We start from the raw sequence: 288358 nt of genomic DNA on the forward strand, positions 1-288358 counted from the left end.
GCAAGTTCTGTTCTCCCTCAGACATAGCCCCTGATTTTTCGGGATCAATGTTTCTTATTTATTTGTCTTTTGTTCATTGATTGCCCTTCTGTATTCTGTTAGTGTTGCATTCATTTTGTAATTTAGTAATTTTATTATTAACTTGATCATGAGATTAAAACAAGAGTGCACACGCTGAAATGTCTCGCCTTCTTTACTAATCATTGATATTATGTTGATAGTCCTAAATATAAAGCTTTATTACAACTGTCACATAAACTTAACATTAACCAAGTAAACTAAACATTGACCAATGAACCATGAAAATGAGGTCAAGGTCAGATGAACCATGCTAGGCAGGCATGTACAGCTAACAATTCTTCCATACAACAAATATAGTTGACCTATTGCTTATAGTTTAAGAAAAACAGACGAAAACACAAAAACTTAACACTGAGCAATGAACCTTGAAAATGAGGTCAAGGTCAAATAAAACCTGCGTGACTGACATATAGATCATAAAATATTTCCATACACCAAATATAGTTGAACTATTGCATATAGTATTAGAAAAAAAGACCAAAACTCAAAAACTTAACTTTGACCACTGAACCATGAAAATGAGGTCAAGGTAAGATGACACCTGCCAGCTAGACATGTACACCTTACAATCATTCCATACACCAAATATAGCTGACCTATTGCATGCAGTATTAGAAAAAAAGACCAAAACTCAAAAACTTAACTTTGACCACTGAACCATGAAAATGAGGTCAAGGTCAGATGACACCTGCCAGCTAGACATGTACACCTTACAATCATTCCATACACCAAATATAGTAGACCTATTGCATACAGTATAAGAAAAACAGACCAAAACACAAAAACTTAACTATAACCACTGAACCATGAAAATGAGGTCAAGGTCAGATGACACCTGCCAGTTGGACATGTACACCTTACAGTCCTTCCATACACCGAATATACTAGACCTATTGCTTATAGTATCTGAGATATGGACTTGACCACGAAAACTTAACCTTGTTCACTGATCCATGAAATGAGGTCGAGGTCAAGTGAAAACTGTCTGACGGGCATGAGGACCTTGCAAGGTACGCACATACCAAATATAGTTATCCTATTACTTATAATAAGAGAGAATTTAACATTACAAAAAATCTGAACTTTTTTTTTCAAGTAGTCACTGAACCATGAAAATGAGGTCAAGGACATTGGACATGTGACTGACGGAAACTTCGTAACATGAGGCATCCATATACAAAGTATGAAGCATCCAGGTCTTCCATCTTCTAAAATATAAAGCTTTTAAGAAGTTAGCTAACGCCGCCGCCGCCGCCGTCGCCGCCGGATCGCTATCCCTATGTCGAGCTTTCTGCGACAAAAGTCGCAGGCTCAACAAAAACACAGCAGCCACAGACTTTACTATGTGAATAACATTTTTGCTTTATCATGCATATTCGTCTTTTGATGTTGTTCCTAGAAACTTAAGTCTTACACTGAATCTATAACGTGATTTTGCTTTGAGACCAACATATTGTCATAAGATTATTAAAACAGAACTTGCATTTTCAGTTTAAGAAAGGGTCTGGGGAACACCCAGAAGGCATGATTTTGCATCATTTGTTCTATAGCTTCTTGGGCCTTCAGCGGTTCGAAAACCCTTCAAAAAAATTTGAACCAGTTGATTTTCAGCACACTTGGCTATGACATGTGAATGAACCAGTTGACTTTCAGCACACTTGGCTATGACATGTGAACCAGTTGACTTTCAGCACACTTGGCTATGACATGTGAACCAGTTGACTTTCAGCACACTTGGCTATGACATGTGAACCAGTTGACTTTCAGCACACTTGGCTATGACATGTGAATGAACCAGTTGACTTTCAGCACACTTGGCTATGACATGTGAACCAGTTGACTTTCAGCACACTTGGCTATGACATATGAACCAGTTTTTATTGGTGGAGGAAACAGGAGTGCCTGGAGAGATCCCTGACCTTCGGCCGGAAAACTGGAACTCCTTGTCAAATAAGATTGTAGACGAACGTACTGTTCCATGAGCCAGGTTGTAACTCACAATTTAACTGTTGACAGGCTAGTGATTACTGTAGATGAACTTCCTAGACCACTATGCCACCAAGGTCCTGAATCATCTATTAATTCTGTTGGCCCTTTCAAGGTAAAGTTTAACTTTAACAAATTTTTTGTAAAGGCTATCACTATTTGGAATCATCAATTTGATCATCTCCCTCTTTTTGTCTTCTCAGATATTAGAATACCAGGATCATCTAACTTCTATGTATGTGCAAATAATATGTTGGTCACCAACTTTTAAAATGTTACCAATACTGTTCAAATTCAGCCCCTCAAAACCTAATTTGGCATATATATATGAAACAGTCCACTCCATAATAAACATGTGTTCTAAGTTTCATGTTGATGTAACCATAAACTACCTTAAACCAAAATTTTAACCTGATACAGTCATGAGGATGTTTAACCTGATACAGCCTGGAGGATGTTTAACCTGATACAGCCTGGAGGATGTTTAACCTGATACAGCCTGGAGGATGTTTAACCTGATACAGCCTGGAGGATGGACAGATGCACAAACTTGGAAAACATGATACCCCTCTACAAGGCTTTGCCTTTCAGTCACAGAATTGCTTTCGCCAAATATAGATGTAGTGTAGCCCCACTGAGGATTGTAACGGGGGATATGAAAATACATGTATAGTTTGAGAAAATTAGAGTTTTATTAGGGGACAACCATTTGATATTCTGGGGGGGGGGGGGGGGGGGCCAGGAGGATTTTGAAAATAAATAACTCAGCCTTGATAATCACAAAAATAAATGGTTTGTTCTGTGGTAGTTTGAAAATAAATTACCTGACTTGCAATGTATTGAAAATAAATAACTCAGCAGGTCTAATCGAAAGTATGAGATGGCACCAGATTCTTCATAAATTCATCTTTTTTCCAAAAAAAAAAACTGGAAACACTTCCCATATCTTTTAATAATAAAAGTATAAATATTATTTAGATATACTTGAAATGTCAGAAAATTGGTTTCATTTAACTTGAGGTTAATTGTCTCAGGAACACTTACCTCACTTTTATTAAATCAAGGCCGTAACTACATTGAGACAAATGCCTCATGTAGGAAATTTCAAAACCAAACGCTTGTCTCCATATCAAATTGTGTTCACTGTGAGTGCCTTGCAAGAAGCAAGTTCTGTTCTCCCTCAGACATAGCCCCTGATTTTTCGGGATCAATGTTTCTTATTTATTTGTCTTTTGTTCATTGATTGCCCTTCTGTATTCTGTTAGTGTTGCATTCATTTTGTAATTTAGTAATTTTATTATTAACTTGATCATGAGATTAAAACAAGAGTGCACACGCTGAAATGTCTCGCCTTCTTTACTAATCATTGATATTATGTTGATAGTCCTAAATATAAAGCTTTATTACAACTGTCACATAAACTTAACATTAACCAAGTAAACTAAACATTGACCAATGAACCATGAAAATGAGGTCAAGGTCAGATGAACCATGCTAGGCAGGCATGTACAGCTAACAATTCTTCCATACAACAAATATAGTTGACCTATTGCTTATAGTTTAAGAAAAACAGACGAAAACACAAAAACTTAACACTGAGCAATGAACCTTGAAAATGAGGTCAAGGTCAAATAAAACCTGCGTGACTGACATATAGATCATAAAATATTTCCATACACCAAATATAGTTGAACTATTGCATATAGTATTAGAAAAAAAGACCAAAACTCAAAAACTTAACTTTGACCACTGAACCATGAAAATGAGGTCAAGGTAAGATGACACCTGCCAGCTAGACATGTACACCTTACAATCATTCCATACACCAAATATAGCTGACCTATTGCATGCAGTATTAGAAAAAAAGACCAAAACTCAAAAACTTAACTTTGACCACTGAACCATGAAAATGAGGTCAAGGTCAGATGACACCTGCCAGCTAGACATGTACACCTTACAATCATTCCATACACCAAATATAGTAGACCTATTGCATACAGTATAAGAAAAACAGACCAAAACACAAAAACTTAACTATAACCACTGAACCATGAAAATGAGGTCAAGGTCAGATGACACCTGCCAGTTGGACATGTACACCTTACAGTCCTTCCATACACCGAATATACTAGACCTATTGCTTATAGTATCTGAGATATGGACTTGACCACGAAAACTTAACCTTGTTCACTGATCCATGAAATGAGGTCGAGGTCAAGTGAAAACTGTCTGACGGGCATGAGGACCTTGCAAGGTACGCACATACCAAATATAGTTATCCTATTACTTATAATAAGAGAGAATTTAACATTACAAAAAATCTGAACTTTTTTTTCAAGTAGTCACTGAACCATGAAAATGAGGTCAAGGACATTGGACATGTGACTGACGGAAACTTCGTAACATGAGGCATCCATATACAAAGTATGAAGCATCCAGGTCTTCCATCTTCTAAAATATAAAGCTTTTAAGAAGTTAGCTAACGCCGCCGCCGCCGCCGTCGCCGCCGGATCGCTATCCCTATGTCGAGCTTTCTGCGACAAAAGTCGCAGGCTCAACAAAAACACAGCAGCCACAGACTTTACTATGTGAATAACATTTTTGCTTTATCATGCATATTCGTCTTTTGATGTTGTTCCTAGAAACTTAAGTCTTACACTGAATCTATAACGTGATTTTGCTTTGAGACCAACATATTGTCATAAGATTATTAAAACAGAACTTGCATTTTCAGTTTAAGAAAGGGTCTGGGGAACACCCAGAAGGCATGATTTTGCATCATTTGTTCTATAGCTTCTTGGGCCTTCAGCGGTTCGAAAACCCTTCAAAAAAATTTGAACCAGTTGATTTTCAGCACACTTGGCTATGACATGTGAATGAACCAGTTGACTTTCAGCACACTTGGCTATGACATGTGAACCAGTTGACTTTCAGCACACTTGGCTATGACATGTGAACCAGTTGACTTTCAGCACACTTGGCTATGACATGTGAACCAGTTGACTTTCAGCACACTTGGCTATGACATGTGAATGAACCAGTTGACTTTCAGCACACTTGGCTATGACATGTGAACCAGTTGACTTTCAGCACACTTGGCTATGACATATGAACCAGTTTTTATTGGTGGAGGAAACAGGAGTGCCTGGAGAGATCCCCTGACCTTCGGCCGGAAAACTGGAACTCCTTGTCAAATAAGATTGTAGACGAACGTACTGTTCCATGAGCCAGGTTGTAACTCACAATTTAACTGTTGACAGGCTAGTGATTACTGTAGATGAACTTCCTAGACCACTATGCCACCAAGGTCCTGAATCATCTATTAATTCTGTTGGCCCTTTCAAGGTAAAGTTTAACTTTAACAAATTTTTTGTAAAGGCTATCACTATTTGGAATCATCAATTTGATCATCTCCCTCTTTTTGTCTTCTCAGATATTAGAATACCAGGATCATCTAACTTCTATGTATGTGCAAATAATATGTTGGTCACCAACTTTTAAAATGTTACCAATACTGTTCAAATTCAGCCCCTCAAAACCTAATTTGGCATATATATATGAAACAGTCCACTCCATAATAAACATGTGTTCTAAGTTTCATGTTGATGTAACCATAAACTACCTTAAACCAAAATTTTAACCTGATACAGTCATGAGGATGTTTAACCTGATACAGCCTGGAGGATGTTTAACCTGATACAGCCTGGAGGATGTTTAACCTGATACAGCCTGGAGGATGTTTAACCTGATACAGCCTGGAGGATGGACAGATGCACAAACTTGGAAAACATGATACCCCTCTACAAGGCTTTGCCTTTCAGTCACAGAATTGCTTTCGCCAAATATAGATGTAGTGTAGCCCCACTGAGGATTGTAACTGGGGGATATGAAAATACATGTATAGTTTGAGAAAATTAGAGTTTTATTAGGGGACAACCATTTGATATTCTGGGGGGGGGGGGGGGGGGGGCCAGGAGGATTTTGAAAATAAATAACTCAGCCTTGATAATCACAAAAATAAATGGTTTGTTCTGTGGTAGTTTGAAAATAAATTACCTGACTTGCAATGTATTGAAAATAAATAACTCAGCAGGTCTAATCGAAAGTATGAGATGGCACCAGATTCTTCATAAATTCATCTTTTTTCCAAAAAAAAAAACGGGAAACACTTCCCATATCTTTTAATAATAAAAGTATAAATATTATTTAGATATACTTGAAATGTCAGAAAATTGGTTTCATTTAACTTGAGGTTAATTGTCTCAGGAACACTTACCTCACTTTTATTAAATCAAGGCCGTAACTACATTGAGACAAATGCCTCATGTAGGAAATTTCAAAACCAAACGCTTGTCTCCATATCAAATTGTGTTCACTGTGAGTGCCTTGCAAGAAGCAAGTTCTGTTCTCCCTCAGACATAGCCCCTGATTTTTCGGGATCAATGTTTCTTATTTATTTGTCTTTTGTTCATTGATTGCCCTTCTGTATTCTGTTAGTGTTGCATTCATTTTGTAATTTAGTAATTTTATTATTAACTTGATCATGAGATTAAAACAAGAGTGCACACGCTGAAATGTCTCGCCTTCTTTACTAATCATTGATATTATGTTGATAGTCCTAAATATAAAGCTTTATTACAACTGTCACATAAACTTAACATTAACCAAGTAAACTAAACATTGACCAATGAACCATGAAAATGAGGTCAAGGTCAGATGAACCATGCTAGGCAGGCATGTACAGCTAACAATTCTTCCATACAACAAATATAGTTGACCTATTGCTTATAGTTTAAGAAAAACAGACGAAAACACAAAAACTTAACACTGAGCAATGAACCTTGAAAATGAGGTCAAGGTCAAATAAAACCTGCGTGACTGACATATAGATCATAAAATATTTCCATACACCAAATATAGTTGAACTATTGCATATAGTATTAGAAAAAAAGACCAAAACTCAAAAACTTAACTTTGACCACTGAACCATGAAAATGAGGTCAAGGTAAGATGACACCTGCCAGCTAGACATGTACACCTTACAATCATTCCATACACCAAATATAGCTGACCTATTGCATGCAGTATTAGAAAAAAAGACCAAAACTCAAAAACTTAACTTTGACCACTGAACCATGAAAATGAGGTCAAGGTCAGATGACACCTGCCAGCTAGACATGTACACCTTACAATCATTCCATACACCAAATATAGTAGACCTATTGCATACAGTATAAGAAAAACAGACCAAAACACAAAAACTTAACTATAACCACTGAACCATGAAAATGAGGTCAAGGTCAGATGACACCTGCCAGTTGGACATGTACACCTTACAGTCCTTCCATACACCGAATATACTAGACCTATTGCTTATAGTATCTGAGATATGGACTTGACCACGAAAACTTAACCTTGTTCACTGATCCATGAAATGAGGTCGAGGTCAAGTGAAAACTGTCTGACGGGCATGAGGACCTTGCAAGGTACGCACATACCAAATATAGTTATCCTATTACTTATAATAAGAGAGAATTTAACATTACAAAAAATCTGAACTTTTTTTTCAAGTAGTCACTGAACCATGAAAATGAGGTCAAGGACATTGGACATGTGACTGACGGAAACTTCGTAACATGAGGCATCCATATACAAAGTATGAAGCATCCAGGTCTTCCATCTTCTAAAATATAAAGCTTTTAAGAAGTTAGCTAACGCCGCCGCCGCCGCCGTCGCCGCCGGATCGCTATCCCTATGTCGAGCTTTCTGCGACAAAAGTCGCAGGCTCAACAAAAACACAGCAGCCACAGACTTTACTATGTGAATAACATTTTTGCTTTATCATGCATATTCGTCTTTTGATGTTGTTCCTAGAAACTTAAGTCTTACACTGAATCTATAACGTGATTTTGCTTTGAGACCAACATATTGTCATAAGATTATTAAAACAGAACTTGCATTTTCAGTTTAAGAAAGGGTCTGGGGAACACCCAGAAGGCATGATTTTGCATCATTTGTTCTATAGCTTCTTGGGCCTTCAGCGGTTCGAAAACCCTTCAAAAAAATTTGAACCAGTTGATTTTCAGCACACTTGGCTATGACATGTGAATGAACCAGTTGACTTTCAGCACACTTGGCTATGACATGTGAACCAGTTGACTTTCAGCACACTTGGCTATGACATGTGAACCAGTTGACTTTCAGCACACTTGGCTATGACATGTGAACCAGTTGACTTTCAGCACACTTGGCTATGACATGTGAATGAACCAGTTGACTTTCAGCACACTTGGCTATGACATGTGAACCAGTTGACTTTCAGCACACTTGGCTATGACATGTGAACCAGTTTTTATTGGTGGAGGAAACAGGAGTGCCTGGAGAGATCCCCTGACCTTCGGCCGGAAAACTGGAACTCCTTGTCAAATAAGATTGTAGACGAACGTACTGTTCCATGAGCCAGGTTGTAACTCACAATTTAACTGTTGACAGGCTAGTGATTACTGTAGATGAACTTCCTAGACCACTATGCCACCAAGGTCCTGAATCATCTATTAATTCTGTTGGCCCTTTCAAGGTAAAGTTTAACTTTAACAAATTTTTTGTAAAGGCTATCACTATTTGGAATCATCAATTTGATCATCTCCCTCTTTTTGTCTTCTCAGATATTAGAATACCAGGATCATCTAACTTCTATGTATGTGCAAATAATATGTTGGTCACCAACTTTTAAAATGTTACCAATACTGTTCAAATTCAGCCCCTCAAAACCTAATTTGGCATATATATATGAAACAGTCCACTCCATAATAAACATGTGTTCTAAGTTTCATGTTGATGTAACCATAAACTACCTTAAACCAAAATTTTAACCTGATACAGTCATGAGGATGTTTAACCTGATACAGCCTGGAGGATGTTTAACCTGATACAGCCTGGAGGATGTTTAACCTGATACAGCCTGGAGGATGTTTAACCTGATACAGCCTGGAGGATGGACAGATGCACAAACTTGGAAAACATGATACCCCTCTACAAGGCTTTGCCTTTCAGTCACAGAATTGCTTTCGCCAAATATAGATGTAGTGTAGCCCCACTGAGGATTGTAACTGGGGGATATGAAAATACATGTATAGTTTGAGAAAATTAGAGTTTTATTAGGGGACAACCATTTGATATTCTGGGGGGGGGGGGGGGGGGGCCAGGAGGATTTTGAAAATAAATAACTCAGCCTTGATAATCACAAAAATAAATGGTTTGTTCTGTGGTAGTTTGAAAATAAATTACCTGACTTGCAATGTATTGAAAATAAATAACTCAGCAGGTCTAATCGAAAGTATGAGATGGCACCAGATTCTTCATAAATTCATCTTTTTTCCAAAAAAAAAAACGGGAAACACTTCCCATATCTTTTAATAATAAAAGTATAAATATTATTTAGATATACTTGAAATGTCAGAAAATTGGTTTCATTTAACTTGAGGTTAATTGTCTCAGGAACACTTACCTCACTTTTATTAAATCAAGGCCGTAACTACATTGAGACAAATGCCTCATGTAGGAAATTTCAAAACCAAACGCTTGTCTCCATATCAAATTGTGTTCACTGTGAGTGCCTTGCAAGAAGCAAGTTCTGTTCTCCCTCAGACATAGCCCCTGATTTTTCGGGATCAATGTTTCTTATTTATTTGTCTTTTGTTCATTGATTGCCCTTCTGTATTCTGTTAGTGTTGCATTCATTTTGTAATTTAGTAATTTTATTATTAACTTGATCATGAGATTAAAACAAGAGTGCACACGCTGAAATGTCTCGCCTTCTTTACTAATCATTGATATTATGTTGATAGTCCTAAATATAAAGCTTTATTACAACTGTCACATAAACTTAACATTAACCAAGTAAACTAAACATTGACCAATGAACCATGAAAATGAGGTCAAGGTCAGATGAACCATGCTAGGCAGGCATGTACAGCTAACAATTCTTCCATACAACAAATATAGTTGACCTATTGCTTATAGTTTAAGAAAAACAGACGAAAACACAAAAACTTAACACTGAGCAATGAACCTTGAAAATGAGGTCAAGGTCAAATAAAACCTGCGTGACTGACATATAGATCATAAAATATTTCCATACACCAAATATAGTTGAACTATTGCATATAGTATTAGAAAAAAAGACCAAAACTCAAAAACTTAACTTTGACCACTGAACCATGAAAATGAGGTCAAGGTAAGATGACACCTGCCAGCTAGACATGTACACCTTACAATCATTCCATACACCAAATATAGCTGACCTATTGCATGCAGTATTAGAAAAAAAGACCAAAACTCAAAAACTTAACTTTGACCACTGAACCATGAAAATGAGGTCAAGGTCAGATGACACCTGCCAGCTAGACATGTACACCTTACAATCATTCCATACACCAAATATAGTAGACCTATTGCATACAGTATAAGAAAAACAGACCAAAACACAAAAACTTAACTATAACCACTGAACCATGAAAATGAGGTCAAGGTCAGATGACACCTGCCAGTTGGACATGTACACCTTACAGTCCTTCCATACACCGAATATACTAGACCTATTGCTTATAGTATCTGAGATATGGACTTGACCACGAAAACTTAACCTTGTTCACTGATCCATGAAATGAGGTCGAGGTCAAGTGAAAACTGTCTGACGGGCATGAGGACCTTGCAAGGTACGCACATACCAAATATAGTTATCCTATTACTTATAATAAGAGAGAATTTAACATTACAAAAAATCTGAACTTTTTTTTCAAGTAGTCACTGAACCATGAAAATGAGGTCAAGGACATTGGACATGTGACTGACGGAAACTTCGTAACATGAGGCATCCATATACAAAGTATGAAGCATCCAGGTCTTCCATCTTCTAAAATATAAAGCTTTTAAGAAGTTAGCTAACGCCGCCGCCGCCGCCGTCGCCGCCGGATCGCTATCCCTATGTCGAGCTTTCTGCGACAAAAGTCGCAGGCTCAACAAAAACACAGCAGCCACAGACTTTACTATGTGAATAACATTTTTGCTTTATCATGCATATTCGTCTTTTGATGTTGTTCCTAGAAACTTAAGTCTTACACTGAATCTATAACGTGATTTTGCTTTGAGACCAACATATTGTCATAAGATTATTAAAACAGAACTTGCATTTTCAGTTTAAGAAAGGGTCTGGGGAACACCCAGAAGGCATGATTTTGCATCATTTGTTCTATAGCTTCTTGGGCCTTCAGCGGTTCGAAAACCCTTCAAAAAAATTTGAACCAGTTGATTTTCAGCACACTTGGCTATGACATGTGAATGAACCAGTTGACTTTCAGCACACTTGGCTATGACATGTGAACCAGTTGACTTTCAGCACACTTGGCTATGACATGTGAACCAGTTGACTTTCAGCACACTTGGCTATGACATGTGAACCAGTTGACTTTCAGCACACTTGGCTATGACATGTGAATGAACCAGTTGACTTTCAGCACACTTGGCTATGACATGTGAACCAGTTGACTTTCAGCACACTTGGCTATGACATGTGAACCAGTTTTTATTGGTGGAGGAAACAGGAGTGCCTGGAGAGATCCCCTGACCTTCGGCCGGAAAACTGGAACTCCTTGTCAAATAAGATTGTAGACGAACGTACTGTTCCATGAGCCAGGTTGTAACTCACAATTTAACTGTTGACAGGCTAGTGATTACTGTAGATGAACTTCCTAGACCACTATGCCACCAAGGTCCTGAATCATCTATTAATTCTGTTGGCCCTTTCAAGGTAAAGTTTAACTTTAACAAATTTTTTGTAAAGGCTATCACTATTTGGAATCATCAATTTGATCATCTCCCTCTTTTTGTCTTCTCAGATATTAGAATACCAGGATCATCTAACTTCTATGTATGTGCAAATAATATGTTGGTCACCAACTTTTAAAATGTTACCAATACTGTTCAAATTCAGCCCCTCAAAACCTAATTTGGCATATATATATGAAACAGTCCACTCCATAATAAACATGTGTTCTAAGTTTCATGTTGATGTAACCATAAACTACCTTAAACCAAAATTTTAACCTGATACAGTCATGAGGATGTTTAACCTGATACAGCCTGGAGGATGTTTAACCTGATACAGCCTGGAGGATGTTTAACCTGATACAGCCTGGAGGATGTTTAACCTGATACAGCCTGGAGGATGGACAGATGCACAAACTTGGAAAACATGATACCCCTCTACAAGGCTTTGCCTTTCAGTCACAGAATTGCTTTCGCCAAATATAGATGTAGTGTAGCCCCACTGAGGATTGTAACTGGGGGATATGAAAATACATGTATAGTTTGAGAAAATTAGAGTTTTATTAGGGGACAACCATTTGATATTCTGGGGGGGGGGGGCCAGGAGGATTTTGAAAATAAATAACTCAGCCTTGATAATCACAAAAATAAATGGTTTGTTCTGTGGTAGTTTGAAAATAAATTACCTGACTTGCAATGTATTGAAAATAAATAACTCAGCAGGTCTAATCGAAAGTATGAGATGGCACCAGATTCTTCATAAATTCATCTTTTTTCCAAAAAAAAAAACGGGAAACACTTCCCATATCTTTTAATAATAAAAGTATAAATATTATTTAGATATACTTGAAATGTCAGAAAATTGGTTTCATTTAACTTGAGGTTAATTGTCTCAGGAACACTTACCTCACTTTTATTAAATCAAGGCCGTAACTACATTGAGACAAATGCCTCATGTAGGAAATTTCAAAACCAAACGCTTGTCTCCATATCAAATTGTGTTCACTGTGAGTGCCTTGCAAGAAGCAAGTTCTGTTCTCCCTCAGACATAGCCCCTGATTTTTCGGGATCAATGTTTCTTATTTATTTGTCTTTTGTTCATTGATTGCCCTTCTGTATTCTGTTAGTGTTGCATTCATTTTGTAATTTAGTAATTTTATTATTAACTTGATCATGAGATTAAAACAAGAGTGCACACGCTGAAATGTCTCGCCTTCTTTACTAATCATTGATATTATGTTGATAGTCCTAAATATAAAGCTTTATTACAACTGTCACATAAACTTAACATTAACCAAGTAAACTAAACATTGACCAATGAACCATGAAAATGAGGTCAAGGTCAGATGAACCATGCTAGGCAGGCATGTACAGCTAACAATTCTTCCATACAACAAATATAGTTGACCTATTGCTTATAGTTTAAGAAAAACAGACGAAAACACAAAAACTTAACACTGAGCAATGAACCTTGAAAATGAGGTCAAGGTCAAATAAAACCTGCGTGACTGACATATAGATCATAAAATATTTCCATACACCAAATATAGTTGAACTATTGCATATAGTATTAGAAAAAAAGACCAAAACTCAAAAACTTAACTTTGACCACTGAACCATGAAAATGAGGTCAAGGTAAGATGACACCTGCCAGCTAGACATGTACACCTTACAATCATTCCATACACCAAATATAGCTGACCTATTGCATGCAGTATTAGAAAAAAAGACCAAAACTCAAAAACTTAACTTTGACCACTGAACCATGAAAATGAGGTCAAGGTCAGATGACACCTGCCAGCTAGACATGTACACCTTACAATCATTCCATACACCAAATATAGTAGACCTATTGCATACAGTATAAGAAAAACAGACCAAAACACAAAAACTTAACTATAACCACTGAACCATGAAAATGAGGTCAAGGTCAGATGACACCTGCCAGTTGGACATGTACACCTTACAGTCCTTCCATACACCGAATATACTAGACCTATTGCTTATAGTATCTGAGATATGGACTTGACCACGAAAACTTAACCTTGTTCACTGATCCATGAAATGAGGTCGAGGTCAAGTGAAAACTGTCTGACGGGCATGAGGACCTTGCAAGGTACGCACATACCAAATATAGTTATCCTATTACTTATAATAAGAGAGAATTTAACATTACAAAAAATCTGAACTTTTTTTTCAAGTAGTCACTGAACCATGAAAATGAGGTCAAGGACATTGGACATGTGACTGACGGAAACTTCGTAACATGAGGCATCCATATACAAAGTATGAAGCATCCAGGTCTTCCATCTTCTAAAATATAAAGCTTTTAAGAAGTTAGCTAACGCCGCCGCCGCCGCCGTCGCCGCCGGATCGCTATCCCTATGTCGAGCTTTCTGCGACAAAAGTCGCAGGCTCAACAAAAACACAGCAGCCACAGACTTTACTATGTGAATAACATTTTTGCTTTATCATGCATATTCGTCTTTTGATGTTGTTCCTAGAAACTTAAGTCTTACACTGAATCTATAACGTGATTTTGCTTTGAGACCAACATATTGTCATAAGATTATTAAAACAGAACTTGCATTTTCAGTTTAAGAAAGGGTCTGGGGAACACCCAGAAGGCATGATTTTGCATCATTTGTTCTATAGCTTCTTGGGCCTTCAGCGGTTCGAAAACCCTTCAAAAAAATTTGAACCAGTTGATTTTCAGCACACTTGGCTATGACATGTGAATGAACCAGTTGACTTTCAGCACACTTGGCTATGACATGTGAACCAGTTGACTTTCAGCACACTTGGCTATGACATGTGAACCAGTTGACTTTCAGCACACTTGGCTATGACATGTGAACCAGTTGACTTTCAGCACACTTGGCTATGACATGTGAATGAACCAGTTGACTTTCAGCACACTTGGCTATGACATGTGAACCAGTTGACTTTCAGCACACTTGGCTATGACATATGAACCAGTTTTTATTGGTGGAGGAAACAGGAGTGCCTGGAGAGATCCCCTGACCTTCGGCCGGAAAACTGGAACTCCTTGTCAAATAAGATTGTAGACGAACGTACTGTTCCATGAGCCAGGTTGTAACTCACAATTTAACTGTTGACAGGCTAGTGATTACTGTAGATGAACTTCCTAGACCACTATGCCACCAAGGTCCTGAATCATCTATTAATTCTGTTGGCCCTTTCAAGGTAAAGTTTAACTTTAACAAATTTTTTGTAAAGGCTATCACTATTTGGAATCATCAATTTGATCATCTCCCTCTTTTTGTCTTCTCAGATATTAGAATACCAGGATCATCTAACTTCTATGTATGTGCAAATAATATGTTGGTCACCAACTTTTAAAATGTTACCAATACTGTTCAAATTCAGCCCCTCAAAACCTAATTTGGCATATATATATGAAACAGTCCACTCCATAATAAACATGTGTTCTAAGTTTCATGTTGATGTAACCATAAACTACCTTAAACCAAAATTTTAACCTGATACAGTCATGAGGATGTTTAACCTGATACAGCCTGGAGGATGTTTAACCTGATACAGCCTGGAGGATGTTTAACCTGATACAGCCTGGAGGATGTTTAACCTGATACAGCCTGGAGGATGGACAGATGCACAAACTTGGAAAACATGATACCCCTCTACAAGGCTTTGCCTTTCAGTCACAGAATTGCTTTCGCCAAATATAGATGTAGTGTAGCCCCACTGAGGATTGTAACTGGGGGATATGAAAATACATGTATAGTTTGAGAAAATTAGAGTTTTATTAGGGGACAACCATTTGATATTCTGGGGGGGGGGGCCAGGAGGATTTTGAAAATAAATAACTCAGCCTTGATAATCACAAAAATAAATGGTTTGTTCTGTGGTAGTTTGAAAATAAATTACCTGACTTGCAATGTATTGAAAATAAATAACTCAGCAGGTCTAATCGAAAGTATGAGATGGCACCAGATTCTTCATAAATTCATCTTTTTTCCAAAAAAAAAAAACGGGAAACACTTCCCATATCTTTTAATAATAAAAGTATAAATATTATTTAGATATACTTGAAATGTCAGAAAATTGGTTTCATTTAACTTGAGGTTAATTGTCTCAGGAACACTTACCTCACTTTTATTAAATCAAGGCCGTAACTACATTGAGACAAATGCCTCATGTAGGAAATTTCAAAACCAAACGCTTGTCTCCATATCAAATTGTGTTCACTGTGAGTGCCTTGCAAGAAGCAAGTTCTGTTCTCCCTCAGACATAGCCCCTGATTTTTCGGGATCAATGTTTCTTATTTATTTGTCTTTTGTTCATTGATTGCCCTTCTGTATTCTGTTAGTGTTGCATTCATTTTGTAATTTAGTAATTTTATTATTAACTTGATCATGAGATTAAAACAAGAGTGCACACGCTGAAATGTCTCGCCTTCTTTACTAATCATTGATATTATGTTGATAGTCCTAAATATAAAGCTTTATTACAACTGTCACATAAACTTAACATTAACCAAGTAAACTAAACATTGACCAATGAACCATGAAAATGAGGTCAAGGTCAGATGAACCATGCTAGGCAGGCATGTACAGCTAACAATTCTTCCATACAACAAATATAGTTGACCTATTGCTTATAGTTTAAGAAAAACAGACGAAAACACAAAAACTTAACACTGAGCAATGAACCTTGAAAATGAGGTCAAGGTCAAATAAAACCTGCGTGACTGACATATAGATCATAAAATATTTCCATACACCAAATATAGTTGAACTATTGCATATAGTATTAGAAAAAAAGACCAAAACTCAAAAACTTAACTTTGACCACTGAACCATGAAAATGAGGTCAAGGTAAGATGACACCTGCCAGCTAGACATGTACACCTTACAATCATTCCATACACCAAATATAGCTGACCTATTGCATGCAGTATTAGAAAAAAAGACCAAAACTCAAAAACTTAACTTTGACCACTGAACCATGAAAATGAGGTCAAGGTCAGATGACACCTGCCAGCTAGACATGTACACCTTACAATCATTCCATACACCAAATATAGTAGACCTATTGCATACAGTATAAGAAAAACAGACCAAAACACAAAAACTTAACTATAACCACTGAACCATGAAAATGAGGTCAAGGTCAGATGACACCTGCCAGTTGGACATGTACACCTTACAGTCCTTCCATACACCGAATATACTAGACCTATTGCTTATAGTATCTGAGATATGGACTTGACCACGAAAACTTAACCTTGTTCACTGATCCATGAAATGAGGTCGAGGTCAAGTGAAAACTGTCTGACGGGCATGAGGACCTTGCAAGGTACGCACATACCAAATATAGTTATCCTATTACTTATAATAAGAGAGAATTTAACATTACAAAAAATCTGAACTTTTTTTTCAAGTAGTCACTGAACCATGAAAATGAGGTCAAGGACATTGGACATGTGACTGACGGAAACTTCGTAACATGAGGCATCCATATACAAAGTATGAAGCATCCAGGTCTTCCATCTTCTAAAATATAAAGCTTTTAAGAAGTTAGCTAACGCCGCCGCCGCCGCCGTCGCCGCCGGATCGCTATCCCTATGTCGAGCTTTCTGCGACAAAAGTCGCAGGCTCAACAAAAACACAGCAGCCACAGACTTTACTATGTGAATAACATTTTTGCTTTATCATGCATATTCGTCTTTTGATGTTGTTCCTAGAAACTTAAGTCTTACACTGAATCTATAACGTGATTTTGCTTTGAGACCAACATATTGTCATAAGATTATTAAAACAGAACTTGCATTTTCAGTTTAAGAAAGGGTCTGGGGAACACCCAGAAGGCATGATTTTGCATCATTTGTTCTATAGCTTCTTGGGCCTTCAGCGGTTCGAAAACCCTTCAAAAAAATTTTGCCTCGCTCCGCTCGGCAAAACATTTTGCCAATACTTTTAAAAGAGCCTTAGTTACAACCAAACTTTAATACTGTGTATGTATGCAATACATGTATATGCATTGGGGGATATAGAAAATTCATTTCTGCAGAGGATAATAATTAATTCTGATTAAAGGGTACATAATGACTTGACTATACATGAATTATTTATAATAAACAATTTAAAAATTGTATGTTTTCGAATATTATAAATATAGTTGTGAAAATAAATAATCAGTCCCTTGCTTTAATGAAAATGAAAAATCTTGCTTCAATAGTGCAGAAAATAGATAATCTGTCCTCTTAGTTTACAAAAATAAATGACCGATCCAAAACAAATCCTCCTGGCCCCCCCTAGAATATCAAATGGTCGTCCCCTTATGATGTCCTCTTTTAATATGACGATTTTAGAAACAATTTATATTATGTTGCTGAAACTTTTAATGAAATTTTAATAATTAAGATGAAAACCAAAATAAGTGTTTGTATTCTCAGACCTAAATATGATACATGTGTGTGCCAAAACCTGTTATTTAATTTTAAGAAGACATAGAAATTTTATTTATTGTAAATAGTCCTTAAATACATATTGTTTAATGTAGTATATCTATGCAAAAAGCGAGACAGGTATGCAGTTTTCAGCGTCGGCAGCGGCATCAACAATATATTAGTTTGCGATTAGGTCAGTTTCTGGGGAACCACTAATGGAAGGTCAATGATATTTGGTATGCAGCTGTATTAGCATTGGCACATCTCATTTCCATGGAGATTATTTAGCCCTGCCCTCTCCATCATGGTCTATTGGCTTCAAAACTTTTGTTTAGTTTACATGTATTAGTTTGTGATTAGGTCAATGATATTTGGTATGCAGCTGTATTATCATTGGCACATCTCATTTCCATGAAGATTATTTGGTCCCGCCCCCTCAGTAATGGTCTATTGACTTTGAAACTTTTGTTTAGTTTACATGTATTAGTTTGTGATTAGGTAAGTTTATGGGGAACCTATAGTGGTAGGTCAATGATATATTGTATGCAGTTGTATTAGCATTGGCACATCTCATTTTCATGAGATTGTTTGGCCATGTACCTTCAGTCATGGTTCATTGACTTTGAATATTTTGCATAACTTGCATGTTAAGTATTGCTTTTTTAATTTCAACATTTGCATTTTACTATCAAAACAAGCATTTTGAGAGTATTGCATGGCAATACATAGTCCCCTACGTGTTAAAAATTCATTGTACTGGAACAAAATGCTAACTTGATCTATAACTTGTCATGGTGTAAACAATATAACAAATATCAAGTCAATATCTTCAAGCGTGATGAAAAAAGTGTGGAAAACTGATTTTTAGAGTGAATTTCCTAAGTCCAAGGACCATTTCTCTGCACAAAATCATCAGACCGGAACAAAATTTTAATTTGATCTGTAACTTGTCGTGATAAAACTATACAACAATTATCAAATCAATATCTTCAAGCATGACGAAAATAAATTGCTTCGCCGTGTGCAGCTGGATACGACCGCAGAGGCCCACCCTGAACAGTTGGGGCAAAAATGAACACAATATTCGTGCTTGATACAGGTCTGAATTTGGATTGTAATTAAATATTTGACACATAATAGGTTTCTGACACAGAATAACTGTAGTCAAAGAACTTAGAATTGGTTATATGATTTGAATTTATATTCAATTTTTTTGCTTTTGTGTAATACACTATGCTGTTGCAAATTGACCCCCCGCCCATTTTGCAACCATAATTACCCATTTAAATACATCATAAAAGTCTTAAAATAGAAAATGACATACATAATCATGGCTAAAATTAAATATTCCTTAATCAGCATTTTTAATACATGTAGTAACTTCTAATAAATTGACAGCTAATCACCTCAAGACAATACAACATTTCTTTATACATAATTTAAAAGCAGTGTAAGGGAGGTAATCCAAACATAACTTTGTACTTTTAAGTAATTGTCCATTAACCAGGAAACCCTTGTTTTCCAAAGCCAATCCTTACCATCCCTTTGTGGTATGGAAACTTGTGGTCTAATTTCAGAGAGATCCATACACCTTTCCACAAGTTATTGTCTGGAAACTAGAAAAATGCTTATTTGGGCCCCATTTGGCCCCTAATTCCTAAACTGTTAGGACCATAACCCCCAAAATCAATCCCAACCTTCCTTTTGTGGTTATAAACCTTGTGTTTAAATTTCATAGACTTCTATTTACACATACTAAAGTTATTGTCCGGAAACCAAATGTCTTCGGACGACGCAGACAATGACGTAATACCATTATCGACCGCAAAGTTTGTTGCAGTCATATAAAAAGTGAGGAAAACTGATTGAGTGAATTTTCTAAGTCAAAAGACCATAACTGCACAAAATAATCAGACCGGAACAAAATTCAAACTTGATCTGAAACTTGTCATGATAAAACTACATACAAAAATATACCAATTATCAAATCAATATCTTCAAGCATGACGAAAAAAAGTGCGGAAAACTGATTATTTGAGTGAATTTTCTAAGTCCAAGGACCATCACTCTGCACAAAATCATCAGACTGGAACAAAATTGAACTTGATCTGTAACTTGTCATGATAAAACAATACACCAAATATTAAATCAATTTCTTCAAGCACAAAGAAAAAAATTGTGGAAAACTGATTTGCCAGACTGATGGCATCTTCGCTAGCCATGGGTAACGATCCACTTCCCTACTCTCCACCCTTGGCTGATTGAGATAGAATTTCTGAGACACAAGGTAATGATTTTCATTGGTTGCAGTCGAAACTCACTGCATCCAATCAAAAAGCACCTATAACATGATCACATGTAAATGTAGAAGTGTATGTAAACAATTGCCACGTGCTTATTGTGCAACAAGTCTTTAGGGGACGACCATTTGATATTCTGGGGGGGGCCAGGAGGATTTGTTTTGGATCGGTCATTTATTTTTGTAAACTAAGAGGACAGATTATCTATTTTCTGCACTATTGAAGCAAGATTTTTCATTTTCATTAAAGCAAGGGACTGATTATTTATTTTCACAACTATATTTATAATATTCGAAAACATACAATTTTTAAATTGTTTATTATAAATAATTCATGTATAGTCAAGTCATTATGTACCCTTTAATCAGAATTAATTATTATCCTCTGCAGAAATGAATTTTCTATATCCCCCAATGCATATACATGTATTGCATACATACACAGTATTAAAGTTTGGTTGTAACTAAGGCTCTTTTAAAAGTATTGGCAAAATGTTTTGCCGAGCGGAGCGAGGCAAAATTTTTTTGAAGGGTTTTCGAACCGCTGAAGGCCCAAGAAGCTATAGAACAAATGATGCAAAATCATGCCTTCTGGGTGTTCCCCAGACCCTTTCTTAAACTGAAAATGCAAGTTCTGTTTTAATAATCTTATGACAATATGTTGGTCTCAAAGCAAAATCACGTTATAGATTCAGTGTAAGACTTAAGTTTCTAGGAACAACATCAAAAGACGAATATGCATGATAAAGCAAAAATGTTATTCACATAGTAAAGTCTGTGGCTGCTGTGTTTTTTTAATCTCATGATCAAGTTAATAATAAAATTACTAAATTACAAAATGAATGCAACACTAACAGAATACAGAAGGGCAATCAATGAACAAAAGACAAATAAATAAGAAACATTGATCCCAAAAAATCAGGGGCTATGTCTGAGGGAGAACAGAACTTGCTTCTTGCAAGGCACTCACAGTGAACACAATTTGATATGGAGACAAGCGTTTGGTTTTGAAATTTCCTACATGAGGCATTTGTCTCAATGTAGTTACGGCCTTGATTTAATAAAAGTGAGGTAAGTGTTCCTGAGACAATTAACCTCAAGTTAAATGAAACCAATTTTCTGACATTTCAAGTATATCTAAATAATATTTATACTTTTATTATTAAAAGATATGGGAAGTGTTTCCCGTTTTTTTTTTTGGAAAAAAGATGAATTTATGAAGAATCTGGTGCCATCTCATACTTTCGATTAGACCTGCTGAGTTATTTATTTTCAATACATTGCAAGTCAGGTAATTTATTTTCAAACTACCACAGAACAAACCATTTATTTTTGTGATTATCAAGGCTGAGTTATTTATTTTCAAAATCCTCCTGCCCCCCCCCCCCCCCCCCCCCCCCAGAATATCAAATGGTCGTCCCCTTACATCCCTAAACATACGACTATATTTAGTGACAATTTGAATGTTTTTAATCAACTAATAGAAGTTCCTGTGTATGTTTCTTGCACAAATGCATTAATGTCAACGTATATTTTTGTTTCCTGCTTTACCAAGTGTGTAGAATCTAGACGCTACCATGTTTTTACCTCCAAATTGAAGAGTTCAAGTGCTACCATTGGTCAAGAATAATGAATTAAGAGTAGGCATGACTTTAATCTTCCGATAGATGGCGCAACATTGTTATCACAAATGTTGGCTTAATCTGCCAAGGGTGGAGAGGAGGGAAGTGGATCGTAACCCTTGGCTAGCGAAGATGGACTGATGGATGGACAGACAGATGGACGGAGTGCAAACCTTAAGTCCCCTTCGACTTCGTCGGTATTGTTTGACAATTTATAAATATTGATTGTACTTGTTGGGAGATGATATTTTAATAAAACATTAAATTGAATTGAACAATTGTAGACAGGCCATAAAAATACCAAGTGATGGCAATAGGCCTAGGTCATAAAGCCCATAAAGAATCAGTCAAGATAACTCTGGTAGTGGTGGGTAACTTTTGTCCAAAAATAAATTACCAGATTTTTTATATACGCTGTATATTGTGCAGTGTATCTTTGTAAAATTTAGTAAAAAGTTACATGATGATGATGATGATGAATTGTTGTTTAATGTGGTGAAAATGTGCTAGTTCCCAAGTCTGAAGGATCACGTCAACCTACCTGGGAACATTATTCTGACTCTTAGTCTACCAGTCTTTCATCTTACTACAGAACAAACAAAAATTATTAAGTCTTTGATTTGACCCGGCTGGTTGATCTTTTGACTATTTACAGTAAATTCTGTGAAAAAAAGAGTTCATAAAGCAATAAAGGAAATGATTAGATACAATTTTTTTTTTATATAATTGGACTAGAGCTTGTTATGCAGTAAAGTCTTGCTTATTGTTGAAGGCCCTTAGGTGACCTATAGTTTTTTACATCCTTGTCCTTTGGTCTTTGGTGCATAGATTTTTTTAATGGACGATCATACTATGTCTCCTTACTTTTTTAATCTACTGTAAAATTACCATTGGTACTAAGCAAAGGACTCCACAACCCTAAAATTCAGTGCAGGTTAGGCAACAAATCAATATATCATGTAGATAAATGGCAATAAAGTCTTAAGAATAGATTTGTTTAATTTAACATATTCTCATTCATTTCAGATCTTAAAAAATAAATACTTTACAGATAGAAAATCACAGATGTACTGATAACAAATACTTCATACTACTCTTAAAAACTACATGAACAATTTTTTCTTATTTTATACAATTTTGTCAAGTACAACATATAACAGTAATAGAAAGTCTTTTCCAAAACGTTATTCAATGTTTTACGTAATAATATTTCATGTTCTCTGTAGTATAAACATTGATGTCAATGAGATAAACTTATTTTGTAACAATCATAAACCTTAGAAAAAAACAAAGCATGGTTTAGAATGGCAGTCATACAACAAATAAAAACTAATATAAAATGGACGGAATAAAGAGTACACCAATACTTTCATGATCATTAAGTTGTTCAGCAATGATTGGTTTGCATGCTTTCTATATTGACAATCAAGATAAGGTAACAGTAATATTGTGCATGTTAAAACATGAATATCAAGCCTCTCATATCAAATCTGTTTAGAAAACTGCTACCTAGTTATGAGTCATTCTTTCATTTATTTCACTTTTTTGCAAGAATGTGAAAACAATCAAACATACATTAGCAGATGTTTATAACATTAAATTAAAACAACATAATTCATAATCTTAGGTTAATCCTCCTGCGAATTTCTGCAGAATGGACAATGGCCTTTCTGTAAATACTGTAGTTCAAAATCATCTGTGTGGAACAACTGAAACAAAATAACAAAATATTTTTTATTCATTCAAAAAGAATTTATTTATTAATTTACATATTCTTTTACTAGTTTGCGTACAGTTTTCTTTTATAACGGCTGTTCAATAAAAACATATATGGGACCCAGGGAAGGCACTTTAAAATCTCAACTATGGGTGGGTGTTAAAGTTATTTTGAACATGTAATGTAAAGAGAAATTCTAAATTGCCTCTCTAGTTGGTTACCCTATGTTTAAAGTGCCTTCCCTGGGTACCATGTATGTTTTAATGGAACAGCCCTAACTACACCTTTCACCGTCACATTTAAATATTTTTAGTTCTGTTGAATTTGACAAGGATATAAGTAAATGAATATGAAGTGTTTATCTTTTAATCGGTTTCTTTTCAAAACATGATTACTCGGTGATGAGTTTTATATTGCACTTTATTTTGTAACCAAAAAGTTAAATCTATTCAAATTAGTTCTCTTTGGATCCATGGTTTTATGTGATTGCTTCAGGATTTTAAGATTTGAATCGTTTAAATAAGTTTCTATAAATCTTAGCGGATTTATACTGTTCCTGACCTGTTGATTATTTTTATTTAATCAATGTGTGGTTCTTTGATCTAAGTTCTTAATTGGTTAAATTCAATTATGACGTCAAATGTTCTTGCTTTCCTCTGAATGCCTATTGTGACATCAAGAAACTAGAGGCTCTCAAGAGCCTGTGTCGCTCACCTGTATTTACTGATGCTTTGGAAATCATGTAAAATAAGGTTAAAATCATAATTAATAGTATTAGATATTAGATATTATAATGATATCTAAGATAATAACAAAAAACTGCAAAATTTTTGTAAAATTACTAACTCAGGGGCAGCAATCCAACAACGGGTTGTCGGATTCGTCTGAAAATTTCAGGGCAGATAAATCTAAATCTGATGAACATTTTTGCCACCTGTCAGATTTGCTCTAAATGCTTTAGTTACAGAGATATAAACCAATAAAATGCTTCGCTGGGGCGCAGCTTGATACGACCGCAGAGGTCGAACCCTGAACAGTTGGGGCAAGTATGGACACAACATTCAAGCTTGATACAGCTCTGAATTTGGATTGTTATTAAATATTTGACACAGCATAGGTTTCTGACACAGAAAGAATGTGGTCTAAGAACTTGAATTTTTTTAATTTACCTATTATGGTCCAATGTCCAAAATCAAAATACATGGTTAGATTCAGCATATTAAAGAACCCCATATATTCAATTTTTGTTAAAATCAAACAAAGTTTAATTTTGGACCCCAACTTGGACAAACTTGAAAACTGGGCCCATAATCAAAAATCTAAACACATGTTTAGATTCAGCATATCAAAGAACCCCAAGAATTCAATTTTTGCTAAAATCAAACTAAGTTTAATTTTGGACCCTTTGGACCTTAATGTAGACCAATTTAAAAAACGGGACTTAAAATTAAAAATTTAAATACACGGTTAGATTTGGAATATCAAAAAAAACCAATAATTCAATTTTTGATGAAATCAAACAAAGTTTAATTTTGGACCCTTTTGACCTCAATATGAACCAATTTGATAGCGGGGCCCACAAATAAAAAATCTAAGTTCATGGTTAGATTCAGCATATCAAAGAACCCCATATATTCAATTTTTGTTGAAATAAAAAAAAATATAATTTTGGACCCCAACTTGGACCAACTTGAAAACTGGGCCCATAATCAAAAATCTAAACACATGTTTAGATTCAGCATATCAAAGAACCCCAAGAATTCAATTTTTGTTAAAATCAAACTAAGTTTAATTTTGGACCCTTTGGACCTCAATGAAGACCAATTTAAAAAACAGGACCCAAATTAAAAATCTAAAAACAAGGTTAGATTTGGCATATCAAAGAACCCAAATAATTCAATTTTCGATGAAATCAAACAAAGTTTAATTTTGGACCCTTTTGACCTCAATATGAACCAATTTGATAGCAGGGCCTACAAATAAAAAATCTAAATACATGGTTAGATTCAGCATATCAAAGAACCTCATATATTCAATTTTTGTTGAAATCAAACAAAGTTTAATTTTGGACCCCAATTTGGACCAACTTGAAAACTGGGCCCATAATCAAAAATCTAAATACATGTTTAGATTCAGCATATCAAAGAACCCCATATATTCAATTTTTGTTGAAATCAAACAAAGTTTAAATACTGGAACCTATCTTGGACCAACTTGAAAACTGGGCCCATTATCAAAAATCTAAACACATGTTTAGATTCAGCAAATCAAAGAACCCCAAGAATTCAATTTTTGTTAAAATCAAACTAAGACTAATTTGGACCCTTTGGACCTCAATGTAGACCAATTTAAAAAACAGGACCCAAAATTAAAAACCTAAATACACGGTTAGATTTGGAATATCAAAGAACCCCAATAATTCAATTTTAGATGAAATCAAACAAAGTTTAATTTTGGACCCTTTTGACCTCAATATGAACCAATTAGATAACAGGGTCCACAAATAAAAAATCTAAATACATGGTTAGATTCAGCATATCAAAGAACCCCATATATTCAATTTTTGTTGAAATCAAACAAAGTTTAATTTTGGACCCCAATTTGGACCAACTTGAAAACTGGGCCAAAAATCAAAAATCTAAATACATGTTTAGATTCAGCATATCAAAGAACCTCATATATTCAATTTTTGCTAAAATCAAACAAAGTTTAATTTTGGACCCTTTGGACATTAATGTAGACCAATTTGAAAACTGGACCCAAAATTAAAAATCTAAATACACTGTTAGATTCGGCATAACAAATAAATAAATGTGATCAAAGATTTTACAAATCTAATGCGCCATACTGTGCAATTAAAGATTACTTCTTGAAATTTTTCAATATTTGAAATTTGAAAAAAAAATAATATTTGAAGAATAATTCTTTTTAATTTCTGAAATCTGAAATGAGAAAAAATTGGCCCCCCACAATTTCTTTTTATCCCCCCCCCCCCCCCTTTTTCCCCCAAAAAAATTCTTTCCCTCAAGATATGGTCATAATCTCAATTCAAATTTCCAATGGAGTTGGCAACCATAATTACCCATTTAAATTTACCATAGTGCTAACTTAATCTATTTTATAATAGAATTAATAAAAATATAGTGTCAAATCTTTCATATGGATTTTTTTGTAAAAAAAAAAGATGAAAACATTTGCAGATATTTTTACTGGTCTTCCTTTATAAATATGCATTTCTTTAAACATAATTTAAAAGCAGTGTAAGGGAAGTAACCAAAACGTTGTATTTGGATTACCTCCCTTACACTGTTTTAGATTATCTTTATTGTTCATTAACCATTACTTTATACATAATTTAAAAGCAGTGTAAGGGAGATAATTTCAATGATGTATTTGATTTATCTCCCTTACACTGCTTTAAATTATGTTTTGTACTAAAGTATTTGTCCATTAACCAGGACAACCTTGTTTTTCCCCCCTTTTTTGCCCCTAATTCCTAAACGGTTTGAGCCATAACCCCCCAAAGCAAATCCTAACCATCCCTTTGTGGTATGGAAACTTGTAGTATAATTTCAGAGAGATCCATACACCGTTCCACAGTTATTGTCTGGAAACTAGAAAATGCTCATTTTTGGCCCCTTTTTGGCCCCTAATTCCTTAACTGTTGATACCATAACCCCCAAAATCAATCCCAACCTTCCTTTTGTGGTATTTAACCTTATGGTCAAATTTCAAAAAGATCCATTCACTTAAACTAAAGTTAGAGTGCGAAAACCAATATGTATTCGGACGACGACGACGACGCCGGACGACGACTACGACGACGCCAACGTCATACCAATATACGACCACAAAATTTTTTTGCGGTCGTATAAAAACTGCATTTTATCCCTATGTTCTATTTTTAACCAAGTCGGCCATGATGGTTGGAAGGCGGGGTCATCGGACAAGTTTTTTAAACTAGATACCCTAATAATGATTATGGCCAAGTATGGTTAAATTCGTCTCAGTAGTTTCAGAGAAGAAGATTTTTGTAAAAGATTACAAAAATTTACGAAAAATTGTTAAAAATTGACTATTAAGGGCAATAACTCCTAAAGGGGTCGACTGACAATTTTGGTCATGACAACTTATTTGTAGATCTTACTTTGCTGAACATTATTGCTGTTTACAGTTTATCTCTATCTATAATAATATTGAAGATAATAACCAAAAACTGCAAAATTTCCTTAAAATTACCAATTCAGGGGCAGCAACCCAACAACAGGTTGTCAGATTTGTCTGAAAATTTCAGGGCAGATAGATCCTGACCTGATAATCAGTTTTACTCGTCTCAGATTTACTCTAAATGCTTTGGTTTCAGAGATATAAGCCAGAATCTACATTTTACCCCATATGTTCTATTTTTAGCTATGGCGGCCATCTTGGTTGGTTGGCGGGGTCATCGGACACATTTTTAAAACTAGATACCCTAATGATGATTGTGGCCAAGTTTGGTTAAATTTGGCCCAGTGGTTTCAGAGGAGAAGATTTTTGTAAAAAGCTAACGACGACGACGGACGACGGAGCCAAGTGATGAGAAAAGCTCACTTGGCCCTTCGGGCCAGGTGAGCTAAAAAGGTGACCATGATTGATGACATTACATAGAAAGAACATATCTTTTTGCAGATCATTGGAAAAGAAGGATTAAGTTTGTCTGCAAATTGTCTAAAAATCATTAGAGAAACAAATTCTTCCACCAAATCTCGTGCAAGAAGACATTTCTCCACTCTCAGAAGTTCAATTTTAAGTATTTAAATGCTTGGCAAGCCTCAGATTTTAAATTTGAAAATTTAACTGTCTTGAGTGGGAAAATATTGCATCACACTCAATCTAGTGGTAGAATCTATATGTAATTGATATTGTAAACTATACACTCATCTTTGGTTAAATATTTACCCGACTGAATTACTTTCAGCTGTTCCATAAAGAACTGGTTGTGGTAGATGAGTATTAAAACCTGTATTACACATTGAGTATGTTTTTCATTTCCTATTTTAGCATTTAAGACTACCTGCCTATTTTGTTGTAGATACATTAATATTTACCTTATGACAGAATGGACACTGTGTTATTGTAACATCAGGTAGTAAAGACTTGAAGAATTGGTATCTTAAAGGTTTGGGCCATTTTGTTGTAGATATATTGATATTTACCTTATGACAGAATGGACACTGTGTTATTGTAACATCAGGTAGTAAAGACTTGAAGAATTGGTATCTTAAAGGTTTGGGCCATTTTAGAACGTAAACTTCAGATCTTGATAATGACTGGAGTACAGATCGTGTAACTCTAACAGGCTTAAATTCTGTTCCTCCTTGCTGAAAAACAATAAAATCATTTTATTATACAAACATCACTTAACAGTCTTAATAAAAAGAACTATTTTTTTCTGATTTTATTCAGAGATTAATTTACTCAAACCATACATGATATGTAAACAAGTTGATAGAAATTAATTAAGCATAAATGAGTATACAATCAAATTTGTAGTTATGACTAATTTGATATTAATTTCTTTTTACTATCAATTAATTTTGTCAAGGGTAAATGAAAAGTTTGTTTCAACTTAATTTTTACAGAAAGTGTATGAAACTTCATGTAGTATAAAATATAAATGGATTGTTTCGCTGTTGGATGGTGGACTAATTTCTCAGAGTTAACCCTTTTTTTCTGACTTATTGAAGTGGAGTAAGTAAAGTGTTTTTTGTCTGTTTATCTGTTCCTATTCTTCCCTCTTAATTTTGTAACATCATTTTCTCCCTAAGCTATTATTCATATTTAATTGACTCTACTATAAATATTCTGTACCTTATGGTATTGTGTTTACTACAACTACTTCTTTTTTTTCTCTGAAATAATTTTCATGTTCTCTTACAGAAAAGTGCTTTGCCCACTTTATACAAATAGATAGATTTCGATATGATGTAATTTGAGTGAGTAATATCCCTTGGCCTCGATTCTGGAGGAATAAATGGTTTATTTTATTATTTTACCAACTAGATTGAAACATGCTATACACACAAGTCTGATAAGAGATCCTTACTAGATTGTAGTGATGAATTAAGCAATGCCAAAAGTGTATAAATTGTTCAGAAAACAACTTTTTCTTAAGTCTGGTGGTCACTATAACAATGAATTTGGCTGATTTATGAAGGAATTTGTGCACTTAAGCCTCCAATATGGCAATTTAGAATTACATCACATTAAAGTATATGTACTTACTTCAAAAGAATGTAGTTTAGCTGTGAATGGATCATCCTCCTCTGGTTCATCTGCTTCATCACCAAGTCGCAATGTTTGAGCCTCTATATCATGTTAAGGAAAAATAAGTTGCTTCTATTTATTAAATACAAATCATTAAAGTGAAAAAGACCACTCCCTATAGCTTGATATGAAATGAAATTTTCATAAATTATTAATTGTGTGATGAGTTCTTTCTACCAAAGAATAATGAATGGAATAATTGAACAAAATATTAAATGAGTGTCGCAAAATTTATGGATTGAAACAATGTTTCAAGATATTTAAATTTTTATTAATCAATAATTTAATTTTGGATTCAACAGGTCTTCTGATTGGCTGAAAGTTTTTGGTCTATCAGCTCATAGACATAATTTTGTCATGTGACCGTGACGTCATCAATGTTTTTTTCATGATTTACTCCTTAAAAATGGAATTTAGAATTAAATAATAAGGAATAACTGTAATATTTTTTTTTGTCTATTCGAAATAACTTAAAAAATGTGGTGCACACTTTTAAATAACATGCTACATGGGTTATTCAGTGTGCATCACATTTTTGATGTTATTTCTTCATAGACAAAAATATATTACAGTCATTCCTGAAAAAAATTCAAGAATCGTTTTTTATTGAACATTTTATAGTAATAGAACATTTCAGAACTGTGAAACATTTATTAAAACTATTATAAAGGATACGCCCCATACGACTTTCATGCCATTTCTTCTCTTCTTTCTTCTCTTTAGGTATAGATAAATCTAAAATTTGCACAGCTTCTTCATCCGTGATTCCTTCTTCTATCACAAACTCAACCAATGGTAAGACCTCTGTTGTATGAAATAATTACAAGGTCAAAATTATTGGAATAACATAAACGGTTGAGGTGATACAACCCATTTTTGGACACAAAATTTGAACAATTCGATCAGTAACTGAGTAAAATATATATGCCTGAAGAAAAGAAATCATAAAAGCAATTTCTGGTGTGATGATGTCATTATTATCCAAGATATTAATAGTTAAAAGTATAAAATATCTTCCAATTTGTGCTGTATTTTTTCATGAAATTTGAACTCATGAAAACAGATATTTAATTCTTGGATTGATATAGTCAGTTCTCGAAACTCATCTCCGAAATCATGAATTTTACTCTAAAATTATAATTTGAAGTAGGCTATTACCCTTGTTTGGAAGTAGAAATGCTTCACTGCAACAAAGTGGTTTTTAATCCCTGTTGCTTTATTATTATTATTAAAGATAATATTTGGTGTATATAAATACAGAAATTTTCTTTTGCTTTCCAATTTACATGTAAGCAAATACTGAAAATGTCTCACACATTTTTTAAACTAGCTCAACTCAAAATTACCAAATGAAACAAAGGAATGAACAAAAGGCTGTCTACAGTTGATACAGAAATTTCCTCCATTGTTCAGCAAAGGATTGGTAGTAGAACATCTATAGCACATCGGTAATAGTTCCTGCAAAAATCAAAATTATTGGAATGAATATTATCTGTGATGGTATGATGCAATGATATTGTTTATACCCTTCTAGTTGCCAAAGTTATGAGTGTTGACTATGTTATTGTGAATAATTCAGTGTTCTAAATCAAAAATCAAATATAATGCAGCTAACATTAGTTTATGTACAATAACTTATCACAAGAAAAAAATGGAAAATCTTAATGTTATGAAAATAAAATGCTTCGCTGGGGCGCAGCTTGATACGACCGCAGAGGTCGAACCCTGAACAGTTGGGGCAAGTATGGACACAACATTCAAGCTTGATACAGCTCTGAATTTGGATTGTTATTAAATATTTGACACAGCATAGGTTTCTGACACAGAAAGAATGTGGTCTAAGAACTTGAATTTTTTTAATTTACCTATTATGGTCCAATGTCCAAAATCAAAATACATGGTTAGATTCAGCATATCAAAGAACCCCATATATTCAATTTTTGTTGAAATAAAAAAAAATATAATTTTGGACCCCAACTTGGACCAACTTGAAAACTGGGCCCATAATCAAAAATCTAAACACATGTTTAGATTCAGCATATCAAAGAACCCCAAGAATTCAATTTTTGTTAAAATCAAACTAAGTTTAATTTTGGACCCTTTGGACCTCAATGAAGACCAATTTAAAAAACAGGACCCAAATTAAAAATCTAAAAACAAGGTTAGATTTGGCATATCAAAGAACCCAAATAATTCAATTTTCGATGAAATCAAACAAAGTTTAATTTTGGACCCTTTTGACCTCAATATGAACCAATTTGATAGCAGGGCCTACAAATAAAAAATCTAAATACATGGTTAGATTCAGCATATCAAAGAACCTCATATATTCAATTTTTGTTGAAATCAAACAAAGTTTAATTTTGGACCCCAATTTGGACCAACTTGAAAACTGGGCCCATAATCAAAAATCTAAATACATGTTAAGATTCAGCATATCAAAGAACCCCATATATTCAATTTTTGTTGAAATCAAACAAAGTTTAAATACTGGAACCTATCTTGGACCAACTTGAAAACTGGGCCCATTATCAAAAATCTAAACACATGTTTAGATTCAGCAAATCAAAGAACCCCAAGAATTCAATTTTTGTTAAAATCAAACTAAGACTAATTTGGACCCTTTGGACCTCAATGTAGACCAATTTAAAAAACAGGACCCAAAATTAAAAACCTAAATACACGGTTAGATTTGGAATATCAAAGAACCCCAATAATTCAATTTTAGATGAAATCAAACAAAGTTTAATTTTGGACCCTTTTGACCTCAATATGAACCAATTAGATAACAGGGTCCACAAATAAAAAATCTAAATACATGGTTAGATTCAGCATATCAAAGAACCCCATATATTCAATTTTTGTTGAAATCAAACAAAGTTTAATTTTGGACCTCAATTTGGACCAACTTGAAAACTGGGCCAAAAATCAAAAATCTAAATACATGTTTAGATTCAGCATATCAAAGAACCCCATATATTCAATTTTTGTTGAAATCAAACAAAGTTTAAATACTGGACCCTATCTTGGACCAACTTGAAAACTGGGCCCATAATCAAAAATCTAAACACATGTTTAGATTCAGCATATCAAAGAACCCCAAGAATTCAATTTTTGTTAAAATCAAACTAAGTTTAATTTTGGACCCTTTGGACCTTAATGTAGACCAATTTAAAAAACAGGACCCAAAATTAAAAATCTAAATACAAGGTTAGATTTTGAATATCAAAGAACCCTAATAATTCAATTTTAGATGAAATCAAACAAAGTTTAATTTTGGACCCTTTTGACCTCAATATGAACCAATTTGATAACGGGGTCCACAAATAAAAAATCTAAATACATGGTTAGATTCAGCATATCAAAGAACCCCATATATTCAATTTTTGTTGAAATCAAACAAAGTTTAATTTTGGACCCCAATTTGGACCAACTTGAAAACTGGGCCAAAAATCAAAAATCTAAATACATGTTTAGATTCAGCATATCAAAGAACCTCATATATTCAATTTTTGCTAAAATCAAACAAAGTTTAATTTTGGACCCTTTGGACCTTAATGTAGACCAATTTGAAAACTGGACCCAAAAATTAATAAAATGCTTCGCTGGGGCGCAGCTTGATACGACCGCAGAGGTCGAACCCTGAACAGTTGGGGCAAGTATGGACACAACATTCAAGCTTGATACAGCTCTGAATTTGGATTGTTATTAAATATTTGACACTGCATAGGTTTCTGACACAGAAAGAATGTGGTCTAAGAACTTGAATTTTTTTAATTTACCTATTATGGTCCAATGTCCAAAATCAAAATACATGGTTAGATTCAGCATATCAAAGAACACCATATATTCAATTTTTGTTAAAATCAAACAAAGTTTAATTTTGGACCCCAACTTGGACAAACTTGAAAACTGGGCCCATAATCAAAAATCTAAACACATGTTTAGATTCAGCATATCAAAGAACCCCAAGAATTCAATTTTTGCTAAAATCAAACTAAGTTTAATTTTGGACCCTTTGGACCTTAATGTAGACCAATTTAAAAAACGGGACTTAAAATTAAAAATCTAAATACACGGTTAGATTTGGAATATCAAAGAACCCCAATAATTCAATTTTTGATGAAATCAAACAAAGTTTAATTTTGGACCCTTTTGACCTCAATATGAACCAATTTGATAGCGGGGCCCACAAATAAAATTCTAAATTCATGGTTAGATTCAGCATATCAAAGAACCCCATATATTCAATTTTTGTTGAAATAAAAAAAAGTTTAATTTTGGACCCCAACTTGGACCAACTTGAAAACTGGGCCCATAATCAAAAATCTAAATACATGTTTAGATTCAGCATATCAAAGAACCCCAAGAATTCAATTTTTGTTAAAATCAAACTAAGTTTAATTTTGGACCCTTTGGACCTCAATGAAGACCAATTTAAAAAACGGGACCCAAATTAAAAATCTAAAAACACGGTTAGATTTGGCATATCAAAGAACCCCAATAATTCAATTTTCGATGAAATCAAACAAAGTTTAATTTTGGACCCTTTTGACCTCAATATGAACCAATTTGATAGTGGGGCCTACAAATAAAAAATCTAAATACATGGTTAGATTCAGCATATCAAAGAACATCATATATTCAATTTTTGTTGAAATCATACAAAGTTTAATTTTGGACCCCAATTTGGACCAACTTGAAAACTGGGCCCATAATCAAAAATCTAAATACATGTTTAGATTCAGCATATCAAAGAACCCCATATATTCAATTTTTGTTGAAATCAAACAAAGTTTAAATACTGGACCCTATCTTGGACCAACTTGAAAACTGGGCCCATAATCAAAAATCTAAACACATGTTTAGATTCAGCAAATCAAAGAACCCCAAGAATTCAATTTTTGTTAAAATCAAACTAAGTTTAATTTTGGACCCTTTGGACCTCAATGTAGACCAATTTAAAAAACAGGACCCAAAATTAAGAACCTAAATACACGGTTAGATTTGGAATATCAAAGAACCCCAATATTTCAATTTTAGCTGAAATCAAACAAAGTTTAATTTTGGACCCTTTTGACCTCAATATGAACCAATTAGATAACGGGGTCCACAAATAAAAAATCTAAATACATGGTTAGATTCAGCATATCAAAGAACCCCATATATTCAATTTTTGTTGAAATCAAACAAAGTTTAATTTTGGACCCCAATTTGGACCAACTTGAAAACTGGGCCAAAAATCAAAAATCTAAATACATGTTTAGATTCAGCATATCAAAGAACCTCATATATTCAATTTTTGCTAAAATCAAACAAAGTTTAATTTTGGACCCTTTGGACATTAATGTAGACCAATTTGAAAACTGGACCCAAAATTAAAAATCTAAATACACTGTTAGATTCGGCATAACAAATAAATAAATGTGATCAAAGATTTTACAAATCTAATGCGCCATACTGTGCAATTAAAGATTACTTCTTGAAATTTTTCAATATTTGAAATTTGAAAAAAAAATAATATTTGAAGAATAATTCTTTTTAATTTCTGAAATCTGAAATGAGAAAAAATTGGCCCCCCACAATTTCTTTTTATCCCCCCCCCCTTTTTCCCCCAAAAAAATTCTTTCCCTCAAGATATGGTCATAATCTCAATTCAAATTTCCAATGGAGTTGGCAACCATAATTACCCATTTAAATTTACCATAGTGCTAACTTAATCTATTTTATAATAGAATTAATAAAAATATAGTGTCAAATCTTTCATATGGATTTTTTTGTAAAAAAAAAAGATGAAAACATTTGCAGATATTTTTACTGGTCTTCCTTTATAAATATGCATTTCTTTAAACATAATTTAAAAGCAGAGTAAGGGAAGTAACCAAAACGTTGTATTTGGATTACCTCCCTTACACTGTTTTAGATTATCTTTATTGTTCATTAACCATTACTTTATACATAATTTAAAAGCAGTGTAAGGGAGATAATTTCAATGATGTATTTGATTTATCTCCCTTACACTGCTTCAAATTATGTTTTGTACTAAAGTATTTGTCCATTAACCAGGACAACCTTGTTTTTCCCCCTTTTTTGCCCCTAATTCCTAAACGGTTTGAGCCATAACCCCCCAAAGCAAATCCTAACCATCCCTTTGTGGTATGGAAACTTGTAGTATAATTTCAGAGAGATCCATACACCGTTCCACAGTTATTGTCTGGAAACTAGAAAATGCTCATTTTTGGCCCCTTTTTGGCCCCTAATTCCTTAACTGTTGGTACCATAACCCCCAAAATCAATCCCAACCTTCCTTTTGTGGTATTTAACCTTATGGTCAAATTTCAAAAAGATCCATTCACTTAAACTAAAGTTAGAGTGCGAAAACCAATATGTATTCGGACGACGACGCCAACGTCATACCAATATACGACCATAAAATTTTTTTGCGGTCGTATAAAAATCTAAATACACTGTTAGATTCGGCATAACAAATAAATAAATGTGATCAAAGATTTTACAAATCTAATGCGCCATACTGTGCAATTAAAGATTACTTCTTGAAATTTTTCAATATTTGAAATTTGAAAAAAAAATAATATTTGAAGAATAATTCTTTCTAATTTCTGAAATCTGAAATGAGAAAAAATTGACCCCCTACAATTTCTTTTTATCCCCCCCCCCCCCTTTTTTCCCCCAAAAAATTCTTTCCCTCAAGATATGGTCAAAATCTCAATTCAAATTTCCAATGGAGTTGGCAACCATAATTACCCATTTAAATTTACCATAGTGCTAACTTAATCTATTTTATAATAGAATTAAAAATATAGTGTCAAATCTTTCATATGGATTTTTTTGTAAAAAAAAAGATGCAACATTTGCAGATATTTTTACTGGTCTTCCTTTATAAATATGCATTTCTTTAAACATAATTTAAAAGCAGTGTAAGGGAAGTAACCAAAACGTTGTATTTGGATTACCTCCCTTACACTGTTTTAAATTATCTTTATTGTTCATTAACCATTACTTTATACATAATTTAAAAGCAGTGTAAGGGAGATAATTTCAATGATGTATTTGATTTATCTCCCTTACACTGCTTTAAATTATGTTTTGTACTAAAGTATTTGTCCATTAACCAGGACAACCTTGTTTTTCCCCCTTTTTAGCCCCTAATTCCTAAACGGTTTGAGCCATAACCCCCCAAAGCAAATCCTAACCATCCCTTTGTGGTATGGAAACTTGTAGTATAATTTCAGAGAGATCCATACACCGTTCCACAGTTATTGTCTGGAAACTAGAAAATGCTTATTTTTGGCCCCTTTTTGGCCCCTAATTCCTTAACTGTTGGTACCATAACCCCCAAAATCAATCCCAACCTTCCTTTTGTGGTATTTAACTTTATGGTCAAATTTCAAAAAGATCCATTCACTTAAACTAAAGTTAGAGTGCGAAAACCAATGTGTTTTCTGACGACGACGACGCCGGACGACAACGACGACGACGCCAACGTCATACCAATATACGACCACAAAATTTTTTTGCGGTCGTATAATAAAATAGTGTGTATTCATAGTTTTATTCTTGGAATACCAATTTTTGTGGATTTTGTGGGTAAAGGTAAACCAGGAAGTTAAATGTTCAACAAGGTACACATTTTCTATAGGTTTGTATACAGACTTTGGGAAACCACAAAATCAAATATCTACTATTTTCCACAAAAATCAGTGATTCCACAGTTAATAAATATGAACCATATAAAATGAACTCATCAATAATTAATCTGCCTCCTTTTTCATATGTTTTGACTGATGTTTCTTCTTTTATTAGTGTAATCAATATTCTGAGCAAAATATATTAATTTATTTGAATCAACAATTTGCAATCATTATAATTTTATGCAAACAATTACCTTAAGCCATCATGTCACCAGATAGACTTACCTAGAATGGTTTGATTTATGATACTGTATCACATACCTCAGCATCCTGGAATGGTTTTAACATAGATTTATGTTACTGTATCACATACCTCAGCATCCTGGAATGGTTTTAACATAGATTTATGATACTGTATCACACACCTCAGCATCCTGGAATGGTTTTAACATAGATTTATGATACTGTATCAATTACCTCAGCATCCTGGAATGGTTTTAACATAGATTTATGATACTGTATCACACACCTCAGCATCCTGGAATGGTTTTAACATAGATTTATGATACTGTATCACATACCTCAGCACCCTGGAATGGTTTTAACATAGATTTATGATACTGTATCACATACCTCAGCATCCTGGAATGGTTTAGATCTTATAATAACACTGCCTAGATCCACTGCCTCCTGAAATCTGCTAGGAATCCTCAGTGTATGTAATTTCTCATAAGCATATCTTGCCAGTTTAAATCCATTTAAGTTTTTACTCTGTTTGGCTAGAGCATATAATGTGCCACTGATTCAATGTTAAGGCTCAAATGTAATTTAAAATTGTTCCTTCTCACCATAAACTTCATATTCCATCCACATAATTGTGATTTAACACTTTGTCTTGAAAAATTTAATGTATATAGTATTTATAGATAAATAAAGTATTTATGTGAATATGGTCAGAAAATAAGAAAAATTACAATTATCCCGTATCCAAAAGCAATGTGAGCTGAAATGTCTTGCCTGCTTTACTAAACATGATTAAATTTGATGTTGAAAGGCTTAAAGATGAAGGTTTTTACTACAGGTCTCAAATAAACTTAATATTATCAATCATTCTTTATACTAATTACAATTGACCTATTGTTTAACTTATCGTCTGGCAAAGGTCAAAATAAATCTATTAAAGTTTGTGGAGCAGGCAAATTAATGTTTGGTTGAGTAAACACTGACAAGGTGGAGCAGGCAAATTAATGTTTGGTTGAGTAAACACTGACAAGGTGGAGCAGGCAAATTAATGTTTGGTTGAGTAAACACTGACAAGGTGGAGCAGGCAAATTAATGTTTGATTGAGTAAACACTGACAAGGTGGAGCAGGCACATTAATGTTTGGTTGAGTAAACACTGACAACGGGAGCAGGCACATTAATGTTTGGTTGAGTTAACACTGACAAGGTGGAGCAGGCAAATTAATGTTTGGTTGAGTAAACACTGACAAGGTGGAGCAGGCAAATTAATGTTTGGTTGAGTAAACACTGACAAGGTGGAGCAGGCAAATTAATGTTTGGTTGAGTAAACACTGACAAGGTGGAGCAGGCAAATTAATGTTTGATTGAGTAAACACTGACAAGGTGGAGCAGGCAAATTAATGTTTGGTTGAGTAAACACTGACAAGGTGGAGCAGGCAAATTAATGTTTGATTGAGTAAACACTGACAAGGTGGAGCAGGCACATTAATGTTTGGTTGAGTAAACACTGACAACAGGAGCAGGCACATTAATGTTTGGTTGAGTTAACACTGACAAGGTGGAGCAGGCAAATTAATGTTTGGTTGAGTAAACACTGACAAGGTGGAGCAGGCAAATTAATGTTTGATTGAGTAAACACTGACAAGGTGGAGCAGGCACATTAATGTTTGGTTGAGTAAACACTGACAACGGGAGCAGGCACATTAATGTTTGGTTGAGTTAACACTGACAAGGTGGAGCAGGCAAATTAATGTTTGGTTGAGTAAACACTGACAAGGTGGAGCAGGCACATTAATGTTTGGTTGAGTAAACACTGACAAGGTGGAGCAGGCAAATTAATGTTTGGTTGAGTAAACACTGACAAGGTGGAGCAGGCACATTAATGTTTGGTTGAGTAAACACTGACAACGGGAGCAGGCACATTAATGTTTGGTTGAGTAAACACTGACAACGGGAGCAGGCAAATTAATGTTTGGTCGAGTAAACACTGACAAGGTGGAGCAGGCACATTAATGTTTGATTGAGTAAACACTGACAAGGTGGAGCAGGCACATTAATGTTTGATTGAGTAAACACTGACAAGGTGGAGCAGGCACATTAATGTTTGATTGAGTAAACACTGACAAGGTGGAGCAGGCACATTAACTTGCAGTTGAGTTTAAACAGACACTCTTAATTACTTAGATATCAAAGGATACACTTTGGATATACCATAAGGAATTCCTCCCTGCATCATATGTAAAAGGTATCTGGATATATTAAATAAGGCTTCAGGTAAATGTGATGTGAAAGGCTCATCCTGAAATATACAACAAACATACAGCATAAACAAGTGAATCTGTGAGCTACTGCTCACTAATGATACCCCCGCCCTGCTAAAAGTATAAGGTAAACAGGAAGTTGTTGAGTGATGATTCTGAAAACGCATCACACAGTAAAGGTGACTCATATAAACCCTTAAACCAAATTTCAGAAATCCTTGTTATGTAGTTCCTGAGAAAGATGTGACGAAACATATTCATGGGATGGACGAACGGACGGACGGACTGACGGATAGATAGATGGATGGATGGACGGACAGACAGTGGTAAAACAGTATACCCCCACTTTTTTAAAGCCGGGGTATAAATATTACTGTCAATAGATAAGTAAACAAGCTACACAAATAACAATCAAGTAAGAAAGGTACAGTCAAACCTGTACATACAAGGAAAAACAAACTACACAAATAACAATCAAGTAAGGTACAGTCAAACCTGTACATACAAGGAAAAACAAGCTACACAAATAACAATCAAGTAAGAAAAGGTACAGTCAAATCTGTACATACAAGGAAAAACAAGCTACACAAATAACAATCAAGTAAGAAAAGGTACAGTCAAACCTGTACATACAAGTAAAAACAAGCTACACAAATAACAATCAAGTAAGAAAAGGTACAGTCAAACCTGTACATACAAGTAAAAACAAGCTACACAAATAACAATCAAGTAAGAAAAGGTACAGTCAAATCTGTACATACAAGGAAAAACAAGCTACACAAATAACAATCAAGTAAGAAAAGGTACAGTCAAACCTGTACATACAAGGAAAAACAAGCTACACAAATAACAATCAAGTAAGAAAAGGTACAGTCAAATCTGTACATACAAGGAAAAACAAGCTACACAAATAAAAATCAAGTAAGAAAAGGTACAGTCAAACCTGTACATACAAGTAAAAACAAGCTACACAAATAACAATCAAGTAAGAAAAGGTACAGTCAAATCTGTACATACAAGGAAAAACAAGCTACACAAATAAAAATCAAGTAAGAAAAGGTACAGTCAAACCTGTACATACAAGGAAAAACAAGCTACACAAATAACAATCAAGTAAGAAAAGGTACAGTCAAACCTGTACATACAAGGAAAAACAAGCTACACAAATAACAATCAAGTAAGAAAAGGTACAGTCAAATCTGTACATACAAGGAAAAACAAGCTACACAAATAAAAATCAAGTAAGAAAAGGTACAGTCAAATCTGTACATACAAGTAAAAACAAGCTACACAAATAACAATCAAGTAAGAAAAGGTACAGTCAAACCTGTACATACAAGGAAAAACAAGCTTCACAAATAACAATCAAGTAAGAAAAGGTACAGTCAAACCTGTACCTACAAGGAAAAACAAGTTACACAAATAACAATCAAGTAAGAAAAGGTACAGTCAAACCTGTACCTACAAGAAATAAAATGCTCCGCTGGGCGCAGCTTGATACGACTGCAGAGGTCGAACCCTGAACAGTTGGGGCAAGTATGGACACAACATTCAAGCTTGATACAGCTCTGAATTTGGATTGTGATTAAATATTTGACACAGCATAGGTTTCTGACACAGAATGAATGTGGTCTAAGAACTTAAAAATTTTAATTTATCTATTATGGTCCAATATCCAAAATCTAAATACATGGTTAGATTCAGCATATCAAAGAATCCAAGGAATTCAATTTTTGATGAAATCAAACAAAGTTTAATTTTGGACCCTTTTGACCTCAATGTGGACCAATTTGATAACGGGGCCCAAAAATCAAAATACATGGTTAGATTCAGCATATCAAAGAACCCATATATTCAATTTTTGTTGAAATCAAACAAAGTTTAATTTTGGACCCCAACTTGGACCAACTTGAAAACTGGGCCCATAATCAAAAATCTAAACACATGTTTAGATTCAGCATATCAAAGAACCCCAAGAATTCAATTTTTGTTAAAATCAAACTAAGTTTAATTTTGGACCCTTTGGACCTTAATGTAGACCAATTTAAAAAACAGGACCCAAAATTAAAAATCTAAATACACGGTTAGATTTGGCATATCAAAGAACCCCAATAATTCAATTTTTGATGAAATCAAACAAAGTTTAATTTTGGACCCTTTTGACCTCAATATGAACCAATTTGATAGCAGGGCCCACAAATAAAAAATCTAAATACATGGTTAGATTCAGCATATCAAAGAACCCCATATATTCAATTTTTGTTCAAATCAAACGCCTCCAGGTGCGGGAGTTTCTTGCTGCATTGAAGACCCATTGGTGGCCTTCGGCTGTTGTCTGCTCTATGGTCGAGTTGTTGTCTCTTTGACACATTCCCCATTTCCATTCTCAAGTTTAAAGTTTAATTTTGGACCCCAAATTGGACCAACTTGAAAACTGGGTCCAAAATCAAAAATCTAAATACATATTTAGATTCAGCATATCAAAGAACCCCATATATTCAATTTTTGTTAAAATCAAACCAAGTTTAATTTTGGACCCTTTGGACCTTAATGTAGACCAATTTGAAAACTGGACCCAAATTTAAAAATCTAAATACACGGTCAGATTCGGCATAACAAAAAAATAAATGTGGTCAAAGATTTTACAAATCTAATGTGCCATACTGTGCAATTAAAGATTACTTCTTGAAATTTTTCAATATTTGAAATTTGAAAAAAAAAAAATATTTGAAGAATAATTCTTTTTAATTTCTGAAATCTGAAATGAGAAAAAATTGACCCCAAACATTTTTCTTTTTACCCCCCCCCCCCCCCCTTTCCCCCCAAAAAAATCTTTCCCTCAATATATGGTCATAATCTCAATTCAAATTTCCAATGGAGTTTGCAACCATAATTACCCATTTAAATTACCATATTGCTAACTTAATCTATTCTATAATAGAATTTAAAATATGGTGTCAAATCTTTCATATTGATTTTTTTGTAAAAAAAAAAAAGATGCAACATTTGCAGATATTTTTACTGGTCTTCCTTTATAAATATGCATTTCTTTAAACATAATTTCAAAGCAGTGTAAGGGAAGTAATCAAAATGTTGTATTTGGATTACCTCCCTTACACTGTTTTAAATTGTGTTTTGTACTAAAGTATTTGTCCATTTACCAGGACAACCTTGTTTTTCCCCCCTTTTTTGCCCCTAACTCCTAAACGGTTTGAGCCATGACCCCCCAAAGCAAATCCTTACCATCCCTTTGTGGTATGGAAACTTGTGGTTTAATTTCAGAGAGATCCATACACCGTTCCACAAGTTATTGTCTTGAAACTAGAAAATGCTTATTTTTGGCCCCTTTTTGGCCCCTAATTCCTTAACTGTTGGTACCATAACCTCCAAAATCAATCCCAACCTTCCTTTTGTGGTATTTAATGTTATGGTAAAATTTTATAGAGATCCATTCACTTGAACTAAAGTTATAGTGCGAAAACCAATGTGTCTTCGGACATCGACGCCAACGTCATACCAATATACGACCGTGGTCGTATAAAAACAAGCTACACAAATAACAATCAAGTAAGAAAAGGTACAGTCAAACCTGTACATACAACTTATCAGAAGATACCTAACACAGACAGTGTTATACTATTACACCATGTATTATCATAAGTAATTTATTTATTCTCTGATATCAATATACGCTAGCATTCACAGAAAATAGACTTACAGTATACCGCTGTATAGAATGGTAAGCAAAATACATGTCTGCTCTTCTCTGATAGTCATGGAATTTCTCTAACATCTCTTCTCTTTTATCTGATTCCTCTGTAAAATATGAAAATAGACTTAGTGATCAAGGTGATGCATTCTAAGTCCTCCTCATTCTTAGGGGAATAGTGAAGCATTTTCAAACAGATTATTGTTTAAAACATACAGTAAATCTGGGTAACTTACGACAAGCTAATAACGGGAGACCTTCCTGTTAATGTTCTTAAAACTGATGAAATTTCTTAGAATAACAAAATGTAAATGACATTTGAACTTCACCTATTAAATAATGTTTTATCTTTTCTTAATTTCAATAATAAAGATAAATTAACATATGATATTTCTTACCTCGAGCAATATCTATGCACTGTATGGAAAGTTTCCAAAAGTAATATCCAGCATCATTGAATCGACTCTCTAGCACTGCATTGTGGGTAAGCTGTTCTAACACCTTCACAGCCTCTGTCTGAAGTCCAGCTTTGTGGAAGGCTGAAACATACAGAAATAAATCAGTACATGCAATCATTTTCTATTTGTATACCAATAACTCTGATGTATGTAACCAGTTCATGAATGAACAAAATGAGCTAAAAATATCAAAATGAAGTACTTTTAACACTTGCTTGAAAAAAATTCGTAAGGGTTCCGCGGAACCCAGTGTCTCGCCTACTTTTGCTCTTAATCGCAGGCTCAACAAAAATGAGGAAAAAAATCAATAAAAATATTCCTTTAGATACTATCTTTTGATTGTAAGAAGCTTCTGTCAAAGTTTGGTATAAATCCAGGATAGTTTATGAATCTAATAAATGTTTTAAAAACTTTAACTGCAGACTGTATTTAATGTTAACTGGAAGAAAAACTATGTCCATTTATAAGTAAAATACGGATAAACAGGTACAAAATTTTAACAAAATTTTAACAAAATTTCCTTCTAGATACTAGCTTTTGATCATAAACAAGCTTCAATCTAAGTTTGGTACAAATCCAGGACAGTTTAAGAAAGTTATTAAAATTTTAAGTCCATTTATAAGTAAAATACGGAAAAAATGAAATATTTTTTTAACAAATTTACTTCTGGATACTATCTTATGATCTTCTGTCAAGCTTCTGTCCAAGTTTGGTACAAATCCAGGATAGTTTAAGAAAGTTATTAAAATTTTAAAAACTTAACCACAGAGTGAATGTTATGTTTCCCAGCAGAAAAACTAAGTCCATTTACAAGTAAAATACGGAAAAACAGGAATTTTATTTTTACAAAATTTACTTCTGAATACTATCTTATGATCATAAACAAGCTTCTGTCCAAGTTTGGTAGAAATCCAGGATAGTTTAAGAAAGTTATTTAAATTTCCAAAACTTTAACCACAGAGTGAATATTTGTGGCCGCCGCCGCCAACGCCGATGGAATGTAGGATCGCTATGTCTCGCTTTTTCGACTAAAGTCGAAGGCTCGACAAAAATGTACAACTTGGACGGTTTTCACTCTGTTTCTAGTGATGTTAATATTTATTAGACTTGTCAAAGATTCACCAGATTCTGTCATCAAGTTTTCAAAAATATATTCCAAAAACAATCAAACCTACATATAAAGGTCACCCTCGGGACAAGAGAAAACTGACTTTATAAGAGAGGCAACCTTTGATTTGAAAAGATTTGACTACAGCTGGATAGGAAGAGGGTGACCTGCCAAGACAGGTTTTCACTTATACGAGGTGACCTTTATAGCAGATTTGACTGTACTATAAAAGGGACCATGGTGGAACAGATTACGCTGAATTAAAAGCAATAGGTATGGGAAGATGTTTTCTATCTTCAAAAAATGTCAGTTAATGCCTACTAATTAAATTCAATTAAAGAATAAATAAGAGTAAAAAACCTTGCTGGGCCTCTTCAAATTTGTCATTTTCTGCTAACCATTGTGCATACGGAACATAAACTTCCTCCTTATACTCTGGATGTTTCTCTACCAATGTGAATGCCTGAAATTCAACAATACAAAACATTATTACTGATCTCTCAAGTACTATCTTTCAAGGGCAATAACTCCTATAAGGGGTCAATTTACAATTTCCTAGATAATTTTGTAGATCCTATTTTGCTGAACATTTTTGCTGATTACAGTTTCTATCATTTAATTATAGTATCTGCAAAAAATAGGTAAAAATTGTCTTTCAAAGCAATAACTCCTATAAGGGGTCAATTGATGATTTCTTCTATGCTGACTTACTTGTAGATCTTATTGTTCTGGTCATTTTTACTGTTAAAAATGCTCTCTATCTTTTTTAATTTTCAAGATAAAAACCAAAAACTTCGAAATGTGCAAAAAATTTTCATTTCAGGGTTAATAACTTTAAAATGCCTTGTCTGACTATTCTTAAAATTCAAATGGAGATAGAATCAAAAGTATCTGAAACTAATCAGATTATCTATTTATTCACTGTAGTAAATGCATCAGATATTTGTCAAATTTATTAACCTCTCCATGAAATAGTGTAATAATGATTGCTACAGCTTCTCACCCCATCATAAGTTCAGTTGTACCTGAGAAAAGTGTGATGAAAATATTCAATTGACAAACCAACAGAAGGATGGATAGACAAGATGAATGCAATATAGCCCCGCTCCTAGTGTGGGGATATAATAGGGCTAATATTGTTCAGCTTTGTGGACTTACATCTTCCCAATGTTTAGCCTCTACATGGAGTGATATGAGAGATTTAATGATACACTTACATCTTCCCAATGTTTAGCCTCTACATGGAGTGATATGAGAGATTTAATGATACACTTACATCTTCCCAATGTTTAGCCTCTACATGGAGTGATATGAGAGATTTAATGATACACTTACATCTTCCCAGTGTTTAGCCTCTACATGGAGTGATATGAGAGATTTAATGATACACTTACATCTTCCCAATGTTTAGCCTCTACATGGAGTGATATGAGAGATTTAATGATACACTTACATCTTCCCAGTGTTAAGCCTCTACATGGAGTGATATGAGAGATTTGATGATACACTTACATCTTCCCAGTGTTAAGCCTCTACATGGAGTGATATGAAAGATTTAATGATGCACTTACATCTTCCCAATGTTTAGCCTCTACATGGAGTGATATGAGAGATTTAATGATACACTTACATCTTCCCAGTGTTTAGCCTCTACATGGAGTGATATGAAAGATTTAATGATACACTTACATCTTCCCAGTGTTTAGCCTCTACATGGAGTGATATGAAAGATTTAATGATACACTTACATCTTCCCAGTGTTTAGCCTCTACATGGAGTGATATGAAAGATTTTCATGATACACTTACATCTTCCCAATGTTTAGCCTCTACATGGAGTGATATGAGAGATTTGATGATACACTTACATCTTCCCAGTGTTTAGCCTCTACATGGAGTGATATGAAAGATTTAATGATACACTTACATCTTCCCAGTGTTTAGCCTCTACATGGAGTGATATGAAAGATTTAATGATACACTTACATCTTCCCAGTGTTTAGCCTCTACATGGAGTGATATGAAAGATTTTCATGATACACTTACATCTTCCCAATGTTTAGCCTCTACATGGAGTGATATGAGAGATTTGATGATACACTTACATCTTCCCAGTGTTTAGCCTCTACATGGAGTGATATGAAAGATTTAATGATACACTTACATCTTCCCAGTGTTTAGCCTCTACATGGAGTGGTATGAGAGATTTAATGATACACTTACATCTTCCCAGTGTTTAGCCTCTACATGGAGTGCTATGAGAGATTTAATGATACACTCACATCTTCCCAGTGTTTAGCCTCTACATGGAGTGATATGAGAGATTTAATGATACACTTACATCTTCCCAATGTTTAGCCTCTACATGGAGTGATATGAGAGATTAAATGATACACTTACATCTTCCCAGTGTTTAGCCTCTACATGGAGTGATATGAGAGATTTAATGATGCACTTACATCTTCCCAGTGTTTAGCTTCTACATGGAGTGATATGAGAGATTTAATGTCTCCCATCTTACTATAGACTTCAGCAGCGTATGGATATTGCTCTAACTTAGCTAGGTACATGGCTGCTCTAGATAATGCCTCTCTGTCTGCCTTGTCTAACTTCCTGGCTAAGTCTATCAACCTATAATCATAATACAATAATTATATATATAATAATGTACGGCATGGTAAGTAATATTAAAGTCCTTTGCAACAGAACAAAAACAATTCATGTCTCAATCTGCTATCAAAATGAGCAGATTTTTTTTCTTTTAAAGAAAATGGACTCTTATAATCTAATTGATAATTAAGTAGAAGTGACTCACTGATTATATTTTCTTAAATGGAACCTTAAAAACATAAAACCCAAAACATACATATGTACCACATTGAATAATATGTTTGGCCATTTTATTAATTATTACACTTACATGTCACCCCAGCCATGGTCCCCTATAATATCAATAGCTTTACAGAATTCTCCAGCTGAGATGTACATTTCCGCGGCTGCTTTAGGTTCATTGCTACTCTTGGCCCAGTCTGCCTGTTTAGTAATCAACATCTTCTTATCCAATGGATCTCCAGAACCAATGTATTCCTAAAATAAACATGTCTAACTTACTTAGGGTAGAAGTTTACCTGTTTTATATTTTTATACACACAATCAGTTTTACCATCGCAAAGAAATACTTTCTAGATAAATCATAGAACATTTGACTATTTACTCAAACTTGTTGATAAAAGAGTATCAAATGAGGAAAACATTCAGTAACATTTACACAGTTAGATACACATAATTGTATACCTTTTAGTTACTAGATAAAATGACTATGCACTAACATATCATTGGAAGGAGAAAGATACTCTCTCTTATTTACAAAAATCACTTCCATTATCATTAAAATTGAATTGCCAGTTTTTACTGGTTTACCAGTTATACAGATATTTTTCTGGACAGACACTGTAGACATGCAAAATAACTGAACAAAACAAGAAAAAATAAAAAGCTCCAAACTTGACATATTGGATACCTTAGCAAAATCAAACATTCTGAGATCTGTATACATATTCATAGCTCTTTGTTCCTGTCCAGCTTTTTTGTATAGCTTGGCTCCTTCATGGAACTTAGTCTGGTAACTGTAAACATCAGCAAGGAATATCATGTTGTCATTCTCTCCTCTCTTCTTCCTTTCCTACAAACAAAGAAAAATAAATCTTTTAATGAACTGTAAAAATGCTTACAAATTCTTCAATGAGAACTGTAAATTCTTCAATGAGAACTGTAAATTCTTCAATGAGATGAGAACTGTAAATTCTTCAATGAGAACTGTAAATTCTACAATGAGAACTGAAAATTCTTCAATGAGAACTGTAAATTCTTCAATAAGAACTGTAAATTCTTCCATGAGAACTGTAAATTCTTCCATGAAAACTGTAAATTCTACAATGAGAACTGTAAATTCTTCAATGAGAACTGTAAATTCTTCAATGAGAACTGTAAATTCTACAATGAGAACTGTAAATTCTTCAATGAGAACTGTAAATTCAGTGATATTGTTTGCCTCAAATTACAGCCGAAATTCGGCTTTTTCCCCTAGAGAAAATTCCCAATTACTAAAAAAAATGGCTTAAAATTCCTCCCATAAAGTTTTTCATTTTCCCCAAAAAGTGATGGCATTGGTAGAAATGTTTGTAAATATCGTATTCATGTTATTATTTTGATATTAGAAAGCACTTTTGAGATCCGGTTTTCTGATCAGAATCATCATGGTGTTTGTAACACATGTGGTTTTCAATGCATTAAGTACCATCATTGCTTCTGTTTCTTTCCCCTCTCCGAAAAGTACCTTTCAGGTTGAAAATGTCTGACAACCAAAATATACATGAAAACAACAGTGCAAAAAAGACAGCAAAGGTCAGCAAAAAATCGGAGATGTGTTTAGAATAAAATATACAAATTTCCCAATTTCAATAAAAAATATGCATTTTTCCCAATAAAAAACGGTAGAGGTAGTTTTGAAAAAAGACAACAATATCACTGAAATTCTTCAATGAGAACTGTAAATTCTTCCATGAGAACTGTAAATTCTTCAAGGAGAACTGTAAATTCTACAATGAGAACTGTAAATTCTTCAATGAGAACTGTAAATTCTTCAATGAGAACAGTAAATCTTCAATGAGAACTGTAAATTCTTCCATGAGAACTGTAAATTCTTCAATGAGAACTGTAAATTCTACAATGAAAACTGTAAATTCTTCAATGAGAACTGTAAATTCTACAATGAAAACTGTAAATTCTTCAATGAGAACTGTAATTTCTTCAATGAGAACTGTAAATTCAGAAATTTTAGTGCTCATTTATTATATTGACTGTTGAACAATGGACAAAATGTGAAATCAATTATAACATTACAGAAAATGTTGTATACAAATATTTGCTATCAAAACTTTATACAGTTTTTATTTTTTGCACAACCTATCCTGTTGCAATTTTCACAATAATAAAACCAATCGCAGCAATTTCTGAATTTCCAGTTTTTGTAGCATATATATCCATAAAGTTTATTTTACACCTGTTCTTTCCTGATCTTACTTCAAAGTTTATTTTCTGTGTGAATAACAATTTGTGTCTTATAATCTACAGATGTTTTATAATTCGCAGCAATAAGATGCATGATATTCTGATAAAGTAAAACCTGAATTTTCATTACCTCTATACTGTGTATAAGTTCTAAATATCTCAAGTCTCTAATCCTAATGAACGCTTTCTTTGCAGTATCAAAATCTAATCCTTCAAGGGCCTCGTGAGCTAATGCTTCCCAATCTCCTTCTGTTACCCCTAAACAAGCAACTTTATATGCATCCCTGTAAAGTTAACAAAAAAGAAATAAGCCAAGAACAAAACTATTTATAAACTTATCTACAGATCTAGTGGGCAATCCACAGCCCAAGTCAAGTCAATTCTTGATCTTATTTTGTGAAAATAAGGAAAACAAATACAAAACAAGTGTTTGACTATATATTTATTGTACATAAAAGTTTCATAATTAGTAAAAAGAAACAGCATGTCAATCCCTATGAAGGGGGGAAATAAACAAGCTAGAAGTTTTGTCCATTCTGTCCTCAATACCAATGTGGACAGGTGGAAAAAGGCTAATGTACCTGTAGTGTATTAGGTAAAATATCATAAATCCATAGAGTTTGTTTTATCTAATTGTTTTATTTCAATACTCTTTTATGATTCGTTTAAAAGATTACACATATTGCATTCAGTTTAACAGTTAAGGAAATAGGTTCTGAATAAAACCATTGAACATTTGACATTATGATGTCGACAAATTATAACCTTTAATATTAAAATCAAAATAAACGAAAAAATGTAGTTACTGTATAAAATAACTGTCCAGTTGAATATGTCATGTGCTCCATCATAAAATTATGATTTTCAAACAGCATAAAAAACCATTACATTATCAACAACAGCTGTGGTAAAGATACCTTTAATGAGATGTGAACGAGGTTTAAAAGTCTTACTTGAAATGTTTCTTTTCAAGGTACTGATACATAGGTGCTGACTGAGGGACATCTACAGATGACATGGAATACACGTGGAGACAGAAAATCTTAGATCCACTAAACCCAACAACAAAACCCTGAAATAGGAAAATAGTTAAAGCCATGACACATCTGTGTTAAAAACTTTAATTTCCACTATTGTGTAAGTACATATCAGTCATTTTTCATTTTTACTGAAGGAAAACATCATGAAAAAGATAACAGTAAATTATTTTAAAGTTTAAGTCTTTTGATACCATTCTGAAGGACTACTGTCTATAAGGGAACTTCTAAGAAAACTGTAAATTCATGCATGACATCATTTGATTTTGAAAAAAAAGTTTCCCTAAAGTATTTCAACCAATTTTACTACTGTAAAATAATGTCATACAGACATGTTTAGATATTCTTTATAGTGCATTATTTTTATGGTGAAACCCGTTTACCTTACACGGAATCAGAGAAACAAAAACTTTAAAAGGGTAATCCACACAGAGGAAATTTATAATTTTCAGTAACTTCCATTGGTACATCACAATTTCTACACTGATTTCTTACCTGTATTTTCTGTAGGTGTACAGGAAAGTTACTAGCTTTGATGTTATATATCAACTGATTTCTTACCTGTAATTTCTGTAGGTGTACAGGAAAGTTACTAGCTTTGATGTTATATATCAACTGATTTCTTACCTGTAATTTCTGTAGGTGTACAGGAAAGTTACTAGCTTTGATGTTATATATCAACTGATTTCTTACCTGTAATTTCTGTTGGTGTACAGGAAAGTTACTAGCTTTAATGTTCTATATCAACTGATTTCTTACCTGTAATTTCTGTTGGTGTACAGGAAAGTTACTAGCTTTGATGTTATATATCAACTGATTTCTTACCTGTAATTTCTGTTGGTGTACAGGAAAGTTACTAGCTTTGATGTTATATATCAACTGATTTCTTACCTGTAATTTCTGTTGGTGTACAGGAAAGTTACTAGCTTTGATTATATATATCAACTGATTTCTTACCTGTAATTTCTGTAGGTGTACAGGAAAGTTACTAGCTTTGATGTTATATATCAACTGATTTCTTACCTGTAATTTCTGTAGGTGTACAGGAAAGTTACTAGCTTTGGTGTTATATATCAACTGATTTCTTACCTGTAATTTCTGTAGGTGTACAGGAAAGTTACTAGCTTTGATGTTATATATCAACTGATTTCTTACCTGTAATTTCTGTTGGTGTACAGGAAAGTTACTAGCTTTGATGTTATATATCAACTGATTTCTTACCTGTAATTTCTGTTGGTGTACAGGAAAGTTACTAGCTTTGATGTAATATATCAACTGATTTCTTACCTGTAATTTCTGTTGGTGTACAGGAAAGTTACTAGCTTTGATGTTATATATCAACTGATTTCTTACCTGTAATTTCTGTTGGTGTACAGGAAAGTTACTAGCTTTGATGTTAAGTAAACCATTCCCAGAGAAACATAACATGTCTTCATAGTGAGTATTCCAGGCAACACTGTTAGCATTGGGCTCCTGTCAATATATGATGAAAAGTTTTGGTGTCAACATAAAAATAATTACATAGCATTGAATAACAGCCAACTGTAATAGATTCATATGTTTGACTGGGGAAAAAAATCAACATTCTGTATACATAATTCATCTAAATAACAGCCCAACAATGTTAGATCTGCAAATTTTTTGTTCTCCCATGGCCGGGATTCGAACTCATGCTACTGAGATATTGTGGCACCAAATCGCCTTGCACTAAGGTCGACTCGCTAGACCACTCGACCACCTAGGCTCGACTAAAATCAAGCTTTCGGTGGCCGGGTGTTACCTTTCCTTGTCAGTTTTTATCTAGCGTTGTAACACAGTACATGATATATAAGGCATGAAGATGGAATATATATATATAGACACTTATAAATAGATGAAACTGTACTTTGATCTCAATGTTGTTTGATTTTTTGTTTTACAGCAGATGCCTTTTTAAATGATATTGTTTTTAGGTTCAATATCACATAGACACAGTCAAACATCCATGGCTCAAAATTCTCAAAGAAACAAAAACTGTTTGAGTCATCAGTAGTTCAGTCATATTTTTAAAATTTTCACAATCTTAAATGTTTTTACTCGAACATAATTTTCCATTGCAAATTCTTAACTTCCTTTTAGTCAACAAATTTGAGAGGAAGTTTGTTTTGGAATACATTTCTTAAGTTTAACGTGGGTACAATATGTTATAATGTACGTTTTTGTTAAAATAAACATAATTTGTTTTATTTGTCTTAATATGAATATTCCTTCATATACCCTTGTTGAATCCAATAGGTGTTATGACCTAGATATTAACCTTAAACCATCTCATGAAAAATTTCTCCTTGAGCAACAGACAATTACCTCAAATCAATAGTAATTCAAAATTATCAATTGAGAAAAATCTAATAAAACAACTATACATTTCATTACAATTTACAATGACCTTTATATGAACAAACATGAAATAATGACTTAAACACTACAACTATGCTTATGAGCAAGAATGTTCCAAAAGTAATATTTAAAACACAATTTAAATACATATTGCCAGTAAATTTTGTCATATTTAAACGAAAGTTTACCTGGAAGAGTAAATCTTTAGTGTTGAGATCATACACAAGACATGTATTGTGTTCATCAACGACAGCTAACTTGGTTCTGGTAGCACTCATATCCAAACATCTGACAGATGTACTCTGCTTAAGTAACATGATCGGGAATGCATTGTCAACAAATATCTTCATTATCTGGAAATATATATATCAGTTTAGTTTTGTGTGGAAACAGCTGATGATGCAATCCAGACCTGAAAACTTTCCTGGTTTATAGGGGAATCCCACATAAGTGCTGACTTAACAACAAAATACCTTAAAACAGGCATCCAAATGAGTTAAAATACATTTCAGTATATAAATAATAGTTCAAAACCGTATGAGCCACTCCATGCTAAAAGGTACAAAAAGTGTTTTTGATAAACTTTACAGGACAAATTGTTAAACTTCATTAAAACATTTTTTAAAAACAATTTATCTGTAAAAAATGGTATTAATGTCAATATTCATAAAATGGTCAATTCTGTCCCCAAAGGAGAAGGGGCTCTAAGGGGCAAAATTGGCCCCACTTCCAAATCTATTGATATTTCTTTCAATTGATATCTATGATATGGAGCTTATAAAACACCAAGGATTTAATAGTTATCTTTTGCCGTTTTCTTGTTATGACGTCATAAAAATGGTATGCCGACTAAGCTAAAATATCAGGTTTTTGCATATTTTATCCTTTTTTTATGAATTGTGTACTTTTTACAATAGATTAAACCTTAAATAATCAACGTGAATACATTATTACTAGTGTAACATTGCATTAATACAATGAAGAACAAAGTTGATATAAAGTTTAACTATTTAATATCAGTAATATAGTTGCTATGGTAACAACAAAGTTAACATTTTGTTCTATGCATGGCTAAATTACAGAATTTTTTTCACAAGAGAGAATCAGCAAGTATTGTTTGTGTATTCTTTTACCTTGAATTACCAAAATGAGTATTGTGTGTACTTTTATGTAGTCTGTTGATAAAAACACAAAGAAGGTATAACATTTAAATCGTACAGTACTAGTATAGAGATAATATATGAATAAAGTTCGCAATTTCATAAACTATACATTTCAACAACTTCTCAACCTTCTTAAAAACTGAAATATTCTTAGCACGTTTATCTTTATAAACATTTCACATGTTCTTCATATCAAATTAAAAAATATAATGTGCATCCCCCTACCCCACCCCCACCCCATTTTTTTATTACCTCAACCTTCCTTTTTTAAATGTTGCCAAGGTTACAAGTGCTACATCAGGAGATAGTATATCAGATCAACAAAACTGTTGATTTAAGAAACTCGTCTTACTAGACAATGATTATGATTTTTTTTTAAGCAACAGTTATCACAAATTCAGGTATTATGCTATCAATAATAATTATGCCAGTTTGGTGTAACAATTCAGTGTTCGAATTTACCAATTTAACTATTGCAATAAATGTCTTCCCTTCTATATTCGACATCTGCAAATACACATGAAACTTGAATTAAAATCATTTCAATTGTTGTTTAAGATTTTCCGTACTGAAATTAAGCATGATTGAATATTAAATATAATGGAAAAACTTCTTAAGTATCACCATTAAAAAATTTAGAAAAAATCTCAGTCAAGCCATCATATTTGACATTTGTTTTTTGCTTTAGAAATGTTAAAGGAAGTACATGTATATATCAGGCAAAAACACTTTAACTGCTGTTTTTTTATATAAAATTGACAGTTGTTGCTAATATTCCACATAGTGGTACCCTGATACCGACGTACGTTAGTTTCATTTCCAACAATGACATACAAAACAAAATTGACATTATACGATATGCCCTATATGGCCAAGTAATTGTTCAGTATAGAATACAAATGTTTAATGTTTACTCCTCGGGTTCACTGTCACTATCATCAATGACTTCCGGCTGATTAGCATCATGGACATAGTCCCTCCATTGCTTTGCTTGATTTCCTTTGCAACTTTGATGCCGGTAAAAACTGAGAAACCATATCACTGAGGAAATATGACTACAAGTGCCAACAATTCGAGCTCCGGCCTTGCAAGTACAGTACCAAGCCTTTATGCAGCAGTCATCGTATGTAATCCATAGATTATGCGATTTGCTGCTTGTATGCCTACTTGCCATTCTAACCCTAATGAGTTGATGTCCCTGTTGCATGACTTCATAGTATTCGTCATTTTCTAAATGTTCCTCAGTATAACTCTTAGCTAGTTTAAGCTGGTATACACCGAGCGTTATGTCCCTGATGTCATCCTCCGATAGCTTCGGAAAATCTTCAACTGAATCGTTGCCGTCTATTTTTTGCCACCTACCACTTCTGGAATGCAAGTTTTCATTTGATACTCGTTCCATGAGCTCATTTTTCTTCTTTGACATGTGAAGCATTTTTGTACCTAAGAGAAGGTCTTCAGTTTCATTACCAGAATTAAGTGGTGGTCTATACTTATTACATATGGCACTGACAAAACGTGTATATTCACCAGCATACGGTATAAGGGAATTGGGTAATACTTTGTCAAGCAATCGCCACTGCTTGATTCTACCATTAACGGACTCAACAACCCAGCGGATCTTTGTTACTAGACGTGTTGTGTTACCATCTTCAACCGAAAGTTGCTTCTCGTTACGTTTGAGAAAGCTTGGCATTTTAATTTGAATACCAAATTCTTCTAAGAGGTCAATACTGTCCCGAAATCCCCGATCAACCACAACAACATCATTTGTTTCAAACCATTCCTTAATTTTCTCCAAGTTATTTTTAAAAATTGAGTTCAAAATTTTGGCATCATTGTTTTTGCTGTTACAAAGGTAGGGTCCAATCACACTTACAATGTATCCAGTAGTAGTTACAAACATCATTGGCTTAATCAGGTTGCGGTATTTGTGCATGCTATATGTACTACGTTGAAATTTAAATTGTCCACTCTTTTGTATGTAAATATAAGTACCATCAATTACGAGTATAGCAGTTGTGTTTGTGATATCACCAAATAGTGTTTGTGCCAGTGGACGAGTGTGGTTTTGTATAACACTTTCTCTGGATACATGATCAAAACCTAAATATTTTGGTGCAAAGTGCTGTTTAACTGCATCTCTTGCGGATGATATAGCTTTCCTGATAGAATCTTTGCTTATATTAAACAAAGTTGCTAATATCTTATTAGACATCCCCGAACGAAGTTTGGTCAAAAATATACCAATGCATGTTCTCATGCTTCGTACTCGAGTATCTCTTATAGCTGAGTTTGGAATGTGAGAACATAAGTCTTCAAAATCAGTTATTGTTAAGCCAGTCAAATTTCGAAAATCTGTGTCATTTAAAGAAGAAGATTTATCAAAGTCAATTCTAGCGTTTTTATTTTTTAAAGCATGTTCTCTAATTGTATCGATCAATTCAAGTAGTCCGCTGCGATTGAAGTCAGAAACAGTATACACACTTGTTATGTCTTCGTTAGCTTCTTTTGTAAAACCTTCAGTACATAAATGACGAGGACAGCAACGTGATCCGGCAGGAATAATTATATTCTTTTCCAAAAATGTGTTAAATCGTGCTTCTTGGGGAACAACCATAAGTTTTGGACCACGCTTTTTGCAAAGACAACATTGTGCATGACCTTTAATTGTTGAAGAAATAGGAAGCGATATTGATAAAGGAGAACTTAATTTTGCTCTTTTAGGTGCGGATGGTGGCATAAAATCAGGATCATTTGTATTTGTATCAGTTGTAAGAACAGTTGGTGTATTTACTTGTGCTTGCTCTTCTCTGTAGTATTTCCGTCGACAAGTATCACATATAACGTCATCATCATTAGGTAAAACAAGGAAACTCTTACTAAGAAAATTGCGCAGATTTTTATTTGCTTCTCCACACAAAGGTCTTCTTTTTCCAGGTTTTGTTCTTTTTTCACACAATATGCATTTAAAATCTTTTCGTCCCTTTCTTATGATGTCCATTCTGAAAAAAAAAACAACATAAGAGGATACAATTAATATTTGGTACATTCAATTGCAAAATCTATTCAACTCCTAAACAATTTCATTGCAATCTGTTTTTGTTAAATATATATGAGTTAACTGTTTTGCAAAATCTAACATTAGCCTGTGCTAAAAGAATATTGGTGAAATAACATGATTAAATTTAATAATTATTATTGTAAAGAAAAGAAAAGAAATAACCGTTTATGAATATAGGCGGAATACATTTTACAATGTGTTGTGCAGAATAGCCATATTAAATGGGGAGGCGAATAAATAAGACAGCAAACCAACTACAGAAAAAACCAGAACATTTTCGACATAAGACAAGCCCGGTACTGTAATGACTGTTCAGCATAAATTGCTTTTTTAAGTAACAGTCATGTTGAGGTTTTATGTTTGATGTTTGTTATTCACATAACACAAAATTTAGATCAAATATAATAAACTCCTTTGAAGATGAAACTCTGTCTTCCACTCTTCTTAATAGCGTAGATTATGCAAGCCAGTGCATCACATGAAATTTTCATAAGATTTTCCATAGTAGAAATAACATTCTAAGTTGTCAAATTCATTGATGTATTTGGTTATATGAATATTAAATGAATGTATTGACATCCAGTGGCAAATATTTCATACATTTTCAGACTATAACATAATGTAATCCATATTTTATACTTTTACTTCTGGATGCTGCGCATAAATATCTAATTTTAAATCTGGTTTCGCAATGCTTGTAATTGAACTATTAATCTTCTGCACTCAGTATCAAATAATCGATTGCATAAAACTATATAGATACTTACTCATTTTTAATTCTACAAGGAAATTATCATGTAATAATTTAGGTCCACTGTCTGCAGAATCCATTTATGTCTAAAAATAAAAAAAAAAATCACGTCTTTATATATATATTGGTGCATGTTGATTTTGTTTCTTTTTTCATATCTATCATGAAAGTCAACAGAAGGAACTTTCCTCTTTAGCACATATACCATTTCTTCATGGGTAAAACACGTGCAAATCTGTCGATAATGATACTATAGTACATGTAGCTTGAGAATTAACAATTAACAAAGTTCGGGTATATACTTTTATTTATCTTTTTTTTTTAATTTTTTGTTGTTTAAGGTGTCTTTACAAAATTATTGATAAATGATAATATGATTTAAAACGACAAATGTAAAAAATTACGAAACGATGAAAAAAAAATTTGGTCAAGATGAGACTCGAACGTAAATCCTTATCTTTCTAACGTAGCGTGTAGGCGATATGAACCACACTGCCACATTAACTACATAACGTTAATAACTCTTATTTATCATTTTGATTCATAAACGGACGGAACAATATTATTTCGTTTTCATTTCTTTACTACTTATTTACGATTCAACTTAATTGTTTATATCATTGATATGGCCATTTCATAATTGTTGATTATGTCATGGTCTGAATTATTTTTGTTTTACCAAACAGACGTGCAAAATGAAAATGAAGTTTTCGTCTGCTGTGCCGTGGAATTTTATACGTGCTTAGTAATCTGTGTTCCGTTTTAAATACTTAATTTTGAATAACTTTGAAGCAATTAATAGAAAATAAATCATATAATTAAAATTTTGTTTTTATTTCGATTTTTCTTAGAGATAATTATATGAAAAGATGGAAGAATTTACGTGACATGTTCATGGTGTAGTTTATGCATAACTTACCTTTCACGGAGTACGAATTCCACCATTTTCAAAAATATGATCACATCTTTTAAATTATATTAAGTTCTTTCAATTCTGTCTGGTAATATCAAGTATTTAACGAATGATACGCTGATTTCTATTCCGCTATAAAAAGCTTCTTAACAACAGCTCTAGTAAAATTCCGTGCGTCAGTTCCGTAATCGTTTACAAAAAATATACGCAAGGGCTAGGCTATGCTTGAGAGGCTATGTTATATATATATATATACCAAAAAAAAATGAAGACAAACACTTTGTTATTTACTATCTATAGCCAAACTTTATTGTTATCAACCATTGACAAAAAATTCTGTTAAAAAAATACATCTGTTCCTGGTCAACTCTTAGTCTGACAAAATTTGCGTACCGGTATATATGAAAAACGGACGATAATTTTAGATTTTTGATGCCGGTTTGAGCAAGTTTTTAATTGAAATTCAGTATGAGCGCAGCTTTGCCCCATGAAAATATTTCAACATAAGATGCTTTTTGTTGATATTATGGCTCTGACAAAATATTTTGTTGGGGCAAGAATGCGCTGGTACTTTTTTCGTAAAAAAACTTAGTGAAAATGACAAAAAAATTGCGAAAAGCCAGCAAATATGCACGTGAAGTGATGTCAAAACACAGCATTGTGACGTCATAACTACAAAAAAACATTTTTTTCATAAAATGAATATGTCCAACGCAAAAAGAAAGCCATACACATACGAATAAGTAGAATTTGAAAAATTCTCGAAATTGAGGCCAATATTGGCCATTATAGCCCCTTCTCCTTTGTCAGTTAAAATGGAAAAAAACGTAGAGATATCTGAATTTTTGTACTTAGACAGGGTGGGGGAGAGAGGGTTATAAGCACTGAAAGGTGTGTATAGCTTGCAGCTTAATTGTATGAGGAAAAGTAACAGTGTTTTATAGATCACAAGTGTGCTAGCAATAATTATGCACAATTTTTAGAATTTTGTTTTTATACCTTTTTGCATGGGCTGGCTCATATAATGTTAGATTGAACTGCTGATGGAGAGTTTGAAAAAATTGGCAGGTATGTGATCAATTCTTTGAAATTTGTCTTTTCATGCATCATGAAGGGCAAACTTCTCTTTTCCGGTTACACAAGTCAAGACAAGAGTATTGATTCATTTAGATACCTTGATACAGAGGTTAATGTAAATAGCATAATATAGAAAACATGCCAATTGTATTTTGTATCTTTTTATACTTTCAAATGTTTTTATACATGTAACAAAATTGTAGTATACAAAATAAACGCCCCTTTTATACAATGAAATTCAAATTTCTAAGGATCAGGATTGCAACCATAAGAGGAGTTAAATACACAATTAGTTCCCCAACTTTCCACCACCTGTCACACAAATAAGAACTCTCCTTCATTCATTGTGCAAACACATTCCAAAATAGGTAAAATGAGGCGTAAAATTTAGACAAGGGGGATAACCGAATCACAAAGTTCTTGGTTTGATTTATTGAGCATTATTCAAAACCTACAATGCACAGGTTAACTTAATTTTGATAATAAATAGATCAGAGTTGACTAAATACTGCAAAAGTTTTACAAAAAAGAAATAAAATATAAAGAAATCACAGCAAACAATATGTTTTAATACAGGATAAAGGCTAAAGTTGAGATGATGTCTTGAAGATATATCTACTAAGATAGTGACATGAGGGTTTTGATCCCATTGCTCGCAATCTTTATGCCAATAACTGGTTATTGGTATTGCCATTTTTGTATTGATAAATTGTACAAAATGTATTTTCTTTTGATCGTTAAAATTATAAGAAGAATACCCCTGTTTTTAAATATGCAAGAGTCAATGTTCTAATTCAAGCCTCTTGACATTTTCTTTTCTTTGAAACTTAATGACATTTGTTTCTGTATGATGAGTACGCAAAACAGCATATTCGTCAATTTTTCATTTATAAAGGGGCATAACACAAGAACAGTGAAAGTGAAACCACCCAAATTCAAATTTGATCTGTGTTAATGTGGCCTTCATCCATGACGGGGCATAAAAAATATTTTAAGCTGGGAAGAATGTTATTAAATGATTTCTGATTGTAAAAGGTGATAAAAACATTAGGAAGTGTTCTGTTTTGTTTTATATATTTATCTTTGCAATCTAAAATAAAGAGCTGCGCCATGAGCATATGATACGCACGTTGCTTTTTCAAAGAATAAAGTTCCATAACTCCTCAATGTCATATCAGAAATTCATAAAAAACTAAAGGGAGGTTATTTTATTAGATATAAACCAGACACCAAAGTTTCATGAAAACTGCTCAAAGCACTTTTGAGTTATTGTCCGAAAACTGGAAAATCCCCCCTTTTTTATGAATAAAATACCATAATTCGGAAACATAAAATCTAAAATTTATAAAAATCGAAAGGGAGCTTACGTCAATAGATAAAAACAATTCACCAAAGTTTCACGAAAACTGCTCAAAGAATTTTTGAGGATTTTGTCCGAAAACTGGAAAATCCTAAAATTTATAAAAATCGAAAGGGAGCTCACGTCAATAGATATTAACAATTCACTAAAGTTTCATGCAAATTGGTTAAAGAGTTTTTGAGTTATTGTCGGACATGTTGTTGACGGACGGATGGACAACAGTATACCATAATACGTCCCGTAAAAGGGCATATAAAAATTACTTTAATAGATCAAACAAAGCTGCTTTATATAAGACTGAAATAGTGGTTGCTTTGTGTATATTTATTAAATATGCCATTTAATTATGTACTATACTGAAGATACATAATATACTTGATATCTAAGAACTACTGTTAACTAGACTTATAGTCTATACATAGCCTTAGCACATTGTACAATGAAAACTGGGAACCTACTTCTTTCAATTTTCAGGCTTTTCACATATAGGATTTCCAATTTATAAAATGTGGAATTGAATTTATTTTTTGTAGAAAGAGATATTGTGCATACTAATTGCAAACTGTTGTGTTTGATTTTTTTCACTCTACTAATAAGTAATAAAAACAACTGGTCCCATTTTTCACCAAATACTGACCACCATTAAATCTTTTTCTGTTATAGTTATGAGTTCCATTTTTTAATGTAAAAAAAACCAATTTCAATTTAATGAGACATCTATTGAAGAAATACACGAGTTGAAAATAAAATTTGATATAAATATTTCAGTTTCTTGAAATTAAAAGATCAAAGACACAAGAAATGAGGTTAGATTTAAAGTTAATGATGAATTTGATGATGAAATGTCTACATAGGTTACTATGGATACAGAACTATAACAGATATTCTGAATCACTCCCAACACATTAACCAAACAGATATACCTCGCTACCGCCATCCTATAATAAACATTACATTGTCTTTAGACAACAGGTAGACTCGTCCTTAGACAACAGGTAGACATTTCAATAGAGTTTATATAACACATGAGTATTGATGATTTAACATGTTAGTTGTGTATGTATATATTGATAACATATTATGTAGGTATATCTGTTTAAATATCAAGACTGACAGTTATAAAACTGAAAAGAGAAAGCTTTATAATAAGAAAATAACTTACTTCATAATAAATGTTTTAAATGTTTGTGTCCACAAAAGCAACAATCATTGCAAGAGACCATCAAAGTTTTTTGTTGTTTTATTTATTACAAAATGTCTTGTTCATTGCTCACTTTGATTTTTTACATTTTTTTTTTAGATTTATTTTTCTTATCTTTTTTGATAAAACATGAACATGAAAATGAAATACATGAGGTATGACTAAGCTGTTACATGCAAAGTGTACTGACACAAGTCTTAATGTGATATAGTTAATAATAATTTGTCCACTTTCACAATACATTTTTAGTTCCTCATCATGACCAAGCTGGAAATATAAGCAGCACTAAATGCAAACTAAAATATAATAGGAATCATAAGTTATTCATTTAATTTCATTATGGTTTTTCACCAAAGAAAATTTTGAAACTTTTGCAAAGTTTCAAAGTCTATGGACAATGACTGAGGGTGTGAGGACCAAACAGTAATGTACCAATAGTAATAAAACTGCCCGTTATATATCATTTACTTACCATTAGAAGTTCCCCCTTAACAGACCTAAACCAAACTTTAACAATCCTAGATGCAGTGGACATCAATGCCAATGCTGACACAATACACCTGAGACTTGCCTTCATGACTTTGTTGAGGCAAGACAATAAGCATAGAACCCCTTGTGAATTTGCATTTTTTTTTTGGTTTCTTTTCTTTTATAAATTTTACAAACTTGAACCATAATTATTATTAACAGAACAGCAATATCTATATCTAATATTTTCCACTTAATTAAAAGAAGAATGAATTTAAAATCCCTGTTAACTCCTGTCAAACTTATTCTGATCTCTGTTTTCATGTCCATATACTTACTGTTATTTTCTTATTACAAAGACCACACAGGTTGGTGCCACATCTAAACATATAGAAAGACCACCCTACCTGTCCATCCTTCAGGCCCACAATTAGCCCCTCTCTGCCATGTGGACCTACAGTACAATTTACCTGTCCATTTTTCAGCCCGACCAGAAGGCCTTCACGACCAGATGGACCACCAATGACCTTGATATATCGTATCAAGGACTCCATCATCCATTCACGTTCCTTTACACCTTGGAATGAGTAACACTGTAATCTCTTGTCCTGAAAGACATAAAACATAGCAATACTAAGTCCCCATCAGGTCAAATGCAAAATTTTCCTTGATATTACAGTTGTCTGAAATATTTTTATAATCTAGGAACAATTTTCTTTATGCAATGAACAAAGTTAAAACTCCTTTAATACTTTCATCAAGAACTGTACCAAGTACTCTTACCCATGAAAAGTAATTATCAGATTGGTCTGAATTATATGATATTCATGGTGTTGGTGGGTGGCTGTCTCACTGACTTTTACTTCATATGCTCTTTTGGTTTATATATAAAAAATAGGTTTGGCCTGGTCAAGTTTAAACTTTTAAAAAAATAATTTTGCCCTGAGGTCAAATATCAGCTCATACACCAGGCATGCTGGTAATTAAAGCACAGCCTTAGGTAATACATCGTTATGCTTAATAACAAAATTCTATGTCACTAGACACAAATTTCAGATCCAAACATGCATACTTGAGGACAAACATTAAATCTATATGTTGGTAGTACTTGAAATATTATCTTTTTAAAATAGGCAAAATATGGCAGTTCTGGAAATTCTGGCAGGTAAATATTGAAGTAAATTGACTTAATATCTTACACAGCTATAATTAGAAGTAAAAAAATCTCTGTGCAAAGATATTGGACATGGTGCTATTTTTAAAAATTGACTAAGCTTATCCATTTGTCCTTTTTTGAAGAGCAGAAGACAATATAATACAGATGTAAAAACTATGGACGTATCAAAGGTTTGTAAAGAACTGAATTTCCAGAGATTTTTTTAAATTGTTTGAAAATAGGATTTTTTTATTTGTTGAAGCCGCACCATATAAGCTTTCTCATGGAATTAAAAATTACAGAGAATCAATTTATACTTCGTACATAAAAAATTTAACCCCACAAATGTAAATGTCTACACTTCAAAACGAGCAATCATGCATATTCAAATTCTTGATATGGACAGAGGAATTGAAGAAAATGAAACTATTTCGGCCAACCTGAAATTAATTGCACAAACTGACCCAATCATTATTTTTTTTTTATAAACCTTCCAAATTAAGGTCCACAATAGGAGAACAATAACATTAGAAACAGAATTGAAATAAAACAATGTATCACACTTCTTTGGTCTAAAGATATAATTGACCAGATACATAAAAATTAGTTTACAGTATGATGAGTTCTGGGTGTACAGAAACCAAAAGCAAAATTGATTTACTCTGAAGGTGTAATACCACCATTGTTTTTCCCCTAGGCCAAAATAAATTAATAGTGTGTTTCCTATTTCACCTCCAAAAAAAATAGGTAGGGTAGGTAGGTAAAACATTTTATTTTATGAAAACATTTTATTTTTTTTTTCTATTGAAGGGTCGACAGCAGAAAAAAGTTCCAAATCAAATAGTTTGATGTGCGGGCTTCTTTGATATTTAGAATAGTAATTATATCTACAGCTTTTTTAATTTTCTGTTTTTGTTCTGCTTCAGAAATATGAAAATAAACTTTAATGAAAATTTTATGCATTTCATTGGTCGTAAAAGGAAAAGTGTATGTTCTTCCCAATTAATTATCTTAAATAAAAAATGGCAGTGAAAAATCTGGCATGGTATGTTATTATGTTGGGCCTCGTTGAACCTAAAAATGTAAATGTCACACAGGGTTTACATGTGGAAGCAGATAAGTACCCCTTGAAAACACTGTGAACCGATGCTAAGCAGCAGTTAATTATGATTTTTTGAGGGTTAATACTCTGCCCTTGCACCCTCTTTATTTGATATACAGATGTGGTTGATGTTTGACAGAATGTGATGTTGATTGAAGATTGGGTGGTTCTGACAATATTAAAATTCCAGGTTTTGAGAATAGTGAGAATGTGAAATCTTTGTCTTATTAATGAGGGTAGTAATGCCCTTTACCGTCAGGCGTCAAACAGTCATTTTCGGCTACCGTTAGCGTCAAATTGGTTAAAATTTTACCTTAATTCGTCAAAATATCCTTATCGTGATTCGTCAGAGCAATGATTTGTATACTATACAAATCCTTGGTCAGAGGTCTCAAATAATTATCGTTACTGTTATTTTTGGAAAAAAATTTACGTGATTCCTCAAAATCAGTCGATTTTTTTACCGTCTAAAAGAAAGTGTACATTTTATCTATTTTTTATCGTTATTCTGTTTACGTATATTTGTTCTGCCTAACAGAAGTTCCACTGAAAACCGAAGTTTGTTATAAACAATGTCATAATATCTGTTCCTGTTGGAACAAATATTCTATACCATTCATTCCGTTAGGAACATATATACTGTACTATTTATTCCAGAACACTTTTTCCATTTGGAACTTCTATTATGAAGGAACTTCTATTTCGTGGCAATTCGTCATGAAGGTACCCCAATTACGACCCTCATTAATCTACTGGTCAAATAAATTGCAGATGTAATTATGACATGATTTTTTTCCCTTTTCTTGTATAAATTGTTATGGGACCAGCCAGAGAAATAAAAAAGAATAAAAGTAGACATGGTGCTGGGGCAGATTTATTTATAAATGAATATGAATCATACACCATGTCTGCCTACTGGGGAAAGCTTCTCAAGTTTCATCTTTCTTGTTCCACATTGTCTGTCCCCTGGCCATCATAAACTAAAAAGCATTGTCTGTCCCCTGGCCATCATAAACTAAAAAGCATTAACAGCCGTTTATGTTGCGTCCTGAGCACAATTCTGTACAACATTCGTAAGAGCATGCTTTACAACAAAATCTGGATTGATTTTAGCAGTAAATTTGAACTCATTTTACTGTCCAAACTGAAACGATTCTGACTTTTGGTCCAAAGAAGTACAGGTACAAGACGAGATTTTGTTAATATATGTATATATACTGAATACTCTATTCGTTATATATACAAATATTTAAAAAATCTCGCTTGTACCTGTTCAAAGAAGTTGACTGTTGAGCAAAGTGCGTCAACTTCGTATTTTTTTCGTCTATAGGTCCATCATGATGTTCTTCAAAAAGATTTATCATATCGTTATTATCCGGAATCGATGTCATTATATTTTGCGTCAATGTGAACACATTTCGCATATTTGACAGCTAATACGCTACACGTTTTCCAAAAAGCCATGCTTGTTTATTTAAAATCTTGGTCCTTGAAACGCTTTACTTATCCATATTGGTCGTTATTATCAAACGCTTTGAAGATCAATAGTATTCTAAACAAATAATCGGATCCGGACAGATTGAAAAATCCGGATTTTGAATTTTTATTTTTATTTTTGTCAATAAAATGTTTAGGGTCGGCGTCGGAAACGGAGGTAGGGTCGGGAAACCGGAAACACACCATTTATTTATTTTGGCCCTATTAGTCTTTGTTAAATTGGCAATTTTCAAAAAATTGTGCAGAATTTATCTTTGTTTCAAATTAAGAAACACTTGGCATGAGTAAAGTTTTATCCTGTCCAGTACTAGTGAAAATTTCACATAACATTTCATTGCATATAAGATAATAACCATCACTGGAAGTAAACCAATCAAATTTTCACCCCTTTTTTTCCTGTTAACAAGCTTTAGCAACCATGTCATCTCAAGTTTCCAAAATATTTTATAGAAACACCAAATAAAAAAAGAATTGTGCTTTGCAATATCCAAGATATATGTTTATGACTCAGAAATTTTTTCTGCCATGAAATGCACGGTTAATTTCCTACAACTGTCAAATTCAAGGCAATGTTTTTTTTTACCCCTTTTTTGTATGAAACTGGATGTGATGTACTATGATTTGGTGGTATAACACCTGAACAGACAAGTACCAGTTTACTCAGTTGTCCATAATTATTTCTCATGTTATTTTACCTGACATAATATGATATTTTGTGAACACACAACCAGCAGGTTACATTCAAACTTCCTGTTTATTTTCTCTTTCACTTTGTAATGCATGTCTGCTGAGTCATCAGAATAGAGTTCATATATAACTATCTTGTCTGGTAACTGAACCTAAAACATTCAAATTAAATAAAATCTATCATTATGATTAAGTACCAAAACATTTTCTTTCTCAGCTTTACATTTAATTTTTTTAATTATCTTTATCTTAAATTCATAGGTGTAGTTTACAATAACATTTAACTTCATATGTGTAATTAACAATAACATTTAACTGCAAATGTGTAATTAACAATAACATTTAACTTCATATGTGTAATTTACAATTACATTTAAATTTATGTGTAATTCACAATGACATTTAACTTCATCATCTTTATATGTGTAATTTACAATGACATTTAACCTCATTTGTGTAACTTACAATGACATTTAACTTCATATGTGTAATTAACAATGACATTTAACTTCATTATCTTTATATGTGTGATTTACAATGACATTTAACTTTATATGTGTAATTTACAAGACATTTAACTTCATTTACTTTATATGTGTGATTTACAATGACATTTAACTTTATATGTGTGATTTACAATGACATTTAACTTTATATGTGTGATTTACAATGACATTTAACTTCATATATTTAATTCAAAATAACAGATTTACAATGGTAAAACAGTGACATGCCTAAACTGATACTTACTGCTAGTCTGTGTCTGTATATAGCTATTTTCTTCACTAGATCACGACATTTAATTCTTACTGTGAGAAAAAAAAAGAAAAAAAGGATTAAACAAGATTGATAAAATACCTTAAATATTAATATGAGAGAACAAAAGTTAAATAATCTTTTGAATACAATTATATCTGATATACACTTTCACACTTATTCTGAATTGCTATATTAAATCAAATATAGTGACAATCTTTTATTTGAATAAAATTCAAATTGACAAAATTGTGCAATAAAATAATCAAAAACATTTCTTTAGTAAAATTAGTTTTTATTAATTCTCCAATAATCGTTTTCCTCTGTGTGTGGTATCACATGACAAGAAAGTTTCTCTAACAGTATAAGTCATATATAATTACAAAGTACATCATACTAACTTCCTGATTAAATAAAACAAGAGTGCACACGCTGAAATGTCTCTCCTGCTTTACTGACCATTGATTTTATGTTGATAGTCCTAAATATAAAGCTTTACTACAAGTATCACATAAACTTAACATGGTCCAAGAAAATGAGGTCGAGGTCAGATAAACCAAACTGGAAATACATGTACACCTTACAATCATTCCATACACCAAATATAGTTGAGCTATTGCTTATAGTTTCTTAGAAACGAACTTAACCAGGAAACTTAACATTGACCAATGAACCATGAAAATGAGGTCAAGGTCAGATGAACCATGCCAGACAGACCTATACACCTTACAATCATTCCATACACCAAATACAGTTGACCTATTGCTTATAGTTTAAGAAAAACAGACCAAAACACACAAACGTAACATTGACCAATTAACCATAAAAATGAGGTCAAGGTCAGATGATACCTGCCAGACAGACATATACATCTAACAATCATTCCATACGCCAAATACAGTTGACCTATTGCTTATAGTATCTGAGATATGGACTTGACCTCGAAAACGTAACCGTGTTCACTGATCCATGGAATGAGGTAGAGGTCAGATGAAAACTGTCCGACAGGCATGAGGACCTTGCAAGGTACTCACATACTAAATATAGTTATCCTATTACTCATAATTAAAGAGAAATTAACATTACAAAAAATCTGAACTTTTTTTTCAAGTAGTCACTGAACCATAAAAATGAGGTCAAGGACAGTGGACTGAAATGTCATAATATAAGGCATCTATATACAAAGTATGAAGCATCCAGGTCTTCCACCTTCTAAAATATAAAGCATTAGTGTAGTTAGTGAACGCCGCTGCTGGATCACTATCCCTATGTCGAGCTTTCTGTGACAGAAGTCACAGACTCGACAAAAATTGTCTTATGCAGTTAGTGCAGCTCAAAATATGGTTTATTGATCCTATATCTTTCAGTTCTAATGTGTAAAATTAAAATTAATAACCTGTTGACACAGAGATATGTTTCATATGAGTACTCTCTAATAGTAAAATACAAATGTTGAATATCAAATGGCATAACCTAAACTTGTAAACTATCAACTATGCCAATGATTAAAACCTTTCACCAGTAGAAAATCACTGTGAACACAACAAACTTTGATCTTATCTAATAGGAAACAGGTAAATAGTCATGAAAATAAATTATCAAATAATTTTCTAAAAAGGGCTTAGCAAGAAAAACGTATCTGCTAAAATAATATGGTTTTTAGTATCTCATAGTTTCTAATATATATACCGTAGAAAGGCTTGTATAGTTCGCAGTGGTACATAGTCCGCACCCCCTTCTCCCCACGAAATTTTAGGTAAAAAAACTTTTTGTAACTGTTAGAAAAGGTCTAATGAAACTCCGGTAATTTCAAATCCTGTGCGGTCGTTTGCGGTATTTTCTTGGAAAAACCTGTTTTCCATCATCAAACAGAAGCTGAAACTGCTTGTTAATGATTCTAGAACGCTTCATGATTGTTAAAATAAGTTTAATTCACTTAAAAAACAATTCAGAAACTTGTGTATGTTTAAACAGGAAGTTTAAAAAGCACGTGTAAAAGAAGAAATTAACCAGTGAGAGTCCAATCCGTACATAACAGATATCACTATAATACGACTTTGAAAGTAAAACAGTTCCATCCTTTTGTAAAGGTATAGAACCACTAATTCAGGCCCGGTCGGAAAGAACATACAAGAAAGTAGTACATATTTTAAACAAAATAGTTCCTACGCATAGCTGTATCTTTGTCAATAGTGGGAATATTTGGGTAGTTTTAGTATCAAATGAAAGCTTGGGGACTTGGGATCACTGTAGAACCCTTGTTGAAAGTTTTATTTGAATAATAAAGAAGTATATGCAATTTTAATAGGAGGGCTCATTTGGCCTGTTGTTCAGATCAGAAGTTCCTGTTTTTGTACTATCAAACTTCCGGGAACCAGTACGCTCTAATATGCAATTAAAGGTATGTTGATTTTTTCAGCACAAGTCAGCATAAAGTACAGCTTTGACATGAAATGACTGCCACTTTATTTGAACTTCAGACAAAGTAGCCATTTATGCTTGAAATTGCAGAATTTAACATAGAAAGCAATGGGGCTGTGAATTAGTGGTTTTATACCTATTACTGACAGGCATGTGAAATTCTATTTTTAGAAATCATACCCTTTACAGTGAAAACTGGTCACATTTGTTGTCAGAAATCATGTTACATTATTTTTTTTATGTAACAATTATGTTAGTGTCAAATTACAGCCCTCAAATTGCTACAATAAGGTAGTTTAGCCTTTTTTGGTCATTTAGCATGCACACAGTTAAGATTTTACCTGAAATTTAAATTTTTGGATTATCTAACACTGAAACCAATGAAACTTGTATATTATGACTAGTTTATAGTATAAATATTGTTTTTGGTCAAATTATCTAGTGAGTGTTCAAGTTTTATTGTGTTTCTTGGTGAATTATTTATTTCAAGGAAAATTGGTGTATACTTATATGGGAATTCCAAAATCTCTCTTGAAATGCATTTAATAACCATTTTAGCAAGTTGTCTAGCTTGGAGATACATAAATTGCTCTTGTTGATCCATGTTTATACATAAAAGTATGATTTTTTTTACCAAATCACTCTCCTTTTCCAACATGTAGAAAAAAGGGGGGACAAAATTATCAATTATATTTCATGTTTGGACCACTGTATTTATATTCAAGGAAGAATTTCTGATAAAAATAAGACATATAGGTAAGAACACTGTTATTTGAGTAGATATTAACAAATCAGAACTGGTAAAAATTGAAAAAGTGTCATATCTGTCACTATTGGTATCCATATGTAGTTTTCTTTATTTAACGCATATGTTACTACCAGTCCAATTTGAGCTTGAATTCAGTGATATAGTGTTTTGACAAAAGCTTTATGTGTTTTTCTATGCTAGAAATAGATCATAGAAGGAAATTAAGTCAAGCAGAAGTCAATATAACAAGTTTGGTGCTGTTATAGGTATAGAACCACTAATTCAGGCCCGGTCGGAAAGAACATACAAGAAAGTAGTACATATTTTAAACAAAATAGTTCCTACGCATAGCTGTATCTTTGTCAATAGTGGGAATATTTGGGTAGTTTTAGTATCAAATGAAAGCTTGGGGACTTGGGATCACTGTAGAACCCTTGTTGAAAGTTTTATTTGAATAATAAAGAAGTATATGCAATTTTAATAGGAGGGCTCATTTGGCCTGTTGTTCAGATCAGAAGTTCCTGTTTTTGTACTATCAAACTTCCGGGAACCAGTACGCTCTAATATGCAATTAAAGGTATGTTGATTTTTTCAGCACAAGTCAGCATAAAGTACAGCTTTGACATGAAATGACTGCCACTTTATTTGAACTTCAGACAAAGTAGCCATTTATGCTTGAAATTGCAGAATTTAACATAGAAAGCAATGGGGCTGTGAATTAGTGGTTTTATACCTAAAACAGTCTTTAATATATCTATCACATTAATGTTTGAAGGGTCTTAAGCTAATACAAACAATATTAGTCAGTATGAAACACCTAAACGGAACGAACAATAACCGATTTCGTTTTGTAGTTTACAAATTCTAAGCTGGTTTACGGTTGTCTTTTTCACTATGTTTGTATCGTTTCAATCGAGCAGATACCAGTTTATTTCAACCAATGCATTGAAAAGAAACGAGAAATTTGTAATGAAAGGTTTAGTTTTTATATTTATCAGTATTAATTGGATATTGAATAGAAATAACTTATTAATATGGATGAGTTAAAATTATTAGTTTGAAAAATGATAAGAGCGCCCTCTACAATAGAAATAACAAAGATGGCGGAACGTAAACAAACCACCTCGACCGCGAATTGAAATTTTTCTCTTATTTCTTGCTTATTGTACTCTATAGTCCGCACCCCGTCTTGAAGGTCCAATTTTGGAGAATAAAACCGCGGACTATACAAGCCTTTCTACGGTATGGTTTTAGAAACAAACAAAAAAATGAACACCAAGGGTATCCAAACAGTCTATCTGAATTTAAGTGAGGCAACCCATGACAAGTTGAAATGTGAGCTATTGCTCACTAATGATACTCTCGCAATCAGTTTGTGATTAACAAGAAGTTAATGAGCAATGGATGTAGAAACACCTCACACATAATGGCATGCTCATGAAACTTGAATACACATTTCAGAAAGTCTTGATTAGTAGTTCATGAGTGACAAAATGTCATGGGAAAGACACATGGATGGAAAGAGTGATGGAAACACAAATGGATGGAATAACTAAGACATTAACCACTATAGTAAGCATTTTCTATGACAATATAACAACTGTGTTTATCAACAATAATAAATGAATAATGCTTCATCAAAGAAAAATATAAAATAACACGAAAAAGCCTTGTTTAACAAAAATATTAACACAAATCATAAAAATATAACATAAACTGTTAACACAGAGATATGTCTCACCTTTTTTTGTAATTTTGATAATGCAAATGTTGAAATTAAAATAGCAATACTTTAGCAAGTAAGTTATGCAAATATCCAAAGTCAATGAACCATGACTGAAGGTACCTGGCTAAACAATCTCCATTGAAATGAAATGTGCCAATGCTATACAACTGCATACCAAATACCATTGACGTATCATAAGTTGTTCCCTTTAAACAAACCTAAACACAAACATTAACTTGTAAACTATGTAAAAGTTTCAGCCAATGAACCATGATGAGTGGGTGGGGCTATATAATATCCATAGAAGTGAGAATTGCAAATGCCAATACATTTGCATACCAAATATCATTGCCTTAACATTAGCAGTTCATCTTAAACTGATCTAATCACAAACTAATACATGTCAACTAAGCAAAAGTTTCAAAGTTAATAGACCATGACTGAGGGGGCAGGGCCAAATATTCTCCATGGAAATGAGATGTGCTAATGCTTATAAAACTTCATACCAATTAACATTGGCTTATCACTAATGGTTCCCCATAAACTGACCAAATCACAAACTAATATATGTCAACTAAGCAAAAGTTTCAAAGTCAATAGACCATGACTGAGGGGGCAAGGCCAAATAATCTCCATGGAAATGAGATGTGCCAATGCTAATACAACTGCATACCAAATATCATTGACCTACCACTAGTGGTTCACCATAAACTAGACCTAATCACAAACTAATACATTGTTGACGCAGCCGCCGCCGGAAACAGCATACCTATGTCTCACCTTTTTGACTCTGTCAAGGCCAGGCGAGACAAAAAACAATGGAAAGTAGTAAATATTGAACAATTGGATGAACAATAAACCTCTAGCAGTTTTGAAAACAGGACTTAATGTCCCTAGAGCGCGTTTGATCTCTTTGGCTGCCCTGTCTTCATCTTCTTCAACATCAGAATCGTCAAAATAAATACTGTCCAAAATCTGGGTCATTGATCTCATCAAGTTTATCTGAGTAACTCCTTTCACTGGTGAAATATTATAAACCGGTGTGACAATTTAATTTTAACATTTTGAGTTATTAACTTTCTTGTGGCTATTCTTTTTCAATATTGGAGGGACAGAAGATTATATACAGCAGAACTTTACATATTTTTTCTTAGATGGATAAAAGGGGATGGAAACCATAGAATTTATCTCCTCTCCAGATAAATATAATTCAACAACCCTTACTTTAATTTCAACTGCATACAATTTGTGATATTTAGCAGCATGTTATAGATAGGAAGTCATGATAAGGATAAAAAGGCAATCTTATTTAATCCAAATCAAAGTGCACATCAGGTTTTTGTTTGGATTTTAAAAGGAACAATTAAATCTTCATCCTGTTTACTTTTCTTGTTTTACAGCCTTTTACATGGCAATTAAATGGACAGTGAAGATTTTGTTCAATTAAATTTTTGCAGTAAAATGCATAGCAAAAATTTAGACAAACATGAAATTTCCTGATATAGGGTTCTCGATCTTGTTATAACTGAAACTTGCAATAATTCTTAAACAACTTCCATAAAAAAAAAGTTGGATCAGGATATTTTTTACTACAATATCAATGTGAATTATATCACAAGACTGGAGAAACACATTATTATGGTGGAAAGAAGGTTCTACAATGTACTGTCTAATTTGATGATATTATGTCTAACCTTTCTGTTCTGTGATTAGATGTTGTATGATCACATCAGTCATATTATCTCTGTAAGCATATCTGTCTTTGTATAAACCATGTACTGTACTGAATATTAACTGGTAGTATGCTATAGTACCGTCCTGACAACCCACCGCCTACAACAAAACAGAGGGTACATATATTATCACTTATATAAACCATGTACTGTACTGAATATTAACTGGTAGTATGCTATAGTACTGTCCTGACAACCCACAGCCTACAACTAAACTGGGGGTACAAATATTATCACTTATATAAACCATGTACTGTACTGAATATTAACTGGTAGTATGCTATAGTACCGTCCTGACAACCCACAGCCTACAACTAAACTGGGGGTACAAATATTATCACTTATATAAACCATGTACTGTACTGAATATTAATTGGTAGTATGCTATAGTACCGTCCTGACAACCCACCGCCTACATATAAACTAGGGGTACAAATATTAACACCTGTATAGTATAACATATTTTAAGATTTAAAAAAAAAAATGTGTTTGGGCGCATTGTTTAAGAAAAATTTCCATGGTATTACACGTTATTCAATCTGCAATAAACAAAACAACATCTAATTTTGTCATTTGAAAAATTGCATTATGGGTGATAATAATTACCACATAATTGGAATCGGGTTTTACTGCTGCACACCACACCCATGATTCCTGCTCTCCAATAACACCCAGCTTAACTCCCTCTCTGGTATGAAGACAGCACTGCTTGTTGGAACCTCCAACTACTACATATTCTCCTTTAGAAAACCAACCTAGTGTACACGGGTCATAACCAAGTGATCTATCTTTTCCTATCTGAAACACAAAAACAGTAATATGAGTAAAAGCTTTAACAAATTAGACATATTGGTACAAGATGTCTTCAATGATGATTTTAATGTAATTGCTCAGTAAAACTTTGCATAAATCTTGCTTTTTTCTGTCAAGAACATTTTTAAATGTTAAAATATAGACTGAAAAAGCCATATAACTCATTTGAAAATAAAATTATCAAATTCCTAAAGCGAAGAATTGAAAAATACATGGGTAAATAATTGCTTGACCATCTCCTCCTTTGTAATCTAAATGGTACAAAGGTGGCTTATTTAGTTAATGAGTTTGATTCAATACAGGAAAAGCAGATTTTATAGAAAATCCATACATTTATTTTATAATACAACATATTATTGTCACAAACATAGAAAGATCTTACCTGTTTACCAGAGAGTTGATAGAAGGATCTTACCTGTTTACCAGAGAGTTGATAGAAAGATCTTACCTGTTTACCAGAGAGTTGATAGAAAGATCTTACCTGTTTACCAGACAGTTGATAGAAGGATCTTACCTGTTTACCAGAGAGTTGATAGAAAGACAATCTTTGTCCCCAGTCAGCAACAGACAATATATCATATGGTTCATCCCTAAAAAATCAATCTGTACTGTCAAAATCTAAATATATCTCAAACTTCAATTAAAAAATCATCAAATCTGTATGAAATATTAGAACAAAGCAGGTACACTGTGACGTAAGATGTAACAGTTTTATTTCTATTGTGTCAATTCACCAAAATAAAACTGTCATCACTTATTGCTTTATATACCAAAAACTTCAATTCGGCAAAAATAAAAACTGAATGAAAAATTGGGCATATCCAGTGGTCATAAATCAATTCTTTCACCAGTAAATTAGGTTTTACATACTTTACCACTGAGTAATATAAATCTCAATCATTTTATAAGATTGAAACTTTTCATAATGTTTTTCCTTTCGGTAAACAGAATATGTATATCTATTCCATCTATAGATAATCTTGTTTTCTGCATATCTGTGTGTCACAATATGAAGCTTTTTGTTGAGTGAGAGCAGTAGTTGAAAAAGGATTTATATTGGGTAGAGCAGCTGATATTTTAAAATATATGAAAACAAGAATGTGTCCATAGTACACGGATGCCTCACTCGCACTATCATTTTCTATGTTCAGTGGACTGTGAAATTGGGGTCAAAACTCTAATTTGGCATTAAAATTAGAAAGATCATATCATAGGGAACATGTGCACTAAGTTTCAAGTTGATTGGACTTCAACTTCATCAAAAACTACCTTGACCAAAAACTTTAACCTGAAGCGGGACAGACGGACGGACGGACAGATGAACTAACGGACGCACAGACCAGAAAACATAATGCCCCTACTACTATCATATGTGGGACATAAAAATCTGATAATCAGTTTACAGGATTGTGTGTGTTTTTCATGATATAAACAATAGTTCTTCTATTGTTAAACCAGCAAACTGTAAGAGAACCTAATAAGTTTTGGTCAAACTTATCAACGTCAGGTCAAACATTACAAGGTTGGTGATAAGCAAGGATCAAAGTTATTAAGGCTAGGTCAAGCATATTTGATGTCACAAAGCTGTGATAAGCAATTTTATGAAGAGATGTCAAAGAAGAGGGATACAGACACAAGGAAGGCTGATAAATAAAAAAATCAGTTCAATTCAGACAATGTAAAATAGTTCAAAACCAGGATAGAAACATAACATTGAGTGGATAAAACAAGTAAAGCAGCATATGATAGTAGGGGAAATATTTTTTCTCACTTTATACTACCTGGAACATCAAATTAACTTACACCACTTTTAGTGCTGAAAACTGACCATACCTACTTTATTTTCTGCTCTGGACATTAACTTGACAAAGTGGAATTGGAAAATAAATTGACACTTTTACTAAATGCAAGCCTGTTTAGATTAAGGGTTTCTCAAAATTTACATTCCTTTAACAGCTGTACATATTATGCATAGGTTCCAAAACAAAACAGAAAATACAATGTGAAATCTAATAATTCAAAAGTTTCGATAATCAGTTATTTCCATGTGCAAATTGAAAAATACTTAATTCATGTTTCATGTCATTCTTTCAACTGAAAAGGAATCAGATTGCTTGGCTTCTCCAAGACAAAACTAAGAGCAAACAGATAAACTTATTAATTACTGATCACGAATCAATCATATACTGATTCACATTTGGTATAAGGACTGATAATATAATAGTAATTAAGAGTACTGTCATCCATGGTGCATCAAAGTTTCATGGTTTCTGTGGTAAGAAAATCTTGATCCACTGAAATACAATTCTGCCATTTATTTATATCTAATTTGTACCCATTATCCATTGAAGTTTTTACAATGCATAAAATTGTGTGCTCATAAAAAAGTTCATTTATAGTATGTAATGATCTGTAATAATGTATGTTTTTTAAATTTAGCCTTTCAAAAGATACAAAATGGCAGTTTATTTAAGGACAAATTACAACACTTTTATTCAGTTTTAAGAAAATAAAAGTATAACAGGTAAACTGCCAGAATGAAAGCCTTCTCTGCATAGTGAAACAATTATTGTGTGTGTGACACATCTAGCAAAACACATATGTATATCTAGCTTATAATCCTGTCCCATTCAAACCACTTACTTTGAGAAATGTGAGTGGGGAGTAACAGCACCTTTTCTGTAATATAAGTCTAATTACAATACCACTGGTAATCATATGAAATCTTCAATCATAATATTTTCTTTAAATTTTTCTTTATTGGGTTTGAAGAACTTATCCTATGCACCAAATTTGGCAAAGAAATATTAGTCTGAAAATTGACAAGCCCTTTGAAGGGCTTGTTACTCTGTTTAAGGTCCCTTTTTGCTACCGCAGTTTTTTTCAGTTTGAGGTCCGTTTTTGCTAGTTTTTTATACTAGAGCATAATATTGTTGTTATATTAATCTACTATTATCATGTATATATTAAGTAGTCATTACAAGTTACTGTTGAGTACAGTAAATCCAACCCTTCATTAAATAAAAAAAATATATTAATCATTAAAAAATATTAAAAATTAGCTCCAAAGAAGCTATAAAATTATCACAAACATTACTCAAATTTTATTTCAGGACCATTTTTAGTAATTTTTTCAAATGGAAGATTTCCTGTAAAAATATCCAAAGAAGCTGTTTTATAAATGCAATATCAATGCAAATTTACCATGCAGATTCAAAATTTTATTTTCATTTCCAATAAAAGCATGGTTATCCCACTTGTTTTGTGCAATTTTGGATTGTTCTTCAATTAAAATATTATGATTTTAATTGAATAGAGCCATCATTGAAGCACACGGTATAATTATTTTTTTTTAAACTTTTTGACAACAGCACTCTGAATTGTAAATCAAAAGTTAAAGACATGTGATTCATCAACAATTTTGTATGACAGCATGATAATGGATAAAGTTTAAAATAAACTTGAATCTGTATGTTTTTGAAGTAATTTTTATATTTGTCACCTGCTAGGATTCCATTCCAAAGACCATACAGGGCTTCCTGCTGCATATGGCCTTTCAATCTTCACCTTTTCTTCACCACCCTACACAATATAATATTATCAACATGAGAAAAGACAATAAATGTTGGGCTTAATAGTTCAATTTGTAATATTTTATAAATTATGTGTACAATATAAGTATACACATATATTAGGACAAAATGTATTAAATTTCAGATAGTTATAGAAGTGATCCCAGTAACTTCAACAGTCTTCTTAAAAAAAGATATATCATACTACAGGAAATTCTTCAGAAATTAAATATTTTGTGATTTTTTTCTAAAAAAAAACATTTATCTTGATAATTTTTCTGCACATTTCAACTTTAACAAACTTATTGAAAAATAAGTTTTTCTTTAAAAAAAAAACATTAAGCACAATTGAATATTTGATTAAGTGCAATAAATATTTAATAAGTATAGCAATATACAATACCTTATTTCTTATACTAATCAGACCATTGTACAACCCAAGTGCTAGGTACTGTCCATCATTAGTCCAGCTAGAGCAAGTTATACGACTGTTTACTTTGTGTTTGGACACATTCTTTTGTTCAGGGGACCACAAACCTGCAATACAATGCTTGTATATACATCTTCATATTATTTTTTTCCAGTATCTTCCTGTTATTTGTTTTAGAAAGGAAGATTCTAAAACTCCATATTAAATTCAGAATTTGTCTTTTTAAATGTCATGTTTTGTGAAAATTTGATAGCACCGTTTGATTTCTAATATGGTAAGTAAAAACAGACAGCAATTCTTTTGAGACTAGTTGCTGTATATTCTGACAGGTGGATGTTTAATCTCAAGCTGGTAACCTTTTAACCCTATGCAGGGCATGAATATGTTGGTGTAATATGAAAACAAACGTTACTTTGTACTAGAATAACACTGTGAGTTGTATTCTGATCATGGTAGCTAACTTTGTGCTAGGTACAAGGTAAAAGCCTGCCGGAAGACATGTCTGATCACCCAAAGATAATATTCTTACTCAAAGCTAATCAGTCTTTGATCTTATTCCTAAATGCCATGTGTTTAGTGTAGATGTAACAAAAACTAATTTAAAATTGCTGGTTTGACCCTGTTTGGGATTGAACCCATGATATGCCACACTCAAGGTGAGAACAACAAGCACTAGATGATCAACAAATTTTTGACGGATTAATCCAATGGTTTTGCTTGTTATATCTATTACTCAATAACATACATTAAGTTCAAGATTCAATTTGGCCATTTTTCCATGAAATTAGTTTCCATGAATGCTTTCAAAATTCCATTTTGTCAAAAATTATTACATATGTCATAACATTTAAAATTTTATGCTTGTTTTATTAAATACTGTATAACAACTAATTTCTGCAAGCAATTTAATTTCTAGAATTTCGTGAGTAGAAAAAATAATGCAAATATAAATCGCCGCAAATATATAAAATTTGTATCTTCCCTTACTTAAATACATCAGGTTAATTTGAAAAATCACGAAAATTAAATCACCAGGAAGTGGGATATAAAGGGCTTAACGAGAAATAAAAGTATCCGCGAAAATAAGTTGGTTTACTGTATATATATACAATATCATTGTAATAACCAAGTTATTTAAAAAACCCTGATTTTGGCAATTAAATATCTTAATCTTCTTCTAGTATGTACTAACTTACCAAAGTCACTAACAGCACAACTAGCTAACTGATGTGTTACAGGATTGTATGCTAAACACTGTATAGCATCATTATGACTGAAAATAAATCAATTTAAAGGTTATATTTTCTTTTTACATTAAATATTCTAGTAAACCAATTTAATTTTGACAAATACTTAAATGATACCAAGTATAAAACAATTACTGTATTCATTGCTATTCGTTGGGTTCTTAACATTCATGGATTTTCTTGATATGGTTGAACAACAAATTTAAGGATTCAATATTGTACAAATTTCCTATAGGCTTGTATACAGAATCAAATATCCTCAAACATTCAATTTTCCTCAAACAACAAAAAAATATCAATACATAACTTTACTATTGTAATTAGTTGAAGCCAGTGTTCTCCCCAGAAATTTTGGATAGCATCACATTTGGCGTAAAAAAATAAACTATTTTTTTCAATGTCATTTGACGTGTGGCGGCGATGCTCTATTTCCTTTACGTTATATATGTTTATATTGTTCAATTCATAGCTGGGAATACAATTATACTTTAACCATGATAACAGTTGTTTCAGTTTATGTTTTCTATATTCATTTATAGTTACAGAATTATTTTTTCCTCTTGGGCCAAATAAAAATATATGTGTGGTTCCAGTTACCCTACCTACTTAACTAAATGAATGAATGGTTTATTATAGTACAACCTGTATATATACAATACTAAATATCTAGCAAAAAATAAAGAACTGGTTTTTATATAAAAAGTGAAGAGAAAGTATCATGTAGCAATAACATTTCAATTAAAAAACTTTTTTCTTTATCATGTCTATGAAATTCATTGTTTCATGGTACTCAATGAATTAGTCCCAGTTGTTTCTTTATATCAAAATGATATATATTTTTAACAAAGTTAAGCTACTTTAGTCAGTATATTAAAACAATGTATTTTCAAAAAGAATACATTTAGCAAAGATATCTAGTAAATAGTCTGTTAATGCGTGTGGAATGCGTAGTTTTCTCTTTTGTGATAATTTTTCGTCTACTGTGCTATTTGTGCATCTGTAGTTATTATCGTAAAAATGCGGAATTTGTCATATTTACGAAAATAAACAATGTTTGACAAGAGATTAAGAATGAGTATGCCGCTTTTAATGCAATAAATGGACGAAACATTAACTAAAGCCAATTATGATCTCTTTCTAAAGAAGTATCAAACTTATTTAACTCAAAATCAAAATGTTTAATATACGCTCTCAATAAACTAGTAGTACCGGAAATGAAAGAAAGTAATTTTTTAAAAGTTGTAAAAAATACGACCTAACCTCTTTTCTAAATAGAGAAATCGTTTGTATCTTTGAATTTGGATTATGCAAACGTAGATTTTGAATTGTTTTTCGATTTTCTGATTACATTTTTTCCATGTCGAAATTTGCGATTGGTCCACGTGGTATTAGTCATGTCACAAGTGTCAGCTTGGGGTATTCGTATCCATTCAGTTATCACCCAAAGGAAAATTAACACCTATTTAATCACTCTAAATTGCCTCTATTGTCCGACTTGGAGGGATTACAATTAAAGGTGATATAATTTTGATGATCACAAGCGGTAATTAGATGAAAGTTCAAAATTTAGGACATGATTTTGCGATATAGAGACAAGAAAAATAGCATCCTCAAAATAATTATAGCTAAAACGGCCTGGGGAGAACACTGGAAGCATCTTATAAAAGGGTAAATAAAAGTATAAACCCAAGCCTTTAAAAAAGAAATGGTCTTTCACAAAAGGGGGTCATTTATTGGCAGTCCATCTTTTTTTTAAATATTTTAAAGATGGCAAAGGTTAGTTTGTCAAAACAATTATGGCTGAAAACTTTTGTGGAAAGAACTGTTTATTATATAAAGAGATAATGGTATAACATATTAAAATTTAAATTGAAGAGATAATTCATTATATTTCAATGCATTCTTAAATGTCTTAACGTGTAAAAAGTGTAAAAATGTCATAAGATGTTTACATAGGTTGAAATTAATTTCAATCAGATATTTTGAGATTGTTTTTTTTTTTCATTTTACCAATGTATTTTATATAGTTTCATCATATGTTTTCGTTATAAATTGTCAACTTTTGAAGTGAATCTGCTTGAAATGTAATTGTGTATAATTTGTGTTTCAGTTTTTGATACCATTATTTAAAAAAAATTATACTCATCAAAGCATTAATCTGCTAAACTTTAGAAAATTGTTCTATTTGCCGAGATGACCTTGACATCTATTGTAAATGCTGACATTTTACTCAGCTAGGATAACTTACGTGTACTTTAAAATTCCTTCTAATTTACTGGTCCATATAATGACACTTTTGTCTGCGGATCCTGATGCAAATCTCTTCCCATCTCTGGCATAAGCTACACAATACACAGTGTCCTTGTGACCCTTTAGAGGCTGTATCAGGGTACCATCACTGGTGTCATAAACTAGGACACGGTTCCCAGCAGCAACAATTAACTGACTTCCATCTGGTCTAAAACATAAATCCCAGATGCTGAAAAATATTGAAAGTGTATAATTAATGATAACAATAAGGTTTCTATTACGGTAAGTAACAAACTAATTTAGTTGCCTATATATTTGTAGTTAATACTTGAATTTTAAGAAATGTTGTATATTTCAAAAAGAAAATTGGTTGCTGAGTAAAAGGTTGGCATCAGTTGATATGAAATTTAACCACTTAACAAAGATTTCCAAAATAAATGGGTAAGATAATGGAACATGATATACATGATAAAAGAAAGGAAACAAATTTTTCAAAACTAAAATAAGGGGATAAATGTCACAGATACTAGATCATGGATACACCTGCTTGCAAAAAAAATCTTTAATAAAAAGTAAATGCCAAAAACCTAATTCAAATTGAAGGTGACCTGTTAATGTATTTTATTTTTCATAACATTCATGACATATAAAAAGATTTTGTCAAACCGTACTTTTATTATCACCTGGAAACATCTAAATTTTAATGTAACTCAGAGGAATACCAGTAATTATCAACATCATCAAAATCAATCTTGACCTGTATTTTATGATCCATGACATTGTGCTCAAATTTTTAAAGATTAGGTCAGGTGGTACAAAAAAATGTAATGATAATCATCAGGAAACCAAAGAAATACCAATAAATAAGGTAATAAAGGGACATAACTCTTGAACAGTAAAAGATAAGTGGTATCATTTTTATCCTCTATAACCCAAACTAGTGATGGACTCACTGATGGACCAAAATCTCAAGGCAGGAGTTAACCACACAAACTGGATGTGTTGTTACATGTGAGATGCATTCCCTTCTATTGTAAATACTTAATTTGTATAAATTTCAAGACCAAATAATTTTTTAAGAAACTTGTAATGATGTTCTGGTTGTAATTTGTATAACATTCAAGATTTCTAAAGATAAAAAAAAAAAAAACAGAATAGAATAGAACAGAATTAAACACCAAATAATTTTTTAAGAAACTTGTAATGATGTTCTGGTTGTAATTTGTATAACATTCAAGATTTCTAAAGATAAAAAAAAAACAGAATAGAACAGAATAAGACACCATTTTAAACCAGGCTTCTCTAATTTTTCATGATATTTTCACATTTTTCGATCGGTGTGAGAAAAATAGTTCTCATCTCTAAGAGAAAACTTTGTTCTCAGCAAATGATTGGTTGAAATTTAATTATGACGTCAAATTTTCTTGATTTCTTCTGAAGTTCCTATTGTGACGTCATGATAAAGGCGACCATGCCTGATGCCGTTACATAATATTATAAAGAACACAACTTTCTGCAAATCTTCGAAAAGGAAGAATAAACTTTGTTTAGATATCATCTAAAAATCATTAGAGAAAGAGATTCCACCACTATATCTCATGTCTTACGATATTTCTCCACTCTCAACAGTTAAATTTTAAAAATGTAAAAAGCTCTGCAAGCCTCGCGTTTTAAACTTTAAAACTATATGTCTTGAGTGGAAAAATATCGTAACAAACTTGATGTAGTGGTGGAATCTATATTTCTCATACTCATGAAAGATATTTGTTTTCTAAAATATTTATTGATTTTTGTATTTATTACTTTAAATTCTTTTTCAAAAATTTTGGAGGTGATGTACACTCTTTAGAAGTTTATTAATATAAAATAAGGAGATTTGGTATGATGCCAATAAGACAACTATCCACCAGAGACCAAATGATGTAGATGTTAGCAAATATAAGTCACCATATGGCCTTTAACAATGAAAAAACCCAACGGCCTGATTTTTGTACAAAACAACATACGACAAACAAATATGATATGCAGCAACAAAAGACAACCACTGAATTACAGACTCCTGAATTGGGACTCGCACATACAGAATGTAGCAGGGTAAAACATGTTTTCAGGGGTCCAACCCTCCACTGACATGGGACAGGGGTGTAACAGTCCAACATTAGAACAAACTGTAACAAGAGGCTGTCAGAGTGACAGCAAACCGGATTTCCTGCAGAGGTCGAACCCTTAACAGTTGAGCAAGTATGGACACTACATTTAAGCTTAAAACAGCTCTGAATTTGGATTGTGATTGAATATTTGACACAGCATAGGTTTGTGACACAAAATGAATGTAGTCAAAGAACAGAAAAATTTGAAATTGGACATTTACCTATTATGGTCAAATATCCAAAATCTAAGTATATTGTTAGAATCAGCATATCAAAGAACCCCAAGAATTCAATTTTTGATGAAATCAATTTAGGACCCTTTGGACCTCAATGTGCATCAATTTGATAAAGGAGCCCAACATCCAAAATCTCTAAATACATGGTTAGATTCAGCATTTCAAAAAAACCCATAAATTCAATTTTTGTTGAAATCAAACAAAGTTTAATTTTGGACCCTGATTTGGACCAACTTAAAAACTGGGCCCAAAAATCCAATATTAAAATACAGGTTAAGATTCATTATTTGAAAGAACCCTCTTTATTTAATTTATTTTGAAATGAAACACAGTTTAATGTTATCCATATACTTATTAATTTTCTGTTCAAAGGGAAATAACTCAAACTGAATAAATGATAAACAAATAGTTCTCTAAAATTAGATATGATGTTATATATTTTCAAATTATAATCAATAAAATTAGATATGATTTAACCACTAAAACATTGTTAGAATCAGCATATCAAAGAACCCCAAGAATTCAATTTTTGATGAAATTAAACCAAAATCAGAAATCTAAATATATGTTTATTAATAGACAATATAAGCTTAGTTTTTAAATGAGTTCACTTCATCAAAAAAAAAATATATATAGCATTCAGAAAATTAGTTTATACAGAATAACAAACAAACCTACCACAAAATTCTTCAAACAATTTACCAAAGAAAATTAAAAAAAATCCAAAATGTTATTTATCCATTAATACAATGTCTTTAAAAAATCTATAAAACTTATCTGAATGAAATATAAACGAGGAATTATTTGAATTTTGGAATAATTTTGAATTCTGGAAAATCTATAAGGAACAGTATGAGGTAAGAAACTATCAAAATTGTGTAGAATTAAATAAATTGAAATTTTTTTAAATATTGTCTTAAGCCATATGCATGGGTTGTCAAAGTTACATTCAAGTTCCTGAATGCAAATAAATGAGCGTTGATAGAAAAACAAAAATTCTTCAATATGTACAAGAGAATAATAGTAATAATAATAATATTATTATTATTATTCAATATTATTATGATTATTATTATTCAACAAATAGCGTTTAAATAGTTTTAAATAATAATTGTTTTGATGTTCTTCAAGATACTTCAATGACATTATTTTATAAGACAACATGAAACAACCTCACGTGTTTCCAACAAAAATATTGTACGAAAATACAAACATCGCAAGAGTAAAAAAAATATTTTTCACCTGAAGCATGGCAGACATTGAAAGTTTCTTTAACTTCACAAAGGTATAGTGCAGAATGGAATTGTACAGTATGCAATACAGACATGCACATTGCTGCATAACTTATTCGGGATGGCTGCTTTGACATGTTAGAGTGGTTTTACTAAAAATGAGTCATACTGAAACATGCTCCCAAAACAACATACTGAATTAGTACACACTGCCATTGTAAATAAACATTTAAAAAATTGTAAAATTCAAATAAAAGCTTTCAAGTTTTATTTTAATACATATTACTAATCCCAGTGTACATTGAAGTGCATTAATGTAACAATAACGCAATGTAACCGTAGACACAAATATTATTGTTACATTCGTAATTAATTGGCTCCTTACCCAACCCTGCATTCCGGCAATTAGTCTCCAATGTAACAATAATTTTTTTATTATTGTTACATTTCAATGTAACCGTAGCCAGTGCCAATCAGAAAATCACTCCAGACACTGAATCCAAAAGGGATAACACCCCAAAAAGTTTAAAACATTTGAAATGCTGCACATACTTCTAACTCAATCTAATTTAAGGTTCATCATAACAAATGGACAAATATGGCCGTATTTTCACATCAAAAACTACTCTGTGTACAGACTTACCTGTGCAGTTTGGAAAGTTTTAAGGTCTGGCATCCACTAGATATATAAAAGTTAAATGCATTTTGTGTTTCAGAAAGATAAAATCGTTTTTGGATTTTGATGGGCATTTTTTTTCCTTCCTGCAGAAGGTGTAAAAATAAACATACACCTGAATTGCATTTGATACTGTCCACTCAGTTACTACCTTTAACTCACCTATAGATGTGTAGATATCTATTGCCCATGCCAATCAAGTACAATCAATACACTACAAACCAGTTGTTACCTGAGAGGGAGCATCTCAAAGTTGTATCCCAACTTAGTTTATTTTTACACCTTCTGCAGGAATGAAAAAAAATGCCCATTAAAATCCAAAAAAGATTTTACCTTTCTGATATACAAAATACATTTAACTTTTATATATCTAGTGGATGCCAGGCCTTAAAACTTTCCAAACTGCTCAGGTAAGTCTGTACACAGAGTAGTTTTTGAGGTGAAAATACGGCCATATTTGTCCATTTGTTATGATGAACCTTAAAGATAATTTATTGCACACAAAAAATAAACAACTTCATCCAACTACCTCAACTGTTATTTACTACAGTACTGTCTCAACTGAATGGGATCTTTTTTTTATACCCATGACTATCAGTGAAAGTAGATTTACTGAAGTAGCACTGTCACTGTGGGAAACTGAGTTTTTCCTCAAAAAATGCATTTAAAAATTGTTAGGGTTATACATGTTATATATACTAGAGTTAGATAAGTGTAGGAATTCACCATTGTTCTACTTTATCCCTGTCGTGTACTTTATCTACCCATGTTGGAATTGCTCTCATCTTTCTTTAAAGTGCAAAATCTATGATTTCTTATTGTGTGGAATCGCTCATGTTTTGGAATTTGTCGGTGGGCAATGAAGCGGTGCATGCGTACAAACACTTCCGATTATATCGTATTTTCGTAGATTAAAAAAAATATAATAATTGAAATTATCCAATCTTAAAACACCAAAATTGATTACCAATTTTTCTTATTGATTTAAAACTCTATTTGTCCAAAAAATAAAAAAATAAACTGTTGTTTTCGTACAATTTGTAAAGGGCACTTGCAGGAAATTTCAATTTTAAAATTTAAAGGAGATTATTTCTTTTTGAAAATTATCACTTTCGATAAAATAAAACACAATATTTAAATTTGATAGGGTATTTCATTATATTATAAAGTCTTCTATGATTATTGATTTTCCTGTTTTATTGTTTAGACACAATGACCGGAAATGACCCCAAATAAGGCCTACAACAAGGGGAATCCCATACCCCGAAAAGCACAAATTGCATCCAGACAATTTTAAGAATTGAATCATGTAAAAACAATCTTTAACTTTGTAAATAATGGATCCGTCATAATTTCTTTACGTCATGGTAAGTAGAGTTCCCATCTTTCCATTCATGGGTCATAAATTATGATGAATTTTGTGACATTATTTTACTCGGACAGTCTGAAAATGAATAATTTATCAGTTTATATAATGATGCATTGTTATAGTAAAACTATTTATAACAACATACTTTAACAATAGGATTTACCAATACTGGAAATGTATTGATGAATGAAGGTAAATATCAATAATCTTAATAGAAATGTATTTCATAGTTTATAGTTTTGTTCTGCAATGATTTGTTCCCTAAAATATCTGTATGAGTAGGTTGTTGGTACAATGTACCAATATTGGCTTTATAACAACGCTGGAGAGAGCTCTTTAGATTTATTGACCTTGTGTGAGAGCAGTGTTAAAGCTCTCATCGCTTAGTGCATGTACTACAATGTTTTCTAGATTGTTCCAATTGATCACTGCTTTTACACTGAATAAATTTGATAATTGAGGTGGTTTGCTAGTTAGAATGTCAAAACACTTTGTATTATGCTTCAGGAGATTGGGAAATTTTGGTCAGGAGTTTAGACCTCAGATCAGGAGGTTTTTTATCGATATAAATTTTGTCGTAAATGTAACGGTCTGATGTAAAAATCGTCTTTTAAAGTGCTTTTTCTTCAATCTTCCATCTGAATGTAATGTGTTTACAGTACCCTTGTAGCCTTTCTGTTTGAATGATATCACTTGAAAGAAATATTGAGAAGATTCTGTTCCTTGCTCTTTTTCTTTTATGTTAATTGTTGACTGTTCGTAAATAAAGTACTATGATTACCCAGTGTTCTCCCCAGGCCCTTAAAGGACCACAGGATCCGCGGTGGTACAATTTATGAGCGTGGTTCTATCAGTTTTAGCGAGGTGGTATATTTTTGGTCCGCGGTGCTAAAATTTTCTATTTTGCTAGCCATAAAACCAGGTTCAACCCACCATTTGTTCTTAAAATGTCCTGTACCAAGACAGGAATATGGCAGTGCCAGTTGTTATCAAATAGTCCGTTTCTATGTATGTTGGCGTTTGTTTTTGTAGCAGTTCAGTGTTTATGTTGTTCTTTTGTTTTCCTCTTATAGTTGATGTGTTTCCCTCGGTTTTGGTTTGTGACCCGGATTTGTTTCAGTTAAATCGATTTATGACTATTGAACAGCTGTATACTACTGTTGCCTTTATTTACATATCTGCCAAAATTTATTTGGACCCTAAATTGACTACTATTGACAGTCACAGCCTGGGTACCTTTGTAAAGGTTCTGTAAAGTGGTATAATGAGTATTTTTTAAACAGCAAAATATGTTTTCATAATAAATTCATAAAGAGTTACTCCCCCTATATTTGGCTAATTGTGAAATTCTCATGCTAAAAATATGTTAACTCAAAAGAAAATTAATAAATTATAAATCATTTACTAACTATTGAAGTGAATGTAACCAATTATAGGCAACGTTCAACCTTCAACAATGAGAAAAACCCATGCCGCATAGTTGGCTATAGAAGGCTCCAACATGAAAACATGAAGCAATTTAATTGAGAAAAGTAACAACTTGATTTACGACTACATTTGTAAGTTGACTTTTACATAGTGCCACTACACAGTCAAAAAGAAAGATTGGACCAGTCACCAAATCAGTTTGGGAAATAATGTTTCTAATAGAAAATAAAATTTATTGGTTAATTCCAAATGCTTACATATAAACTCAACTTTCAGTCTATGAAATAATTAGCTAGTGGTCCCATGTCTGAGGCAAGTAAAATTTTTAGCTTAAAATAATTTCGAAACAGGAGTCTGACTGGCTAATATATAATTTGGCCAAAACAACTGATTGTTAATGGTTTCCTGACAGACCTTTTTAGCAATATTTATTTTAAAGGTTTTGCTGTACTTCTCTTTACATGGTGTAGTTTTGTGTTTCTGTTAGTGTTAAATGTATAAATTCTTATACTTTTCAAATGTTAACATGTTTGTTTATATTTAATTTCAACTGAAAGTTTTCTTTCTGTCATTTTCAGGGCTGAAACCAGGAAAATTAACCGTTTTCTAAGCATTGAAAATGTCTCTAGAAGCATATTTATCAGGGAGTATATCAAGTGATGTACAGAATGGTCAAAATATGGAGTCTTTTCAACCAAATCCTATTTATCAGGACAATAGTATAAGTCATTTTCTAGAAGAAGATTCAAACAATTTTGTAAATCAAATAAACAATAGTCAATTTACCGGAAATAATTCTTTGAATTTCACTGGAAGTAGTTTTCAAAACATTCAAAACAATGCAGACATTAATATGGTCTTGGATGGAGAAAATGATCATGATCTAGACTTTGATGATGATGATGAAGATGGCAATGAAGAAGTTGATTCGAATGATGACAATGAAGCAATAGATGATGAGGATGAAGATGAAATAGATGATGACAATGAAGAGGAAGGAAGTGAAGATGAAGAAGAATCAGATGAGAAGAGTGATGAAATTGTAATGGAGAATGTCATTGAAAAAGTTTTTGAACCTGAAAAAACAGAAAAAGAAAAAATTATGGACAATGTTAACCGTGTTATAGATGAGGTAGCAAAAAATGTAACAGGCAGTGTTGACTTTGGAGGTGCTCCTCTACAACAGGAAGGTGAAGTAGAAACAAAACCAAAGAAGACTCGAAAAAGGAAAAAGAATGCTGATGATAAGAAAAAAGAAAAGAAAAAGAGAAAAGTTAAAACAACTAATATGAGAAAAAATATCAGGTATTTAATTATTTGCAGGATGTCAGCATAAATTCTTTAACAGTTTTAATATCAGATGGTTTATTTTCTTTCATATTCCTTATTTCTATGTCCTTATATATATTCTATTATTAATTACACAGTCATGATCAGTAGTGATATATACAGAATTCAAAATATGAAAATAAAGATATGTGGTATGATCGCCAATGAGACAACTATCTACTAGAGACTAAAGGAAGAGGATGTAAAAACCATTAATACCACAACAATGCTTCATTTATACAAAGCATTACATCAATATTTAAAATGTTTGTTAAATTAAGCCATAAATGATATATTCATGATATTTAGTAAATTATACTGAGAGTAATAAAAAGAAGGTAATACCAAAAACACATAATTAACAACACCTGGTGATGATTAATTCTTAGTCTGACCGCTTTTGGTCCTTCATTCTACTGGTAGTAATATTTTAAGTGAAACTGAAAAAAGATGAAAACAGTATACATGGTACATTGTACATCGAAAGACAAATAACAGAAAGTGTAACATGTACACTAGCAACAACTTATAGAATTAATATGTTATACTGGTATAGTTCAGCAACACCATAAGCCCATGATTCTACTTTCTATAATTTTAGAGAATTAATTGATAACACAGCTCTTGAGTCAACTACCATTGAAGCACAGACTGAAGAATTAGAAAGAAAGAAAAGACTTCAGGAGCTGAAGAAACAACTTATGGAAAAAGAAAAGGAAAAGGATTCCCAACTAAAATCACTTTTAGAAGGTTGGCTTTTGCAATTTAGATCATTTAAAAAAAATTATCTGTTGAACTGAGAAAACTTTGAATCACACTGATAAATAAAAAAATATATAAATGGTGATTCTTTCATGTCTTTAGAGTTGATACCTCAAAAAAAAAACTGTCCAAATATTTTCATAGTAACCAAGTACTATTTTTAGCTTTGAAACAGTCCAGCAAATGCAGATTCATATTTTTATAAAGTCAGAATTATTAATTGCTCCTCTGGTCACTGTAAATAGACATCTAGACCAAAACTAAATTTTTGGTACATTTTGTACATGAAATAGATAACGTTTATTACATTCCTATTGTCAACTTTGTATTAAGAAGTACAACAGGGGTTTTAACTTATTTTCTAATGTGACAGATTCTAGAAATGCTAGATGAACAAATTTAAGGTCGACATTGTTAGTGAAAGATTCTAGACATGATAGATGAACAAATTTAAGGTTGACATTGTTAGTGAAAGATCAGATGTTACACATTATATTCAGAGTATGAAAGTTTTTGACATTTAAATTTTAAAAACGAAATTTTCACCATTTATGAATTAAAGGTCAAAAACTGAACACCTGTCTTGCTTTAAACCCTTGTGCTAGTAAGTGTTGCATTATTTGATTGACACCTTTATTCCTATAAAACCTGTATGTGTTGTTCACTTTATTTATGATATATTTATGTAAGTTTTGAATAAATGTTAAAGTGTTATAACATAACAGAGACAGCAATGGTGCATCGGTGGCCTAGTTGTCTAGGTAGATTATTTACTGTATTACTAGCCTGTCAACACTCAGGTTGTGAGTTCTAACCCAACGCATGGCAGGTTAGTTTCCTTCCAATTGACTAGGATTGTCAGTTTTCCTGCCGAAGTTCAGTGGTTCTTTCCAGAAACTCTGGCTTCTACCACCACTGGTCGCCACAATAAAGCCTATAGTGCTGAAAGTGGTGCTAAACACCATCAATCAATCATCAATCTGTTTTCTTAGTATTTTGAAAAAAATTAAATTTGAATTAAAATTGAGAATGGAAATGGGGAATGTGTCAAAGAGACAATAACCTGACCATAGAGCAGACAACATATTATAAACCAGCAAAAAAGGCAGCTGACTTTCTTTTAACCATTAGGCAACTTAAACAGCAGAAATAAATTTCATTTTAAGCAACAGGCAACTTCTAACTGCTGATATAAATTTCATTTTAACTAAACCACTTTAAATCACTCATGTGGGATATAGATCAATTAAAAAAAATAAAATGTTTTTTCTTCTGACATACATTTGTAGGGGTTTCTTTTAAACAGAGACATTCAGTTGCAGGGCTTTTTTGCAGAGTTCAGTCGCCTAATGCAATACCAATAAAAAGTTAGTAAAACATTTAGTTTTTGGCATCAGAGCTGTTTTTTGGGGGTTTTCTGTAGCAAAAATGTGAAATTAAATTTATACTAACAGAGAAATGTTTTTGATAAAAAAAACCACCTCATTTTGAAATTATCTAATTGTGTTTAAGTGTTTAAACCAAAAGATTGTTTATGGGGTTGGGGATGGTCATATTGCAGAAGTAAGAACATGGATTAAATCTTTTCTACAAATGTATCTGAAACAACCTCTACACAATAATTCTAATATTTAACCAAACATTTTGTCACTTGGTTGGTCACTACCCCAAAACTTCAGGGAATCCTTTATATAATCTTTATAACTTAATTACATTTATTTCAATTTACCATACTTATGTGTTTTGTATATAAATTTAGAGGACTTGTCTTCATCCCATTTGGTATTCACATTTGATACAATTAACATGATTAAATAATCTTTCCATTAGCGCTATCAGGCACTTTGATTCTTTCTCTTTTGATAAATAGTATTACAACTTTTAACAACTGCAATAGAAAAGTTTAATTTGTTTACTTCAGAAAACTGAAATACTTATATATAAGAGTTGTAATTTCAGATGATGAAGAAGAAAAGAGTAATGATGTGATACTCCTAGACAGTAGTGATGAAGGAAAAAATAAGAAAAAAGATGGTAAGAATACCGATTTATATTTCCTTGCCCCTTCCCTCTATCCTCAAAAATCATAAAAATAAGGAGACATGGTATGACTGCCAAAATAGACAACTGTCCACTAAAGACCAAAGAACAAGTATGTGAACAGGTCGCTGAAAGTTTATGTGATATGATAGTTATGATTTATGTTAAGGGGATGTGATAGTTTGTGTGAGGCCAGGGAAAAATGATTGTTGGTTTCCCTTAACATTGGAAACTTTTCAAGGCCCGGACGGCAGGAGTTTTTTTTTGTTTTTTGTATCAAATAGTGTTGCTATAGACTGCGTTTAAAACAAAATATTTATTTACTTGACAACTGGTATTAAACTTAGGTTTTAACATGTTTAACCCTGCCGCATTTTTGCGCCTGTCCCAAGTCAGGAGCCTCTGGCCTTTGTTAGTCTTGTATTTTTTTTATACGACCGCAAAAATTAAAAATTTTTTGGTCGTATATTGGTATGACGTTGGTGTCGTCGTCATCGTCGTCCGGCATCGTCGTCGTCGTCGTCCGGCGTCGTCCGAAGACACATTGGTTTTCGCACTCTAACTTTAGTTTAAGTGAATGGATCTCCATGAAATTTTACCATAAGGTTCAATACCACGAACGAAAGGTTGGGATTGATTTTGGGGGTTATGGTACCAACAGTTAAGGAATTAGGGGCCAAAAAGGGGCCAAAAATAAGCATTTTTGTAACTTCCAGACAATAACTTGTGTATAAGTGTATGGATCTCTCTGACATTGTACCACAAGGTTCCATATCACAAAGGAAAGGCTGTAATTGATTTTGGGGGTAATTGCCTCAAAATTTTAGGAATTAGGGGCCAAAAAAGGGGCAAAAAACAAGCATTTTTCTAGTTTCATGACAATAACTTGTGTGTAAGTGTTTGGATATTTCTGAAATTGTACTACAAGGTTCCATATCACAAAGGGAAAGCTGGAATTGAGTTTGGGGGTAATTGCCCGAAACGTTTAGGAATTGGGGGCCAAAAATAAGCATTTTTCTAGTTTCCAGACAATAACTTGTGTTCAAGTGTATGGATCTCTCTGAAATTGTACTGCAAGGTACCATACCACAAAGGGAAGGCTGGGATTGAGTTTGGGGGTGATGAATCATAAGGGGGTTCAAAAAATTTGGGGGGGATTTTTTTTTTTTCTTTTTTTTTCTTTTTTTCCTTTTTTTTTTCTTTTAAAATTTTCCATTTTAAGTTGGTTATTTCTGATTAATATTTAAAAGCAAATAATAATGATATGGTAGGAGATACACACCAAACAGGATGTGTAAATTATTATCTAATAAGTATTGTGCAATAGCAAGAAATTTTCAATTGCACAGTATTGCACAATAGCAAGAAATCTTCAATTGCACAGTATTGCGCAATAGCAAGAAATCTTCAATTGCTCAGTATTGCGCAATAGCAAGAAATATCCAATAGCACAATATTGCGCAATAGCAAGAAATTGTCAATTGTACAGTATTGCGCAATAGCAAGAAATATTCAATTGCACAGTATTGTGCAAAAGAAGATACTTCGTATAAATTGCTTATTTCTTGATCAATTTCAATGGGGTTTTATTCTTGAATTCTTGGGGTTCTTTAATATGCTGAATCTAACCGTGTATTAAGTTTTTGGATTTTGGGCCCCGTTTTTAAATTGGTCCACATTGAGGTCCAAAGGGTCCAAAATTTAACTTTGTTTGATTTCATCAAAAATTGAATTATTGGGGTTCTTTGATATGCTGAATCTAACCGTGTATTTAGATTCTTAATTTTTGTTTCCGTTTTCAAATTGGTCTACATTAAGGTCCAAAGGGTCCAAAATTAAACTTAGTTTGATTTTAACAAAAATTGAATTTTTAGGGTTCTTTGATATGCTGAATCTAAACATGTATTTAGATTTTTGATTATGGGCCCAGTTTTCAAGTTGGTCCAAATCGGGGTCCAAAATTAAACTTTGTTTGATTTCAACAAAAACTGAATATATGGGGTTCTTTGATATGCTGAATCTAACCATGTATTTAGATTTTGGATATTGGACCATAATAGGTGAATGTCCAATTTAAAATTTTTAAGTTCTTAGACCACATTCATTCTGTGTCAGAAACCTATGCTGTGTCAAATATTTAATCACAATCCAAATTCAGAGCTGTATCAAGCTTGAATGTTGTGTCCATACTTGCCCCAACTGTTCAGGGTTCGACCTCTGCGGTCGTATCAAGCTGCGCCCTGCGGAGCATTTTATTTTAATTTTAGTTCATTTATATGTTTTGGAGTTTAGTGTGACGTCAATTTTCCCTGAACTAGTACACAATTTTATTTAAGGGCCAGCTGAGGACCACCTCCGGGTGCGGGATTTTCTCGCTGCGTTGAAGACCCATTGGTGGCCTTCCGCTGTTGTCTGCTCTTTGGTCGGGTTGTTGCCTCTTTGACATATTCCCCATTTCCATTCTCAATTTTATTAGGTGACTTTAATGACATAAAGAACTGGTGTCCACGCAATCAATCTTGATAGAATACTGGAGCTTGGTGCCAAGTTGGCCATTTTGGACAACAGGCATGACAGGGGAGCGAAATGCTTTAAATCATTGTTATCTTTCCGATAAGTTAAGCGCTTCTGTGATCTTGTAATCAAGGCGGCAAAAAATTACCTTGACATTGTTATGCTTCTAAACAAAAAACTGAAACGTATATGAAAAAGTATTTGTCAACAATGCGGGATCGAAACTAGACATGGCTGTTTTCTTTTTTGTTCAGTCGAAAAGAAAAAAAAAACAACCCGGCAGTTTAAAGTAGACCCGGTCAGGTTAGGGGAAACGAACAATCATTTTTCCCTAGTCTGATGTGATAGTTTATGATTTATAATTAGGGGATGAGATAGTTTATGTGATGTGATAGTTTATGTTTTATGAATAGGTGATGTGATAGTTTATGTTTTATGAATAGGTGATGTGATAGTTTATGTTTTATGAATAGGTGATGTGATAGTTTATGTTTTATGAATAGGTGATGTGATAGTTTATGTTTTATGTTTAGGTGATGTGATTGTTTATGTTTTATGTTAAGGTGATGTGATTGTTTATGTTTTATGTTTAGGTGATGTGATTGTTTATGTTTTATGTTTAGGTGATGTGATAGACATAAGTAGTGATGAAGATGATATAATGATTACCAATGACATGGAAGACAACTCTGTCGAGTCAGAAGACCCGAACAATAGCGGTAGTCATATTGACGATTCATTGAACCATCCAGATGAACAAGGCAGAGTATTGGTCAATATTGGTCACCCACCAGATGAACAAGATATTTTTCTTGTTCCACAAATTGCAAAATACATTAAAAGGCATCAGGTAATAGAAATGTTGAATTGTTCCCATATTAAATGAGAAGGAAATCAATTTATGATATATACAAAAAAAATTTCAGAATCATCTTTCCTTGTTTAAACAATGTCAGAAAGCAATTTGGTGTACTATACTAAATTCTTTTGCATTTCCAACTGTCAAGGCAGCTGCAATATTTCTCATAATTTCCCTCACTTTTAACTAGATTTCATGGGAAATTTGTATTTCAATATATGCATAAAGATAAGTTATATATTTTTTGTTCACACATAGCTTTCTTTTTTCTTTCAATGTTTCAAAAGTGAGACTAAGCTGTGCTGTTTCTGGCATATGCAGTTTAAACAATTGTTAAAGTTTGTGATAAGTTTATACAGGCAACACATACATGTCATATATCTGTGTTAACCATTTTGTTTTCTTATTTTATTTTTTTATAATCCTGAGTCCTTTATTTCAGATTGGTGGTGTTAGATTTCTGTATGACAATCTGATTGAATCTCTGTCCAGATTTAAAAGTAGTCCCGGTTTTGGTTGTATCCTGGCACACAGTATGGGTCTTGGTAAAACCATTCAGATGATAGCTCTCATTGATGTTTTACTGCGACATACAGCAGCCAAATCTGTATTACTTATTGTACCAATAAACACTTTACAAAATTGGATGGCTGAAATCAACATGTGGTGTCCGGAATCTGTACCAGAGGGATATCCAGATGTGCAGTTAAGAAACTTCAAAGTTTATATTCTCAATGATAACTACAAGACACCATATTCCAGGGCTAAGGTCATAGGTAATTATAAATTTCCTAATTTCACCAAGTTTTATTATGTGTCTTTAATTCCTCAGATTTTTGTGCATTCATCACAATCCTCATGAAAAAAATATGTATATTATTGAAAAGCCTTAGTGATAAAAGACAAGACTTAATAAAGATTTTTTCTTTACAAGTGATGGGCAAATATTGTGAACTTCATGATTTTAAACACTGGATAGCTATCAAAGTTTAAAAGATAAAAAACAAATAAACACATAGATATGAAAATTCATTCAGTTAGACCTTGTGAGAGTTCTAAAATAGAGCTGATGTAATGAAAGTACATGTAAAAGAGAAGCTTGAGAGTAATTGAAATACATCAGTTTGGTCATGTTATAGTTGATCAATATAGCTAATGTCATGAAAGTATTGAGAGTAATTGAAATACAATTTTGTCACTAAAGGGAGATGCTGTACTTGATAGATATTCAGTAAAATAGATAAGAACATTGGTGTATGGTAAAATCTGTATTTTAGTGTAATTTCTAAAGTTTTATTTTTCTAGTTGAATGGCACAAAACAGGAGGAGTGTTGTTGATGGGTTATGAGATGTATCGACTGATGACAAGTCGTAAAGGTCATATAGCACAGCCAAAGAAACCAGGAAGGAAGGCAGCCGGAAGGGAGACAATTATTGATGTTGATGAAGAAGATAAAACTAAAGATTTGTTTGTTGGTAAGCCCCGTTATTATATTTCTAAGTATGACAGAATTTACAAAAGATCATGTGTTACAAAACAGACATTGATTAAAAAAAAAATTGGTGACAATGAAATTTTTATGAATAATTTTGCAAAATCCATCATAATGACATTTTTCGTTGCATGTTTAATTAGCTCACCTGGCCCAAAGGGGCAAGTGAGCTTTTCTCATCACTTGGCGTTTGTCGTCCGTCGCCGTCGTCCGTCGTCGTTAACTTTTACAAAAATCTTCTCTGAAACTACATGGCCAAATTAAACCAAACTTGGCCACAATCATCATTGGGGTATCTAGTTTGAAAAATGTGTCCGGTGACCTGGCCAACCAACCAAGATGGCCGCTATGGCTAAAAATAGAACATAGGGGTAAAATGTAGATTTTGGCTTATATCTCTGAAACCAAAGCATTTAGAGCAAATCTGACATGGGGTATAATTGTTTATCAGGTCAAGATCTATCTGCCCTGAATTTTTCAGATGAATCTGACAACCCGTTGTTGGGTTGCTGCCCCTGAATTGGTAATTTTAAGGGAATTTTGCGTTTTTGGTTATTATCTTGAATATTATTATAGATAGAGGTAAACTGTAAACAGCAATAATGTTCAGCAAAGTAAGATCTACAAATAAGTCAACATGACCAAAATGGTCAGTTGACCCTTTAAGGAGTTATTGCCCTTTATAGTCAATTTTTAACCATTTTTCGTAAATTTTTGTAATCTTTTACAAAAATCTTCTCCTCTGAAACTACTAAGACAAATTTAACCAAACTTGTCCACAATCATCATTAGGGTATCTAGTTTAAAAAATGTGTCCGATGATCCCGCCCACGAAACAAGATGGCCGACATGGCTAAAAAATAGTACATAGGGAAAAAGGCAGTTTTTGGCTCATATCTCTGAAACCAAAGACTTTAGAGCAAATCTGACGGGATAAAATTGTTCATTAGGTCAAGATCTATCTGCCCTGAAATTTTCAGACCAATCAGGCAACACGTTGTTGGGTTGCTGCCCCTGAATTGGTAATTTTAAGAAAATTTTGCAGCTTTTGGTTATTATCTTGAATATTATTATAGATAGAGATAAACTGTAAACAGCAATAATGTACAGCAAAGTAAGATCTACAAATAAGTCAACATGACCAAAATTATCAATTGACCCCTTAAGGAGTTATTGCCCTTTATAGTCAATTTTTTACAATTTTCATAAATTTTGTAAATTTTTGTAAATTTTTACAAAATATTTTCCACTGTAACTACTGGGCCAAGTTCATTATAGATAGAGATAATTGTAAGCAGCAAAAATGTTCAGTAAAGTAAGATCTACAAACACATCACCATCACCAAAACACAATTTTGTCATGAATCCATCTGTGTCCTTTGTTTAATATGCACATAGACCAAGGTGAGCGACACAGGCTCTTTTGAGCCTCTAGTTTTTTATCTAAAACGTTTTGGGGCTTTCCCCCGCAGCACAAAATCTGCAAAAGGGGTTGGCATTTTTGTTTCTGTAATTCTTCTGAAACCAGTGTTCTAGCCAGGATTTGAAAAAGGCAGGGTGCTAGTAAGAAAAAGGGCAATTTTACGCGTAAATGTCATTGAAAAAAGGGCAATTATTTAAGCCTCATAATTTATTAGCATATATCATAAAATACATATGTACATAACATTACAAACAAAATACTCTATATAACTCAGGCACTATGGTAAAATCAAGTTTCAGTTAAAATGGAGTAATAAAATTCAATACTTTTGGCACAGTCTTCTCTGTTTGACTTTAAAAAACTTTGTTACAACATTGTCTAAAATTGAACAGAACATGTCATTATGACAGTTAATTTTGATATGTAGCAAGTTCTCAAGTGTTGATTGCTTCATTTCTATGATCACATATGATCAGCTTTACTTGAGAAAACACTCTCTCAACCTCAGCTGTGCTCAGTGGCAAAACTGCTGCCACACTCATAAGTTTCAAAATTTTTGGATAGAGCTCAGTCAATCTTAGCGTCTATCTCGAGTCGGCATTGTGAAAATAATGATTTAAAATTTATTTGTACTTAATTAAGTTCTCAGTTTAATTCTAATCACGAAACGGATTGATAGTCAAGGTAAAAACACTTTTTATGCTAATAATTTATAGGTGGCGCGTTATGCATTGTCAACAAGGAAGAAAAATGGCAGCGAACATTTTGACAAAACTCATCCGAGAAAAAGCAAATTTCGCGATAAAAAAACGGCAGGGCACCCGAGAAACGGCAGAAAAAAGACACAGGCATCAATAAAAAAGGGCAGGCACTGCACCCTGTTCAAACTTTGTAGCTAGAACACTGGAAACTTCTGTCAGACTGCATCTCAGTGGAACAGTAATTTTTTTCCAAAAAAATATTAAGTGAGCAGGAAATTTTAATTTGTCCCCTTTTTAATCTCTTATTGATTAAAGGCATTAAAGGGTGTGCAGTTGTGAGCTCTGCTCTATTTATTTTTGTTGCAAAATTAAGTCTGTTTTATTAATATTGTTTTTGTTGCTCAGTACTTGTTAACTGAATTGTATTTCTGTTCATAGATGTTCATGAAGCTTTACAGAATCCAGGACCTGACATGGTTGTATGTGACGAAGGACATAGGATCAAAAACAGTCATGCTGGAATATCTCAGTCTCTTAAAACAATTAGAACAAGGTAAAAAGAAAAAAAATCCTGCTTTAAAATATCACCGTATATACAAAGATCATGCTTGAATATCACAGTTTCTTAAAACAAATAAAACAAGGTAAACTAAAAAAAGTTATGTTGAAAATATCACCATATACAAAAATCAGGCTGGAATATCTTAGTCGCTTTCAACAATTAGAACATGGTTTAAAAAAAATGATGCTTTTAAAATATCACCATGTGCAAAAATCAGGCTGGAATATCTCATTTGCTTTCAACCATTTGAACACGGTAAACTAAAAAAATCATGCCATTAAAATATCACCATATGCAAAGATTATTATTCTTTATCAATATAATGTGAATTAATGAAACAGTAAAAAATAGAAGAAAAGATACCAAGGGCCAATTGAAACCAAAAGTCAAAGAATGACCAGAACTCAAAGTTTCTTAAGAAAGAGAAACAGTTCATAAAAGAGTTCTCAGAAAACTAAACATTTAGCAACAGGAACCAACTGATAATTTAAAGTGGCTTTATAAACTCTGGAAGGAAAAACAATTCCTGCTTCACGAGTGGCACCCATCATATTTCATCAGTTTTACATGAAATATTATATTGTGAAGAAATGATAACAACAAAATGAACATAATTGAATATTATATTTTATCAGGCACACTTATGTTAATCAAAACTTAAATGCCTTGATCAAATAAACCAAGATGAAAACTATTGATTAATTTAATGAATGATTGTTTCTATTGATTGATTGTTGGTTTTTTATGCCCCAGCATAAAAAAAAACTCTAATTGAGGTGATATTAATTTCCATAAAGTGTTCCAATATTTTCATTAGTCCTTTCAAGAGAAATAAGAAGTTGTGGTATGAGGTGCCAATGAGACAACTCTCCATCCAAGTCACAATGTGTATAAAGTAAACAATTATAGGTCAAAGTACGGTCTTCAACACGGAGCCTTGGCTCACACCTAACAGCAAGCTATAAAGGGCCCAAAAATGACAAGTGTAAAACAATTAGACTACTGATTTGGTAAAGCAATTAGACTACTTAGTTGTTAAAGCCATTTCAACATACATTGTATCTATAACATGTATTTGACCTCAGTCGTATGAATACTGACCTCAGTTATATGAATACTATTACAGGAGAAGAGTTGTACTAACAGGCTATCCATTACAAAACAATCTGATAGAATACTGGTGTATGGTGGACTTTGTACGACCTAATTACCTCGGCAACAAAACAGAATTCTGTAATATGTTTGAAAGACCTATTATGAATGGACAGTGTGCTGATAGTACTGAAGCAGACACCAAGCTGATGAGATACAGGGCCCATGTGTTACATAGTCTGTTAGAGGGTTTTGTACAAAGGTGAGAAATTGCCTTCTTTATAATGTTTGAGAAGAAAATAGAACAATGTGAACATAAGGATGGTGAGCAAGACAGTCATCCTTTAATGATTTGCATTAGAATTACAAAATAAATTTACCACGTTTCCTTTTCAAGACCTTTTCTAATGGTAGACCCTAAAGGATTTTCAGGAGAGAACTGTTTAGAAAGGGGTTATCAATTCTAAAATAAAATATCTTGTGTTTAATTACAGGAGAGGACATACAGTTTTACAAGCAGCTCTACCTCCAAAACAAGAATTCATCATCTTGATAACTATGTCTCAAATACAAAAGATGCTTTACAAAGAATTCATGGACAACTTAGCAGAGACAAGTCTTAATACTTGGGCAACAACCAATCCTATCAAAGCTTTCTCTGTCTGTTGTAAGGTAAGGAAAAAGGGGAGTATAAAATATAAGGGTACATAACTTGTGTAATCAACTCCTACAGTTTTGTACCAGATCCCTGGAACTTCACAGGAAGATTGTACAAATGTTCACGTGCACCTGCTATTATGGAATTGTTTGAGAAATTTTTACTTATTTTTTTAGATTTGGAAACTTATTAATTTTTTAAATATTTAGATGTGCTGTATAGAGCATTCTCTGTCGTTTCAGTAACATTATGTTCAACCCTGCCATTTGAGTCTTTGATAAATATTTTTATTGATTGATTGATGTTTGCTTTACACAGCTTTAACAAAAAGGCTATATTGGGGCTAAATTATTTTGTGTAATCAATGACGTTATAAAAACAATAGATGTCTGATACAGAATTAAACTTGTTCACAAAATATTGGGGGAAAACTAATGAAAAGAATTCTTAAATTCAATGGAATGTTTGTGCTGATACATTTTTATGTAATATCATTACCCTAAGATACTTTTGTATGAGATATTATTACCCAAGATTAATGTCAAACTTTATGTTTAATGTTTATATACTAGATTTGGAACCATCCAGATATCTTGTACAAAATAGTAAGACAGAAAAAGATTGATTTAGAGGATAATGACCTTGACATTGAAACTGATTCATCTGGTGTCAAGAAAAAGAAGAAACAAGGTGCAACAGGTAGTCCAGCTGGTATCTCACCGTTCATGGACAAGAAAAGTGACCAAGCTATTACTTATGAATGGGTACATACTTTTTTATTTAAAAAACTAAGTGATTTTAGAGAAAAAAATGTTGATGGTAATGTAAATTTTTGGATTTGTCATTTCTATGATTTACATATTGTTATGCAATCTACCAAAATTTGTATACAAAGTAAACATTGTACATTTCTTAAAGTTTTTTATCTTGTTTAATTGAAAGAATACATGCTAAATATTTTCTGTTTTGGATTTTGCGCTATGAAAGATAACTTCCCAGCTTGCTCTGAATATTCATTTGGTTGCTGTTTCAATGAAGTATACCCCAAATTTCTTTTTATGCCCCACCTACGATAGTAGTAGGGGCATTATGTTATGGTCTGTGTGTCCGTTCGTCCGTCCGTCTGTCCCACTTCAGGTTAAAGTTTTTGATCAAGGTAGTTTATGATGAAGTTGAAGTCCAATCAACTTGAAACTTAGTACACATGTTCCCTATGATATGATCTTTCTAATTGTAATGCCAAATTAGAGTTTTGACCCCAATTTCACGGTCCACTGAACATAGAAAATGATAGTGCAAGTGGGGCATCAATGTACTATGGACACATTCTTTTTTTTTATTCTGACATATATATACCGGGGTATATATTACAGTTAAGACAAACAAGGATTGCTGTACAATGGTAAAACTGAATGATCATATCTTTTTTATACGACCGCAAAAAAAATTTTGTGGTCGTTTATTGGTATGACGTTGGCGTTGTCGTCGTCGTCCGAAGACACATTGGTTTTCGCACTCTAACTTTAGTTTAAGTGAATGGATCTCTATGAAATTTTACCACAAGGTTCAATACCACAAAAGGAAGGTTGGGATTGATTTTGGGGGTTATGGTACCAACATTAAAGGAAAAAGGGGCCAAAAATAAGCATTTTTGTAACTTCCAGACATAACTTGTGTGTAAGTGTATGGATCTCTCTGACATTGTACCACAAGGTTCCATATCACAAAAGGAATGCTGGTATTGATTTTGGGGGTAGTTGCCTCAAAATTTTAGGAATTAGGGGCCAAAAAAGGGGCAAAAAACAAGCATTTTTCTAGTTTCATGACAATAACTTGTGTGTAAGTGTATGGATCTTTCTGAAATTGTACTACAAGGTTCCATATCACAAAGGGAAAGCTGGAATTGAGTTTGGGGGTAATTGCCGAAACGTTTAGGAATTGGCCAAAAAGGGGCCAAAAAAACACATTTTTCTAGTTTCCAGACAATAACTTGTGTTCAAGTGTATGGATCTCTCTGAAATTGTACTGCAAGGTACCATACCACAAAGGGAAGGCTGGGATTGATGATGGGGGTAATTGCCTTTATATTTTAGGAATTAGGGGCCAAAAAGGGGCAAAAAACAAGCATTTTTCTTGTTTCAGGACAATAACTTGTGTGTAAGTGTATGGATCTTTCTGAAATTGTACTACAAGGTTCCATATCACAAAGGGAAAGCTGGGTTTGAGTTTGGGGGTAATTGCCCTAAACGTTTAGGAATTGGGGGCCAAAAAGGGGCCAAAAAACACATTTTTCTAGTTTCCAGACAATAACTTGTGTTCAAGTGTATGGATCTCTCTGAAATTGTACTGCAAGGTACCATACCACAAAGGGAAGGCTGGGATTGAGTTTGGGGGTGATGAATCATAAGGGGGTTCAAAAAATTTGGGGGGGGGGGATTTTTTTTTTTTTCCTTTTTTTTTTCTTTTAAAATTTTCCATTTTAAGTTGGTTATTTCTGATTTATATTTAAAAGCAAATAATAATGATATGATAGGAGATACACACCAAACAGGATGTGTAAATTATTATATAATAAGTATTGTGCAATAGCAAGAAATTTTCAATTGCACAGTATTGCACAATAGCAAGAAATCTTCAATTGCACAGTATTGCGCAATAGCAAGAAATCTTCAATTGCACAGTATTGCACAATAGCAAGAAATATCCAATAGCACAATATTGCGCAATAGCAAGAAATTGTCAATTGTACAGTATTGCGCAATAGCAAGAAATATTTAATTGCACAGTATTGTGCAAAAGAAGATACTTCGTATAAATTGCTTATTTCTTGACCAATTTCAATGGGGTTTTATTCTTGAATTCTTGGGGTTCTTTAATATGCTGAATCTAACCGTGTATTTAGTTTTTGTATTTTGGGCCCCGTTTTAAAATTGGTCCACATTGAGGTCCAAAGGGTCCAAAATTAAACTTTGTTTGATTTCATCAAAAATTGAATTATTGGGGTTCTTTGATATGCCAATCTAACCGTGTATTTAGATTCTTAATTTTTGGTTCTGTTTTCAAATTGGTCTACATTAAGGTCCAAAGGGTCCAAAATTAAACTTAGTTTGATTTTAACAAAAATTGAATTCTTAGGGTTCTTTGATATGCTGAATCTAAACATGTATTTAGATTTTTGATTATGGGCCCAGTTTTCAAGTTGGTCCAAATCGGGGTCCAAAATTAAACTTTGTTTGATTTCAACAAAAATTGAACATACGGGGTTCTTTGATATGCTGAATCTAACCATGTATTTAGATTTTTATACGACCGCAAAAAAATTTTTGTGGTCGTATATTGGTATGACGTTGGTGTCGTCGTCGTCGTCCGGCGTCGTCGTCCGAATACACATTAGTTTTCGCACTCTAACTTTAGTTTAAGTGAATGGATCTCTATGAAATTTCACCATAAGGTTCAATACAACAAAAGGAAGGTGGGGATTGATTTTGGGGGTTATGGTACCAACAGTTAAGGAATTAGGGGCCAAAAAGGGGCCAAAAATAAGCTTTTCTAGTTTCCAGACAATAACTGTGGAACGGTGTATGGATCTCTCTGAAATTATACTACAAGTTTCCATACCACAAAGGGATGGTTAGGATTTGCTTTGGGGGGTTATGGCTCAAACCGTTTAAGAATTAGGGGCAAAAAAGGGGGAAAAACAAGGTTGTCCTGGTTAATGGACAAATACTTTAGTACAAAACATAATTTAAAGCAGTGTAAGGGAGATAAATCAAATACATCATTGAAATTATCTCCCTTACACTGCTTTTAAATTATGTATAAAGTAATGGTTAATGAACAATTAAGATAATTTAAAACAGTGTAAGAAAGGTAATCCAAATACAATGTTTTGGTTACTTCCCTTACACTGCTTTTAAATTATGTTTAAAGAAATGCATATTTATAAAGGAAGACCAGTAAAAATATCTGCAAATGTTGCATCTTTTTTTTTTACAAAAAAATCCATATGAAAGATTTGACACTATATTTTAAATTCTATTATAAAATAGATTAAGTTAGCATTATGGTAAATTTAAATGGGTAATTATGGTTTGGGGAAAAAAAGGGGGGGGGGGGGGTAAAAAGAAATTGTGGGGGGTCAATTTTTTCTCATTTCAGATTTCAGAAATTAAAAAGAATTATCCTTCAAATATTATTTTTTTTTCAAATTTCAAATATTGAAAAATTTCAAGAAGTAATCTTTAATTGAACAGTATGGCGCATTAGATTTGTAAAATCTTTGACCACATTTATTTATTTGTTATGCCGAATCTAACCGTGTATTTAGATTTTTAATTTTGGATCCAGTTTTCAAATTGGTCTACATTAAGGTCCAAAGGGTCCAAAATTAAACTTTGTTTGATTTTAACAAAAATTGAATTCTTGGGGTTCTTTGATATGCTGAATCTAAACATGTGTTTAGATTTTTGATTATGGGCCCGGTTTTCAAGTTGGTCCAAGTTGGGTCCAAAATAAAACTTTGTTTGATTTTAACAAAAATTGAATTCTTGGGGTTCTTTGATATGCTGAATCTAAACATGTGTTTAGATTTTTGATTATGGGCCCAGTTTTCAAGTTGGTCCAAGTTGGGGTCCAAAATAAAACTTTGTTTGATTTCAACAAAAATTGAATATATGGGGTTCTTTGATATGCTGAATCTAAACATGTATTTAGATTTTTGGCCCAGTTTTCAAGTTGGTCCAAACTGGGGTCCAAAATTAAACTTTGTTTGATTTCAGCAAAAATTGAATATATGGGGTTCTTTGATATGCTGAATCTTACCATGTATTTAGATTTTTTATTTGTGGCCCAGTTTTCAAGTTGGTCCAAAATTAAACTTTGTTTGATTTCAACAAAAATTGAATATATGGGGTTCTTTGATATGCTGAATCTTACCATGTATATAGATTTTTTATTTGTGGGCCCGCTATCAAATTGGTTCATATTGAGGTCAAAAGGGTCCAAAATTAAACTTTGTTTGATTTCATCAAAAATTGAATTATTGGGGTTCTTTGATATGCCAAATCTAACCGTGTTTTTAGATTTTTAATTTTGGGTCCCGTTTTTTAAATTGGTCTACATTAAGGTCCAAAGGGTCCAAAATTAAACTTAGTTTGATTTTAACAAAAATTGAATTCTTGGGGTACTTTGATATGCTGAATCTAACCATGTATTTTGATTTTGGATATTGGACCATAATAGGTAAATTAAAAAAAAAATTGAAGTTATTAGACCACATTCTTTCTGTGTCAGAAACCTATGCTGTGTCAAATATTTAATCACAATCCAAATTCAGAGCTGTATCAAGCTTGAATGTTGTGTCCATACTTGCCCCAACTGTTCAGGGCTCGACCTCTGCGGTCGTATCAAGCTGCGCCCAGCGAAGCATTTTATTGATTTTTGGGCCCTGTTATCAACTTTGTCCACATTGAGGTCAAAAGGGTCCAAAATTAAACTTTGTTTGATTTCATCAAAAATTGAATTCTTGGGGTTCTTTGATATGCTGAATCTAACCATGTATTTAGATTTTGGATATTGGACCATAATAGGTGAATGTCCAATTTAAAATTTTAAGTTCTTAGACCACATTCATTCTGTGTCAGAAACCTATGATGTGTCAAATATTTAATCACAATCCAAATGCAAAGCTGTATCAAGCTTGAATGTTGTGTCCATACTTGCCCCAACTGTTCAGGGTTCGACCTCTGCGGTCGTATCAAGCTGCGCCCTGCGGAGCATTTTATTATCTGTTGTAATAACACATTAAGAAGTCTGTTTGACTCAATCCAATTTAAAAATTGTAATTAAAGATAATATGTTATATGAATTACAACTCCTACTTTAGATTCATTTATATTACTTGTCAAGATTTTGTGGATTGAGGAAAATTGATTTTTTTTGGATATTTGATTTTATAGTTTTAACAGATACTATATACAAATCTATTGGAAATTTGTATTTTGAAGAAATTTTTTATAAATATTTGCTATATATAGTTCAGAAAAGATATTATTTCATAGTGCATTCATTTATTATTTACATAGGCAGAGAAATTACTGAAAAATTATACACCAGGTCAGTTAGAGATGGGAGGGAAAATGATGCTGTTGTTTGAACTGATCAATGAAACGCTTGCTGTCGGAGACAAATTGTTGATATTTAGGTTAGTATTCATCAGGTAAAGATTAGTACTTAGTAGAATATTAAAAATGTATTAAGAACATAAAAAAGGGACTTTTAACTATTGGGATGTTCCTCTTGTTTCATTTTTGCAGTAATTTTTGAATTTACAGTAAGCAAAAACTATTATGTTATGGTACTATTGATTCAAAGGAGACAGTTACTGAAGTGGTGCAGTGGATTAAAAAAATGGTTGCATTTTCCAACAGGAAACAAAAAAATTGCAAACATTCAGAAGTTTGATTCCAGGAATAAATCGCTATTCAGTGAAAAATTGTTCAAATATTAAACTGGCTTAAAAAATATGTAAGGTATTCATATACATTGGAAAATAACTATATGATGGCAAACTATGAGCTGATGATCTTATTTAATACTTTTTTCCATTTTCATGCTAGTCACTCCTGCTTGAATTTTTCCACAATTCAAACTATTTTCTAATAACAAGTATGGATAGTAGATAGTTCAGTTGAAATGGACATTTTGAACTATTGTTTATATTTTTTTTTCTACAGTCAAAGTTTGTACACATTAAGTTTACTTGAAGAGCTGTTGTCAAAAATGAAGGTACCTAGACCAGAAATGGATGAGTATTGGTCTAAAAACAAGAGCTATTTCAGTGAGTATTATGGACGAGTATTGGTCTAAAAACAAGAGTTATTTCAGTGAGTATTATGGACAAGTATTGGTCTAAAACGAGAGTTATTTCAGTGAGTATTATGGACGAGTATTGGTCTAAAAACAAGAGTTATTTCAGTGAGTATTATGGACGAGTATTGGTCTAAAAACAAGAGTTATTTCAGTGAGTATTCATGGACTAGTATTGGTCTAAAAACAAGAGTTATTTCAGTGAGTATTCATGGACGAGTATTGGTCTAAAAACAAGAGTTATTTCAGTGAGTATTCATGGACGAGTATTGGTCTAAAAACAAGAGTTATTTCAGTGAGTATTCATGGACGAGTATTGGTCTAAAAACAAGAGTTATTTCAGTGAGTATTATGGACGAGTATTGGTCTAAAAACAAGAGTTATTTCAGTGAGTATTCATGTTATATAATCAACTTACCGGTATGTATAAATGTGTGTAATTAAGTGATCTGTTTTGACTAAAATGTTGTGTTTTTTCATTTGACAGTCTATTTAGCTGTGATTTAGCAAACACTTTTCTTTTCTTGGTGTTGATTTTTAAAGAGAAGATAAATCTTCTTGCAGGATTAGCTACTTTTTATGATATTCCCTAATTGTATTATTGATATCGTAACATAGCAAAAACAAGGAATTTCACAGATACAGTCATCAGTTGTTTGTCCATAACATATTGTAGGCATAGTAGAGGTTATATATTCAATGTTCCTTTAACTATGGTTCCCAATCAGGAGTTCAATTTAAGAAGTAGCTCATAGATGAAAAACATAAGTCAGGTTCACCAGATAATGTTTTGAAAAAAAATGATTTCTTCCCATGTTCAGTAAAGTAGGTGCAGTTCACCTTATAATGAAAATATGAATATTTTTAAACATCAAGGTCAAAGATCACCTGGAAAGAGCTTTATTGTCTGCATGTTGCATCCAATCTCCTGAAACTTAGGTGCTTCAGTTGGGTAGGCAGATCCTGTTTTACATGTGGCAAATGTCGTGATACTCATGGCAAGTGCAAATTCTGTAAAAATCTTCATTCAGTAATGTCACAATCAAGGAAAAAGGATGGGATTGTGGCTAAGACAGTGGGAATATATCTGTGGTCATCTGTCACACAGATATTCCATAACGGTCAACCAAATCAGGATGGTGTCTGTAAAGTTTAAAGTATTTACCTACTGAAATAAAATCATGCTGTCCTACACTCTTATTTTGGGGACTGTATTTAGAAATAGATTTCATGGAGCAATGACATGAACTGTGCTGGAAGACACGATCTTGTGCAATCCCCAGAGTAAATTTGCACAGAATATCAATGCAGAAGAAATTATGTCTGTCAAAGGACATTTAATAATTGTTCTACCAATCAAATAAATTTATTTGTGATAATTGAACCATAAATTGAGATCAATCTTTTGTCAACACTAACTCTCAAAGTGACATGCCCTCATGTAATAACAGGTAAGACGTAATGCAATAATCCACATTATTTGAAATGACAATTGATTTGTGTAGGAATCAATTTATCATCAAGTTCTCACAGTTCACAATTTGTAGATGGAAGCACTCTCACAGTGCTGAAATCAATGAAAACAAACTCATAAACCAATCAACTATTTTTACAGGACTTGATGGTAGTACCTTAGCACAAGAAAGAGAGAAGCTGATTGGTCAGTTTAATGCCCCTGATAACAACAGAGTCTGGCTGTTTCTACTTTCAACAAGGTAAAGATAATTCAGTAGTAAAATATCATTGTAGATTTGATATAAGAGAAAGTATTAAACCACTAAATCATGATGAGTATATAAACAGGGATATGTAGTATGATTGCCAGAGAGACAACTATTTACCAGAGACGTTGATGTAAGCATCACATGGTGATCTTCAACAATGAGCAAAACCCATAACATATGGTGAGCTATAAAAGGCCATGACATTACAATATCTGAAACAATTCAAATGAGAAAATCAAAGCCTGATTTATGACAAAATAAATAACAATTAAGTTCTAGTGTAACTTTATGTTCAACATATTCAAGTTATGTAAATGCCCCTTACTAAGTTATTTGCCTAGTTTTAAACAACAGTCACATTATACTGTAATACACATTTGTAGGATTTAGTATATAGTATTTTAGTATATAATTCTATTTCCCAGAGCTGGTTCTCTTGGTATAAACTTGATAGGAGCAAACAGAGTTGTTGTAATGGATGCCTCTTGGAATCCTTGTCACGATTGTCAAGCTGTATGTCGTGTGTACAGATTTGGACAGGTCAAGCCAAGTTACATATACAGACTGGTGACAGATAATACTATGGAAAAGAAGATCTACGACAGACAAGTCAATAAGCAGGGAATGTCAGGTATAAAAAAAACCTCTTACATTTATATATGACATCTCTTACATTGATAAAGGTTGTGAGATCAAATCCCACTCATGTCAAGGTGCATCCACTCTGGAAATCTCGCAATAATTGTCAATTAAGATGAGTCGATGCACCTTGCCATGCCGAAGGTTGGTGCTTCTTTCCAGGTACTCTGGTTTCCTCAAACAATTAAAAAATTGTCACCATGAAATAGCTAAGAGTGCTGAAACCAATCATTTACATTAGTATATGACATGCAGGTAGACAAAGAAAATCTTAAAAACATGGTGACTTTTTTTTCTTGATAACAAGTGGAAATATGAATGTGAGCATACAGAATCAATTGTTGCTAAATAGGCATAAGAATGTAATTTCACAACAAAAGGTTTTTAACTGTTAAAAATATAGTACTCTTATTTTACCAGTACAAAACACTGCTGTCATCTAGCTATTACTGATTAGCCACTGTTCCATCATATCTCAGACACATTATTAGTTATATTTCTATAATTATGAATTAGAAATGTAAATATGGTAACTGTTGTTGTGTATTTCAGATCGAGTAGTTGATGAATTACAGCCACAGAATAATTTCTCCAAGAGACATGTAGATAATTTACTCCATTATGAAGTATGTTGTTAAAAGTAGTTTGGATAATATAATATAACACTTATTTTAATGAAGTTTGCTAGTGAGTTCCAAAATAACAAGATTCCTAGACAATTAAAGCTTTGATTTCTATGCATATATCCATGTAAAAATGGCTAATTTTAAACAAAGCATTGTAGAAAAAGAATAAGTCAATAATGGAAGAAATTAATGCCATGAAAGAAGAACAAGTAATGCATGCCTTATTCACATCTAGACAAACTTGAAATATTCTTGGACTACCTCCCCTTAATCAGTAAAAATACAAAACTAGTTAAATATGAAACGGAAACCATTAGCTCTTTTTTCTCTATATAGATAGATTTATTCAAAACAAGATAAATATACATTATATACCAGAATTGTTAGAAATCATAATTTAGTTTATGTGACTTCTTTAAGGTAGATAGGGTGTCTTCCTCCATCTTGGATTTTGAAATACCAGAAAATAATCGGTCTAGATCTTTAATAAAATGTGCAAATTTTGAGAGTAGTGGGTAATTCATGTGTAAGAATTTTCATTTTAATATAGAAAATGACATGCTTTATTATATTTATGGTTGTATTTTACAAAAAACAGAATACTTTTGTTTGATTCAATTTTTTCTAACTTTGCCACATAAGGGGAGGCAACTCAAATGTAAGGGCAGATAATTCAGATAAATTTACTTTTACAATAGAATGTGTTAGGAATTTACCTATTTTATTATGTAGCAAGAAAACGGGTCCTGTGACCCCATTTTGTCTTTTTGTTATCTGAAAGTATAATATTAGAGCTATCTTCTCATATTTTATCTCAAAATTCTATGGTGTAGTTTTCGTTTTATGGCAGAAAATTGTGTTTTCCATGCATAATCTATACAAAATCTGTCAATTTTGCACAACCTGTAGCGTGAAAATAAGCCCTGTGACCCATTCTTTTTATTATTTTTTTCAAAAAAGCATGACATAAATTACATTTTGGCAAATTATTAAAAAGTTCTATGGATTATAATTTAGACACCCCATCTACCTTAATGCTGACTATTTATTATTTCAGGATGTAGAGACGGATCCTTTAGATTTTTCTGACTGTAACTATGGGGATCAAGCATTTAATAATGTCCTCAGAAGACAGGGTCATTGGTTAACTAAGGTAAATTATATTCTAGTAACTGTAACTATGGAGATCAAACATTGAATAATGTCCTCAGAAGACAGGGTCATTGGTTAACTAAGGAAAATTATATTCTAGTAACTGTAACTATGGAGATCAAGCATTAAATAATGTTCTCAGAAGACAGGGTCATTGGTTAACTAAGGTAAATTATATTCTAGTAACTGTAACTATGGAGATCAAGCATTAAATAATGTTCTCAGAAGACAGGGTCATTGGTTAACTAAGGTAAATTATATTCTAGTAACTGTAACTATGGAGATCAAGCATTAAATAATGTTCTCAGAAGACAGGGTCATTGGTTAACTAAGGTAAATTATATTGTTAAAAGACAGGGTCATTGGTTGATTAAGGTAAATTGTATTGTGACCAATAATTTGGTGATATGGGGTAAACATTAATGAGAATTAAACATCTAATGATGGACAATGCTCTTTCTTGCTGATTACAATGTGAATTATAATAAATGCCATAGACGCAAAGTTCAAATTTTGAAAGTTAGAAATCAATTCCTGCATTTTAGTTAGAGTAATGAGAAAGAAAAAAATAATGATAAGCTTCACAATCTATATATATCCTTAACTGGTAGTTTTGTTCTTTTTTTATGGAAAAAGTGTGAGATGGAATAGAAAAAACAAAGTGTAAAAATTTCAATGCATCAGGCACTCTTGCAGCCTCTTTTCCCCAGATCTGTCACAAAATGCCACTTCTTACAAATCACAACTACACTCAGAGACTGTCAGACAGAAAGCTTTCATGCTTTAGAATAAAATTGTTTTGACACCTTGTGACTATCGCACAGAACATAGCTGTGGGGGACATTTGGCTACAGCATATAAATCTTGTTGGTTTTTTTTTCTTTCAGAAGCCATTTACCCATGAATCACTGCTGATAGACAAGAAAGAGCTGAGATTAAGTAAGAAGGAGAAGAGACTAGCCAAACAGAGTTATGTAATGGAGAAGAAGCTGAACTTGACTTACTCCAGACCCTCCTATGCTGCCTTCTATCCTAAGGCAGGAGGAGTTCCTAGACCTACACATCACCCACCATGGTAATTGTTTACTTCCTTAATTATCATTGTATTAAATACTGTTCAGTTTGCCCTTATTTTTAGGGTTTCTTTTTGAAAGACCATCATTGAAAAAATCTGGGAATTAGAAATACACCTATTTCAAGCAAAGAGTTGACACACAGATATAATTAGTACATAAACTTCTATTGTGTACAAAAACCTGGAAACAATAAGGTAATATTTATTAGTAATTCCCTTTTTTTTATTGAAAATGGGATAATGACACAAATTATTAATGCATTCAATATGTAGTTAAAAAAACATTATTTCACAGTTTTACATGACAACCACTCAAAAGGTTTCTGACTTTAAAAAAACAGGCACATGATCACGAAGCAGATTTGAATTAGATCAACTTTTAGATAAAAGAATTTCCAATTAGGTCTTTAATTTTATAAGCTCTTCCCTTTTATATAATTGGCTTATGAGAGCTTGCTCATTTAAGGGTCTTAAATTTTTACATGTTTTGTCCATTTTTTACAGGAATCAGCCAACACCATTCAATCGGCCAGTAGCTAGTGTAAAACCAATGATGACTACACCTGTTCCTATGAAACCAAAAGATGGAGTTTCTATTATACCTCAAACAAAACCTGGTGTTACTGTCCACAAAATAGTAACTACAACAGACATTACGTTGCCAGGGACCACTACCAACACCCAATCAGGTGTAACTGCCAGCGGTGGTACTTTGGTAAACAAGATACCTGCAGGACAGCAAGTTTTTGTTATCAAGACACCAAAAGGAGTTTATATACGAACAAAGGAAGGAAAGATATTTGCTGTCAGAGCAAAGACTCCACTACTTAGCGGTATATCTACTGCATCAACCTCATCTGTAACTACTGTTACTATCAAAAACTCCACAGCAACAGGTATAGTTTGGTGTTTTAATGTCTTTCCAACAACCAAAAAACAGTATTCATTGATGATTATTTTCTGTTCAGTATCACCAGAATATTTACATACATGTACAGTCATTGATGATTATTTTCTGTTCAGTATCATCAGAATATTTACATACATGTACAGTCATTGATGATTATGTTCTGTTCAGTATCACCAGAATATTTACATACATGTACAGTCATTGATGATTATGTTCTGTTCAGAATCACCAGAATATTTACATACATGTACAGTCATTGATGATTATTTTCTGTTCAGTATCACCAGAATATTTACATACATGTACAGTCATTGATGATTATTTTCTGTTCAGTATCACCAGAATATTTACATACATGTACAGTAGTATTCATTTATAACAATGTCTTACGACAAATATATTTAAAATCCCCAGTCCCAAGGTGATCAAAACAATGTTAAATTGCAGGTATAATAAAGAAATCAGGCTTATAACAATTTTTAGCTCACCTGGCCCGAAGCTTTTCTCATCACTTGGCGTCCGTTGTCCATCCTCGTCGTCCATCATCGTTAGCTTTTTACAAAAATCTTCTCCTCTGAAACCACTGGGCCAAATTTAACCAAACTTGGCCACAATCATCAATAGGGTATATAGTTTAAAAAATGTGTCCGATGACCCCGCCTACCAACCAAGATGGCCGCCATGGCTAAAAATAGAACATAGGGGTAAATTGTAGATTTTGGCTTATATCTCTGAAACCAAAGCGTAGATTTTGGCTTATATCTCTGAAACCAAAGCATTTAGAGTAAATCTGACACAGGGTAAAACTGATTATCAGGTCAAGATCTATCTGCCCTGAAATTTTCAGACAAATCTGACAACCTGTTGTTGGGTTGCTGCCTCTGAATTGGTAATTTTAAGGAAATTTTGCAGTTTTTGGTTATTATCTTGAATATTATTATAAATAGAGATAAACTGTAAACAGCAATAATGTTCAGCAAAGTAAGATCTACAAATACGTTGTCATGACCAAAATTGTCAGTCGACCCCTTTAGGAGTTATTGCCCTTAATAGTAAATTTTTAACAATTTTTTGTAAATTTTTGTAATCTTTTACAAAAATCTTCTTCTCTGAAACTACTGAGACAAATTTAACCATATGTGACCATAATCATTATTAGGGTATCTAGTTTAAAAAATTTGTCCGATGACCCCGCCTTCCAACCATCATGGCTGACTTGGTTAAAAATAGAACATAGGGGTATAATGCAGTTTTTATACGTCCGTTTACGGGACGTATTATGGTATACCTCTGTCCGTCCATCCGTCTGTCCGTCGTCAACATGTCGGACATTAACTCAAAAATGCTTTAACCAATTTGCATAAAACTTTTGATAATTGTTTATATCTATTGACGTGAGCTCCCTTTCGTTTTTTATAAAATTTAGATTTTACGTTTCCGAGTTATGGGGTTTTATTCATTAAAAAAAGGGGGATTTTCCAGTTTTCGGACAATAAGTCAAGAATGCTTTCACCAACTTGCAAGAAATTGTGGTGAATTGTTTATATCTATTGACATGAGCTCCCTTTCGATTTTTATAAATTTATAAGATTTTACGTTTCCGAGTTACAGGGTTTTATACATAAAAAAAGGGGGGATTTTCCAGTTTTCGGACAAAAACTCAAAAATGCTTTCAGCAATTCTTATGAAACTTTGGTGAATTGTTTGTATGTATTGATGTAAGCTCCTTTAGAATTTTATAAATTTTACATTTTACATTTCTGAGTTATGGGGTTTTATTCATTAAAAAAAGGGGTGATTTTCCAGTTTTCGGACAATAACTCAAAAATGCTGTCACCAATTCTCATGAAACTTTGGTGAATAATTTATATCTATTGATGTAAGCTCCCTTTTTATTTTCATAAATTTCTAATATGACATTGAGAATTAATTGAACTTTATTTGTTTATAGTCTGACAACAGATTTACTAAGTATTGCCCAACAGCAAGAAATCTTTAATTGAATATAAATTCAATTCATATAACCAATTTCAAGTTCTTTGACTACATTTATTCAGAAACCTACAATATGTCAAATATTTTATTACAATCCAAATTCAGACCTGAATCAAGCTTGAATATTGTGTACATTTTTGCCCCAACTGTTCAGGGTTGGACCTCTAAGGGCGTATCTAGCTGCGCTCAGCGAAGCAGTTTATTGGTTTATATCTCTGACCCGTTGTTGGGTTGCTGCCCCTGAGTTAGTAATTTTACAAAAATTTTGCAGTTTTTTGTTATGATCTTAGATATCATTATAATATCTAATATCTAATACTATTAATTATGATTTTAACCTTATTTTACATGATTCCCAAAGCATCAGTAAATACAGGTGAGCGACACAGGCTCTTGAGAGCCTCTAGTTTTATTTCTCCCAAGTGACATTTTTATAGGAAAATAAGGAGATGTGGTATGATTGCCATTGAGTTCAAATGAAGTGGATGTAAGAAATTATAGACAACAGTAGGGCCTTCAACAATGAGAAACACCCATACCGTAAAAGGCCCTGACATGAAAAGGTGGAAACAATTCAAACGAGAATACCAACGCCTTAATTCATAACACAATAATTTACGAAAAAAACAAATATGACCGACATGAACAATGACAACCACTGAATTAAAAACATCTGACACCTGTTTTTGGGTGTTGCAGTCAAGTATTGATTTTAATTTAAAAAAAGAAGATGTGGTATGATTGCCAATGAGACAACTCTTCACAAGAGACCAAATGACACAGAAATTAAAAACTATAGGTCACCGTACGGCCATCAACAATGAGCAAAGCCCATACCGCATTGTCAGCTATAAAAGGCCCTGAAATGACAAATGTAAAACAATTCAAACGAGAAAACTAACAGCCTAATTTATGTATAAAATAATGAACGAAAAACAAATATGTAACACAGCAACAAACGAAAACCACTGAATTACAGGCTCCTGACTTGGGACAGGCACATACAGAATGACTGTCTTTGATCAGATGATTTGAAGGTTAATAAAACATGTGTGGTGATTTAATCAGGTGATTGGAAGGTAATAAAACATGTGTGGTGAAGACAAAGCCTCTTTGTCCTTACAGTTATCAAAAAATTAACGTAATTATTTATACTTAATAAATTATATTTATTCTTTTTACAGTGGCACCAAAGATTGGAACAGCACAGCCAATTATAGTATACCCCAAGACTGGTTCGGCTGTCATCAACAGGAAACCAACTTCACGACAACCAAGGGCTATTAAACCAAATCAATCAAAAAGTAAAGTTGATGCGAAAATTAAAATGAATTTAAATTCTGAAATAAAATCTGAATTGAACAAAAGTGGACCAAGTAGTATGATGGATCTGAACATATTGAAAAACTCTGGAACAGACATAGACTCTTCTGTAAATATTCCTACAGAAATGGATATTGATCCTAGATCTGCTAGTGTTGCTGCAATTGGCAGTATGCTTTCATTAGACAATGAAAAGGACACTTTGACTAAATCTGGCAGTGAGCCAATTATTGGTGGATTAGATAGTATAGAAATGCTAGCCAGGACAAATAGTCAAATGGGAATTGACAGCTTATCAGGGTCTAATAACTTGGTTGTTAAGGGCCTGCCTCAATCAAACAGTCAAACGGGACTGGAAAGCCAAACAGAATCAAGTACTGAAAACAATAGTGTCGTAGGTATAGAGAGACAGAATAGTTCTAGTAGTCAGATGAGTTCTGCCGATGAAGGACAGGTTCAGTTTGACAATAATGACAGTCAGTTTGGATCAGACATAGGAACATTTGATCAATCAGACAATAGCAATAGTAACAGTCAAATCTTCGAATTTGATAACCAAAGAGTTGATCGTCAACAAGGATTCTTGGAATCATTGTTTGACATGTCAGAAATTACTCCATATCAGCCGTCAAGACAGGACGCCAATCAGTCAATGAGTAGAGTAGACTCATCAGCATCAATATCATCAAACATGGGTCATATAGACCTTCGAGAAGACAGTGACAAATATCACGAGGAGGGTAATGACAATATGGACTCTTTCATGTCACGGTATCCACGGATCGCTCCAAACACGAGAAGCAATTATCCACAACACAATAATCCTATGCCTCATATGTTTAATCCGATGTCTGGATTTAACCAAGGTTCGCCACAGATGGGATACAATCCTATGTACACGCCATATCCAGTATTATTCCCCCAGAATTCCCATCAGTCACAGCCGACCTCAACTAACAATGGATCTGTTACCAACACAACACAAAGTGATTACATGTCTCCTATACAAAGTATGTCCCAGATGGGATCCAGTCCCATAATGGGATTTCCATTCAGCCCCTATTCCTTTCCAATGCCAGCACCATACATGATGGGAGGAATGCCCAATCCGTACATGGCAATGGGTATGCCACCCCCGTACGGACATCAAGGTGGCATGATGCCACCACCTAACAGTGCTAATGTGGGTCAACAACAACAACAGCAAACCCTGGACAAAACCACTTGAATACTATTTTATGTGTTGATCTTTATATATTAGACATTTTTGATATTTTATGTAAATGTTTTTTTAGATCTCAATTTGCACAGTGTCAGATCATTTATCATTTTCTATTTATCATTACACAGCCAATGATATTGGGTTTTTTCTATCATATTATTCAGACTCTGCAATCAAAATTTAAAAAAAGTGGTCAACTAATTTTAAACAAGAAACACTGTATACTACTATAATACCTACAAAAGAAAATGCTAGATTCTCTTGAAAAGATAAGAAATGTTCTATAGCAACTCTAGGACAGAAATTTAAAATTTGATTTTTCGTCAGTTTTATATAAAGTTAAACAGAAGTTATAACAAACAATTTCAAGGGCACAGGACTTTGTAGAATAAAATTAAAAAAATAGTTCCAAGAAAATGGGAATATGTTATTCCATTTTAAAAGTATTTGATTGTAAATGAAATGAAAATGTATTTGTATTACAACTGCAGCAAGTCTCATTTTATGAGCACGATGCTTGTTTTTGTAGTGTTTATAACTATTTACTATCAACTATAGCTTGTATGCTCAATATACACATAAACTTGACAAACCAATTGATAAGAAAAAAATCAGTGCTTGATATAAATGCAAATATGGGTTTAAGCCATACCAAATTGGTTTTTTGTTCTTCATATTTGCATGCTCTTAAAATTTTGAGATGAAAAATTTGAAAATTCGTCTAAAAAATACAATAAAAGCTCTCTTTTTTGTGCTTTCAATTTTTTAACCACATTGCAATAAATAAATAAAGTTCAGAAATATTAAGAATTTGATTGATTGTTTCCTAAAATGAAATCTAATTTTATTATTGCATTTTGAGTTTCTGGTACAGAATCATTTTTTTTTAGAAAATACCATGAATACTTTCACTTATTTTTTTTTAAAAGCAAAACAAATTCTAAAAACAGCAAAATATTTTAGTATGGCCTTTAGGTTTTTCACTATTGTATTTTGGTTTTTGATAGTGCCAAAAGAAAACTTTTACAAAGATTAAACAATTTACTTTATAAAGAATTTATTTACTATGCATAGGTTAACAGTATCACTAAATCAAAACACTTAAAATCATTTGTATGAAAGGAAATCATTCAAATTTCATTTTTTCCACAGTTATCTTGTTTAAGAAGTAACCTTAACTTATATCTTGTATAAGAAGTAACCTTAACTTATATAGAGTTAAAGGGGAGTTTTATTGATCTGGTAATAGTTCGTTATCTTTGGTACAGACACAAAACTTTGTGGGGTTATTAAACCAGTTTTACATACTACCTTTCTGGGTGTTGAAACAATAATTTATAATATACAGATTTTGTAAAATGTTGTTGTGCAAGTATGTGTAATATTATGAATATTATAATTTAATGCAGCAGTAATTTAACCCTGCTCTGAAGGAGGGGGTAAGTTGTTTTACCAGTCTGTCAATCTGTCCCATGAAATTTCCGTCATATTTTTCTCAGGAACTACAAATAAGAGCTTCCTGAAATGTTGTATCAGGCTTCATATGATCATGATATACTGTGAGGTGGTAAAAAGCAGATAAAAGCTAACAGACTGAAATGTTGAAACTGCTAATCACATTATAAAAATCATTTTTCTAACACTTACAATGTATTTCTAGTACTTTACCAAAGATAGTAATTAAATATAACAAAATAATGTATTATGAACAGGGTACATGATTTCTATTGTCACTATCTTGTATGCCCTAGTATTCAATAATATGAAGATGACATGGTTCCGTAAGACAGTGATCTTCAAATATTTCCATGTGCCATATGTAATTCATATGTAAATTATATGTATTTCCTAACTCTTCACAGATTTTTTCCTTTCCCATGAAAAAGTCAATGTCTGAAAAGTCATGAAACAAATTATGCCACTGTGTGGTATGATAATTTTTATCACTGGGTAGAATAATTACCAGATTTATCTTTCTCAAAGGAGAAATATTGTATCCAATTAGATGTAGTAGTAATAATAAAATACATTGTGTATGAATGTTATAATAAAATACATTGTGTATGAATGTTATAATAAAATACATTGTGTATGAATGTTATAATAAAATACATTGTGTATGAATGTTATAATAAAATACATTGTGTATGAATGTTATAATAAAATACATTGTGTATGAATGTTATAAAATACATTGTGTATGAATGTTAATCTGCATAAAAAAACATGTTATTTGTTTATACATGGTATACCAAAAGCCAACAACTTTATTTTATGTCATCAACAATATTGAATCACTGGAATAATGACTTCATAGTACGCCAACATACAGGAGATGAAAATCTCGTCATAGCTGTCTGTATTTCCAGAAACAATAGATTTATGTGTCATTGAACCTTGACCTACATTATGTTATGTGATTACACTTTTTTTACATATTTTTACATGTTGTTAATATTTTTGTCTTGATATGAATGTTGTATTGCATGTCTTAGAATACTATGAAATGAATTTTATACTTGATTGAGGAATATATTCTCATAACATGTATGATGGTCAAATTTATTTTTAGCAAATTGATATAGCATGACGCATATTTTTTGCATATTATCATTTCTGATAAGATAATAGGAGCTGTTGAAAAATAAACAGCTATTGAAAATTTAAACTGTTAAGATGAAACACCTTTTTTTTTTATTAAACCATAAATTTTCCAGAATTCAACCTGACCAATTTTGATTACAATAGCTGTCAGTTGTTTACAGCACCAGCAACAATTACAAAGAATTTATCACTTGCAAGGAAAGTACTTATATGATAGTAGTTATCCATATAAATTAACATAAAATTGAGGTACAAAAATTAATGATATATTGGTATGATAATGTAATATTCAAAGTGGTACTTCTGTCTCTCTGACTCTCTCCAGATTATTGGAGAAATTAAAGTAAGAAAAATTTTACTAGGAAAATTATTGTTAATTTTTTAGAAACAGGACTTAATTTATTGAAAAAGTCAATTTTAATGAGGGTAAATTTGCGGTTTTATTCTTTATTTTATAAACAACCAAGTCACGAGCCTGTAATTCAGTGGTTGTCATTGGTTGCTGTCTGTCACATTTGTTTTTTCCTTGATTGTTTAATCATAAATCAGTCCCTTGGTTTTTTCTTTGAACCTTTTCACATTTCCTCATGTTACACCCATTTATAGCTGATTAAATGATATGGGTTTTGCTCATTGTTGAAGGATGCACAGTGACCTATATATCCCTTAAATCTAAATCATTTGGACTCGGTTGGATAATTGTTTCATTGGCAATTATACCACATCTACTTAATTTTATAATTATTTAAAGACGTGCTGAGGGTTTTAGTGAATAACATTGATAAATGTTTATGTTTGATTTCTAGCTGACATTTAAGCATTCCTTGAAACTTATACTTTTAACATGTTTCATCCAAGCTCGTATTTTAATCAATGTAAACATTCAACAAATTGTGTACCTTTTTTTATGGCTGGGAAATTAAAATGAAAAAATGAACTTCAGGGAAATATGAATGAAAAAATTGAAAATTTCCTGTTGTAAGGCTTAAAATAATACATGTAAATTTTACTTCATATGGAGATCTTGTTCCTTCAAAATTTACTTCTTATCGCTAAGTATTTTTTATCAGAACAAGTCACAGAAATATTATAGTGCTGATACATTCAAAGACAGAAGTTTCATAACCAAAAAATGTACATTCAACTCCAAACATTTCACTTTAAAATGAAAAAAAAAAATATTGTTCAAGCTCCACTTAAACATTCTGTTGATTGTATTTACAGTGAATGTTCAATAATGCATTTGATAAAATAAAATGTGTAGACAAAATAGGTTGAATTTCTTAGAATTTAGTACATTGTATATTGTTTAAGAACTTTACTTTACAATAAATGTTATAAAGATATTCTGTATATTGCCTGGACCTTTGAAAACTTCAATATTGTCTCTGCTTCAACCACGCTTTTAAGCTACAAGTATGTTCGATTTCAATCAGCCCAGTGGACTTGGGAGAGATGTTTACAGACACCAATTGTTGGCAGCAGCTATCACAATCCTTTGATTTAAGCAAAGTACTTCTTCCTAAAAACAAGTGACAAATAGAAAAGCTGAAATGTTTCATCTGCTCTGCTGATAGTCTCAATTTAATGTTGAAAGTTTTGGTTTTTGCCATGGTTTTGTTAGTTTATCATCAATTTAAATATCCCTTTGATTACTTCTGCTTCATTGTATTTGACATGTTCTCTGATGGATAGTTGTCTCATTTCAAGCGTTCTATAGATGATGTATTTGTCATGTTCTCTGATGGATAGTTGTCTCATTTCAAGCGTTCTATAGATGATGTATTTGTCATGTTCTCTGATGGATAGTTGTCTCATCTCAAGCGTTCTATAGATGATGTATTTGACATGTTCTCTGATGGATAGTTGTCTCATTTCAAGCGTTCTATAGATGATGTATTTGTCATGTTCTCTGATGGATGTCTCATTTCAAGCATTCTATAGATGATGTATTTGTCATGTTCTCTGATGGATAGTTGTCTCATTTCAAGCATTCTATAGATGATGTATTTGACATGTTCTCTGATGGATAGTTGTCTCATTTCAAGCGTTCTATAGATGATGTATTTGTCATGTTCTCTGATGGATAGTTGTCTCATTTCAAGCGTTCTATAGATGATGTATTTGTCATGTTCTCTGATGGATAGTTGTCTCATTTCAAGCGTTCTATAGATGATGTATTTGTCATGTTCTCTGATGGATAGTTGTCTCATTTCAAGCGTTCTATAGATGATGTATTTGACATGTTCTCTGATGGATAGTCGTCTCATTTCAAGCGTTCTTTAGATAATGTATTTGACATTTTCTCTGATGGATAGTCGTCTCATTTCAGGCATACTATAGATGATGTATATGACATGATCTCTGGTGGATAGTTGTCTCATTTCAAGCGTTCTATAGATGATGTATTTGACATGATCTCTGGTGGATAGTTGTCTCATTTCAAGCGTTCTATAGATGTTGTATTTGACATGTTCTCTGATGGATAGTCGTCTCATTTCAAGCGTTCTTTAGATAATGTATTTGACATGTTCTCTGATGCATAGTCGTCTCATTTCAAGCATTCTTTAGATAATGTATTTGACATGTTCTCTGATGGATAGTCGTCTCATTTCAGGCGTTCTATAGATAATGTATTTGACATGTTCTCTGATGGATAGTCCTCTCATTTCAAGCGTTCTTTAGATAATGTATTTGACATGTTCTCTGATGGATAGTTGTCTCATTTCAAGCGTTCTATAGATGATGTATTTGTCATGTTCTCTGATGGATAGTTGTCTCATTTCTAGCGTTCTATAGATGATGTATTTGTCATGTTCTCTGATGGATGTCTCATTTCAAGCATTCTATAGATGATGTATTTGTCATGTTCTCTGATGGATAGTTGTCTCATTTCAAGCGTTCTATAGATGATGTATTTGACATGTTCTCTGATGGATAGTTGTCTCATTTCAAGCGTTCTATAGATGATGTATTTGTCATGTTCTCTGATGGATAGTTGTCTCATTTCAAGCGTTCTATAGATGATGTATTTGTCATGTTCTCTGATGGATAGTTGTCTCATTTCAAGCGTTCTATAGATGATGTATTTGTCATGTTCTCTGATGGATAGTTGTCTCATTTCAAGCGTTCTATAGATGATGTATTTGACATGTTCTCTGATGGATAGTTGTCTCATTTCAAGCGTTCTATAGATGATGTATTTGTCATGTTCTCTGATGGATAGTTGTCTCATTTCAAGCGTTCTATAGATGATGTATTTGTCATGTTCTCTGATGGATAGTTGTCTCATTTCAAGCGTTCTATAGATGATGTATTTGTCATGTTCTCTGATGGATAGTTGTCTCATTTCAAGCGTTCTATAGATGATGTATTTGACATGTTCTCTGATGGATAGTCGTCTCATTTCAAGCGTTCTTTAGATAATGTATTTGACATTTTCTCTGATGGATAGTCGTCTCATTTCAGGCATACTATAGATGATGTATATGACATGATCTCTGGTGGATAGTCGTCTCATTTCAAGCGTTCTATAGATGATGTATTTGACATGATCTCTGGTGGATAGTTGTCTCATTTCAAGCGTTCTATAGATGTTGTATTTGACATGTTCTCTGATGGATAGTCGTCTCATTTCAAGCGTTCTTTAGATAATGTATTTGACATGTTCTCTGATGGATAGTCGTCTCATTTCAAGCATTCTTTAGATAATGTATTTGACATGTTCTCTGATGGATAGTCGTCTCGTTTCAGGCGTTCTATAGATAATGTATTTGACATGTTCTCTGATGGATAGTCCTCTCATTTCAAGCGTTCTTTAGATAATGTATTTGACATGTTCTCTGATGGATAGTTGTCTCATTTCAAGCGTTCTTTAGATGATGTATTTGACATGTTCTCTGATGGATAGTTGTCTCATTTCAGGTGTTCTTTAGATGATGTATTTGACATGTTCTTAGATGGATAGTCGTCTCATTTCAAGCGTTCTTAAGATGATGTATTTTACATGTTCGCTGATGGATAGTTGTCTCATTTCAAGCGATCTTTAGATGATGTATTTGACATGTTCTCTGGTGCATAATTGTCTCATTTCAAGCATTCTATAGATGATGTATTTGATATGTTCTCTGGTGGATAGTTGTCTCATTTCAGGTGTTCTTTAGATGATGTATTTGACATGTTCTTAGATGGATAGTCGTCTCATTTCAAGCGTTCTTTAGATGATGTATTTTACATGTTCGCTGATGGATAGTTGTCTCATTTCAAGCGATCTTTAGATGATGTATTTGACATGTTCTCTGGTGCATATTTGTCTCATTTCAAGCATTCTATTGATGATGTATTTGATATGTTCTCTGGTGGATAGTTGTCTCATTGTCAATCATACCACATCTCCTTTTATATCTATCACTTACATAAAATCAGAAACTGAAATATAAGGTTGATGAAAATACAGTCAAGGCCGTAACAAACCAGTCATACAAAAACAACTAACAATCAGTCTATAAATCAAATACAATACTGTCGATTCATTTATTTTTTGGGGTACTAATTTTTGTCTCGCCTTGACGGAGTCAAAAAGCGAGACATAGGTATGCTGTTTCCGGCGGCGTCAACAATGTATTAGTTTGTGATTAGGTCTAGTTCATGGTGAACCACTAGTGGTAGGTCAATGATATTTGGTATGCAGTTGTATAAGCATTGGCACATCTCATTACCTTGGAGATTATTTGGCCCCGCCCCCTCAGTCAAGGTCTATTGACTTTGAAACTTTTCATAGTTTACATGTATTAGTTTGTGATTAGGTTAATTTATGGGGAACCACTGGTGGTAGGTCAATGATATTTGGTATGCAGTTGTATAAGCATTGGCATATCTCATTTCCATGGAGATTATTTGGCTCCGCCCCCTTAGTCTTGGTCTATAGACTTTGAAAATTTTGCTAAGTTAACATGTATTAGTTTGTGATTAGGTCAGTTCAAGGGGAACCATTAGTGGAAGGCCAATGTTAATTTGTGTACAGTTGTATAAGCATTAGCACATCTCATTTCCATGGAGAATATTTGGTCCCGCCCCTCAGTCATGGTCTATTTACTTTGAAACTTTTGCTTAGTTTACATGTATTAGTTTGTGATTAGATCAGTTTAAGATGAACTGCTAATGTTAAGTCAATGATATTTGGTATGCAAATGTATTGGCATTTGCAAGTATTGTTTCCATGGAGATTATATAGCCCCACCCCTGATCATGGTTCATTGACTTTGAAACTTTTGAAAGTTTTTGAGATATAAACTGCATATTACCCAGAGTGTACTATTTTAAGCCATGATGGCCATGTTTGTTGACTGACTAGAATAAAATAAAATGCTCCGCTGGGGCGCAGCTTGATACAACCGCAGAGGTCGATCCCTGAACAGTTGGGGCAAGTATGGACACAACATTCAAGCTTGATACAGCACTGAATTTGGATTGTAATTAAATATTTGACACAGCATAGGTTTCTGACACAGAATGAAAGTGGTCTAAGAACTTAAAAAAAATTTATTTACCTATTCAAACCATATCATTATTATTTGCTTTTATATATAAATCAGAAATAACCAATTTAAAATGGAAAATTTTAAAGAAAAAAAAAAGGAAAAAAAAAAATCCCCCACAAATTTTTTGAACCCCCTTATGATTTATCACCCCAAACTCAATCCCAGCCTTCCCTTTGTGGTATGGTACTTTGCAGTACAATTTCAGAGAGATCCATACACTTGAACACAAGTTATTGTCTGGAAACTAGAAAAATGCTTGTTTTTGGGCCCCTTTTTGGCCCCAAATTCCTAAACGTTTAGGGCAATTACCCCCAAACTCAAACCCAGCTTTCCCTTTGTGATATGGAACCTTGCAGTACAATTTCATAAAGATCCTTACACTTACACACAAGTTATTGTCCTGAAACTAGAAAAATGCTTGTTTTTTTGCCCTTTTATGGCCCCTAATTCCTAAAATTTTGAGGGAATTACCCCCAAAATCAATCCCAGCCTTCCCTTTGTGGTATGGTACCTTGCAGTACAATTTCAGAGAGATCCATACACCTGAACACAAGTTATTGTCTGGAAACTAGAAAAATGCTTATTTGTGGCCCCTAATTCCTAAACTTTTTGGGCAATTACCCCCAAACTCAATTCCAGCTTTCCCTTTGTGATATGGAACCTTGTGGTACAATTTCATAAAGATCCATACACTTACACACAAGTTATTGTCATGAAACTAGAAAAATGCTTGTTTTTTTCCCCTTTTTTGGCCCCTAATTCCTAAAATTTGGAGGCAATTACCCCCAAAATCAATCCCAGAATTCCCTTTGTGATAATGAACCTTGTGATACAATGTCAGAGAGATCCATACACTCACACAAGTTATTGTCATGAAACTAGAAAAATGCTTGTTTTTTGCCCCTTTTTGGCCCCTAATTCCTAAAATTTGGAGGCAATTACCCCCAAAATCAATCCCAGCATTCCCTTTGTGATATGGAACCTTGTGGGACAATGTCAGAGAGATCCATACACTTACACACAAGTTATGTCTGGAAGTTACAAAAATGCTTATTTTTGGCCCCTAATTCCTTAACTGTTGGTACCATAACCCCCAAACACCCCACCTTCCTTTTGTGGTATTGAACCTTATGGTAAAATTTCATAGAGATCCATTCACTTAAACTAAAGTTAGAGTGCGAAAACTCATGTGTCTTCGGACGACGACAACGACGACGACGCCAACGTCATACCAATATACGACCACAAAAATTGTTTTGCGGTCGTATAAAAAGGCGAGACATATCTCTGTGATAACAGTTTTATTTATGGATCAAGGAAAAATTGCATTTTTGTGGATATTTGATTTTGTAGCTTTGCCAAAATTAGTACTTCAATGAACATTGAAATTTGTGGTTCACCTTACCACGAAATACATGAAAATTTGTGTTCAAATTATAACAATGAATTAACAATAGTATGAATACTTACAGCAGCCAGGGATTAATACATCTTCTCTTTATATATTGGTCCAGAGTATGAACACTTATAGCAGCCAGGGATTAATACATCTTCTCTTTATATATTGGTCCAGAGTATGAACACTTATAGCAGCCAGGGATTAATACATCTTCTCTTTATATATTGGTCTAGAGTATGAACACTTATAGCAGTCAGGAACTAATACATCTTAACTTTATATATTGGCCTAGAGTATGAACACTTATAGCAGCCAGGAACTAATACATCTTAACTTTATTTATTGGTCCCGAAACTGGAGACCATAATGCATCTGTATACAAGATATGCCAAATTAAACAACTGAAAATCTATCAAATTGCATGAGTGGTTGATAACAGTTTAATATCAAGCAACTAGTATCATATGCATATTCAGGATGTAAATGTGATAAAAAGATACCATGTACTAGACTTGATATGCTGAGAATTTTGAAAGTGCTAATTTAGCTGATAACAGTACACAAGAAACATGTCATTTGCTGTATTTAAGCATATTATTCGGACACCTAGACTAGTCTGCCTTTACTAAATGCCACATGATTGGTGGAGAGGTAGTGAATACCAATTTTTAAGTCTGGTTTGGCCCAACAATGGAATAAACCTATATAAAATCTCAAACTCCAGGTGAGTGCAGTACCACAAGACCTCCATGTGGTTTTATAATAAATAAAACTGATAATTGCTAGACTCTCAAACTCCAGTTGAGCACAAGATTACCTCGTTGTTTTACCAAACCATAATACTGCTAACCTTTTTAAAACTCAAGGTGGAAAAACAAGAGTGCACACGCTAAAATGTCTCACCTGCTTCACTTAAAGCAATTGAATTTATGTTAAAAGCCTGCAATATTAAGGTTTTACTAGAAGTATTACACCAATGATCTATATCACAGTCAAATGGACCTTGCCAGACCGACATGTACACCTTACAATCAGACCATTCACCAAATATAGTTAGCCTATTGCTTGTAGTATCTGATATACTGACTTGACCACGAAAACTTAACCTTGATCACTGATCCATGAAAATGAGGTTGAGGTCAAGTGAACCCTGTCTGACAGAAATGTTGACCTTGCAAGGAACCCATATACCAAATATAGTTATCCTATTACTCATAATAAGTATTTCACATGACAAAAAAACTATACCGGGGTAATTTTTTTTCACTGAACCATGAAAATGAGGTCAAGGACTATGGACATATGACAGATGGAAATTCTGTAACATGAGGCATCTGCATACAAGGTATGAAATATAAAGCTTTATACAAATACTTTATGCCGTCCCCACTGCAGGATGGTAATCCCTATATCTCACATTCTAACTTTAGCCGTGTGTCAGGAAGAATAAATTAAAACAGTGACAGTTATAATTTTTATTGTGGCAAGCGCTCAGCTAAACTATAATAAAATGAAAAATTTAATGTATATATGTAAATATAAAGATCATTGGAATGTAAAAGAGAACATAATTAAGAAAACATAAGTAAACATGACATTTTTTAAAATAAATTTGCATACCAATGAGTAACAAGATAAACTGTAAGGCCACTTTAAAATATGTCTATTAACTACTGTCCCAAGACTGATCACAATTGTTTGTTGTTCCAAAAAAGTAACATTTTCATAATCAAAAAAACTCCTTTACATGCAGTAAGATATACATCAAAAGTTAACTGGTACCCTCATATCAACTTTAAAGTGAGGGACAAGCAAGAATTAACAACAAATAACTTAAAGAAACGGAGCAAACACAATTAGTCTCCCAAACAACTAAATGCAGTGAATTGTTTTATAAAGTATAATGCATGTAGTATTCCCTAATAAACACTTAAAAGTAATATATACACCTCAATAACTAGAACAGAATTTAATGGTCCCTTTAGTGTTCAAGAATGCAAATTTTACTGGACTTTATTAATATCTAATATTTTACGACAAAATATAAATGATGCCCATGTCTTAAGAGGATTGAACAGTATTTTACAATTACTTAAAAAAATATGGTAATGCCCAATATTTGCCTTAAACTAGCTTTTTTTTTTTCAAACGCAATGAAATTCAAAAAAAAAATCAACTTAAACATTTTCTTTTATGTATAAACTGTATATGTAAAAAAAACCTCAATGACTCAACTAATCATGTTTTTCTCTTTTTTGCACATCGTATTTATATATATTGGCTCAAACAATGAACACTTAGATCCTTAAGATATTTTTTAAGTCTTATGTAATGCTTTTTCACAAGATCTGGGAATTTGGTTCATTCATTTTATGAAGAATTATCTTTCTTTTATCCATGCTTAGTATAGGGGGTGTAGGAGGTGGTCTCAACCTAAATTCCTGAGAAGATAAATGCCAAATCCCAAATTCCCGTAAAAATAATGTGCCTGTTCCTGTATCATGATTTAATCAAATCCTGAATTCCTGACGATTTAACTGGATATTCCCAAATTCCCATTAATGGTTCAATCCCAAATTCCTGAAAAAAAAGGTCCTTCCGCCCCACTTAATACTGACTCAATTAATGAATTATTTACATGAAGCTGTTCTTTCCTATTCTAACTTGATTCGTTGTTTCATGATGGCTACCATCTTTGATATCAGGCTGGATATCCGGTTAATACACATGTACTAAACTCTAAATAGGGTTTTTGTTCATTGAATTACTAAGACTTTTCAATTTTTCACCACATGTAATCTTGTCTATAATAGTGACATTATTTGTTTAGAGGCATGTAAGACATTTAAAATGCAAACCACCATGTAGCATTTAGTCTCCATCAGCTAAATAAAAGATTTAAGTTAAAAAACAAGTTTAAAAGAAAGTGATTTGAAAACATGAAAATATAAGTATCATCAGATTATGCAAAAAAAGTGTAAAAAATACAAGTAATTACATGTACAAGTAAATACATGTACAAGTAAATACATGTACAAGCAACAAAATGAATGTTAAAGTTAAATAGACTAACAGTATGTTAACACAGCAATATTGTTTCTCTTAAATTTATTCAATCATGATATTTTATTAGTAATAATATTGAAGATGCTGTATTTATCCTACCATAAGCCTTGTGTGCTTAACATCTTTTTCTAAAACTGCCAAAATAGGACTTCTTTTTACAAAGATGTTAATGTGAGTAAAATATTTTTTGGGTTAGTCTGTTGCTCATATCTAAATTTGCCAAAAAACTATGTGAAAAATTGTCATTTTTGGTTAAATATGTCAACTTCCACAAATATATCATCTCAAAGTGACATAACAATTGACGTTTCTATAAGGAATTGATTAATGGCTTCAGTAATTTGGCATTTTTGTAGATTTTGTATATTACTGATCATTTTCTTTTTACAGTTTGTCTATTTTCAAAAAAAATATAGTTTTCAAGATAATATATAAAAATGATGATCATTGATACAGACTATTTGTCTGCTGAAACATTATCAACATAAAATTTCATCAAGTATAAAGAATTAACAATTGTAAATATGGAAGCTCTAACAAACAAACATAACTAACTAACTAAAAGCTTTAAAAGCTATAAATTTGTCTTAAAAGTCACACAATATACAATCACAATTACAAATACATTCTCTTGTAACATTGATAAAAAATAGAAACATACTAAAGCATATCTTTTTTTTATAAAAAAGACAACATTAATAGCTGAAGATTTTAAACAATTATTATTACCACATACTTTGTACTTATAAGCTGACATGGAATAACTATAAGGGAAAAAATGGTAACAGTGTGTTTAATTTAATAATTCACTAAATTTAGAGTTTAAATTTTTTTTAAAATAGGTACTTGGAATAACATGAACACTTTTAATAAGCATTAGTTGCCAATTACTATATCTAAATTGTTATTTAGGTTATTTATTTGAACAAAAATGCATTTATTCATGCTGTTTATATTTCGCTAATTAAAAACAATCTGCTATGAACAACAAGAAACAATAAACAGAACAATCATGATCACGTTTAAAACAACCATTATCTTTTATCATACAACCAAACATTATCATAAATGTGTATTATATCAAAAGCAGTAACAAAAATTATCAAAACTATAAATTCATAGAGTACTCCTTAAATATCAGTAAAATTGTCCTTACAAAGGATATATATATATCAAATTTACTACACTTAACTAACGCCTTTAAAAATATAAATTTTACATTTGAATTTTGGTCCGATAACTGACTAGCAAAGTTTCATAGAGCATTATTGATTTTACAGTTTAAGTTTAAATATTCTTTAAAATAAATGAAATTCTATCTGTCAAAACCAACATTTCATTTCATACTTTTTTTCTTTTTTTTCAGTCATAATTAAATATAATTTCCAGTTTAAAAAAAAAAATGACTTTGATAAATGAGAATATGATAAAAGAGATGGATCTCGGTGGAGGTAAATTTGTGCTTTCAGTGCATTTTTCTGATTTTTGCCTGCAAGACCCCATATTTTCAGTGGGCACCTCTGCTCCAACTTTCTGAAAGTCCTGGATCCATCATTGTATAATTTCAGTACTTACCACGGCAAAATATTAAAAAAAAATAACTTAAAGGCCAAGCCAAGCTGGAAAAACATATCTTACATTACATTCCAATTTAATAAAGTGAGACATACAGACAACTTTAAAATCACTTTCCTCAAGTAACAGGATTTACAAGTCTGAACACTTTTTGTTTGCACTGCATAAATATCGAAGCTCCAACTGCCATACACAAACAATTTTAAAGCTTGTTTATGAATATGGATACGCTACATCTAGAATAGCTAACTTCTGCATGTTAGGGCCTATAGATTCACATTCTTCCCAAGTATCACTTTCAATATCATAAACATACAGATTGGCCACAACTGTGGAAGAACCAACAACGAAAATCTTGTTACCATAGAGAGCATTGTGACGATATAAATGTCCAAAATGTTCTGGTGTTGGTGCTATTTCAGTCCACTGATTGGTTTCAATATCATACATCTCATTAGTTATACAGTCTTTGAAGGTCATAAGGTCATCTTTTGATGTGTATCCACCTATTGCCAATAACTTGTCATTGTATGGTATCATACTGTGACCTTGTCTTCCTGTCAACAAATTTTGCTTCGGTACCCAACCACTGTCGTCCCCAAGATTGAGACACCATGTGCTATTTAATGGAATAGGATCTTCTGGATCAATACTTATACCTCCAGTCATGTACAGACAATTCTTATGGAATACAATGGCAGCATCACAACACTTGACTGGTACAGGCTGAAGTTCTGTCCAGGAATTATCTTCAGCAGTGTAAACTTCAACAGAATTCAAGATGGACTCATCTTCTTCCACTCGATTAACACCACCGGCTACAAACAACTGTGTATCAGAACTGCAGATTGAAAACGAGACTCTGGGTTGATTCATACATGCTACTTCTGTCCAATCTCTATACCGTGGATCAAATCGGAAAACACGGTTTGTACTGGAATAGGTTCCGTCATATCCCCCGGCAGCATACAGGAAGTTACCTAGTTTAGATTGACTTAAAGCTTGGTAGTCCACAGTATCTAGTCCTACTGGACCAAGCTGCTCAACAAAAAATCCTGGCTTTTCTGGATCACGATACACAAGAACATTGCCTTCTTCACTAAATGAGAGAACTGTTATAACTGTCCTTGCACCTCTCTGCGTGTAGATTTCCCCTTTTTTTAGACATTGTCCCATCAAATTTAAATTGTAATTCAGTGCATCTTCAACCACATCTTTTATTTCCGTACTTTGGACTACTTCCTCAGGCAAAGTTTCCAATTCTTCAATTTCCATGAGTGGAAAACGAATTTGTCGTAAGAGTGAAAGTAAATGCTCCTTTCTTTCTTCAGGGTTAGCATTGACCCAGTTAAGAATTACATCAAGTAGAAATCTCTCTGAAGTTTCAGCATATATATTTTCTATCAAAAACTGCAGCAAAAGCTCCAATGATAAGTTTGGATAAAACATTTCTTGCTGAGTTAAATTTGGTAGGTTTTCTCCAATAAATCGAAAAATATCCCATCTCAAGTCTCCAAGCCAATATTTATCAGCCAGGGTTATGACTGCAGTATAATTTTCTAAACTTAAATGCCGAATCAGAAAGTCACAACAGCATTCTAACAGCCAATCATTGTGAAAGAACCTGGCAGCCTCGATGACATCCTCGATGTTGTCATGATCAATAGTAACATAACCGTGATAGAAATAATCCATCATAGCAGCGAACCCTTTTGGACTTATCTCTTTTAATTCAATAACATCCTGGTCTTTTTCTTTCATGTCACATGAGAACATGGCTGCAAAGTAATCGCTAGCATTTGACAGTACATGACGGTGAGCTTTGTAATTCTGATCACCAACTTTCAATTTGACATCACACTTATAGTCATACATTTTAGCATTGACTTTCTGAAAGTTTTGGTTCATGTATTTGAGTTTATTATTTGTGACATAGATATATTCTAACTGTCCTTGACCTTCACTGTTCTGATCTGCACTGGTTGCCATGGCTAAGTCTAAAATGCACTTGTTTTCTGGGATATCTAATTTTTTCACTCGTTCTTGTTCTATTGAATCAGACCTCCTTAAACCTCTATCCGATGTTTTACGATCTGCCGAACCATTTATTTGTGCTACAGAATCTACAGAGTCCTTTGAAGAATTAGAATCGGATTTAAACAGCCGACGCCTTGGACCAGAAGTAGAAGTATTACTGTCTGTGGTATAAACAGAGTTATCTCCACTTACTACTGAATTACTAGGTTGTGTTTTAGGTTCAGATTTCTTATTTGGCAATGGTGGTTTTTCTTTAAGCTGACATAGTTCTTGTTTATTCTCAGGTGGTAATGGTGCTTTTTCTTTTTTGTGAATTTCTGCCGCCTGATGACTAGTTGTATCTACTTTCTCTTTAGGTATACTAGGTGCTTGGCCTTTTGACTTCACTGCTGGTTTAGGACTCGGTGGTTTAGGAGCAGTTTTTGTTTTTGATTTGGACTTTGGTTTTACGTCAGTGGGTGATTTTGGTGAACTCTGACCGTCCTTAGTTTTACTAGAACTACTTTTTGTTGGAAGCAAGAAATTTTTCTTAATCTGTTCAATGTAAGACCTGGCTTTTGTTGGCTTTTTCTCTTTCTTGACCTTAGAATCTTTAGCTGAACTGCCTACTGGTTCATCATGTCTGAAAAAGAAAAGAAACTTAATTAATAATTCTAATTACAAAAACTGTAGTACACAGTGTAAGTAATTTTGAACAATACAGCTGAATATAAATTGACTTCTGAATAAAGTATACTTTCTAATGAGGCAAATTGATACTCAGGATTGCTCACTTTTTTCTTCTATTTCAGAACTTCTAAATATTTGTAGAATTATAATAACTATAATCATTGTTTTAAATAAGCTCCAAGATATTCTTTTAACAACGTCATCACTTTCTGACATAACTTGAATGCCTGTTTACTCATAGTACTATCAAGAGATCTTGACCTTTTGAGTCTTTGACCCTGTATCTTGATATTATATAGGGTTATCCTTTATTTTGGACAACTACTGTATAAAGTTGAAAGAAATAGAACACAAGAGTCAGGCTCTATACTTATAAATCATTTTCATGATAAAACCAGGTGAACTTCAGCCTTGACCCTGACCTTGATATTGTTTAGGTTACACCCAATTCTCTGTTAAAACCATGTACATGTACTTAATTTGATTCAGATAGGATGAACATGGTAAATGGGAACCTTTAAACTCATTGATGGATATATATATTGTATATGGAGAGACATACAAGTTTGTTTCCTTAAAATTGGAAGCAGAATTTTTCTGATTTTTTCCTTTCATTAATGTTCATGTTTCATTGTTATTAATATTTTTTAAATTCTTAACGTTTTTAGTAAAGACTTGAGAATAGCCTGCAAAGGTGTGAAATACACTTTAAATATATATTGATTAATGCAGCAGAGTGGTTTGTTATTTTTTTTTTTAATTTCAGTTTGAATGAATTTACCTGTATATTTAATATTCTTATGATTCAAACAACCATGGTTAGTGTTTATCAAAAAAATAATAAATTTTGAATATTTTGACAAGCCCTATTGACTAGGTGAATTAAAAAATAATATCTTCATTGTTTCATTACAAATAAATGAAGCCCAGAGAGGAAATGAAAAGGTAACCTGGTTAAAACAAAGTGATGTAAGATGTTTTTGAAGGGTTAGAAACATTGTAACCTCTACAACTTTGTTGCTTGCTCTCATAATATATCATATATGTCTTCCAGAAACCTAAAGCCATTGTTTGTAAAAAAACAATGTGCATACATCTAAGTTACAAACACAGTTTGTAATGATATAATTGTTTACCATGTAATACCCCTGAAGCTGGCCACACCTTATAACATCTGTACGGTGACAGTAGGTCATCATTAAGTGTTACATAATAGTTTGATGTAACAGGATAAGTTATTGATGTTTATATGTTAAATGATTCAGTAAAAGGCAGAACACTGTTTTCCTCAGTACTTAATCTAGCCACGAGTGCTATCACAAAATATCATACAATATAATGCTACGTTATTACTGTATTGTTAAAGATCTGATTTCATCCCAAACATATCTTGGACCATATATGCATGATCTTATGCTAAAGTATTTACTGAGAGGAAAACATTAATATCCATTTTTATTCAAAGCTGATTTCTAATACTGCATGTTCTTTGGACTTAGATGTCCCTGTAGATATCCCTAAACACAGCAGCTGATAAAAAATCATAGTTTTCTAATCCGAGGGGATGCCCCACCTGAATTTGCAGCAAACCAAACCTTTTGGGAAATGTAAATGAGAAATATGTCAATTTAAAACGTTACCTTAAGTTTATCTATTTAGAATTTAAAATTTATTTATCTAACATGTTAAATAATATAAGCAGAAGCCTAAAAAATAAAATGTCTATTTTCTGCATTAGTCAACTGTCAAAAATCAGAAGGAAAGGCTAAACTCCTCAGACCAGCACTAAGCACAAAACAACAAACAAAAAGACAAAATTGCTGATCTGAGAGTACTGGCAGTTGCTGAAAGCTACTAGCCAGTTAAAAGAACTAATAAATAAACCTTGTTTTCCCAGACTAAAATGTCAATCAGTACACCTTCAACAGATTTAGTGTATAGCTATCATTAGTAGTCTGAGAAAAGTATGACTTTGTGCAATGCCAATATATAATGAGTATCCACAGGATGTAGGACTGGATAGCAATACATGTTTAGTTATTTAGTCAAACATTTTACACATTGAATACATCATAAAAATAAGAAATTTAATTCTGGTCTAAAATGAGACATCCCCTTCCACTTTCAATTAACCTTCAAGATATCAAACCAAAAAAGTTTAAAGTCATATGAAACTTCAAATTCAAAAAAAAAGATGAATATGTTTTATATATATTTGAATGGCTAAGTTTTACTCTAAAACAAGTGTATGTGAACTTTCTAGTAAAAAGAAAATCTTTTAAATCATTAAAATCATTAAAATAATCATATATACAATGCTATCAACTTATTGTCTTACTGTACACTAATTTTTTGCCGATATTTTCCCGTATGCAGTGGCCTTAACAACAACCTCTCGTTAGAACCTCATCCACCGCACAGCGGAAGTGCGAGGGGAAAACCGTGATGAAAGAATGTAAACAAATGTGCACTGGAGGTAAACAGTAATAACTAATTCCATAGGCGGATCCAGGGGGGCCCCCCTTTTGTGGGAAAAATTTGGTTGATTATATAGGGAATCACTGAAGCATGACTGGAGCAGGTCCCCCCTTATGAAAAGTTCTGGATCCGCCACTGAATTCTTAAAGAACAAATTAAATACAACAAATCATTTAACAACTGTTAAATAAATGTCTAATTAACAAATGGGCATGAATGTGAAATTATAAAAAAAATATCTATTAATTCACTTATTTGTTACGTGCTGGATCCACTTGCTCTGTGCTAATTGTTTATCAATGTCATGATCTGGTAAACTTTGGTAACTAACTTGAAAGTCAATTAGATTAAGAACAACAATCACTGAATGAAATATTATTTGTCAATAATACGTTATACAGTGTTATAGACTCGTATTAAATACAAAAAAAACATGCATGCAGGACTTTGTTTAGTATATATGCATGCATTGGTTCAATAATGTTGATAACATTTAAATTACAAACTTGTTTCATATGACTTTATTACACACCTTCGTGCTGTATACTTATTTTCAGTGAAGTTACATTTAAATCCTGTCAAATTACAAGGTCAAAATCATGTTGTATAAAATAAAGACATAAAATCTTTTTTATCTCCCCTTCCATGTATGAGAAACAAGATTTGTTTTGCTACATCATCGACATGCACATTTTTTTTAATATGGTGTCCAACACTTTTGTGAAGATTCAAGCAAATTCATCTCACCGTTTAAATAGGACTTTTGAACACAAAGTCATTTTGTATGATTTGCAAATATACAGTTATTTCTCGTTAAAGATGATCAGGACATAATTACATCATCATTCACTTTATAATGATTTTCTGAATTAAGTTTGACAGTTCAGGACAACATGAGGAAAATCATCTGATCATAAATGAAAACTTACTTTCCATTGAGAGTAGCATTAATATCTTCATCTCTCTTGTCAGCCATTTCAAAAACAAATAAGTTAATTTTTTACACTTGTCAAATTATCCATGAATGAAATATTAGGAGATAATCCGATAATCGTGATGGCTATCCTTGATACTGACTAAACTATTCGTGATTTCTCATCCCTGTAAGTGATGATAGGAGAAATATACGCCTGGCTTGTCAATCATAAAGATTATCTCCTCGGGATTATCTCATAAACTTTCAAAATAACATGCAAAAAATTACTTAATATCTTTAAATGTTTCAACACTTTTAAATAAACTCAATTCATAGCTTTGATTAAAGATTTAAGAATCATCTTCCAAACATTAACTACCAAAATATAATTGGTATACCGGTAGACCCTTTCCTTACCCCTCAAATAGATGGACTTGTCCATTAATGTTTGCCTCTGAAGTTGGAAAGTTATTAATCTTTTGTATTTAGATATATTTCATTTTTAACGTAGGGCCTGAAGCCCTGTCTGAATGTACAAATGTCTACCTCTCAGCTTTTCTGATTCATGCTTGTTATCACTAATACAAAATTATCTTGTCGATTTCTGGTTGTTCAGCTTGAAAAATGTTTACTATGTACTGAAAGTTAGGCATAAAAATTGACTTAATTGTCAACATTCTTACCTTAATTCTAGTTTTATTACAGTTGACTGTCTATGGATACAATATATATAGTAGTTTATGCTAGATACGAATTTAATTTGCTAGGCTAATGTGTGTTATTTGAAAACCAGTATTTTCATGGAAGTGGAAAAAAAAAAAATTACTATTTTAAACTTTATAAAGTTAAACAACAAGAACAGTAGATTATTACCATGATTACCAACATTTTCATAAATTTATTATAGGACCACAGGCACTTGACACATGAATCCCTTTTTTCTGTTTTAGTAATTAACGTTTTATTCAACAGCATGTGTATAATTATTGTAGAAATTCTTACCTATATTTACTTTACGATGTCTGTTCATATAACGTTTGTTAGGATAATATCTCTAATACTTTGTTACCGGCCACCCACTCAGCATATCAAAACCATCCCAAGACATTTTTAAATACCCTTAAATGTCCATTGATTTTTATACTAAAACAGATAACATACTCAGTTATAATATTGTGTAAGATTATCCTACTGTGAGAGTTTTTTTTCATTTAAAAAACTATTTAGTATATATATATGTAGGACACAGTTGTCGTAAAAGTTTTACAGAGTCATTATATGGTTAAACAGTAATTTCATAATTTTAAGTTTTATGTTTTAAAAATTTGAACATAATTTAATATTTCACAGGTGAGAGATTTAAAGTTAACACAGGCCATGCAAGGATGCACATCCACCCATTTGACTCACAGACAACAACAGGAGACCGAAATTAAATTACATCACAACATACAAAGCATGAAAGTGAAGTAAACACTTTCATTAAACATATTAAATAAAATAGATGATACTAAATAAAAACACATACACCTGTTTTATTTATGTATTAATTTTTTATCCACACCTAAATACACATACATTTGAAAATTGCTCAATTTAAACATTAATTCCTCTGACGTCCACATTTTTCATCCAATTATTATAAAACAAAATTTTTTATAAAGGCATGATTTATTCCTACAAAGTATTTTAAGAGTTAAGTAAATAGATGGACAAGGGAAAAGGCAGATACTAAACTAAAGGATGGCAACAGCTAACACTGGCCTTAGGGCCACTAGTGAGCAAAAAGCTGGGTGTGACATACCACTTTTTATTACATTCCTACAACAGGAATCATACTTCACAAAATAAATATAGGCCAATTTAATATAGCTGTATCCCTACAACACTAAATGATAACACCAATCAAGCATAGCATGCAACAGTTATCAACTTTGATCACATCAATTTCAGAAATCTATTCAGTGAAAGGGAGATAAATCATGTTATTTATGAATGTTCTAACAGACTTGGTGATTAATTAATTTTATATGATTCTACCATTAAACATTTAATCTTTTTGTGATACATAAGTTGATGACATTTGGCAGTTCAATCATTCAAATCATGTTTTCAATCCTTATGGCCACAGACCACAATTAAATTCTCTATTAGTTCTTTATAACGTTTTGTTTCATAAAAAAATGCACCGAATCTTTTTGTCAAATATTTTGTGTGTGTAAATTACAGTACTAGTCCAAACATATATCCAACATTCAGAAAGATTGCTTCCCAGTATCTTACAAATTCAGCCAATACACATCCATACCCCTATGGACAAGTCAAGAGATGTTCCGAAAACTGTAAATATCACCTTTATGCACCTGGCCTAATCACTCTTTCCATATCAAAATCAGTTAAAATACAACATCCAAAAGTTTATTTCACCTCTCTTCTTTCATTTCCATCTAAAAAAACTAAGAAATGAGTGAGGAAGGGAAAGAAAAAAAATTAAGAAAAAATACACTCTAATTAAAAGGAACTATATTCGTGGACAAAGAAAAGCGGGATCATTAATTGTGGTCTGGGGCCTTATGCAAATATAACGTTTCGCTGGAAAATTGTTATTACAAAGGCAGTTTGTATCAATTTATATAAGGACTACCGGTATACTGCCTGAATCAGCATGTGGTAATATCCTTGTATGCACATATTCATGAAGTACAAGAAATAAAGAGAAAAAAAGAGACACATGATAATTTTTGCAAGCATTTACTTGTTCAAAACTAGTGTTTTCTTGACTGCTTAAGTTATCCTTCTGGAGAACTTGTTTTGTCTCTTGTATTATATATTCTTTAAAGGTCTACTGTTGCCAGACACTGTCAGTTAACTGTACAGCAACCAGACCTGTTTGTCCCATGACAGTCCAATTTGTTGGCCATACATGTAAATTATCATCATATTGGCCAAATTAGAAAATCGCTCTGGATACAGAATCCCAAAAATTATTCATTCGTCCCATTAATTTTACAAGAGAAAATTTTTGACTGGACAAAAGAGAAAGTTATTGCTGTATGACATAAATAGTTCTAGTGTCACAAATTCTCAGTTCAAGTGTAGCAGATTCACAAATAGCAATAATAATGTCTATCATCCAAGTTGGTTTAAAGCTTCATTTTGACCTTTTTGCATGACCTAGATAAATAAATTTCAAATGCAGTTTATGTGTTTAAAAATTTAAAGCTTAACTGGATTTTGCTGTATATTTTTTCGTATAAAATTAACAAAACACTTGAGTTTCACTTGATATGGTCCAATCAGTGATACAGTTTATATCACCTAATAATATAATAATACAGTTCACTTCAATTACTGTAAATTCAGAAATTATTGCATGCATTTATTATTGCGATTTTTGGAGAATGGACATAAAATGCAAGATTAATTTTTGCAATTTCAGGAAAATCTGCTTATAGATATATGTATCAGATATCAGAATGTTAGTTCTTATTATTGCGATACGCACCCAGTTGCATTATTCGCAATTATAAAAACCTCGCAATCATTTCTGAATTTACAGTATTATATATGGGGAAGTTCTCAAACCTCTTTCCCAACTTTATTCTGGCACCTTCTGTATGAATGAAAACAAGAGGCTCTCAAGAGCCTGAATCGCTCACCTGTATTTCAGAGGAGAAGATTTTTAAATGTAAGCAAACTTGATGAACAAATTGTGTAAAATTGTCTTTAAAGGGCAATAACTCCTTAAGGGGTCAATGGACAATTTTGGTCAGACTAACTTTTTTGTAGATCTTACTTTGCTGAACATTATTGCAGCTTACAGTTTATATCTATCTATAATAATATTCAAGATAATAACAAAAAACTGCAAAATTTTGTTAAAACTACCAATTTGGTGGCAGAAACCCAATAATGGGTTGTTCGATTATTCTGATAATTTAAGGACCGATAGATCTTGACCAATTGAACAATTTTACCCCCTGTCAGATTTGCTCTTAAAGCTTTAATTTTTGAGATATATTATATATAAGCCAAAAACTGCATTTGACCCTTATGTTCTATTTTTAGCCATGGCGGCCATGTTTGTCAATGGATCAAAACTTCAGATACATATTATAAACAAGATACCCTAAGGAACATTTAGTTAAAGTTTGAAGGTAATTGGCCCAGTAGTTTCAGAGGAGAAGATTTTTAAATGTTAGCAAACTTGATGAACAAATTGTGTAAAATTGTCTTTAAAGGGCAATAACTCCTTAAGGGGTCAATTGACAATTATGGTCTTATTAACTTTTTTGTAGATCTTACTTTGCTGAACATTATTGCTGTTTACAATTTACATTGTATATCTATCTATAATAATATTCAAGATAACAAAAAACTGCAAAATATCCTTAAAACTACCAATTTAGTGGCAGCAACCCAACAATGGGTTGTTCGATTCATCTGAAATTTCAGGGCTGATAGATCTTGACCAATTGAACAATTTTACCCCCTGTCAGATTTGCTCTAAAAGCTTTAGTTTTTAAGATATAAGCCAAAAACTGCATTTGACCCCTATGTTCTATTTTTAGCCATGGTGGCCATGTTTGTCAATGGATCAAAACTTCGGATACAATTTATAAACTAGATACCCTAAGGAACATTTAGTTAAAGTTTGAAGGTATTTGGCCCAGTAGTTTCAGAGGAGAAGATTTTTGAAATAGTTTACGACGACAGACGACGGACACCAAGTGATGGCATAAGCTCACATGGGGCCCTTCGGTGAGCTAAAAAGGGCACAGCAAAATCCAGTTAAGTTTTTGATTTTCTTAAACATAAAATACTTTTGATTTTTATTTATCAAGGTCATGCTTTGCCTTAAAACTATTCCGGATGTACAGGTTTGTCTGCACTAAAAGTAAATTTTGAGGTGTACTGGTCGAGGACCAGTTACCTGGGGACATGACGCTTTACGACGTCCTCGATTTTGTATTTTTTATCGTTTAAAGACAAACCAATATCTTACCTTGCTTTATAGTATACACTTCCTTTTAAAAGAATTTAAAAGATTTCAAAATTGAAATCTATACGTCTATTGAACTCTATTTAATACAGTGTAAGTCGTTGACTTCAAGTGACAAAAAGTTCACATTCTGAACAGGAAGAGGACCTTCCAAATTTTCAACAATAATGGTCAGAATGGTGATGCGTCTGGTTCAATTGACATACCTGTTTCTTCTTGATACATAAAAGCAAAACACATAATTATTGTCCTGATTAAATGTATTCTCTATCATTAAATGTAAAAATTCAAATGTGGCACGAACTGGTAATTGAACCTATGAAATTTCCCACAAAAAATTAGCATAGTACTGTAGTAAGTTGTTTTTTCATTGTTTATAAGAGAAACTAAAGTCGGAGTCTTTACTGGTCGAGGACCAGGTACTGTCACCCTGTATTTTATATCAATAATGGGCATGTTTCATGAATAAATAACTTTCATTAAATTTTTACAAACTTTGTTTTTTAATTATCAGATTAAGGCAAGAAAATGTTGAGTTTTCACTTTTTTAACATGTCATGGGAAGATATGCGTGCAGAGGCTTCACTTTATGATGTCCTTGATTTTAGAAAACTTACCATTTTCAGACAAAGTAATATCAAAGCTTGCTTTAGAACAAAATTCTTTTGAAAATGAACTTCTTTGTTTCTATTGAATACCATGTAACTTGTTGATTTCAAGTACATTGTACAACATAAATTCATGATCAGTTAAAATTTAGCAAGGGGAGGAAAAGCTTTGGAAATTTGGACACAAGGACAGTAACTGGTCCTCGTACTCGTAAAATTTCACACAATAATTGCCACTCCAGTACCCTGCTTTACATTAGTAATAAGATGATTTGAAGTCTGAGTCTATTGTGCTAGAATAAATATTTTGTAACACGTTATATGTTACAAAAGTATGATTTTCATATGATTACATACTTTAATCGGATTGGTCAGTTAGACATTTTCCCCACTTTGAAAAACCATTTTGAAAAAACTACTTTCGTAACTTTCCCTGTGATCTATTCATGCATGGTACATATGCATGGGATCTAAGGGCTCCAAGCAAATTGAGATTAAAAAAAAATATATAACTGTGTATTTCTATTTTAACGCATATTCTAATATGACGTGCTTCTTTCGCTTTGTAAACAACACCATGATAAAATACTCGATATATCTATACTTAGCGCAGACTCAGAGATATACATAATAATGGATGTTACAAAATACCTCCTACGTAAATCCACATGTATCGGAACTTATTTGCAAACACTATGCCGATTTTATTGTTTTAAAAATTACAATTGAAAAAAGACTACAGAACTTCTATTCTTATTCGGATGCATAACAAACAAAAATAAACGCACAGTAGCTCGGAGAAATATACAAAATCAAAATAAATTAAAATTCCGCATAGTCCGTTAATGCTTTTGGCGCATTTAAGTCATTTCAAAACATGACGTCATACAAATGAAAACGCTAAAGCTGAAGGTTTTTCCGTTACGTGAACCTTGGAAGTTCGTATAATATTGCATTAAAATGATTTTTTGAGGTAGGGTTTGTTTTATTTTCTATTCTATCGCATTATTCGCATATTTACTGATTTCAGCAAGTCATCATGGCGGCTCCTTAGTTACGAAATGTCAACTTTGGATTTGACGGTAGCTTACGACAAAAACATGTAAATTACAAATGGCAAATGTTGGGTTTGAGAGTTAAAAGAATAAACACATTTTTTTCTAACAGTTATTTGCGAAATATTTGCTGCAAGCTACATATTTATTAGAAAGTTTAAGCTTTATCTAACAGGGAGTAAAAAAGAATAGCGACACACACGGCATACCCACCCTCGCTTCAGGTTTTTAATGACTGTATTTGTCCTATTAGAATCGAAATAATTCATGGAAGCCATAGATTTGTTGGAAATTTACACATGGCCTGGGCCGTGATATTAGAATTTTATCCTGAGCGTTAGCGAGGGATAAAATTAATGAATATCACAGCCCAGACCATGTGTAAATTTCCAACAAATCTATGGTTTCCATGAATTATTTCTTAAACAACAAGAAATGAGGCATAAGGCTTGGAAAAATATGAAATTCAAATAAAAATTGAGTGATTCCATTCAAGCAGCATGTGGAAGGGATTGTCCGAATAAATTATTTGAACTAGAGCAAGGAACAAACTTGTCCCCTGTTGAACATCATATAAAAACAGGTTGGGAACAACCCCCAAATAAGGGACTGTCCTTCAGACAAGGGGTTATTTTGCTGTTGTAGAAAAAAGAATAATTAAGCCTTTTCAATAAAAAGGGTGAAATTCATTATATTTGGAACAACTTTTCTAAAAGAGGGGTCCTCTTATTTTCAAAAATAAAGAAGATTGATGTCCATGAATATTCTAAAAGAGGGGTCCTCTTATTTTCAAAAATAAAGAAGATTGAAGTCCATGAATATTCCAAAATTCATGGACATGTCTTTGTCAATATAAATTTTATACCATTAAGATGTATTGTGCTTTGGGCAAAGTTTCTGCAAATAATATAAACATGCACCCTTTTGTACCTAGAAGTGGTTTAAAAAAAACAAATTATCACTTGAATTCTATCCCTCATAAAAGGGATAGTCATTTACATTTAGGGCATAGGCCGGCTAGGGGTTGTTCCCAACCTGTTAAAAATTAGGCGATTTTTGGGGGGGCGTGGCAGGTTGCATATTATTTTGATTACTTTCATACAAATGTTTGCAGTTTATACTGTAAACGAACATTGTTCCATATGACTAAGGCAAGCAAGATCACTTACCAGTTAAACAAGTTTTTTTTTCAAGTGCAATTCAAACTATCCAAGAGAGATAACTCTAGTCGGTGTCCAGTCAAATTTATACAGTTTATATGGTCTTGCATATAAGTTAGATTGTATTATATATGAGGCGCCGTTTGACTATTTATTCCTTTTTTTATATAAAAAAAATAATTTTTGATATCAAAAAATTGAATACCTGATATAAAAAAAATCGATTTTTTTATATCAGAAAATATTTCTTGATATAAAAATAAATATTTCTTGATATATTCGATTTCTTGATCAGAGAATTATTTATATTTCTTGATATCAGACATTCGATTTTTTTAAAAATCTTTTTGATATCAAGAAATCCATTGTATGATATAAAAAAATCGATTTTCTGCTATCAAATAATACTGACGATTTTTTAATGTCAAGAAATACATTTTCTTATGAAGTGCCGTTTTACTATTTATTCCTTATTTTTTCTGACATCAAAAAAATATTTCTTGATATAAAAAAATGAATTCCTGATATCATATATTCGATGTTTATAATATCAAAAAATATTTCTTGATATCAAGAAATATTGACGAATTTTTGAAATCAAGCCTTGAAAAACCTTTTCTGATAGAACAAAAAATTATAATTCCTGATATAAAAAAATCGTTTTTTTGATATCAGAAAATAGAAAAAAAAATAATGATGGATTCCACTGAAACAGATTTGTGCAGCCAAGATTTTGTGAATTTAAGCCACAGTGTTTTGGTAATTTTGTTCTTACGGTTTTTTTCCGTTGTTTTTATTACGGCCCATCATGATTTAGTAAGTTAGTTCTGTTTGCATGTTTTGTATTTTCAAATACTTCGTCTATTTCGTCTTTTTAAGAGACGTTTTTGAAAGACTGCTAGTAATCCTTATGTACCTCGCCTTGCATACATCTTTTAAATACATTTATGCTTTCCTCCTTCAACCCAAACAAACAACCAGAGGTTTAACATTCACTTGAATGAGTCAGCGAGTAGCTCATGTATTTTACATTCTGTTGGGCCATTGGGGCAATGCATAAACGAAAAGAGAAACAAGAAGGTGAATTGTGAAATTTTTACTTATTCAGAGTAAAAATGTTTCTCATACAAAAATAAACAATATATATATATACACATATACATTTGTCCAACAAGATAATAATGAATGCAAAACATAAAACGATAATAAAATAATACAGAATACAATAGCTTGGCCTAGGAAGGAGTCTACTAAGCCACCGGGAAAGATGCAATAAAATAAATCTTTCCTACCCCCATAAAACGATAATATTATAATACAGAATACAATAGCTTGGCCTAGGAAGGGATCAACTAAGCCATATAAAGATATTAAAATGCTAAGTGTAACACATGCAACATAAGCATTCAAAAATGAAGATGCCCACAAACTTAAACTGACATAATTACAAAAATACATTTGTAAATGGACCAAAAATATATATGAACATTTAACAAACATCATAATAAAACTATTAAGGTGTTGAAAGGGGATGGAGGGTGGGAAAATTTATAAAATCCCCAAATAAAAATCTTGTTTACAAAACTATTCATCTGTAGATCAGCAAGAATGTGTTTTAATAAGATGCATTGTGTAGAAACTGACCAATGGTCATCCAGCCAAAAGATCGTAATGCAGGGGTTTCCCAAAAGGTTAGGAAAATAAGGTAAATTTAGAAACAAATTAATGGTTTCAGTCGTCGTTTGCATAAAATTAGTTATTAAAATAACTTGCCTTTATGCTTTCCTCCTTCAACCCAAACAAACAACCAGAAGTTTAACAGTCACTTGAATGAATCAGCGAGTGGCTCATGTATTTTACATTCTATTGGGCCATTGGGGCAATGCATAAATGAAAAGAGAAACAAGGAGGTGAATTGCGAAATTTTTACTTATTCAGAGTAAAAATGTTTCTCATACAAAAATAAACAATATATGTATATATATATATATACATAATCACTCTAAATATCAGCACAACAATGTTAAATCTGCAAATTTGCGGAAGAAAATTTTTGTTCTTCCCTCGCCGGGATTCGAACTCATGCTATTGAGATATCGAGACAATACCGCCTGCACTGTGTCCAACGCTCTAGACCACTCGGCCACCTAGACTGAACTAATAAATCAGCTTTCGGTGCACAGGCACTTGTCTCAGAAAAAAAATTCCAATATACCTTAATATAACACAAGGTACTTAACTCGCATTTTTGAAAAATGTCACCAGGGCGCGAAATTCCGTTATATTTCGATTTCTCGGTTGTCAACCCCTCTAAAACTTGTTATACGTAAATTTAAATTGATTTATCTACACAATGGTGTATAACACGAATACCTTTGTTGTCGGAATTATTCGTAGCAGGCCTCCAAAAGTATGTCAACCGTTATTATTTCGACTACCAACACCCGATTGGAAATATAAGACTCGCAGTAAAAGGTATAAATGTTAAGTATCTCGTGTTATATTAAGGTATATAGGAATTTTTTTTCTGAGACAAGTGCCTGCATGTGTTTCGGTGGCCTAGTTTTACCTTTCCTCGTCAGTAGAATCTAGAGTTGTAACACAGTACATGATACACAGTGTAGATACTATTCTGTACGCTATCCGGTAGTCGCGATTTTCGAAGCGAGAACTTTTTGGATCACATTTTAAATTTGATGGATATACTGAATTAAACGGTAAGTTGATCATCTGTACATTGCTTATTGATTAATTCCGCTGACATCGATATTCTCAAATGGTTTAGAATTAAATTCAGCACATTCATTATTCGTATCTTTGCCTTAATCAAGAGATTTTCAAGTGCATCACTAAGGAAAATCAGTCGGTGAACATAAAAACAATCTTTTTACCCTCTTAGTGTACAAATTAACGTAAAAACCAGACGTAATTAACTAAATGAAGTATATTTCAAGTGGTGGTAAAATTTTCAACCAGATCTTTGAAGCCAGAAATAAGAAAAATACACTTGTTTGAATTTCTCACTGTACGATCAGTCTCGCTTGTATATTTTGAAACTGTATGATCAGTCTTTATTTCACTGTATTCTAGTGGTGATTTCAAAGTTATTTACGATACATAAGAAGGTGGCATTTTTCTAAATTACACAAATATATTTCAATAAATTCACATCCTGAAAACTTATGAAACATGTTTTAGCTTGATGGGGTGTACTCGACTTACTACATTAAGTATAAGGATGTTTAAATGTTGCTAAAATAAGAGGAAGGTTTGTTGTATATATAAGTTTCAGAAATGTCCTCCGTTATACTTAAAATTGTACAAACACACAGATTTAATTGTTATATAAAAATGCATGTATTTACACACATTCGAGGCCGTACTGTAGCCTATAATTGATCACAGTTCCTTCACTTTGTTTTGGATGTAGAGCTGTCTCTTTGACACTCAATTGTACACCACTTTGTAAAGCGGGGGTTTATAGTGATAATGAAGTCCGTCTTTCCGTTGGACCGGTACAATATGTTTTGTCGGTTTTGTAAGTGCATCTCCTCATAAACCACTTAATATACATTGTGGGTTCCAGCCATTTTTAAATGGAGAGGGAGTCCAATCCAGGAGAAAAGGGATTCCAAATATATGTTCCCATACAAATGCCGTCTACAATTAAAGAACCTTAGTGAGCGCGCTCACATACCCCACGTCCTCACATTGTCATTGGAGAAATAAAATATGTGTAAGAAAAAAAATTGTATAAGAAAAAAAAATTGAATCATAATTTCCTGTCGATATGCACATCTACATAGTATGTCCTTATTATCTACAAAGTTTCATGAAATTCTGTTGTGTGGTTTCAGAGGAGTTGCGATGACAAACTGTTGCAGTAGTACATTGAAGCAAATAAGTTCAAAGGGGCGTAACTCCTAGAAAAAAAAATTGAACCGTAATTTCCTGTCGATATGCACATCTACATAGTATGTCCTTATTATCTAAAAAGGTTTCATGAAATTCTGTTGTGTGGTATCAGAGGAGTTGCGATGACAAACTGTTGCATAGTACATTGAAGCAAATAAGTTCAAAGGGGCGTAACTCCTAGAAAAAAAATTGAACCGTAATTTCCTGTCGATATGCACATCTACATAGTATGTCCTTATTATCTAAAAAGGTTTCATGAAATTCTGTTGTGTGGTATCAGAGGAGTTGCGATGACAAACTGTTGCATAGTACATTGAAGCAAATAAGTTCAAAGGGGCGTAACTCCTAGAAAAAAAATTGAACCGTAATTTCCTGTCGATATGCACATCTACATAGTATGTCCTTATTATCTAAAAAGGTTTCATGAAATTCTGTTGTGTGGTATCAGAGGAGTTGCGATGACAAACTGTTGCATAGTACATTGAAGCAAATAAGTTCAAAGGGGCGTAACTCCTAGAAAAAAAATTGAACCGTAATTTCCTGTCGATATGCACATCTACATAGTATGTCCTTATTATCTAAAAAGGTTTCATGAAATTCTGTTGTGTGGTATCAAAGGAGTTGCGATGACAAACTGTTGCAGTAGTACATTAAAGTAAATAAGTTCAAAGGGGCGTAACTCCTAGAAAAAAAATTGAATCGCAATTTCCTGTCGATCTGCACAACTACATAGTATGTCCTTATTATCTAAAAAGGTTTCGTGAAATTCTGTTGTGTGGTTTGAGAGGAGTTGCGATGACAAGAAACAGGACTGACGGACTGACGGACTGACGGACTGACGGACAGACGGACGGACGGACGGGTCAAAAACATTATACCCTCCGCAACTCGTTGCGTGGGGTATTAAAATCATCAGAAATGTATTTGTATTGTCTGATGAAAGAAATTACACGTTATAGTTCCCTGGACAGTTCATAATATCACATAGACACGTATACTATATATGCCTTCAAATTGCCGTTGTTTCTTTTTCAAAATCACGACTGGTCATACAGTCAAAATATCTGAAATCGCTTATAGAATACAGTCAGTTCTAGACTGATCGTACAGTAATTTATTTTGGGATCCTCAAGGAAAACATATTTTTTATGGGAAATACGAATATTCTACTTAAATACGAAAAGAATATTGAAACAGTATATATTTAACTGTAAACTGATGCAAATATTTGCATTAAAAGGTTATTTGCTTTGTACTACGAGAGCAAACTTGTCCATCGATTTCACTTTTTTCTATCAAGTTGGTGTGATGCACACGTATATTTTATATTCTTATGCATGTTTTTGTTACAGTTACTCATATTTATGATGCTATACATACCTTGAAGATGTTCAAAGCACTTTATAGATATATATATAGGAGTAAACAAATGATGAGAAAAGTCACCGTAGGCAAAACCGTCCTGTTAGCCAGTTGGAAATCATCGCTTCGAAAATCGCGACTTCCAGATAGCGTACAGAATAGTATCTACACTGTGTGATATATTAGGCATGAAGATGGATACATTTGTCCAACAAGATAATAATGAATGCAAAACATAAAACGATAATAAAATAATACAGAATACAATAGCTTTGGAAGGGGTCAACTAAGCCACCAGGAAAGATGTAATAAATAAATCTTTCCTACCCCACAAAGGCACTCGGCGAAAATAGAAAATTGTTCGTCATAACTAATGTCAAGCGATTTATGCTACCACAAAATGTAAAATTTGCCATATTAGCTATATTAGTTCAAGCTCAATCTATGTTTATAACTAAAAGTGAAAATACTGAATGTGATGAATAATATTTGAACAGCTATAAGTAGCGATATAATAACAGCCCAAGCAAGTACTGCAAAATAAACGTTCAATGTCCTTGTCAACATTTTTTCCAGTAATTATATTACAATATCAAACTTCAACAAAAAGCTGCTTTCACATAAATAAACCAACTAGAAACTGAGCAAGGAATATAAGCAAATGTATGGGTAAGAGATTAAATCAAGCATGCATTTTGTAATAAAGAATTAACGGCCAAAGCATTTAAGTTTAGCTAAATTAGCACGATATTCTACTCCTACGACCCATTCATATCTTGTGCATAAAAATTAATTTTTATAAAAGGACTGCTTTATGGATCTAAAATACCTCAATTGGATAAATAAGGCGAAAAGATCGTGCATTACGTCAGTTAAACCTGAATATATCATCAAGCCATTGTCTCTAAATCTTGAACACATCAGTATTTATTTTTGATGTGTCAAGCTTTGTAAAACAATTTCCAGTATTTCGTAAATTCGTAGGTCGACTAATTCTGCTGATTGGGCTTCCAAGTGTTTGACACAAAACTAAATTATATTTTATTTTTAAGAATAATTTCTAAAAGTTTTAATATTATTTTCTTTTGGTGGGACTCGATTTCCGTAATGAGTTAGATCGAGGCAATTCAGTACTCGTTCAGTTTCGTCAAACTGATGATTAGCGTAAGACAAATGTTGTTAAATAGCAGTTTTCAGGAGGCTTTAAAGTCTTAATCATGCTTATAAAACTTGAAGTATCCTTGATATAAAGTATTTTGTGTTTGTTATAAGACAACCGATGTCATCAGTATGATGATCAATATCTTGAAGCGGTGTTCCACATTATGAAAAAACAATTGGTCTACCGGGAACATTCTTTGCATATATTTCCTTATGTTGGGTGAGCTTGGATTCTTTTATTGCCACACAGGGAGCCATCATTCATTTTGTTTCTTATTTTCTGATATCAAAAAATGATTTTTTTGATATCACAAAATCATGTTTTGATATTAGGAAATCTATTTCTTGATCTCAAAAAATACAGAATTTTTTCTGATATCAAAAATGGATTTTCTGATATCAAAAAATGATTTTTTTTTTTATATCAGAAGATATTTTTTATGTTTTGATATCAAGAAGTCGATTTCCTGATATAAAAAATTCAATGATATCAGAAACTAAGGAATAAATAGTAAAACGGCGGCTCATAATTATGAGGGTCTGGATGAAGGGTCCTTAAGGTAGATTAAATGTATAGTCCGCCATCTCGAATTGGAAAATACATGTAGCAGTAAACCATCGGTCTAGTTCTTTGCCTAAATCTGCAAGTTTTGAGACAGATTGGCAATTAATATATAAGAGTGGTCATCTAAATAAAAAAAAAAAACTTGATTTTATTGCATTATTCAGACTGTTTTTCAAAAATACCGAATGTTTGTTTTGGGTTCGATTCAAGTTTTCTTCTTATCCTTATAAGGGGAGATAACTATTATAGCAAACATTTTTTAAGGGAATGTTAATGAGATTTTCATTTTTTACTTGCAGCAAGAAAACAAGTTCGTCGACACCATTTGTTTTCCTTCTAAAAGCATATCATAATACTTATCTTATCGTATATTTTATTTCTAAATCTATCTCATAGATTTCTTTTTATTTACAAACAAGTTTTTTTTAATTGACGTGATGATAATCTATTCAAATTTGGGCAATTTTGCACGTCTTGTAGCTTAAATAATAACACGGTGACCCATAATTTTTATTATATTTTTGAAAAAGAATACTAGTAATAAAATCTACATTTTGGCAAAGTATAAGAAAATCTATCTAAGGAAATATATACTGATGATCCACCTTAATTTCTGTATTCTTTTTATTTTTATGGCATTCCTCTTTGTCTTTTATAATAACTCTCATTCTGTAATTCTTATTATTTCTCATCACGGAAAATTATTTATAGTATTGATTTTTCCATAATTATGATTTCTTTATTCTGTCTGCGACTATTACACTAATATATTAGTCCTAGATTCTGTTAATTCTTCATTTCTGTAATCAGTATTTTATTACCCAGTTCTTTTATTTTCCACAATTATTCTTTATGCTTTTGCACCTTAGTATTGTCTATTCTTTAAGTTGTCTACTCTTTTTTCTCTATTCATTATTTTTTTTACCACTATTCTCTATTCTGTTAACCCCATCCACATCCTCTATTATATATTTCAGTTAGAGTGTACAGTTTGCTGCATGTTCGTACGATGGAATCAGCTTGATATTAAATGTCTCAACTCTAATTTTAAACAACCAATTTGGTTGCAAATTTATTTTCTGCAACTCATATACAAGTCTTTCTTTTGAAATCCAAAGAGTCATATGCTAGTATAAAGGGGAAATGTAATGAGATCATGCGTAACTCGTGAGCACTCGTATGAGCATAGCATATCAAAGATCTATATTTTAATTAGATTAAGGTTATGGATATGATATTGGATTTCCACATTATTGAAGTCCGTACGGTGACCTGGTCTTGCGCATGCATGATGTTTTCTCGGAGTGAACGACAACAAAAAAATGTACAACCGTTCGTGCTATAAATCAAATTAAATATTTTATTATTCCAATCATGGTCCCACAGGGGGCATTTACAATTAACAATTATGATAGTATAAGCAACAAACATGAGACATTGTACAGTATATAACGTGACAGATATTATAATAGACAATGAAAATAGCATTAATAACAAAAATACATTATAAATTATCCACCAGTAGGCACAAGTGCAGTAATTTCATAGCTGAATTGGCAATAGGTTTGTCCGAGCAAACCACTCGGAAGCCAATGAGTATGCATGTCCAATCTATCTACTATGTTTCAAATTGGAATGTTTGTTTTTTCCTGTGAAAATAATACAATAGAAAAAGATCGGTAGTTTAAAATTATATAATCAGCTATAAAAGGCCCCGATAAGACAAATTGTGAACAATCCAAACGAAAAAACTAACGGTCTCATTTAAGACAACAACAAAAAGAAACAGATATAACAGACAGCGACCAACAACAACTGAATTACAGGCGCCTGATTTTGGACAGACACAGGGTTAAACATGTTTGTGATCCTTCGACCCTTCCCTTACCTGGACACCACGTAAGAAAAATCTGTAAAAAACAGAAATGGCTTGACTCATCAAATCGGCATGAAGACAAAAGAACCAAAGTACCGATCTAAAAGTACTCGCCGTTCGGAGAAAAAAAGGGGGTAAGGTTGGCGACAGAAGAATTCTTTCCGGATTGACCATTTTGTTCATCTGTTGCTACGCATGCTTATTTTTTTCCGTGGATTTGCTTCGCGAAAATTTATTTTCACTTTGTATACATTTGTATCCTCAACTTTTATGCATTTCATGTTGCAGAGTATTCTTTTTCATCCTGTGTGGTACAAAGTCATTCATTTTCATTTCATACAAGGTCAAGTTATTCATTTTCAAAATCCCCCTTCCCCTTCCCTGCACCCCCTATATTCCGACACCCCAGTAGTCCAACACCACAATAGTCCGACACCCCATTGGCCCGACACCAAAATAGTCCGACAACCCATTAGTCCAACACCCTATTGGTTCGACACCCAATAGTTCGACATTCCATTAGTCTGACATCGAAATGTTTAAAAAAAAATGTATTTATTTTTATATTAGAAAGCCAAATAAAAGGTTCGATCAATATTAAGAATAGGACAGTGTACTTCTTTGGAACAGGTGATGCAAGCTAGGTTAATGTATTAGTACTAAAGTAGCAAAATTTCATCATCACTAACTAAAAGCACAAAATACTTTGTTAAGATTACGAATTGCTTAATAAATACCTCTTGATACAGTATCTCAGAGATACAGGTTAAAAATGGCGCAGTAAGAAAATAAAGGAACCAATGAAGCTTTGCTTCGTACACGATTATATGAGTGAATAAAACGGTCACGTTTTTCTGGTATAACTCTAGCGACAAAAAGTAACAACGGTGCTGTACCTCAACTAAAACTTCTAATTTGATATATTTTTTTTGAAAAGGGGAACTAAAATGTAACAGTATTATGCCATTAGTTGAAGAACACCAGTTTAGTTTGTATATATATGGGCACCAATATTTAAGAAAGAGTGAAATTGGGACAGAACACTCTGTTTTTCAAATAAGGCATGGGTAAGCTGGTTCAATGATTATCTCTCTTCCAAATAATACTCTTCAGTTTTTGACGCGTTCGCCGCACAGGGAATCGGTATGCAGAAATAATACTCTTCAGTTTTTGACGCGTTCGCCGCACATGGAATCGGTATGCAGATCAATTTTTTAACGGCGGGGGCATTAAGCATCCGTACGTCCGTCCCAAAAATGGTTTCCGTTCTCAAACTTTAGTTTGCCTTAACCAAATGTTATGTTACTTATACCCAATGCATATTAACATAAAACACAGATCAAGTTCGAATTAGGGTGGCGTCACTTTTACAGTTCTCTAGTTATGTCTCTTTATAACGTTATATGCAAGCGGGGGTATCATCTGTGTCCCATGGACACATTCTCCATTTATATTAATCAGGCATCATTAGTTCGTAGTTTTCTAGCAATGTGCAGTTTACTATCCACATCAGTATACTGAAAAACCCTAAAGGGATCTAATTCGCCATTTCGAATAGCCTACCCTTCATTAAAAATATTTCTATGTGACTGTATACCTTATAAAGGCATTCATATTGATTTCCCGATCAAAGACTATCTTACTCAGCTGTTGTTTCACAATCAGGACAAAAAATTCAAATTTCCCGGCGAAAGCAACCGAGCTGGCAAACATGTCGTTTTTCAACAACATAGACGCAATGGGAAATACATCTGTCATTACATCCAGTGGCAAATATTTCTTGCATGTTCAGGATAAGAACAAATTAACAATAAATCCAGTAATAGGGGTCGACCAGAATGAAGAGCGGTAATATGAAGCAATAATATTCACCTTAAGTCCATTCGAAGGACAAATGCCATCCGTTTTAATTGAGTTTAACAACCGTAATAAGGCATTCAATAAATTCAAGTTCGGTGGAGATGGAAACCAACATGGTTGGATAAAATATGTTTTTAGTTTTACAGTTTCGGAGAGTATATTGCAGTCTTAACATTTTCTTTACGACGAGAAACTGTTCTTCAAATTCTAAATTCTCCTCACCCCAAGGATGACTGGGGTATAAAAATATGTTAAATTTTGTTTCAGTTTGTTTTCGATAAAGTAAACCCCTTGCCAAGTGGGGCGTCCTTTGGTTATGCTGAATGTATAAATACGCAGCCACGTTCAGTCTGAAAAAGGACATTAAAACCGATGCCTTGTGTAGAGAGAGTGGCACGTCCTCTGCACTTTAAGAAACCTTGCAACAATATGGTAGGTCCGTAGGTGGTACCCACACTTGTTTACCTATATTTGTTCCTCCTAACAGAAGTTCCCTGGTAACTTTGTTATGAACAATCCTATAATATCTGTTCCTTTTGTAACACATATTATACATACCTTTTATTTCGTCAGGAACAAGTAACGTAATATTTTTTCCTGTAAAAATAACATTCCATATTTAGAACAAATATTATGAAAGAAAGTCTATTTCATGACAGTCGTTTGCCAGGCCAAATTTCTACGACTTTCCAATATACCCTCATTTTCCCTGGCAGTCCAAATTTTCCGCCCTCAATTACTTATTACAGGACATACCTTTTGTATTAATTATAAATTTGTTTTCGTCTTTATCGTGCATGAATTATTTGACATTGGACGTAAAGAAAACAGCAATCAATCAATCAAATTCCTTTTTCAGCGCGTAGAGTTTTTTTGTTGTTGAAAAAGCTAGGTCACACTTTGTTTTTGTAAAGCAAATTTGCAAGGTTGTCGATTGCCTTATATTTATAGGATAATGGTATTTCTTACATACATGTACCAGTGCTGTCTTCCATTTCTTTGTATGAAGTAGATTTTCAATTACAGCTTGTGGACTATTGGGGTGTCGGAATAGCGGGGCGACCCCTCTTTCCCCCTTCCCTCCTTCGAAATCAAATGGTCATCCCTTTACTGAAAGCTAATGAAAGAACGTCATCAATAGTCTGAGAAAAGTATGATCACAAACATCATTACCGTAAAAACTAGGATTCTAACTGCTACAGCATGCTTTACTAACTGACTGAACTATGTCGAAAGTTTTAGAGAAAAGGATTATACATTCTTTATATGCCTGTCCCCAGTCAGGAGCCGGTATTTGAGTGGTTGTCGTTGGTTCGTGTCTGTCATATTTGTTTTTTGTAAATTATTTTGTTATAAATTAGGCCGCTAGTTTTCTCAAATGAATTGTTTCATATTTTTCATGTCGGGGCCTTTTATAACCGACTATACGGTATGAGTTTTTCTCATTGTTGAAGGCCGTACGGTTGCCTATAGTTGCTAACTTCCACATCATTTGAACTTTGATGGACAGTTGTCTCATTGGCAATCATACCACATCTCCTTATTTTTATATTATACAACAAGTATTACATAAAATTAACGTTATCAATGTTCCATGTAAATGAGGTTAAGTCAGATGAACTCTGCCACAAAGACATGTACACCTTGTTAATTATTCCATACACCAAATATATTTGACTCACTACTTATAATATCTGAGATACGGACTTGACCACGGAAACTTCACCTTGTTCACTGATCCGTGAAATGAGGTCGAGGTCAGGTGAACCATGTCTGACGGACATGTAGACGTTGTAAGGATGCCATATATTAGTAACCAAATATAGTTATCCTAGAACTCATAGTAATGCGTTGTACCAACTTTCAATGGCAATAATTCCTGTTAGCTGTCAATTGACAGTTTCGGCCAAGTTGACCAATATGTAGATCCTCAATGCTGAATACGTTTGCTAATTACAATTTCTGTCCATCTATTATAGTTTCTGCAAAAAACGCAAACAAGAGGCTCTAAAGAGCTCACCTAGGTTATATGGGCATCTTCAACAATGAACACTCTCCAACATTGTGGCCTAGAAAAAATGTCATGATCTTGTATTGCTTATCATTTTCCTGTTTTCAGTTTCTGTCTATCTTCTTTATTTTTTGCACAAACACATAAAAGGGTAAAAAAAGTCATTCACTTGCAATCACTCATATAAGGAGTCTACTAACGATTTCCCCAAAATTTGTCTTATTTGTAGATCTTGTCTAGTAAGTAATTTTGGCTCTTTGAAGTGTCTATCTTTTATAGTTTTCAAGATAATATTAAGCAAAAACGCAAAACGCAAAATTGGAAAAAAAATGTTAAGAGCAAGAACGCCAATAAGGAGCGACTGACGATATCGGTCATGTTGACTTATTTGTAGATCTTGTCTTGCTGATCATATTTGTTGTTTTAAGTTTCTATCTATCTCTATTATAATTTTCAAGATAATAGGCAAAAACACTAAAAATTCGTAAGGGGTTCCGTTTATCAGTAAAATACGGAAAAATGAAAATAGTTATTTTGAAAATTTTCAAAATTTCGCTCTGGATGATGTCTTTTGGTCATGAACAAGCTTCTGTCCAAATTTCATAAAATTCCATGTAGGTTTGACCATGGAAGTAAAATGAAAATTGTCAGTATAATACTTCCATGGTTTGACAAAGTTATTGATGTCTGAAAAAAACTTTCTCAGACTAAATCTGAATGTTAACTGTTAAAAAAAAATTAAGTCCATTTATTAGTAAAATACGGAAAAATGTAAATAAATATTTTCAAAATTTTGCTCTGGATACTGTATGTTGGTCACAAACATGCTTCTGTCCAAATTTCATAAAATTCCATGAAGGCTTGATAAAGAAATTGATGTCTAAAAAAAATTAACCACAGACTGAACCTAAATGTTGACGACGCCAGACGACGGAATAAAGGACTGCTATGTCTCGCTTTCTCGAAACTAATTTTGCAGGCTCAACAAAAGTGGGTAAAAAATTGTCATTAAAGAGCAGTAACTCCAATAAGCAGTTATCTGATGATTTTGAGCATAAGACTTGGTAGTAGATCTTGTCTTGCTGATCATTTTTACTTATTGAAGTTTTACATATCTATTATAGTTTCAAAGATATTAGGCAAAAACGCAAAAAATTGGTAAAAACGTAATTAAAGGGCAATAACTCCAATAATGAGTCGTCTGAAGAAATATTCAAGATTATGGCAATGTTGACTAATTTGTAAATCATTTTGGCTATTTAAAGTACTTCTTTTATACCTTTAAAGATAATAGGTAAAAACACTAAAAATGGTTAAAATCTTCATTAAAGTGCAGTAACTCCAATAAGGTGTAATCGGACAGTTCCAGCAATGCTAACTTATTTGAAGATCTTGTCTTGCTGATCATTTTTGCTGATTTAAGTTGCTATCTATCTATTATGCTTTTGAAGATATTAGGGGAAAAACGCAAAAGTTGGTAAAAAAATGGGCAATAATTCCAATATTAGTTGTCAGAAAAACTTTGGACATAAAATTTGTTTTCTGCTCTTTGGTCGGGTTGTTGTCTCTGACACATTCCCCGTTTCCATTCTCAATTTTATTTGTAGATCTGGTCTTGCTGATCATTTTTTGCTGTTTTAAGTTTCTCTTTATCTATTATAGTATTCAAGATAATAGGCAAAAATGAGAAAGAAAAAAACTCCTGTAAATAGTTATCTGACAGTTTTGAGTTTAAATTGACAGTAGGTAGATCATTCTGAACAATTTTACCCCTGTCAGATTTTCTTCATTAATAGTGGTGCCAAAACTTGCATTTTACCAATTCTATTTTTAGCCATGTCAGCCATGTTGGTTGGCAGGCGGGGTCATCGGACCCAATTTTTGAACTACCGGTAGATACCAAATGATGATTGTGGCCAGGTTTGATTAATAAATTTGGCCCTGTAGTTTCAGAGAAGAAAAATTTGTTAAAAGTTAATGGAAGACTACAACAGACAAAGGAAACCTAGCATTGGAATTTACTAAAAATTTCTATTTCAAGGGCAATAACTCTTAGATTTTTTGATTTTTCTGAAAATTCTACTAAAGATAGATCTAGACATGTTGATCATTTATCATGTTTATACCTTGTCAGATTTGCTCTAACTGCCTTGGTTTATAAGCCCAAAACTGCATTTTACCCTATGTTTTTTTAGAAACAGCAGCCATGTTTGAAGATGGATCAAATCCAAGATACCTTTTTTTAAAGTAGATACCCTAAGGAACATCTAGGTAGATATTCATAACATTTGACCCAGTAATTTCAGAAGAGAAGATTTTTTATAAAATTTACGAAGAATGGCATACAATAATGGATTCCAAGTGATGGCAAAAGCTCACATGGACTTATTTAAAGGGATTTAGTGTGTGAGCATGACTCAAGTTTGTTAAAAGGTAAATTAAATGCTGTTAACAAAACAAACAAGTTTAAGATGGATAAAAAGAGTCACCAATGAGACAGCAGATCATAAACAACAAAAATTGGAATCACTTTTATTTCTTTATATTAGAATAGATCTTACTAATATACTGTGAAAAATGTAAGTAATATGCCTTTTCACTACACCATTAATGAAGTATTATGCGAGATGTATTCAAAAGTATGGTGGTTGAAGACATGCATTGAATGAAAGAAGATGTGAAGGTATGTCAATGAGCCAGCAACCCAACGACAAAAAACAACAAAAGACATCTAAAGGGTAACATAGTTTCAATACTAGGTGTCTTTACAATATGGTGATCTCTAAGTTCAAATTTATATTATTTATGACACTATTTACAAAACAATTTCAGTACCATACTTGAGATCTATACATCCATGTAGACAACAATAATGTGTTTAAAAAGTAGATCCTTTTGTATGTAGTTTTTTGTGCATGTTATACCAAATTTTACTCTGTAGAGTCACTTGTCTAAATTGACCTGAGTCTACAAAAGTTGAATTCTAACAGACGCAATCAAAGATCTGCCATCAACACCCAATCCTTCAAATAACTAAAAACATTCAGATATGACTACAATGTATGAACTTATTCTCAATACCAGTAACAGACATCGCCAATAAAAGGATAATTGGGGTTTACATCAATGAGACAACAACCAAACAACAAAAACAACCAACAGGCATATAAAGGGAGAAGTCTTTACACCATGCACTGTCCCAGGTTAGGGGAGGGGTTGGGTGCCGGCAAACATGTTTAAACCTGTCACATTCTGTATGTGCCTGTCCCAAGCTAGGTGTCTGTTAATCAGGACACTTCAGTAATTGTATTTTTTTTTATCAAACAAGGTGTTTTAATGACTGTAACTTAAGCAAAGTTTGAATCATAATGACCTTTTTGTAGAGTTACTGATCATTTTTTGCCGTTTATGCATCCCCATCTACCTATCTATTATTGTTTTCAAGTTAACATGAGGAAAACAATTTAAATTGGTAAAAAAAAAATTGTACAATAATTCCTAATAGAAGACAATTGATGGTTACAGTCAAATTACTATTTCTGACGATCTTGCATTTCTAAAAAAATACTCTTTCATAATGTTGATACAGATATTTAAATGTTCAACAAAACCATCATGTACAAATGTATCATTATTGATCAAATCCAGTTACCAATTTTTTTAAATCCATATAACATTGCTACTGAGCTTGGTCCTCTAATATCTCCTTGTTCGATAGGAATATCTGTTTCTGTCCCTCATTCCTCTTCTTGAACTTGGAACTGGTCTCTGTACTGAACACTGCTTGATCATGTCTGACCCCTTGGAATGCCACCTTTCATACTGTATTCCCATGGACCAAAGTTGTTTTTTGGATTTTCTACTGATGCTTTCCTTTTTTGAACACGAGCTGACAGTGTTTTCAATTTTTAACATATTTTTCCTCCTAGATCTCTTTTCTAATGTTGTTAATGTTGCAACTGCCTTCTTTTTCATTCTTATTCTGTCAGATTTTGCCAATTTTGCAGCGATATTATTTGGAGACAATTTACATGAAGATTTTCTTTTTTCTGCTGGTAAAACCTTTTTAGGGGTTATATCTAAACTTTTTCCAAAGGCAGTTCTCAGTGAATTTTTGGTATGGCGTGTTCTTGTGGCACGGCCTCTTGCTATTTCTGGTGTACCTGCACTTGCTCTAGCAGCTTTCTTGATTGGAGTCATTAAGATTTTTGTTGGAGTTATCGGACAAAATCCTTCTTCCTGACTAACACTTGTGCATGATGATGATGGAGAACTATCACGTGCTGATGACCATGGGCGTCTGCCATTAGATGGATTAGCAGGGTTGCTTGTTTCAGTACCATTTGAATCTTCCCGAGAAAAATTGTACATGTCTAAGTGAGGTGGTAAAGCATCTGTTCCTCTTAAACATAGAAAAGTAAGAAAATCCTCTGTCTTTGCTCTCTTAGGAAAAATCTTTATTGGAGGAGTCTTACATGCGGAACCAGTAGAATGCTTTATAGGTGTGGTAGAGGGTGAATAAGTATATCCATATCCATATCCATGCACCTGGGCAAATTTCCTCTGAGCACGATATTTTCTTTTAGTCTCTGGACTTGCAGTAGATTTGACAGCATCTTTACTAGTTTCATCTATCAGAGTAGTTAAATGTGTTTCCACTTTGAATTGTTGGTTAACTTCCATATTCCTACTTCTACTTCTTAGTTCTCTCTCTTCTGACTTTCTTCTTCCAATTTCTTTTTGATTATGTGCCGAGCTACACCTAGTTTCAACACTCTGAGGTTTCTGTATTACTTCTTCTACATAATATGATCTTGTCTTTTTGTATTGAGGTATATTTACTCTACCCTTTCTTGTATCTTTGTTAATAATTTTGGCATCTTTGCCACCAGAGTTGTGCTCTACATGATCTGATGTCTGCTTTTTCACCGGATGAAGAGATGCATACAAGGCTTTCTTCAATTCTTGTTCCTCTCTCCATGATAGAACTGACTTGTTATCCCAACTTTTTGGTGAAATATTTCTTTTAGGTCTATTAGCTAGAGCTGGTTCTGCAATGACAGGGGATTTCTTAGGTTGGTTTGAAGGCGTTCTATTTACCATACTTTTCTTCTTTGTTTCCATTTATAGATCAAGGATATTTGAGGAATAGGGGATGGCAACGACAGCTTTCATGTCGATCCGTCCTAAGTCGATCCGTCCCTAGTCGTCTCGGCCTAAGTCGATACGGCCCCAATTTAAAAATATTAACAAGGAAAAAATATATAAATATTTAACGTGACGTTCATAAATATATATGAATTTGATGAAAAATAGCAAAGATGGGCAATTAAAAATTATGCCTTTGACGCATATTCAAATATGTTGGACTAATACATTGAATATCTAAGTCCCAGGAAACACCAATGATTTTGTATAGTACTATACAAATCCTTGGAAACACCAAATAAATTAAAAGAATAGTTACCCTGTTACCTGTTACCTTATGTAATTCCCTCCTGTATCAGGAGAACCTGGAGTTCATCCAGTAAATTTTTTCTATATATTTAGTCTGTGTCCAGTCACTATACAGTTAACAATTTTTCTATTTACTACCTATGAGTTTAGTAGACCTTAAAACTTATAAATGTTTTATTTACTTTCAAGTAGAGCACTTCGTTTTTTATGGAGAGAGAAGCACAGACTTCACGTAATTGATTCTACCAGAGTAATCTCATTTTTCTGTAACACAGAGTACCATTCATTTGAAAAGACTACAGTCCAAGAATGATTGTAACATTTTAGAGTTGCTAACACATATGTCTGACCACGCAGCGGTTCCAATCTTTGGTACAACAACTGTATAAAGTTGTGTCTTTAATACTTGTTAGAGCAGAGCATAAGAATAGGAAATGTTCTAAGTTTTCAATTCCTTCCTCATACAGTGGACAATTTGAAGTTTTTTTACCCTTCGAAAATTTTGAGCGGTGGTACTGTAGAATGCATGTATCCAAAAGCATTTTGGTTTTATAACATGCTTTACGTATACACATTTGTTCTGAACCTGCACTCTTCCATATAGAATTGACAGCACCAATTTTACAGTGCTTTGAAAAACTCAAGAATACATGAGGGTCTGGATGGGGTTTACAAAATATAGAATAATGAAGAAAAAAACCGACAAAAAAAATAATGAACAGAAAAAAATGAGCCAAAAAAATAATGAATAGAGAATATTGGAGTGCAAAAGAATAATGAACAACTGTGGAAAATAAACGAATTATGTGATATGCTACTGATTATAGAAACAAAATATGTACAGAATAGAGAAATCTTATAGGCCTAATTACAGATAAATCTAATAGTAAAATAAATGTCTTGATTATTTTACTCGCGGCAGATGATAAGCGTTATTTTAAAGATAAAAGAAAAAAATCCCCTAAAAATTAAAGAATACAGAAATGAAGGACCTCCCATCCAGACTGTCATACATGTTTATGACTTAGAAAAAAATCTTTAAAATGAAATGCTGTGTTTAATAATTTCCTACAACTGTCAATTCTAAAGGAATACTTTTTCGACCCTTTTTGACTACTATGTTTTAGTGGTATTACACCTGTCAGTTTTGTACATAACTTAGACAGTTGGTTTTCCCGTTTAAATTCTTTTACGTTTTGTTATGTGGGGACATTTTACAGCTTGCTATGCGGCATGGGTTTTGCTCAATGTTGAAGGCCGTACGGTGACATATATATAGTTGCTTACATCATTTAGTCTCTGGTGGATAGATGTCTCATTGGCAATCATACCACGTCTCCTTATTTTATATTTAACAGTAGCCGAGCGTTTGTTTACAGATTGATATAACAGGTGAGGACTGAGTATTAAACATTTAAATTGCCAGGCACATGTTAAAGGCTATGAAAGAGGGACGAAAGATACCAGAGGGACAGTCAAACTCATAGATCTAAAACAAACTGACACTATGAATGTGGTCTCCAAAATAAAAAAATAATGGGGGAACGAAATATGAAAAATAGAGAATAATAGGGGGAAACGAATAATATAATTTATATAAAAGAGGAAAATGGACAAAAAAAAATAAAGAATAAAGAATAATTGGGAAAAGTTGTCTTTTTGACATTGAAACATCTTTTTAATTTATATTGTGTCATAGATCAAACTTATTCGTTCAGTGTATATTTACTTGTTTTTGTGTATTGTCTTTTTGATCGAGTTAAGCCATTTCAATAGATATTTTATTGTGTGTCTTTTTATGTTGTAATGTTATACCACTGTTTCAGGTTAGGGTGAAGGTTGGTGCCTGTTAAAACGTTTAAAACCTCTGCATTTTAAGCACCTGTCCTAAGTCAGGAGCCTGTTGTTCAGTGGTTGTCGCTTGTTGGTGCGGTTCATAAGTGTTTCTCGTTTCTCGTTTTTTATATAGATTAGACCGTTGGTTTTCCTGTTTGAATGGTTTTACACTAGTCATTTTTTGGGCCCTTTATAGCTTGCTGTTCGGTGTGAGCCAAGGCTCCGTGTTGAAGGCCGTACTTTGACCTATAATGGTTTACTTTTACATATTGTGACTTGGATGGAGAGTTGTCTCATTGGCACTCTTATTACATCTTTTTATATTTAATTATTCATTAGATAGAGAAACCTTCAATGGTAAGCTTATTCACTACACAGTGAACGCTTCAGTGGTGAGCTTATTCATGAAAGCTCCAATAGCTCAAGCTTATTCATTGGACTGGGAAAGCTTCAATTGTGAGCTTATTCATTACACAGGGAAAACCTCAATGGTGAGCTAATTCATTTTACACGGAAAGCTACAATGGAGAGTTTATTCATTAGACAGGGAAAGCTTCAATGGTGGGTTTATTCATTACACAGGGAAAGCTTCAGTGGTGAGCTTATTCATTACACAAGGAAAGCCTCAATGGTGAGTTTATTCATTTCACAGGGAAAGCTACAATGGTGAGCTTATTCATTACACAGGGAAAGCTTCAGTGGTGAGCTTATTCATTACACAGGGAAAGATTCAGTGGTGAGCTTATACATTAGACAGGAAAAGCTTCAATTGTTAGATTATTCATTAGACAGAAAAAGCTTCAAAGATGAGCTTATTGATGAAAGTTTCAATAGTGAGCTTATTCTTTGGACTGGGAAAGCTTCAATGGTGAGCTTATTCATTAGACAGGGAAAGCCTCGATGATGAGCTTATTCGTTAGACACAGAATACTTTGACTGGTGAGCTTAACAAAGGGTATTTTACAAAACAAATTTATAAAAATATGATAAGAACTATTTAAAATAAGAACACTTAAAGCAAGTAGGATTTGCAATATTGAGAGGAGCGTTGAAACACCTGAACAGCACACCAAGTGGCAAGTGCCTCCTCGCTGGTCAGCTATTCAGATCTCTCTACAGTAGCTATATGTGGCAACTAAAATAAGCGAGTTAAAATACACACATTGTAGTAAACACTTAAAATTAACACCAACAAAAAGGAGGTATTATTAAGAAGCTGCAAAGCAAAAATGAATATTGAAAACATGAAAATGCTGCAATAAATATTGCAGGTTTAGCAAAGCAGATGTAAAACTAATTCATTTCTTTGGAAAGACCGTATTCTAGTCATATTTGCATATAGTGTGATCTTCCATGGAAACAAAACGGTCCTTCATTAAATTTCGCCGTGAAGCTGTATCAATCGTTAATGTTCATCTCTTACAATCATTTCATACACCACATATAGTTGACCTACTGCTTATAGTATCTGAATAACGGACCTAATCACGTAACTTTAACCTTAATCGATGATCCATGAAACGTGGTCAGGTGAACCCTGTCTGACGGATATTTTGACGTTGTAAGGAACCCATATTCTAAATATAGTTATCTTATTACTCATAATAAGTGAGAAATTCACAAAAAAATAAACAGATACTGAACTTGCCTAAATGTTTCCGACGCCGAAGACGGAATCTAGGATCGCTATGTCTCGCTTTCGCGACATAATTGTCGCAGACTCGACAAACATCGGAAAATCAGAAGTAACCAAATAGAAGACGTTGCATCGTTAAGGACACAGTGACAGGCACTTTTAAAAATCTGATATTATTTTCACTAAAGTTAACAATATCACAGCTTCACGTGCGTACGTCATATATAGACAGACATGCTAAAAAAAATAACAAAAATACCGAACCCCAAGGAAAATTCAAAATGGAAATTCCCTTATCAAATGTCAAAATCAATAGCTTAAGTAGAATATTTCAAACAAGGACATCAATTCGATTGGACTAACAAATAGATGTTTTTGTCGAGCCTACAGAAGCGAGACATATCGATCCTGCATTCCGTCGTCGACATTTAGGTTCAGTCTGTGGTTAATTTTTTTAAACATCAATTACTTTGTCAAACTTTCATGGAATTTTATTAAATTTTAACAGAAGCTTTAAATGACCAAAAGACAATATACCTAGCAAAATTTTGAAAATAGTTTTTTCCCCTTTACTCTGTATTTTTCTGATAAGTTGACCTTTTACAGTTATTATTTAGATACAGTCTAAGGTTAAAGTTTTCAATTATCACTAAATTTGTCATACCTTCATGGAATAATACCGACAGAAGCTACTAGTATTTAATGATCAACAGACAGTATCCGGAGCCGAGAATAATAATTTGTTTTTCTTCATTTTGTAAGACATCAATTTACTATTTCAAACATTCATAGAACTTTATGAAGCTTTGGCAGTTCTAAGTTTTTATATGATTAGCATGATCTGAAGCAGAATTTAAAAACAAATATATTCTATTCATTTTCAGAATTTTACTGTTAGATGGACTTATTTTTTTACAATTAACATTTACAGACAGTCTGGGATTAATTTTTTTGGCATGATTTTGTAAGCCTTCGTGGATTGTTATGACATTTGGACACATGGTAATCTTCCAGATCAAGAAATAGCATCTAATCTAAATAGTTTGATTTTTAAAAAATAATTTTCGTATTTTGGTGATAATTGGTCTACTTTTACAGTCAACATTACACTTTAACATTGACAGCAACAATCGCAGTGTAGACATTGGGTTCCGCGAAACTCTTTAGATTTTTTAATTTTCAAATACAAATGATTTTTCTTTATCTAGATGTCCTGGCTTTAATAGAAAATAAAGTTACAATCAAAAGATGTAATGTACGGAAACTCTTCAACAACAACGTCCAGCGCTGAATATAATTTGACTAAGTTTTATGGATATTTGTAAAATTAGGAAAAATCTTTAAAGTATATTTGCTTAGACAGTACAAATATTTAATATGTAGGTTCCATCGACTTTCATATTTCGGACTTTTTGAGCGAAACAAATACATGGGAAATTTAAAACTTCTCTCTACACGTTTCACATATTTGCTATAGAGCTCTCAAAAGTTCGCCTTCAAAATATTAATTTGTAAATTTACACACATGACTCATATGCATATGCACATTACATGTAAGTGACGCTTTTTTATTCATGTATTATAATACTTAATCTAACAGACAAATTGGAAGAAACGAACCAAAAGCTAAACTTTAATAGAAAACATTTTTTTTTCCTAAACTAGAGCATCTTCGATAAATGAATCACAATTCGGCACCTCAGATACCTTAATTCCGGGTTAATTCGAATCAACTAGTACCAAAATACCTCTTCAGATTTCTATAGATCTAAAAACCGCGGCTCAAACGGTAATTAAGTACAACGGTTTGTTGAAAGTCCACTGTAAGCATTTTTGTCCAGGAACATCTCGAATTTTCTTTTTTTGTGTCTATTAGCAAGATTTTATAAATTTTAAGTCAACCTTTGAAAAAGTTCCTTTTAATGAAGCAATACTATAAGGTGTTCAAAGGATTCACTCCTAGCGGGAGACCGAGACTCTCTAAATAATCCGGATTAAAAAGACGAGGGAGGTAATTTAGCGGATAATCGGACCAAATCACTTCTTAATAGCCCAATTAATCTCTTTTAATAATTAGATAGTGTACTGAAAGGGAAAATAATACGTATTACCTTTGTATGAAATTTGTCGCGTAAATCACTTTATATGAAATCAGTGCCATACTATTTTATAAAACGTGTTATGTTTGGTTTTGGCACACGCGATCTAACTTGTCTGAAAAGGATTATCTCGTTACATATGATTCCTTTAAGAAGTTGCTCACCAGTCTGTTTCATTATTTTAGTATTTGGTTTCCAGCAGGACAGTATCGTTCTAAAGGTTAGTAAGAAATACGCTGGACACTTCTTTTAATGCTGGTAGTTCTGAAAATACTTCATTAAGTCTAACTTTACAGGTATTATGACTTTGATGTACCTCATCGACATTAGGATGTTCGACATTCTGTTTATCTTTAATTACGAGTTAAATGACAATTCTTTTTGTTTAATTTGAAAAAAATCTTCTAAATTTTGCCACAAATTCTATAAAAATTTAAATAACAAGTTTAAAAATGATTCATCGAACTATAAAAGTGAATAACATTTGACTAATATAAAATAAGTACCTATTCAAAAGTTAAGACTTCGTGGACATCATGTTGGTTGTTAGATCATAATCATACCAGGGTCTGTTTACCTGAAATAGCTGGCATACTCCGAATAATTAGATGGAAAAATAAACGATTCTGTATTCGTAAGCCAAGCATTTGTGACGGAAAATGTTTATTATCCTTATACTTTCAAGATTGTCTTAAATTACTGTTCTGACATGAATATATGGTTTGACACAACAGCATAAGAAGCTTATATTTTCCTATATACATTTTCTCATAGTGTTAGTTTCCTTTTTGCTTTCTGTTTGTATCCAAATCGTTAACGGTGTTGTGTACATGCTTGCCTTTTGACGGTGGTGTGTTACTCAATATTGCGTAGGTGCTGTGACTGAAACTTGATTCTGTGGTCTTTCGTTCGTTATTGCGTAGGTGATGTGACTGAAACTTGATTCTGTGGTCTTTCGTTCGTTATTGCGTAGGTGATGTGACTGAAACTTGATTCTGTGGTAGCTCGTTCGTTATTGCGTAGGTGCTGTGACTGAAACTTGATTCTGTGGTCTCTCGTTCGTTATTGCGTAGGTGATTTGACTGAAACTTATTTCTGTGGTAACTCGTTCGTTATTGCGTAGGTGCTGTGACTGAAACTTGATTCTGTGGTCTCTCGTTCGTTATTGCGTAGGTGCTGTGACTGAAACTTGATTCTGTGGTCTCTCGTTCGTTATTGCGTAGGTGATTTGACTGAAACTTATTTCTGTGGTAACTCTTTCATTGTTGCGTAGGTGTTGTGCACAGTTTGGTGAACTATTACTGTGTACTTCAACTACCCAGCAAGGGATGGGAAAATATCATCTGTTTTGCTGACTACCAAGCAAGGAATGGGAAAGTACCTTATGGTTTCTTTTCTACCAAGCAAGGGAAGTGGTAGCACCTATTTTGTGTGTTATAGTCTTCAGACGATGTATGGCAAAACAACCATTTAAGTGCAAACCGATCAGGTGCGCCGAAGTTAGGATTTTGAAAATGTGAGGGGGCCCCTGGCAGGCAAACGTTTGGAGTGATACTTGTAGAAAGTGTATGCATTTATCATATTTGAAGCTTCATAAGGAGGGGGGTTTGACCCCTAAATCCACCCGTGCCGATGATCAGTTTTTGTACGTACAGAGCTTGTACGTGTTATAACCTTTTAATGTTTTGTTTTCTTCTTGATTCAAACACTAGACGTATTTAGTAGCTGTTTGACCAACTTTTTCATTCGTTTTTTTGTTGTTGGGAAAGTACCAAGTATGGACTAATAGTAGTTCAAGAGTGATCCAAAAATCCGTTTTGTTTAAGAAAATATCCTGTATGGACCAACAGTGGTTCAGGAGTGATCCAAACATCCTGGTTTAGTTAAGAAAGTACCCAGTATGGACCAACAGTAGTTCAGGAGTGATCCAAAAGAGTGTTGCGTAGGCGTTGTGCACAGCTTATAATCATCGTTGTGTATTTCACCTACCCATCATTGGGAATGGATAGTTCTTCATGCTGTATATACTTCACAGTTGATGCCTCTATTAACGTTTACTGCATCATAGTTGTGGCTCCCGGACTTGTTTAACCCGGAGGATGTCTACATTACTTCTAAGGAGGTCGATAATTCCTGTCTTTAGTCCATGCAATTACCAAAGGGGTGTATATTTTAGGTATAATTGTTAGTTTTCGCATTAAATATTAACATAATAGCAAAATATAGTCATATATCAAAAGTCACCAAAGTCTTTGAGAAAATGGCATTACTACTAATATATCTTCAAAAAAGTATTCAACTTCGCACAATTTGAATTAAGATTCTTTGATAATTATATCAAATACAATAAAAATAAAGATCAATAATGTTAGGAAAAAAATTCTGGTGCAACATTTCCACAAAGAAGGATTGTTTAGGGGAAGACATCCCATTTATGGTGTCAGCGTTACTTCATATCAGAGAAAGAATTTTAAAACATAAGAGCAACTTTCAGGGTGGTAACATAATCTCGATTGGTTTCAATTTACTGTTTAAGTATTTTTTGTGTTGTATGTTGTTTCATCATCACACAGCATCTTACTGTTGTAGAATCTTTCTTTATTAGCAAGGTCTTTTAAAGAAAACCGAAGAAATAATATACATTTTACCTGAATGATTTAGCACAATAGATTTATTTTACAAATGTTTATTAAAAAAAGAAAGTTACTAGTGTTACGGAAAACATTTGTTTGTGTATTACACACACTGAATGCCAAAAAGTAAGAAGAAAACCTACAAATATTTTGTGATTAAACTATTTTGATACATTTCGAAAATGAAAAAGGCTTAATTCATTTTATATGGATTGGAGGTTACAAAGCGAACAGAATAGCCACAACATTTTAAACTTATAAGACCTGCATAACAGCTGGATTAATTTCTCTTCGTCTATTTCCTTTTCATAATCGAAATCCTCCCGGATTATGATATGAATGTATATGAAAGAGTAATAATACAACGTCGTCAACAGGCTTGACAAAGAGAGCGAAAACAAAACAGCATAAAAGGGATCGAAATTTTAATTAATCTTTTTTATTTGTGAAAAGTGTTATTCTTAATTAATACCCCTTTGCTACTATGTATAAATGAATACATTAACTAAGTCTGGACTCAAAATGATACAAACGCTTTTCAATTCAATTCAAATCCTCTATAAATGTGTATGTAAATTTTGCTGGTATTATGGTATTATATCATGTACAAAACAAAAAGGAATTAGCATAGTCCTTCAAATCGTCAGGTTATTTATAAAAGTTATAAATATACTTGTGTAAAAGCATTGCGTCTTGTATTTTAAGGGTTTGATATCGATGTACCGGTACTCAATAACAGCCTGAACAAATTTGAAATTTTTATTTCTTTTCAGTCTTGAAATTTACTGATTTACTTTCGGCATTGTACAAGACACTACACTGGCTATGCTCCCATTGAATGAAATATACTCATATGTACAGTGGCTGGTATTAGAGTGTAAGACGGCATAACTTCTATATCAGAAGATTCAATACATTGTGCTTGTTTACCAGTTATTGCAGAATTTATTTGATAGTAGACCTTTGATACTTTCTGCTTAATTTATTCAGTATTTCTTAATTCAATTTAGACTGAGGGTGATTTAAGGCTTGACACATTGTAAGGATACCGGTCTATTGTTGAAGAAGTTAATGACCTCTAAATGGCTTTTGGTTATTTGTGTCTTAGGGTTGCTGTCTCATTGATGTTTACCCCATATCTCCTTTAAATCATATTTGACAATTTTTCACTTGTGCATGTTTTGTTTTATTGTTAGTAATAATTATATTGTGTATACCTTTTGTTATTCACTTGATTGAGATAGAAAAAGGGGGAGGGGATGAGAACTCAGAAAAAACCAAGTAAATGTGCCTGCCCAAAGTTAGTTCTGTGTGACCTTGAAGTTGTCTTTAGTTATATCAATTATTATTGGTTAATTTTTGTGACCTTGAAGGTGTCTTTAGTTATATCAATTATTATTGGTTAATTGTTGTGACCTGGAAGGTGTCTTTAGTTATATCAATTATTATTGGTTAATTTTGATGGCAGATCTTTGGTAGTCTATGGTAAATTTATATTCAACTTGGATAAAGTTGAGATGATGAAGAGCTTAACTTGACCTTTATGTCTTTAATGATGTTCTTTATTGCTGGGAAGGTTGCTGTCTGATTGGCTTATCCCTCCTTTTATTAATACCTGTTATAACTGCCTAAACTAGTAATATTTCATTAGTCATTAATTCAATTAAATTAGGTTACTGTATTATAAAAAAAATATCAAATATTTAAGTTTCAATCAGCATGTGGTGACACAAATCTGTTTAATGTTTTTGTTTAACCAAAAATGTTTGTATGTGTAGGATTATGTAGATTGGGCAGATGAGTCATTATCCATGATTACTCTGAAAAAAAGAAGATAGGTTTTGTCGATGAAACAGCAACACATTTAAGAAAAAAGACATCTACAGTCGAACCTGCTGTAAAGATCACTACTATTCAGAGAAAACCTGTCTTGTCCTGCTGTAGAAATTCCTATGTGTTTCCCAAATTTTCTAAAATCTGAAAGAAATGGCTTTAAAGTTTAAATGAATTATGTTGTATATTTACATATCCATTGACTGGCGTAATAGATTCTATGAACGAATACTTTTACAATGAAGGGTTCTGGTGGCCAAATGATAAAATTAGTAGTGAATGCATCTCTACCTGCAGACATTATTTCAAATATCAACACCTTACTTTGTAATATCCCAGACGGCCTCTATAACAGGACTTACTTATTGTATTTATTGTTAATTTGATCTCACCCTGAATATGCATGACATATTTGCCACTGGACGTTTAGCATTGACCATCAACAATCAATCAAAGTAATATTGGTCTGTTAATTTGCAAAAAGGGTAAGATATTCTCAAGCTACAAAATAAGTGGTTTTCCAGCAATATGCATAACATTTTAAATTCTATGTATATACAAATCAATTTAAAACTCCAATCTAACATTGAATAGCAAGTTGCAATATGGAACATGTATTGCGGTGAAAAATTCCCCAAACAAACCAACCCAGACGTGAAAAATTCCCAAGGTGTTAATAATCCAGTAGATTATCCAGATTAAGGCCCCAGGAGGTACAGTTCTTTGATTAAAAATAATTTCTGGATTAATTAACTAGGCATGGGGTATAATTAAGTCTTGCTGAACTCAACTTTTCTATATTAGGAAAGAACATGTATAATATGCCCTTTAATGCTAGAACTAATCTTTATATTGCACAATTGTAATTTATCCAGTCTGTTGAAAAAAAGTTATGTATATAAACATAAAGGTCCCTTCTTAAATTAAGCTACTAAAACAAAACTCAGCAACTCGTAATGAATATCTTAAAAAGATTAAACCTGTGTTAAATGTTGTATAACTGGTTGTAACAATTTGAAATTATGAAATTAAGATCTCAAATTAACCATTCGCTTTATTATTACCATATTTCAATCTTGAACTGATTTTAGTTTTTCACTAGACTAAAATCCTTGAAGTTAGATATGTATAATGCTGGTAAATGAATTAAAGACAGTAGATTCAATTTCCATTAGATTGTCATTTTAATGATTTTGAGATGTGTTGTAGAGTGAAGTGAGATCTTGCACAACTCGTAAAATAAAACATAGGTTAGTAACTTAATAAAAAATAAGGAGTAGACAACTATCCACCAGAGTCCAAATGATGTGGATGTAAGCAACCATAGGTTGCAACAATGAGCAAAATGCTTGCTTTCGAGAAGAAAGAGCTTAATTTTTAACTTTTAAGTTTTTTTTTAAACCGGTATTTTTTGCAATAAAATAGTTGAATTGGGTTTATTTAAAGGGGCATTAGCTACGAGATATAGGAAAAAATAAAATATGATTTTTTTTATTGTTCAATCATTAATAAAAATGAAATAGTGATATAAATTCGCTTTTAGCAGCCAGTTTGGTTCAGTATTGTCAAAATAAGCAAAGAAACATCACTAATGAATTATTCACTTGCTATTAGACTTTTTATGATTTGGATATACGTTTTTGTAGTATGTTATAAATCAAATTTGAGAATTTGAGTCAAATCGGTGAACATAAATTTGACAGCTAACGCCCCTTTAAAAGTTTTGATAAATTCTCATTACAGTAAAATAAAATTACAAGTGAACAGTATTGTTTCTAAAGTTGATTAAATTTTTGTATTACACATCAACATAAGTTAAATTTTATTGAGCTGCTTCACAATGTTCTTATATTTTCATTTTTCTATAAGTTGCATGTAAGTTGGGTTCATTGTGCATTTTGAAATAAATATATGATAAGCACTGCTGGCACTCCCTCATTTTCATGTTAATTGAACCATGTGATGTGAACCATGATATCAAGATCAAAACTGTGATAAAGCAACGATTTATAAAAACTGACATCATTATGAACATGTGTACTTAGTTCCACAACTTCATGGTAAACTACCTTGACTTGTACCAGAGAATCTACTGATTTCACAATTTCACATTTCCATGTTAAGTACACTATGAAATATGTGTTGAAACCGTAATTTGGCATATAATTTTAACAATTCACATCATAAGCCCACACACTGAAATGTGGTCAAACAAATGATAGGATACATTGGGGTAAAACAATATACCTAGCCAACTTATCACTATGTAGAATAATAGTATCTCCCTTGGAACCAATGAGGGGGTGGACAGGGGGCACCCTTCTCCCACCTCCCACTTTTAGAATGTTTTTTTATCTCCCACCTATTTTTGTCTCCCACCTCCCCCTCCCCAATAGCAAAAATTTTCTTGACCTGTGTAGAAAAGTAAGTAAAAGCATTGAATTACAATCTCATAGCATCTGGCCATTGTTGTTAAGCTATCAAATGATTTTTCCAATTTTTGATAGCCCAACTACCATGGCCCTGTAGATGTCTTTTAGTTATTTTCCTCATTGGATTGTTGTGTCATTGACAGACAAATACCCAAAAATAAACTATTATTCTTAGAAACAAGGGACACAACTCTAGAGGCTTGGGATTTTTGCATAAAAATTGATACAAGAATATTTGTGTTGAATGGAAACTGTGTTGGCCAAACTCATGCTGGTCATTTTTGCAGGACCAAGTTTCATTATATCCATTATAGTATTAAAGATGGCAAGCAAAAAGGAACCAAAAAATTGATAAATTTTTAATTTAGGGGCAATAATTCATGAAAGTATTCAATTGATAATTTTTATAGCTTTTAAAATGTAGGAGTAATACCACCATTGTTTTTTTCCCCATTAGATTTTGTTAAATTGGCACTTTTCAAAAAATTGTGCAGAATTTATCTATGTTTCAAATAAAGAAATACTTGGCATGAGTAAAGTTTTATCCTGTCCAGTACTATAGACAAAATTTCACATAACATTGCATTGCAAATAAGATAATAACCATCAGTGGAAGTTAACCAATCAAATTTTCACCCCATTGTTTCCCGTTTACAAGCTTTAGTAACTATGTAACCTCAAGTTTCCAAAATATTTGATAGAATCACCCAAAAAAAAAGAAGGGTGCTTTAAAACACCCAAGATATATGTTTATGACTCAGAAATTTCTTACTGCAATGAAATGTAGGATTTATTTCCTACAACTGTCAAATTCAAGGGAATTTTTTTTTCAACCCTTTTTTGATTGAAACCGGATGTGATGTACTATGATTTGGTGGTATTACACCTGTAAGGTAAAAATGCAAAAATAAAAAAAACAAATCACAAACTAAGGGCAATAACTCCTACTTATTTAATGATTTTATTATGCTGATCATTTTTGCTATTTACAGTTTCTCTCTATTTAGTAAAGTTTCTATCATAAAACACTGTTATTCAAGGGAAATAACTCCTTTAAGGAGTCAGCCAATGATTTTGGCTATGTTGATCTCTGTTTTTGCCCTGTGTTTGTTATATGTCTGTTTTTGAACATTAGAAAGTCCCGACTATACCTAAATTACACAAACAACCATTTAAATTCCTTTTCATCTCCTCATCTAGTAAGTTTTCTACTACTAATCTGTCAGTGCTTCTAACTACCTCCCTTACTACTATCAAAGAACTTGTATTAACTTTTGTGATAAAGCTTATGAAAATAATGGTATTAATTATTTTTGGAGTGTTAAAAATTCATTAGAGGTTTTAGATAAAAAACATGCTTTTGATGGTCCTTTTAATTCTGTTGACAGTTATGATTTTTCTACTCTCTACACTACACTTCCACACAATCTTATCAAGAAAAAGTTTTCACATTTAATTAAATGGTCTTTTGAAAAATCTCATTGCAATTTATTTGCTGTAACTCAGTTAAAGCCTTTTCTGTAACGAAAAAGGAAAGTATGCTAGATACACTTACTGGAAATGTGAAGATATGATTGAAGCTTTTAATTTTCTCCTGGACAACATATATGTACGTTTAGGCGATAAAATGTATCGACAGGTAGTAGGTATTCATATGGGCACTAACTGCGCCCCTTTAATAGCAGATTTATTCCTGTATTGCTATGAATCTCAGTTTATGACCAAACTCAGTAAAGACATGTCATTGTTACATTTGGTTGATACATTCAACAATACCTACCGTTACCTTGATGATATTTTTTCGTTAAATAATCTAGAGTTCTCTAAATATACTACCGAAATTTACCCAAAGGAACTTACTTTAAATAAATCTAATATAAACAGCAGTAGTTGTCCTTTTCTAGATTTAGACATTTCAATTTTTAAAGGGGAACTCCATACTAAAATTTATGACAAAAGAGACGATTTTTCATTCCCTATTGTTAATTTTCCCTTTTTAGACAGCGATGTTCCTTTGGCTCCATCATACGGTGTTTATATATCCCAACTCGTTCGTTATGCTCGTGTGTGTAGTGATGTCATAGATTTTAACGAACGTAATCAATGCATCACTGGTAAATTATTAAGTCAGGGATTTCGTTACCATAAATTGCTTAAAACTTTTACTTAATTTTTCATAGATACAAAGATTTGATTAGTAAATTTGGCTGTACCTGTAGAAAACATATTAAAAATGGTATTTCACATCCTAAATTTTACGGTAATATTGTACTAAAAGAGCGGAAATCACTATGTGATCCGTGTAAACTCATCACACCTTTAAACAAACTTATTAGTAAAGGTTATCTTACCAATGTTGTAATTAGATCTTTGAATATAGTTTACATTGGCACAAATATCCATTTTGTCATCAGCACATTAAAACATAACTAAATTTGTATTCTTTTGAAACGTTTTTTTGGGATGTATAAATACACATCCATGTTCATTTTCTATATAGAGATTACTCTATCTATATATTGTATTTTTTTTGTTTGGGCTTGTATTATATTTGCCTTTGGGTTTATATGATCTGTTCATCCTATTTCGACTCCTCAAAATTCAAGAGTCTATCCTAAATTGAGGTAAATTATATGGCCTTCCAAATACCGTTTCGATTCCTAACATCACTGAAGAGACATTAATTGTCGAAATCCAGATATGGTGTATGTAGTTAAAACACTAAATCCCTGGGATGTGTTTTAGTTGATTTTAGTCTCTGATGCATGATTTTTTATCATTAATTGTTTTTGGCTTTTAAATAGCTTTCAGTAACTGAGAGTACTCTCAAATCGTACTTTCGTGTTAATTTGACCTGTTGATACAATTTGTAATGCATTTTTGTTATTTAATATTTACTTAATCAGTGTTATATCTAGTCTCACTATTTTTAATATATACCACCTTTGATAAGTGTTTAGTATGTCGATAAATTTTCACTTTTGTTCTCGTACTAGGAACAACAAAATTATTTCCGTACTCCATGTATACCTTACAACAAAATTATTTTTATTGACCCGTGTATGTTATTTTAGTTGGCGGCATTTTGTCCAAGGTTATGGTTGTCTTTCTAATATTATTAAACATCTAACCCCCTTGTTTTATTAATTTTGTATTTATATTGTGTCATAGATTAAATTTATTCGTTCAGTGTATGTTCACTTGTTTTTGTTAATATGTCTTTTGATTGAGTTGAGCCATTTCAATTGATATTTTATAGTGTGTCTTTCTATGTTGTGATGTTACACTATTGTTTCAGGTAGGGTGAAGGTTGGCGCCTATTAAAACGTTTAAACCCACTGCATTTGTTTGCACCTGTCCTAAGTCAGGAACCTGATTTTCAGTGGTTGTCATTTGTTGATGTGGTTCATAAGTGTTTCTCGGTTCTCGTTTTTTATATAGATTAGACCGTTGGTTTTCCTGTTTGGTTGCTTTTACACTAGTAATTTTTGGGGCCCTTTATAGCATGCTGTACGGTGTGAGCCAAGGCTCCGTGTTGAAGGCTGTACTTTGACCTATAAAGGTTTACTTTTACAGATTGTGACTTGGATGGAAAGTTGTCTCATTGGCACTCATACCGCATCTTCTTATATCAATTATTTGTAGATCGTCATTTTTCCAGTTAAAACTATCTATATCTAATTTACTTTTTCAAAATTATAGCCAAAAAACACAAAAAAGGTAAAAATCATCATTCAAAGGCAACTAATCCTACAAGGGGTCACCTGACAATCTCAGGCAGGTTGACTTATTTGAAGTTCTGATTTGCTGGTCATCAAATCTTGCTTAAGACAACCACTAATGAGGCTCCTGGGACATTAATAAACAATGGCTACTAGGATATTAATAAACAATAGCAGCTGGGACATTAATAAACAATGGCTACTGGTACATCATGAAAAAGAAAAAGACAAGATAACTACCAGTAAATTGAATTAGTTTTATTTCTTTATGCTTTTCATGACAACATCTAATAACTTAAATAAATTCAACTGGGATTCAAATCCCATTATAACTCCTGTGCAAGTCCCACAATACATGAATTTAATGTCACATGATTTTGATATGTAGTTATACTTGTACATTCTATTATGCTACAGATGATGGCCACTAATTGTATTGTACAATACAGTAAATTCAGAAATTTTTCAATGTTTTTATTATTGTAAAAATTGTGATGAAATAGGTATCACAAAAAATAAAACTGATAAAAAAAATTTGATAGTATTATTTGTATGCTGCATTTACTAATGTTGGAATGATAAATTTCCCATTCTTCATAAATGGTAATAATAAATGCTGGCAAAAAATTCTGAATTTACATGCAGTAATAAAAACAATATTTCCTTCTTGTTAGTGTACCAATCTTCTAACAAAAACAATATAACAAATTAGCACTAATGTAGCAAAACTATGTGTCAGGTCAAAAGTAACTAGATACTGTGGATTCATTTATTTTCGTGGGTACCAATTTTCGTGGATTGAGGAAAACTTGCATTTTCGTGGACATTTGATTTCGTGGTTTTTCCAAAGTCTGCATACATTCCTATAGAAAATTTGTAATTCGTTAGACATTGGAATTCGTGGTTTAAGGGTAACCACGAAATCCACGAAAATTGGTATCCAACGAATAATAATGAATCCACAGTATACAAAATTTACCTTGCAGTAGTTTTATAAAAAGGAAGAAATAAAATCAATATTAAAATATATCAATGGAGTGTTTGAATAATTTTTTTATACTTCGCTGAGTACTTTTGGCATTTTTTTTTGGGGGGGGGGGGGACTCTCTTCCTATATAAAGGTTTACACAGACGTACCACTGGTATGAGTCACTATTTTGGAATGTCAACCATACCAATGGGGTGCAATTTCACGGAGGTAATGTATCAATGGGTAGGTTTTTACATGTCAATGAGTCATAAATGTTCATCTTCTATAAAGATGTATGTAAAAAATGTGTTCTGATCTCTTTATCTAATAATATGAACGATCTTATGTAGTTAATGTCTAAATAAGATGTCATAATAGCTGAGAAATATATAAAATTCATAAGGGGTTCGGCGGAACCCTGTGTCTCACCTGCGATTGCTGCTGTCAGTGTTAAAGTGTAATGTTAACTTAAAAAGTGAGTCCATTTATCAGCAAAATACAAAATTAAAAAAAATATTCAACTTTTTCTTTAGATGCTATTTTTTGGTCTTGAAGATACAAGTTTCATAACAATACATGAAACACAAATTTATCATGTAAATTTTTTTTTATCCCAGACTGTCTTTCAATGTTAACTGTAAAAAATGCGCTCCGCCTGGAGCAGCTGGATACAACCGCAGAGGTCGAACTCTGAACAGTTGGGGCAAGTATGGACACAATATTCAAGTTTGACACAGCTCTGAATTTGGATAGTGATTAAATATTTGACACATTATAGATTTCTGACACAGAATAAATGTGATCAGATAACTGAAAAATTTGAAATGGGACATTTAATTTACTTAATGGTCCAATATCCAAAATTTAATTCCATGGTTAGATTCAGCATATAAAAAAAAAAATGAATTCAAACAAAGTTTAATTTTGGACCCTTTGGACCTTAATATGGACTAATTTGAAAACAGGACCCAAAATTAAAAATCTGAATGCACAGTTAGATTCAGCATATCATAGAACCACAAGAATTCAGTTTTTGATGAAATCAAATAAAGTCTAATATTGGACCCTTTGGACCTCAATGTAGACCTATTTAAAAATGTCCAAATATCCAATATAGTAATACATGATAAAAACATCAAACAATTCAAGACTTTAAAATAATCCTCATTGAAATTGGTTAAAAGATTTGTATTTATTTTCAACTGAAGATTTCTTGCTGTTGTGCAATACTTTGCTGTTGGGCAATACTTAGTAAATCTGTTTACAAACTAAATATAACAATTTACACACCCTGTTTGATGTGTATCTCCTGCCATATCAGTATTTTTTGTTTCTTTATATAGATCAGAAATAATTTATGTTAGAACCAGCTTAGCCAGAATTAGAAAAGTCTTGTTTTTGGCCCCTATTTGGCCTCTAGTTTCTTAACGATTAAAGCCACAACCCACAAAATCGACCCCAACTTTCTGTGTGTGGTATGGAACCTTGTGGTACAATTTTATAGAGATCCATTGACTAATACTTAAGTATTTGTTCCTGGCCATAACCCCCAAAGTCAATCCCAACCTTCCATGAAGGTTGAACAAAGTAATTGATGTGTAACAAACCACAGCTGGACGTCTGTACCAAAATTTGTATGTTGAGACCCCCCCTCCCCCCATGACTTGGATTAGTTTTTGTTTTCTAATTGATTTAATTTTACCTTAAACAGGTTTTAAACATACAGACAAAGAGACATAACAAAAATGTGAAGTGAACTACATCAGATGTAACAAATTGGAACTAACCAAAGATATCACCGCCTCAACAAAACTTCTTTTATATATCAACAATTTGTGATTGTTCTTTACAATACAAAATGGATAAGGATCTTGGAATTGGTAAACAAAGTCTTGTTATAAAGTGTGCCAATGTGCACAAGATTGTGTTCACACTCATGGATTTCTAAACAATTACACTTTTTACATAAATATCAATTTTTTTTCAAAATTTTTTTTTACGTATAAAACATAAATATTAGGAGATATGCTATAATTACCAATGAGACAACTATCCATCAAATTTAAAAAAGAGATTAGAAACTGAATCTCAAAATCCCAGATTGTTCATGTAAATGTATTTCATCTTGTTATATTTCACTATTAATCATATCCGAAAATAACAACTGATTACAAAAACTCATTCAAATCTGATAAATATTATTATTTTAAAGTAACATGCTTGACTTATATACAAATTCTTTTTCACTTGTGTGAATTTCTTGAGAAATGAGATTTTACATTGAAAATAGCATGTAAATTCACAACAAATTTAGCTGTCAGTGAACATTAACTTTACATGAATTTTAAGTTAATTTAAATCAATAATTTTCCAGGATTAATTGTTCTTGTTTTTTTTTAAAAAAGCTCATAATTTTTAAAATTTGATACAAAAATTAGATGATTAAGCTAATTCACATAATGTTCATGCGTACACTCATAAAACCGAAAATATCTATTGTAAAATTTACATGATGGTTACTTGTGATATACTTCTCTAAATACTAAATATGAAAAGTTCACAGGATATTTACGTGAAATTGCCTGTATAAATCAGATGATACAAATGGATTATACAGGATTATTATCTTTGTCAATAAGGTGCATGAACAACAAACAAGAGGTCAATTTATTAAGAACACTGGAGATTTCCTGGATAATATGGTGCATGAGCAACACACAAGAGGTCAATTCAGTACGAAGAACACTGGAGAACTAAAAGTTTCTTTCGTATACATGATGTAAAGGTAGTGATGTTGCCCTTCGAGTTTAGATACCAGATCAAAAGGAATATTAACACATTTAGATAATATCATGAAATGGAACACATCTTTGCATTTCAACATTGCACAATGTTTCGATGAGGTCTATATCACACAAGCTTGGATTGATCTACCACCAGCACCATTTATGCCAAGTAACTGTAAGCCTAAATCATCCTTTGATTACAGCAATCGGTCGAAGTTTGATAGCTTTCTGACTAATGCCTGCTGCCTGACCTATAATATGATAAGAACTATTGTTAAAATGATACCTACAACACATGTGTTTTAACTGGTACTGTATAATCTGTACAAGGGAAATGAAACTTTGAAAAATCATTGAAAAATCTTTGTGGCTTCTTGAAAAAAGATCCTAAATGAAAAATTCATCAAAGTCACTTAAGCTTAAATAGCATGTCAAAGTAACTTAATAAGATAGATTTGGGGAAAAAGTACTTATATACTTATGTGGATTTCTAACATAAAGACTTTCACACACAACAAAACCCAGATATACAGAATATCCTATACCTACATTTTTACAGGGCACGTGATAAAAGAGGGCATGTGTTTTTTACAGTTCTTTAAAAGTACTACCAGAATAGCTTCAAAATATCTCTGTCAAATGAATCATTTGGTGCATTTTGATGATAATAATTTTCACATTGTCATGCTTAGCATACACCCACTCATAATTCACAGTATTTGAAAACAGGAAGTAAATGTCTGACAGATCTGAAATGCTCATAAAAAAAGCTCAATTTATCACATTTAAAATGCTGTCCAAATATGAAGCCATTCTGTTCAGCAGTACTTGAGTGTTTTTAAATAAAGCATATTGTATTGTATTGATAGTTAATAACAGGAAGTAAGTGTCTGACAGATCTGAAATGCTCATAAAAACAAGCTCAACTTTTCACTGCTGAACTGCTGTCCAAATTATGTTCAGCAGTACTTGAGAGAAGAGTGATGAAAAATTAAGGTTCATTTAACATATTGAAAAAAGTATCAGCAGACAAGAAGTTCGAATCTGACTGATCCAAAAACTGCTTGCACTTTACAATCCATCACCATTAAGCTGATAACCAAATTTGAAGGTATTCTATTAAGTAGTTTCAGAGAAAAATGTGACAAAAAATATTTGTTGGATGAAAAGACATGGTGGTTGCAATACTGCACTCTATCCTAGAGTAGGGATATTTTCAGTACACATAACTCATACTTACACGTGTCAACAACAATACTGCACTCTATCCTAGAGTGGGGGTATCATCAGTGCAAACTAACTCATACTTACATGTGTCAACAACAATACTGCAGTCTATCCTAGAGTGGGGGTATCATCAGTGCAAACTAACTCATACTTACATATGTCAACAACAGTACTGCACTCTATCCTAGAATGGGGGCATCATCAGTAAAAATAACTCATACTTACATGTGTCAACAACAAAACTGCAGTCTATCCTAGAGTGGGGGCATCATCAGTAAAAATAACTCATACTTACATGTGTCAACAACAATACTGCAGTCTATCCTAGAGTGGGGGCATCATCAGTAAAAATAACTCATACTTACATGTGTCAACAACAATACTGCAGTCTATCCTAGAGTGGGGGCATCATCAGTAAAAATAACTCATACTTACATGTGTCAACAACAAAACTGCACTCTATCCTATAATGGGGGTATTATCAGAACTATCCTAGAGTGGGGGGTATTATCAGTACTATCCTAGAATGAGGGGTATTATCAGGACTATCCTAGAATGGGGGGTATCATCAGGACTATCCTAGAGTGGGGGTATCATCAGGACTATCCTTGAGTGGGAGGTATTATCAGGACTATCCTTGAGTGGGAGGTATTATCAGGACTATCCTAGAATGGGGGGTATTATCAGGACTATCCTAGAGTGGGGGTATTATCAGGACTATCCTAGAATGGGGGGTATTATCAGGACTATCCTAGAATGGGGGTATTATCAGGACTATCCTTGAGTGGGGGGTATTATCAGGACTATCCTAGAATGGGGGGTATTATCAGGACTATCCTAGAATGGGGGGTATTATCAGGACTATCCTAGAATGGGGGAATTATCAGGACTATCCTTGAGTGGGGGGTATTATCAGGATTATCCTTGAGTGGGGGGTATTATCACGACTATCCTAGAATGGGGGGTATTATCAGGACTATCCTAGAATGGGGTATTATCAGTACTATCCTAGAATGGGGGGTATTATCAGGACTATCTTAGAGTGGGGGTATTATCAGGACTATCCTAGAATGGGGGGTATTATCAGGACTATCCTAGAATGGGGTATTATCAGGACTATCCTTGAGTGGGGGGTATTATCAGGACTATCCTAGAATGGGGGGGGGGGGGGGGGGGGGGGTAGTATTATCAGTACTATCCTAGAATGGGGGGTATTATCAGGACTATCCTAGGGTGGGGGTATTATCAGGACTATCCTAGAATGGGGGTATTATCAGGACTATCCTTGAGTGGGGGTATTATCAGGACTATCCTAGAATGGGGGTATTATCAGTACTATCCTAGAATGGGGGTTATTATCAGTACTATCCTAGAATGGGGGGTATTATCAGTACTATCCTAGAATGGGGGTATTATAAGTACTATCCTAGAATGGGGGGGTATTATCAGTACTATCGTAGAATGGGGGGTATTATCAGTACTATCCTAGAGTGGGGGGTAATATCAGTACTATCCTAGAGTGGGGGTATTATCAGTACTATCCTAGAGTGGGGGGTATTATCAGTACTATCCTAGAATGGGGGGTATTATCAGTACTATCCTAGAGTGGGGTAGTACCAGTACTATCCTAGAGTGGGAGGTATTATCAGTTCTATCCTAGAGTGGGGGTATTATCAGTACTATCCTAGAGTGGGGGTATTATCAGTTCTATCCTAGAGTGGGGGTATTACCAGTACTATCCTAGAGTGGGGGTATTATCAGTTCTATCCTAGAGTTGGGGTATTATCAGTACTATCCTAGAGTGGGGGTATTATCAGTTCTATCCTAGAGTGGGGGTATTACCAGTACTATCCTAGAGTGGGGGTATTATCAGTTCTATCCTAGAGTTCGGGTATTATCAGTACTATCCTAGAGTGGGGGTATTATCAGTTCTATCCTAGAGTGGGGGGTATTATCAGGACTATCCTAGAATGGGGGTATTATCAGGACTATCCTTGAGTGGGGGGTATTATCAGGACTATCCTAGAATGGGGGGTATTATCAGGACTATCCTAGAATGGGGGGTATTATCAGGACTATCCTAGAATGGGGGTATTATCAGGACTATCCTTGGGTGGGGGGTATTATCAGGACTATCCTAGAATGGGGGGTATTATCAGGACTATCCTAGAATGGGGGGTATTATCAGGACTATCCTAGAATGGGGGAATTATCAGGACTATCCTTGAGTGGGGGGTATTATCAGGATTATCCTTGAGTGGGGGGTATTATCACGACTATCCTAGAATGGGGGGTATTATCAGGACTATCCTAGAATGGGGTATTATCAGTACTATCCTAGAATGGGGGGTATTATCAGGACTATCTTAGAGTGGGGGTATTATCAGGACTATCCTAGAATGGGGGGTATTATCAGGACTATCCTAGAATGGGGTATTATCAGGACTATCCTTGAGTGGGGGGTATTATCAGGACTATCCTAGAATGGGGGGGGGGGGGGGAGTATTATCAGTACTATCCTAGAATGGGGGGTATTATCAGGACTATCCTAGGGTGGGGGTATTATCAGGACTATCCTAGAATGGGGGTATTATCAGGACTATCCTTGAGTGGGGGGTATTATCAGGACTATCCTAGAATGGGGGGTATTATCAGTACTATCCTAGAATGGGGGTTATTATCAGTACTATCCTAGAATGGGGGGTATTATCAGTACTATCCTAGAATGGGGGTATTATAAGTACTATCCTAGAATGGGGGGTATTATCAGTACTATCGTAGAATGGGGGGTATTATCAGTACTATCCTAGAGTGGGGGTATAATCACTACTATCCTAGAATGGGGGTATTATCAGTACTATCCTAGAGTGGGGGGTATTATCAGTACTATCGTAGAATGGGGGTATTATCAGGACTATCCTTGAGTGGGGGGGGGGGGTATCATCAGGACTATCCTAGAATGGGGGTATTATCAGTACTATCCTAGAGTGGGGGTATTATCAGGACTATCCTAGAATGGGGGGTATCATCAGGACTATCCTAGAATGGGGGTATTATCAGGACTATCCTAGAGTGGGGGTATTATCAGGACTATCCTAGAATGGGGGGTATTATCAGTACTATCCTAGAATTTGGGTATTATCAGTACTATCCTAGAGTGGGGGTATTATCAGTACTATCCTAGAGTAGGGGTATTATCAGTACTATCCTAGAGTGGGGGGTATTATCAGTACTATCCTAGAGTGGGGGGTATTATCAGTACTATCCTAGAGTGGGGTAGTACCAGTACTATCCTAGAGTGGGAGGTATTATCAGTTCTATCCTAGAGTGGGGGTATTATCAGTACTATCCTAGAGTGGGGGTATTATCAGTTCTATCCTAGAGTGGGGGTATTACCAGTACTATCCTAGAGTGGGGGTATTATCAGTTCTATCCTAGAGTTGGGGTATTATCAGTACTATCCTAGAGTGGGGGTATTATCAGTACTATCCTAGAGTGGGGGTATTATCAGTTCTATCCTAGAGTTGGGGTATTATCAGTACTATCCTAGAGTGGGGGTATTATCAGTACTATCCTAGAGTGGGGGTATTATCAGTTCTATCCTAGAGTTGGGTATTATTATCAGTACACATAACTCATACTTACATGTGTCAACAACATCTGTTACGTTTTTGTAAGATGCTGGTGCCTACAAAGTATATACATAATCTCATTTAATCTATTATTCTGTTTTGTAGGAATGCTTGGTTGTTGGGAGCTTGAGAGTCATTGAAACAACAACAGCATATCTATCAGATTGTTACAAATTATATATTTCTAGAAAGGAAACACATACATCCTCAGATTTTCTCGTGTTGTTGGTAAATTAGATTTTTGTGAAATGTTTTGTTGACTAGATATTTGTCTTCTCTATGTATTGTGTTGTATTATTTTTATTTTTATTTATTTAATAACCTCTTGGTATATTATTCTAAACAAGAATACATAAAGTGTTTAAAAAAAAAAAGGTCAATATCAACAAAATAATAAATAATAAATACGAAAATCGAATACCCTGACTCCCTCATCCATTTTTTAGATGTCATTGTCGGAAAACCAGAAAATTTATTTTAAATGACCAAATGTTACATCTATTGAAATATTAAAGTGATTAAATTTCATTTTAAGTATTGCTTATTATATACAGTATTTGTAACCTTTTTTATATTGATAATAGGTATATGGGTTCAAAATTTTGGAAAAAAAGTTTTCAATATTCATATATTCAGTGGTTTATATTTCTGCCATTTTTTTGCATTGGATGCTGGGTATTAAGCCTTCTTACCTCCTCCATAACAAGCTTAGGTGATGCCACTCGTATACTGATCCCCTGCTCTTCAAGGGCAGCTAATACAGATGTGTAGTCAAGATTTCTACGAGATTTTGCTCTAGACAGAGCCCTTCCCTAGAATTAAATGGTGAAGGTGTTATATTTGTAATCATTTTTTTCTAAGTAATTCGAAGGATTTTTATTGCAAATATCCTCATATTTAGCTCGTATTCTTTATAAGTTTCAATTGATTTCCCCATCTTCCTCAAAATTTGTTAAAATAAATGTGGATAGTGTCCACATGTGGACACAGATGATGCCCCCGCTTGCATATCATATAGTTATAAAGGGACATAACTGAAGAACTGTAAAAGTGACGCTACCCAAATTTAAACTTGATCTGAGTTTTGTGGTAATAAACATTGTGTGTAAGTCTCATAACATTTGGTTGAGGCTAACTTAAGTAGAGAACAGAAACTAAAAATTCAGCAATTTTTCGATTTGTAAATAATAATAACTCTAGAACAGTTGTGTATAAGTTTTATAAAATTTGGTTGAGACAAACTAAAGTTAGAGAACGGAGACGAAAAAGTCAGCAATTTTTATGTTTATAACTCAAGAATGGTAAAAGGGTCGCCACCAAATTTTGTATTTAATCTGTATTATGTAGTAATAAGCATTGTGTACAAGTTTCATAACATTTGGTTGAGGCAAACTAAAGTAAGTTAGAAAACGGAAACAAAAAATTTGTAATTGATCTTAGTTTTGTGGTAATGAATATTGTGTATAGGTTTCATAATGTTTGGTTGGGGCAAACTTTAGTTAGAGAATGGAAACTAAAAATTTTGCAATCTTTTGATTTATAAAAGGGTTAAAGTGACACTACCCAAATTCAACTTGATCTGTGTTTTATCAGTGGAAGTCAAAATTAAACATTGCATTGTATAAAGCATTGATTGTAATTGATTCAACTATAATCATGGACAAAGGAAGATAACTCCAATTTTAAAAATTACTTGATATTTAGAAGAAAATAAAAATTTTGCAATTTTTCCATTTATAAAGGGGCATAACTCTTTAACTGTGAAAGTGATGCCACCAAAATTCAAACTTGATCTGTGGTTTGTGGTATTAAGCATTGTGTATAAGTTTCATAACATTTTGTTGAGGCAAACTTAAGTGAGGGGAACGGAAACTAAAAATTTTGCAATTTTTCCATTTATAAAGGATCATAACTCTAGAACGGTTAAAGTGACGCCACCAAAATCCAAACTTGATCTGTGTTTTGTGGTAATAAGCATTGTGTATAAGTTTCATAACATTTGGTTGAGGCAAACTCAATTTAGAGAACGGAAACCAATTTTGGGACGTACGTACAGACGGACAAGGGTAAAACTTAATGCCCCACCGCTACAGCGGGGGCATAAAAAGTACTGACATTGAAAATAAAGGTTTCTAATAAGGTATTGGGTACTTGTATATCATTTTAGACAATATGGAAACATTTAGATATATATTTTTGTTAACTTGTTTTGTTGGAATGCTTTCTGATTGTCCTTTATCCCAATCTCATTAATATTAACAGTACATATAGTCAAATACCAGCAGAAAATGACAAAAACATGCAAGATTCACAACTACTGAAAACAAATTTTGTTCTCGAGTTTGTCCTAATTTTCTACTTTGTTCTCGTAATCAAATGAAAGAAGATCAATGTTAGAAATATTCCAGATGATCTTCATTTGCATTATCTTTTTAACTTGTGGAAGGCACGAAAATATATTGCTCACAAAAATTAGTTGTTTAACAATATTGGGGATGTAAAAAAGAAACATTATTGATTTACATCAGCAATTTCTTGAGGTTAAAATTTTTGTACAGCAGTACCAGTAGGTCAAATCGGTTATTTATCAGAAAACATATGCAGTTTAATGTCTGAGGCAGCAACCAAACAATATGTGGCTTAAAAACAAAATTTACATCTTGCAGCCATAAAATGTTTTTTTTAATTTTCAAGTTTACTCACTGCTCCATGGCATGTGCTGCCAAAAGTTTCCACCATTCCTTGTTCAGTTCCTGTCAACACATAACTACAGGTTCCCATTGTTCCACCAATCAGAACAGGTTGTCCAGTCAGCTGATAGTCTACTGGTATCAATGGGTGATGTGGAGGGAAGGCACGTGTAGAACCTTTTCGATGAACCAGTAATGTTTTTTGTTTTCCATCAAGATAATGTTCTTCAAATTTAGCTATGTTGTGTGAAACATCATAAATAACTTGCATATCTAAATCATCTGGTGTAGTATTAAACATTTTGGCAAATGCCTGAAATTGACATATGGAAGTCGTGAGTTTAAAGTCCAAGTAACAGTGTAGAATTATAATCAACTTTTGGTAAAATAATGAGAATGCTATAATTTTCTAACATGTTTTTTTTATAGTTTTGACTAAATAACTCTTTAAATAAGTTTGAGTTATTCAAACTTCATTTAATTACTACAATGTGCAATTAAAATAATGGATCGCAAACACATTTCTGCTTACTTGAGTTACTTCCCCTTGAAATCTCTCTATTGTATGTTATTTTTGTACCCAGAAAAAGAACTTGAATATGAATAAAAAGCTGGGCCATGAGCGCATGACACGCCCGTCGCTTTTAAAAAATTAAGTTCCATAACTCCTCAATGTCATATCAGAAATTTATAAAAAACTAAAGGGAGGTTATTTTAATAGATATAAAGCAGTCACCAAAGTTTCATGAAAACTGCTCAAAGCACTTTTGAGTAATTGTCCGAAAACTGGATAATCCCCCCTTTTTTATGAATAAAATCCCATAACTTGGAAACGTAAAATCTGAAATTTATAAAAATCGAAAGGGAGCTCACGTCAATAGATATAAATAATTCACAAAAGTTTCATGCAAATTGGTAAAAGTGTTTTTGAGTTATTGTCCGAAAACTGGAAAATCCCCCTTTTCTAATGAATAAAACCCCATAACTCAGAAATGTAAAATCTAAAATTTATAAGAATCAAAAGGGAGCTCACGTCGATAGATATTAACACTTTAGCAAAGTTTCATGCAAATTGGTTAAAGCGTTTTTGAGTTATTGTCAAGAAATGTTGATGACGAACGGACAGACGGATGGACCAAGGTATTCCATAATACGTCCCGTAAACTGGCGTATAAAAATTGTTCAGGCAATGTATTGATTCGATATTAAAATTATGTTTGAATTTTGAACCTCATTTAAGTGGTCACTTTTGGTAGTCCCAATGAGTGACTGCTTAATAGTGGATGCATGGCATATAGAGTAGACACAGAAAAACAACTGAAGTCAATCATAATTATGATCTTTGTAAACTAATTGATACAAATAATAATTCCCAAAGAAAACTGAATATTTGCAAACAAAGTTATAACAAATAAGCTGTAGACTCAATCAAAGAAATGTATATGTGGTATATGGACGAGCCAATTCCTGCCTGTAATAACTGAAGGACTAGCAGCTTTGTTATTGCTACTTTTTTACTGATGCAACATATCTTATTTAATAAATCTACATTCAATAAATATCAGCTATAAATAGAATAATATTTCAGCAAATTATTAAAGAAATTACAAGATAATTTACCTGTCTAGCTAAAAAGGTCATACTTGACCTGTTGACCCATGCATAATTAGCAGCTGATGCCATGCCTTTCAAGTAATCTTGACCTTCTACAGAGTTGATTTTTGCACAAGCCAGCTGTCTGTCATTTGTATCAATCTTGTCACGCTTCATAGCCTTTTCCATGGCAACAAGGGCATCTTTGGTTAAAATAAAACATAACACAATATAAAAATAAAGAGATTTAGTATGATTTTCAATGAGACCATTTTCCACCATTGACCAAAGAATGTGGATGTAAAAGGAGAGAGGTCAATTCCTATATGAAGGTATACTAAGATGTGCTGCTGGAAGGGTAACTTTAAAAAAAACAAGCATTCTGTGAGTATTGCATGACAATACATAAAAAGAGGCTCTCCTGTATTTCAGAGGAGAAGATTTTTAAATGTTAGCAAACTTGATGAATAAATTGTGTAAAATTGTCTTTAAAGGGCAATAACTCCTTAAGGGTCAATTGACAATTTTGGTCATATTAACTTTTTTGTAGATCTTACTTTGCTGAACATTATTGCTGCTTACAGTTTATATATATCTATAATAATATTCAAAATAATAACAAAAAACTGCAAAATTTTGTTAAAACTACCAATTCGGTGGCAGCAACCCAACAATGGGTTGTTCGATTCGTCTGATAATTTCAGGGCCGATAGATCTTGACCAATTAAACAATTTTACCGCATGTCAGATTTGCTCTAAAAGATTTAGTTTTTGAGATATAAGCCAAAAACTGCATTTGACCCTTATGTTCTATTTTTAGCCATGGCGGCCATGTTTGTCGATGGATACAAACTTCGGATACAATTTATAAACAAGATACCCTAAGGAACATTTAGTTAAAGTTTGAAGGTAATTGGCCCAGTAATTTCAGAGGAGAAGATTTTTTTAAAATGTTAGCAAACTTGATGAACAAATTGTGTAAAATTGTCTTTAAAGGGCAATAACTCCTTAAGGGGTCAATTGACAATTATGGTCATATTAACTTTTTTGTAGATCTTACTTTGCTGAACATTATTGCTGCTTACAGTTTAAATATATCTATAATAATATTCAAAATAACAAAAAACTGCAAAATTTTGTTAAAACTACCAATTCGGTGGCAGCAACCCAACAATGGGTTGTCCGATTCATCTGAAAATTTCACAGCTGATAGATCTTGCCTAATTGAACAATTTTACCCCATGTCAGATTTGCTCTAAAAGCTTTAGTTTTTGAGATATAAGCCAAAAACTACATTTGACCCGTATGTTCTATTTTTAGCCATGGCGGCCATGTTTGTCGATGGATCAAAACTTCGAATACAATTTATAAACTAGATACCCTAAGGAACATTTAGTTAAAGTTTGAAGGTATTTTGCCCAGTAGTTTCAGAGGAGAAGATTTTTTAAATAGTTTACGACGACAGACGATGACGATACACGACGACGACAGACGACGGACGCCAAGTGATGGCATAAGCTCACATGAGGCCATTCGGGCCCCGGTGAGCTAAAAAAAGGGAAATGTGTCCATGGGACACAGATGATGCCCCCGCTTGCATATAACATTATAAAGGGATAAAACTCAAGAAATGTAAAAGTGACTCCACCAAAATTTGTACTTGATCTGAGTTTTGTGGTAATAAGCATTGTGCATAAGTTTCATAACATTTGGTTGAGGCAAACTAAAGTTAGAGAACGGAAATGAAAAATTCAGCAATTTTTCCATTTGTAAAGGGGCATAACTCTAGAACGGTAAAAGTGACTCCACCAAAATTGAAACTTGATCTGTGTTTTGTGGTAATAAGCATTGTGTATAAGTTTCATAACATTTGGTTGAGGCAAACTAAAGTTAGAGAACGGAAATGAAAAATTCAGCAATTTTTCCATTTGTAAAGGGGCATAACTCTAGAACGGTTAAAGTGACGCCACCAAAATTCAAACTTGATCTGTGTTTTGTGGTATTAAGCATTGTGTATAAGTTTCATAACATTTGGTTGAGGCAAACTAAAGTTAGAGAACGGAAACGAAAAATTCAGCAATTTTTCCATTTGTAAAGGGGCATAACTCTAGAACGGTTAAAGTGACGCCACCAAAATTCAAACTTGATCTGTGTTTTGTGGTATTAAGCATTGTGTATAAGTTTCATAACATTTGGTTGAGGCAAACTAAAGTTAGAGAACGGAAACCAATTTTGAGACGTACGTACATACGTACTGACGGTCAAGAGTAAAACTTAATGCCCCCTCCGCTACGGCGGGGCATAAAAATGTCAATTATATCAAGGATTTGCAATTTCACTCAGGTAATTTTTGTCGATCGGTAAGTGATTTCATTTTTCAATAAGACATCTGTATATACTTTGCACCACTCCTTATATCTAATTAATAGGATATGTGGTAAACATTTTTATCTGCTGAGTCTTCAAATGATACAAGTCAAATTATACCTTCAAACCAAATTAAGATGTGTATATGTGATAACCAAGAAATATATGAATGGGTAATGATTTTGCCATGACATTCATAATTAGGTTATGATTTTTACAAGACTTTTAAATATGTATGGAGGGTATATTTTAATCCCAGCTGCACGTCTGTACCCAAAATGCAACGTTAACACATCAGTGGGATATAAATAAATACAGTGCCTTATACAGCCTTCATCAAAGAGCAAACCCCACAAAAGACAAACAATAACTTTCAGAATGAGTGAAATGAGTAAATGAAAGAGGGACGAAAGATACCATAGGGACATTCAAACTCATAGATCGAAAACAAACAGACAACGCCATGGCCAAAATAAAAAGACAAACAGACAAATAATAGTACAGATGACACAACATAGAAAACTAAAGTCTAAGCAACACGAACCCCACCAAAAACTGGGGGTGATCTCAGGTGCTCCGGAAGGGTAAGCAGATCCTGCTCCACATGTGGCACCCGTCGTGTTGCTTATGTTATTACAAATCCGGTAAATAGTCTAATTCGGAAGTTCACATTCGTGAAAAGGGAAGATTATTGTAGTTACGACATAAGGAACATATCCGATATCATCTGTGAAACGGTTATTCCATAACGGTCAACCAACTCGTGATGGCGTCCGTAAAATTTACGAAGGGATGATTTCAACTTCAGCATTTGGAACTCTTGGTTTAATAGCTTCCTTGTGAGCAGCAATCCTCTATCAAGGAAATCATGATAGGAAATACAAGCCCGGGAATATCGTATCAATTGGGAGATATATACTCCGTATGCAGGCACTGCTTGAATGTTGCTACATAGAAATGGAAAGTTCACAATTGGGAAGCTGAAATCATCTCTTTTGTCGTAAAGTATATCTTTGAAGTGCCCTGAATATTCAAATATAACTTGCTGTTGCAGGTATTCTACAAGTGAACTTCTTGGTTTTTTTAAAGTATTTTAACTTTTATAAATGAGTATGAATGTTTACTATCAACCATAAAACTGAAATGCTCAATCAGTTCAATAATGGATTAAAATGTCAATTCAGAAATTCAGAAATTTTTGTGATGTTTTTATTGTTGCAATAATTGCAGCAAGATAGATGTCACAAAAATAGCACTCAATTTTAAATTTTGATATCATTACTTGTTTGCAGCATTTCCTTACATTGCACTTATTAATCTTACATTTGTGTCCATTGTTCAATAATCACAATGATAAGCTAATGTAATAATTTCTGAATTTACAGAATTTAAAGGTCAAACATCAAAAAGTATTACCTGTAGCCACCTGATGACCTAATCCCCTACTTCCACAGTGGATCATAACACACACTTGTCCTTTGAAATCTATTCCCATTCTTTTAGCAGCAAACGGGTTGAATATTTCTTCTACAACTTGAATCTCTGCATAATGATTGCCTGCACCCAAAGTTCCAAGCTAAAATATAAAGTTTGTATTAAAACCATGACTTGCTTTTTTATAGCTGGTGTATTCGAACATAAAGTTTTTTTTTCATCTTTCAGTTGTTGTTAAAATTATGGAAATAACATGCAATAGACGGTATATTGGCTCTCCCTTATGGTCGACTTTCTGCCTAATTTGTGTACCATGTTAAAATGAAAGAGCTCTAGGAAACTTGAATGAATTTTAAACCAGTAATAAAAACTAATGGACTTACTACATATGATGTAGATTTAAAAGTCGCCTAGCTCCAGACAAGAGGTCTGTCAAAATGACAGCAAACAAGTGTTATTGTCAATACAACAGCATTAGAAGAAACTTGACCACTCATTAGAGAAGACATATTTAAATTTGAAAAGATCTCAATTCATTGCATTAAAGGGACATAAAGGGAGTAAGAAGGATAAGCCTGTAACTTTCTTCTATTGTTATAATACCTACCTGTGGGAGACCCCTTTTCTTGGCCCGACTGCTGACCTTAGAAGGGTCAGCCTGTAACATCCTTCCATATTCTTCACAATGCTCTTTGTCTTCAGCCCATGCATAGCCTGTGAAACACATTTACATTATAGACTAAAGCCAAATTCAAACACAATATAAAGGTTATGTCTGGAACAGCATGATATAATCAAAACAATTAACTAAAAGCTATTTCTGAGCTAAATTGTTGTTATTACAATTATTATCTGGAATATTTAACAGTTAAACATTTTTCAACTTGGATTTATTATTTCAAGCGGCAATCCTGAAAATCCTAAAGTTTTATCAAAAGTAAAACATATACCTGCAACTAATGGAAAAAAACTTTATTTGTAAGGCCAACTATAAAATTAAATAGTAGATTTTCATCCAGATTTTTGAAATAAAATGTTTCGCTGAGCGCAGCCTGATACGACCGCAGAGGTCGAACCCTGAACAGTTGGGGCAAATTTGGACACAATATTCAAGCTTGATACTGTCTGAATTTGGATTGTGATCAAATTTTTGACATAATATAGGTTTCTGACACAAAATAAATGAGGTCAAAGATCTTAAAAATCTATTGAAATTTGAAAAATTTTGAAAAAAAAAATAAGAACCCCTTAAAAAAATTGGAAAAAAAAAATCCCTCCAACTTTTTGACCCCCACTTTGGAGCAATTACCCCAAAACTCAATCCCAGCCTTCTCTTTGTAGTATGGAACCTTGCAGTACAATTTTAGAGAGATCCATACACTTAAACACAAGTTATTGTCTGGAAACTAGAATATGCTTGTTTTTGTCCCCTTTTTTGCCCCCGATTCCTGCATGTTTGGGGCAATTACCCTTAAACTCAATCCCAGCCTTCCCTTTGTGATATGGAACCTTGTGGTATATTGTCAGAGAGATCAATACACTTACACACAAGTTATTGTCTGGAAACTCAAAAATGCTTGTTTTTGGTCCCTTTTTGGCCCCCAATTCCTAAACTGTTGGTACCATTTCCCCCCAAAATCAATCCCAACCTTCCTTTTGTGGTATTGAACCTTCTTGTAAAATTTCATAGAGATCCATTCCCTTAAACTAAAGTTATTGTCCGGAAACCAAATGTGTCTTCGGACGACGACGACACAGAGGACGACATCATAGCATTATACGAACCCAAAAAAATTTTTGCGGTCGTATAAAAAATGAGGCGGGTGGGTGGATTTTATATTTCAATTTTTATTTCCTCTGAAACTCTTTTGTAATGAGTTCTTCATAAGCAAAGGTAATAAGCCTATGTCATGTTTACATAAGGAATTCTACATAATTTTTCAAATTCTTAAATAAACATTTCTGATTAGCAATGACTGTTCTGCATGTAATTGCTGCTTTAGAAACCTATTTTAAGTAAATAACAAAAACAAGGAGAAATGCTCTCTTTTATACTACCTACATCAAATATGTTTTGCTTTCTAAGCTATGGTTAGTAGTGCCTATGGAATGAAGTGTATGCAACACTATATTGCCAAGTATTAAGAGTACATAGTGAAATGAAAACTCAAACTGTAATTAGGGTTGATGTTTTTAAGATTCTTATGCAAGGTGCAAATTGTTTTTAAAATTACAATGTTAACGGTCTCACTAATTAGCGACAAGAAGCGTCAATAAGGAAAAAAATAGTGACAAGAAGACAAATTTAGCAACAAGAAAGTTTATATATACTATTAAAACAATAAATTTATTGAAAAGTCAATTAATTACTGTTGATTTTTCGCTGTTTTATAAAGTTTCAAATTTTGTTATATTTAGTTGTACTACGTATGTCTTGTAATGAATTTTTATAAAAATTATAATATTTTATTACATTATTTTAAAGTATGTATCAATCCAATATATTTATATTGTATTATATGTCTCTGTTTTAAGTGAAACAAATAAAGATTATATTCTCTTATAATTTGGTTTAAACCTTTGATATATCAACCATGCCAACTCTACAAATAATCGATTCATTCATTTATACACTAAAATGTAAACAGTATATATATCTATTTAAACATATCCTTAATAAAAAAAAAAAAACTCTTTCTAGAACAAATTAACAAATGTTTATTTTCTTCTCTCAGTATCATGAAATAACGAAAATTCGCGTATATTTAAAACAAAACCATGCACACTTTCATGCATGTTTCTATATCTATTCATTTCAAATAATCATCTAGATATCTTGACGCTAAATTTAATTTCTTGTCGCTAAATAAGTTTTCTTGTCTCGCTAAATTAGTTTTCTTGTCGCTAAATTATTATTCTTGTCGCTAATAATTGAGACTCCAATGAAAAACATGAACTTAACCAAAAGGAAGAAATTATTAAATGACTATATTGAGGGGCTGGAGACAGAAAGTGTTTGATGTTTGTCAACAAAAAAACGACAGCCTTGGGGTAAATCTAAGGACTGAGCTTTCCTTTAATACATCTTGTACGTTGGCCGACTTTTTGTACTAAAAAATATATACAGCTATAAATCATACAATTTTGTCCTTGTGTCAATTTCTTCATTCCAGTCATGATTTTTGTACAAATGTGTTCCACGATTCTTGTGTTTGGATATTTTTTACAGTCCAAATTTCCTGGCACAAAGTCATTGTTTAAATAAAAAAATCCATGGTTTTCAAATCACTGAATTTGTGACATACCACTATTTGCGTTTTTGTACTCCGCCTATTACTCGTAATCCTAATATTTCATGTCCCCGTAATCAATCTCTATTCTCAGAAGATACTGTTGTTATCATAGAGCAGCAAAATATGTCGACTTCAATTATTTTGGTTAAATATACTCAAAGAAATACGAAAAAAGAAATTTGCAAAAGGAAGTTTTGAATGAAACTAAACTATCGACGGTTACCTGTAACGGAATGAACAAAATCCTGAAATCGTAAATTTTCAAAAATTAAAAAAATCAGGGCGGGATGATTTCAGAGGGGTGGGCGGGAATAACAGGCCAAATCAGATTTTCTTTAAAAAAAAAAGGTTTTCATTCTTAAATAATGAGAATTTCCTTTTAAGTGCAAAAATATCCCCCTCCCCTCTCTGAAATATTAAACAATATTTATCTGTTCCTTTAAAAACTGTTTTCAAGGAAAAGATTATAAAATAAATCTCGCAGCCTATTCAGTATAAAAAAATCAAATTGTTATGGTCTTATACAATGTCATAATGAAATACCTTCTCTCAAGGACCAATCCATCCCCATTTCTAAGGCTTCCTCTAGATTCCTGTAAAAATAAATCTTGGTATTGGCATCCATATTTACATGTATATGAAGAAATATCAGAAATGTTTAATTATTCAGAGACGTTTACAGGGTACATCAGAAAATATTAACGAATGTTCTATGAGTAAATAAAGAAATTTTATCCTGTAATTGATGTGGTTTGTATCAAGGTAGCAATATTTTTTACCATATGACATGTCAGCTGCATCAATATATATTACTGATAAATATAAGTTCATGTTATATCGTGTTTCAAAGTTTGCAAAGGAAATATGGAAGCATAAATGTATTACCGTAAAGAGGTAAATTTTCATAAGGAATATAGTTTCACTGATTTTGCAATTTAGATAACATCTCTTAAATATCCCCACTGCATAAATTTAAAGTTTGACAAAGATCAGAGACAGAGTACAAAACAAAAAATGTGAAAAATAAAGCCTAACAAACAGTTTCGGCCCCAGAAATACAAGAATTTACATTCTGTGAATATAAACCATTAACAGTATATGATCTATCTTGTTCGTTTTAGAGGTTACATGATTATCATTGGTACAGAAACTTCTGATTCCTTTATCCTACAACATGATATGAATGGACTGATCTGTGGTTTTTTTTTTTTAGCAGAATGTTAAATAAAATGGATTGCGGTTAATGTGGATTAATTTATTTTTCATGGATTGAGAAAAAAATGTATTTTCGTGGATATTTGACTTCATGGTTTTACCACAGTCTGCATATAAGTCTATAGAAATTTTGTAATGATTCCACAGTACAGGTATGTCATTTAATGCCATTAATGCAAAAATGTAAATAATTATTTTACCCTCATTTTTGTGTCTCTTTATGACTTTCAATACTATCTCAAAGGGATACTATTTTATAAAAGTACATTGTCAACATACATAGCGGTCATTGGAATGATGCCTTTGGATCCGACACCAACAGGAATGTGATCAAATAAACATTGAGCTAACTGTTCTTTCACAGGAATTACATCTTTTTCACACAGGTTTGTTCTCAACAATCTTACACCACAATTGATATCAAATCCAACACCACCTGGTGACACAACAGCATCACGATCCCCACAATCAAAAGCAGCCATGTTACCTGTTGGTACAAAGTAAAAAATAATAAAGTTGAATGTTGTATGTCTGAATTTCTTAACTAACATTGATATACAATCTTCGTTAGCTAAGTAACATGTTTAGATGTGAGTCTTCCATGGAAAATATGTTACCTGAATGGAAAATATATAGTTCAACAAATGACAAAGTGAATATTTTGGATTTAATAAATGATATCAATAATGATGTTTTACTTACCCCGGAACACATTGACTTTTGTAATTAGGCATAACTTTTTTTCCTTTCGAGGTTTTAACTGGCTCTTGAGGGTACAAATTTCAACTAAAATATGCTTGTTCACAAATGAAAACTTTTTTAAATAGTGTAGAAAAAGATAGGGCTGTTAGCTGGGACAGTTAATAAATGGAAACAATATATTTTGTCTAAATATGTTTTTTTATCAAAATACTTTCAGATCTTGCATTCAATATTAGGCCTTGTGTTGAAGTACCTTAAATGAAGATTTGGCTTGTCAACTGACTTGAATGTCATCTGTTTTCAATAAATTGTGAAAGTTTAAATCTTTGTAATAATTTTATATTATTGATACTACAAATGGATAGGACTGAACTCACATAAACCAGAATTATTCAGAAATGTTATGTTGTATATTTTCAGCATGTTTTGAAATGATATCAACAGTGAAAGTTACAGTCATGGACATCAACAGAGGCCAATATCATTTCAGAATTGGTTTATTTATTCAATATTCCATGGCCTTAAGAAGAATTTTTACCTATAGCAAATCCATATCCTGAGTGTACATCAGGTAAGCCAATAGATTTCTGAAAGCAGAAAATATATTTTACAAAACAGTATAAAATGATTTGTATGAGAAACCATATTAAAGTAAAAATAGTTTCAAAGAAACAATAAAAATGCGCTCTGCCTGGAGCAGCTGTATACGACTGCAGAGATCTAACTCTGAACAGTTGGGGCAAGTATGGACACAATATTCAAGCTTGATACAGCTCTGAATTTGGATAGTGATTAAATATTAGACACATTATAGATTTCTGACACAGAATTAATGTGGTCAGATAACTTAAAAATTTGAAATGGGACATTTAATCTACTTAATGGTCCAATATCCAAAATTTAATTCCATGGTTAGATTCAGCATATAAAAAAAAAAAAAACATGAATTCAAACAAAGTTTAATTTTGGACCCTTTGGACCTTAATATGGACTATTTTGAAAACAGGGCCAAAAATTAAAATTCTGAATGCACAGTTAGATTCAGCATATCATAGAACCACAAGAATTAAGTTTTTGATGAAATCAAACAAAGTCTAATTTTGGACCCTTTGGACCTCAATGTAGACCTATTTAAAAATGTTCAAATATCCAATATAGTAATACATGGTAAAAACCTCAAACAATTCAAGACTTTAAATTAATCCTCATTGAAATTGGTTAAAAGATTTGTATTTATTTTCAATTGAAGATTTCTTGCTGTTGTGCAATACTTTGCTGTTGTGCAATACTTAGTAAATCTGTTTACAAACAAAATACAGTCGAACCTCGCGTTGTGTCGAACTCGGTTGTGTCGAAAACTCGGATGAGTCGAAGTAATTTCTCGGTCCCAGTAAAATTCCTGTTTGATCAATGCATAATTACCTCTGATGAGTTGAACTCGGTTGATTCGAATACTCGGTTAAGTCGAGTAAATTTTATAGTCCTGTCGATGTAAAATTAATGTAAATTGACCCCGATGTTTCGAAGTTCGAAAGTAAGAATTTTCGAAAGATGCAGACCTAATGATGAAAATTCAAATCGGATGTATTTCTTATGTAACCTAATCATTTCAAAAGAAATTAAAGCTGAGTAAACATACTTGTTTGTATAACAGTTAAAATGACATGTTTATGGTGACCAGTAATTAACGCCTTTATTGATCGTTCAAGCAGAACGTTAGTGTGTTGAACATATTTCACCTGACATAAAAACAAAACGAATTTAAATGACCCAAGCCGAGATTAAATGAATCATTCCAATTAATATTCATTAATTACAATAAATAAAAGGATTTAGACAATTTATATGATAAATTCATAATAATTTAATGTATAGCAGATGACCTCACCAGAGACCGTTCAGAACTTTTTTCGTTCCGCGAGTGATTTCATAATTTAAAGTGACTGACCTTTGTAAATATTTCATACTTATTGACTGGGTATGAGTGGAATAGTAAGTTTATTGTCCCCGAGGTGCAGCTATTGCCCTGAAGCGTAGCCGAGGGCAATAGTTGTATCCGAGGGGACAATAAACTTACTATTCCACGAATATCCAGTCAGTAAGTGTTTTATTATACTGAAAGAGACAACAGACAATATAAATATCTGGGCTAAATCAACTATAGTATACTAATATAAAAAGCAGAAAGACAACTATACTGTTTCAGGTTTACTTCATATATATTCTGAATGCTAAGGCTACATCTCGCATTGACGTCAAACCCTAGATACAATAGGTAAAACGCGACGTCATTACTCCCACTGTATTCTCAACATTATCCAATCCCGTAGCTGCATTTGAAATTTCGCGAAATATAATGACGTTTGCGGTCAAATAGTTTCAGTGAGGTCCAATGGTTGGAAACTATTGACCGGTCAAATAGTTCAACACTTGCAATTATGAAAAAAATAGTGAAAATATTGTTTACTCATTTAATATAGAAAATAATAACTGAGGTATAATAATTGTGTATACTATTGATTTCATTTGTGCATGATTTGTATCTGTACTTGTGACGTTGTATGTTTAATTATTATGAAGGACCAAAAAATATGGAGATGGAATACACAATCATAAAGTGTCATATCGAAAAAAGGCACACTGTTCCAAGTATCTAGTTTACAAAATTTTATATCCTATTTCATGCATTCCAAATTTATGATGACACACTTGACCTCGGATGAGTCAAACCTCGGATAAGTAGAATACTTCTGTTCTGTCCCTTCAATTCGACACAATAAGGTTCGACTGTATAATAATTTACACACCGTTTGGTGTGTATCTCCTGCCATATCAGTATTTGTTGTTTCTTTATATAGATCAGAAATAATTTATGTTAGAACCAGCTTAGCCAGTATTAGAAGTCTTGTTTTTGGCCCCTATTTGGCCTCTAGTTTCTTAACGATTAAAGCCACAAACCACAAAATCGATCCCAAAGTTTTGTGTGTGGTATGGAACCTTGTAGTACAATTTCATAGAGATCCATTGACTAATGCTAAAGTATTTGTCCGGAAACCAGAAAAACCTTGTTGTTTTTGCAGTCGTATAAAAAAATCATTAAACAGCTTTATTCTTTTATATTAATCAAAGTGCTTGTAAACACAGAAGGGTAAAGATTGCTTTAATTTATCAGTGGGAAGTAAAATTAAACATTGCATTGTATAAAGCATTGGTTAAAGGAAGATAACTTCAATTTTAAAGAGTACTTTAACAATTACATCATTGATATTATTAGAACAGATATTAGATTCCTGCACCTTGCACAAGTTATGTAATTTTCTTGACAAGTATAATATCATTTTGTAATGGAATGTCTGAGCATATATTTTATTGATAAATTTCTGAAAATGTTCACAGATAGGATGTTAGAATGTTATGATCAATGCACTATATTTTGTGTATCTCAAAAGTAGTGATAAACCTTGGAAGATTTAGATATTAAGTCAGTACCATAGGGTTTTGATTGCATTTCATGCAATCTTTACCCAAAAAACAGTTGAAATTTACTCACCCGTATTTTTGCAGTTATGTTTAAGTAAAAAGGGTATGTGTATCAAGCAAGGATAAAAGTCCAAGTAAGCAGATTCTGTCTTTCCAAAAAGCCCAGTAAAGCAGACACTTTTTCTAGTATACATACCCTGTGCTTACTCCCACAATTCCTTGTAAAGCAGCCAAATTTCTATATAATAAATACTTACTCCCACAATTCCTGGGAAAGCAGCCACATTTCTATACAATAGATACTTACTCCCACAATTCCTGGTAAAGCAGCCACATTTCTTTACAAAAGATACTTACTCCCACAATTCCTGGTAAAGCAGCCACATTTCTAAATAATAAATACTTACTCCCACAATTCCTGGTAAAGCAGCCACATTTCTATACAATAGATACTTACTCCCACAATTCCTGATAAAGCAGCCACATTTCTATACAATAGATACTTACTCCCACAATTCCTGGTAAAGCAGCCACATTTCTTTACAATAGATACTTACTCCCACAATTCATGGTAAAGCAGCCACATTTCTATACAATAGATACTTACTCCCACAATTCCTGGCAAAGCAGCCACATTTCTATACAATAGATACTTACTACTTACTCCCACAATTCCTGGTAAAGCAGCCAAATTTCTATATAATAAATTCTTACTCCCACAATTCCTGGTAAAGCAGCCACATTTCTATACAATTGATACTTACTCCAACAATTCCTGGTAAGGCAGCCACATTTCTATACAATAGATACTTACTCCCACAATTCCTGGTAAAGCAGCCACAGTTCTATACAATAGATACTTACTCCCACAATTCCTGGTAAAGCAGCCACATTTCTATACAATAGATACTTACTCCCATAATTCCTGGTAAAGCAGCCATGTTATCTTTACAATAGATACTTACTCCCACAATTCCTGGTAAAGCAGCCATATTTCTATACAATAGATACTTACTCCCACAATTCCTGGTAAAGCAGCCACAATTTTATACAATAGATACTTACTCCCACAATTCCTGGTAAAGCAGCCACATTTCTATACAATAGATACTTACTACTTACTCCCACAATTCCTGGTAAAGCAGCCAAATTTCTATATAATAAATACTTACTCCCACAATTACTGGGAAATCAGCCACATTTCTATACAATAGATACTTACTCCCACAATTCCTGGTAAAGCAGCCACATTTCTATACAATAGATACTTACTCCCACAATTCCTGGGAAGGCAGCCACATTTCTATACAATAGATACTTACTCCCACAATTCCTGGTAAAGCAGCCACATTTCTATACAATAGATACTTACTCCCACAATTCCTGGTAAAGCAGCCATGTTATCTATACAATAGAAACTTACTCCCACAATTCCTGGTAAAGCAGCCATATTTCTATACAATAGATACTTACTCCCACAATTCCTGGTAAAGCAGCCACATTTCTATATAATAGATACTTACTCCCACAATTCATGGTAAAGCAGCCACATTTCTATACAATAGATACTTACTCCCACAATTCTCGGTAAAGCAGGCACATTTCTATACAATAGATACTTACTCCCACAATTCCTGGTAAAGCAGCCATATTTCTATACAATAGATACTTACTCCCACAATTCCTGGTATAGCAGCCACATTTCTATATAATAGATACTTACTCCCACAATTCCTGGTAAAGCAGCCACATTTCTATACAATGGATACTTACTCCCACAATTCTCGGTAAAGCAGCCACATTTCTATACAATAGATACTTACTCCCACAATTCCTGGTAAAGCAGCCATATTTCTATACAATAGATACTTACTCCCACAATTCCTGGTAAAGCAGCCACATTTCCAATCTGTTTCATTCCAGGTAAGAAACCTCCATAACCTTGTGACCTACAGGACTGTTTTAACTCATCAAACATCAGTTTCTCCAAGTGTGTATTGACATAAAATAAACCTTCAACCTGTAAATATTTAACAGAAATAAATAGTATCTTATTTCAAAATAAGGTTTCATATCTATGAATTTAATAATGTTGAAAATATGACTTTGTAAGGTAACATACATGTACATATAGGTCAAGCTGAAATTGATGCTTTGATTGTCCAAATGACAACTCCCCTTCCACCCCCCCCCCCCCCCCCCCCTCCCAAAAAAAAAAATAACTTTACAGGAATCAAGCTAATTTGTTTTGGTCAAGGAATTCTGCTAAACCAAATTCCACTGAAAAAGTTTGAATATTTTCATTTATAATACCTTCATGTTTGGAACAAAGCCTTTCTTAATTCTCCATGAATGTGTTCCAACCTTTTCCAGATAGGACAATTCATCATTGTAAGTTCTCACTACCATAGTTTATTCTTTTGACTGATCTGAAATAAATTTTATCATTTTATTCCATATAGCAAAAAAATTTAACAAAAAAGTAAACAAATTTTACAGATGCCATCACGAGTTTGGTGGGGTTCGTGTTACTTAGTCTTTAGTTTTCTATGTTGTGCTTTGTGTACTATTGTTTGTCTGTTTATCTTTTTCTTTTTTAGCCATGGCGTTGTCAGTTTATTTTCGATTTATGAGTCTGAATGTCCCGCTGGTATTTTTCGCCCCTCTTTTATTGTCATTTTTTTTTTATGTTAGTTCTTTTATTTTGATAATGATATAAGAATACAATTAGTTTTTTTTAACAGCTACACACAAAGACATAATATAAACATTAGATCAAACTAAAAATAAAATCTAAAATATATAAAAATCAAAAGGGGGCTCATGTCAATAGATATAAACAATTCACCACAATTTCTTGCAAGTTGGTGAAAGCATTCTTGAGTTATTGTCCGAAAACTGGAAAATCCCCCTTTTTTTAATGAATAAAACCCCATAACTCGGAAACGTAAAATCTAAAATTTATAAAAAACGAAAGGGAGCTCATGTCAATAGATATAAACAATTCACCAAAGTTTTATGAAAATTGGTTAAAGCGTTTTTGAGTTTATGTCCGACATGTTAATGACGGACGGACAGACGGATAACGGTATACCATAATACGTCCCGTAAACAGACGTATAATAAATGATTAAATGAAATTGGATATTGATAAGAGGAGACTCCGATCGATCAGCCATAGTGTTGGTGATATATGACGTCACATTGGAAGTCCATTGGAAGGTAAAAACATTGGACACCAATTTGAGAATGTGATGTCACATAACTGGACATATCGATTTGAGGAACAGACATCGACCTGAGTCTAACATATATATGTTGGATTTATTCATTTTATTATTTGATATCAATTACATAAATGTTCCTTTGATTTTTGTGTTTTTTCCTGTGCATATAGTGATATACTGATTTTGTGTCATTGAGGATGGATGGATACCCCATATCATTTTTTTTAACAAAAAAAAGTTGTGTAACAAGGATATTACAGGTAATGGCAGTAAGATTAAGATGATAAAAAGAAACCAGAACAGCGGCGCTTTTCACAAAAAATCTTTAGAGTAAAAATACTCGTAAGTCATACACATTTCAGTATAACTTACGATCAATTTTAATCGTAAGATTTTTTGTGAAAAGAGTCGCTGGATGGTAAGTCGACACATTATAATAGATTTTCATACTTTTCAATCCTTGTTATTAAAAGAAGAGTTGAATTGAGGGGGAAAAAAATCTCAAAAATTGTGAAATCAGCACTTACAAATCAGGGGAGGTAATCCTTGTTCAGAAAGAGCTAAAATCTAATGTCCCCGGACTCAAATTTCTTTTTTTTTGAAAGGATTTATTTTTTAAACCATTACTATCGATTGCAGTAAAAAATCTTATGTAGTTATAGAATTTAAAGATCATCGTAATTTTCGTATTTTGAATAAGAGTTGGTTTTTTTAACTATCCACTGCGGTGTATAGGGAAAATTACTCTATCTAGATGGGACTAGCTATGAAACGGAAAAAAATCTTTTATTTCTTCTTCTTCTTCCAGGTGAGGAACGGATTCAAAACGGAATGTGATTGGTATCACAGTCCCATAAATTATATTAGCGAGTAGAAAACAAGAAAAAAGGGACATTATAAGAGACAATTACAAAGAGAGGGAAATAATTTCATGGTGAGAACACTTGTAAAATACACAGAAAGACCAAAATAAGATAAAATACTTGTTTTTAGGGTTTCCCGACCAACACAACGGACCAATGATTTATACATAACCGAGTAAGTCTAGCAAATGAATCCTGGTCCCAACCAACCCTAATTTTCATGTCTCAAAATATCTACCGGTTGAAAAAATACCCAATATATTTGATTGGCACATTTGATAGGGAATCCTGACAAAATTACAGGTGATAAAATTTGAAATTGAAATAACAAATCATTTGCTACTTACCTACAGAACCTACCTTATTTTTCCTAAGGATTAAATCATAAACACTCATTTTCAGCTTACCTGGCCTAAAAGGCCTAGTGAGCTTTTCTCTTTTCTAGGAATTTGGCGTCCGTTGTCGTCCATAGTCGTCTGTTAATTATTACATAAATCTCCGCAACTGAAACTGACTGGGCCAATTTTGGCCACAATCATCATTGAGGTATACAGTTTAAATAATGTGTCTGATCACCCCGCTTGCAAACCAAGATGGCCGACATGCCTAAAAATAGAACAGGGATGAAATGCATGTTTTGCCTATTATTTTGAAAACAGCTGTAAATCAGGGATGGGGTAATCGTAATCTGTAATCGTAATCGATTGTAATTGATTACATTTTTTCCAGTAATCGACAGTAATCTGTAATCGAAGACATTTTCGATTACATGTAATCGTAATTTAATCGATTACAGCAAAAATCATGATGTAATCATCGATTACTTTCGATTACATTTCGATTACTTTAGTAAAATAGTTTGATGAAATGTAACCTATTTTAAATGAAAACATGTATGTATTCATCACTTTGAAGTACTGATATGACTTAAGAGTTTATCAACTGCCTTTATATTTCTATCTATTGTCTCAAGCTGCATTATGATCAACCAGATCCCGAAATAAGAAAATAGATTTAAAACAAGAAATGTGTCTTAAGTTAAGTTCTGTACTTCCTTAAAGTAGTAAGCTTATTTGTATTAAATTTCCTAAAAGCATAATTTTCAATAAGATTTAAGCTTAGAATAGATAAAACAGTTGATTTCTTATAATGTTAAGATATACATGTATATAAAAAATAAGTACACAAAATCCTTTTAACAATGAACCAATGCCTATGCATTGAAATTCTTTTCTTAAAAAGATACATGTATCCCTCGTTGACACTATAAATATATACTGTTTATAATTTTATTATAGAATAAAAAAATCTTAACAAACTTGTCTTTTCTAATCAGATGAAAGTCTACTATATAAGACACATACTTTGTTTTTATTTCAATTACTGATTGTCTAATTAAGATGGAGATTTACATTATTTTGTCCCAGGTTATAAATTGTACTCCATTGGCAGTTTTATAACCTATAATTAAGGTGGTTTTCCAACAAAAGGATTAAATCATGTTTGTCATTATAATTATAAATTTTGATCCTTAAAATTAGCTGAACTAATTAATAATTCTACTTTTTTATATTTTCTTCTGAGAAAACTTCCAACATTGTAAATAACTATGCTAAAATATACCTGCTTTTAATGAATAAAAACAAAAAAGCTAAGTTAAGTCAGTACGAAAGCAAACCCTTATGGAAAAATAAGGCTTCTTGCAAATATTTGCTGCAATGTTGCTGCAAATATTTGCGGCAATATTGCTGCAAATATTCATTTTTCGTATGTAAATTAGTTTTCTTGCAAACAGTTGCTGCAATATTGCCGCAACAATTTGCGGCAATATTGCAGCAAATGTTTGCGGGAAAATCAGTAGCTATGATTGTTGCAGCAATATTGCGGCAAATTCATTAGCTGCAATGTTGCAGCAATATTGCAGGAAAATTAATTTCTTGCAATATTGCAGCAACATTGCAGCAAATCTTTCAACAATTTCAGTTGAAAAATTAGGAATTAAAAACTAAGCATTTAAAAAAGTATGATTTAATAATAAAACAAAATTTTCTCTGTCCTCTATAGGTTGTTGTGTTACATATCTGTGTATCCTTTAGTTCTGTTTCTCTGTACTCACTGTCCTTAAAGTTGAATTTTCTGATTTCAAATACTGCAAAATAAAAGTTGAAGAATTTAGCATACATTAAAAGAATAACTAAACATTATAAAGATATAAAGATATAAGTTACTACCATAGATTGTAAATTCTGGACTTGTAAAATGAAAATAACTCTTTATAAAGAGATGATTACAGACCAATTTTTCCAGCATTTGTTTCACTTAAAGGGTCAATGTCTAAAAGTGATCAAGTCCTTCTAGAAATTGCATATTACTATAGAATACATTTAACCTTATGCCAGTACTAGGTTGTTATTGCTTTTTTGAATATTTGTTTTTCATTGAACTATAACATAATTGGTCTGGTCTATTCTTTAAAATTTTTGAGATTAGTTGTGTATATATAAAATCTAAATATTGTTGCCATTTGTTGATAGACCTCTTATTGGCAGTCAAATCACAGATCTATAATTTAATACCAAACTGCTTTTATTAGAAGATTTCTTGTTTCAATTTAAGTAATGTACTTTCTAAAACATATAGTCTTAAAAAGATTTAAAAAAATATCTCCTGTCTTACACAATTTTAATAATATTCATGTGCATAAATCTATTGTCTTATACTTTTGTCAACTCTATTAAGTTAAGAAAACTCTTTAAATATCACTATTTTGAACTGTAAGAGCAAGCACTTATTCAAAATGGTGGACATTCAACTCCATTGTACTTACCAAAAGATGTTATCCAAATTATGTGTAAACACCAATCTTCCTAAATCCAAGAGTCATGTCAACTGAAGGCTATCATATGCACTATCCAGTGTCAATAGAATTAGTTGGAACTTTTGGATCTAAATCCATTGTAAAATTCATATTACTCTGTTCATGATAGAAGATATCTTTGTTTGTTGTATGCATGTTCATGTCCAGTTCAAATTTTGAATATGTTGATCAAGGTTGCTTAGGGTATTGTGACAGTGTGATCCCTTTGAAATTTGCCCCTAATTATAAATATCAATTGCCTAAATCTTGAATATTTGTTATATATTATAATAAAAAAATAATTATATATATATTTTTTTTTTTATCTTTGATGTTATAAGTTATAATGGAAATATATGTAGGACTCAAATCTATGGTGGGTTCCAGATCTATGGCAGATTCCTAATCTATGGTAAATATGACGTCATGCCATCCCAGATCTATGGCAGATTTGTTAAAATCCTAATCTATGGCAAGTTTTGTAATTTCCTAATCTATGGCGGATTTTTGTTGTTTCCAAATCTATGGCAGATTGTGTGCAAATGTAGAGCAAGGCAGTACATGATACAGTCACTAACTTGTCTTAAATAAGTTGAAATGTACGACAACGGGAGCATGTCTATAAACATTTGTGAAATAAAAATTCCATAATGGTCAATCAAAGCGTGATGTCAACCATAAAAAAGTGTAGAAGTGATATACCATAATACAGAAATCTGGATTAAAATTATCTTCCCTGGAAAAATAAGCATATCCTAATCTGTGCATGGTACCTGTTTAATCCATTAATTTAAACAACTAGAAAAATGGAAGTCCCTTATCAAACAAGAAAGCAGTTTTTTTTATAAAAAACAATTTAAACAGTTTGACTTTTTACATAATATTTATTTCAGCATTAATCAATCTTTTTTAACTGGTGACGATTTAAGTCAAGGTGGTATCCTGTAATTTCATTTTCTCACTTTAAATACTTTGCCAGCCGTAGACGCTAAAATATTTACTATAACTCCATTCCCAAAATATCCACTACTAAAAACAGCTGTGCCTTTCTTGATTGCGGGATTCGGACGGTACAACAATGAGTGTCCCTCCTATAGATAAAACATCACATCTTCATTTAAACCATCGGCAAATTGTTCTAGAGGGAAAGCGGAAAGTGTTTTCTTGAGTATTTTAAACTCAGGACTTCAGGAAAGTTTGGAGAGCCCACATTTTTACTGTCGGCGACGACTTATATGGTGTTATTTTATTGTGACGTTATATGTTACTCTTTTTCCCGGAAAATTACTGAATTCCTAAATCTGCCATAGATTTGGAGAAAACAAAAATCTGCCATAGATTTGATTTGTTTGGCGTTTGTAACGTCATATTTGCCATAGATTAGGAATCTGCCATAGATTTGGAACCCGCCATAGATTTGAGTCCTACATATATACAAAGAAGAAATGCTCTACCCTTAATTTGGCCTCAAACTCTGTGTACATTAATTTATGGTACTTCCTGTCTTTACCACAACACAGAGAAAAATGAAAACCAGATGGCACATTATATTTCTATCACCAGCTCATATTACTAATTGAGATGAGAAAGATAATTTGTGTATACATAGTTTTAAAATAATGATACTAGAAATTAAACAAAATGCAACCTGCAGGTGAGGCTAAATTCATTTGATGGAAAATAATTTAGAATTAAAAATATTGTTCATAGAAAAATGTCACAAAAAAGTGACAAAAAGGCATAATAATACATGTAGAACAAAAATTATTATGACTCAATTATTTAGATTAAACTTGTTGAAATAAATACCAAAGTATTCTTGAAATTCTTTCCTTACAAAATATCATATAAATGTGATGTACAGTTTAGGAATTCTAAAAATATAAGCATTGTTATTTGAAGATTTATTTAAAAGAATTATTCAAATATCCAGATATTTCTGAGTAAAATAAAGTATGACGACAACAAATTTAGATAGTTAGAAGTATCCATAACCAAATGTTCAAAGAAACAATATGTTGTGTATTATTTGAACCTTAAATCTTAAAACAAATAATCATATGTAATATTTTAAAATGCTTGAAATATTGGTGCAAACTATCTGATTGTCTGACATTATTAAAGAAACTTTTCTTGCAAAGTTGTTGCAAAAAGTCATTCCTTAAATAATAAAAGAAAAGGTTCCTGCAACTTTCTAGCAAACAAATTCTTTCTTGCAACATTGCAGCAAACTTGCTGCAATTTTCTTGCAAACAAATTTTGTTGCAGTAACATTGCGAGAATGTTGCAGGTAGCTGCAACAACCTGCAACTTTCTTGCAAACACTTCTTGCAAACAAATTTGTTTGCTGCAATATTGCCGCTATATTGTTGCAATATTGCAGCAAACTTTTCATTTCTGTAAGGGAAATTATTGAAAAAAACTTTAAACATATATATAAGTGATTGATGGAATGCAATGTCATCTCTAATTCATGTTGAAAGTCAAATTTTTTTAATAATTCTGATCCTCAGTAAGAGATTCCATCTAGATAACAACTGTCAACTTATAATTTGGAAACAATGATTTAAATGCTGTTTTTTTGGTAAAGTTCTAAACATCTACTATACAAACGTTGATCAACATGATAGTGTTTAACTTACTTTATTTTTTTTTTAAATTTTGAAGCATGTAATTGACAGTAATCGAAAAGTAATGTAATTACTTTTGATAAAGTAATCGATTGCAATCGATTACATACAAAAATCTGAGTAATCGATTATTAATCGATTGCACAAAATACCTTCATGCAATCGATTATTAATCGATTACATTTGTCAGTAATCGTGCCCATCCCTGCTGTAAATAGAGAAAATCTGAGAGGGGAAAATAGAATGTTGAGCTCTACCTATACACCTTATCGCTATTTGGAAATCTGTCCCGCTTGACCCCAGAATCTGTCCCGCTTGAACTTTTGACGTCATACAACAATCACTTTTCTATTGTGGTGTCAGATATTTTCTATTATGACTTCAAAATTTTACGGGAACTTTTGTGATGACCAATAATGGCGGACAAATAGCGATAAGGTGTATTGTGCAATTAAGTCAAAACTATCAGACAACTTCTTTCTGGAGTTTAATTGCCATAAATGATGAATTTTACCATTTTTGAAACTTTTTGCCTATTATCATGATTATCTTGAAAATTATAATAGATAGACAGAAACTTTAAAAAGATAAGCAAGACAAGATCTACAAATAAGTCAACATGTCCAAAATCTTCAGTCAACTCGTTATTGGAGTTATTGCCCTTTAACGAAAATTTTTAACAATTTTTTTGCATTTTTTGCTTTATTATCCTGAAAACTATATTGGTTAAATAGAAACTTTAAAAAATAAAAATTATCCGCAGCATAAGATCTACACATATGTCAACATGACTGAAATTGTCAGTTATCTCTTAATAGAGTTTTTCCCCTTTAATGATGATTTACTAAATAGTGGCCATTGTTAAAGATGCAGGTGGGCAACATAGGCTCTTTAGAGCCTCTTGTTAGATATTGCCATAAGGGCCCATTGAGCTTTTCCTATCACTTGGAGTCAGTTGTGCTTGTAGAAAAACTTTGACAAATTCTTCTCCTCTGAAACTGCTCAGCTAAATTTAAGGGGTCAGACCTATAATCCGACAGTCCTATAATATGACAGTCCTATAATCTGACAATACTATAGTCCTGCAGTCCTAAAATATGACAGCCTGATAGTCCAACGCGACATGTAACGTTTGTATATATAGGTATGTTTTTTTCAAAGAAAGACGAGTGCCTGTGGATATTGTGTCTTGTCGTGATAATTCTATGACTAGGAATGCTTAGGTCCACATTAAAATATGTGACATTTCACATTCATCTACAAAATGCGTTACATGTACGGGCATGTATGTAATATGACATTCTCAGTATTAACTTTGACATGGTGAACAGGTATGGAATCTTAGATTAATTGTTCAAACAGTCTAGGATTTGATTTAGATCCCATTACAACATATTCCATGCACTTATTGAAATTGTATACACAGCTTGTGTTTCAACAGTACATGTATACTAGTAAGCTTACATTACTGAGACGAGAACCATCCTCTGCCGCAACACAGCTTCGTGAAGAACGATTTCTGTCGGATTTACAGACTGTTGGACTATCGTATTAACTGACAGTCAAACTGTTGGACAGTTGGACTACTGTACTGTCTGAATTTCTGGGTGTCAGATTAAAGCTACACTCCCAAATTTAATTTTAAGGGTAATTTAGTTTAAAAAATTGTGTCCAATGACCATGATTGCCAACCAGCATGGACAACATAACTAAAAATAGAACATAGGGGTAAAATGCAAGGTCTGTCTATTATCTTGAAAATTGCTATAAATAGAGAAAATCTGACAAGGCAGAAATGTTCAGAATGCTGTGATCTATACCTACTGTCCATTTACATCAATACTGCCTGAAACCATCTGAAAGGAGTTATTGCCCTTTAATGACGAATTTTACCACTTTTTTCATTTTTGCATATTATCTTATAGAAACTTAAAAAAGAAAACATGATCAGCAAGACAAGATCTACAAATAAGTCAATATTGCTCATATCATTAATTGACTCAATATTCTTATAGGAGTTATTGCCCTTAAATGATGATTTTAACCTTTTCTGTATTTTGGGCAAAAAGTTTAGAACAGAGAGAAACTGTAAACAGAAAAAAATACCAGCAAAACAAGACAAACAAAACAAATAATTTTCATTGTTGATGATGCACTTAGACCTAGTTGAGTGAAACAGGATCTTTAGATTCTCTAGTTATTCTTTTTCCCTATTCTCTTCAAAACAATAATAGATAGGGAGAGACTGTAAACATGGTAAACTGCAAAAATGATGATCTTGACAAGATCTACAAATAAGCAGAAATCATCAGTAAACTTACAGGAGTTACTGCCCCTTAAATTGCAATTTTTACTAATTTTGTTTTTGTTTTTTGCCTATTATCTTGAAATGTATATCAGATAGAGAAAATCTCTGATCAACAAGAATTATAAGCAACGCAAAATATATGAATGAGTCAGATAACTGAAGTTGTCAGTTGTCTCCTTACTGGCGCTTTTGCCTGTAAAAGGTATTGCTATTGCCTAGATTTCTATTACGTAACTTTTGTTTTGGGTTTGTAACCCATCTATAAACATGATAAATACACGGATATTAACGAGTGCAAAATAATATTCCTTATCGTTTGTTATTAATACATCTCTTCAATGAATACTGATAACAATATTTTTGTTTAGAACATAAGTTAATAATATGAAAATGTTTTGTCGTTAGATATATATATATATATATAAGTTAACATACCTGCCAACCTCTGAAACCTTCAAAGAGGGAGATCTCCCTCTCAGCTATGACCGCTGAGGGGGAGATTTTGCGCGAACGACATTTTCAAGTGAAATATATGACGTGTTTATTTATTTATCTAAGAAACACATGTAAGAGTTTATAGATATACTTTGTTTCTTTAAATATGGTTATATCCTACAGAAGGTGTGTTGTTTGTTTCTTTCCTATTTCATCAACTTTGACATTTGAATCACTTCCAGACAACTTTCACCCCAGACACCTCTGTTATAAGAGAGCAATCATATTGTCAAAGGTGCATTTTGTGTGAGCACTTATCTATTTGACTAAATTTGGTTCAATACATATCTTATTAATTTCAATATAAACATTGAATAGAAGTATAGATCTTTTAAGTGATTTTTAAAATATAATTATTTTTTTTGTCTTAAGGCATACAAAATCTTTTAATTGCCCTCCTTTTATGATTCTTTGTTTAATTTGTATTTAGTTTATATTGTTTTATCAATTCACATTATTTTAAGAAGGGTAACTTAAAACAGGATTAAACAGGGGAAGTAACCCGAAATTTCTTTGTTAATTATCATTAATTAGTACTATATTTGACACCCAAGCTGTCAAGTGAAGCCATTTAATTTCACATGGTCTGTGATTTACAGGTAATTACAACCCTAATCAGTGAGACAAAAACGTAATTACTATTGACTTGTCATTCAAGGTTAAAATATCCCAAAGGGGGAGATTCTATACTCCCGCGCGGGAGGGTACCGGCAAGCGGGAGATTTCCCGAATTTCGCCATTTGAGCGGGAGTCTCCCGCTCAAAACGGGAGGGTTGGCAGGTATGTAAGTAAAAAATCATTGATATGATAAAGCATGCAGAAGAATATCTAAAGAACATTTTGCGACAATCCCGACAAGGACTGGTAACTCTGCATTGAAGATTGTTTTTGCGGGAAAATATGAATGCCTACTCATATTCAATCTTTTAGAAAAATCAAATTTTTATAGAAGAGTGTCCACCATGCACTTGCACTGCACTCTTATTAGAATAGTGTAATAGAATGATATACAAATGGATGAAAATTATATATACATGTAACTGTTATACTAATATAATATATAACAACAAACCAGTGTATACTGATTTGTATCACTACAATATAATAGTTATTACGGTGAGGTTGAATTTCCTGTCATTTATTAATCATCCACGCACGAACTTGTCTCAGAAAAAAAATATCTCTGTACATTAACCTCAGTTTCAGGTATAGAGATGTGATTTTTTTCTGTGACAAGTGCTTTTGACAATCCACAAGAACTTGCGGTCATCCGATGTTCAGTACTTCAGTACTTTGATTGCATTTTGGGGCAAAACTACAGCAGATAGAAGAATATTTAGACAGTAAAAATTATCAGCTAAACAAGATCTAGAAAAAGGTCAGTACACTTAAAAGGAGTTATTGCCCTTAAAGTTGATTTTTATCTGTTTTCTTTGTTTTGGGCTAAAACTATAGTTAGATGTAGGCATGGTAGGGAAATGGAAATATAAAAAAAAAGATCAGCAATACAAGATCAACAAGGAAGAAATTTTGGTAATGAATTATGTATTCTATAGTATTGGAGATTGCCATTGTTGATGCACATTGATCTAAGTGAGAGATACAGGCTCTAGCTTTGTTGTTCTGTACTTTTTGTTTAATTTTCAAGACATTTTTTTGAAGAATGAAACTTATACTAGAAACATTTCACCCATATGATAAGGTTCACATGACTGAACCAATAATTTGCATTGACCAGTTCATTTTACATTTGTATTGACCAGTTTAATTTTACATTTGTATTGACCAGTACATTAACTGGGTTTTATGAAGGAAAAATCTGGTGATTAATTTGGTGAAGTATGGCAGGCTAGAAAATGACAGGCAGCCAACAGTTTCCATGCAATAACCAATGCAATGCTTTTCAAATTTCAATATGTCACTGATTACAAAATGGAGGTCAAGTTTGATATGTAAGATTTTCACTTGTACTGTTCAGTAGTTTAATATGGTCTTGATATATTGGAAAATGGCATTTTATGTTGTTTCCCTTCAATAACTTCTACCAATTGGTCATGTGAACCTTATCATATGGGTGAAATGTTTCTAGTATAAGTTTCATATAATTATAACATAATGCTACTAATGACTAACATGACTAAATGTAGGTCAAGTTCGATATTAAACATTTGTATTGAACTGTTTATTTTACATTTGTATCGACCAGTTTATTTCACATTTGTATTGACCATTTCATTTTACATAAACCGGTATATGTAATGACCAGTTCATTTACATTTGTATTGACCATTTCATTTTACATATACCGGTATATGTAATGACCAGTTCATTTTACATTTGTATTGACCAGTTCATTTGACATTTGTATTGACCAGTTCATCCTTCATATGTATTGACCAGTTTATTTCACATTTGTATTGACCAGTTCATCCTATATTTGTATTGACCAGTTTATTTCACATTTGTATTGACCAGATAATTCAAATATGCAATAACCAGTTCTTTTTACATTTGTATTGACCAGTTATTTCACATATGTAACAACCAGTTTATTTTGCATTTATATTAACCAAATTCATTTTACATTTGTTATGACCAGTTCATTTTAAATTTGTTTTGACCAGTTAATTTTACATTTATACTGACCAGTTCATTTTACATTTGTATTGACCAGTTCATTATACATTTGTATTTATGATTACAGATAATTCCATTCAGAAGACTATTCCATTTACTTATTAAGATGTTGTCCCAGGAACAATGTAAGAGAGTTTGGAGGAATGCTGATGCTGTATGTTTTGATGTAGATTCCACTGTACTAAAGGATGAAGCTTTAGATGAACTTGCCAAGTTTTGTGGTGTTGGAGAACTTGTCATTGAATGGTATACTGTGAGCACTACTATGTTTGCTAGGAATCTATTTAAAATCACATATTCATCTTGTTATCATACTACACTGCAATATTATCCAAACTTTGGTAAATGTTGTTAAATTTAATAGCAAGCTCCCTGTGTGCATCGTATACTGTGTAATGCGTTTTCACATACATTGCTCTTCAGCATCCTGTTGACCCAATATTTAAAAGTAAAAGTGGGGTAGCATTTGTCTGGTATTTTTTTTGGAATTAACATTAAGATCAGTTCTCTAATTTATATCTTGAAACAAGACTAAATGTTTCTTTTGTCGTAACATTTGTACAGATACTCATAGTATTTCACAAGATTGTGTATTTCTTTACTCTTTATGATGCTCCTATATGAAATCTGCTCAGAAGTACAGCCACCGATATTACAATTATAGAATAACATGATTTCATATCTATACTTATTGTAACTATCCATATTTCCTCTTATATATTATAGGACCAATAAAGCTATGGGAGGTAATGTGTCTTTCAGAGAAGCTCTGAATGAGAGACTAAAGATAGTCCAGCCAACCAGACAGAAAGTAGCAGATTTTTTATCACAACATCCTCCACAGTTTACACCAGGAATAAAGTAAGTATTTTCTCATAAACATATTTATGTACTATACTATGACTTTGAATCAGTTTCAGATATTGTGATAGAAGATTGGATATTGCAAAAGCAACCATATAAATCATTTGCTTAATCTTTACTAAATTGAAGTTTCCCTCTTTTTATATATATCAGCTGTCAGAAATATAATAGTCAGCATTTATCTATTTATCTATTTGTCAATATTTCTTTTTGTAATCACAAATCTACAGAGGTCTATTGAATGATAGGTCTCATATTTAGTAAGATGTCTGATATAAAGTTGACCATATTTCCCTTTCATTTAAATATTTACAGGAGTAATGCATCTTAAATTCATATTTCTTTGTGAAGGCTTATTGTTGTCTCACCTTGACAGAATCAAAAACGTGAGACATAGGTACGCTGTTTAGGGCGGCGGCAGAGGAAGTGGATGTAAGCAATTTTATATATAAAATAAGGAAATGTAGTATGATTGCCAATGAGACAACTATCCACAAAAGTTCAAATGAAGTGGATGTCAGCAATTAGGTCCAGGGACACAGTTATCGTCCTTAGATTTTTGTCGTCTACAAATAGTCCCCCTAGTATGCACATGCAAATTTTTTTCATACACCTTCCAAATTTATTAAGTCTCCCAAACGAAGTTTGGGAAGACTTATTGTTTTTGCTCAGTTCTTATTATTATTATTATTCTTCTTCTTCTTCTTCTTCTTCTTCTTCCGCTGCTTTTAAATTTGAACTTGTACGCACCCGTTCTCCAAAACCGCTTGTCGGATTAACTTAGGGTTTCACAATATGTTAGACTAACATGTCTAGTGGTGCAATCAGGGTTTTGTTTTTGCAATGGGGTTTATAAAGGGGTACTTTGAGGGGCAAAAAGAAAAGAGGGTTTTACTATAGAACCCTATGGGATTTTATTTTTTTAAATTTTCAAATGAATATAAATTGAAAACCGTTCGTGATAGACACAAACTTTTTAATTGAAAATGTTCTAAATGATAAAGCCCATTAAATGAAATACAGGGTTAGACCCCAGGGGTCACCCCCACCCCCTGCCATTTAAGAAAGTTCTAATACCTTGTAAGTGGTCAAGATCCCCACCCCTAAACCATATATATTCTGGTTTGTCATGCTAAGATGGTTTGAATGATATACAGGGTTAGTCCCCAGGGGTCATCCCCACCCCCTGCCATTTAAGAAAGTTCTAATATCTTCTAAGTGGTCAAGATCCCCACCCCTAAACCATATATATTCTGGTTTGTCATGCTGAGATGATTTGAATGATATACAGGGTAAGTCCCCAGGGGTCATCCCGACCCCCTGCCATTTGAGAAAGTTCTAATATCTTGTAAATGGTTGAGATCCCCCACCCCTAAACCATATATATTCTGGTTTGTCATGATAAAGCACATCAAATGTTATACAGGGTTAGTCCCCAGGGGTTACCCCCACCCCCTGCCATTTAAGAAAGTTCTAATATCTTGAAAGTGGTTAAGATCCCCACCCCTAAACCATATATATTCTGGTTTTTCATGCTAAGATGGTTTGAATGATATACAGGGTTAGTCCCCAGGTGTCATCCCAACCCCCTGCCATTTTAGAAAGTTCTAATATCTTGTAAATGGTCGAGATCCCCACCCCTAAACCATATATATTCTGGTTTGTCATGATAAAGCACATCAAATGTTATACAGGGTAAGTCCCCAGGGGTCACCCCCACCCCCTGCCATTTAAGAAAGTTCTAATATCTTCTACGTGGTCAAGATCCCCACCCCTAAACCATATATATTCTGGTTTGTCATGCTGAGATGATTTGAATGATATACAGGGTAAGTCCCCAGGGGTCATCCCGACCCCCTGCCATTTGAGAAAGTTCTAATATCTTGTAAATGGTTGAGATCCCCACCCCTAAACCATATATATTCTGGTTTGTCATGATAAAGCACATCAAATTTTATACAGGGTTAGTCCCCAGCGGTCACCCCCACCCCTTGCCATTTGAGAAAGTTCTAATATCTTGTAAATGGTCGAGATCCCCACCCCTAAACCATATATATTCTGGTTTGTCATGATAAAGCACATCAAATGAAATACAGGGTTAGTCTCCAGGGGTCACCCCACCCCCTGCCATTTAAGAAAGTTCTAATATCTTCTACGTGGTCAAGATCCCCACCCCTAAACCATATATATTCTGGTTTGTCATGCTGAGATGATTTGAATGATATACAGGGTAAGTCCCCAGGGGTCATCCCGACCCCCTGCCATTTGAGAAAGTTCTAATATCTTGTAAATGGTTGAGATCCCCACCCCTAAACCATATATATTCTGGTTTGTCATGATAAAGCACATCAAATTTTATACAGGGTTAGTCCCCAGCGGTCACCCCCACCCCTTGCCATTTGAGAAAGTTCTAATATCTTGTAAATGGTCGAGATCCCCACCCCTAAACCATATATATTCTGGTTTGTCATGATAAAGCACATCAAATGAAATACAGGGTTAGTCTCCAGGGGTCACCCCACCCCCTGCTATTTAAGAAAGTTCTAATATCTTCTAAGTGGTCAAGATCCCCACCCCTAAACCATATATATTCTGGTTTGTCATGCGAAGATGGTTTGAATGATATACAAGGTTAGTCCCCAGGGGTCATCCCGACCCCCTGCCATTTGAGAAAGTTCTAATATCTTGTAAATGGTTTAGATCCCCACCCCTAAACCATATATATTCCTGTTCGTCATGTAATGAACACTTGAATGACGTATAGGGCCAGTCCCCAGGGGTTCCTCCCCACCCCCAATATTCTAGTATCTTGTAAATGGTCGAGATCCCCACCCCTAAACCATATATATTCTGGTTTGTCATGCCAAGATGATTTGAATGATATACAAGGTTAGTCCCCAGGCATCACTAATGCATATAACTTTACTGGACCAAACCAATTTTCACTGGACGTTGCCCAATGTCAGGCGACCCTGGGAATTACGAATTATGGGAGCTTCGTTTGGGAGACTTCGTAACAGCATCCTGTTACAATCATTTCTTGTTTCTTTATATTTTATGCAAAAAATAGTAAGAAGGGGGTTGAAATTACATGTAAAAAAAATTTGAGGCATGAATTTTAAGGAAAAGAATGATTTGGTCCAGTTTGAAAAGGTCAAAAATTAGTATGTCTGAAGCTGTCAAACTGAATTATAGACCCCCTTAACATAAAATTGTCCATATTTTGAGTTAGAGCCGATAGTCTTTTCTATAATTTTGATATAATTTGTCCCAAAAGTAGGACACTACACTGTAAAAATCTGTTTTGGATAGAGCAGGAGTGATTTTTTTTTAATTTTCGTATTATGTCTATAAGAAATGCACTACGAAATAACTGTGTTCTCAGGCCAATATAGGCAACCGTATGGCCTTCAACATTGAGAAAAACCTGTACAGTATTGTCGGCTATAAAAGGCCACAACTTGAAAAGTATGAAACGATTCAATTGAGAAAACTAACTACCTAACGAAACAATTTACATAAAACAAATATACAGACGAACCAACGACTTTGTACTTAAACCATGTTAATGTTAGTACTTAAACCATGTAAATGTTAGTACTTAAAGCATATAAATGTTAGTACTTAAACATTAAGTACATGTAGCTATTAGTATTTGTTTGTACATTTTATTGTAGTTAAAAATTGACTTCATTGTGTTTTCAGTTTAAAAAAAAAAAAATTAAATGTAACACAAATAAAAAGTTGATCCAAAATAAATTTATTGAATAAAAAACAGTACACATATGGAAACTAATATGGTTGAAATTTTAAATGTTACTTTACTCTTTATAAAAAGGAAATCACTTAAAGTCAACAATGTATATCATCTGATATCTCATTAATTCATATAATTAAGTCTCCCAAACAAAGTTTGGGAAGACTTATTGTTTTTGCTCAGTTCTTCTTCTTCTTCTTCTTCTTCTTCTCCTTCTTCTTCTTCTTCTTCTTCTTCTTCTTCTTCTTCTTCTTCTTCTTCTTCTTCTTCTTCTTCCGCCGCTTTTAAATTTGAACTTGTCCGCACCCGTTCTCCAAAACCACTTGTCAGATTAACTTAGGGTTTCACAATATGTTAGACTAACATGTCTAGTGGTGCAATCAGGGTTTTGTTTGTGCAATGGGGTTTATAAAGGGGTATTTTGAGGGGCAAAAAGAAAAGAGGGTTTTACTATAGAACCCTATGGGATTTTATTTTTTAAAATTTTCAAATGATTATAAATTGAAAACCGTTTGTGATAGACACAATCTTTTTAATTGAAAATGTTCTAAATGATAAAGCACATTATATGAAATTAAAGGTTAGTCCCCAGGGGTCACCCCCACCCCCTGCCATTTAAGAAAGTTCTAATACCTTGTAAATGGTCAAGATCCCCACCCCTAAACCATATATATTCTGGTTTGTCATGCTAAGATGGTTTGAATGATATACAGGGTTAGTCCCCAGGGGTCATCCCGACCCCCTGCCATTTGAGAAAGTTCTAATATCTTGTAAATGGTCGAGATCCCCACCCCTAAACCATATATATTCCTATTTGTCATGATAAAGCACATCAAATGAAATTCAGGGTTAGTCCCCAGAGGTCACCCCAGCCCCTTCCCATTTAAGAAAGTTCTAATATCTTGTAAGTGGTCAAGATCCCCACCCCTAAACCATATATATTCTGGTTTGTCATGCTAAGATGGTTTGAATGATATATAGGGTTAGTCCCCAGGGGTCATCCCGACCCCCTGCCATTTGAGAAAGTTCTAATATCTTGTAAATGGTCGAGATCCCCACCCCTAAACCATCTATATTCTGGTTTGTCATGATCAAGCACATCAAATGAAATACAGTGTTATTCCCCAGGGGTCACCCCACCCCCTGCCATTTAAGAAAGTTCTAATATCTTGTAAGTGGTCAAGATCCCCACCCCTTAACCATATATATTCTGGTTTGTCATGCAAAGATGGTTTGAATGATATACAGGGTTAGTACCCAGGGGTCACCCCCACCCCCTGCCATTTAAGAAAGTTCTAATATCTTGTAAGTGGTCAAGATCCCCACCCCTAAACCATATATATTCTGGTTTGTCATGCTAAGATGGTTTGAATGATATACAGGGTTAGTCCCCAGGGGTCACCCCCATCCCCTGCCATTTAAGAAAGTTCTAATATCTTGTAAGTGGTCAAGATCCCCACCCCTAAACCATATATATTCTGGTTTGTCATGCTAAGATGGTTTGAATGATATACAGGGTTAGTCCCCAGGGGTCATCCCGACCCCCTGCCATTTGAGAAAGTTCTGATATCTTGTAAGTGGTCAAGATCCCCACCCCTAAACCATATATATTCTGGTTTGTCATGCAATGATGGTTTGAATGATATACAGGGTTAGTCCCCAGGGGTCACCCCCACCCCATGCCATTTAAGAAAGTTCTAATATCTTGTAAGTGGTCAAGATCCCCACCCCTAAACCATATATATTCTGGTTTGTCATACCAAGATGGTTTGAATGATATACAGGGTTAGTCCCCAGGGGGCATCCCGACCCCCTGCCATTTGAGAAACTTCTAATATCTTGTAAATGGTTGAGATCCCCACCCCTAAACCATATATTTTCCTGTTCATCATGTCTCGAACATTTGAACGATGTATATGGTCAGTCCCCAGGGGTTCCCCCCACCCCCAATGTTCTAATATCTTGTAAATGGTCGAGATCCCCACCCCTAAACCATATACATTCCTGTTCATCATGTCTCGAACATTTGAATGACGTATAGGGTCAGTCCCCAGGGTTTCCCCCCACCCCCAATGTTCCAGTATCTTGTAAATGGTCGAGATCCCCACCCCTAAACCATATATATTCTGGTTTGTCATGTCAAGATGATTTGAATGATATACAGGGTTAGTCCCCAGGCATACTTTACTGGACCAAACCAATTTTCACTGGACTTTGTCCAATGTCAGGCGACCCTGGGAATTACGAATTATGGGAGCTTTGTTTGGGAGACTTCGTAACAGCATCCTGTTACAATCATTTCTTGTTAAAAAGATAAGTTTTAACTGCTGTCCATGTTACAGGGTTCTCACTAAGGATTTTTGAAGTCCAGGGACTCGTCGTTTTTTGGCCATGAGAGTCCAACAGTATAAAGAAGAAGATATTTTATTGCAATAAAGTAATATCATTTGATTCCTCAGTGTTTATTCTGTTCTTTTAATAAATTGAATGTTGCCAAGTATGTGCCAAATTTATCACAAATAAAACCTGATGACTCATTATGTTTAAAACAAATACACCTAGGAGAGGCAAGTCTATCCTCTTCACTAATCAGTACTTTTACTATCCTGTCCATCTTTTGATACTACTATTATTCTATGAGACAAATAGTCTGTTACCATAATGTTACCATAGGAATCTGGACAAAGTCCTGCTGCTGGTTCTACTAAATCCTTTTTATATTGCCAAATCAGTTTACCTGATTCATCAACACAGTAAACTGCTTTATCATAATATCCATTATAGATTACTCTGTGATTACAGTAAACAAGAAACTTCAGGTAGGATTTCGTCTCAACTAGTATTGACTTCAGTGTATTTCCTTCCAAGTCTATAATACGGATTTCATCATCACTCACACCGACAGCAAGAGAATTATTTGAAAATGATAAACCATAGCATGTTTTGTCTAATGTAATGACTTTGGCAACTGTTTCATTCTCCATATTGAAGATCATAATGGCTTTCTCATCAGGATAAGTTACGGCTAAAGTGTTCTGATTGATCTGTGTAACACTGACAGCATTACCAGATATTGGTAACTGTTTCTGTAGTTTGCCATCAGAAGTAAATAGGTTAAACTCACTATTATAGACTTGAACTATAACTCTGCCATCCATCAGACAAATCATGCTACTTATCATAGCCATCCCCATATTGATCTCTATCTTTGTCTCTATATTCATTGTCATGTTGTTTATGTTGGATTGTTCTCGTGATTCTACTTGTGCTTCCCTCCTCACACTTGTTTCTCTATTCACCTCTATATCTGTAGTATCAACTGTTACCTCTCTGAGGGATTCTAGTGATCCAAACTTTCCTAGTATCTTTTTTTTATTTTATGATTTTGCTTCATTTTAATGTCAACTTTTTTTACCCTCTCATCTTTTTCTAGATTTTCAACATATCGTTGACATTGATGTATTTGTTGTTCAATCTGATGTACACCTAGAAAAGATTGCAGTTTTGAAGTGTGGGTTGTGACCATATGTAAATTGTCTTGGTTTTTTTTTAGCTTTTTCTTTTTTTGTTTAATTTCAGTAATTAAATCTGTTGCTTTTGACTGTTCTTGATCCAGGATGCTGTTTGCATCATGGTATAACTTCTTCTCCAGGATTTTTAAATGCTTATTTATTTCTTTCCTTATTTTACCAATGGATATCTTTATGTCTTCACATTGTTGTTCTACTGTTTCAATGTTTGTTGATTTGTAATCTACTATTTTATCCAAGAGATGTATGATTGAGTTGATATCTTTTTCTACAGATTCTTTAGATTTTTCAATCTTTGTTTTCTCTACCACACTAGCTAATCTTTTTATTCCAGGACATTTGGAATGGCTTGTGGAAATACATTCATCACAGCAAGCCTTTAAATGACTTGGGCAATACAAGTTCAGCTGTTTTTATACGACCGCAAAAAAATTTTTGTGGTCGTATATTGGTATGATGTTGGCGTCGTCGTCGTCCGAAGACACATTAGTTTTCGCACTCTAACTTTAGTTTAAGTGAATGGATCTCTATGAAATTTTACCATAAGGTTCAATACCACAAAAGGAAGGTGGGGATTTGGGGGTTATGGTACCAACAGTTAAGGAATTAGGGGCCAAAAAGGGGCCAAAAATAAGCATTTTTGTAACTTCAAGACATAACTTGTGTGTAAGTATATGGATCTTTCTGACATTGTACCACAAGGTTCCATATCACAAAGGAAATGCTGGGATTGATTTTGGGGGTAATTGCCTCCAAATTTTAGGAATTAGGGGCCAAAAAGGGGCAAAAAACAAGCATTTTTCTAGTTTCATGTCAATAACTTGTGTGTAAGTGTATGGATCTCTCTGACATTGTATCACAAGGTATCCATATCACAAAGGGAATGCTGGGATTGATTTTGGGGGTAATTGCCTCAAAATTTTAGGAATTAGGGGCCAAAAAGGGGCAAAAAACAAGCATTTTTCTAGTTTCATGACAATAACTTGTGTGTAAGTGTATGGATCTTTATGAAATTGTACTAGTTTCCAGACAATAACTTGTGTTCAGGTGTATGGATCTCTCTGAAATTGTACCGCAAGGTACCATACCACAAAGGGAAGGCTGGGATTGATTTTGGGGGTAATTCCCTCAAAATTTTAGGAATTAGGGGCCATAAAAGGGCAAAAAAACAAGCATTTTTCTAGTTTCATGACAATAACTTGTGTGTAAGTGTATGGATCTTTATGAAATTGTACTGCAAGGTTCCATATCACAAAGGGAAAGCTTGGTTTGAGTTTGGGGGTAATTGCCTTAAACGTTTAGGAATTTGGGACCAAAAAGGGGCCAAAAAACAAGCATTTTTCTAGTTTCCAGACAATAACTTGTATTCAAGTGTATGGATCTCTCTGAAATTGTACTGCAAAGTACCATACCACAAAGGGAAGGCCGGGATTGAGTTTGGGGGTGATGAATCATAAGGGGGTTCAAAAAATTTGGGGGGGATTTTTTTTCCCTTTTTTTTCTTTAAAATTTTCCATTTTAAATTGGTTATTTCTGATTTATATATAAAAGCAAATAATAATGATATGGTTTGAATAGGTAAATTAAAATTTTTTTAAGTTCTTAGACCACTTTCATTCTGTGTCAGAAACTTATGCTGTGTCAAATATTTAATTACAATCCAAATTCAGTGCTGTATCAAGCTTGAATGTTGTGTCCATACTTGCCCCAACTGTTCAGGGTTAGACCTCTGCGGTCGTATCAAGCTGCACCCCAGCGGAGCATTTTATCTATGTTTGTCACATTCTGTTTTGAAAGATTGGATGGATGCCATGACCTGAAATAAACAAAATTTGTGTTATTTAGCCTTATGAGCAGGGTCAACATCAGGTTTTACTGGGTCCTCTTTTGAAAGCTTTCAAATATAAGATTGGATAGGGTAATATACATTAGGAATTTTTTATTAAATACAAAAAATGTATCAATTTTTATTTTTTGGGGTTAAGATTGCATTCCTGCAATCAAAACCCTTATGTGGCTGGCTTGACAGTTATCGATCTTCCAAACTTTATCACTACTTGTGAGATACTTTTTAAGTTACAAAATGATGTTTGTGTATAACCATAATTGTCAAGAAAATTACATAACTTGTGCAAGGTGCTTGAATCTAGTATCTGTTCTAAAAATATCAATTATGTCATTGTTACAGTAATATTTAAAATTGGGAGTTTCCTTTATAAAAATAAGGAGATGTGGTATGATTGCCAATGAGACAACTACTAGTATTCACCAAAGTTCAAATAAAGTGTATGTAAGCACTTCATTTGAACTTTGGTGGATAGTTTGTCCATAAATGTAGTTGAACCATCTACAATAGTATCTCCAATTCATAGTAATGCCTTCCAATATTTAATACTTTGCAATGTTTAATTTATAGTTCCTACTGCTAAAAGGAAAAAAAATCTTTACCCTTCAGTGCTTACATTATTTGGTCCACTGTTATCTGTGTCAAATATGACAGTGGATATGCTCCACTTGTGGTAGCTGACATGCCCTCTTGTTTTCCTTGATTATGACTTTTTCACTTGATTTTTTTCTTGCCATGAGCAACACCTGAGATAATCACTAGTGGAGCAGGACTGTGTATTTTTTGGATCACCTGATATTAAGTGGGATTCATGTTGCTTAATCTGTAGTGTATGTCTTGTGTTTTGTTGTTTATTGTTTCAAAGTTTTTTATTGGACCATGATTTTGTTTTTCCTGGACTTTTGGTTTTTAGCTCACATTTCCATTGCCATTCCGTCGTCTGTCCGGTGTAAACTATTTCAAACATCTTCTCCTCTGAAACTACTGAACCAATTCCAACCAAACTTAAGCTGAATGATCCTTAGGGTATCGAGAATAAAGTTTGGGTTTTATTTTCTGTTTCGTCAAAAAACATGGCCACCATGGCTAAAAATAGAACATAGGGGTAAAATGCAGTTTTGGCTTATATCTCAAAAACTTAAGCATTTGGAGCAAACCTGACATGTGGTAAAAATGTTCATTAGGTCAAGTTCCATCAGCCCTGAAATTTTCAGATGAATCTAACAACCCATTTTTGGGTTGCTGCCACTAAATTGGTAATTTTAAGGAAATTTTACAGCTTTTGGTTATTATCTTGAATATTTTTATAGATAAAGTTAAACTGTAAACAGCAAAAATGTTTAGCAAAGTAAGATCTATAAATATGTTTTATATAACCAAAATTGTCAATTGACCCCTTAAGGAGTTATTGCTCTTTAAAGACAATTTTACACAATTTGTTCATCTAGTTTGCTTACTTTAAAAAATCTTCTCCTTTGAAACTACTGAACCAAATTAAACCAAACTTAAGCTGAATGATTCTTAGGTTATATAGAATAAAGTTTGTGTTTTATTTTCTGTTTCCTCAGAAAACAAGGCTGCCATGGCTAAAAATAGAACATAGGATAAAATGCAGTTTTTGACTTATATCTCAAAAACTAAAGCATTTAGAGCAAATCAGACAAGAAGTTAAAGTATTCATTAGGTCAAGGTCTACCTGCCCTGAAATTATCAGCCAAATCGAGTATCTGATTTTTAGGTTATTGCCCCTGAATTAATGATTTTAAGGAAATTTTACAGCTTTCGGTTATAATCTTGAATATTATTATAGATAAAGATTAACTATAAACAGCAAAAATGTTCTGCAAAGTAAGATCTACAAAGAAGTTTATGACCAAAATTGTCAATTGACCCCTTAAGGAGTTATTGCCCTTTAAAGACAATTTTTCACAATTTGTTCATCTAGTTTGCTTACTTTAAAATATCTTCTCCTTTGAAACTGCTGAATCAATTTCAGCCAAATTTGGGCTGAATGAGTTTCAGAGTATCTAGTATAAATTTTGTATTTTATTTCCTTGTACGTCAAGAAACATTAGCTACTATGGCTAAAATGGAACATAGGGGTAAAATGCATTTGTTTGCTTTTGAAGAAAATATGAAAGATTCAAAGAACATTTAAATGGCATTTTTAAGCCACTCATTATATATGTATACTGAAAATCAAAAATAATTTGATGAAAGATTTAAGCAAAAAATTACAGGTGAGCGATTCAGGCTATTGAGAGCCTCTTGTTAAGAGATAATGTGGCTGACCTCGTATTCATACTTCAGTAACTTTGGGATTTGTATTTAGTGTTAAGCTTTCTGTCATGTGTGTTTCTAAAGAAATATATTATAAGGTGTATAATACTTTGTATGCTGTTGGATCGGGATACCTTCATTTCAGTTTTAGATATGAGGCTCCAGCTGTTTATTCATGTTTCAGGGATCTTGGAAATAAGGCATGTTTACGATGTTCAGTGTTTTTATATGCCCATCTTTAAAAACAGGACATATAATGGTAAACTGTGGTCTGTCTGTCTGTACGTCCGTCTGACAATAACTCACAAATGCTTTCACCAGTTTTTCATGAAACTTTGTTGAATTGCTTATCTCTATTGATGTGAAAATTTTAGAGTTGCATTTCCGAGTTATTGGATTATTCATAAAAAAATGGAGGAGTTTCAAGTTTTTTTTACTATAACTCAAAAATGCTTTGAGCAATTTTCTTGAAACTTTGATGAATTATTTATATATGTTGACATTAGATTTTTTTTCGATTTTAAAAATTTCCAGTTCTACATTTTGGAGTTATGGGATTTTATTCATAAAAAAGGGGGGACTTTCCAGTTTTCTGACAATAACTCAAAAATGCTTCGAGCAGTTTTAATGAAACTTTGGTGTCTTGTTTATGTCTATTGAAATAAGCTCCCACATGGCTCCTAGATGTAAGCCATTGCCATCACTTTGTGTCTGTCATCGTTGTCCTTTGTCTTTGTAAACTTTTTCGAAGATTTTCTCCTCTGAAACTACTGAACCAATTCAAAAATTATCAACGAAGATATTTTCAGACGAATCAGACAACCTAAGTTGGAGTTATTGCCCCTGAAATAATAATTTTCTTGAGATTTCTAAGTCTTTGGTTGTTATCTTGAAAACTATTATATATAAGAGAAATTTTGAACAGATAAAATGTTCAGCAAAGTAAGATCTACCAATAAGTCTTAGAAAAAAATTCGTCAGTTGATCCATTATAGGAGTTATTGCCCGTGAATGACTATTTTTATTGATTTTTTAATTTTTTTTATCAGAAACTATGATAGATAGACAGAAACTTCAAACAGCAAAAATTTTCAGCAAAGTAAAACCTACAAATAAGTCTACATGACCATTTATCCCTTATAGGATTTATTGCCCTTGAAAGATAACTTTTACCTTTTTAGTCCCCTACCGACGAAGTCAAAGGAGACTTAAGGTTTGCACTCAGTCTGTCTGTCTGTCTGTCCATCCGTCAGTACGGCAAATCAGTTTTCCACACTTTTTTTCTTTGTGCTTGAAGATATTGATTTGAATTATGGTATATAGTTTTATCATGACTAGTTACAGATCAAGTTCAAATTATGTTCTGGTCTGATGATTTTGTGCAGAGTTATGGTCCTTGGACTTAAAAAATTCACTCAAATAATCAGTTTTCCATGCTTTTTTTTGTCATGCTTGAAGATATTGATTTAATAATTGGTATATAGTTTAAACATGGCAAGTTATAGATCAAGTTAGCATTTTGTTCCAGTGCACTGAATTCTTAACCGGTAGGGGACTATGTATTGCCATGCAATACTCTCAGAATGCCTGTTTTTTTATTTTTTGCAGAAATTTTCATAGATAAATGAGAATCTTTATCGGCATGTCTAAACATGTATTAATATATATTAAACGGCAAAATAATCATTGATGCATGATCTACACAGAAAATTCCAGATGAACAATTGAGACTCTTATGGGTCTCTTGTTTTGGTTATGTCTATGAAAAGACCAGTGGTCATCAAGTTATTACCATAGCTAACATGTTGTTTTGTCATGTCAACCAAAAATAAGGGTGTAACAGTTGCTTAACATTTGATGGAAAATATTTTTCTACACACCAGCTTTAAAGCATGTTAACGAATGTTTGAATTTTATCTTTACAGGGAGCTGGTTTCCTGTTTAGGCAAAAGAAGGGTACCAGTATATCTGGTATCAGGTGGCTTTCAAAGTATACTGGTACCGGTAGCAGAACAACTTGGTTTACCAATAGAAAATATAATAGCTAATAGACTAAAATTTTATTACAATGGTAAGATTTTTACCAGTATATAACAGGTAGTTTATGATCCATAAGATCACAATAAATATAGAATTAATGCCATGGCAAAGTTTCCTCTACACATTTTCATGAAAAAATCTAAGTTCGTGTTCGATCAGCAATTCAAGATCTATTAAAATGCAGAAATGATCGAACTAATTTGATGACTTCTTTTAGAGGTTATTAATGTAAATGAAGATTTTTTTTAAAAGTGGGTAGAAACTTAAGAATAGGAAAATTTCGACAGCTGAGCAAATTAAACATTCAAGAGCCTCTTGTTGTTTTGTGGATATGTCTATATAAGCATAGAATTGATATGTTAATTTGTTTTGTAATTTACTGTTTATAAAATGTTGAATTATTCAAAACACTAAGGTTTTTCTATCCCCAGGTATAGATTGCCTTAGCTGTATTTGGTACAACTTTTCAGAATTTTCCTATTTTACTTCTCTTCAACTTGTACTTGATTTTGCCTTCTAGCTGTTTAGATTATGAAGACAAACTGCATGCCTGGTGAACCAAATTATAAGGGAGCTACCATTTGATTTTTATGGGGGGGCTAGGATGAAATTTGAAAAAAATAGGCAGGACAGGAGTTTTGAGTAAAAAAAAAGCAGGATGAGGCACTTGCAAAAAAAAAAAGTCAGGATGACAATTTAGGTAAAAAAAAGTCAGGATAAACTTTAACAAAAAAGGCAGGACCGAATAGAGTGAAAAATTAAAAGGCAGGACAGAGATTACAACTAAAAAAAAATGCAGGACAAAATTGTTCATCCTAGCCCCCCATAAAAATCAAATGGTAGCTCCCTAAGCATGGTATCTTTGATGATTTTTTTTAAAGTAATTTTTGGACCAACAAATATAGAGCACATGTAACTGACAACTAATAGTGTTTGGCAAAAGGTGCTTTATTATAATAATGCAATCATATATAGTTATACCAAACATGGTATAAATAATCTACAATGAACAAAGTGTCAATATGAAGCACCTGAACACAAACGAAGTTGCCAAACATGTGTGTAATCTTGATCTTGTCTAGTCTTTGACCAATTCAATAAAAGAAGGATACCCTTATCACTAACAACAACATTCTTCGTGATCAGTTGTCCACAGGAATTAAAAGACGCAGAGCTTCTGCTGACCAGATGACCAGACTCCCTAAATAGATATAGGAAGATATGGTATGAGTGCTAATGAGACAACTCTCCATCCAAGTTACAATTTATAAAAGTAAACCATTATAGGTCAAGGTACGGCCTTCAACACGGAGCCTTGGCTCACACCTAACAGCAAGCTATAAAGGGCCCCAAAAAATTACTAGTGTAAAACCATTCAAACGGAAAAACCAACGGTCTAATCTATATAAAAACGAGAAACGAGAAACATGTATGAACTACAATAGTACATAAACAGACGACAACTACTGTAATCAGATTCCTGACTTAGGCCCTAAGCATACCAAAAAATGCCAACATTAGAAAACACCATAAACAAGCATCTACATAATCATAAATATTAAACAACTGAACAATATCATTTAAAAGTGTCTGTAACAATGGCAATTTTGACATGGATTAATCCCCTTAAATTCAATACACCTTATCGCTAATCCCGCTTGACCCGAGAATCAGTCCCGCTTGAACTTTTGACGTCATACAACAATCACTTTTCCATTGTGGCGTCAGATATTTTCTATTATGACGTCAAAATTTTTCGGGAACTTGTGTGATGTCCAGTAATGGCGGACAAATAGCGATAAGGTGTATTTCTAATCTGTAGAAGAAAAAAAAGTTCCACAGTAAAACCAAACAGTTGACACCAGGTCTTAATGCCAGAAATATAATTTTTACAGAAGAAAAACTGTAAACACACAAGGTATCCTTTATGGAAAATATAAATTGTAGAAACACTAAAAAAATATGGTATGAATTGAGTTGACTCTTCGGGTTAGAAAAAGTACCAGGCCAAAAGGCTGCCCCTTTAGCAAGCTTGACCTCTTCTGTAAAACTGCTGTTCTGGACTTAAGACCTGGAAGCTACAAGACAACAGTAGTTAGATAAACTACAATGTAATATTAATTATTTTTGTTACTCTTATCACCAATTTTGAGCTAAAATAGTACAAAAGTATCATGTATGCACACCTAGATATATATGATATCATTAAACATGTAACATTACTAGAATCTGCTTTCTCAACAAAAAAATCTGAATTATACATCTTAGATTCTATAAACAAAAAATGTGTTCTGTTCTTCTCTGAAAGATTCTAATGGGATAACAAATCCGATAACCAATTTCCAACAGATGCTATATAACTCACACGTAATTGCACATTACTGTCACACACAAGTACCATATTTGACGTACTAAATTCAACATTTCCTGATTCCTTCTTATAATCTTCCAACAGTTTTTCCCGTAATTGTATGTTAAAAAAATATAACGTACTGGAATTTAACAATCATGAATACGCAAAATTCTGTTTGTCACTGTAAAAAAAGGCTTCAAGAACATGTGAAAATTTATTCATATCCATTTCACTAAATCTGAACCACACATTTTTTGATATATTTCCACTCATATCTGGTGGATACTCAAAATCAATAGTCCCTGCTGTTTTGGTAACCATGGACAAACATTTAAAACTAAAAGTACACTATTAGTTTCATCAACAACATTGTAATTCATGTAATTGTTATCATTGACAACAGTGTCAAAATCAGTGCTACATAATAAAGGTTGCAATAAGTAGTAATATTTTCAAAAAAAGACACACCTGTAAACACAGGGGAGAATTTTTCACTACAAGTATTACCACCATAAGAAAAGCCTGTTAAATCTACACTAGGGGAGCTTGACACGACTATGAATGCAGGCGTCGTCAACAAGTAGGTTCAGTCTGTGGTTAAAGTTTTTTTAGACAGTCTGGGATTACATTTTTTTTACATGATAAATTTGTAAACCTTAATGGATTGTTATGAAACTTGGACAAAAGCTAATCTTCAAGACCAAGAAAAAAGCATCGAAAGAAAAAGTGTGAATTTTTTTTTTAATTCTGTATTTTACTGATAAATGGACTCACTTTTTAGCTCACCTGACCTGAAAGGTCAAGTGAGCTTTTCTCATCACTTTGCGTCCGTCGTCCGTCGTCCTGCGTCCGTCGTCCGTCGTCCGTAAACTTTTACAAAAATCTTCTCCTCTGAAACTACTGGGCCAAATTTAACCAAACTTGGCCACAATCATTATTGGGGTATCTAGTTTTAAAAATGTGTGGCGTGACCCGGTCAACCAACCAAGATGGCCGCCACGGCTAAAAATAGAACATAGGGGTAAAATGCAGTTTTTAGCTTATAACTCAAAAACCAAAGCATTAAGAGCAAATCTGACATGGGGTAAAATTGTTCTTCAGGTCAAGATCTATCTGCCCTGAAATTTTCAGATGAATCGGACAACCTGTTATTGGGTTGCTGCCCCTGAATTGGTAATTTTAAGGAAATTTTGCTGTTTTTGGTTATTATCTTGAATATTATTATAGATAGAGATAAACTGTAAACAGCAATAATGTTCAGCAAAGTAAGATTTACAAATAAGTCAATATAACCGAAATGGTCAGTTGACCCCTTTAGGAGTAATTGCCCTTTATAGTCAATTTTTAACCATTTTTCGTAAATCTTAGTCATCTTTTACAAAAATCTTCTCCTCTGAAACAACTGGGCCAAATTAAACCAAACTTGGCCACAATCATCATTGGGGTATCTAGTTTAAAAAATGTGTGGCGTGACCTGGCCAACCAACCAAGATGGCCGCCACAGCTAAAAATAAAACATAGGGGTAAAATGCAGTTTTTGGCTTGTAACTCAAAAACCAAAGCATTTAGAGCATATCTGACATGAAGTAAAATTGTTTATCAGGTCAAGATCTATCTGCCCTGAAATTTTCAGATGAATCGAACAACCTGTTGTTGGGTTGCTGCCCCTGAATTGGTAATTTTAAGGAAATTTTGCAGTTTTTGGTTATTATCTTGAATATTATTATAGATAGAGATAAACTGTAAACAGCAATAATGTTCAGCAAAGTAAGATTAACAAATAAGTCAACATGACTGAAATGGTCAGTTGACCCCTTTAGGAGTAATTGCCCTTTATAGTCAATTTTTAACCATTTTTCGTAAATCTTAGTCATCTTTTACAAAAATCTTCTCCTCTGAAACAACTGGGCCAAATTAAACCAAACTTGGCCACAATCATCATTTGGTTATCTAGTTTTAAAAATGTGTGGCGTGACCTGGTCAACCAACCAAGATGGCCGCCACGGCTAAAAATAGAACATAGGGGTAAAATTCAGTTTTTGGCTTTTAATTCAAAAACCAAAGCATTTAAAGCAAATCTGACATGAAGTAAAATTGTTTATCAGGTCAAGATCTATCTGCCCTGAAATTTTCAGATGAATCGGACAACCCGTTGTTGGGTTGCTGCCCCTGAATTGGTAATTTTAAGGTAATTTTGCTGTTTTTGGTTATTATCTTGAATATTATTATAGATAGAGATAAACTGTAAAAAACAATAAATGTCGGCAAAGTAAGATCTACAAATAAGTCAACATGACCGAAATTGTCAGTTGACCCCTTTAGGAGTTATTGCCCTTTATAGTCAATTTTTAACCATTTTTTCGTAAATCTTAGTAATCTTTTACAAAAATCTTCTCCTCTGAAACTACTGGGCCAAGTTAATTATAGATAGAGATCATTGTAAGCAGGAAAAATGTTCAGTAAATTAAGATGTACAAACACATCACCATCACCAAAACACAATTTTGTCATGAATCCATCTGCGTCCTTTGTTTAATATTCACATAGACCAAGGTGAGCGACACAGGCTCTTTAGAGCCTCTAGTTAAGTCAACATTACACTGACAACAGCAATCGCAGGCGAGACACAGGGTTCTGTGGAACCCCTTACAAATTTTTCTTTAAGCAAGATAAATTCATTATAGTGCACACCTGAATAATCAAGGGAAGCAATCACACCTGACATTGCAGGGGGTTCCACAATATTATCATTATGTTCTGAATTATCACATAATAACATGCCCGCATTTGCAGGGGAATATGATTTCTCTTTACAAATGGTAAATTCATTATAGTACACACCTGATTACTCAGGGAATGCAATCAAAACTGACATTGCAGGGGGTTTCACAATATTATCAATATGTTCTGAATTATCACATAATAACATGCCCGCATTTGCAGGGGAATATGATTTCTCTTTACGAATGGTAAATTCATTATAGTACACACCTGAATATTCAGGGGATGCAATCACAACTGACATTGCAGGGGGTTTCACATTATTATTATTATGTTTGAAATTATCACACAATAACACCCGCATTTGCAAGTATGATTTCTCTTTGTGAATGGTAAATTCATTTTAGTACACACCTGAATAATCAGGGGAAGCAATTACATCTGACATTGCAGGGGGTTTCACAATATTATCATTATGTTCTGAATTATCACACAATAACACCCGTATTTGCAGGTATGATTTCTCTTTGTGAATGGTAAATTCATTATAGTACAAACCTGGCACAGCAGGGGGTTTTATAATATTATGCTGAATATAATTATTGCTCATTTTAGCAGATTCACAATGTAGCACTGAAGTTGAACATCATTCATGATTATGACAATCCTTCGATGGATGTTGAACAGATGTGTCTCTTGAGTCTTTGCCTTTACGAATACACTTCCTGCAAACATGCAATAATTTTTTGTCTCCATAAGCAATTAAATGATCTACGGAATTGCTACAGTTTCACACTGATAAAAGCTACAAATTGGATTGCGATTAACCTTATCCCTGAGTACTTCCTCTGTTAGTTTAGATGAAGATTAAAGGGGAGAGATGAGAGTGTGGCCTTGTTCTTTCAAAAAAATCAAATACATAATAAACATGATAAAATGTGGCTTGAACATGCTCTCTTGCTTAAAACCACATGTTAACTAAAACCCGGATGAAGGCATTATCAATTAGGTACAATGAGAGTTGCCCCCCATTGTATGCAAGTATCAACTAATTGATTTATAATAATGTTTGTCTATATGAAAAACTCCTGATGTAATATTTTTTGTGGTACTTGCAATTGCTTAATATTTCCCAATCACAAATATGTGTCAACATATGCAGTTTTTGTCTTGCCTGCGACTGCGAGACATAGGATTACTATCCAGCGATGCGGCTGCAATGTAAACTATTTATATAAAGCTTTATATTTCAGAAGGTAGGATGCTTCATACCTTGTATGCAGATACCTTATGGTTTGAAGTTTCAGTCTGTTATATGTCCATTGTCCTTGACCTCATTTTTATGGTTCAACAACTGCTTGAAAAAAAATTATAGTTTTTTTGTCATGTGAATTTCTCACTTATTATGAGTAATAGGATAACTATATTTGGTGTATGGAATGATTGTAAGGTGCACATGTCAGCCTGGCAGGTATCATCTGACTTTGACATAATTTTCATGGTTCATTATTCAATGTTTAGTTTTTGTGTTTTGGTCTGTTTTTCAAATACTAATAGCAATAGGTCAGCTATATTTGGTGTATGGAATGATTGTAAGGTGTACATGTCATTCTGGCAGGGTTCATCTGATCTTGACCTTATTTTCATGGTTCATTGGTCAATGTGAAGTTTTCCTTATTAAGTCTGTTTCTCAGGTACTATAACCAATAAGGTCAACTATATATGATGTATTGAATGATTGTAATGTGCACATGTCTGCTTTGCAGGGTTCATCTGACCATGTGCTAATTTTCATGGTTCATTGGTCAATATTAAGTTTTCATGGTTTGGTCTTTCTTAGATACTATTAGCAATAGGTCAACTGTATTTGGTGTATGTAATGAATTGTAAGATATATATGTCTGTCTGGCTTGGATTATCTCACCTTGATTCTATTTCATGGATTATTGAATTGATAATGTTAAATTTATGCAAAACTTGTAGTAAAACTTTATCTTTAAGACTATCATCATAAAATTAATCATGAATAGTAAAGCAGGCAAGACATTTCAGCATGTGCACTCTTGTTATAATATTTTGTAAAACAAATAAATTTATGCTATCTTTTCACTCCATTATCTTTTTTTAAGGTCAGAAAGAGCCTATAGTGCACTGCCTCCTTTTAATGCAAATAATTGCTTGCTCTTGTCATGACATAGTTTATTGATGAAAATCAAAGGGTATTTTTACTCTCATTTTAAAATATTTTGCCATGTAAGACAATTTTTATGCCTTTAAAAAATCTTCTTGACACTGAGATTTGAAATGTGATGTTACAATAAACCATTCAAAATGATAAATGTTTCGTTTTGATTTTTAGATTCATTGTCTATGTTAAGCAGAAAATGTTAATTTGAGACCAGAGATTTTTGTATCCAGTCAAATGCATTAGGTCATTATTGGTATTGTTGATATTGTGTTTCCATCAAAAAAGAAACTCAACTTTCAAATGACCAAAATAAACTGATATTCAGGCCTGACTGCTTAAGTATCATTACACAAATGTTTTCCTTACAAAATATTTAGACAATTTTGCTGAAAACTGTCAGGCTGAGGGAACAATATTTTTAAAGAAGAATGCATTTTATTTGTAGGTGATTATGCTGGATTTGATGAAAATCAGCCGACATCCTCCTCAGGAGGGAAGAAAGTTGTCGTAGAAACATTGAAGAACAAACATGGATATAAAAGTCTAGTTATGATAGGAGATGGTGCTACAGATATGGAAGCTTGTCCGCCTGCTGTAAGTGTTGGATGATAGCATCATTATATTTGGGGAAGCTTTTTTTTTTCGGACTGTCTTGACTATACATCACAAAAGCTCATGTAATTTACAAAGTAATCGAATAATGTTGACAGAATGATTTCATGCAGAATTTAATTCCAGAAGAAAAATCATTTTGAAATTTGGTAGGCCACATGAAAAAAAATATTTTCACTTTTATATACAATTATTTCCTGCATTTAGTTTGGTAGAATATTCATTTATATCCTGTCATGGTCAATATAATTTTTTTTTTCAGTTTTCAGTTCCCAAAGGAATGTGAAAAAATGGATAGAATTAATTAAATGCTATGTGTAGTCAAACACACCCTATCAGAATAATACTTACTATTTCCCATTCCAAAAACACACCCTATCAGAATAATACTTAATATTTCCCATTCCAAAAACACACCCTATCAGAATAACACTATATATTTCCCATTCCAAAAACTCACCCTATCAGAATAATACTTAATATTTCCTTTTCCAAAAACACACCCTATCAGAATAATACTTAATATTTCCCATTCCAAAAACACACCCTATCAGAATGATACTTAATATTTCCCATTCCAAAAACACACCCTATCAGAATAATACTTACTATTTCCCATTCCAAAAACTCACCCTATCAGAATAATACTTACTATTTCCCATTCCAAAAACTCACCCTATCAGAATAATACTTACTATTTCCCATTCCAAAAACTCACCCTATCAGAATAATACTTACTATTTCCCATTCCAAAAACTCACCCTATCAGAATAATACTTAATATTTCCCATTCCAGAAACTCACCCTATCAGAATAATACTTACTATTTCCCATTCCAAAAACTCACCCTATCAGAATAATACTTACTATTTCCCATTCCAAAAACAAACATCTACTTTAACACCATGAGTAGATTTAATTTTGTTAATGCAAAAAATTACTTTTAAATGAAAAAAAAAACATAATGGAATTGCATTATACAATGTATTCTTGTGCACTTCAAATTTTTGTGTGAAGTTGATATTTACTATTTTAGTCACTGTCCTTACAGTTTAGATACACGGGACATATGTTTTTGTAATTTTTAACCTGTAATTTTACTTTGTGTTTAAGTCTGCAAGGATAACCATTAAAACTTAATTTTTTTGTGTATCATTTTGAGTAGTTTTAGTATTTTTCAGTCATTGAATTTTTGTTTACTGTTACTTTCCTATCCCAATAAATTGTTGCTTTCCCTGAAGAAATTTTCGTTTGTTAAATTGATCATTTCTGGAATGCAAAAGTTAAAACTTAACAAGGTTTGAGTTTTGATTTGTAAATGAGTTTGAATTACAGTGTTTAAATAATTAACTTCAAAATGATTTAAAGTAAAAAAAAAAGACCAGAGGACATATCTAATTGCAAACATTTATCTTGAACACTCTGTTCAACTAACAAGGAATTACAGTCGATTCACTTCTTCTACTACCAAAAGGTCTTTAATGCCCACATTGTTTTTCTCTTTGTTTTAATAATATAGAAATATTAAGACGTCCAACAAAACTGTATTGGTAGTAGAAGGAAAAGACAACATCATAGCCAGAAGAACACAGACATTATAGAACAGAGTTCCAATGTCACCCGCGTTGCACATATTTTATATTTTCAAGGGGCATAACTCTTTTAAAAAAAGTCGATAATCCACCATTATACAATATATCCAAGATATTGCTGATATTAACCTATAGTATAAGTTTTATAAAAATCTGGCAAGAATTGTACCTGTGAGAGCACTAACTAGGCCATTTTCCATAAATTTAATATTTCCAAGGGGCATAACTCTTTTAAAAAATGTCGATCGTCCACCATCATAGAACTTGTTCGAGATATTGCTGATATTAACCTATAGTATAAGTTTTATAAAAATCTGGCAAGTATTGTACCCCTGAGAGCGCTCGCGAGGCCATTTTCCATAAATTTAATATTTCCAAGGGCATAACTCTTTTAAAAAAAGTCGATCGTCCACCATTATATAATTTGTCCAACGTTGCCGATATTAACCTTTAGTATAAGTTTTATAAAAATCTGGCAAGAATTGTATCCGAGGGCGCTAATGAGGCCATTTTCCATAAAGTTAATATTTCCAAGGGGCATAACTCTTTAAAAAAGTTGATCGTCCACCATCAAAGAACTTGTCCGAGATATTGCTGATATTAAGCTGTAGTATAAGTTTTATAAAAAATCTGGCAAGAATTGTACCCCTGAGAGCGCTAGCAATCCATTTTCCATAAATTTAATATTTCCAAGGGGCATAACTCTTTAAAAAAGTTGATCGTCCACCATCAAAGAACTTGTCCAAGATATTGCTGATATTAAGTTGTAGTATAAGTTTTATAAAAAATCTGGCAAGAATTGTACCCCTGAGAGCGCTAGCAATCCATTTTCCATAAATTTAATATTTCCAAAGGGCATAACTCTTTTAAAAAAAGTCGATCATCCACCATTATACAACTTGTCCGACGTTGCCGATATTAACCTATAGTATAAGTTTTATAAAAATCTGGCAAGAATTGTACCTGTGAGAGCGCTAACAAGACCGAACAGACGAGTGGACGGATGGACAGAAGGACGGACGGCCGGTATTTCCATGTCCCTGCAACGCGTTAAGCAGGGGACAAAAAGACAAACAACAGTCAACAAAGAGCTACTAAGAAAACTAAACATTGAGCAAAATGATCCCAACAAAAACCTGGGATAAACTCATGAGCTCCAGAAGGGTTTGCAATTCTGCTACACTCGGAAGGCTTTTAAAATTCCATGATGACTTTGGAAATTGTCTTTGGTCTTTTATTAAGAAATTACCTTAAATATTAATTATCTGACACATGTATGATCTCAAACCCTCTCTATGTAGAGAAACTGACTTGGTTTCATTAAAGGTATAAATTGTACTATTTAAATTAACAGAGAAATAATATTTCCATTCTATTTGTTATTGTGTTAAGATTACTTTTTGTTTTTTAGGATGCATTTATAGGATTTGGTGGCAATATTATAAGAGAAAAAGTGAAACAGAGTGCGCCTTGGTTTGTGACTGACATGCAGGAATTGATAAATGAAATAAAAGAATAAAAACTTCATGGGAACTTATAACTCAATATAAAAGAGATTCTTCATTTCAGAAGTTATATGGAGTGGTAGCAGGAATATCATGCCAGTACGTTTTGACTAATCAAACCCAGATTGTCATGTGAGCTATTGTCACATCTAGGTGTTTTCATGATGCATGAAACCTAACAATTGTTTTTAGTCAAATATTGGATGGACAACCTTTGCTTTCAAATAAGTCCTGACTGAAAATTAATTTTTAAGCTGATAGTTGCTGCCTTGTCTTTCAAGCAATGCATCTGTTCGTAATAATGGGTTTCAAGATGGGAAATTAAGATTGCATATATCTGTCTACTTTGGCCTAAATATTAAATATAGGTCAATAGTTAAAATGATCAGCAATGCAAGATCTACAAAAAATACCAATAAGCTAAAACAATCAAGTGACTTCTTATAGGAGTTAATTCTGTTGATGTTGATTTTTGACAATTTTTTACGTTTCTGCCTTTTATCTTGAAAAATTAAAGATATCACTTTTGCTATTCAGAAGTTATAGTCCTTGGTTGATTTTAAAATGCTGTGTAATAATTGTCTCGCCTGTGACGAAAGTCGCAGTATGCGAGACATAGGGATTACAATCCGGCGGTGGCATAAACTATTGGTATAATGCTTTATATTTCAGAAGGTAGAAGACCTGGATACATCATACCTTGTATGCAGGTACATTATGTTACGAAGTTTCCGTCTGTCATATGTCCATTGTCCTTGACCTCACTTTCTTGGTTCAGCGACTGCTTGAAAAAAAAATTATAGTATTTTTGTAATGTGAATTTCTCACTTGTTATGAGTAATAGGATAATTATATTTGGTATATGGGTTCTTTTCAACCTCTACATGTCCGTCAGACAGGGTTCACCTGACCTTGACCTCATTTCCTGGATCAGTGATTAAGGTTAAAGTTAGGTGATTAGTTCCGTTTCTCGGATACTATAAGCAGTAGGTCAACTATATTTGGTGTAAGGAATGATTGTAAGGGAAACATGTCAGTCTGGCAGGGTTCATCTGACCTTGACCTCATTTTCATGGTTCATTGGTCAATGTTAAGTTTTTGTGTTTAAGCAGTAGGTCAACTATATTTGGTGTATGAAATGATTGTGAGGTGTGCATGCGGTCAAGCTGGTATCATCTGACCTTGACCTCATTTCTTGGTTCATTGGTCAATGTTTAGTTTTTGTGTTTTGGTCTGTTCTTACGATACTAATAGCAATATGTCAGCTTTATTTGGTGTATGGAATAATTGTAAGGTGTACATGTCTGTCTGGCAGGTATCATCTGACCTTGACATCATTTACATGGTTCATTGGTCAATGTTAAGATTTGTGTTTTTGTCTGTTTTTCAATTACCATAAGCAATAGGTCAACTATATTTGGTGTATGGAATAATTGTAAGGTGAACATGTCTGTCTGACAGGATTTATCTGACCTTGACATCATTGTTATGGATCTTGAAAAATGTTAAGTTTATGTGATACTTGTAGTAAAACCTTATCTTTAAGACTTTCAACATAAAATCAATGGTCAGTAAAGTAGACGAGACATTTCAGTGTGTGCACTCTTGTATAATTTTCTATGTGATAATTTGAGAACTCTTCAATTAATCCACTTGAAATTTGAATAAGTTGATTCTAATATGTGAAAATGGGCCATGTTTGATTTTATCATTTTCCCTTTTTGCCATTCTGGAGTAATAGTCTTTGATGTATGTGAACCATTAAACCAATCCTTTTTGAATTTGAACATGTTATTTCTTGTGACAAAATTGAGAATTAGTTTAAAATTGATGATTTTTGTTTTATGTCATTCAAGTGTAATGGTACTTCATTGATTGACACATGCTGCATTATTCCTCTCGATGTTATAAATTGAGATTCGTTGTACCAATCCTTTCCAAATTTTGGTATGTTGCTTTTCTTGGCAAACTGAGGGTCAAGTTCGATACTGACCATTTTCACTTTTGCTGTTCATAAGTTAAGGTTCTTGATTGATTGAAAAATGCTGCTTTACCCCGATATGTTGTTTCCATGCAATAACTTGCGAACTATTGATCTAATTTCTTTAGAATTTTGATAAAGCATTATTTGTTAGCACTTACACAATTACAATAAATGGCAATATAGTTTACAAGAAAAAAAAATAAATGTTACTAAGATAGTAGTAACAATAGATATCATATATTGGTTATCTCTTTAAAAGCAGCTAACTTCTTATCAATAACCATTCGTTTATAATCAACATCATTTTTGTCGAGCCTTCGACTTTTGTCGAAAAAACGAGACATAGCGATCCTACATTCTGTCGGCGTCGTCGTCGGCGTCGTCGGCGGCGTCCACAAATATTCACTCTGTGGTTAAAGTTTTTGAAATTTTAATAACTTTCTTAAACTATCCTGGATTTCTACCAAACCTGGACAGAAGCTTGTTTATGATCATAAGATAATATTCAAAAGTAAATTTTGTAAAAAAAAAATTCCATTTTTTCCGTATTTTACTTATAAATGGACTTAGTTTTTCTGCCAGGAAACATTACATTCACTCTGTGGTTAAAGTTTTTGAAATTTTAATAACTTTCTTAAACTATCCTGGATTTCTACCAAACTTAGAAAGAAGCTTGTTTATGATCATAAGATAGTATCCAGAAGTAAATTTTGTAAAAAAAAAATTCCATTTTTTCCGTATTTTACTTATAAATGGACTTAGTTTTTCTGCCAGTTAACATTACATTCACTCTGTGGTTAAAGTTTTTAAAATTTTAACAACTTTCTTAAACTATCCTGGATTTGTACCAAACTTGGACAGAAGCTTGTTTATGATTAAAAGCTAGTATCCAGAAGTAAATTTTGTAAAAAAAAAATTCTATTTTTTCCGTATTTTACTTATAAATGGACTTAGTTTTTCTGTCAGTTAACATTACATTCACTCTGTGGTTAAAGTTTTTAAAATTTTAACAACTTTCTTAAACTATCCTGGATTTGAACCAAACTTAGACAGAAGCTTGTTTATGATTAAAAGCTAGTATCTAGAAGGAAATTTTGTTCCATTTTTTCCGTATTTTACTTATAAATGGACTTAGTTTTTCTTCCAGTTAACATTACATACAGTCTGCAGTTTAAGTTTTTAAAACATTTATTAGATTCATAAACTATCCTGGATTTTTACCAAACTTGGACAGAAGCTACTTACAATCAAAAGATAGTATAGAGAGGAATATTTTTATTAATTTTTTTCCTCATTTTTGCTGAGCCTGTGATTAACAGCAAAAAGTAGGCGAGACACTGGGTTCCGCGGAACCCTTACGAATTTTTCAATACAGTAGGTGAATTTCTGTTTAAAACTCATGATAACAAGCTGCTTGATATAAAAGATAATTTACTGTTTAACAGAACACTTTTGAATTTAAAGGGGCATTAATTGTCAAATTCACATTAACTGATTAGACTCAAATTCTCATATTTGATTTAAAACATACTCAAAGGTATATCCAAATTACAAAAAGTCTAAAATAAACAATTAACAATGCATGGACTTGATAATATGTATTAAAATTTCGTTTGTATTTGTAGTCTAGACGCCATCTAATTAACCATCGAGATGACCTCCGAAGACTGCCGACAGTCATGTAACCCGATATAAACATACATATGAACTTCGACAGAAAAAGGCCAATCGTAGTCTATTATGGTTAAAATGAAAATAGTTTGCTAATATTTTAAAACAAAAATGGACAGGCATCAAAATTGATTAGCAAGCAAATTGAGATCTACAATTAATTTCATTGGTTGTTGATTTCCTGATCCCCACTAAGTGGAGGCCATTTAATTTCAGGAGGGAGAGAAAACTTGAACTATCTTTTTTATCCTGATATCTTCCTTAATAAATAATGTGATCCTATTACTGAAGAAAAGGGAAATCCGTTGGTCTTAATTAAACTGAAAACCTGAATATTTTGAAAATAAATGCAACACAAACCAGAATAAAAAATTTACATGCCAGTACTGTTTGACTCACCGAACCCGAATTGTCATGTGAGCTATTGTCACATTTAGGTGTTGTCATGAGTAGTAGGAGGAATAGCATGCCAGTACTGTTTGACTCACCGAACCCGAATTGTCATGTGAGCTATTGTCACATTTAGGTGTTGTCATGAGTAGTAGGAGGAATAGCATGCCAGTACTGTTTGACTCACCGAACCCAAATTGTCATGTGAGTTATTGTCACATCTAGGTGTTGTCATGAGTAGTAGGAGGAATAGCATGCCAATACTGTTTGACTCACCGAACCCGAATTGTCATGTGAGCTATTGTCACATCTAGGTGTTGTCATGAGTAGTAGGAGGAATAGCATGCCAGTACTGTTCGACTCACCAAACCCGAATTGTCATGTGAGCTATTGTCACATCTAGGTGTTGTCATGAGTAGTAGGAGGAATAGCATGCTAGTACTGTTCGACTCACCGAACCCGAATTGTCATGTGAGCTATTGTCACATCTAGGTGTTGTCATGAGTAGTAGGAGGAATTGCATGCCAGTACTGTTCGACTCACCGAACCCGAATTGTCATGTGAGCTATTGTCACATCTAGGTGTTGTCATGAGTAGTAGGAGGAATAGCATGCCAGTACTGTTCGACTCACCAAACCCGAATTGTCATGTGAGCTATTATCACATCTAGGTGTTGTCATGAGTAGTAGGAGGAATAGCATGCCAGTACTGTTCGACTCACCGAACCCAAATTGTCATGTGACTCATCAAACCAAAATTCAACCATTAAATACTTTTTGATTGAATTTGGATTTGTTGTTTCTTATGAAAAAATAGAGGTGAGGTTTAATTTTGAGGATTTTTTACTTTTGCCATTCAGGGGTTATTGTACTTGATTGATTGACAAATGCTACTTCATTTCTTGCCGTGCGAATTGAGAATCATTGTGCCAATCCTTAAAATGATGGTATGATGCCGTGAAGGAAGACAAAGAAGCTGGAATGGCCACTGACCTTAAGCATGAAAACTAGCAATCATAGTCAATTAAGATCATAGTCAATTAAGATTGGAGGTAAAAGGAAAAATAGTTGACTAATAATTTGAAACCACTAGTAAACAGGAAAATCGTTGACAGGGATGTAATGCTTAGTAGCTATAAAACTCAAATAAAAATTCGCAGTTCATGTATTAAGTCCTTTGTAACCGTTATGAAATTGGGTAAATATTGATGAGAGATATTATCAAACAGTGGACACTTTTTCACTGTTTAAAAGATAATAAAATTAACATTAGTAATGGATGATCACAAAAAAATCCATCAGAATTATTCTCCGAGTACAACTAGGAGTTGTTTAAAAAAAACCTTGACTAATCATGAGGGTCTCGCACGGTCTCTGGGTATTCTAAATAACGCTTAAGTTTGGAGTGTATATAGGAATTGCTGTCTGTACATGTCTAGTTCGATCTTTTGAATGCTCCGAACATATCAATGATATTTTGTATTGTAGACCACCACCAGACAACGTCCCTAACAAATATAGTGTTTGAATACTAGTATCTGTTTTAAAGCCCGGGTCAAGATCACAAATGGTTAGAGTTTATTTTCTAATTTTCAAAAGAGTATTGGAATAAGAATTGTGAGTGGCTTGAAAGATATTATTCTTTTGGAATTGTTTGTCCACCACCATAAGGTGTGTTGGGAATAAAGTTTGAATTGCTGTCTTCAAGTTTGCTTGCCGTGGGTGAGGGAGATGGTGGTTTATATCCCCGTTCAGGTCAAACCAAAGCATTTGCAGCTTCTCTGCTTAGCAAGCGTCATATTCCATTTATGTCTTATTGCTTCAGGGTATCTCGTTAACCTTTTCTTATCTGCGATTTTTTTTTATTTTATCAAACATGTTTTGGGACTTTCCTGCAAAACTTTCGTACAAAAAGATCGTATGCACTAAGTTTATGTCGTGTCCTAGAATACCCTACATTTGATTAAAAACAATTTCCGATCTTGTATAGAAACCAAATTTGTCCGGGTTTTTAAAATGAAACGCTATGAACTTTTGAATTATAGTTAATCAGGTATTGAAACCCTATTATAAGTAGAAAATGCGCGAAAATATCAATTGATTGCACTTTATCCCAAACTTAAATGTACTTAACAAATATTTGTCAATGCCTACAAAATAGCAAAATTAATATCTAAATGAAATACTGCGAACGTGACTGCGAGATATTGACACATTGATTTAAACTTTTGAATGGTTGCCTTAAAACAACTGATTTAAACTGTATAATAAGTTTTGTTGGTAAATGAAACCAGATTAAATCTTGAAAATGTGAGGAAATGTTTTTTTAATCAATACACTTTATTCCCAGAACCAGTGTATTGTTCGCTAAACAAATGTTTTTATCAATGCCTACAAACGAGCAAACAGGAGATCTTAAATAAAATACTGCGAACGTGACTGGCATATTGATGTAAGCTTTTGAATTTCTTCCCTGAAACAACTGGTATAAATTGGAGTCTTTTCATTTCGGTTTGCGTACTTTGCGGATCCTACCTTTGATTTCGTCCTGAATATGACATTGTACGTTAAGCAACCAACAAAGCCGTGCATTAGAGGTTTGCGCGTTCTTTGTGAAACTTAAATTCGGTGGTTCCCGAGTAAAAAACTAAAACTGTATAAATATAACCCCAACTCCCTGTTTTGACTGTCAAAAATTGTTAATTTTATTACAATAATTTCTGTCTCGCCGATTAATATCACAGAATGCAAGACATAGGGACGCTCGGCGGCAATATACAGCGGATGGTTTACTTCATCTGACCTTGACCTCATATTCATGATTCATTGATCAACGAATTAATTTTTTCGTGATTGGATCCGTTTCTCGGATTAAGAAGTAATAGGTCAACTATGTTTGGCATTTAGAAGGATTGTAAGGAGTGCATTTCCGTATGTCAGGGTTCGTCAGCCCATGACCTCATTTTCATGGTTCATTGGTCAAATTAAATTTTCAAGGCATGATGAGGTATGCTTCAGATCCTTTAAGCAATATGTCAAGTATGTTTGGTGTATATAATGATCGTAGGTGTTCACGTCCGTCTGACAGGGTTCATCTGACCGTGACATCAATTTCTTGGTCATTGGTCTACGTTAAGTTTTTTTGTGATTAGCGTTGTGTCTCAGATACCGTACGCAATTGATCAACTTTTGTTGTATATTATGATGATTGTATGATGTGTTCGTGCGTCTTACATGGTTAATGTGACAATGACCTCGTTTTCATGGTTCATTGATGATGTTAAGTTTATGTGATACCTATAGTAAGACATTGATCTTCAAGACAGTAAAGTAGGCGTTTCCTATTGTATTTAGCAATGAATATGTATTTCAACATATGTATGAACACCTGTTATCTTCTTCGATAAGTTAAAAATATTTTGAGGCTTTGACGTGATTTACCCATAATACACCAAACGTAAGTCGCGATTGTGTTTGATATTTTTCAAATAGACATTTTTTCAATAAGAACTATTCTTGCACTTTTCAATTATATTAAAAATAAGCATAAAGCATAAAAAAATCTGAAAGTCATTTAAATCAATACCGTTTCACAATTTATCAACTCAAGCCTACTTTAGATATAACTATTAATTCCTTCTAAAGGCCATAACATAACATGACAATTCCCTTTTAAGACTTCTGGAAAACATTCCTTCTGAAGGCCATGTAAGAATAAACAATTCTTTTTTACGTCAATTCTGTTTTATGTTATTGTTATTTTATTCAAATAGAATTAACTGAATCTATACTTACTAGATCCACAATTGGTTTCTCCAAGTTTAAGCCTATATATGGCAATCGCGAATAAATGAAATAACAAAAGAAATCTTAGGAATCACACTAAAAAGTTATAATCATTTAGAAATGTAATATATTTAAATATATATTTTACCAGTAAGATTTTGTACAGTTTAAATTTTAGCTTTTTTGAAACCAACACCTTTCAACCTTCGTATGATCTCGTATGTCATTTTCAAATGTAACTTAAAGATGTTGATAATAAAGATGAATTAGAACTGGTTGCTTCAAGTTGTTGATAATAAAGTTGAGCTAGAACTGGTTACTTCAAACTGTTGATAATAATGTTGAGTTAGAACAGTTAGCTGCATGCTGTTCATAATAAATGTAAGATATAACCGTTAGCTTCAAGCTGTTGATAATATAGTTGAGTTAGGACCGTTAACTTCAGGCTGTTGATAATATAGTTGAGTTAGATCTGGTTGCTTCAAGCTGTTGATAATAATGTTGAGTTAGATGTGGTTGCTTCAAGCTGTTGATAATAAAGTTGAGAAAGAACTGGTTGCTTCAAGCTGTTGATAATAAAGTTGAGTTAGATCTGGTTGCTTCAAGCTGTTGATAATAATGTTGAGTAAGAACTGGATGCTGCAACCTGTTGATAATAAAGTTAAGTTAGATCTGGTTGCTTCAAGCTGTTGATAATAAAGTTGAGTTAGAACTGGTTGCTTCAAGCTGTTAGTAATAAAGGTTAGTTAGAACTGGTTGCTTCAAGCTGTTGATAATAAAGTTGAGTTAGATCTGGTTGCTTCAAGCTGTTGATAATAAAGTTGAGTTAGAACTGGTTGCTTCAAGCTGTTAATAATAAAGGTTAGTTAGAACTGGTTGCTTCAAGCTGTTGATAATAAAGTTGGGTTAGATCTGGTTGCTTCAAGCTGTTGATAATAAAGTTGAGTTAGAACTGGTTGCTTCAAGCTGTTGATAATATAGTTGAGTTAGATCTGGTTGCTTCAAGCTGTTTATAATAAAGTTGAGTTAGAACTGGTTACTTCAAGCTGTTGACAATATAGTTGAGTTAGATTTGGTTGCTTCAAGCTGTTTATAATAAAGTTGAGTTAGAACTGGTTACTTCAAGCTGTTGATAATAAAGTTGAGTTAGAACTGGTTGCTTCAAGCTGTTGATAATAAAGTTGAGTTAGAACTGGTTACTTCAAACTGTTGATAATAAAGTTGAGTTAGAACTGGTTGTAGGTTCCAGTGACTGTTTAAATTGAAGAAGTACAACGAAATAAGTTGCCAGCATCCCACTTAACTGAAGAATAAAAGATGCCAATGTTATAAGTGTAAATATTAACCAAAATAATTTTGTATTCTTAGTTTTCCAAAATTATATAATTGTAAGCAAAACTGTTTAGTAAACGTTGTATTTTTTTTAAACAAGCTAAGCTGCTATGCAATCCGTCCATATCTTAGTATAAAGTGTGAATTGAACACATAAGATTAACTCTGTATGTTGTCTGTAGAAATTCATGTAGTCGAATACCTGTCTCGTGCATACAGCAATTCTCTGACAATTGTGCTCTTGATTTAAGAATACCAGCAAAATGTTCAGAGGCAAAATGATGAATAGACAAGAACACTTGCTTTATCATTCATATGAATTTGGAAATGAGTTTCAATCGGGTTGTTTTCGTATTTATCCTTTCAGAATTTTCAGAAAAGTTAATAGTTTTAACAGACTTTCAACGATCTGTCTTCAATACCAAATACCAGATATACACCCTTTCGAAAAAAAAAACTAAACCAAACAATAAAATTGAGAATGGAAATGGGGAATGTGTCAAAGAGTCAACAACCCGACCAAAGGCAGAAAACAGCCTAAGACCACCAATGGGTCTTCAACACAGCGAGAAAATCCCGCACCCGGAGGCGGGCTTCAGCTGGCCCCTAAACAAAAATGTGTACTAATTCAATGAAAATGGACGTCACACTAAACTCCAAAACATATAAATGAACTAAAATTAAAAAAACATGTAAGACTAACAAGGCCAGAGGCTCCTGACTTGGGACAGGCGCAAATATGCGGCTGGGTTAAACATGTTTTTTGAGATCTCAACACTCCCCTATACCTCTAGCCAGTGTAGAATAAACAAACACACAGCAATACGCACAGTAAAACTCAGTTTAAAAGAAGCCCGAGTCCGATGTCAGAATAGGTAACAAAAGAAACTAAGCAAAATGACAATGATACATAAATTAACAAAGGACTACTAGCAGTCACTGACATACCAGCTCCAGACCTCAATTAAACTGATTGAAAGATTATGTCTTCATCATATGAAAATCAAGCACAATTCCTCCCGTTAGGGGTTTATTATCATACCATCATAAAATATATGAGAAGAACATAACTCGTATCATGCCAACAACTGGTTTTAGAATAAATGTGTTTATTTGCGATGCAAAGACCTTATGAGTGAATCAATATTAATACCAAAATATGCCATCTTTAATGACCTGACAACAGTATCGTAACTATATCCCTTCTGAATAAGTCTGTTTAAAGGTTTGGTTAGAGGGGAATGTCGACATTTTTGTGCTTTGAATAGAATATTACCATAAAAGATTGGATGTAAAATACCTGAACGTATAAGATGTCTGCATGTTGATTTATATTTACGAATGACGATGATAAAATTTAGTAAATGTTTTGACTAGTTTGTTATATCGAAAACCCTGGTGTAATAATTTTTCAGTAATACAGAGGTTTCTTTCGTTAAAATCAAATACGTTGTTACATACACGAGCGAATCGAACAAGTTGAGATATATAAACACCATAAGATGGTGACAAGGGAAAGTCACCATCTAAAAATGGATAATTAACAATAGGAAATGAAAAATCATCTCTTTTATCATAAATTTTGGTATTAAGCTTCTCGTTAAAGATATAGATATCAAGATCCAGGAAAGAGCAGTGTTCATTGTTAGTATTACCTTTAATTAAAGTCAATTCAGCAGGATAAATCTCTTTAGTGTACATACTGAAGTCGTCATTATTGTGAGCCAATATATCATCCAAATATTTAAAAGCGTTATTAAATTTTTTGTATCAGATGTTGTTTCGATGGGTCTTTGCTAATTTTACTCATAAATTATAACTCATAACAATACGGAAACAGGTCCGCAATAAGTGGTGTACAGATTGTCCCCATTGGAATTCCGATGTATGATTTAACAAATGGTGCCCACCAAGGGGACAACAAGCCGTGATGGCGCGAGGGTTTAAAGGCCTGTCAATGTCGTTAAACACCATTCGTCGTATTAGCATTATAACCCTTCATATTGATTGCTGTGTCAATTTTAAATAGTTTTCAAATTAACGTTTTGTTGCAAAATAAATATTGGAGGTCATCATAAACCAAAGCCAAATAACCCGTTTTTGAATGGCTTTACAAATCGATCGAATTTTGGTTTGTGGTGGAATACTTACTCCTTTTAAATTCTTAGATCGGTTGATTGGTTTATTTGTGTTTAACGCCACTTTCAGCACCATTGCGCTATTTCGTGACGGTCAGTTTTTATTGGTGGAGGCACGTGGAGTGCCCGGGGAGAACCTACGAACTGACAATCCTAGTCACCAGCCTGATTCGAACTCACGACCCCAGTGTTGACCTCAGTGTTGACAGGCTAGTGATACAGTAGTTCAACTACTTAGACCACTCGGCCACCGAGGCCCCCAAATTCTAAGATATCTTGTGTACAACATTTATTGAAATAGATCATCATTGCAATTTTGAACGTCTTAAATATGTTAGATGTTGATAGATATGACATATTGTTGTCAAAACTTCAAAATAGACATATAAAAATTGTGATACCGTAGATTAAGTAAGGAATGATCCTGCTTGTGAAATTGTGAAATAAATTGATGAAGTTTAATGTAAAATATCTAAAAAATACCAATAGCATAATCTTACAGTCAGAAAAGTTGTCTTGTCAATGATGAATAGGTTCATTACAGAAATTCCAACGGGGTCAGTCAGCTGTTTCAGAAATGTACTGTACTGTAATAAAATAAAGCATTATAAAATAAATGGTCTGATTATTTCTGTATTTGGTCTTATTTTTCTTTTCTTTTTTTTTGTGTTTTTTTTTGTTTGTTTGTGTAAATACTATTTAATTATGTTTAATGTGTTCTTACTATATTACAATAACAGATGTGTACATATACTTCTTACTCTTATCCATACTATATTACAATAACAGATGTGTACATATACTTCTTACTCTTATCCATACTATATTACAATAACAGATGTGTACATATACTGCTTGCTCTTATCCATACTATATTACAATAACAGATGTGTACATATACTGCCTTCTTTTCTTATTTTCAACGCCCCAAATGACCTGTGCGACAGAATACTTTACATAACGATACCATAGCAACATACGTTAAATAAGAGACAACAGTATCAACATGTTTCAAATACTAGTATTTGAACTTTTTTCACGTTGACAAATCACGAGTCCAGTTTTATTCATACATCGACGTGCAAGACCTTACGGTATAGTCACTAGGGAAGGTAAAACATCCGATAGTAGTAGGTACATAAATAATAAGAATTAAAAGAGATTCTGGGTATATTTATGTGAGACTGCAATTCAACGACAATAAAATCCAAAAGACATCTAGATGTCAACATACAGTCTTCAATAATACACAAGTGTTGTCTTCAATAATACACAAGTGTTGTCTTCAATAATACACAAGAAAACAAACCACTGCAGGAAACATATTGCAAGATTTACTAAATAACGGGTATAATTTACCTGAAGTGAATATTCAGTTGACACGTTTCTTAGAGGTAGAACATACAAGATATGCTTTGGTTTGTGTGCCTACAAAAGGAAAAGATAGAAAGCACTATAAATTGCTGTACTGTTTCTTTTGGATTTGTGTTTTGGTGTTCGATTTGTTTGTCAATAGTTTCACATATTATTTATATTCTTTCATGATATTTGTCTTTTAATTTTTAGATCTTAATGGCGAGTTTTTGAATAGGCTTATAAATTCCCCCTTTTATGGCAGAATAATAAAATTGTAAAACATTACTGTTCTGAAAAAAAATGTTTACTAAAAGACCCTGCATAGCCACCCAGTATAAAAATAAGGAGATGTGGTATAATTGCCAATGAGAAAGCTAACCGCTTATATTCAATTTAAGTGGATGCAAGCAATCATAGGCAACCCGCGTACGACCTTAAACAATGAGAAAAATCCATATACCGTATACAGTCGGCTATAAGAGGCCCCGACATAAAAAGTGAAACAATACAATTGAGAATAATAACGACCTAATTTATAACAAAACAATTTAAGAAAAACAAATATGACAGACACGAACCAACGAGGCACAAAAATAACTAACATTAAAACAATAGACACAAAGCACCGAAATAAGAGTTCTGGCAGCTAATGAAAGCTAGTTCAAAGCCAATTACAACTAATAAATAAATGATATTCTCAAAAATTAAGTATCAACCATTAAACATCCAACGGATTGATTGTAAAGACGTCATAAATAGTCTGAGAAACTTATGATCTTGTGCAATGCCAAGAAGAAGAAGAAGAAGAAGAAGAAGAAGAAGATATTTTATTTCCAATTATGGGCCCCAAAGGGCATAAACATTACAACATCAATAATTTTCATAATACAATACAAACAATGACATATAAGTAAACAGTATCAACAGGATGAACAATCGGGAACGAAAAGTCGTCTCTTTTGTTGTAATTTTTTGTATAGAGTTTCCCGTGTGAAACTGAAATATCTTAATATAGAAAAGGACAATTCTTTCTGTCTGTATAAGATTTATTTCAAGTATTTTCCTTTGTGTAACTTTCAGCAGTAAAATACGAAAATTCTTAATTATTCAAGTCAAAAATATCTTTACTGAGTTCTGCCATTATCTGTGATTCATAACAATAAGTCTGCTATTAGATTGGTGCAGTTGGTGCCCTTGTGAAAACCTACAACCTGTCGATAAACTTTATTGTCGAAACGTACATAGATGTTGTCAAGAAGAAAATTTAAAACTTTAATCATCTCATCACAGTTCCAGTAAGTATTTTTAGCATATTTCCCTTTTTTTATCACAGAAGAAGGCTTTATATGAGTTGAAGCAAATAAATCTGCAACCAGATTTTCCAAAGGACCATTGAATTAAATAAGAGAACTTATGTTTGATAAGATTAGTAGTGTAGTGTACAAAGATTAGTAGCGGGTTTTTGTGTAGTTTAAGGAAGCTAATACACAGCAGGGGCTTTCAAATTTTGTAAAGGATGCATTTAGCTGAGCTGCGGTAGTGACATGGTTATTTACTTTTTGACTCTCTGCGAAGCGCACGGCCTTGAATGTAGTTGAATGTATAATTCCATTCTTAAGGACATCCGTGTAATATTTACGCCATACTGCCACCACATTGTTGCCTGCCTTGCCGGCCGGTACGAACATACACCGCTTTGCGAGTATACTTGGATTTTGTTTTTAATCCTAGAAATGGGCGTATTATTTACTCTTTTATTTATTTATTTCTAAATTATTTTTCGAAAAGTACCGAGTCCTGTCATTTGCAACTGATTTTACAGTTTATTCTTTTGTTGTGTAGTTATACTAATGTTCAAGGTTACGGACTAATGTTCAAGGTTACGGGAGGGTTGAGAGCTCACTAACATGTTTAACCCCGCCACGTTCTGTATAGATGTACCTGTCCCAAGTCAGGAGACTGACATTCAGTTGTTATCGTTGGTTGATATAGACTAGAGAATGGAAACGGGTAATGTGTCAAAGAGACAACAACCTGACCAATTAGACGAAAACAGTCAAAGGCCACCAATGGGTCTTCAACGCAACGAGAAGAAATTCCCGCCCCGGAGGCGGGCTTCAGCTGCCCCCCAAACAAAATGTATATTAGTTCAGCGAAATGGACGCCACACTAAACTCCGAAACATACAAATGAACCAAATGATGTCTGTCCAAATTTGTGTTTGGTTTGTTGTATTGTCATAAATCTGGCCGTTGTTTTTTTCCGTTTGAACTGCTTCACAGGTTTGTCATGTCGGGGCCTTTTATAGCGGACTATACGGTATGGTTTTTGTTCATTGTTGAAAACCGTACGGGGACCTATAGTTGCTAAAGTCCGCTTCATTTGGACTGTTGGATAAATGCCTTATTGAAATTCATATAACATCACCCAATCTTGATTAAAATTCAGATATCGGAACTCGCGTGTCAGTCGAAGCTTATATCAGAGATCTTTATTTTAATAACATATATTGCACATCTCCTTATTTTATTTTGTTTCTATTTTTAGCTATTTCGTTGTCAAACACATCAATAAACAATTCATTTTGAATAAGATAGACCACATAGCTATATTTCTATCTTACCAGATTGCTGACAATAGTACAGCTAATAGCTATAGCCAATAACATTACTGTTACAGCAACCATCCAAAATATATGAGCAAGGAAAACCAAAGTGTTATGGCGTGTATCTGGAAACCAAATCAGACTGTATAAGAGCAGTAATATATGAGCAATTGATGTAACCCACGTGCTGCCATTGTACAATTTAAACATATCATTAGCTTTCTCGATCAAATCACAAAGAGAAGTATACTGTTGTCGTAGGTCTTCTAAATCGTTATTTTTGTTGTTGATTCTGTTCTGAAGATGCTCAATGTAAATTCGCAACTCTTTCCCTAACAGCAGTGTAATGAGAATTTCTAAACCACAAAGTCCAAGCCAGGAACCTGACAAGAAAACCTTCACAAGAAGATACACTCCTTTAAGGAAATCTGCAAGGGAATCCGCTCTTGTATATGGGGCAATTACATTGTCAAAAAAATCAACTCGATAACTTACATAGCCGAAAAATACGATATTTCCTCCAATTAGAGCACACGTAATGATAACGGCCAAGTTAGATATTCTTCTCAAAGATTTTCTGTCTTTATAGGAGGTCAATGTACATTTTCTCCAGTTCTTAAGAAAAGTAAACATATCACTTTTGTTATTAGATAATCTGTTTGAAACAAACGTATTAATCATACACTGCACGAAGAATAATGATATTAATATTTTTGGAATCCCTTTCTCGAAATCATCAACATCCATGTATGTAGAAAGATGTCTGAAGAAATTTGCAAAGCTGAAAAAAATGGTGAACGAGCAAACATATTTGAGTATCCGATTAGTGTTCGGGTGTGATATTTGTTGATCCTCACTTAAGGCAATAGGATTAAATATTCCAAAAATAGCTAAAAACCAAAAAAATGAATTCAATACCCCATTTATCTGAATTTCTTTGTCTGGCTCACATTCTGATAATTCTTTTTCATGAAGACAAGCTGGCTCTACGGTTATACACCGTCTTTTCATGTCGGTCATTCTCATATTCAGAATCCTTATGACTAACTTCGATTTATAACGGATCAAAAATGTTCCATTTGATTTACAAAATTATAAACACCCATGTCGCATCTACAGGCGAGATGCAATTTAACGAAAATTGATTATTTTCTCCAATTTAATTTTTTAAAGTGTTCTTCAAAATCTAGTCTGTTGAAAATCTACGATGTCATGCTATCGATTACCATACACAGATTTGAATGCTGCAGTAAGTGGTTCGATGGCACCGGAAACGATAGGCGTGGCTATCCATAAGGGATTTCTTTATGCATATGATACAGATATAGGTGAGAGTTTTCGGAAACGGATGTAATTTAACAGCGATTAGTTTTACTGAATGCTCAACGAACCTAACTATTCGTTAACTTTTTCTTTGATCAAATAATGTACATGTATGCGATAAAAGTTTACTTCGCGATTCTACTTCGTTCGTCGCTTTTTCATAGCAATACACTTACAAAAAGAAACATTCAATTCTTATAGTAACATTTTAAAACTTATAAAATCACGAAATTGCGATGTAATTCAAGCTTTACGTTCGATTTGTTCCTTCGCATCGTTTTACCAATCATACTGTTTGTATTGAAGTCATTAGAGTTCAATTTCTCTTTTCTATTATCATTTTATAAAACATCAATCGGCGTTTCTAAGGATACCAACTGTGCTCCTCTTCTTGCCAACTTGTTCCTTTATCAAAACGAGGAAGACCTCATACAGGTTCTTCTCGGGAAGAATAAATAGAAGCTAGCATCATTTTCAAATTCAAAGTTTCATTATGGTTACTATATTGAACACATCTATCCCATACGGAACTTGAATTAAAAAACACATCTGCTACAGTCAAATCTGCATCATTTCTTGACACATTGAAACTGACAATATATGAAAATTAATCTTTACGACAAAGGGACATTTCAGCTTTGCAATTGTGAACTTTCCGTTTCTATGTAGCAACATTCCAGCAGCGCTTGCTATCGTGATTTCCTTGACAGAGGGCTGCTGCTGACAAGAAAACGATTGAACCAAGGGTTCCAAGTGGTGATGTTGGAGCAATCTCTTCGAAAGTTTTACAAGGTTGGTTGACTGTTGTTGGATATCTGTGTTACAGATGACAACGGACAAGCTTGTGACATTAGATTTTGAACTTACCATGAGCAAAACGAAGGGTGCTACCACTGGAGCACATGAAACTGAACAAAGCTGTGTAGCTCAGTCTACTTTTTATGGAGTTTTTTAAACGTGTTTGACATTTCATCAACTTGTCTTGGCCATGGTTTTTCGTTTTTCAGTTTTATCTAGACTTACACAAGTTTTGAATCTTGCATCTTTCAACGCTTTTTTAAATTCTAATTAGCGATTCATGAACTCAACTCAGGTTTTTGTGAAACACATTTCTTTCAATGGCTACGCAGTCTTGGTATTTTTGCATTGACTTACAGCATTGCATTCTTTTAATGTTGCATTGGTTTTTGCTATTGTTTTTTCTTCTATAATAGTAGGGACCTCGACTACTGTATTACTATCCTTTCAACACCGAGGTTGTGAGTTCGAGTCATGCAAGTGGCAAGTGCATTCGACTCCAATCTTAATTGACTAAGATTGTCAGTGGTTCTTTCCTGCTTCCTCCGCCGACAAAAACTTGCCACCACGAAATAGCCAACAGTGCTAAAAGTGCTTTACACACCAATCAATCATCCATATTAGTAAAGTTTCTAATGGGATCTAAAGACTTCATCTTGATGCTTGTTCATCATATATTTTTTGGTTTGAAACCATACATCAGTTGTTTTCCATTCGTTTGATGTGTTTGAGCTTTTGATTTTGCCATTTGATAAGGGACTTTCCGTTTTGAATTTTCCTAAGTTTCCTTGGAGTCCGGTATTTTTGCTATTTTACTTTTCACAAAAACCACAAGAGTAAAGGTCCTTCAAACGTTCCAATTCCAGTATTTAGAAGATTTTTGTCTCGCATTTGAATAGACAGGATATATTTCAATAATTTTATGAGTCTACAAATATCACTTTCTTTCTCCTTTTCTGTCAAAATATATTGAGGGGCTGTTGCTTTATTACTTACAATTTCTAAACACTTGGGTACATGGCTAAGCAGAAGGTATTTTAATTTACCTGTAAAACTGATACATTTTCAAGAAGGGGGAAAGGTATTTCATAACAAGTAATAAAACATCAGTATTTTAAAATCTTTAACAATTTTATTTGGTTATTATCATAAAACAATATACTGCATTGCATTACAGGTCAAAGCTACTCTATTGCCTTTTGATCATAGCAAAATATGACAAATTAAAAACAATAAGGATTAACATCATCTCGACAGCTTTCAACATAGCACCATACAAATCAAAACTTTCATGCAATAAAAACATCATACCATTCAGATTCATAGAAAAATCACAGACTTAAAAAAAAATGGCATAAAAGTCAAGAAAAAACTTATTTGATTCAAACTAAATTCTTCAACAGATTTGTTCACTTCAAATCAAAGCTACATTGTAACAAATGTACAAGTTTCAAATTTCTACAGAAAGTTTTTCCTCTGCCAAAATGTTCCAACCAGTCATACTCATCTTCAGTATGTGTGTTACAAAGGTGTTAAAGGAAAATGGCATGGATTATTCTTTCATGCACATCAGAATTTTGTCACTACTGGACCCCTGCCAAAGCCACAAACAAAACAGCCATGATGGTGTATCTGTGTTAGGACAATCATAACATTACATATAAGCTTGGCAAGTGTCAACACTTTTGAACATTATACATAATGGCCTACTTACAGACTGATTTATCAAACTATATAAAAAAAAACATTTGCATATGCTACATCATATTAAGATGTAGAGATTTATAACATCCTTCATCATCTTCAATCCTTGCTACAAAAATAACAATACACTAGTCAAAACGGAAACTATAATACTTGTTTTTTCAATGTTATGTCTACTTTGACGACAAATAAAGATTCTGAGTGCATATCTTTTTTATAAATGTACTATGATATAATTTTTAGCAAAAAAAAATGCTTAACAGCTCATCAAAACTAAATGGTCAGACTGTTTATATGATATTTTGTAATGTTATCATAACAGTCATTACCGACTTATCATAAAAACTTAAAACTTGTTTGTATTTTATTTTGTAATGTTATTATAACAGTCATTACTGACTTATCATAAAAACTTAAAACTTGTTTGTTTTTAAACTAACAGGAATTAAAATAAAATTTCAATGTATAATAAAAGGATGGCTTCTGTTTATCAACAGAATGCATAGGTTACCTAACTATCACATCAATTAGTACTTTTCTTTGTTAATTTTACTACCAAGAACTATTTAATACCTAAAAGTGGGTTATTTCAATTGGGTGCTTATTATGCATTTCCAGTGGTTAAATGGAAATTAGGAAAAAATTTAAAAAGCCAGACTGACCTTTTCATGTTCACATGTAAAACAAGGACAATTTGCTCTGAAAAAAAGCATTAACCAGTTCCAATAATTACAGTATTTAAGAACAAAATGCTAAAATACATGTATCATTTATTTTTGGCTTATTTCTATATTATCAAAACTTAAAAACCTTTGAAGAAGTGAATTTTATACTCTGTTATTCAATATTCTTTTCTCTCACTTTATTGAAAGGGTCAATTCAGATCTTGCATTTCCAACCAACAAGCCATGTTATAGTTTCTGAAGGCAAATTAAATTTACTACTGTTAAAACCTAAAATTTTTGACATTATAAACATTTTTTTCAAAAAGATACTTTTTTCTTTGAAGAAGAATTTCCCTTTGGCTGAATCTTATTTAGAATTTACATATTCACCAAGAATTTAAACATATAATGCATTCAGTCTATGTATGACATTCTATGCCTATTCAAATCTCTTTCACTGTACAGGGACTAGCAAATCTAAGGTTGAACTGTATTTTCTGTTTAATTCAGATTACTTTAAATGATTTCAAGTTGGAATTATAAGTTTGTCAAATCAACGACTTTGTACATTGATAAACATAGCAACATGTAGAACAATACTGAGACTTTCAAGACTATATATAAATCTGAACACTCTTGCAGGTGCAAGTCTTGATATTGAAATTAACGACATACAAGACACATACATGTACAAAATAGCTTTTGAAGTTGAAATGTAACATTGAATGACTTGCGTAAAAGAAGAACCAGCATAAAATTATCTGCCAATGAATGTACTTCTTTACATAGTCTCTGGTTTTAAATTGCTAACAACAAACAAAGGGCTATAAGGAACCGAAGTCTCTAATCTCCCATACAAGCCTAATACTGAATAATCTTTGAAATAATTCTGAACCAGCATGGTTATTGGTAACTAACAAATGATTTTTTCCCTCTCATTCCGTTCATAAAAATTAAGCCCAGTCTTCCTCATGCCTGCCTTATTTTAGTTGGGTTGAGATATTAACCAAATACAAAGTCCAGATTTGTACAGGAAACCCAAAAAATAATTCTGATAAAACAAAATTAAATAAGAGGTCACTATGGCAATTTGATTAAGTTATATTTAATGCTAATTAGGGATTTAGGTGCTGTAGACATGTGTTCTGTAGTGTGTGGATATGGACTTGTCAAAGTTAACCCAAAGAATCATTCAGATATAGAAATGATATAGGTGCACAAGTATTTGTGAGTAAGATTTGGTGAAACTTTCCAAAAATCCATCAAGGCGTTCAGGAGCAGTCTGGATACAAAAGTAAGATGGAAGGGTAAAGGGGCAGAAATTGTCAGATAAGTATACACCATTAACAGGGAAGGTTAGATAATTGATCGTGTGACTGAAGCTTGCCGTCCAGTGGCAAACATTACATACATACTGTAAATTCAGAAATACTTGTGAAAATGAGTACAGGATCAGTCTCACAAAAATAAAAACTTTATCTAAAATTTTGATAGGACAATTTGTATGCAGAATTCCCTCGTAATAATAAATCTTGTGTTAATTGTTCAACAATCGAAAAAATAAATGCATTCAAACAGGATAAGGTCCAGTAAGGGCCAATTTCGGCCTAAAATTCTAAGCACATCTGATGAAAAGTTTTTGACATTTTTTAAACACTCAAGTGTGAACTTCAGTTGATTCAATTAGTTTATGTTCAAGATTTGAACAGATTTGCTCATTAAAGACGCTCAAATTCAAGCTTAAATATGAAAAATCTATCAAATATGCCATAAAACTCCAATTTTCAGATGATTTTCGTCTAAAACGGAAGTGGCCGCATTTGTGTTGTCTCAACATTCATATATGTTATGTATTATCATTAAATACAACATATATTTAAATATTAAGACTGAACACAAGTGCGGCCACTTCCATTTTAGACAAAAACCGTCTTAAAATTAGCACAGATGCTGAAATTGTGAAGATTTCAGTATTTGTGTATGAAATAATGATGCTAATACCTGATGCATGTCCATTGTCAAAAACAGCCAATATTTATGTAACAAAAGTATTCTACTTTCCAATAAATAACTAAAAGTGACATTTTTAACTACATTGTAAAAACCCTATATTTTGGGGCCAAAAACAAGTCTTACCGGACCTACTCCTTTTAAAATTTACAGTGTTCAGGACAGCTTCTATTCATGTTGCCAGTCCTGTATGTTCATCATTAGTTTGGAATATTACAACTATATTGTTTTCATTACTAAATTAAGTAGATATTAAATATTCATAAACTGACACCGGATTACTGTTAGGTAAAGTAAGTAAAAAATTGATTGAACTTGCATACAGTTAATTCAAAATAATTGCAATGTTTTATCATGAAGAAGACATCAGAATAAACATTATAAGAATCTTTCTTGAAAATTCATTCTTATGAAACGAAATTTTATTTGCCAATAGTCTAAATTAAGCACTTACTCGTAAATGCATCTAAGGGAAGAAAAATGTGCAGTTAATGAAGCATAACTGGGTGTTAGAACATTACTACTTGAAACTAAGATGAATGGATGATATTTAACAGTAACCCAAATATCAATGGTCTATCACAGGAAATTGTTTACCGGTATAAAAATTTTAACAATTAAATCAAAAATAAAAGTTGTAATAAAAAATCTAAAGTTCTTGAAGCAGGAAGTAAAAGTACGAAGGGTCATATAACTCAGATGCATGGATACTTTGACAGTATACAACATGTACAAGAACCAGTACTATTTTAATAAACCTAATTAGAAAGAGTTTATCAGAGATTCACCAAACAAATCTATTGAGAATAACAAGGAAATGTGTGTCAATCAAAACATAATATCATGTAGTGAACTCTTCTGTTTATATGATCAAACAAATCCACAGTTTACACTGGTATCCTGTTCATAACATTATATATCAAGACAAAAATGCATTTTACGAAGTACATGTTTCTTACAAGATACTCAGATTTTTGTTTATAATACTGGGGTAAACTGATAAAACTATTTCACTTTAATACTGACTTCCAATGTGACTGCTTGATAATGTTGATAAAACCAACAAGTTGATTCAAATAAATTTCTTACATCACTCTTGGACATGATTTCAGAGAAAAACTGAATAGGCTTAGACTGCCTTCAACAAAATATCTTATTTTGTAACAAAAATTTAAGAAAGTGAAGCATTCTATACCCTATAATGTCCATAAAATACATCAACAATTTGTAAAGTATAACAGTGTACCACACCTGATTCAAACATCAATAGGAACAATAACAGGTAAATCAACACATTCATTTCTGATTTTTTATCAGTTAAAACCAGTACATGAAGCCTTGCCTTTCTTCTCAACTAAAATTAGCAGATAATCATCAAAATTTGTTCTGTGAATCTAACTCTCTTATTCTACTGATTTACATATATACAGTTATTTACAAAAATAAAGCACTAAAAACATTTAGGGGAAAAGCCCCTAATCAACAAATCAACCTTTTGGCATAGTATACACTGTCATAGCACAACCTGTCATAGTTAATGCCAACCAAAAAAAAAATAGTTGTGTTTCCTGCTTCCCTATCTACCCTAAATCTTAACACATGTTATGGACATTTTTGGCTTAGTATTGATAAAGTCCAGAACATTTCCTTATATTTATAGAATCTATGTTAAATGTTTTCAAAATACATATTAAATCATTTTTTCTTTCTTCTGGGACCTGGTAAACATTCATATATTTTCTTTTTTGCCAGAGATGTATTTCTTAGGGTTAAAAAATATTATCAAAAATAGTTCATGTGTAGTTGGAAAACAAATCAGCTTTCACTTATTTGTTATTTCTACAAAAAGAAGACAACAAAACTGAATACTAACTTAACATTTGACACTTTTCATTTAGATCTAAATATATTTAGCAACAAAATCAATTTACTCAAAATATTTGTGATGTTCTGCACAACTTTAACTAAAAGTACAACATTACTATTAAAAGTACTGTATTTTTATCTTATTTTTTTTTTACATGTTTTCATAATGACTGAAATTTCTTAAAGGATGTACAGTTTTCAAGCTAAGACTTGCACTTCTATGAGTAAAGTACTATGAATTTCAAAAGATGGTTTAGTTTGAAATTAAAACTAGTTTAAAATGAATGAATGACAGTTGGTCTGCATCCTTACTTAGTTTTGAAGTTAATTAAATGAACCACAGTGACTTTAGTTCTATTAAGGTAATATATAGGTAAAAGCGAAATACTTTTTTTTGTTTCCAGGGACATGGGAAATGACAAACTTTAAAAAAAATGTTTGAAAGAGGTGGGATGATTTATAATAACATGTGGTCAGTACAATTGTAAGCATGGAAGGGTATAAATGTGGTTTGCAAACCTCTTTATCATGTTTATAGATTTCATTCATTACATCTTTCTGAGAGCAATTAAACTTATTCTGACACTCAAAATTTATACTTTCATACCATATCATTTGTATAAAGAAAGAAAAATCACAACTGAATGAATAAAATACATGTGTACATTTCATTTCTGTGAAAAAGTGGAGACTTTTGTGTATATATATGTATGTGTGTATCTGTGAACACCTTAAACATGATGAGGTAGGGCCTTTACCATAGATGAACTGTTTTTTGAGATACAAATGTAAACTAAAAATTACACCATACGTATAAGTACTACTTATACATTTACATTTAAACATTAAAATACAATGAAATGGAGACTATAAGCATATGATTACAAATGCACCAAATTCTGTAGGACTATATCAACTGTACTTCACTATAAACACTTATCTGGTTTCTAACCTTCTAAGTTTAGCAGGACTATCATTACATAATGATGATGATGATGGAGATCTGATTCTCTTTGACCTGCGCAAGACATCAATCTCAGGCTGAGATGCAGATGACACAATTTTCTGGGGTTTATTTGTCAAAGCAAGGTCAACTTTTTGTGTTTTATTAACTGTATCATTCTGATTGCAGTGATTGTTTATACGCTCCCCAAGAGCTGTCGTTTGTATCTTCCTTTGCATGTACACTTCAAAGTCTGGATATGATTTTCTTGGTGAAGAAATTCGTAACTTGTATGGTGAAGATCTTTTAATGGTCAAATTATTCTCCAAGTCTGTAGACTGTCCTTCACTACTTGTATCTGAAAATCTTGAACTTTGAGATTTCTTCTGTGTTGAAGGAGGTGGTGAAGGCAAAGAGTTCAGAATTAAATCATTTTCATTCTTACTTGAATCGACACTATTACACATACCACATGGAACTGTTGTTAGATTAGATATATCTTTAGTGTTAAATATTTCCCTGAGACATTGACCAGCTGCTGGTGGACTGTTTTCCAACTTGACACCACAAGACTGGTTACTGGGAACATTTGGAGGAGAGGAGACAGAGAGCGGGGAACACATACATCTTTTCTTTCTTCTACATTCTGAACAGCACGCAGAGTTATAAGATTCATCATCAGAAGACATGGACAGGGATAGAATAGAAATATTATCCTCACCATTTCTCTTGACTGTAAAATCATCAACAGACCTTGTTGGACTTACCCTATCACTAAGAAAATTTGACAATTGTTGCTCAACAACAACCTGTGCTAGAGCTGTCTCACTTTTTAGCCATGAAATTTGACTCTGATCACTCTTACTTTTCATACTTTTAAATTGTTTATATTTACTGGAACTCCACCTAGGTTTGGGTTTTTCTTCCTTCTTGCCAAATACTGGTTTAGTGCTTTTCACTCTTTTCACAGATAGAAAAGGAGTCAGTTCATTTATTTCTGACAACAAACACCGATATAATGTAAGTTTCTGCTTAGATATTTCAGCACTTTCATCTTCTGATACAACATTTGTAAGTGAAAGTGGATCCATTGAATTAAGTCTCTTCAGCGACCTTTTCTTTAAACCTAATAGTTTATCACACTCTTTTGAATGCAGTATAGGAATCTTTGGAAACAAATCATTATTGTTCTCATCAAAGAAGATCTCATCTGTTATACTTTTAACATCCCGTTTGGGAAGCCATTTTTTAAGATCTGCTTTAGTCAATCTTTTAAGAGCCACGTTGCATGTCGGAGGCTTGTATTCTGTTTTCTTGTGCTTTATCTTTTTGATAGGAACTTTGTTTGATGCTTTCTTTCTTTGCTTTCTTGAAAATTTAAACTGATGTGAATACAGCACATCAAAACTTTTTCTTGGTCGATAAAAAATTGGATATTGGTTTGACCTATGCCTTAATTTATCATAATATTCATTTTTATCTGGTGTTCGGCAGAAGGATTCGGAATCTTTAACAATAACCAAATTTGTTTCATCCTTCATATATTTAACAATGCGCTGACCAAGCAGAGAGGATACATCTATGTTCATTAACGATTTGTTAACATGAGATGGCCTCTCTTCATCATTGCTATCAGAACTTTTCACACTTTCCTTGTCATTGATATCTCCATCATTATTTGAATAACTCAAACGTTTTCTTGATGCTGAGAGTCCATCATCTTTGCTCAGCTGAGACATAAGGGATTTAGGCGTTCTTGGTGTAGGTGGAGATATGGGAGTTTCTGGTTCCTCAAAATCAAGATTACAGTCAATGTCCATACTACTACAACGATTTCGAGCTATTATTTTGGCAGCTTTTTGTTTCTGCACCATTCCTATGGCTTGGACAAATCTGTCTTTTGAAATTCTAGCAAAGCTTTCACTCAAGTGCATTTTGGCTGGGCTTATGGGAGGTGGAAGATTGCCCTCTTTAGGGCTCAAGTCTCTTGGTGGAGAGGGCACTACAAGTAACTGTGGTGGTCTTTCTTCACATATCATCTGGTGTGCTCTCATCTCAGATTTATTGCAAAATTCCTTTTCACAGAAAAAGCAGATAAAAATCTCAGAATATCTTCTCCTTGTTTCCTTTACCACTTTCTTCTCTGAAAATAAAAATCAATGAAAAATTATCAACTGCAAGAAGCATGGTTATTATGACCCATGCAAACTTTATACCAATTTAATATTAAAATAACAAAATAGAGAAAAGGGAGTTAACCTTTTAACCAATTAAACAACTTTTGATTATATATATATACTCTGATGATACTCTGTATGTAATGAAATCTAGACAATGTAAAATATAACACCATGTGTGCTTTTTTTGGAACAAGTAGGTATGTTGATTGATTGAGCATTTACATCAGGGTTTTTTCTGGGTATTTTGGGAAAAAGGACCCTGGCCAGTTTTCACATAAATTGGGAAAACAACAAATATACCAGATGTGAGTTTTAGTGTGTTTCGATAATTACACATTATCTTTTTTTGTGAAAATAAAGTAAGAAACTACATGATTGCTATTTATAATTTTATTTTCAGTTCTTTTTGTTTTTAAACTTAACAACAAGGCACTCCAAGTTTATTTTAGTATCAAAATATTGTAGTTCTTAAAGCACACATGTGATAAAAATTTACCCCTTTTTTATCTTAAAAGACATTAACAGTTAATATAATAAATAATTCAGGAATAGAAATAAGATGTATTTTTTACTGGCCAAGCAGGTTAACACTTTTAAATTCACTTGCTCTTCCAGATTTTTACTGGCCCTTTAAAATTGAGATGAAATTACCTCTTGGATCTGTATCTATATGTTTACATTATAAAAACATCTAATATCAACATTTTTTAGTGATAAAGAAAAGTAATGTCACATTTTATTGGATTTGGACAAATACAAATACATATATTTCATTGGCACAAACTCATTAACAATAAACGGTTACGACCTATTGCATATATTTGACATGAAAATTTGTAAACTAAAAATAATTTGGAGTTTCTGTATAAAATATTTCCTGTTTCTTCTTTCTTTTTCATATATCTTTTGTTTTCAATTCTAGTGTTTATATTTCATAGCTGTATTTTGTCACCTGCCTGGACTTTTTAAAATTTATTTATTTATTGTATTTGATCGGCAAACCCGGAATTAGCCTTATCTGCTCCCGGAATCTGATCCTGTATTGTAATTGTCTACATTTCCGATTTATGGCGGCCATTGTTTGTCGATGTTGTTTTTGTCAGTCAAATATGTTTTTACTCGGATTTACACATTACTTGTTGGCGATTTTTGGCATAAAGCTAGCGGTTGAACAAAATGAACATGGCTGTCATGAATAATAAAGATGAAAATGAATATTGAGATCGTTTGGGAATTTTGCTCCCAAAATTGGGGAAAATGTAAGGTTTTTGCCATTGAGAATGGGTCCGAATACTGGACCCTGTAGAATGCTAGAAAAATCCATGTACATGAATGTGGTCCATTTAGGTTCTTAGTGGCCAAATTACTGTAGACAGAGACAGAATGACTAAAACTGGATCCACTGTCCAATATCTATCTTCAAGAGTACCAATTGTCTCGAATTTCTGTATATCGTGGATACAAATAAGCCTTTATTGCAGAATACATGTGGTTGATAAGAATGTACCTACCCGAAACAATTGTACTTTGTTGTAAACATTCCAACAAGGATGGTGATATTGTAACCTGTAAAACAGAAATATTTATTATTAATTTTATATTTTAACATTTATGAACTCATGTGAATGAACTGCAATAAAAATCCACGAAGTTTAAGGGTCTGGGTTAAAATCTGTTCCCAAGAAGAGTTGATGACACAAAATTGCTAGTCTTTTGAAAATGTTGCTGTTGAAAATAAAACAGATTTCAAAAGACAATGACAAAGATCACATACTTCTAATTCTGCAAATAATTAATTATAGATTGCAATTAAATAAACCGGAATGAATTTTCACTTGGAGAAACTATGTCTAGTGTGTCAGGTGAACGATCCCCTGAAATGTACCACTAACCTGACAGATAATAAACAATGACATGCACATGTAAAAGTGTATGTATACAAATATACAGTGTAGAAAAATATCAAATTTATATGACTAGCTTTAGAAACCATAGAAAAGCGAGGCTCACAGTGCTTTTCTCCGGTTTTGCAGCCAGTACAATTAATTATATATTTTCCTACACTGTACAAATATTGTTTTTATCCTGAAATTCAACATTTAGCTTAAACATATAGTTTTTCCCCATCAGACTCATTGAATTTGTTTCTTAATGATGAGGACCACAAATAAAAGTGAGACCTAAACAGTAATTTGAATATAACAAGTCGCTCAAAACAGAAACAGGATAACAGGAGACTATAGACATATACTTAAGGTTTATCGCTTTATGTTATTTGTCAAACTGTATTTGTATTGTAGAAAGGTCAATTGCAGGATAAATTGCAATAAATGTGCCAAAATTGTCATTTAAGGGCATTAACTCCTATAAGGCATCAACTGACAGTTTTAGGAAAATGGACATTAGGTAGAACATTTCTAACAATTCTGGCCAAGTTAGATTTTGTCTATAGGGGTTTTCAAGATAATAAACAAATCTTGCATTTTACCCCTATATTCTATTTTGAGCCATGTCAGTTGATAGGCAGGATCATGGAAAATATCTTTTAAACAAGATGCCCAATGATGGCAGTTTCAGAGGAGAAAACTTTTGTAAAATTTAATAGTGGATGGGCGCCAAGTGATGAGAATAGCTCACTTGATCCTTGGGGTCTGGTGAGCTAATCATGACAGAATATTTTTCAGAACTCTGCTATTTTGTAACCATAATACTAACTGGGAAAGTAGAATTGTAACTAGTCTTTATCTTGTCTTTAGAGCTTTCTTGTAGCAACTTCTCCTGGCCAAGATGTCTGTAACAACATCTAACCACATTCCTTAGGGTATCTGCCCATGAAGCCTGAAAAAATAGATTATACATAAATCAATTTGCTCATCTTATAATTGTATTGTATTAATTGAACATGTTTAGTTTGGAATTCAATATAAAGGCTCACTCAAAGTGAAATTCTTTTATGACAAAAAAGGATAACACAAAAGATTAGTGGAAAAAATCATAAAGTATTCAATGGTTTGTACAGATTTATGTATAAATAGTATTTATATTTCTACAAGGAAAAACAGAAATCTATAAAATTCCTTGTATAAAATCAAAGTTCCTTCCAACATAACTTTTACTTAGTGAACTTGACCTATTACTCATCAAAAAAACATTTACAAACCAACAATCAAACGAATAGTTTCCTGGATGCACAGCAAAAAAGTTGTGGAATTTGTCAAATAGCACCAAAAATTTGTTTTGAAAATCAATATTTACTGCTTCTGCACAAAGAACTCTGAATTAAGGAATAATAGATAAGAGGGGTTTACCGTTAAAAGGCTTGTATAGTCCGCAGTTTTATTCTCCAAAATTGAACTTGCCAGAAGGGGTGCGGACTATAGAGTACAATAAGTAAGAAATAAGAGAAAAAATTCAATTCCGCAAGGTGGTTTATTTTCATTTCGCCATGTTTGTTATTGATATTGTAGAGGACGCTCTTATCATTTTTCAAACTAATAATTTTACCTAATCCATATTAATAAGTTATTATTATTCAATATCAAATTAATATTGATAAATTTAAAAATTAAACGCTTCATAACAAATTTCTCGTTTCTTTTCAATTCATTGCTTATAAAATAAACTGGTATCAGCTTGAATGAAACTGTACAAACAAAAGTGAAAAAGACAACCGTAAACCAGCTTACGATGTGTAAATTACAAAACGTAATTAGTTATTATACGTTCCGTTTTGGTGTTTCATACTGACTAATATGTTATTTATTAGCTTAAAACCCTTCAAACATTAATGTGATAGATATATTTAACACTATTTTACATAAGGATGGAACTGCTTTACTTTCAAAGTCGTATTATATTGATATCTAGTATGTACGGATTTCGACTCTCACCGTTTTTTCTCTTCTTTTACACAGGCTTTTCAAACTTCCGGTTTAAACATAAACAAGTTTCTAAATTGTTTTTTGTGTGATTTAGACTTATTTTAACAATCGTTAAGGCTTTTAGAATCATTTACAAGCAGTTTCAGCTTCTGTTTGTTGATGGAAAATAGTTTTTTCCAAGAAAATACCGCATACAACCACACATGATTTGAAATTACCAGAGTTTCATTAGACCTTTTCTAACAGTTACAAACAGTTTTTTTACCAAAAATTTTGTGGTGAGAAGGGGATGCGGACTATGTACCAGTGCGAACTATACAAGCCCGATTACGGTACTCAGTCAGAACAATGTGTCTAGGTAGGGTGACATGAACATGTTATTGTGACATAAAAATGAACCCTGCTTTTTACAGATAGTAGCATGCTGATTCAGCATTTTAACCTGCCAGTTCACAAAGTACCAGGAAGACATGGCAGGTTAAAATGCTGAATCAGCATGCTACTATCTGTAAAAAGCAGGGTTCATTTTTATGTCACAATAACATGTTCTAGTCATCAACAGCAAATGCTAATTGCCACTGGACCTTAAAAATCAATCCATCTAAAATATTGCCTAATTTCATCAAGAATACTTTTATTTGAATGAAAGCAAAATTTTTCATCACAATTAGAATGATATAATTATATACATGTAACATGTACAACTCATTATTATAACAACCAAGTCAATATCTAAAACAGGGGCCTCGGTGGCCGAGTGGTCTAAGTAGTTACTACTGTAATCACTAGCCAGTCAACACTGAGGTTGTGAGTTCGAACCCCGCTCGTGCGGGTGCACTCGACTCCAATCTTAATTGACTAGGATTGTCAGTTTTCCTATCGAAGGTCGTGGTTTTCTCCGGCTTCCTCCACCAATAAAAACTGGCCGCCACGAAATAGCCCAAAAGCGGTGCTTAAAAGTGGCGTTAAAACACCAAAAAATCAAAAAATCAAAATATCTAAAACACAAAACATTCTAAAGGTCAAATTATAAATACCAGTGTTTTCCCCAGGCCGTTTTAGCGTCGGGCACCAAGACGCTATATTTTTTTCCCGTGATGCTATAATAATTTCCGCGACGCTATAATTATTTTGAGGATGCTATTTTTCTTGTCCGCAAAACCATGTCCTAAATTTTGAACTTTCATCTTATTACCGCTTGTGATCATAAAAATTATATCACCTTTAATTGTAATCCCTTAAAGTCGGACAATAGAGGCAATTTAGATGATTAAATAGGTGTTAATTGCCCTTTGGGTGATAACTGTTTGACACTTATGACATGACTAATACCACGTGGTCCAATTGCAAATTTTGACATTGAGAAAATGTAATCAGAAAATCATAAACAATTCGAAATCTACGTTTGCATAATGTAAATTCAAAGATACAAACGATTTATCTCTTTAGAAAAGAAGTTTGGTCGTTTGTTTTTACAACTTTCAAAAAATTATTTTCTTTAACTTCCGGTACTACTTGTTAATCAAGAGCGTATATTAAACATTTTGATTTTGAGCTAAATAAATTTGATACTTCTTTAGAAAGTGATTCAGAATTGGCTTTAGTTAATGTTTCATCCATTTAATGCATTAAAAGCGTCCTACTCATTCCCAATCTCTTATCAAACATTGTTTATTTTTGTTATTTTTCTCCGGCCGCCATTGAAATATTTGTGTAAACTACGGATCGGAACTGGACCAGATATGACAAAAATCCGCATTTTTACAATAATAACTACAGATGCACAAATGGCACAGAAGACAGAAAAAATGACCCTAAAAGAGAAAATTACACATTCCACACGCATTAACAGACTATTTGTTAGATCTCCTTGCTAAATGTATTCATTTTGGAAATGCATTGTTTCAATATACTGATTAAACTTTGTTAAAAATACATATCATTTTGATATAAAGAAACAACTGGGACTAATACATTGAGCAGTGGAGGATCCAGAAATTTTCATAAAGGGGGGGGGGGGGGGGGGGAACTGACTGCCTAGTCATGCTTCAGTAATTCCCTTAATAATCAACCAAATTTTTCCCACAAAAGGGGGGTAGGTAGGGTACAATGGAACCACACATATATTTTTATTTGGCCCAAGAGGAAAAAATTAATTCTGTAACTACAAATTAATATAGAAAACATAAACTGAAATAAAATGCTCCGCTGGGGCGCAGCTTGATACGACCGCAGAGGTCGAACCCTGAACAGTTGGGGCAAGTATGGACACAACATTCAAGCTTGATACAGCACTGAATTTGGATTGTAATTAAATATTTGACACAGCATAGGTTTCTCACACAGAATGAAAGTAGTCTAAGAACTTAAAATTTTTTAATTTACCTATTCAAACCATATCATTATTATTTGCTTTTATATATAAATCAGAAATAACCAATTTAAAATGGAAAATTTTAAAGAAAAAAAAGGAAAAAAAAATCCCCCCCCCCCAAATTTTTTGAAACCCCCTTATGATTCATCACCCCCAAACTCAATCCCAGCCTTCCCTTTGTGGGTATGGTACCTTGCAGTACAATTTCAGAGAGATCCATACACTTGAACACAAATTATTGTCTGGAAACTAGAAAAATGCTTGGGTTTTTTGCACCTTTTTGGCCCCAAATTCCTAAAAGTTTAGGGCAATTACCCCCAAACTCAAACCAAGCTTTCCCTTTGTGATATGGAACCTTGCAGTACAATGTCATAAAGATCCATACACTTACACACAAGTTATTGTCCTGAAACTAGAAAAATGTTTGTTTTTTTGCCCCTTTATGGCCCCTAATTCCTAACATTTTGAGACAATTACCCCCAAAAACAATCCCAGCCTTCCCTTTGTGGTATGGTACCTTGCAGTACAATTTCAGAGAGATCCATACACTTGAACACAAGTTATTGTCTGGAAACTAGAAAAATGCTTATTTTTGGCCCCTTATTCCTAAACGTTTTGGGCAAGTACCCCCAAACTCAATTCCAGCTTTCCCTTTGTGATATGGAACCTTGTAGTACAATTTCATAAAGATCCATACACTTACACACAAGTTATTGTCATGAAACTAGAAAAATGCTTGTTTTTTGCCCCCTAATTCCTAAAATTTGGAGGCAATTACCCCCAAAATCAATCCCAGCATTCAAACCCTCAATCAGCATCATTTAACAGTAATATCTAAAAATGGAAATTACATAATAAAGGTATTAAAATAGAAAATGACATCATAGTCATGGCTAAAAATAAACAAAATCCTTAATCAGCAACATTTTACAGTAATATCTAAAAATAAAATTCCTTTGTAACCATAAAAGCCCATTTAAATACATCATGACAGATATTAAAATAGAAAATGACATCATAGTCATGGCTAAACATAGCAAAAACCTTAATCAGCATCATTTAACAGTAATATCTAAAATTAAAAATTTCTTTGCAACCATAAAAGTAAAATAGAAAATGACATCATAATCATAGCTAAAAATAAACAAAAATTTTTTTTATTACCAAATTTTAAATGGAGTTTATTAAACTAAAACAATATATTTGCAACCATAAAACCCCATTTAAACACATCATAAAAGTATTAAATAATTCAACTACATCATAAGGCTATAAAAATAGAAAATGACAGGTAAACAAAAAACCTTCATCAGCAAAATTTTATATTGGCAAATTTCCAATGAAGTTTATTATACTAAAATTGTTGGCAAATTTCCAATGCATTTATTAACAATAAAGTTATTGGCAAATTTCCAATTTACATAATTTAAAAGCAGTGTAAGTGAGATATTTAAATGAGTTTGAATTACCAACCTTACACTGCTTTTAAATAATGTTTTGTACTTATTTGTCTATTAACCTGGAAACCCTTGTTTTTTCACCTTTTTTTCCCTTATTATTTAAAGGTTTGAGCCATAACCCTACCCCAAAGCCAATTCTTAAATTCCAATGTAACCTAAATTTACAATATACATAACTTCAATTTAAGTTTTTGATAAAATCAAACCACATCATTATTATTTGCTTTTATATCTAAATCAGAAATAATTAACCAACTTTAAGTGGAAAATTTTCACACATCACGCCCCCCCCCCCCAAACTCAATCCCAGCCTTCAGTTTGTGGTATGGTACCTTGCAGTACAATTTCACAGAGATCCAATTACTTAAACACAATTAATTGTTGGAAACTAAAAAAAAATGCTTATTTTTAACCCCTTTTTTAGCCCCTTATTCCTAAACATTTGAGCAATTATCCCCCAAACTCAATTCCAACTTTCTCTTTGTGATCAGAATTAACCAACTTAAAATGGAAAATTTTAAAGAAAAAAAAAAAGGAAAAAAAATCCCCCCCCCCCCAAAATTTTTTGACCCACTTCCCTTTGTGGTATGGTACCTTTAAGTACAATTTCAGAGAAATCCATACACTTGAACACAAGTTAATGTCTGGAAACTAAAAAAATGCTTATTTTTGCCCCCTTTTTTGGCCACTTATTAATAAATGTTTTGGGCAAACATTTTACAATAATATTTAAAACTGAAATTAATTTGTAACCTTAAAATTAAATAGAAAATAACATCATAGTCATAGCTAAAAATAAACAAACTATTGGTAAATTTCCAATGGAGTTTATTATATTAAAACAATAAATTTGCAACCATAAAAGCGCATTAAAATACATCATAAAAGTATTAAAAAAAATTTAACTACATCATAAGGCTATTAAAATAGAAAATGACATCATAGTCAGACTAAAGGTAAACAAAAAACCTTCATCAGCAAAATTTTATATTGGCAAATTTCCAATGAAGTTTATTATACTAAAATAATTGGCAAATTTCCAATTTACATAATTCAAACATAGTGCAGGTGAGATATTTAAATGAGTTTGAATTACCAACCTTACACTGCTTTTAAATAATGTTCTTTACTCAATTATTTGTCTATTAAAATGGAAACCCTAGTTTTTTAACCTTTTTTCCCCTTATTCCTTAAACGAAAAAAAATAATTACCCCTTTTTTGACCCCCCCCCCCCCCTATGATTCATCACCCCCCCCCTTCCCCCCCAAACCAAGCTCAATAACAGCCTTGCCTTTGTGGTATGGTACCTTGTAATACAATTTTAGAGAGATCCATACACTTGAACACAAGTTATTGTCTACAAACTAAAAAATGCTTATTTTTCACCCCTTTTTAGGCCCCTTATTACTAAACGTTTTGGGCAATTACCACAAAACTCAATTCCAGCTTTCCCTTTGCGAAATGGAACCTTGTAGTAAAATTTCAGAAAGATCCATACACTTACACACAAGTTATTGTCATGAAACTAGAAAAATGCTTGTTTTTTGCCCCCTTTTGGCCCCTTATTCCTAAAATTTCGAGGAAATTAACCCCAAAATCAATCCCATCATCGACCCTTTGTGATATGGAATCTTGTAGTACAATGTCAAAGAGATCCATACAATAACACACAAGTTATGTCTGGAAGTTACAAAAATGCTTATTTTCGGCCCCTTTTTGGCCCCTAATTATTTAACTGTTGGTACCATAACCCCCAAAATCAATCCCCACCTTCCTATTGTGGTATTGAACCTTATGGTAAAATTTCATAGAGATCCATTCACTTAAACTAAAGTTAGAGTGCGAAAACCATTGTGTATTCGGACGACGACGACGACGACGCCAACGTCATACCAATATACGACCACAAAATTTTTTTGCGGTCGTATAAAAACTGTTACAGTTTATTTGTATTCTCAGTTATCAATTGAACAATATAAACATAACAAAAAGGAAATAGAGCAGTGCCGCAACGCGACAAATAACATTGAAAAAAATACAGTTTATTTTTTTTACGCCAAATGTGATGCTATCCAAATTTTCTGGGGAGAACACTGACTACCACCAGCCACAGAATTACACTACAAATGCTATCTACCACCAGCCACAGATCTGCACTACAAATGTTAATCATGTTTTAAAGTGGATTCAGAAGTATGTCAAAGATGCTTCCAGTGTTAAATAAACTTTTTAATGCTTTTTGGGAATTTATTATTCCCAAAATAGGTTATACATGTTATAATGGAATCAAAATTATTAGGATAAAATAATAATTCTGGGAAATGTGTATGCTTGTGAATTGATTCCAATGGGAATGGGTTCTTATACAATATTCTGCCAGAAACGTTAACAAGGGTCTTTGTTCTATAGAGTAAAATATAAACTGTGACATTCCCTTTCGATATATAACTATGTTAAAAGTAAACTTAAAAGTGCTATAACCTTATTACCTGATGATATTTAATATGTGTCTGTGTATCTGACCATGGAAGGTCACTAGGCCACCAATCTGGTTTTCCTGTCTTGTCTTCCATACTACTTTTAACCATTGTTAACAGTTTGGGAATAAAGTCCCTCAGTTGTCCCTTGAAAAAGAGTTAAAATATATTCTTATGTCTATGTACATCGTTTTTTATAGGTGTTTTAAGCATAACAAATCATTTATTAATACTTCATTTTATACATAAACAGTTGATCTGAAAAAGTGCACAGTCACACAGTACATCTCATCCCTGTTGAGGTGCTGACAAAATATGAAGTATATTGAAAAGTAGTACTGAGGAATTGTGTGATAAAATTTTTCAGATCCTTCAACATATTAAAAAATTTAAGCTAGTGACAAACTGGAAGTAGGTGTATGACAGATCCAAATAGTGCACATATGTTACAACTCCTTTATACTGTCAAGCTGCTGACATATGAAGTGGTTCTGTTCTGTTGTTCCCGAGAAAAGTGTGACAAAAATATTGTTTGGAAGATGGGTGAAAGAACAGACAGATGAACAAAGATATGCAATGTAATCTCACTCCTAGAATATACAAACTACAAAGATTGCACACCAAAAAGTTCAGTTAATGAAAAGAAATGACATGTTTCTAGTCAAATGCTTGTAAACTTATGACATTTTGGTGAATTTCAGTGCATCAAGGTTTGAAAATTCTGAACAGTAAACACTGCTATATTTTTGGTCTCCTTCGGTCATGTCAGTGCATGCCTAACTGCAAGAATCTGTGTTTTCCATGTATGAATCTAAAAATTTACACAAGATCAAATGTTTGT

General features: G+C 32.9%; 8 protein-coding genes and 6 long non-coding RNA genes across 28 annotated transcripts in view; 5 read left to right on the forward strand and 9 right to left on the reverse strand.

Annotated features, from left to right (window-relative positions):
- The first annotated feature begins 3381 nt into the window (after positions 1-3381).
- Positions 3382-14315, forward strand: LOC127726941 (uncharacterized). 3 transcript variants are annotated; one of them, XR_007993716.1, is made up of 4 exons: positions 3382-4430; positions 7214-7662; positions 10445-10893; positions 13669-14315. It is a non-coding gene; the product is annotated as an uncharacterized LOC127726941 (long non-coding RNA). The 3 variants fall into 3 exon arrangements; XR_007993718.1 differs by lacking the exon at positions 10445-10893; XR_007993717.1 differs by lacking the exon at positions 7214-7662.
- An 8912-nt stretch (positions 14316-23227) lies between these two features.
- On the reverse strand, positions 23228-89480 carry LOC127726913 (intraflagellar transport protein 122 homolog). Of its 4 annotated transcripts, XM_052234284.1 has the most exons (30): positions 89337-89480; positions 84315-84545; positions 82016-82092; positions 80793-80926; positions 80320-80399; positions 79461-79496; positions 77332-77407; positions 76611-76802; positions 75966-76104; positions 69371-69429; positions 68629-68772; positions 64649-64786; positions 63433-63447; positions 54370-54534; positions 53159-53278; positions 51722-51840; positions 50899-51052; positions 49219-49380; positions 48619-48785; positions 48158-48329; positions 46060-46162; positions 44532-44672; positions 44143-44240; positions 40362-40462; positions 38555-38720; positions 31616-31727; positions 30945-31073; positions 30228-30310; positions 29159-29323; positions 23228-23955 (listed from the first exon to the last, which is right to left on the reverse strand). In XM_052234284.1, exons 1-30 carry the CDS (start codon positions 89393-89395, stop codon positions 23875-23877), a joined length of 3618 nt encoding a protein of 1205 aa, XP_052090244.1. In that variant the 5' UTR covers positions 89396-89480; the 3' UTR covers positions 23228-23874. The 4 variants fall into 4 exon arrangements, with proteins under 4 accessions (XP_052090244.1, XP_052090246.1, XP_052090245.1 ...); XM_052234286.1 differs by lacking the exon at positions 79461-79496; XM_052234285.1 differs by lacking the exon at positions 63433-63447.
- LOC127726935 (uncharacterized) lies at positions 32073-34783 on the reverse strand. The gene is made up of 3 exons (XR_007993709.1): positions 34691-34783; positions 32900-33424; positions 32073-32376 (listed from the first exon to the last, which is right to left on the reverse strand). It is a non-coding gene; the product is annotated as an uncharacterized LOC127726935 (long non-coding RNA).
- On the forward strand, positions 39114-40102 carry LOC127726943 (uncharacterized). Of its 2 annotated transcripts, none has more exons than XR_007993721.1 (3): positions 39114-39370; positions 39810-39984; positions 40029-40102. It is a non-coding gene; the product is annotated as an uncharacterized LOC127726943 (long non-coding RNA). The 2 variants fall into 2 exon arrangements; XR_007993722.1 differs by having other exon boundaries at positions 39810-39896; positions 39941-40102.
- On the reverse strand, positions 55178-60874 carry LOC127726916 (uncharacterized). Its single transcript, XM_052234300.1, has 3 exons — positions 60079-60874; positions 59176-59245; positions 55178-58349 (listed from the first exon to the last, which is right to left on the reverse strand). Exon 3 carries the CDS (start codon positions 58346-58348, stop codon positions 56255-56257), a length of 2094 nt encoding a protein of 697 aa, XP_052090260.1. The 5' UTR covers position 58349; positions 59176-59245; positions 60079-60874; the 3' UTR covers positions 55178-56254.
- Positions 89481-89844: 364 nt separating the features above from the next.
- On the forward strand, positions 89845-126323 carry LOC127726948 (helicase ARIP4-like). Of its 2 annotated transcripts, none has more exons than XM_052234320.1 (20): positions 89845-89977; positions 91986-92712; positions 93338-93486; positions 95458-95532; positions 98676-98902; positions 99354-99687; positions 100217-100387; positions 102967-103081; positions 104217-104444; positions 104677-104854; positions 105413-105604; positions 110924-111042; positions 111575-111678; positions 113323-113422; positions 113857-114062; positions 114623-114696; positions 115754-115849; positions 116736-116923; positions 117428-117819; positions 121013-126323. In XM_052234320.1, the coding sequence occupies exons 2-20, from the start codon at positions 92027-92029 to the stop codon at positions 122377-122379; spliced, it is 5001 nt and encodes a 1666-aa protein (XP_052090280.1). In that variant the 5' UTR covers positions 89845-89977; positions 91986-92026; the 3' UTR covers positions 122380-126323. The 2 variants fall into 2 exon arrangements, with proteins under 2 accessions (XP_052090280.1, XP_052090281.1); XM_052234321.1 differs by lacking the exon at positions 89845-89977 and adding an exon at positions 90012-90171.
- Positions 96936-110627, reverse strand: LOC127726955 (uncharacterized). The gene is made up of 2 exons (XR_007993729.1): positions 110487-110627; positions 96936-97657 (listed from the first exon to the last, which is right to left on the reverse strand). It is a non-coding gene; the product is annotated as an uncharacterized LOC127726955 (long non-coding RNA).
- A 7053-nt stretch (positions 126324-133376) lies between the features above and the next one.
- On the reverse strand, positions 133377-150545 carry LOC127726950 (kelch-like protein 4). 3 transcript variants are annotated; one of them, XM_052234325.1, is made up of 2 exons: positions 142671-142985; positions 133377-139216 (listed from the first exon to the last, which is right to left on the reverse strand). In XM_052234325.1, the coding sequence occupies exons 1-2, from the start codon at positions 142715-142717 to the stop codon at positions 136771-136773; spliced, it is 2493 nt and encodes an 830-aa protein (XP_052090285.1). In that variant the 5' UTR covers positions 142718-142985; the 3' UTR covers positions 133377-136770. The 3 variants fall into 3 exon arrangements, 1 of the variants encoding a protein (XP_052090285.1); XR_007993727.1 differs by lacking the exon at positions 142671-142985 and adding an exon at positions 150492-150545 and having other exon boundaries at positions 139079-139216; XR_007993726.1 differs by lacking the exon at positions 142671-142985 and adding an exon at positions 143660-143760 and having other exon boundaries at positions 139097-139216.
- A 34578-nt stretch (positions 150546-185123) lies between these two features.
- LOC127726952 (RNA-splicing ligase RtcB homolog) lies at positions 185124-214081 on the reverse strand. Of its 2 annotated transcripts, none has more exons than XM_052234327.1 (13): positions 214024-214081; positions 212583-212698; positions 212143-212289; positions 207328-207376; positions 206367-206574; positions 205416-205465; positions 202187-202293; positions 201562-201721; positions 197806-197981; positions 196199-196498; positions 194188-194307; positions 193509-193551; positions 185124-188887 (listed from the first exon to the last, which is right to left on the reverse strand). In XM_052234327.1, exons 2-13 carry the CDS (start codon positions 212676-212678, stop codon positions 188823-188825), a joined length of 1521 nt encoding a protein of 506 aa, XP_052090287.1. In that variant the 5' UTR covers positions 212679-212698; positions 214024-214081; the 3' UTR covers positions 185124-188822. The 2 variants fall into 2 exon arrangements, with proteins under 2 accessions (XP_052090287.1, XP_052090288.1); XM_052234328.1 differs by lacking the exon at positions 214024-214081 and adding an exon at positions 213947-214017.
- Positions 214082-214250: 169 nt separating this feature from the next.
- On the forward strand, positions 214251-250594 carry LOC127726953 (phosphoserine phosphatase-like). 4 transcript variants are annotated; one of them, XM_052234329.1, is made up of 6 exons: positions 214251-214430; positions 225354-225532; positions 226013-226147; positions 239489-239634; positions 247311-247459; positions 250481-250594. In XM_052234329.1, exons 1-6 carry the CDS (start codon positions 214428-214430, stop codon positions 250586-250588), a joined length of 720 nt encoding a protein of 239 aa, XP_052090289.1. In that variant the 5' UTR covers positions 214251-214427; the 3' UTR covers positions 250589-250594. The 4 variants fall into 4 exon arrangements, with proteins under 4 accessions (XP_052090289.1, XP_052090291.1, XP_052090290.1 ...); XM_052234331.1 differs by lacking the exon at positions 214251-214430 and adding an exon at positions 214583-214662; XM_052234330.1 differs by lacking the exon at positions 214251-214430 and adding an exon at positions 223807-224027.
- Positions 216372-217552, reverse strand: LOC127726954 (uncharacterized). The gene is made up of 2 exons (XR_007993728.1): positions 217187-217552; positions 216372-216508 (listed from the first exon to the last, which is right to left on the reverse strand). It is a non-coding gene; the product is annotated as an uncharacterized LOC127726954 (long non-coding RNA).
- Positions 250595-254631: 4037 nt separating the features above from the next.
- Positions 254632-255404, forward strand: LOC127726956 (uncharacterized). Its single transcript, XR_007993730.1, has 2 exons — positions 254632-255111; positions 255290-255404. It is a non-coding gene; the product is annotated as an uncharacterized LOC127726956 (long non-coding RNA).
- A 4083-nt stretch (positions 255405-259487) lies between these two features.
- LOC127727008 (uncharacterized) lies at positions 259488-265916 on the reverse strand. Its single transcript, XM_052234379.1, has 4 exons — positions 265854-265916; positions 263234-263302; positions 262375-262461; positions 259488-259707 (listed from the first exon to the last, which is right to left on the reverse strand). Exons 1-4 carry the CDS (start codon positions 265914-265916, stop codon positions 259606-259608), a joined length of 321 nt encoding a protein of 106 aa, XP_052090339.1. The 3' UTR covers positions 259488-259605.
- Positions 265917-274141: 8225 nt separating this feature from the next.
- The window catches only part of LOC127726949 (uncharacterized), a 24958-nt gene continuing 10741 nt past the window's right edge, over positions 274142-288358 (reverse strand). For both annotated transcript variants that reach the window (XM_052234322.1, XM_052234323.1), the window contains exons 3-6: positions 287530-287664; positions 280040-280162; positions 278836-278890; positions 274142-277287 (exon numbers count right to left, since the gene is read on the reverse strand). In XM_052234322.1, the coding sequence (XP_052090282.1) occupies positions 275138-277287; positions 278836-278890; positions 280040-280162; positions 287530-287664 (2463 nt within the window). In that variant the 3' untranslated portion in view covers positions 274142-275137. The remainder of the gene's footprint in view (positions 277288-278835; positions 278891-280039; positions 280163-287529; positions 287665-288358) is intronic.

This window comes from Mytilus californianus, unplaced genomic scaffold (genome assembly GCF_021869535.1).
Source record: "Mytilus californianus isolate M0D057914Y unplaced genomic scaffold, xbMytCali1.0.p SCAF_19, whole genome shotgun sequence".
Classification (NCBI taxonomy): Eukaryota; Metazoa; Mollusca; class Bivalvia; order Mytilida; family Mytilidae; genus Mytilus; species Mytilus californianus.

Excerpts from the sequence above, each read along its gene's own strand:
- LOC127726916 (XM_052234300.1), bottom strand. The coding sequence starts at position 58,348 with ATGGACATCATAAGAAAGGGACGAAAAGATTTTAAATGCATATTGTGT.
- LOC127726913 (XM_052234284.1), bottom strand. The coding sequence starts at position 89,395 with ATGAGAGCAATTCCAACATGGGTAGATAAAGTACACGACAGGGATAAA. Across the intron at positions 51,841-53,158 it reads TACACCAACAGAAATTACAG|GGTTTTGTTGTTGGGTTTAG; the intron begins GTAAGAAATCAG and ends TTCCTATTTCAG. Across the intron at positions 38,721-40,361 it reads CCTTATGGTATATCCAAAGT|TGGCACATTATATGCTCTAG; the intron begins GTATCCTTTGAT and ends ACATTGAATCAG.
- LOC127726948 (XM_052234320.1), top strand. The coding sequence starts at position 92,027 with ATGTCTCTAGAAGCATATTTATCAGGGAGTATATCAAGTGATGTACAG. Across the intron at positions 92,713-93,337 it reads AATATGAGAAAAAATATCAG|AGAATTAATTGATAACACAG; the intron begins GTATTTAATTAT and ends CTATAATTTTAG. Across the intron at positions 117,820-121,012 it reads CAAAAACTCCACAGCAACAG|TGGCACCAAAGATTGGAACA; the intron begins GTATAGTTTGGT and ends TTCTTTTTACAG.
- LOC127726950 (XM_052234325.1), bottom strand. The coding sequence starts at position 142,717 with ATGGCTGACAAGAGAGATGAAGATATTAATGCTACTCTCAATGGAAA. Across the intron at positions 139,217-142,670 it reads AATGCTACTCTCAATGGAAA|ACATGATGAACCAGTAGGCA; the intron begins GTAAGTTTTCAT and ends TTTCTTTTTCAG.
- LOC127726952 (XM_052234327.1), bottom strand. The coding sequence starts at position 212,678 with ATGGTAGTGAGAACTTACAATGATGAATTGTCCTATCTGGAAAAGGTT. Across the intron at positions 207,377-212,142 it reads CTTTACCAGGAATTGTGGGA|AAATCTATTGGCTTACCTGA; the intron begins GTAAGTATCTAT and ends TTCTGCTTTCAG. Across the intron at positions 196,499-197,805 it reads TGACCTTTTTAGCTAGACAG|GCATTTGCCAAAATGTTTAA; the intron begins GTAAATTATCTT and ends TGTCAATTTCAG.
- LOC127726953 (XM_052234329.1), top strand. Across the intron at positions 225,533-226,012 it reads GGAGAACTTGTCATTGAATG|GACCAATAAAGCTATGGGAG; the intron begins GTATACTGTGAG and ends TATATATTATAG. Across the intron at positions 239,635-247,310 it reads ACTAAAATTTTATTACAATG|GTGATTATGCTGGATTTGAT; the intron begins GTAAGATTTTTA and ends TTTTATTTGTAG.
- LOC127727008 (XM_052234379.1), bottom strand. The coding sequence starts at position 265,916 with ATGGTTGCTGTAACAGTAATGTTATTGGCTATAGCTATTAGCTGTACT. Across the intron at positions 262,462-263,233 it reads CAACTGAATATTCACTTCAG|TACAGTACATTTCTGAAACA; the intron begins GTAAATTATACC and ends ATTTTATTACAG. Across the intron at positions 259,708-262,374 it reads ACAAGACAACTTTTCTGACT|TTAAGTGGGATGCTGGCAAC; the intron begins GTAAGATTATGC and ends TTTATTCTTCAG.